At 35.0% G+C, this 288,358-nt stretch overlaps 3 protein-coding genes across 6 annotated transcripts; 2 read left to right on the top strand and 1 right to left on the bottom strand.

The window, feature by feature from the left end:
- Nucleotides 1-1,812: 1,812 nt before the first annotated feature.
- LOC143236507 (glycine receptor subunit alpha-4-like) lies at nt 1,813-64,619 on the bottom strand. The gene is made up of 9 exons (XM_076474805.1): nt 64,413-64,619; nt 55,196-55,290; nt 54,193-54,260; nt 53,071-53,294; nt 43,501-43,583; nt 38,783-38,917; nt 36,468-36,847; nt 31,879-31,982; nt 1,813-2,092 (listed from the first exon to the last, which is right to left on the bottom strand). Exons 1-9 carry the CDS (start codon nt 64,568-64,570, stop codon nt 1,813-1,815), a joined length of 1,527 nt encoding a protein of 508 aa, XP_076330920.1. The 5' UTR covers nt 64,571-64,619.
- Nucleotides 64,620-79,159: 14,540 nt separating this feature from the next.
- Nucleotides 79,160-127,447, top strand: LOC143237122 (mitochondrial glutathione transporter SLC25A40-like). Of its 3 annotated transcripts, none has more exons than XM_076476016.1 (11): nt 79,160-79,295; nt 79,588-79,785; nt 85,547-85,737; nt 87,332-87,399; nt 89,146-89,276; nt 90,458-90,532; nt 102,946-103,044; nt 103,482-103,579; nt 118,850-118,931; nt 125,888-125,971; nt 126,227-127,447. In XM_076476016.1, exons 2-11 carry the CDS (start codon nt 79,653-79,655, stop codon nt 126,346-126,348), a joined length of 1,083 nt encoding a protein of 360 aa, XP_076332131.1. In that variant the 5' UTR covers nt 79,160-79,295; nt 79,588-79,652; the 3' UTR covers nt 126,349-127,447. The 3 variants fall into 3 exon arrangements, with proteins under 3 accessions (XP_076332131.1, XP_076332128.1, XP_076332129.1); XM_076476013.1 differs by having other exon boundaries at nt 79,292-79,360; XM_076476014.1 differs by lacking the exon at nt 79,160-79,295 and adding an exon at nt 79,304-79,386.
- A 16,976-nt stretch (nt 127,448-144,423) lies between these two features.
- Nucleotides 144,424-237,719, top strand: LOC143239239 (uncharacterized). 2 transcript variants are annotated; one of them, XM_076480149.1, is made up of 7 exons: nt 144,424-144,766; nt 170,796-170,936; nt 227,930-228,070; nt 230,731-230,869; nt 233,633-233,802; nt 235,065-235,183; nt 236,642-237,696. In XM_076480149.1, the coding sequence occupies exons 1-7, from the start codon at nt 144,655-144,657 to the stop codon at nt 236,804-236,806; spliced, it is 987 nt and encodes a 328-aa protein (XP_076336264.1). In that variant the 5' UTR covers nt 144,424-144,654; the 3' UTR covers nt 236,807-237,696. The 2 variants fall into 2 exon arrangements, with proteins under 2 accessions (XP_076336264.1, XP_076336265.1); XM_076480150.1 differs by lacking the exon at nt 170,796-170,936 and having other exon boundaries at nt 236,642-237,719.
- Nucleotides 237,720-288,358: the final 50,639 nt, after the last annotated feature.

Here is a 288,358-nt window from a genome sequence, read left to right on the forward strand (position 1 = left end):
TATTAAACTTAAATAGTTCCTGAATTTAATCAATGGAAACTCTAAATTAAGAAATCAACAAATATCATTCCAGATTTGTGGTGTATACAGTTCATTTTCTACTTACGAACAATAGCATTAAGTTATACTTTTGTGCTTAAACAACATAACATAAAAGCCATTGTTGTAACGCATTGATAGCCAAAATACATTAACTTTTCTGTATATTAGAATATATTACATAAGGAAACAATTATTTTCAATGTGGTTTCTCACTAGCTTGCTTCACTAAAAACGCTCATGCCCGTAGATAACACTGTGCAACAAATTTCAGGTTAAAAAAAAAGTACAAGTTAAGTAAGACTTGTTTCTGGGTCAAAAAATTGTCCTGATTCTGAATCTGACCTTTATTCCTCCAGATTAGGCACCGTTTTCCTGTACCATGAACCATATGTTTTGTAATATACTGCAAAATATCGCGCATTTGAATACAACATTGCAAATACTGAAAGTTACAAAAACAAAACAAAAATTTAGTTGGTATAACAAAACATTTATTGGTTATGAATTAAAACACACACCTGTCAGTTTAAACAACTTTTGTTCTTCTAAGCCTCTTGTGTGTAGTGTGATCTTCTTTTTTATACCCCAGCAGTAGTCTGCCAACATGCCAGGGTTCCATTTTCCTTTAAATCGTCGCTCCATCACTGAAATATCCTGATGGAATCTCTCGCCATGTTCATCACTCACATCACCAAGATTTTCCGCAAAAAAATCCAAATGAGAGTGGATCACATGAACTTTTAGAGACATGTTACATCCAATATCATGATAATGACTCAGCAGATCATTCACAACTTGCACATAGTCTTCTGAACGATGGTTCCCAGGAAGTTATCACAAACTTTCTTGAATGACTCAAAGGCAAGCTTCTCTTTTCTCTTGAGATGTGTGATGAAGGTTTCATCAAGTACAATTTTCGAATTTGGGGACCCTATGAAGATACCTTCTTTAATTTTAGCTTGACTCAGGGAAGGGAACTTCTTTGCAAGATATGCAAATGTGGAGGATTCCTTGTCCAAGGCTTTCACAAATTGCTTAAACAAACCAAGTTTAATATGCAAAGGTGGTAAAAGAATTCTATCACTTTTCACAAGTGGTTTGTGCATGATGTTGTGTGTTCCTTGCTCAATTTCATCTCGGATCGGCCAATCCTTGCGTACATAATGTTTAGTTCTTGCTCTGAAGTACCATAAGCACAGGAAGCAGCAAAATTTAGTATAGCCAAGCTGAAGGCCAGTAAGCATGGCCACAACCTTGAAATCTGCACAAATATGCCAGTTATGGTCATCATACTGTATGCTTGTTAGAATTGCTTTCAGATTTTCATATGATTATTTCATGGTTGTGCTATAAGCTATGGGAACAGAAGGCAGAGTGTTACCATTGTGTAGCAGAACAGCTTTGATGCATCTCCTTGGATGCATCTATGCAAAATCGCCAGTTGGTGTTATCATGTGGTATTTCCAGTTGCTCAAAAAGTTCAGTGATGTCATTACAAAAGCATAAGTCATCCTTCATGGTGAATAATGCAAGCAGATTCTCTGTACGTTTCCTGTACAGTGTTATCTTCATTCCTTTCTCAAGAAGATTACGTTCTTGAAGCCTTGATGCCAGAAACTCACTTTTGTCTTTGGTTAAATAGAGATCCCTGCACAAGTCATTTAGAGCCTCTTGAGAAAATGATATTGGTTTATTCTCTCTTTCTGGATGATTGGACTCTACATATTCACCACTGGAATGTTCATCTGCACTGCTGGAACTCTGCATTTCTTAATCTGGAGGTTTGGGCACAGGTAGATTTTTTGAGTGCTCTACTGGGCGCATTGCTGATTGCAAATTTGGGTAAACAATGTGTTTCTTTTTCTTTGCTGTAGTACAGCCTGTAAAGTCTTGCTGACAGAAATAGCAAGCATTAGAGTGATCTTTCTGCTCACGCCAAATCATTGGCACACCAAACTTCATGTGAACATTTGTTCCTGCATACCAGGCACTCATTGTCTTCACACATGTAAGGCAACACACATGAGGAGCCATGACTTGTCCTGGTCTCCTAAGTCACAAACGAAGTACGCCTTGTACATTTTCTTGATATGGCGTGTAATACTGCGCTTTTCTTTAGCAAAGTTAATTCCCCACATATGTAACAGAATCTGTTTGGATTATTTTGCACTGTCTTGCATTCATTGTTGAAAACAAATAAGATCTGAAAAAAAAAAAAAACATTAAACACAAGCTTTGAAGTATAAAGTATTAAGTGATAAACTCAATTAAATATAAGCACACAATAATAAACCAGAAAATATGATTTTAAACTGTACTGTGCTATTTATCATATCACATTGTAGGTGTTACTAAGATTGGTCTCTAGCCCTGGGTTGAAAACCATTTTACAATGCGGTAGAGAATTTTATTTAATAATAATGACAAAAAGGGTATACAGTGACAATTCTGCAAAAACCATGCCTAATTCAACAAAAAGAAGGCCAGAAATGGATTTCCCATGTCATTTTGCATATAAAAATGGCCACAGATCTCTTGTACTTTTTTTAGTGTTGCACAGTGTAATTAATAATATCTACAGTGTATACACACTATCAGTTAGGGGTTCACTATCATATGGTTAGCACAGTGTAGATACTCATTTCTGCAGCTTTGCACTTAAATATAAACAGTCTATCTTTCAATTTTCAACTTGCGAATAATTAAATTAAAAGCACTAAAACAAGATTGTCTGCAACATCGTTTACAGCATAACATTAGCAGATGTAGTTGTCAGTTCTATTCTCAGAATTAAAATTATATGAATATTCATCTGACGTCTGCCATTTCGCAGAATAGACCATATTAAAATAATACTTAGTCATAATTATCTCGTTATTCATACTAAAAGAGAGAGCAATATACTTTTATAAATGATGTCACCAATATAAATCTATAGGAAGTGCTATAAATTAATTTAATTGTACGTATAAGTGTTTCGAATTCTAACAGATGACTGTTTTTTATTATTTTGTACTGTAGAAATAAACGACATATAAACGTTTTATAAGTAAGTAGTAGTTCCAACATGTATTTTTACGCCACATAAATTAGTCCTTCCAAAATTAATTCCAGTATGTAATATTATGCTATAAACGTCGTTCCAATATCATTTAATACGCAAGATAAAGTAATCACAACTTGTTTTACCACTCCAGATAAAATAGTTCCAAAAACTGTAGTGACTGAGTTAATGAGATTTTCCTAAAATTAAACTCAATCTTTCGGCTTCGCCTTCAAGAACTTATATCGATAGAACAATAAACCAAAATTTCGTATATTCACCATGATATAAAACGACGTTATTTCACATTTTAATGTACGCAACTGTGAAAAAAAAACATGAGACCTCAACCCCCCAAAAAAGGTGGTCGAATGCTTGCATACGAAAAATAGACAAGTGAAAACGTAGAATATTATTTGAACTTACTGATCATTAAAGGTGTATTACTTGCGTTACCTATAAAAAATATTAAGTTAAATAAAAAAGTATTTTCATATCTCATTTATCTAAGTCTTGTATATATTAGCATACAAGTTAAAATAGTAAAAACTTTACACAGGAGCTGCAGTTGGAGATTTCAAACATTAGGTTTCAGTTGATATTTTATAGATGGTAATAAGCGTGCTAAGGCGTGCGACTCGTAATCTGAGGGTCGCGGGTTCGAATCCCAGTCGCGCCAAACATACTCGCCCTTTTAGCCGTGGGGGCGTTATAATGTGACGGTCAATCCTACTATTCGTTGGTAAAAGAGTAGCCCAAGAGTTGTCGGTGGGTGGTGATGACTAGTTGCCTTCCCTCTAGTCTTACACTGCTAAATTAGGGATGACTAGCGCAGATAGCCCTCGAGTAGCTTTGCGCGAAAATTTAAAACAAACAAACTTTAATAGATGGTGATAATTAATGTTCGGTGAATTTTTTTAACGAAATCTTTAGATTTTAAGGTGTATTTAATACTATAACCTATAGGAAAAACAAACTGTATACATCCGGACTTCTTTCAATATAAAGAATATAAAAAGTCTTGTTTGTTTTGGAATTTCGCTCAAAGCTACACGAGAGCTATCTGTGCTAGCCGTCCCTAATTTAGCAGTGTAAGACTAGAGGGAAGGCAGCTAGTCATCACCACTCACCGTCAATCCCACTATTCGTTGGTAAAAGAGTAGCCCAAGAGTTGGCGGTGGGTGGTGATGACTAGCTACCTTCCCTCTAGTCGTACACTGCTAAATTAGGGACGGCTGGCACAGCTAGCTCTCGGGTAGCTTTGTGCGCAATTCAAAAAAACAAAACAAACAAACGTAGCGTGTAAATATGCATCTAGGTATGTGACCGGAATAAAACATATTGTGTGGCGCCATCTATTAAGTGGCACTACAAACAAAATTTTATAAAAATTCACGTTTTGAGTATTTAATTATAAAAATTACGACGATATGCGCAACAACCATTTCTTTATCACATAACACTAGTTTAAATAAATGTATTTTCCCCACAAGAGGAACACGACTTTCATAAGGACTATACTCGAGGGTTAGATTGTTCCTTTCTTGATGGAATTTGTGAATACAGAAATAAAAATGGACTTCTTAAAAACTATTTTCTTCGACGAAGGTTTTAGTATTTAAAAACACTTTACACAAGCGTAGTCTAAACACTGTTCCCGTGCAATACTTTCCACATTTTGTTTAGAATATATTCACTTGAGTTCAGTTGATTGTGTTAATTTTCAGACTTACATATATAAAGAAATTATGTCTACTCCGTGCTTTTTCTGTCAATGTACAATGAATAGAAAAAATATTCCAATATCTGTATACTAATCTTACAGGAAGAGTGGATGAAAATTGTTAGTGTTATTGTGTTTTACAGATATTGCACATCAGGAGAGAAGAGGTAATTCAACAATATACTGTTATCTTGTACAATACTGCGCACAGAGTAAACAAAAACAAACACATAGGACAACAATAAAACAGACAAATAAGTGAAATAAAGAACAAGCTGAAAAGACAAAATGTAATTTCTCTCGCCCTTCTCTCACACACGCACACACATATACGTGTGTCAACATTAAATTTCATGATGTTTTTTTTTTATTTTATAGAAGACAACTGTAGCCGTAATGTTTTATATCGAAATGTAAGGTAGTATTTGTTTTTGTTTACTGGAAACAGCATCATAGGAATAGATGATTTTAAAATTGTCAATAAAAAAGTTTCATTATATATTTAGACAAAGCTCACACTTTTTCAGATCTCACACACACACTAAATAGACCCTGAGAGTTTGCATCTGGGTATTATTACTTATTCTCGTGCATGCTCTTTTGATGAAAACATCACTTCCACAAATCAAGTAGGCAAATCTTTAAGGTGAGAAGCAGAAATAATTTTATCTGGTTGCATTTTTTTTTCGATAGCTTCAGCGTTAGAAAGGATATTAATACCTAACTGAATTAAGCCTTGAATTGGTATATGCAATTGATTACTGTGGAAATTAAAAACACATCAGATCCTAAGTATTACGTGCTAATATTTATGATTAACTGGATTACCGAAAACACCAAGTCCTAGTCAGAAATTGATTTTTCTTGCCAAATAGTACTTTTATTTGTTTCTTTTTTCTAGTTAGAAAAGTTCTTTTTTGTTTATTTTTCCAACTTCAACAAAAAAAATCTAGTGAGACGACATAGAAATGCAAATGTTCGAAAGCACTATTTAACATAACTTTTCTTTGCCTCCTTCACCAGACCAGTGAAAGTGTTGATTAGTCTGACCTATCTTTGTTTCTTTCGCCAGATGTGAACGTGTATCTTTGCAAAGAAAAATTAACATCCGAGTGAAAGTTTGCGATTGAGTTCATATACTTACAATACTTTATTGGTATTTGATTCATCAGTAACGAAAAAAAAAAGAATAAATTGTATATGAAAAATTGAAAAATTCGTAAAAGAATTAAATTTCTATAACTTCAATCCTTAAAATGGTGGGTCGAATGTAGCTTAGTGGTTAGTTTGCCAAATAATGGAGTTCAGGTTCGTGGTTTGCAGCCTGTCACCGCTAAAAGAAAAGAAAATTCTTTCAGCATATTGGAAATAATGAATACATTATAAACATAACGATGAAATTTAACTAGTCTACTGCCGTCATTCTAATTGAATCATCTGTAATAATGTTTGTTTGGGCTATCTGCGGTTTAAGATGTGGAATTTTATGTGTTATAAAATCATAACATAAACCAACATAATGCATTTTAAAAGTTAGTTTGCTCTGACTAGAGTCCAAAATATTGGTGTATAATAGCCATAAGTGTAAGAACAATTAAAACTGAACTAAAACTGTATAAACTGAAAGGAAAATAAACGTTTCGTATGTTTAAAATACCAAATATTTAAGAGAGAATCTCGAAATTATATAACACCTTATTAAGATAATAATAACTGTCCAGTTACCATTTTCTGCCAGTAACGAAAATTTACAAAAATTGGAACCTTTTGCAAAACGTTTCAAGATTTGCTAGAATCCCCCCCAAAAAAAATATTATTTACATGTCACATTATAGATAATCCTGCAAAAATAATTCCATTTAATATTGTTCATAATTACTGTTGAAGTGTTTGATTTTAATTACAAAGTTACATAATGGATTATATATGCGTTGCACACCGTAGGTATCGAAACCTCGTTTATAGCGCTATAAACCCTCACATTTACAGCTGAGCCTCAGGGAGGCTGTGGGTCACTAAAAGTATTGGATACAACATATAAATGGGTTTAAAGGAAGAAATGCTTATCTCGTGATAAAGAATAAATGTTGGCATTGCTAACGAAAAATTTAGATACGTATACGCACAAACACACACACAAATATACATACTTAGAATTCAGAATATGTTTAGTTTAAGTAGTATACAACAATTTATGTATTTTAAACGCTATTTCAAACGCTTGTTTCTTGTTAAACACATAGCTATACAATTGGCTATCAATTTTGCCTCCACAAATGAGTATCACAACTTCATTGTTTAGCGCCTTCTGTTTTATCACTGAGCCACTAGAGGGCGTTTAACGAAAGATCGCTGATTCTCAACAAAGCCATCAGGGATTGATCCTCGTGATTGTAAACTGAAGCAGTTTATAAAAAAAAAACAGTGGAGTTAACTTAACACTAGAACACTTCAAGAAGAATCATCGAAATACGTTTTTTTACCGAAAAAGAAAATAATATTTTTTTAGAAATATTTTTATTATATTTTACAAAAGTTTCTTTAATAATTGAAAAGCAACTAAAAATTTGAAGAATAAAAATTATATGAAAGTCTTCCAGAATTTTTTTTTCTGTTATTCCTATTTTACAAACTTTTATTTCAAAATTAAAACACAACCGATAAAAAATTGAAAAATTAAGATTAATTTAAATTCTTCTTAGAATTAAGCGTTTTGTCCTTTTTAAAAACTTCTGCTTTAAAATTAAAAAGTCAGTTTTTAAAAATTCCATCAAATTGATTTACGTTTGTTTTGTTTAAAGATTTATTTAGTAATATTTTTTCCAACCTATCGATAAGGGGAGTAACTCTGCTGTGTAAGTTATCCCTGCTCGTAAGCACACATTAATTAATTTGAAATTTCCTTACAACTGTAGATACATTTCTAAAATCTGGATAGACTGTAAAAACCACTCTTCGAAAGCCTTCAAACCTTTTGTATTGATTTTCGTTCAAACAGTTTTTATCTCTTTTACTACGTCATTCTGTTAATTTATTTTCGGTGGTTATGGTTCTAAGAATTCTTTTAAAATTATTCTTAATTAAAGATTGCATAGGAAACATCGAAGCTACTAACTAATTAACATTTTATTCAAGAAACTGAAGTTTCTGATTTTCTAATCAGTGGATGTCTACGTGCTATGTTTTTATGCTTCAGTCTCGGACAAAATATGAAACGAAGTTACAATTTAACGTTCTTCTGTTGAAACTTGTTTTCATAATAAGATTTCTCTCAAACTTTATATATATATATTTTTTCTAACAAATTTGTTCTGAGAAGCAAATTTATATTACTTAGGAACGAACAGTAATTTATGTGTGTATGTGAATGTTCATATACATGTGTATGTATGTTATTTCTCATCCAATCACATTAATGATTAAATTTACTGACTATAATTAGTTATTCGATTTTTTATTTTTGAATAAATTCGTAAATGGCTGCTATAGTAAATACACCAACGTCTTCACTTAAAAGTTACTCACGTTTACGTATTTCATAAGATTTACGATATCGTTCATAAAATATCGTAATTTTACACACACACACATATACTCATAAATGAATTACCTGGGAGTAAAACAGAATGTGGAAATATAACTTGCCACGAGCGCGTCATAAAAATCTCTTCGATTTTTTTTTTTTTCAAAACAGATTCAAAATTTTAAATTTCATTTATCTTCCGTTGTACAGAGTGGGCAAGTACGTTGGAATGAAACAGATCATCTTCGGATACACAGTCGATTTCATTATCCTAGAACTACTGAATACTAGAGTATTTTGGTTTATAAACTTAAGCTTACATAATCCAAACTAAGCAAACCGTGAGAAAGTGAAACTGATGTTAAACGGTAATCAGGTGTTTGATAATCTCAATCTGAGAAACACCTTATGAGATACATTGGCTAAACGGTAATCAGGTGTTTGATAATCTCAACCTGAGAAACACCTTATGAGATACAAACAAAACATAAAGGATATGAAAAGGAAGTTTTAACATTAAAGTACAACCATTTTATTCAAATGTAAATATACTCTATTATTTCCCACTAATTCGGTCTCCCTCAAACCCGCATTAATTATTATATTATTAACTAATATTTATTAATTATTCTTCGCTTGTCTTCCCCTTAAATACAAGCATTGGCTCAAACACATGTACTTTAAAATTTAGTCCAAAGCATAACTGGATTTTAATCTAGGGTTTTGATTCGTAATTTCTTTTTCATTCTTCACTATCTAGTTCATAGATATAACACATTAAGTTAAGAAGTAAGTAAGTCTGCATAAGCCTAGTTACGAACAGAAACGTCACTTGTCACAAAAATGGCTTAATGATTCTAAGTTTAAAATATATATGTAAAAAGGGATGGTTTGAGTTGAGAAAATTTTTTTTTATGTAATGGAGCGAACAACGTTTCGACCTTCTTCGGTCATCGTCAGGTTCACAAAGAAAGAAAGATGTAACTGACCGATAGCTGATTACATGTTTGAAGGGGGTTGTGTATTTGAGTGTAGGAATGTAGAGGGCGTGCTTAGATGTTTAATTACGTTTATTAATATAGGTATAAAGATGTTTCTTTGTATTGGTTTATTTTAGGTTTAAGTTGTTGTATAAGTAAGGCTTCTTTAACTTTGCGTTTGTTTATGTTTGTTTCTTTATTTAGTATTTGGGTGTTTTCTATAGTTATGCTGTGTTTGTTTGATTTGCAGTGTTCGAAAACGTGTGAAGGTGACTTTTTGTGTTCTTTGAATTTTATTTCAGTTTTTCTACTTGTTTCTTCAATATAGAAGTCGTGGCAGTTATCACATTGTATTTTATAAATAATGTTGGTGTGGTGTTTGTCACTGTAGTTTTTACATAGTATAGACCTCAGTTTTGTGCCTGGTTTTTGAATGAATTTGGTATTAACTGGAGTGTCATATATTGTTATTAGTTTTTGTCAAATGTTGGTTATTTTTCTGTTGATGTCGGGAATATATGGTATGCAGCAGTATATGATTTCGTGATTTTATGAATCGTGAGATATATTTCCTTTTGTTGGTTGATTTTGCTTTATGTCTAGGTGTGTGTGTATAATGTTTTCTACGATTTGTGGAGGAAACTTATTGATGTTGATGAAGTATTGTTTTATTTTGTCTAATTCGTCGTTAATTTTATCTGGTAAGCATAGTTTTATGGCTGTGTTTATTTGGTTTCTTAGTATGTTGAGTTTTGTTTTGTTTCATGTGCTGAGTCCCAAGAAATGTATAGTTCAGTATGGGTGATTTTTCGGTGGATTTCTGTTTTGAATTGTGTGTTCGGTTCTTGTAATTTTGAGGTTAAGAAATGATATTTGATTGCTTTCTTCCTGTTCACATGTGAAGTTAATGTTGAGGATGTATAGAGTTAATGTGATTGAAAAAATTAAGTGTGTGTTTGTAGATTTGAATCCCGCAATCGTGTCATCTACATATCTGTACCAGCACAGTGGTGGATATAATGCTGTGTTAATTGCTTGTGTTTTAACTTGTGTCATAAAAATATTGGCTAGAACTGGTGACACTGGGTTGCCCATGCTTAGGCCATTTGTTTGTATACAGTTGTGGTTGTTGAACATAAAGTTTGTCTTCATCGTGGTGAATTCTATGAGGGTTGTTAATTGATTGCTGGGAATGTTTATAGATGAGTTAGGGTCTCGGATATAGAGTTCTATGGCTATCTTGCAGGCTTCAGCGGTTGGAACTTCTGTAAAGAGGGATATAACATCGAAACTGGCCATTAAGGCTTTATGGTTAAGTTGATTAAGATTAGACTTGAAATTAAAAGAGTCTTTGATGAATGATCTGGCTAATGTTACATAATTGGAGAATCCCCATGTTATGTATTTACCAAGATTATAATTAAACGATTCATATGTGGACATTATTGGTCGTAATGGACAATCTGGTTTATAAAGTTTGTGGATGCCGTATATTTGTGGTGTGCGTGAGTCGGTCTTGCGTAGGTAGGAATAAAGTGTTTGTGAAATTGTGTTGGCTTTTTTTCATTTTTAGTAGTATTTTGTTTAGTTGCGTTTCGTGTGTCTTTGTTGGATTTGTGTTTATTTGTTTAAATTTGTTCGTGTCTGATAGGATGTTCTTCATTTTTTGGATGTATTTATTCGTGTTCATTATGACTATAGCGTTACCTTTATCTGCTTTTAGAATTTTTATGTTTTTGTCTTGTTTTAGATTTTTAATGTAATTAATGTCTGTTTTTGTAAGATTGTTTTTTAGTTCTCTGTTTTGTGAAATTATGTTCATGGTTTTGTGAAAATATTCTTTGAAAAAATCGTTTAAGATGTTGTTTTTGGGTGTTTCTGGAAAATATAAATTTTTGTTTTTTTTTCTGGGAAGTTTGGCTGTTGAATGTCAATAAAATTATCTAAGTTGTCTTCTTTCTGTTGGTTGTTTTCTTGTTTTTCTTTTCTGTGGAAAGTATCACAAGTCTCCTGGCTCGGTCTTCTAAACATGTTTTGATTTCTAAGGTTGGAATTTACCTAGGTGCTATTGCGAAGTTGAGTCCTTTGTTAAGTAGATGTATCTCGTCTGTGTTTAATTGCCGGTCGGATCTGTTAATTATGAGGTTAGTCAAAGGTTTGTCGTGTTGGTGTCTTTTCTGTTGTTTGCATCTAAGTTTTTCTAGTTTTTTGTTGTGGCAGATCTTTTTGTCTCTGTCGTTCTTAGTGTTGATTTGGTTTATGTTTCGTTGTACAAGTCCATAAATCTCTGGTTTAATGCAGCATGCCAGTTGATGGTCTACGTTCAATTTTGTTTTTCTATAAGTCATGTAGTTCTTTGTATTTCATGTTCAACATGGCTTTAAGTAGTTTTTTCCGTACATTCCAGATAATGTTTGTGTATTTATTAAAAATTTTTGATAGTTTTACCTTTACAAAGTTAGGGTTAGTTGTTCCTTTCTACATTGTTGGATGAAATAGATGTAATTTCTTCTGTTGATAATTCTTTGGTTTAAATTTCTTAGTTTCTTAAAGATCGTATGAGTGTGTACTGTTAATAGTGGTGTAATTTCTTCTGTTGATAATTCTTTGGTTTAAATTTCTTAGTTTCTTAACGATCGTATGAGTGTGTACTGTTAAGGTATGTTAGTTTAGACATAATGGTTACATAGATAGGTACAAATACATAAAGAAAACACAAGGACCTACAATTCTCGTACAATCGACGTGATGAAATAATAATCCGGGATTCGCTCCTCTACATAAAAATTTTTCTCAACCCATACCAGCCGTTTTTAAATATATATCTTTCTCTACAAGTGGGTTTTCTCGTCATCACGGATACTAAGTTTAACTGTTTTAGTCGAAGTTAGAAAAACTTAAACAAATCGTTTTGTAAAATATGCAGATGAGATTTATCTGGGAGTGTTACCATACTGTCTTGACAGGGAAAAAGATTAAAAAAATATTAAAGCAAGTGCCCAAACTTCTAAAGTAACTGATTTCTTACGGTCTTCTACTTCTTTATATACCATGTCTCAAGTGGTTTCCATTGAACTGAAAATGTGTGTGTTTGTGGCAGAACACAATCTCCTATTTTAATACTAGATTATCTTCCAGGCTTTCTATCAAATGCATGCCTTGATTCTAAAATTGCTAAGGGAATTAGATATACAAGAACAAAAGGAACAGCTATTTTTGGTAATGGTATTGGTGAGGTGTATTTGGAAATCCTTATAGCACAATTAAAGAACATTAAATTTTTATTAATTATTGATGAAAGTACAGATGTATCTACAAAAAAGCAACGTGTTCTAATAGCTAGATTTTATGATAGCCATATTTAAAAAAAACAGTTGACAAATTATTAACTCTTTTGTACATCAATTGCTGTACCGCCCAAGGCATTTACAATTCTATAGTAATTTTTTTTTTAAAGAACATGGAATCCCATTTAAAAATCTGATAGACTATGCAAGTGATAATGCAAGTGTAACTATTGGGTCAAAAAGTGGTGTTCAAAGTCTAAAGCAGAAAGTGCCATATCTCTATGTACAAGGTTGTGTATGCCATTCAATACCTTTATGTACAACTTATGCATGTTCCAAACTTCTAACTTCCTTAGAGGAGCTGATTAGAATTATTTATTTATATTTATCAAACAGCCTAAAGATATTATATGAATATGCAGAATTTCAGCAATTTATCCAGACTGGTCCTAAAAAGATTTTACATCATAGCTATACTCGATGGTTATCACTTCAGCAAGTGGTAAAAAGTAATTCTTGATGACAAGAAACCCACTTAAAATAAAAATGTATTTCAGAACAGCTGGTATGAGTATTAACATTGTTATTGATAAGGAGAGAACAATATTTCGACCTTCCTAGGTCATCTTCAGAGATACAAGTTCTGAGATACGAGTGGTAGAAATACCACTGAATTAATGGCCAGCACTTGTCTTATTTTTTACTTCGGCAGCATTAGAAGATGGGATGACTTTAGCATCTACAGTACTAGAAGGTTCACAAAATCCAATTGTAAAAATTTATTTTGCATTTCTAATTTTTATTCTGTCACATGTAAATAAAATAAATTAAGGGTTTCAAACTTCAGAATTCATTGGATACGTGCTTCCATCAACAGTAGTATGAAAGGTATCCTTGGTAATTTTATTAAAAGAAAAGTACTAAAAGATGCAGGTATATCAAAGGTTAACATCAATGATCCTTCAATTTACCTTCCCTTAAGTGAAATATATCGTGGAGCAAGAACTGAAAGTATCCTTCTAGAATATTCTTCCAAAATGCAAACCAATGAACTCGAAGAATTTCAGCTTAAGACATTGAATTTTTTATGTCAAACTAAGCAAGGAAATGTAAAAACGGTTTGTATCATCTGGTATGTTCACGTATTTACAGCTATTTGAAGCTTTAGATCCATAAAATGTGTCTCAATAACAGCCGCATTCAATTATCCCATTGGCCATGAAATTTCCTTATATTATTGAGGAAAAAGAGTATGAAAATATCCATAGAGAATGACGAGAGTTAACTTTGTAAGAGAATGAAATTTCAGAACCAGAGAAATACTGGTATTATATTTATCAAGAAAATGTGGAGATATATTTAGTTTCCCAATTATCTCCAAAATATTGATAAACTTACAAACATTGCCTCATTCTTCAGCTGCAGTAGAAGGGTTGTTCTCTTTGGTAAACAATATAATGGTAAAAAATCGTTCCCGGCTAAGTACGGAAATACTAAATGCCTTATTATATGGCAAAAATATTTTAAAAACACAACATGTAAAGAATGGCAACTGTCTGAAAAATTGTGCAAAAATGAAGGAAACTAAATTGTATACCAGTGAAGAAGAAAAAACGCCAAGTTTTTAATAAAATAAGATTAGTTATATGTTTTTTTATTTAACTTGGTAAATTTTTGAAAATCATTTGGTAAAATCCAAGAAAATCATCTGGCAACCAGACCAAGGATAGTTGAAGTTAGATTTTAACAAGCCGGAGCCAAATTTCATTACAGGTATTGAGACTGGTATACAAATTTATCGTTTTCTGAATGTTCAATTTAGTTTTCTTAGTTTTGATAAGGACTTACGATTAGCAAGTGAACTAATTGATAGGCTTAGTGTGGTTGTAATAAGCTAATTGATAGGCTTTGTGTGGTTATAATAAGCTAATTGTTAGGCTTAGTGTGGTTTTACTGAGCTAATTGTTAGGCTTAGTGTGGTTATAATAAGCTATCTACTGGGTGGGATTAATGTGGTTGTAATGAGCTGATTACTGGGCTCAGTGTGGTTGTAACATGTCATTATGCAACTAAATCGTGGTCTCTTTTGTCGTATTTTAGAAAAGTATTGAAAGCAACGGTTCACTTACGCTTTTCACGGTTATCATTAGCCTAGATTTATGAAAAGAATTCTAAAATTACAAATCTTACCCAATTATGAAGTTAAATATCAATGGAAGCATAACTAGGTTTACTTTAAGAGAATAAAATTATGCATCTCAGAGTTGTTAGTTATACGTCACGAGCGAAAGCAAAGAAGATGTCGTAAAATGTGGATACCATTGTATCTGCTATGTCCATTGCCAATGAGGCTTTTTACTTAGTAACTGAGCTCATTATACTGGTATAAATACGACAGACACAGGATTGGCCTAGGACTTAGACATTGTTCATATCATCAGTTCCAACATAAGAGTAAGTGAATCACGTGTAAGATGTATATTATTTGGAACTGTGTGTGTATCACATGTACCATGTGTTTACATTTATTATTCAATTGGGCCTCACGCTTTGTAAAAGCCAAATAGTCCGGTTTATACACACTAGGCCGTGTAGTTGGTTTAAAAGACATTTTACTTATTTATACATGAGACTGGTTGAATATTTTAAGGTGAGGTTACTAACACGTCTTACGTTTAAAAGCTTTTCAAAGTTTCTTCATTTAATGTACGTTTGTCTCGTTGTTCTGTTGTTTATCACTAGAATCTACACGATCTACGCACAAGTTCAGGTAGTATTAAACTTCACTATGATTTACGTTCATGAAACCCGCCTTCCGCTATACGTAAATAAAATGAATAAACGACACCTGTGTAAGTTATAAATAAAATAAAATAATGAAGCCCATTTATTATTATTATTTAAATAATATCTATATATTGTATATGATTCACCTTTATAAAAGACTTAAATGACCCAAGGTGTGCTAATAAGCGTTGAATAGGTAAAAATGCAGCAGCAGAGAGATCGACCAATCGAGAGATATATTAGGCCTCTACTTCACAGATTCTCTTTTTCATTTCGGCGTTTGTGGAAAATAATATAAGTCTTTAACATATTTATATAATTATAAATGTGTTTTCCTGTTGCATTGTTTCTTCGGGTTTAATTTCATCAATTACAGCCAATTAATAATTTCCAGATTTTTTTTATAATCGTATTCTGCTATTATTTCACTCCATTTTTTTTCTCGGCAATTCAAAACCACTCCTTGTACCTTTCTGGAAAGATTGGCCATTTTAATAAATCTTTTGTAAGTTTTGAGATTCTATATTTTTAAGCTAGTTCTCAGACTTTATTTATAATGTAACAACTTTTTGGTCGCTGAGCTAACTTTGAGGAAATCTTCCTAACTTATCTTTATGGTTGACAAACGAATATTTCAGTAGTTTTAGACTTAGTCAATAGGTGCCTTAGGCTCATACCTTATATTTACAACACTTGCTTGTTGGAAACGCCATTAAGCAATATTTTTATGACCGTTAAAAATATAAGACTGGACAGTTTGCTTGGCAGAGATATCAACATAGTATATAGGTCTAAAAAAATAACTTTAGTTTGCACATCTTCTCAACTAAAATAGTTTTGTTATTTTTTCGTTCCTATTTTGTAATCTACGTTGTTTTTACTTACTTTATATAGCATTTCTTACGCCAACACAATGCAGTTATTCATACAATCTAACATTTATTCACCACGAATGACATCTTCTGGTAAAGATATAATCACCAAAACTAGTTTAAAGTTGGGACAATTTTTAATCTAAATATAGAAAGCCAAACAGGTTTTTCTTTGTTGTTGTTCTCAAATAAATATTTAGTTTACTTAGAATTACAATGAGATTTAAAAATTATTCGAAAAAACGACGTGGAAAATGATATTGTAAGACTCAAGTTCTCTTTCAATCCAACAATAGTTACAGATGTATATGAACATTTTTCAGTTATCATATGTTTCTTCAAAGTAATTTTTAATTACCTACAATAACTAACTCTAACGAAGGAAAACTAGAATTTTCAGCTTCAATGGCATCCTTTGTGTTACTATGTAAAAGGATCAAGACAGAGATCCCTAGGATTTAGATATGGCAACCCTTTTCTTGAACTAATGATAAGAGAAACTCTCTCTGAACCGAATAGCGGTATTGACCGTCACTTCTATAACGCGCCCACAGCTGAAAGTACGGAATATGTTTATTACATCTCAATTCTTGGACCCTTCGATACGCAGTCCTGTGAGCGTTATAAGAGTGTCAGTCAAATCTCCCATAATTTGATTACAATAACCCAAGAGTTGACTGACGTTGTTAACTAGCTGTGTTCTCTCTGATCCATCACTTCAGAATTAGGTTCTGCTGTGGTAAACGGCCCTACCGCAAGTTTATGCGGAACTCTACAATTAACAAAAACATTCTTTCTTTCAAAGCTTATTTAAAATGCATATATAAACGTTCCTGCTTAAAAGGATTATTGTAGCCGAAGAAACAAAATGACTGCCTCAAACTAAAAAAGGACTAAGGACTTTAATGAAACATTTTTATGTATCTATTCCCCCATAAATACAAGTTATTTTCTTTTCTTTTCTGCCTGGAAATTGTGCAACAAACAAGAATATCTTGACAAAAACGTCGATCATTCGTTTACGACGTGCCCATTACGAATCCAATATAGTGAAATTCTGCCACGTGGAGTGAAAAGTAACCACTTTTTATATCCCACAGCAATTTCGAACCTGACGACATTTTATTTTATACTCGTCTTGTCATTTCACATACAATCTACAATAATAATGTAACACGCTGTTACATAGAACTAAAAAACTCAACGATTGCTGTTCACAATGTTTCCTATCGTTCAACTATTAATTTTTTTAAAAAAAGGCTACAAATATGTAATGAATCTCATTTTTCTGCAGTGCTCTGAAATTCATGAAATTTCATTTAATCTTTTGAGAAGAAAACAATGTCTTAGCGTTGTATTTAATGACCAAAGTTTAGCAAGTGATGATATCAACCTGGAAAGTATAGTATGTAGTCTGAAGTTTCTGGTTTCTTGGTTGGCTACAGACCAGAAGCAAGATGCAAGGCGACTTTTAATAACAAAACAGAAGCAATAAATATCACGGTTGCAACATCTGCATAATTTAAAGCTGAGAACGTGTTCAGCAACACATTGTGGCTCGAACCTTGTACCTATCAATTTGTAGCGAGACATATTAGTGGCTAGAGCATGTCCTGCTAAGTGATAATGGTCCATTGTTGTTTATTTTATACTCTGGGTCTTTCTAAACTTTACGATTCTTGTTTGTTGTTGTTGTTGTTTTAAGTTAAGCACAAAACTATCTATGCTCTGACCACCACGAGTATCGAAATCCGGTTTCTTGCGTTGTAAGAATGCACACATACTGCTGTGCCACTGGAGTGGGGGGACAAATTTTTGTTGGTGTTTATTATTGAGCACAAAACTACACAAAGGGCTATTCGTGCTCTGCTCACTGGGTATCAAAACCTAGTTTATGGGGTATAAGTTCGTAGAAGACCACTGGGAAGTAATTTTCTTGAGATATAAAATAGTGCTAATTAATTAACTAATTAAACTCACTATAATATAGTAGCTTGCTCTTTTAGAACATTTCCTCGTTTGAAGTGCGGGTTGATTCTTATAGCACAAGATTTAAACAGAACCTGTGTTTTTCTTATAGCAAAGCCACAAAGGGCTATCTGCTCAGCCCACCGAGGGGAATAGAACCCCTGATTTTAGGGTTGTAAATCCGGAGACATACCGCTGTACTAGCGGGGGGCTAAACAGACCCTCTATTTCACCATCTATGCCATTAAAACCACACTATCAAGAAATATCACAGTTTTTATTTTAGAAAACGGGTTCCTTCAACTGGACTGTTTTTCGTTTCTTTAACACCATTGCAACATCCAGTTCTGATCTTCAATCTGTTATTATTTCACAGTTCTTCAGGTAATTCCATAAGTGGTTTATAGAGTTCTGCGTTGTGTTTTGGGTAATTCCTCGTAGTGAAGCCACGTCGGGCTATCTGTTGCGTCTACCGAGAGGAATCGAACCCGTGATTTTAGCGCTGTAAATCCGTAGAGTTACCTGTACTAACGGTACAGAGTTCTAGAAGCCATATTATAGAACTTTTCGATTTTAACTCCAATTCAATTAATTCATGCATGCCGAGACCAAGAAGCTCAAATTTAGGCTGTCTCGAGTTAATTTGTGTCTTTACATAGTATTGCCATATCACAACTAAATCATTACCAACGAAATTTTCCAAACTCTATAAAGTTTAGTTTCGATATTAAACAATGTTTATTTTTGTACGTAAGTATAGCAACAACAGCTAGTGACAAATTCAAAGTACTTAAACAATCATGGGTTTATTTTTTTTAATTTTTGAAAATCAGATACCAGACTAACAAAACTAAAATTATAACCTAAATTCACCAAACAATTACTTTTTACCTAAAATTGCTTAAATTTTGCCGTGGTAGGTGGTGTTACCCGAAAACAAAAGACAACAGTATAATTAATCAGGAAATTCCCAAGGGAAAACTACGCGCAAATTTTATTTATGACACAAACGTGATACAGAAATACATCAGACCGGTTAATTCACTTCAAGAATTTATTTCTTTCGTAACAAGTTTTCGTTTGTAGTACAGCAGTAAAAACTGTACACTGTACAATATTATCTATTATTGATATTTATAGCAAAGTCCTATGTTCACTGAAAGCTTTCGACTAATTGCAGTAGCCATCTAAATTTGAGGAATGAAACCACCTTAAATTGTTCCTCTTGATCCCCAATCCCCGTCATACTCTTGCATAAATATACGTTGTGTTTGTTTGTTTGTTTGTTTTAATTTCGCGCAAAGTTACTCGAGGGCACTAGCTGTCCCTAATTTATCAGTGTAAGACTAGAGGCAAGGTAGCTTAGTCATCACCACCAACTGCCAACTCTTGGGCTACTCTTTTACCAATGAATAGTGGGATTGACCGTCACATTATAACGCCCCAACGGCCATGCCGGACCGTTACACGTTGTGATAACAGCTGTTAATAGAAATCAGAGGTTAATGGTACACAACAAATATTTAAAACTAAAACTGTCTCTGGTTTCAAAATTTAATTTATATTTACTCAATAATTTACCATATAAAATACTGAGATTAAAAACATTTTCATACACTCCACATGTTTCAGTATCCTACTTCGTCATCATCACGTCATCGAGGCCTATAATCACATGATCAACTCCACACATCATTTTAATTTAAGGAATTTTGCGCCATCTGTTAACAACTTGTCTCTTTAATTCTACTTAACTGTTTGAATTTATTTTTATTCCATTTTATTATTTGAATAGTTTCGTGTATACTATACAAATATTAATACTAGAAAGTTGTACTAAAATAGTTTTTTTTCATTTATCTGTTTAATGTGTTCAGCTAAAGGTGGGATCTTTGTTTCATTACTTCTAACGCGTTTTGCATTAATTTGTTTGCTTTGAATTTCGCGCAAATCTACACGAAAGCTATCTGCGCTGGCCGTCCCTAATTTAGCAGTGTAAGACCAGAAGGAAGGCAAATAGTCATCACCACCCACCGCTAACTCTTGGACTACTCTTTTACCAATGTACAGTGAAATTTACCCTTACGTTATAACGCCTCCACAGTTAAAAGAGCGAGGCATGTTTTGGTGTGATGGGGATTCGAGCTTTCGACCCTCAGATTATGAGTCGAGCGCCCTAATCACTTTGCCATGCCGAGTTTTTGGGTTAATTTAATCTGAATATAATTTTTTCTCTATATTGTCTTATGTAAATATTCCCACATTCAATTTATTGTATATATTGTTTTGATTAACAACTCTTTTATGATTTGACAGCATAGTTTAAATGATGACAAAAGCCTATATTCGTTAATTCGCTCAGACAGGCCCGGCATGGCCAGGTGTTTTAAGGCGTGCGACTCGTAATCTGAGTGTCGCGGGGGCGTTATAATGTGACGGTCAATCCCACTATTCGTTGGCAAATTAGTTACCCCGGAGTTGGCGGTGGATGGTGATCACTAGGTGCTTTCCCTCTAGTCTTACACTGCTAAATTAGGGACGGCTAGCGCAGATAGCCCTTGAGTAGCTTTGCGCGAAATTAAAAAACAAACAAACACTTTCGATGGTAAAAGAGAAGCCCAGCAGTTGGCGGTGAGTGATGATGGCAAACTGCCTACCCTCTAGTCTTACACTGCTAAATTATGACAGTTCAACAACACAAACAAATCTTTCTGTTTATGAACTTCACTCTTATTTTAATGATTATTAACGCTTGTAACAACTGCTGAAATAATCCAATTTAATGAAAATAATCTTAAATGTTAAATAAAGCTGAAAGACTAGATGTAAATGTTGTTAATAGATGGCGCAAAATTCTTTAAATTAGATTAATATATAGTTCGATACTAAGCACAAACCTACACAGAGAGCTAGCTATCTGTGGTCTGCCCACTACGGGTATCGAGATCCGATTTCTAGTGTTATAACTCCAATATATAGCACTGTGCCACTAGGGTGCATCATATGTAAAACTGACTTCGTGATTCTTTAATAAACGCTTGCAAACCGTTACACTAGTCATAATAATGACGAAATAACTTGTGAGATTGTGCACAATTGCAATATTTTGTCTTTACGCAGTGAATTACGAATAAATGTTTGGCTATAATTTAAGACCATAAACAGTCTCGGTTTTAAACATTTATCGTGTACGATTAAACATTATTTTTTATGACAACTATGTTACTCAAAATGAATGTCAGTGACCTTTCAAAGTCAATGTATTTTGTGACTTAATTTCCTCCCCTGACCATTGTTCCTAGTCAACAATATCGACATTTACGAATTGTTTAGTCTTGACTTTTATTCAATGTTTTTCGGTTGTCTTACATTAATTTCACAGTCTAAATCTTGTATTAAAATAAAATATTAACGTGGAGAAACCATTAATATAGATTTAAACTTATTTTTTGTGAATTCTTCAGAATCTTGGTAGTGATATGAAATTGTGAAGTAATTCATTTCTTCAGTCCTTTTCTTTTAGGCAGATAATATAGTTTTCGTAAGACACGGCCAGGTGGGTTAATAAGGTGTTAGACTCGTAATCTGAAGGTCGCTGGTTCGAATCCCCGTTACACCAAACTTACTCACCCTCTCAGCTGTGGGGGCGTTATAATGTTATGGTCAATCCCACTATTCGTTGGTAAAAGAGTAGCCCAAGAGTTGGCGGTGGGTGGTGATGACTAGCTGCCTTCCCTCTAGTCTTACACTGCAAAATTAGGGGCGTCCTGTGCAGATAGCCCTCATGTAGCTTTGCGCGAAATTTGAAAAACAAAAACAAACAAACAGTGCTCAAAATGCCCTGTGGAAATGTGGTATTGTCGTTATCTTATGGTAATGACCAATGGAGTCTGTGTTACGAGATTAGCTTTGTTCACGAGCTAATTTCTGTGACTGCTTTGAACGTCGGTGTATATCGGAGAATAATTTACAGAAACCTGCTTGAATTTTGATATTATTTAAGAGAAAGCATCAAAACATAAACAATTTCATTCGTTTCTTCTTCTTTTTTTTCTTATTGTGTGTAATTTCTTGGAAGTTATGTATTTAAATACATCATTATTTCGCTTAAATTCAGAACTCGATATATCCCAACTAGGCCTTTTTGCAAATGATTTTGAACAAGTAAAAAAACCTGAAAACTAAATGGAATTTTAAAAGTATTTTAATTCTATTTGATTGTTAACAGAGGTGAAATAGAAGAACTTTATAAAATAAGCTACTATTCAAATTGAAAGGTTTTCTCTTTGAAGTTTTAATAAGTAATAAAAACGATAAGTTATTCCGAAATTAAGTAACTTTGCATTATGGTCATAAGTACGATATACTAAAATAAAATATGCATTGCTTAAGACAGTTCTGTAATAACAATTAACTAGAATAGGCAATATTTTCTCATGAAATGTAGCAGATAGTTTCAGGAAGGTAAGTAATAGATACCTTTAGCTTAGAATGTGATGCTCTAATTTAGTTTCTCTGAAAATCAAGATTACTAAAGGTAACAACTTAATATAAAAAGTTATCAAATTCTTATTGTTCATGTACTTAGAATAGTTATTATTCTTTTATAAGATTTGAATGTTTCTTACTCTCGAACTTCTGTGATTCCATAAGATTACATTTCTTTATTCTTTAATTTCTCTTGTTACATAATATTACAATTCTTATTATTATCGAACTCCTCTGGTTCCATAAGATTACAAAACTTGTTATCATCGAACTTTTCTGGTTCAATAGGATTATAAAGCTTGTTATCATCGAACACCTCTGGTTCAATACGATTATAAAGCTTGTTATCATCGAACTTTTCTGGTTCAATAGGATTATAAAGCTTGTTATCATCGAACTCCTCTGGTTCAATACGATTATAAAGCTTGTTATCATCGAACTTTTCTGGTTCAATAGGATTATAAAGCTTGTTATCATCGAACTCCTCTGGTTCAATAGGATTATAAAGCTTGTTATCATCGAACTCCTCTGGTTCAATAGGATTATAAAGCTTGTTATCATCGAACTCCTCTGGTTCAATGGGATTATAAAGCTTGTTATCATCGAACTTTTCTGGTTCAATAGGATTATAAAGCTTGTTATCATCGAACTCCTCTGGTTCTATAGAATTAGAGTTCTCCATGATAAGAATTTAAAGGTGTCGAATGCTGGATACATCATATTACTCTTCCAGGGTATTGATAAATGTGGATTATCTTTAACTTGTTTTTCTTTTTCAGGATAAAATTATATATGTAACCGATCTAATAATCATTTAAACTTAATAATATAGTCCTTTAGTCTGTAAACAAAATGTAGAATGTTTTCTTACATTAGGACTACTTAATAAACTTTAGCAGAACTTCTTTTATGTTGAATTATCTTTCCTTTAATGTCACGTTTTTGATGTAGCTAGAATTCTTCAAGTAGGTAAAAGTGTAGCAGGAAGTTAGAAGAAAAGTAGGCTATTATAGTGATCGAATTCTCAGTTGTGTCAGTAGAAGAAGATAGTAAAGGCCAGAAAGTATAAGTTATAAAATAAGTGGATATTTAAAAACCATTTAACAGCTCGGTTCTTTATGAAGCAGTTCAAATCTTCTGGAGCACTGTAGTTGCAGTGCGTTTTCAAACCTTTGAGAGCTTTTTACGGAATAATAATACATTAGATCATCCTTCAGAAAAAGATCGAATTTCTCAGCTCAATTTAATTACTTTTTTGGAATTCAAAATCCCTGTAGAAACAGAAGTATAATAATTTTATTTGCCTAAATGTATTATTTAAAGAGTGAGTGCTTCAGTATTTCTTTTGGGATTTGTATTCATGTGACATACAAGTGTACGATTTATAACGGATTTACTGTTATACATCTATTTTAATATCTGCGTTTGTTTCAGTTGATGTACATGGCGTATACTGTTGGATGTTTATTGCGCAAATCCTGCTTGTTATGTAAATTTACAGAAGATTCTTGAGAATAAGAATCAAAAGTATATGTTTTACGAAAACGCTAGCGTATTTTCGAATATTGTTGAAAGTTCGAGAATCTCACCTGAGTATGAGAGCTAGCACTTGCAAGACACAGAAATAGTAATAGAATATTACCGGTCAATTATAGTCAGCAAACTACAAGCCTCGGAAGCTGTAATTGTGATAAACGCTTATTGATCGGAAAAACTACAGATATTTGCCCAGGAACGTGTAAAAGAGTGGAACGTTACGAGCCATTCTACTTCAGAGAATTAACTTCGGGCGTTATTATTTCTAAGAAAGCCATCAAACAATTTCAGCAATTGCCAAGAGTTGGCGGTGAGTGATAATGATTAGCTGTCTTCCCTCTAGTCTTACACTGCTAAATTAGGGATAACTAGCACAGATAGCCCTTGAGTAGCTTTGCGCGAAATTCAAAAACAAAAGCAAAACAATCAACATAAAGGTAATTTGTGCCTCGTAGACACGTGGACTGTCGATAAAATATTATGTTCCAAATTATATTGAATATTGTTTGTGAGTTTGTAAAAGTGTTGAATTATTTGTAATAACTATTGATAATAACGTTATTATAAAGTGCATTATTTTGTTCGGTGTTTTTGTTTTGAGTATTAAAATATATTTGTGTGAAAAAAAGAAAACTGTGTGTATCCATTTTGTTCGACTCGTACTCCGAGGGTCGCGGGTTCGAATCCCCGTCGCACCAAACATGCCTGCCCTTTCAGTCGTGGGGGCGTTATAATGTGCGGTGAAACCTACTGTTCGTTGATAAAGGAGTAGCCCAAGAGTTGGCGTGGGTGCTAAATTAGGGACGGCTAGCGCAGATAGCCCTCGAGTAGCTTTGCGCAAAATTCAAAACAAACCAAACAATCTGAATGTACACTACTAAATATCATGCAGGAAGACAAAAACGATACTCGTGTTAATCTGAGGATACATTACTAAATATTGTTCCGGAACACTAAACAATACTTCCGCTAATGTGAAAATACACTACGAATTTAAACAGTGGAACTGCACTCTTTTAAACATATACAAGAAACACAAGGTTTCAGATGTTATCAAAACGTATTTTCTAAACGTATGTCAGTGTAATACTGATAATTGTTTGCTTCGTATTAACTTTAATAAGTAAGATATTTTTATTTTTCTAGACTCTCGAGGTTGGGGCCCGACACGGCCAAGCGTGTTAAGGCGTTCGACTCGTAATCAGAGCGTCCGGTTCGAATCCAGTTGCACCAAACATGCCCGCTCTTTCAGCCGTGGGAGCGTTATAATGTTACGGTCAATCCCACTGTTCGTTGGTAAAAGAGTAGCCCAAGAGTTGGCGATGGGTGGTGATGACTAGGTGCCTTCCTTCTAGTCTTACACTGCAAAATTAGGGGCGGCCAGCGCAGATAGCCCTCGAGTAGCTTTGCGCGAAATTCAAAATAAACAAATTCTCGAGGTTTTATATTAGATTGGAATAAATTAACTAACATCTTTTCTCAATATTAAATATCCTCATTGATTTTGTATTGGTAAGGAAGAACGATCGATCACTTTTCCTCTTTGACACATCTTTGAATTGTGTGGAAAAATCGAATTAAAAAGGAAAAAGTGAACACTGTAATTATATCTTTAATATGTATATATGCATGCACGTATTATTTTATTTGTTTACATGTTCATCGGCAATCATTTTTCTAAAATGTGACAAGATGTATTTTATTACACTTATATGTTTACTCAAATTTTATGGAATCCTTTTGAGAAAACAAAACTAAATTAACCCGGGCTAAAAATGATGTTTTCTGAATTTATTCTTCGGCTATCACAATTGTTTAAAATTTTTTTATAATAATCAGTTGTATTCCAATGTTAACCAGCGTATTCTAAGTGATCGCAAAGCCTTGATTTGTTTACGGCTGACGGGATTAAACATTATCTAGTTGCTCTAATTGTGTCTCCAATTCAGTTGTTGTTTGTTGTTTATAATTGAAAGACCAACCAACACAGAAACTCCAGCTGCGTCCAGTAGGCTGATAAAGTGAACCTACTTGTGGTTATTACACTGTATTTTATTGGTGGTGTGTTCAGTCTTGGACGACAAACATTAAAATCATGAATTAAACAGAACATAAAGGTTTTTAATTCAACAATAGGCATCGGAATGATAAAAACTGGAAGGTTTACATACTTTGTTATTTTAATTGGTTTGTTTTGAATTTTGCGTAAAGCTACACTTAGGCTATCTGCGCTAGCCGTCCCTAATTTAGCAGTGTAAGACTAGAGGGAAGGCAGATAGTCACCACCGTCCACCGCCAACTCTTGGACCACTCTTTCATTAACGAATAGTGGGATTGGCTATCACATTATAATACCCCCACGGTTGAAATAGCGAGAATGTTTGGTGTGACGGGGATTCGAACCCGCGATGCTCAGATTGAGGGTCGAGCTCCATAACCACTGTGCCAGGCCTTGTTTTTAACGGGTTCGTGTGTTTGATAGGAAATTATACAAGCAAAAACAATTCTAAAATTATTAATTATTAAATGTTTATTCGTTGTATTTATATTTTGTATTAAGTGGTTTATACGTTTCTAAAGTGCAAAATGTCACCTTTTCACACATTTTACACTTGTGGTGAATAGAGAAGATAATAAATTCACACAATTTACACTCATGGAATTCACAGAAGCTCAATATTTTACATGTTATTACTTGTGATAACCTTAACAAGACACAGTTTCACACATTCTATACACATAATATCCATAGGAAGAAATATACTAATTTTTTTAAACATACTATGAAAGGTTTTGTGTTAAAACAATCTTTGCAAGAATTAACTAAACGGCTATGCGAGAGTATAAATAGATTTATTCTTCATTCAAAAACTGAAAAAAAATGGGACATATTTTGTAGGCTTTTCTAAACCTTTAGTCTTGGATACGAAAGATTAAGTTTAAAAAGCGATGGACACCAGAGTAAATGTACATTTCGTATGTTATAGAAAGTTCCCGTTACGAAGTGCTGACATCAATTTGTTTACACAGTCAGACGATTTTTAAGGAAACAAGAGATCTTCAAATGAGAAATAAAACTACGGAGTGTCGAGATGAGTCTATCGTTCAGTACAAAACAAATCTTTACACACTGTTGGTTATTTGTGGACTAAACCTCCTCTTGCGAAAACATTTTGAAAACACGCTAAATCTGATTTCCTATTGTCGTGATGGGAACACATACAACGCCCTGAAAATAACGTAGGTGCTTCTGCACACACAAGTCTAAATACATATATACTGTTATATAACTACACATATGCTTCTATAGGGTCAGAGAAAAATACACTAACACAAACAATGCTTTATTTCCTTTTTCAAGTTGTTTAACAGCTGAGAAACCAGTAATTAAGTTGCTCTACTTTGTGTTTAGTTTTTTTCATATGTAGGTGTTACTGAGCTGAGACTGAAATATTAAAAATTATTTTAATTGAAAACATGGGAAAATATGTGGAAATTTCATGGAACACCAAGCGGATAATCGAATAGAAGCCTTTTTTTTGTTTTTTTTAATAGAAAGGAACCTCTCTAATTCGTAAGTTTCGCAGATAAAACCGAGCAATTAGGGTTTTGATAAGGTAAAGAAACCAAGGAACTATTTTTGATAAGGTAAGGAAACCGAACATCTAGGTTCTTGATAAGGTAAAGAAACCGAACAGCTAGGTTCTTGATAACGTAAAGAAACCAAGCAACTATTTTTGATAAGGTAAGGAAACCGAACAGCTAGGTTCTTGATAACATAAAGAAACCAAGCAACTATTTTTAACAAGGTAAGGAAACCGAACAGCTGGGTTCTTGATAAAGTAAAGAAATAAATCAACTAAGTTTCTTGATAACGAAAAACAAGAAGTGGAAAAATGCACAATGTTTTATCTTCTTGCAGTAGTATCATTAACTTTTCCTTTAAGTGAAGGAACATAACACACATCATATCTTCATAATTTTATGTTATTAAACAAACTTTTGTAATTTTTGTAGATCAAAAACCAGTAACAGTCTATTACTAGATGTACTTCCACAAGGTCCTATAAAGTTCCTCGTTTCAAAAGTAAATAAAACCAAATGAAGAGTAACAAATATTTGTTGTTAGCCTACAGAGTGCATAATTCCTATCATGATACATAGAATGCGCACATTTTACTGACAAATTGCAGTATTAAGCGTCCCTTGTGTGACGTCATTTTAGTGTCTACTGACTAACTGAGAGACAACGACCAATTATATATCTGCGCGAATGGTTGAAGCAGGCAACCTTCAGTTCCCTTTCGGTGGAAATAGCATTTAATTTCATTACAAATCACATTTTTACTCACAAAAGTCACAATAACAATAAAAATTCATTCTCTTTGTAAAATAATCAACCTTGGCGTCCAACACGCTAAATGTATATTCACCTTTAAAAGTTAACGACATGCAATCAGACGACCAGCAATTGTAATTTCAGGAAATGCCTATTCGCAGAGCTAGTTTCATTAAGTCGTGGCATTAATTTAATGTTTAGGGAAGTTTATTTTATCCAGATACTTCTTTCATCGATACTTTATGAAAAAATCCTAAACAATGTTCAGTAGTGTATCACAACTGCAAGATTTGTTTCCAGTTAGAAGACTTGCATGTTAACTTACACGTGTTTTAACCCACCTGGTGGTAAATTCAGTGTTACTTGAAATGTATCTGGACAGACATTGTGTAATATACATTCAGGTTCAATAATAATTCTAAATCTATGGTGAAAACAGATACTCACAAGAATGTTTACATGACTGTCTGTTTATCAGAAATTGCCGCCCAATGACACAGCGGAATATCTGCGGACTTACAAGGCCAAAATACATGTTTCGATACCTATGGTGGGCAGAACACATATAACTCATTGTATAGCTTCGTACTTCAGTACCAACAAACACAAGACCTGAAATGCATTCTCGTTGATATATTACGCCCTCTGGTGGCACACTGGTAGCTCTGCAGAATTACGTAACTGACGTCCGGCGTTTGATTTCCTGCGTGTATCGTTGGTTCAAAACAAACAAATAAAAGAAACAGTTTTATGTTTTTGTAAACCTATATTCGAAACAATAGATTTTACAGAATGTCCTTCTTTGTGAACTCTTGGAATACCATGGATTACAATTTGGTCGTTTGATTTTAAAATATTATTTGTCAGATACCTCTGTATTTTAGTTTCTCTGATATCTGTAGGATCCGTTTGTAATTTCTTAAATTTATTGCTGTTATTAATAATTGTTCTAAAAGTTTAGATTGAAATCATATCTGTTAAGAATAACCACACTATATCTTCTATTAGGTTTCATTATAACAATGTTTTCATTCTTCCTTGGATTTCATGTAGCTTCAAATTTTCTTTATCTGATATCAGCACATTTAAAGGTAAATATTGTAATACCACTAACTTTATTCCTGATATTATCAGAAGATTCAAGCATGTTTTTGTTTAGAGACTTTCTGTAATAATTGTTCAAATGACAAAATATTTTGTATGGTTTGTTTTTGAATTTCGCGCAAAGCTACTCAAGGGCTATCTGCGCTAGCCGCCCCTAATTTAGCAGTGTAAGACTAGAGAGAAGACAGCTAGTCATCACTACCCTCTGCTAATTCTTGGACTACTCTTTTACCAACGAATAGTGGAACTGACCGTTACATTAAAACGCCCCACGGCTGAAAGGGCGAGCATGTTTGGCGTGACGGAGATTGAAACTCGCGACCCTCAGATTACGAGTCGAATGCCTTAACCCACCTGGTCATGCTGGGCCTGACAAAATAAATGTTTTACATTGACATTCAACTCTATTCCAGTATTCTTACTTCTGGATCCGGGAATGGCCAGGTGTTTGGAGCGCTCGACTCGTCATCTGAGGGTCGCGGGTTCGCATCCTGGTGGCGCCAAACATGCTCGCCCTTTCAGCCGTGGGGGCGTTATAATGTGATGGTCAATCCCACTATTCGTTGGTAAAAGAGTAGCCCAAGAGTTGGCGGTGGGTGGTGATGACTAGCTGCCTTCCCTCTAGTCATACACTGCTAAATTAGGGATGGCTAGCACAGATAGCCCTCGAGTAGCTTTGTGCGAAATTTCAAAACAAACAAACAAATAGATAGTTTTATTTGTGTATAACAGTGTACTTAAATAATTTCAAAAATTCCTTCATCATTGTTACAGGTTTTGCATATTAAATTGGTTTTATGAATAAAAACTTTTCACTGTATTCAAAATTAAAAGGAATTACAATCAGTATGAACAGCGTTACAACTGATACAGAAACGGAAAAGACGCTCCATACTCTGTCCAGTCTTTATAATTGTGAACGTGTTTCAGTGAGTTTTTTCTTATAAAAGGAAATTTCATTTAAAATGAGTAATTTCCAATTAAAATAACGTAGACAAGCTTCTGTTTCAATAGTCCAACAAACCTAAATAAATCGAAAGGCTCCTTTTCTTGAGTTTTCAGGTGTCTTGAATAACGAAACCTAACATTTGCACAATCAACATTATTTTTATTTTAGTTTCCATCACTACATAGCTGTACTGCAGAGAAAACAGTTTTACAGGAACCCCAAACTACCTTGTTTGTTTTTGTTATCTGACAGTTTGTTAGTAGCTGTTTCACTTGGATATCTACAATATAAGCAATTGATTAAAGTTCCTTTTATTTTTAAAATAAAATAAAATATAAATACATTTCAAATACAGTTACTTATTATTATTTTCACTCGATGGTATTTAGAAGTTCTCAAAAGCGATTTTGTTTCGATTGTTTGAAGTAGTTCTCTCTTAATTAAATCATCTACGATTTTAACTGTTAATTCTGAACCAAAATCAAACTGGACCTCGCTGATAAAGACATCACAAACACGCAACTGATTATAAGTAGAGTTTATAAATTAGGCTCAGGAATATTTCTGAACTTTTAGTTAACACTTACACACGCGTGTGCGCGCGTGCTATGTGGTTTATTTTCTGTAATCTATATTCATATTACTTTATCACAGCTAGTACCACCACAGAAGTATTAATGTTAATTAAAAATAAAGTGACTATATTAATTAGAATTAAACGATGGCTTATAAACTGTTGCTTTCGTTTCTATAAAACAAACTGAAAGACGTGTGTAACGTCATAAATCGGTATACAACAAAACTAAAACCTAAAAATGATTAGTATGCACTGAATCAATAACTCGGTGCCTTCGTAATTAACGATGCACCCTAACATACACACACAGTACGAATTATGATAAAAATTTTAAATCGAGAATATGATATGATTAAAAATCAATCACGGGCTTTAATGCAAATTAAAAACACTTAAACACGAAGACTAAAAATTTTAAAATCGTCAAAAAGATAAACGATGTCTCAGGAAAACTGTAAGTAAAACAGTTTTACACAGCGACGACGTATTTTAGTTTCCAAAAGTTACATTTAGCAACACAACTTACCTTGCACAATGTGAAGTAATATAATATTTAACGTGTTAAAAATACAAAGTAAAGAGAAATGAAAACAGTCCAAATTAATACAAATAATACGGCCAGTAGAAAACGTTGAAAATAAGGAAACCAAAAGGAAAAACAATTCGACTGATCTTGTCAATTCGCTTGGCACACCCCCCCTGGCGGGTAACGGCTTCAGTGAAGAAACTTCCCGGATGTTCATCACATCTTGCATGCTCGAAACCTACAATTTAAGACAAATGAAACTTAAAATATATATATATGTATTTGTGTGTTTAGGTGTTTATATACAACTATATTAAACATACAAAGCACTAAATTCGTTCCTCTTATATAAACTGTATTTATTCTCGTTTTGGCCCGGCATGGCCGGGTGGTTAAGGTGCTCGCCCTTTCAGCCGTGAGGACGTTATAATATTACAGTCAATCTCACTATTTGTTGGTAAAAGAGTAGCCCAAGAGTTGGCGGCGGATGGTAATGACTAACTGTCTTCCCTCTAGTTTTACACTACTAAGTTAGGAAGGGCTAGCGCAGATAGCCCTCTTGTAGCTTTGAGCGAAGTTCAAAACAAACTATTGATTCTTCAACTAAAACTGTCAGTCGTCATTTATTTGATCATTAAAATTTATAACTATTTTGGGTCTAAGTATGTCTCTAATAAAATATAACTGAACAAATGTTAGAAACTATCAAAAGTCTAGTTCCAAAAGTCTAGTTGAATGTATTACAATATTATGTTATAAAATAATTTATTTCTATGTTTTTTTTGTTTGGAATTAAGCACAAAGCTATACAATAGACTATCTGTGCTCTGACCATGACGGGAATCAAAACCTGGTTTCTAGCGGTGTGAGTCAGCAAATATACCGCTGTGCCACTAGAGAGCGTTGCTATGCTATAAGTGAGGAATGGAGTACACTTCCATCCTGTCTCTGCTTGTCTTAGTTGAACTCATAACCATCGGTGAGTACTGCATTTTAGTTCCATTATGAGCTTTGTACCAGTTCCATGCTGTAGTTTCATACAGCAGCTTAATTATACACAGGGTTCCGTGTTAATTTCACTTACCTTATTATAATTTCTTTGTTTGGAATTTTAGTGCAAAACTACACGAAGGCTATCTGCGCTAGCCGTCCCTAATGTAATAGTATAAGACTAGAGGGAAGGCAGCTAGTCATCACCACTCACCGCCAACTATTGGGCTACTATTTTACCAACGAATAGTGGGATTGACCGTCACATTATTACGCCCCCACAGCTGAAAGGGCGAGCATGTTTGGTGTGACGAGTATTAAAATCTGCCACCCTAAGATTACGACCCGAGCGCCCTAACTATCTGGCCATGCCGGCTCCCCCTTATTACAATACTATAGTGTTAACTAATCATGTTTCCCTGTTATTGCTAAGTGACTTATCACAACACCATGCTGTTGTTACATACCAGTCCATGATTCCACATTATTGTTGCCTGCTTATTATCCATGCTTTTGTTACATACCAAACCATTGTATCACGTTACTTTATCACGTAACCATCAAACGGTTAGTAATGGTAGAAAAAAATAGCTGATGTTTGTGTTTTAAAAAAATACGTGCCTTAATATTTAGGTACAAAGTAAACATCCAAAACAATGTCTCAAACCAAATTTATTATCGATAGTTTTAAAGGTAAAATATTGAATTTGGTACACGATCCAAAGTCTCTTTTAGTTTCAACAGCCGTATCATACTTGGTAAAAATGATTTTTGTAATCACGTTTCGAAAGTTTATCTTGTTTTATGAACAACTAGCTACTCAGGAAAATCTTTTATAAGAATCGAATTTTAGTGCATAATCATATGAAATGTGTAAATCGATAAATACCGCCGTGAATTATGAAATGTATAGATATATATGTATATATTAATATTCGTTGCTTCTTTGATTTATAAAAAGTTATTTTTTGTCATTATTTCTAGTTATTTGCTCCATTTCTCTCTCGATAAAGTCTATATATTTGCATGCTAATTTATTTTAGCCCAAAACTGCACAATGGGCCACTTTACTCTGTCCGCTGCAACGATCGAATTCTATATTCTAACGTCATAATTTCTGAACCATTGTGAAAATTTTTAAAATCACATCGCCTTGAAACTCTGTTAACACCGTAGTCGGTTTTATTTATTTAACTACAAATCCTTCTATGCTAACCTTCTGTACATGCCTGACAGTAAATAAATTTTTCACGTTCTCCAGATTTACGCTTCAAATGTTTGATTCTTCACCTAATTTTACTTTGTTTTATGCATATATTACTCATGAACGTAAGGTAATTTATCAGAAAATACAATTTATGGATAATTAAGCAAGATTCTTTTATAAAGTTTCGTTTCCTCTGACAGGATCTCAAATTATTTCTATATTATTTGTCAAACTTACTTCTCATTTTTCAATAAGGTTACCTATATGAAATCAATAGAGAACACTGTTTCACAGCTTCAAGCTCTCAGATACTTTTTAACACAAAAAGTCCATTTATCACGCACTTCAGAAAAGGAAGTAAATAACACGAAAATATTCGTTCACCTTGTTTAGGTGCCAAGCTGCACAAATAGCTATCTACGTTGTTTTCGCGGCAGGGATCAAACACTAAACATTACATTATAAATATTCGAGCTTATTGTTGAACGCCGCTGGGGAGAGAAAACTACATATATACTAAATGGCGTGTTTATTTAAAAAAAAGATCAATTTATACTTTAATAGACATTACTTTGTGCTATAGTTTTCAAAACAAGATTGATGTGTTTATTTACCAGTGAAGCAGGAAGAAAAACTTCGAAACGGAACCCCCGCAATCCTTTATGAGAACGCTTTTAAGTCTGCATACAACTTTAACAATATATATTAGATACATAATACAAATGGAACACCAGTGAATACTTTATTACACCAAGCAGATGTATAATCAGGGGTGTAGATTTTTTACACTTGATGGGGGGATGATTTTTGCAACCACTTATGTGGACTGTTCAATTTGCAAATTGGTAATCTCTGATAACGTGAACCTGAAAGCTGTAAACATGCAGTCACAGAGTAATCTTGTTGCCACGATACTTGCATGTATACTTAGGCCTACTGACTGATACTTACGAACTATCGCTTAGATCGAAAAGCTTAGAAGCACACCTATATTAAAAATGTGCATTTCGGCCACTGAAAAAGCATACATCTAGGCCTAATTATCTAATTCGTTTGGTAAGAACATGAGAATCACAAGAACAAACACACAAATTGTAGGCCTGTGATGCAATAAAACAATTCAACAGACCAAACTGTAGGGGGGAGGATGATTGTATGCACGTTCCTCCCACTCAACCCCTCCCAGGATCTACGACCCTGTGTATAATGAATGTACCTAACTTCAATATGAGATCGTTATAGCATTCGAACTTATGTAATGCTTAATCGTATTAAATTAGATAAACTTAATTCCGCTAGATTATCCGTTAGAATAAACTGAATTTCAAGATAGCCGAACGAGGATGTTTACTCCTGTTTTTGATCAATAAAAGACGAACCACTTTGCAAACGGACAACCCAACTTCAGGGATAAAATTCGCCAACTCATAACAGCTCATAACGCACGTGCAAGGCCGGCTAAAACGTTATAACACAAGAGCAGATACAAGCGAGGGGGGGGGGTCGAAAAGATAAAATTCTTCCTTTTCCACGAGTAAAAAATTAATACAAGTATAGCTATTTTGTTACTCCATTTGCAAATCTATAAAATTAGCAATGATTATATAATATTCAACTAATGAAGCTTATTAGGTTTTAAACATATTTTAACGAATTACACCTACCATAGCAATTATGCAATTAGGCCTATACGTGATTAACATGTTGTTCTTGTCCAATAATATATTCATCTTTCCAAAGTATTGCATCCAACCGAACAGAAACGAAATATTCTCAAGAAATGGACGAAACAGGTATATTAGATTGAGAGTTATCCAGAAAATCATAATCTGTGAAGTTTAGAATCGGGAAAACAAAAGAGAACATTTTTGTCTCTTACTACATGCTACTCTATAACATAATCAGGTTTATATCACAAAATACGATATAAATCACAAAACTGACAAATATATATGCTTGAACAGGTTCATTTACATACCATCAAGAAAAGACTGTTTCTTTGTTTTCAATATCGCGCAAAGCTACACATGGGCTATCTGCGCTATCCGTCCCTAATTTAGCAGTGTAATGACTAGAGGGAAGGCAGCTAGTCATCACCACCCACCGCCAACTCATGGGCTACTCTTTTACCAACGAATAGTGGGACTGATCGTCACATTATAACGCTCCCACGGCTGAAAGGGCGAGCAGAGCATGTTTGGTGCGACGGGGATTCGAACCTGCGACCCTCGGATTAATCGAACGCCTTAATCCACCTGGCCATGCCGGGCCTCAACATAAAATAAACAAAAATAAATATAATTAAAACGTGTTATTTTTCCAAATTTAAATGAATATTTAAATTATATTATTTCAAACAGTTCGTATAACCAGTAATCTTCATCTCCCCCTTGAGTACTTTATTGATATTTTGTACTTAAACCAAAATTATTGTAAAAACATTACTACTCTGAAAAATTAAACAAATATAAGACAGTATTTAACCCTCGTGTAAGCGACTAATTGATAATATTAAAAAGAGCTTACGGGCACAATCAAAGTAGCTCTAACTTCGCCATCTTCCGATTTAAATTTCTGGATCTTTCCTCGTTTTCTTGCTAAGTAGCTGACGAAGGTGAATTCTATCAAGGCAGCGAAGACGAAAAAAGTGCACGTGCCCATCCACACATCTAAGGCCTTGACGTACGAAACCGGTGCAAGATTGGACTGTTGATCACTACTCTCGGATGAAATGGTCAGCAAAGTGGTGACACCTAGTGTAATTCGAGCAGGAATGGCGTCAACGTCGAGCCAGAAGGAAACCCATGAGATAAAGACAATGAGGGTCGAAGGAAGATAGTATTGGACAAGATAATGACCGATGGATCGTTTAAGGTCAAGTCTGGCCTGTAAGCAGCTGTATTCACCTGTGAACAAATCTGAATCATCACAACGTCAGAATCTTGTTTTTACACCCACCCAGAATATACTTCACAGATATAGCTTGAACAGAATTTAGAGTATAGAATAATCTTTATACTACAAGTTTTAGTGGACTATAATACATCCTAGGGTCTTTAGTACCTCCTTTTTTTGAATAAAATCGTGTTATGATTATGAAGTTTGTTCTGTAAAGGGTTAATAGTGAGATTGTAGTGAAAGAAGTTCATATTTCGCTTTCCATGATTTCTCGTTTTTGATATCAAATTCTTTAACTTGTGTTCATGGTTCATATTCGTAATCATTAAAACAAATCTATTGGCATAGGTATTAAAGTTACTGTAAATGTTTAAAAACTACTAAAAATTTATAAAACTTTAATTTAGTGTTAATTTGTGCAAAAAAACTATATACACTAAATACGGAAGTATATTTATTTAGTAAATATTCAGCTTAGTAAAGCAGTTAGAAATAAACGAAGGTGAATATGATGGTTAAATGTCTTCGAGTAGATAGATATTTCAGAGAATCACTGTCAAGTTAAGTTAACATAAACGTTAGGCTTAACGACAGTTACGGGCCTTTATATTCTAGGCTTAGCAACATAAAAGTACCTTTTGCTTAATATTGAACTTCAGAGTTCGCGTATTAAAATTAACAATAAAGTTTTTCAAGATCAATTCATCGGTTTCATGGTATCCAGGTGATACCCAACTTTTGATCCTGATACCCATCATTACAATTTTCTAATATGTTATATGAAATATTGCAATTTTTTCCTAAAAAAGTATCACTCTTAAGTATGAGTTCAATGACAGTATGTTAAGGCTTAATGAATGCTAACTTCACACAACTGTTTTATCTCATACACATTCAAGTTCACATCTTAACAGCTGTTGTCAGCTGGTTTGCCATTATGAATAGCATCTAAACCACTGCTGAGTGTGACGTATTCTAGACGGTCTCAATAGCTCTGATATTTGGTTAATACTTTGTCTGTATATGTCATAGTAGACACAGTAAGGTTGAAATATTGTCATACAGTCTTTACTTTAACTCGGCTGTTCATATTAATAATAATATTTGTCAAATGTCAAAACATATACAATATTTGTTTTTAGTTAAATATCTCACTCTCCTGATTTCTAATCTTCTTGTATAAGACTAGCTAATTGAAGGTTAAGATTGATAGACGGTGTGTCCCCACTGCAATGTAGGTCCTACATTCTCAGTCACCTCCAAAACATAGGAACATTTCATAATCCCACGTTGTATCTTGTACTCTTTTTCTTAAATATGTAGCGTATTTTGTTTAATTTTAATGCGTTTTGTTTATGGCTTAAATATTTATAGTTATGGTGTATATATATATACCCTGATCCCTCTTTTATGACGTACTTTGGCATTATTAAAATTTCAATTTCACCTTAAAAATTTATCATAAACACATTTACAAAATCAGTACATTCGTCAAATATGAATCATGTTAATAAAGCTTATATTATATAGAACATCTTAATGAACAAGTTTATAATCTCCGGTTTTATTTAGACGTGATTCGAATGTAACAGGAAATATAATCATTTGCATTTTATTTCTTGACCTGTTACGAAGAAATCTTACAAAAAGTAACTGACATTTTCAATGACCTAACAACGTTAGAAGGTTACCATTTAATTAATAAAAGGGAGAAATCTACATATCAAACTTCCAAAATCATAAAGTTAAAAGGATGGATGACCTTGTCAGTATCTTTAAAACAAAGTAAAAGGACACATTATTATAAATTCTAGAAGTAGAAAACTCTACAACACTAATTCAGTAATATACATCGCATCAGATGCTTGAAGACTTCATACTTAATCTAGCTATATGTTACAGGACACAAGTATTTGTTATAATTACTAGCTAGAGTTACCCACCAATTTGGAAAGTTTCTTTGCACACCGCCAGGCTCACCTGTCGTAGTTCAAACTGTGCAAGTTTAAGACCATTATACATTGATACTGATTTCTCGTTCAGCCACTGTAGCTCTACCTCTCTGACAGTCTTGGAAACTAAAAGAGAAACGTGTGAATTTATACTCCAATCGTGCCATTATACTATGTGAGCGATTTACAATATATATAATAAACTTTTTTTTTACTTCTTTTGAATTTCGCGCAAAATTACTCGAGGGCTACCTGCGAGTTTTGATATGTTAAACTAGGCAGCTATTCAACACCACCCACCGCCAGCGCTTGAGCTAACCTTTATCAACGAAGAGGGAGTTTGATCATCACATTATAATTCCTCTATGGCTGAATAAACGAGCAGGTTCGAGAATGGAATTTGAACTTGCCACTCTCAGATTACAAGTTGAGTGCTCTAACCCTAATAGAATATGTCATTCCTACCGAGTGGCCAGGTGGGTTAAGAGGTTAAAAAGTGGATTTATGTCTAGAGTTAAGCACAACTCTACTCAATGGACTATCGGTGCTTTGCCCACCACGGGTATTGTAACCCGGTTTTTAGCCTGCAGACATACTGAGGGAGGCTGAAATAAAGTAGAAATACATAACTTTCATAATTTATCACAACTATCTGCATACTTGAATCTACTTTTTTTATTTTGGAATATGTAACTGAAATGCGGGAGTATTACTAAGCATTAAGTTTTCCTTGATTTTGCGCATGGCATGGCAAAGTGGGTTAAGGCGTGCGACTCATAAACTGAGGGTCGCGGGTTCGCCCTTTCAGCCGTGGGGGCGTTATAAAGTGATGGTCAATCCCACTATTCGTTGGTAAAAGAGTTGGCAGTGGGTGGTTATGACTAGTGCCTTCCCTTTAGTCTTACACTGCTAAATTAGGAACGGCTAGCGCAGATAACCCTCGAGTAGCTTTGCGCGAAATTAAAAAAAACAAACAAACAATCCTACTGAATACCTATTACATAAGACGAATTTGACTCTGTAGATAAAGTATACTTATACGTGTTCTATATATACATCCATTGTGAACTTACATCACACTAAAGAAAAAACTGGGGCCTTGAATGCGTTATAGTAGTGACAGTCACTTCCCACTATTTAATCACACAAGAGTAACTTAAAGAGCTAGACGTGGATACTTTCATCTAATGTATCAGTTCAAATTTAGAGACAACTGTACGTGTAGATAGGCGTTGCTTAGCTTCGCACGAATGGCCAAGCGCGTTAAGGCGTGCGACTCGTAATCTGAGGGTCGCGGGTTCGCATCCCCTTCGCGCCAAACACGCTCGCCCTTTCAGCCGTGGGGGCGTTATAATGTGACGATCAATCCCACTATTCGTTGGTAAAAGAGTAGCCCAAGAGTTGGCGGTGGGTGGTGATGACTAGCTGCCTTCCCTCTGGTCTTACACTACTAAATTAGGGACAGCTAGCACAGATAGCCCTCGAGTAGCTTTGTGCGAAATTCAAAACAAAGAAACAGCTTCGCACGAAAATTCAAAGCAAACAGACGAAACAAATATATATCAAGCCGTCAGTTACACGATCCTAAAATGTGTTTTGAAAGTGTATGTCTGTCTGCATCTGTACAATATATCTTTTGACTAACTGTTTAATACTTGATAAAAATATTTATTTGAAAATTGTTGTATATATAAGGATAAGAGGAATGGTTATTAGTACATTGCAAAGTAACTTACTTCCATTGTACGGCTATACTGTAACGGCAAGAGCTCTGTTACGCTCTTTCTTACATGTTCGGCTTAGCTTTACTCCTTACGGTAGCTTACAAGAGCTAATAAGATAACAATATAAAATATTATTTTTTAATCCTACCCTAATATTAACATTACGGTTATATGGTCCTTAAGGGTTGGTGTGTATCGATTATCAGTTGTTTAACGAAATGAAAGACAAGAAGTGTAATTAATATCTTGAAAAACTAGTGTACATTTTAAATTGTAAAGTGTGGATATAATTCAGAACATGTTTTAAAGTAACATTTTATAAAAAGGTGTAGATTATCCAGTAGTGGCGTTACGGATTTTGGAATTGAAGAACCGCGTTCGAATCCTTGCAATACCACAATGTATTCCTCGCTCTTTATGCTGTAGTGCATTATAAGAGTGACAGTAAATCCTTTATTGTGAATAGTAGGTAGTGAGAAGCTTTTGACTGATTGCCTTCCCTCTGGTTGAGTCGTTTAAAAGTAGGGACGGTATCAGAAAACCTCATTAGCTTTTTCATAAAGAGGAAACACAAATATTCAATCATGTTATGTTGACTAAATATATATTTATATGAAGTATTTAACCATTTTACTTGAATACATGATTACCAAATGTAAAAGATTGGTAAAACAGATTATTGTCGTTTTGAAGTTAAGCACAAAGCTACACAATGGTCTATCTGTGCTCTGCCCGCTACGGGTACCAAAACCCGAATTCTAGCGTTGTAAGTCTACAGACATTCCGCTGTGCCACTGGGGGTGATAAAACAGATAAAAATTAAAGATTATGAATTTAAAGGGAAAATAAAATCTCATATGTTTAATAGAAATTATTGCAAGAGCCCGTATGTTTAATGTGAATTATAGTGAAAACCTCTGTGTTTTATGAAAATTAAAGTAAAAGCCCATGTGTTTAACACTCCTACGAAAAGACGTTACTAGTCCTGATTTCTCCAAGCCCGTTCCCCTGGCTGTGGTTTCGCTAGATAGTAGATAGGGACAGTGGGAATCTCGTTAATCCATTCATTAATGGATTTAAATGGCAATTTCATTTAAATACAAAATTATTAGCCTAATATTAATAACCTTTCAAGTTGCTCTGGGGCTCATTAGGCCCCACTTTTCGTAGGAGTGTTAATAGGAATTAAAGTAAAATCTATGTGTTTAATAGGAATTAAAGTAAAATCTATGTGTTTAATTGGAGTTTTTATTTCTTCGGTTTGGGAACTCGCGTTTACTCTGACTTGTAAGAAACTTTCTCTTTAAAGTGAATAGATAATAATTAATACGTCTGAGTACCTGGTGTTTCTGTGTCGACTATTAGTTTTTCTAAGGTTAAGACGACACTTATATAAATTTTAAGTAAATTAGACGATAAAAGACAAATAAATTTTAATGGTACAAAATAAACGTTTAAAAATAAGACTGCCTTCATTTCCAAAATACACGGAAAGATTTACTCCATAAATTACTGTATAACAAAACCGTGAAAACATAACGAGTTTATTAGAATAATCTGAACCTCAAGTTTCCTTCATCTTTATACGGTAGCCTATTGAGTAAATGTTTTATTTAATTATTATGTAATATTTCAAACATTTATAAATGTTGTTATGAAATACGAAATTATGAAATGTTATATTTCGTGTTATATTATAGCACCTTAGTCTTATGTGAGATTCAAATTTTATTATTTATTTTTAACAATATTTTTAATATAATAATTATTATTATATTAAACATTTATTATTAAACACTGGCTTTTGTTTTTTTATATTTGATATTTTTGATATTTTTATTTGATTATCATAACTAACAGTTTTAAGCCCTGTTATAATGCAGAAGATAAAAATAGTTATGATCCCTCTGTCATAAAACTCACAATCTCTTAAGTTATTAATCTCTATTACTGTGATAAAATTGTTGTTGTAATTAGAGAACTATTGTTTAGTAATTCTTCTGGTGGTTTTTCTATTCTTTATCGTGAACTTAAGAGGCACATTTTGATAGCTAGCTACGTTATGATGAAACTATTGGAACGATGTAACACCTTACTCTTGTGTGAGATTCGAATGTTAACTTAAAAGTTAGCGACGTGGAAGGTTCTCGTAGGGATAGAATACCGTATCTTTCTATCTTCTCAGGGACTATGTTTAGATTTTATTATAACAAAAGTATTTGTGAGTAGAAGCTGGTTAACATTTATAATTTTTAGGCTTTACTTTTAATTACAGCTCACTTTCATTGTCCTGTAAGATTCATTGCTTCTTGCTTATTAAGTCGGTGGTATATATTAGATAAGGAAGAATATTATGACACGAAAACAATGAGAAACACAGCTTTAAAGAATGAACAAGAGAGCCCGAAATACAGGTATTTCATTTTTATTCAACAAAGGCATTAACCAGATTAGCTGGGAAAGTCACATTCTTCCATATGGGCAATTAAACATAAACACCGAAGGCAACTTGTTTTTACGTAACTGTTTTTAATTGGATTTCTTTTATCTTCGTAATCATTTCTATAAACAAACAAAACGTTTCATCTTATTCATAAGCTGTCGTTTTAAAAGTTAGTTATAACATAATCGATTTTCAGGCGTTGAGTGAGATTTTAAGACTTTTTTTTCTCAGGTAATTGTTGCGGTTGTTAATAAACAACGTGATTTCTCTTCTAAAGAAAGTGTCCCGGCATGGTCAAGCGTGTTAAGGCGTGCGACTCGTAATCTGAGGGTCGTAGGTTCGCCCTTTCAGCCGTGGGGGCGTTATAAAGTGATGGTCAATCCCACTATTCGTTGGTAAAAAAGTTGGCAGTGGGTGGTGATGACTATCTGCCTTCCCTCTAGCCTTACATTGCTAAATTAGGGACGGCTAGCACAGAGAGCCCTCGAGAAGCTTTGTGCAAAATTCAAAAACAAACACACATCTAAAGAAAGTGGACTCACATGATGCCAATTCGATATCACACACTTGGGTGTCTAATGGATAGCGTTCCATCTCCATCATGCAGGAAAAGGTTAGCTTCAATCTAAAAATGCAAGAAAAAACACACGAGTTTTAGAAGAACGTTTCATTGGTTAATTTTCTTAGTACATATTGCTGTATATAAGACGAACTAATACTAGAAATAAACGACTGTTTGAAGCTTTCTGCTTTAAATTTCGGTTTGTATTTTAGCGAACGCTCGTGAAGAAGAGGTAAAGTGAAACGTTGCTTGTTTATTTAAATATAAAGAGCACATTCGTACTATAAGGTCGTTTATTTATAGTATTAAGAACATTTTGTTTGCTAAGTATGACATGAAATTTGCATCATGAAAAACAAGTCATCGTCTTACTAAAAACAAGTGATACAAGTAAATTAAAAACGATAATAAATTAAGAACCTAAAAAACCCACCTAGAATGATCTAACCTACCTTAAGATCTAATCTACCTTAAGACAATTAAAATGCAATCCGAATTAAATTTTAATTAGAAGATGAATCACGTTAAAGGAGACTTCAAAGAAACATTTTTAGTTTGCGAAAAAGTCGACAATAATATATCTAAATGTAATAAAGCTTTGTATAATTTCATGGTGACCTGAAGTTAAAATATATTCTAAAGATGACTGCTTTAATCAAAATAAAGTACAGAACAACGTTTTGACCTTCCTAGGTCATCTTCAGGTTACCAAAGAGAGTTTGTATCAGTGACAATATCCCTTTGTTAGCCTGAATATAATCTAAGAAGGTCGAAACGTCGTTCCATAATTTAATTAAAGTTTTAATACCTATGCCAACCTTGTATAATTTGTTTTAATTGTATTAAATTAACCCTTAACGGCCTGATCGTAGCGACACAACACAGTATGAACATTATGCGCATAGTAATAAAGCCTTATGGATGAAAATAGAATGCAATGACCTGAAGTTAAAATATATTCTAAAGATGACTGCTTTAATCAAAATAAAGTACAGAACAACGTTTTGACCTTCCTAGGTCATCTTCAGGTTACCAAAGAGAGTTTGTATCAGTGACAATATCCCTTTGTTAGCCTGAATATAATCTAAGAAGGTCGAAACGTCGTCCTGGGTTTGGTCTCCGAGTCTCTTTTCACATACAAACATTCCGTATATACGTATAATACACACTTGGTCATGAATAATGCTTGCGAAGCTTTTATCCACCGTTTGAAAAACTAATACATATGTTGTTTGTGTGGAACTATACAGATTTCTGCTTATAATTTTTGTGTTGATAATGAGATGTTGTTTATGAAAACTCCTTTAAATAAATATCATTCTTTGTAAAATTAATGTGGGTACAACTGGGTTTGCTAATAAACCTTAAGTACTCCCTGTTTTGTATAAGTAAAATGTTAAAATAAATGCAGAGACGAGTACGTTATATGCAACTTTGAGAGACAAAAAACAAACAAGATATAAAGTCGCGATGGAACGATCATTTTTGACAAAACTATGTAGCAACACTTTTCTATGCGAAATATTGATAAACTGGGAACATAAAGTATAGTTTGTTTTGAATTTCGCGAAAAGCTACACGAGGCTATCTGTTTAGCAGTGTAAGACTAGATGGTTTGTTTGTTTTAGAATTTCGCACAAAGCAACTCGAGGGCTATCTGTGCTAGCCGTCCCTAATTTAGCAGTGTAAGACTAGAGGGAAGGCAGCTAGTCATCACCACCCACTGCCAACTCTTGGGCTACTCTTTTACCAACGAATAGTGGGATTGATCGTCACATTATAACGCCCCCACGGCTGGGAGGGCGAGCATGTTTGGCGCGACTCGGGCGCGAACTCGCGATCCTCAGATTACGAAGCGACGCCTTAACGCGCTAGGCCATGCCAGGCCATAAGACTAGAGGGAAGGCAACCACTCATCACCACCCACCATCAACTCTTGGGCTACACTTTTACTAACAAATCACGGGAATAACCGTCACATTATAATGCCCCCACGGCTAAAAGGGCGAACATGTTTGGTGTGACGGGGATTCGAACCTGCGACCCTCGGATTACGAATCGAATGCCTTAACCACTTGGCCAAACCAGGGTTAAAGGTGTGTTTCGATCGGGGATCTAAAATTTCCATTTTTCTTAAATGTATTTAAAACAAAGGAACACGGATCTGTTTGGGTCAGTAAGACATTTCATAAAGATACTTGCAACAGAACACGGATCTGTTTGGGTTAGTAAGACATTTCATAAAGATACTTGCAACAGAACACGGATCTGTTTGGGTCAGTAAGACATTTCACAAAGATACTTGCAACAAAATACGGATCTGTTTGGGTCAGTAAGACATTTCATAAAGATACTTGCAACAAATCGTGCCCAAGTCAGTGGCAAATGCCGCCCACGAGACCCAATGAACAGTACTCAATACAGTCTGTAAGGACGTTCAGTCATGTGAAAAAGTTAGGACACCCTATGAAAGCCTGTGTATTTGTGTAACAGTTTTGTATATATAAATATTTAATCTCAATTTTAACAATACTGAGAGATTATAGGAATATAACTAAACAATTAAAACTGAAGAAAAGACTTTTCAAGATCTTCTGCAAATATCATGCTAGAAAAATGCATATTCGGACTGAGGAAAAGTTAGGACACTCCCACATTTATACCCACATAAAATGGCTCAACTCACACACAGGTGTATCACACCAGGTGCACGTGATTAGAAGATCGTTACTCAGCATTGTGAATGAGGCTTGCCCTATTTAAACCTCAGACATTTAGTTTGGTGTGCTCCTGACTGTTGAAGTGAAAGTGAGCATCATGGTAAGAGCAAAAGAGCTGTCTGAGGTCTTCAGAAAGAAAATTGTAGCAGCTTATGAGTCTAGTAAGGGATTTAAAAGATCCCAAAAGATTTTGAAATCAACCATTCCACTGTCCGGAAAATAGTCAACAAGTGGAGGGCTTTCAAAACAACTGCCAACATGCCCAGGTCTGGTCGTCCAATCAAATTCACCCCGAGAGCAGACCGCAAAATGCTAATATTGATCTCCAAACACCCTAACATGTCATCATAGGACCTACAGCAGGCTTTGGCTACTGTAAATGTGAAAGTGCATGCCTCTACAATCAGAAAGAGACTGCGTAAGTGTAACTTGCATGGGAGGTGTGCAAGAAGGAAGCCTTTGCTCTATAAGAAAAACATCAAGGCCAGACTGAGGTTTGCCAGAGTGAATGTTGACAAAGAACAGGACTTCTGGAATAATATTCTTTGGACAGATGAGTTCAAAATTAAATTATTTGGACATCAGAACAGAGGACGTGTTTGGCGTAAACCAAATACAGCATTCCAGGAAAAGAACCTCATACCAACTGTGAAGCATGGAGGTGGAAGTGTCATGGCTTGGGGCTGTTTTGCTGCAGCAGGGCCTGGACAGCTCACAATCATAGAATCTACCATTAATTCTACTGTGTATCAGAGGGTGCTTGAGGATCATGCGAGACTATCTGTAAGAAAATTAAAGCTGAAGCGGAACTGGACCATGCAACACGACAATGACCCAAAACATACCAGTAAATCCTCCAAGGACTGGCTGAAAACAAAGAAATGAAGAGTCCTGGAATGGCCGAGTCAAAGCCCAAATCTTAATCCCATTGAGATGCTGTGGGGTTACTTGAAACGGTCTGTATATGCAAGAAACCCTCAAACATCTCACAGCTGACAGAATTCTGCATTGAGGAGTGGGGCAAACTTCCTTCAGACCGATGTCAGAGACTGGTAGATGGCTACAAGAAGCGTCTCACTGCAGTTATTTCAGCCAAAGGGGGGTAACACTAGCTATTAGGGGGTAGTGTGTCCTAACTTTTTCCTCAGTTAGAATATGCATTTTTGTTGAATTACATTTACAGAAGATCTTAAAAAAGTCTTTTCTTAATTGTTTAGCTATATTCCTATAATCTCTCAGTATTGTTGAAATTGAAATTAAATATCTATATACCCAAAAATGTTACAAAAATACACAGGCTTTCATAGGGTGTCCTGCCTTTTTGACATGACTGTATGTATGTGTGTGTGTTTTCTTATAGCGAAGCCACATTGAGCTATCTTCTGAGTCCACCAAGGGGAATCAAACCCCTTATTTTAGCTTTTTAAATCCGTAGACTTACCTCTGTACCAGCGGGAGACTGTAAGGACGTAAGGCTTAAGTATATATATTCACCAAGACATGACTTCCAGTCATACTTACCATTTAACCGTTGTATACCTCAAGCAGTTGGAGAATAAAACAGGTATTCATGTTATCCCATACGAAGGTATACTGGCCAAATCGCCGGAAGCAATGGTTATCAGTTCATGTGCGATCGAACTGAAGAAACGGGCGCTTAGAGCCACTTTCCTTCTGCCCTAGAAATATTGTGGAAAACCTTCAGAAAGGAAGGTTTGGACACGACAGTCTGACGATAGAGGTTTTTGAACTGGGAACTACGCTCAGGATTATTGTCAAGATGCACGGTCTTCAGATACAGCATGACCGGAAGCACCATGGAATGTAACGACTTGTAAGGGTCTAAAACATTTTAGTAAAATATTTTCAACCTACCTTCTTTATGCTATTCAGAAATAAGATGTATAACAGTAATAAAAAGTTAAATAGATCTCATTGCTGAAATATTAAGATACGAAGAAACTTTTCTTGCTTCAACCAATCTAGACACCTTTTCACTAATGAATATAATTGTTATCGAATTGTCTTTATAAAAAAAATCCCTTTGAGGATGAAAATTTAGTGGACTCACTTGCACTTCTTACATCAGACTGGACATAAATATTTTAAATATAAAAATTATTATTTCACGTGTATTAATAAGACAAAAGTTCTTAAGTATATAATTGTATTTAAAAACGCGAGTATGTTTATTTCTTTTTCGCAACCGTATTTGTCTTTTTTTGTGAAAGAGAGTCATAAACTTTTGAGCAAAACCTAGCGCTGGTGTAGGGTGTAAAACAAGAAACAAGAACTCACATAAAAACATAGAAAGTTCCACTACCAATCCAGAAAGACAATATTGCTTGTGACCTAAATTCTCGAGAGATCAAAGTACGTGATTTATTATACACAGTAGTAGTTCAACCTTAAGCTCTCCGAGTTTTTGAAAACAAACGAAATTATGTTTCTTTGTTATTAAGCGCGAAAAACTACACAAGGGACTGTCTTGCCCTGAATCCATCGCGAGGAAACTGAAACCCGAGTTTTAGCAATAGGTAATGAAAAAAACAAGGCTCTGTTTGTTTATTTTTAATCGCAAAGCTACACAATAAGATTCTTTCGCACGGTATACCGTGGGTAATCAACTCCGAATTTTAACGTTATAAACCCTAAAGTTTAACACTGAGCCACCGAGTAAGGGGTAAAGATTTTCCCGAAAATTCTATTATCTATTGCACAACCTGTTCTCTCAATACTAAAATAATATTATATCTCATTCTACTCTCATATTATTGAAGAATCTTCACATCTAAACTGTTCTAAAAGAAAAATAAAATTTTGATTGGGTTTCTAAATGTCTTTTTACGAATGTTTGCGCTTCGAATTGTTTTATTAAAGTGAGCTTTTTATCGAAAAACAACTACAAAAGGATTACATTTAGTTGCATCTTCTATTTTATTGGGAAAACGCTGAAAACAATTTGCATATCTTGTTAATGAGCACATTCTGTCCAAGTTCGGTCACTGGATCAATACCTTATTTCCTCATTTTAATTACCCTCCGCTAGTATAGCGGTAAGTCTACGGATTTACAACGCTAAAATCAGGGGTGGTTCGATTCCCGTCGGTGGGCTCAGCAGAGAGCCTGATGTGGCTTTGCTATAAAAAAACACATATTTGTTTTAAATTTTGAAAAAAAAATTCAAAAGAAGCATACTTAGTGTTAAAAATAGTTAGATGGAAAATTGAGCCGACTTTTGTTTATATAAGCATGAAAAATAGTTAATGAACATTAAATTATTTTAGTTGGTTGTTATTTTCTTAGTGCAAATGTGGACTATGTCCACATTCGGTCTTGTTCGGAGAATCGAATCTTAGATTTTACCGTTTCGAGTTCGTTATGTTACCGTTGACTCATAGGAGGTCATATTCGTTGATTTTCATATACTTTTAGATTGTTGTTGTTGTTGTTTTGAATTAAGCACAAAGCTACACAATGGGCTATCTGTGCTCTGCCCACCACGGGTATCGAAACCCGGATTTTAGCGTGTAAGTCCGCAGACATACCGCTGAGCCACTGGGGGGCTATACTTTTAGATGCCTCTCGACGCGCAAATGAAATTCACAATGCTTATCCTTAATGTTTGAAACAAAAAACTTATAAACGGACACCGGAGCATACATACGTCAAACATGTAGAGTGTAATTTGTGTCAAATAACAAACAAACGAAGTTTACGATGTTTAACCAATGACTTTTCCGCAGCCAAGCGTTTAATAACGTACATACGACGAAGGAGATGATGAAATAGACCACTTGTTGCGTCATTCCGTTGTCTTGACTACATACATGTTATGTATGCCACAACCATTAAGAAAGGACAACCACCTGTGTACACCATCTTGCATCATTCCAACAGTGCTTTTATCAAAGTAACGTAGGATAATTTTTTCCCCGTCACACTAAACCGTGGGAGAGTTATAATGTGCAGATCAATCCCATTATTCGTTGGTAAAAGAGTAGCCCAAGTGCTGGCGGTGATGACTAGCTGCCTTTCCTCTAATCTTACACTGCTAAATTAGGAACGGCTGGCGCAGATAGCCCTCGTGTGGCTTTGCGCGAAATTCAAAATAAACAAATAAAACAAACTTTTTATTTTAGTATCTTAAAATAAGAGGCCGCTTCCAATTATATCAAGATATAAAGATGTAAAGACTTCGCGACGTCAACAAAATAATTGAAATGAGACAAATTTTTCTGTAACATTGACATAATTCACTTATTTCACAAATTGTTATTATCTATTACAGACTTCACACGTTTTAAGCTTTGTGATTGGCCAGTTAAGAGAAATAAACAAATTTATCAATGGCCATTGACTAAATATTAAAAGATTTTTAAAACAGAAAACGCTTATATGCCCAAAAAATAAAGCGTGATTGTAATTAACTACACTTGTTACAAGGTATTACTGTTAGGCCTGTCATATTTTTAACATGATATTCTTCATTTTGTTCCTTAGGATTGTTCAGAAAGAAAAGTATATAATAATAATTCAACCACGCTAATTGGTTGAAACAGATGATGAGAGAGAAGATTTATGTGGAACCTTTTTTTCCATACGCAGTATAATACTTTTAAATGTCAAATCTAAACACCGAAAGCTGGCGAAACCCAGGCGACGAGTTCTGGTACTAATCAAAGGTTTTGGTTTTTTTCTTTAATTTCGCACAAAGCTACCCGAGGGCTATCTGCGTTAGTCGTCCCTAGTAATTTAGCAGTGTAAGACTAGAAGGAAAGTAGCTAGTCATCACCACTCACCGCCAACTCTTGGACTACTCTTTTATCAATGAATAGTGAGATTGATCGCAAAATTATAACGCCCCCACAATTGAAAGGGCGAGTATGTTTGGTGTGACGGGGATTCGAACCCGTGACCCTTAGATTACGAGTCGACTATTTGTCGACCAAGTGAAAGGTCTGTTTGTTTTTTTGTTAAATGTCTTGTAAAACTAGTCGAGGGCTATTTGCGCTAGCCGTTTCTAATTTAGATATGATAGATTAAAAGGAAGGCAGCTAATGAGCATCGCCAACTGCAGACTCTTGGGCTACTTTTTACTCAGAATACTGGAATTAACCGCAACATTATAACGCCCAATTATGAAAGGACGAGAATATTCGGTGAAAGGTGTGAAATTACGACAAGCAGTTTGCGAGTCGAGTGTCCCTATCACCAGGCTATTAATGATATGACTCTTGGGAGACAAAAAACAGATCTGAAGTGCTATTCCTTTAAGTAATTTTTTTTGTTAGTTTATTTTCTGTTTTATCGTAAGGAAGTGATTTATTTGCTTGATACATTTTGTGTGAATATTTGTAAATACTCTCAAAGAAGCATTTATTAGTTTGCTTCAAACATGTACGTTTAATGTTAACGCAGTTCATTAAAGGTTTCTTTAGACACAAAATTTTATAATACAGAATACGTACTAAATCAAAAACATCACCTAAATAGGAATAAAACCTGTACAGAATAGAAGACAAGGAACATCAAAAAACTAAAACCTCCGTAAGTCATGAGCTTTCGAACTATGTGTGTTTGTGTGTGTTTTTCTTATAGCAAAGCCACATAGGGCTATCTGCTCAGCCCACCGCGGGGAATCGAACCCCTGATTTTAGCGTTGTAAATCCGGAGACATAACGCTGTACTAGCGGGGGGGGGCTCTTTCGAACTAAATAAAGTCCATCATGAGGTGGGGAAAAATCTGTTACTTAATAATTGGGTTTGCCTGTTACAATCTTTTCAACAAATGATGGATTTAGTTTAATTCGAAAACTCTTGACTAATGGAGATAGGAAGTTTTAGTTTCTATATGTTTCATTTTTTTCCTTTTTATACAAAGGTTTCAATTCTTGTTTATGTGGTGTTTTAGGACTTCTTTCTTAATTTTTGATCTATACGTTTTGAAACTTCATTTCATTTCTTCGAATAGTGAATAATAAACAGAAAACTACGAATTCTTAAACAGTCCACTGAAACTCGTAGAATAAAACATTGGTGGTAAATCATGGTATTTAAAGAATGGATAAATCCCACTCGTATTTGTCGTCATTGTTAATGAAACATGATGTTTCTAGAATGCACACGTAATGTGGTCAAATAATTTTAAAAATCAGGAAAGTTTGAGAGGACCGTAGTCATCAGTTACTTTAAACAAACGATCTTCTATATAAATTAAGGCGTTCACATGAATTAATATTTTCAATAAATCCTCATATTTTTAACACAATCTATTGACTTTCTAAGTGTTAAGTAATGAGCTATAATCCTGGTACTAAATCTTGCATTTAACTGATGTTTGCACTATATATGTCCTTTATATTACAAAATGCACTTGATAATTACTTGCACTATTCCTTAAAAGGATGATACAAGATATACACGAAGGCTGAGATGAGATTCTTTCAGTTCCAAGGGCAACCACACTTCGAGACATCATCCTGTTTTCTCAATTTTTAAGATTACTACGACTCTAAGTTTTAAATAAGACGTAACTATGTATATGCTTGGAGTAGAACTCAATTAATTCAGAAAGTTATAAAATAGAAGGATAGATACTTACAATACGCGAGTGGGTTACAACTGGTGATAAAACCGGACTAACTACCACTATACAGAAACATTATTGAAGCATTCTCTCGTTAAAAATTCTAAGTGCTTTAGCTTTTACATTTGTTTTTTGTGTAATTTTTTTTTTAAAGAGAAGTGTGATTCTGTTAAGCTAGAATGAGTAATGGAATCTTAAACTGGATCCATTAAAAGTAAAATTATTGTCCTTTTACACCAACCTAAGCATGTAAAGAATATCTCCGTTAGTATTGATTCTCAGTAAAACATTGGGGACCGTCACATATTGAAATTCCCCGTGTTTAGCATTGGGAAAGTAAACGTCTGGCCGCCACAGCCTCTTGACCAGGACTGGATCGTTCAGGTCCAAATGTCGAGTCAAATTGTTACTGCGCAGGCGTTCATCATGCCAAGTCTGGCGAAGATACAGATCCACCTCATAATCCTGATGAAAACAAAATACAACACTTTTACACGTCCATAATAGCCATACAAAGTCTGAAATGTGTTTAATTCATATGTATATTCAGTTTATATGTATATAGCAAAAAGAATAGCTCTTACGTAGATTGTTTTTATAAACACGTGATCCGTCGATGGACATGTGAGGCGTTAAGTTACAATTCTAAGTTCTGATTTTTTTTTTATTTTTGTAGAACACAGATAGAGAATAAAACGGTTCATTACACGACCAGACAAAATAATTTATAAACGAGTTAGCCCAATTCGAATAGAAAATAGCATGGAGTTACTTAATGAGACACTACATAGACAAGCGACTGTAAATTTTCTAAAGATAATTTTAAGCCTTTGTTTGAATATAAGTTGTCGAAATAAATTTATATATATATATATATATTACTTGTGTAATTAGTAATTAAATACTTTGCAAGTGTCTATGTTAGATACTTTTGTAATGATTCAATAAAACACGTAATACAACATCCAGTAAAAGGAGCACAAATTACGAACGTGATAAATAATAGAATTTTGTACGAGGATGGATATTTAGAGTGAAATTAAAAAACCGTAACTCGGCCAGATAACCACACATTTATATATATATAATATATATATATTATACTCGAGTAAGATGGTGTAATTTTGAAGTTGTTTTATTACAGTGTCTTTGTTAACACTTAATGTTATAATTAGATGAATAAATTTCACGTGTGTTTGTGTGTGTGTGTGTGTGTGTGTGTAAAAAGCATTTATTTATTGGAGTTTATTTTCGCTCACCATAGTTGTAGGATTAATACACTCACCATAGTTTTAGGGTTAATACACTCACCATAGTTGTAGGATTAATACGAGCACCATAGTTTCAGGGTTAATACACTCACCATAGTTGCAGGGTTAATAGCACCTATACTTCGCAAGTAGAGCTCGCATTCAACCGTAGTAGGTAAACCTGAAAAGAGCGCCACCAAACTAACTGGTTAAAATATGTTAATTTCTTTATTAAGACTCAAAAGACAAACTCTAAAATCATAAAGATATTGATAAGCTGTTCAGTTGTTTCTATAATACAAATGAAGATTTAGCCAAAGTCACTCATTCTTTTAAACCCATTAATGAAGCACACGTGTCAATAGAAATAAGTTTTTTGTTGTTTGTTTTACTGTTTGCACTCTAAGGTCATTTTAATTATTTCGAAATATTTAATAAATGTAAATGAATTACAGCTGTTAAGTAATAAGCCTATAATATTTTTGTACTGCGCACACGCAGGCGTATATACGTATGTATACGTATATGCGTACATTATAAGCAGAGATAATTAAAACACGTAGTGAGACCCCAAAACGGAAATTAAAGAATACTTTAAACAATAGATTAACTATATATTTTCTTTCCCAAAACAGAAACAAAACAAACAATACTTTTCCACACATTTTTATGTTAACCTTCACGAACAAAGGATTCTGTCGTAAATTAAATTTATAACAACGTTAACTTAAAAACTGGGTAGCGTGTGATGACTTCCTTCTGTCTTGCGTGTTGCATTTAAAATGTGGACGGTTTTTTTTTTTAATTTCGCGCGTTACTCTTTTACCAACGAATAGTGGTAAAATATTATAACGCCCCCACGGCTGAAAAGGCGAGCATGTTTGGAGTAACGGGGATTCAAACCCGCGACCCTCAGTTTACGAGTCAAGCGCCTTAATCACCTGACCATGGCAGGCCTTTAAAATTTGAAATGCGTTAACGAATAAATTTGGCTACAGAGATAAATACTGAGTATTTCTGTTTACGATATTTTAAAGAACAAACAACACTAATGTCATCCAAGCCTTCAAATTCAGTTAACTCTAGTCATGCACATAAAGAAACTGTGGTTGTTACCCATGTGGTGTGTTGGTGTCACTCTTCGGTCATAGCTCTGTAGAAGTTCGTCAAGAATGTTCAGGTCCTTGTCTTCATACATCAGGTGAGCTGAACTGAGTAAGAGACGAAAGATTAATCACTTAATCGAAATTTGTGAAAGTTCATTCAACCTTTGAATCTTATCCCCTCTCAACTTCAAGACCTACTAAATATTAGCTCATCATGACGTCCCCCGTTAGTACAGCGGTAAGTTTACGGATTTTCAACGTTAAAATCAGGGGTTCGATTCCCCTCGGTGGACTCAAAGATAATCCGAGGTGGCTTTGCTAAATGAAACACAGACGGATTATAAAGTTAATAGCCCGGTTATTTCATGATTTATTTTGCCCCCCGCAAGTACAGCGGTATGTCTCCGGATTACAACGCTAAAATCAGAGGTCCGATTCCCTTCGGTGGACTGAACAGATAGCCCGATGTGGCTTTGCCATAAGAAAGACACACTCATCATGACCTCCTTTATTTATTTATTTTTGCTGGCCTTTGCACCTACGACCCCCTTCCAAGAAACACGCCCAACGTTTAAGCACGCATACCTGTATTGTAATATTTGCATTAAAGGATACTCGAATACGAAAAAGTTACTAAAACGGTAAAAGTGATTTAACTTAGACTTAGGTAAGTTTCTGTTTATTAGAAAAATAAAAGCTACTAATATCTTTGTAAACCCATGGAGACATTCAGTACATAAAATCTTGATATACAAAATTCACTTTGATTTTAAAGAGCCGTGAATTTTAGAATTAGACACATGTATATATATATATATACAATCCAAAGCACCACCTCGTTTGAAATCTGCTTTGTTTTATTTTGGTTTTTGGTTGGTTGACTGCGCTTTTGAAACTTTAAACCAGCCCTTTAGCAAAGTAATTATAAAGAGATACAATATTTAATTAACAAAGTCTAAGTCATATATATACATAATACAAACCTCTCAATAACAACATTCTAAAATTATTCAATAATAAATAATGATGCTTTGTTTTTCTTGAAGGACAAATTTCCAAAAAATCCATAATAGAAATGATTTTTTTTTTAGAAAAGGACTGTCACATGACTGTATTGTCGTGTATGTATTAAATAATTGTGTTGCGTATAAAACTTCAAAATTTCATTTTTTTTTACGAACTACCACAATAAATGAAATACTCAATTCTATGAAGTGGAAGCTACATTTGGAAAACTTACAGGAAGATATATATATAAAACCGAAGTAACCCTAAATTTTTATCTAATTCCAATTATAATTTCATAAAATAAATAAACAATTTGCTTTTTTTTAATCAATTAATAAATATTTTGGTTGAATTCTTCTCTAACTTGCCACACGTTGTCTAACAGTAGAGGAGAAAGTTTGTGGACTTACAACGTTAAAATCTGGAGTTGGATTCCTTTAAGTGTACACAGCAGATACTCATTTGCGGGTTTTGGTTAAAAACAAGCAATAATCTCCCACCTGAATTAAGTATTTGAACAATATATATACGCACACACACATAAAATAAATTTCGAAATTTAAAGTATATTGTTCAAATATATTGTAATACTATGTTCGTACTCTACTTCGAAACACACGAGAAAAAATAAATGAATTGTGAATTTCAATTGTAACTATTGGATGAATAAATACAAAATAAAAGTACTTTTTATCAGATAACAACCTTATCACCCCCTGCTAGCACAGCGGTAAGTATACGGATTTACAATACTAAAACCAGGGGTTTTATTCCATTCGGTAGGCTCAGCAGATAATCCGATGTGGCTTTGCTATAAAAAAACACACACACAAACTTGTTACTTCAAATTATAGGTATTGTTATACACTTTTCAAATTCTTGGAAGTCTCTAAAAATGTGGCGTTTAAAAATGCGATAGGCCTAATGCTAATGTCTTGTGACAGAAATTACTGTACAAGGCGTATTGACCATAATAACTGTTGTTGTATCAAATGGTTTATATAAGTAGTGTTCCGACCATTAACTGTGTTTGTTGTATCCCAGCTGACCTGAAGAACTCTGGATTGAGTGAAACGCGTCGTCAACAATGGATATGACAAATATATCGTGATTGGAATACAATTAATACACAGTCAACTAATCATTGAAGATCTCCAAGAAACTATATTAGGAAAGTAGTTCTATTTTAATTAATAGTTCTAATACTGATGTATTATGACAAGTTTGATTATATGTATTCTTCTAATCACTTGCACTTAAATATTAAACCGCAGGCCCTTATGGTCACGAGGATTAAGGCTGTAGACTTGTAATTTGAAGATCGCGGATTCGAATCCTGGTTGCACCCAACATGCTCGCCCTTTCAGCCGTGGAGGCGTTATAATGTAAAAGAGTAGCCCAAGAGTTGGTGGTGGATGGTGATGACTAGCTGCCTTCCCTCTAGTCTTACATTGCTAAATTAGGGATGGCTAGCGCAGATAGTCCTCGTGTAGCTTTGCGCGAAATTCAAACAATTAAACCTCATTTAAGTTTACTATTTCAACGCCCTCTTTAGGAAAATTATGTAAGCTGATAAAAAATTAACTTTATATTCAGGAAAATATTTTAAATTTGTGATTATAATACACCAGAAAATTTTATATGTTTGTAATTAAGTACAAAGCTATCTGTGTTGTGCCCAACATGAGTATCAAAACCAAATTTCTAGAGTAATAAAGCAGCACATTTACTACTCTTTAACTGGGAAGCGTACCAAAAAAAAAAGCGTTACACTGTGTTTCGATTTAAATAAAATTGGACAAATAATTTTTCAAATCTACAAATTACTCGAGTAATTCTGACATTGAAAAGAAAACTTATTCAAATTTCAGCTTTAACATTATATCATTTTTTCAATCTAACAGTCTTCCACGAAAAAGGTGACAAAAAGAAACAAACTAAAAATCATTGGACTAAAATCATAATTTGAATATCGCAGTTTTATTTCAAGTGTATTGGACTCTGTATCCAAGGCTTGCATCCCTTTACCAACAAAATATCTCACTTCATGCTTTGAGTCGTGGGTTACGTTATAAAACAACAACAACAACAACAAAGGTAAAATCCCACTGTCGGATTAAAATAACTCACAAGATGGTGGGTATGTGGTGTTGAATAACAGCGTTTTCCTCTGGCACGGAGCAGGTGGCGCTCAAATAGTTTTGTACAAAATTAAACAAACAACAACCTAAGTGTATTTTCCTTCCAGATGTAAAGTTTCATACAAACGACGTTGAAAACTCCCACTGAAAATTCTTGTTTAACAAATCTCTAGAAAAGAACTGGATTTCTTCGGCTCACAATTCATGTATAATTCACTAGATCTCAAGCAAACTGTTTCGTGGAACTAGAACTCGATGTTTGCTAAGTAAATTCGTCGAACTATTTTAATCCAAAGTCAAAAAGCTTTTGGCAATTTCAGATTTTTCCGCGGAACGGTTAATGCATTTTTGTGCTCGAAAACTACTGATATTAAAAATGTCTATTGCAAAAAAAAAACCGATTACACTAAGATGCCCCTAAACGATTAAAAAATGAAAAGTTTAACTTAGCTACAACTGTTTTCTCTGCTCAATAAACTTTAGCCTCTCTCTAGTAACTGGAAAGAAAGCATAAATCAAGGGCCTGGCATGGCCCGGCGGTTAAGGCACTCGACTCTTAATTCGAGGATAGCAGGTTCGAATCTTCTTCACACTATACATACTTGCCCTTTCAGTAATGGGGGCGTTATAATGTGCGGTCAATACCACTATTCCTTGGTAAAAGAGTATCCCAAGAGTTGGCGGTGGATGGTGATGACTAGCTGCCTTCCCTCTGGTCTTATACTGCTAAATTAGGGACGGCTAGCGCAGATAGCCCTCGAGTAGCTGTGCGCGAAATTCAAAAACAAACTAACTAACTTGATTACGAAAAGTATTCATATAAATGTTATGTGCCCAGGGTGGCTTGTTTACCAACAAGTGTGAGAACAAAGACATAATGTTTAACCTCGTTTCACGGAGCCGACACTGTAAGCGCTAATTCACAAAACTGTTGCAGCTAAGCATGCTGTCCTCTCAGATATTGTCTTAGCAAGGAACTTTCTGGGGCTAGTTCAGATGATAGGTTTCAATATTATGTTAATTGAATTGGCAAACCCGAAACGTAAGAGGTAGTTTTGTTTTATTTTTCCCCTGCTGATAACTCAGAGTTTCTAACGACCGTAATGGATTAGTATGGTACTTTTAATGAATGAAAAAGGGTATTTTATTTTCTGTCTCTTCACGTGTAGTTCAAGCCCAAGTAATTCGTGGTATTCTGTTTATTTCCTTTCAAGCAGTGTTATTCTTTATTCACGGCCGTGATTGGTCGTTTTGTTTCGCTAATGTACAGTTGATTACATTCACATATATTTCCACGGGTTCTTCTTGCGGCTTTGTCACCTCTTTAGAACTTTCTGAAGATTTATTGCTTAAATAATTGTTGTTAAAGCTCCTTTTACAGGAGCAAGTATTTTGTTTAATCCTTGTTTTCATTAGTTTCCTAAAGGTTCGTCTTGTCTATAATGCTTTTGCACTAGTTTCTTTTATTTGGTTCTTTGATACATCCTACCTTTTCTTTCTTTCCTTCCCTAGTGATAATGCGTCTTATAACTTTTGAGAAATAATTTTGGACAGTTCAGGTTTGTTTGTTTTTTCAAGCTTTCGATGGGGCCGTTAAACTAATAAAAATTAATTATTATGGTCCCTGCGTGGCTAAGTGGTTAAGACACTCTGTAATCTGAGGATCGCGGAATCGAATCCCCGTCACACCAAACATGCGCTCCCTTTCAACCGTGGGGGCGTTATAATGTGATGGTCAATCCCACTCTTCGTTGGTAAAAGAGTAGCCAAGAGTTAGTGGTGTGTAGTAATGACTAGCTGCCTGCCCTCTAGTCTTACACTGCTAAATTAGGGACAGCTAGTGCAGATAGCTCTCGTGTAGCTTTGCGCAAAATTCAAAACAATATTACATACCAAATTTGTGACACTGGAATACAGAGAACATTATCTACGGCTAATGCAACAGCAGGTAACAGGAAATTTAGTTTATCAACCTAATCCAAAGTTTTTTTTCAATAAATATGAACAGAGAATAATCAGAATAATTACTTATTTTCTTTTGCACTTATCTTTTTATCCAGTTATAAAATACAAACACAAATAAAGTGTGGAAGTTGCTTTGCATTAATCTGCATATTTCATAGAAACTACTGAACTTCCGTAACATTTAAAACGTTGGTTGCAGAAGTGTATCTCACAGTATCATTCATCTGTGCAAATACAGAAACAAAGAGATGTTTAAATGACTCCAAAAACATTATGTCAGAAAGATAATGATACAGTTTATATGCAACATATATAAACAATCCTTTCGGAAAACTGTGGTTTTCAGTGTTTGCAAAAGTATTATGCTTTTATAATGTTAATAGAGATTTTACCAAAATAACACAGATCGAAAGCTCGAAACCAAGAACTATTTATGGAAACCGACCAGTTTTTATTTCAAAGCTAATAGATTCTTCCCGTTTAGACAAATGTTGATAAAAGCCAGCTTAACACTAATGTTTATATATATTTCTTTAAATCGACAACCAAAAATTTCACAGTAAAATATTCATATTGTAATAAACCACACTTCCAGTCCAAAATAATACAACAGCAAATTGCTACGGAAAATGTAGACGTGAGCACATAAATTAAAGTATATATCAATATTTATGACATATAATATCTTAGGCTTACAACAATGTAGATTATAAATAGCATATTAAGCGTATGCAAATGTTTATGATATATAACATTTTAGGCTTATATCAATGTTTATGATACATAACATTTAGGCTTGCGAGGTGTAACCTAATAATAACTACCTCGTGTGACATATCATCACAATAAAAGTAAATAATAATTTTCTATAAATACTCTTTCAGAGGCCCTAAAATATAGGTTTCCAATAAGTAAAAACACACTAGCCTTTCAACTTCGCTTCTCATGCACCGTATGTTGAATGCACATCTATGGCGCTACGTACAATAACAAATGGTATTTTATAAATAACTCACACAAATATCCTTTCGACTAAGAATTTATGTGGTATATTCCCAGTTGATTTGATGTGAACTCTAATGCTGGGTGAAAGAACTCTCTAGCAGTAGGCGTACAGCGCATTAGTTATGCGATCGAAATGTTTGTGTGCTTCGTCTTACTGTTTGTTTGTTTTTTTTGGAATTTCGCACAAAGCTACTCGAGGGCTATCTGTGCTAGCCGTCCCTAATTTAGCAGTGTAAGACTAGAGGGAAGGCAGCTAGTCATCACCACCCACCGCCAATTCTTGGGCTACTCTTTTGCCAACGAATAGTGGGATTGACCGTTACATTATAACGCCCCCACGGCTGGGAGGGCGAGCATATTTAGCGCGACGCGGGCGCGAACCCGCGACCCTCGGATTACAAGTCGCACGCCTTACGCGCTTGGCCAATTAGCTTTGTGCGAAATTCAAAAAACAATCTATCCCAGGTTCTAGAAGTGACGGCAGATTCTGTTGATTTATCGCCTTTGCTCTGATTCTAAGTTTAAAATTAGAGATCCTGAACCTAAACCGCAAAGCCTTTAACCTGGATGGATTCATTACCCAGATTATTAACAACAGGCCAACACCGGCCCCTGAAAACAGTAGTTTGTAACTTGAGCGATAACTCCGAGATCAAGTTTTCTTTTATGGTTTAAGTATACATTACAAAAACAACAACAACCAGGATATATATATATATATGGATATCTTTCTTAAACACATATATGATTTACAAGTTTTAATATAAAAATACTTTTCGTATTTGGCGGGAAAATTAATATTCTCTCTGGAACAAAAAAGTGGTAAATATAATTAACTTCGATGTAAAATTTACTGAATAACTGATACTGATATGATTTAATATTTTATTTATAGCCTATATATCTTAAGATATCATTATTCATTTGGTACATGCGTTCTCATCAGAGGGGTTGCTATGGGCTTCAGAAATTCGTGGCTCGTGCCCATAAAAGAAGGAACTTTCGGCATTTCAGTATGATATCGATAATGGTTTTCTATTCCAGTTTTTCAGTCCCATTCAGAGGCACAGCGGTTTGTCTGCGGATTCATCTCGCTAAAAACTGGATTTCGATACCCGTTCTGGGCAGAGCACAGATAGCCTCTTTTGGGGCCCGACATGGCCAGATGGTTAAGGCATTCGACTCGTAATCCGAGGGTCGCGGGTTCGAATCCGCGTCACACCAAATATGCTCGCCTTTTCAACCGTGGGGGCGTTATAATGTGCGGTCAAAGGCCACGCCTCCTTCCACACCACGGAACAGCTCGGTTAAACTTTTTGAGAAGCACCAAAAATGGGACGTAGAAAAGTGGACGAAGATTTTGTTCTCACATGAGAAAAAAATTAACCTGGATGGTCTAGATGGTTTCCAACGTTACTGGCACAATAAGAATATCCCACCGGAGACATTTTCTACACGACACATGGAGGAGGTTCCATCATGATCTGGGGTGCTTTCTCCTTCCATGGAACAATGGAGCTTTAGGTTATACAGGGGCGTCAAACAGCAGATGGCTACATTGGCATGTTGAAGAGAGCATGCTTATTGACTGAAGGCCCTCATTTGTGTGGAAATGACTGGATCTTTCAGCAGAACAACGCTGCAATCCACAATACCTGCAAAACAAAGGACTTTTTCATGGCAAATAACATGATTCCTTTGGACCATCCAGCGTGTTCGTTCGAACTGAACCCCTTTGAAAATTTTTGGGGGTGGATGGCTTTGAGGAAGTCTATATAAATGAACGTCAATTCCAAATACTGCATAATCTTCGCGAAGTCATCTTCACCACTTGGAATAACATTGAAGCCAGCCTTCTGCAAACGCTTATATCGACCATGCCAAAGCGAATGCTTGCAGTTATTCGCAATGACAGCCGTGCAACTCACTACTGGTGACCTCTTGTTGGGCATTTCCTACACTGTTTAGGACTTCTTTTTGGTATGATCTTAAACTTTTGACCAACAAGTATTTATACTAATTTCATAGTGTTCACATTTTCCCTGTTAAATGCAAAAAAAGTTTTTTATTTTTATTTTCCGTTTTCTTATTTTCCTCTTTCGAAGCTCTACTCAAATAAGTGGTTGAGTCTTACAACGCAAAATGCATATGTTTTCGTTATGTTCATTGGCCTTAACATTTCGGCCAGCAGTGTATATATATAATCTTATTTTAAACCTATTCCAGTTTCTTTTGTCGTGTTCCTCCGGAGGAACAGCGCCGAGTTTACAAATTTATAACACTGAAGTCAAGAGTTCGTTTTCCCTCGATAAAATACGGCAGACAGCTATGAAAAGGGGGCACACTCTTTTTCATAGTCGCATTAAATATACGTAATAAACAGAGGGAGAAATTATTTCACAATTTTAAATCGCACATAAAGGGGAAGTCTAATTATTTTCGGTATTTCAATTCTAGAAATCGTCATCCGTTTTGGAGGATTATTTTAATCGTTTATTGTATATGTTTTGAAACAAAATAAAAGAAGTGATAACAAAGCTTACTTCATTTCGTACACATAAGATTTACTAGCGTTATATTAAACTAATATTTATAGTTTGTTTGTTTTTTAATTTCGCGCAAAGCTACACGAGGGCTATCTGCGCTAGCCGTCCCTAATTTAACAGTGTGAGACTAGAGAGAAAGCAACAAGTCATCACCACCCACTGCCAACTCTTGAGCTATTCTTTTACCAACAAATAGTGGGATTAACCGTCACATTATAAAGCCCCCACGACTAAAAAGGCGAGCATGTTTGGTGCGACCGGGATTCGAACCCGCAACCCTCAGATTACGAGTCGAGTGCCTCAACCACCTGGCCACGTTATGAATGAATAAAAACTAATATTATTTTGAGCAAAAATAAGACGAATTCACAAGCTTTTAAATTTAATATACCTTAGTTTATACAACTAACAGAGCAAAGTAAAGACGTTAATGCACTAACACGTCAAAAACCATCCAGTATTCCTTGGTTTTCGTCTGTTGTGTGATAGAGAACAAATAATAATTAACTCTATTTGTTGATAAAGTAAAACAATTAATAATAATAGTACAGAAACATCTTACCTCTGTGTGCGAGAATTCGAAGTTTGTAAAACTGTCGTAATTATTAAAATAGAAGATATCGCAAGATTATAAGAGGCACGTGGAAACATTTTCGCTTTTCGAAGATTTTGTTTAAACTTATTGCCTCGCTTGTCGTTAAAAGCTGAGCGCGCCAACATGTACGCGGTAGTAGGAGAGAGACAGCTTATCTTATGTAATGAAGTTGCTCTCGAAGAAGTGTAATCTCCAACCCAGGTTTTTTCAAGTTAGAGCTTGCGCAAGAAACTCGCATTATTTTATCACAACAAAGAAAATATGCCGTTCAATGTAAATGAACGAGGAAGCAGGATGGTTATAAAATGTATAATAAATTGATGTAAGTTACAGGATGTTGCTGTTCGAAATAAAAATAGTAATAAATATATTTTTCTGCTATAAATTCTCATAAACATCAGCTGCATACTGATATAGAAACAAAATGTGCAAAGATGTCACAAAGAAAAATCAATACATTGTTAGACAAATGTTTATAATTCGAAATTTGTTTCTACGTTCTTGTTTATATTTTTTTAGAATGGCGTATTGTACATCAGAACAATTAACTCAAAGTGCAGAAAACATGTCAATAACAACTGCCTCACATATACACTGGTGGCCAAAATCTTAAAGCCAATAAACAAAAAGAAAAAATATGCATTTTGCGTTGTTAGACACAACCACTTATTTGAGTAGAGCTTCGAAAGATGAAAATAAGAAAAGGGAAAATAAAAAAAAAAACTTTTTTAGCATTTAATAGGGAAAAATGTGAACACTATGAAATTAGCCTAAATACTAGCTGGTCAAAAGTTTAAGACCATGCCAAAAGGAAATCCTAAACAGGGTAGGAAATGCCCATAAAGAGGTCTCAGTAGTGAAGTGCACGGCCGTCATTGCGAATAACTGCAAACATTCGCTTTGGCATGGTCAATATAAGCGTTTGCAGAAGGGTGGCTTGAATGTTATTCCAAGTGGTGAAGATGACTTCACGAAGTTGGCCCGGCATGGTCAAGCGTGTTAAGGCGTGCGAGTCGTAATCTAAGGGTCGCGCGTTCGCATCCCCGTCGCGCCAAACATGCAAAAACAAACAAACAAACAAAGACTTCTCGAAGATCATGCACTGTTTATAATTGACATCCATTTATATAGACTTCCCTTACCATCCACCCTCAAACATTTTCAATGGGGTTAAGTTCGGGTAAACATGCTGGATGGTCCAAAAGAATCACGTTATTCGCCATGAAAATTCTTTTGTTTTTCGAGCATTGTGGATTGCAGCCTTGTCCTGCTGAAAGATCCAGTCATTTCCGCGCAAGCGAGGGCCTTCAGTCAATAAAGATGCTCTCTCCAACATGCCAATGTAGCCAGCTGCTGTTTGCGGCCCTTTATAACCTGAGCTCCATTGTTCCATGGAAGGAGAAAGCACCCCAGATCATGATGGAATCTCCTCCATGTGTCGTGTAGAAAATGTCTCCGGTGGGATATCCTTATCGTGCCAGTAACGTTGGAAGCCATCTGGACCATCCAGGTTAATTTTTTTCTCATGAGAGAATAAAATCTTCGTCCACTTTTCTACGTCCCATGTTTGGTGCTTCTCGGCAAAGTTTAACCGAGCTGTTTCGTGATGTGGAAGGAGGCGTGGCCTTTGAAAACCTTTACGGTTTTTAAAGCCTTTCTCTGGTAGATGCCGTCTTATTGTTCTTGAGCTGCATTCTGCGTCCGTAAGGGCCTTAATCTGGTTCGATGATCGGCTGGTGTCTTGCCGGACAACCCATCGAATCCTCCTGCTCAACGCAGGCAAAATTTTCTTGGGCAAACCACTTGAAATTCTCGTTCCGTATCCCTCAGGGTCTTTTAAGAAATTTGCAACAACAGTTTTACTATGCCCAATCTCACCAGAGATGGCACGTTGAGAGATACCTTGCTTTTGCAACTCGACAATTCTGCCACGTTCAAACTCTGTCAACTTTTTAGCCTTTGCCATGTTTTTACCCAATGTAAGACAGGAGATGTCAATGGGAGATGTTGACGACGCTAATGCTTGAACACAAATGACTACGTTTTTTTACGTGTTTACCGATTAACGCTTCGTTTCAGTATGGTCTTAAACTTTTGATCATCTAGTATTTAGGCTAATTTCATATGTCCACATTGTCCCTATTAAATGCTAAAAGGGTTTTTTTTTATTTTTATTTTCCCTTTTCTTATTTTCATCTTTCGAAGCTCTACTCAAATAAGTGGTTGAGTCTAACAACGCAAAATGCATATTTTTGTTTATGTTCATTGGCAATGTGTATACATATAATATACACTTACAGCATTTTATTCCAATAATAATTACCTTCAATTTCTTGTTTGTTTAGTTTAAGCGTAGAGATCTCACCGTGAAGTTTGGAGTTATACAGAGTGTTCAGTATGTTATGCTAAAACCATTCTAAATGTTCGATTCACCAAGTCTCGTGACAACATCCTGTATAAATCTGTAGCATGGCATATAATGGGACCAAAATGAAAATATATCCTATGTAGTTACTTCTTTTGGAAATCAAACGAATATGGATCAATTTGGGTTACAGAACCATCTACGAAGAGATCTGAAACAAGTCGTATCTCACCAGCTTTAACACAGCTTTTTTAACAAATGAAAATCAAAGAATACAAAAGACATAACGTGACATAATTAAGAAGAATTTCCGTCTAGAAAAGCAACATGAGTTACTTTCACAACATATAATTTCAACTGTCACAAACTTCAAATAACTGCAGCATGAAACGGGTACTCATACTATTTAATATAAAAGATAACGGCCTAGTTGCCTGAGAATTTCACTGTTATCAGACAACTGAAACGGTGGCTGGGAAATTGTCATTCAAGTACACTTGGAGGCTTATAGAGAAACTGCATGGAAAAAAAAAAGTAAATTGGACCAGAATAACTTACGACGGAGCTTTTTACAATAGAGAGTACGTTGCAGATATATTGTCTAATTTATAGCTCATCCATAGTACCAAATCTCAAAGACGTTTTTGGTACAACGGTTCGCGAAGAGGGAATTCGAGGATTCATAGTACAGGTAATCTGAGCAGTAGATCATGCAAGCTCTCTCACTCTTTTGCCCTTGTGGTGCATGCGTTTGATGGAAACAAAAATTGAACGAGCAGTCCTACAAGTTGTAGTTTTGAGGAGTGGTTAGATTTGGTGCAGAAGTATGACAGAGTGCGACTGGACATAGCAACATGGACTTTAACGACGAGGTGAGGCTTCAAAATCGCTTTATTATAATGCATACAGTACCTATAAGTCTTCACACTTACCACTGTACCATCCAGGGAGGACATTTTCAGATATTCTTTATAGTGGCTATCCTTCCTCAGAAAAGATATAGTAGTATTTTATTTTGAATCACCCTTATCAAAATGTTTCGCTTCTGGAAGAAAACAAACTTTCTAACATTGTCTTTACTAAATTATTGTGGTAAATAATACAAATATGTGATGGTTTTATTGTCTTGACATTTTACATGTTTTACAGTAATTCCTGTATGTTGAACTCAGAAATGATGTTTCTTTTTTCTCCACTACGTATAGATGTTTACGAAACGTCAACTGTACTTTTACGGAAGTGAATCATTTTCATTAAACTCGGGTCACATTTTGTTATGCTTAATATATTGACAACCACTAAATATAGATTTCTCTAGACCAATCGCGACGTGAGAGTCTTATCGATCATTTTAGAGTCTAAACATAATAATAAGAAATACTCATTTCGATAAAGGAAATGATAATTTGATCAAAGTAGGAATTTTTTTTCTTCCCAATTTGTAAAAAATATTCCTTACGTTCGTTTCTCGGTTCATATTTAAAATATAGTCAAAAGGATATTTCACTGCATCATAAACCTGACATTACACTGTTAGATTCACATGAAAAATAGTAACGCAGATGCTATTTTCAGCATTTGTGTTCTAAAGAGTTAAGACTTATATAAGACATATGATTTGGAAAAATAAGGTAACATTAAGTTATATCTCCAAAGTCATTAATCAGAGGAAGCTTGACAGTTTTAAGCTTAACGATATATTATGCATATAAGTTAAACAGACAGATGAGGGACAACCCAGGGTTAAGATATAGCCTGCCGTTATTTTAAAGTATTAACTAAAGGAAAATCAACCAGCCAAACAGTATCCATCACCACAAATATAGTTATTGCCATGAGAACTCCTGATTCGCAACCTGGCATATAAACCATAAGGCCCCGCTTCGTCCATTAAGGTAACTACTACGTTGTCTTTGATATTGATGAGAATAGAACTCAAGAGAAGACTTAAATTCCTTGGATCGCATCGCAAGATGACTCATCGTTCACATCTAAGTTGCTTTCGAATGCGCTGTCATTTTTCAAAATGCGGTGTTTGTGACTTTGCTACTGTTTCGAAAAACGTTTTGTCACAGTTTACAAATATCTACGGACAACAGTCAAGTTCTACAGTGAATGTTCTGGGATGATACTTTGTTTGTGATAATGCATATTTGCATTTGTCTTCTTAAAGTGATTGCTAGTACTGTACAGTACGTAACAAAGTGCATATGAATTATTTAGCAACTGCAAATCTTGGAATAGTTATTTTTTCCCAAGGCAGCAATTCTAATTTTTTTTAATAATCTTAAATTCAGCCTCGCTGTGTTTGATTCTGCATTTCAGAAGACGCGTCCCTTATAAAATCGACGTAAAACATTCAAGCATTGTAGACGAGTGCACTAAAAAAACATGGCATCACACCATTAAAACTCGTACACTTAATATGAACAATCTACCTATTTCTTATAGAAGTAGGAGTACCATTAGGAAATAACTGTAGTCTGCCAAGAATGAGTAACCTGGAAAACTAGAGGAAAGGATGTTGTTAGATAACAACAAGGAAAATTTATTATTTGAGAATGTCATGGTGGACGAATAATAGCAAGAAAAAAGTAGTTTTGAAAAACTCAAAACTAAGCTTGCAGGCAACTGCTGATTGGTTAGAATAACGATTTGTGATTTTTGGCGCTCGACTTGTAATCCGAGGGTCGCAGGTTCGAATCCCCGTCACACCAAACATGCTCGCTCTTTCAGCCGTGGGGGCGTTGTAATGTGACGGTCAATCCCACTATTCGTTGGTATAAAAGTAGCCCAAGAGTTGGCGGTGGGTGGTGATGACTAGCTGCCTTTCCTCTAGTCTTACATTGCTAAATTAGGGACGGCTAGCGCAGATAGCCCTCGAGTAGCTTTGTGCGAAATTAAAACAAATCAAATGAAGGTGGCTTTTCCGCAACTCATTTTCTCATTTCATTACAAACTTGCTGTTCGTTTATCACTCTTTCAACTTCGGACTGGTATATAACTAGCAAAGAATCTAATCTAATTAAAAGTTGGTCAACAAGAAAGTTCCGGCATGACTTTATTGTAGTTTGCACTTTATTTGACAGCTTAAAATATTATAATTGCACTATGATTCCGGATATTGGATCCATAGAAAATAGTTATACAAAAGCTAAAAATTATACTTGTGACTCGTTATATAAAAGCACAAAGCATTAAAAATGTATCTTAAATTGTCTACAGATTGATATGAGTATATATATATATCATAATTACTTATTACAGCTGTGTGAAAATCTAAGTACTTCATTAAACTTCAGTTTCCACTATTTTTGTTATATCGATATGATTACATATATATGTAAAAAAAACGGCTCATGTGTGAACCTGACAATGACCGAAGAAGATCGAAACGTTGTTCGCTCCTCCACGTAAAATATTGTCTCAACCGAAACGAGCAGGTTTTACATATATATTTTTATCTACAAGTGGTTTATCTCGACATCACTAATATGATTACATATATAACATTACTATTTATGACAGTTATTTGAAAAGCTATGTACTTCACGAAGAGAAATATACCTAAATTGCTAAACGCACCCAATGGCAGTGCAGTATCTCTGCGGACTCACACCTCTAGAAACTTGGTTTTGATACCCGTGGTGGACAGAGCACAGACAGCCTATTGTGCAGGTTTGTGCTTAATTCTAAACAAACTAAACACCAGCTTCAGTTGTTCTTGAGAAAGATTGTTCCCGTATTCGTAATGTTTGCTGTGGCTTAAGTTGCTAAATTTTTTTTTTATTTTAGTACAATGGTTCTCGAAGTGTGGTTCATAGCTTCGTGGTCTGCGGGCTGGTTCAAAATGCAAGTCACTGACGCCCATTGACACAATGGAGGTCACACGGGAAAGTGAACAACTAGGATAGAACGGATACGTGATCTGCAGGGTCTTTCGCCACTCGGAAGTGGTTAGTGGACGAAAAATGTTTTGAACAATGTAGAACCAAATTATCGTAAATAAGCTCCATTTTTGACAGTTTTGAATAACTGTAAACCAAATCACGATGAGAGATAACAACCAAAGAAGTTTTCTGCGAAAATAAAACCATCACTTTTCATGACGATTGTGTTTGTGTTTTCCTTAGAGCAAAGCTACATTGGGCTATCTGCTGAGTTTACCGAGGAAAATCGAACCCTTGATTTTAGCGTTGTAAATCCGTAGAGTTAACGCTGTACCAGCGGGGAACTCTCATTATGACTTGCTCCTTAATAAGGATTACGACAGTGTATAAGTACAATATGGTTTTAAAATTCCTGGCCTATTTATTTTTTGTTTTACTTTGTTAGTTACATAATACTTCAAAATAATTTGGATAGAAAAAATAGTGCCATAAAAATTAAAGGGAAAGAAAATATATCCACAGTATATATCCTTTAACCATACTTATGTGGTAATTCAATTTCTACAGCTCCCAATGTCACATTGGCAAACTGTGCTCTCTTCCACACAACGGGCGACTGGTTTGTCAATTAATTTCGCTATTTTTGCTTAGTAAGGTTCTTTCTTCACAACACAAACTCCCACGATTTTCCCACGTGACAAACAACATCGTTCCTCGTGCGTTATCTCAGAACGATAATACCGGTTTCCACGATAAAACTAGGCGAGAAGTTTGTTTTTATTTCCTGAACATTGCTGTACGTCCACCATTTAATCTACTTGAGCCTGCCAAACAACGCTGAGAACAATCTCTACGCTTTGTTCATCACTTTGGTGGATGTGTAAACAGAACCATTTTCGTCCAGAAACTGATAAACATCATGATGACGAGTCCTTTCTCGATATATATATATATTTAATATTGAAGAACAAAGTATTATTATGCAAAAAATTCGATAGAAGCTGTAATAGATTATGAAACAATCAAGTGACTCCAATCTGTATTTGTTTCTTCAGTGAAAATAAAATATAAAAATACTGTAACAGTCCCACATTTCCTACTTTGATGTATCTCTTTATTTTGTGCTGTGGAAAACATAGTTGTTATTACTTCGTATTAAAAGGTTTTAGTGGAGTAAAACACATCAATCATCGCAATGTCTGAACATTTACACACATTCGATCATTCACGACCACTAAAGTCACCTGATAATTCACACTAAGGAAGGGGGTAAATCCTTCCTGAAGTCCACTTGCTATCCTAAAAGCTCTTAGATTTGTTTAGACTGAAAATGCAATAATACGTTACCTGTCATTGGATGATACCGTATTTTTCAACAGATGTTGTAAGGGCATAAAACTGGATATTAATCGCCATGTTTCTCTCATTTATTGAGGGGGAAGAAGTTATTTCTTTTTTCTGCCTTTTACAGTTGATACCCTTGATCGTGAATTGAAACATAACACCAATAAAAATAAGAACATTAATTGATGTTAACATCTGTGAGAAAAAAACAGCAACAAAAGATGTAAGTTACTTTAACATAATCCCCCGCTGGTACAGCGGTGAGTCTTTGGATTCAGAATAATAAAATCAGACGTTCGAAAACATACACAAACACACATTTTATTTTGTTTGTTTCTTTTGGAATTTCGCACAAAGCTACTCGAAGGCTATCTGTGCTAGCCGTCCTTAATTTAGCAGTGTAAGACTAAAGGAAAGGCAGCTAGTCATCACCACCCACCGCCAACTCTTGGGCTACTCTTGTACCAACGAATAGTGGGATTGACATTATAATGCCCCCACGACTGGGAGGGCGAGCACGTTTGGCGCGACTCGGGCGCGAACCCGCGACCCTCAGATTACGAAGCGCACGCCTTAACGCGCTAGGCCATGCCACGCCCCACACATTTTAATATAGCAACTTACATTTAAAAAGACATCTGAACAGCTAGTATATATCACTTTATTATTATAGTATATATAAACACACAGATTCGAGATGTCTAGCCAAACATGCTCGTCCTTTCAGTCGTGGGGGCGTTACAAAGTTACGATCAATCCCACTATTTGTTGGTAAAAGAGTAGCCCAAGAGTTGACGGTGGATGGTGATGACTAGCTGCCTTCCCTCTGGTCTTACACTGCTAAATTAGAGACGGTTAGCACTCGCGTGGCTCTGCGCGAAATTCAAACACAAAACAAACTACTGTGTATGAAGATTTATAAAATCTAATTTAAAGTATTTTTTATTTCAATCTAATTTAAAATAATTTGTATTTTAATCTCATTTAAAGTAAATTGTGTTTAACCATCTAAGACAGCTAAAATTTATTTTTATCAATGGTTAGTTTATGAAATGTTTTTTAAAGTGAATAATTATCTGATTGTACTTTTTTAATTAAAAATTGCTTTTAGAAACGTTAATCAACTTAAGAATATTTAGTTATAGAACAAAATAAAAATAATTCGGTTCGCATCATTTCTGTTAACTGGATCCCAATAAATTAGTGGTAGGTTTACAAACTTACAAAATCCAGACTCAAGACTTGGATTCCTTGTAATCGGCTCTCCGCTAGTACAGCGGTAAGTCTACGGATTTATAATGAGGGGTTCGATTCCTCTCAGTAGAGTAAGCAGATAGCCCAATGTGGAGTGCTATAATAAAACACACACACTCTTCATAATGAACACAGCACAAATAGCGAAGTAGTAATAATAAATAATAAAGTAACAATACGGTCTTGAAATAACCTCCTGTGTAGCTTTGCACTAACAAAAATCAGTAACAAATCCTATTAGTATTTTTCTATTGTTAATCTGATGAATCTTTGATTCAGAAATAATATGAATCAGTTGGCGTTAGGACATTATGGTTCTCTTAGTCCGCTTCAATCTGCAACTAAATAGAATGTTACCATCAATTTCCACAAGTGATATTTTCTTGTGTTTTAAAAGTAATTTTATTTATCACATTATGCATTATTCAAACTTTATCTATTTTGTTACATCGGTGATGTTGTATTTGCTTCTCTATTGTTTAAAAATAATTTTTTTTTTTAAATCTTGCTTTTCTGAAGCTTAATCAAAACACGTCCAGTCAAAATATTGCTCCGAATCTATCTTCATACGATCCTAATACTGTATTACTACAAAAACAGAACGATACTATATTTGACACACGGAGTGAATAGCCAGGTTTATAGAGATTTCTAAGGTTCAAGTATAGTTGTTCTTAACTTAAAGCTGCAGAGAAAGACATCATCCACCATATATGAATCTACTCTTATCTCAGAAACATGACTGACTGTCACGGTTATAACGTTTCAACGACTAAACGTATGAAGTTTTCAACTGAATATTGTGGCTCGAATCTTGGACCTCTCTGGTAAGCAACCCAACATGCTAACTATTTGGACACGATCTACCTGTAAGACTATAGACTTCATAAGTTCTTATTTGTTGGTATTTTATTACATTCTGATAGGGCAATACTTATAAAGTAGTTCAGGTGGACATCATATGTTTTGTCTATGAAGTGTTTTAATTCCAAAGAAAAAATAAAACGTTGAGAAATTATAAAATTTGTTGTTAGTTGTGCTTTTCTCTTTTTTCCTTCTTTTTTCGTATTACAAATAATAATTATTTCTCGCTGTAAGCATATCGCCTTTGTAATATTTAATACATTGTTCTTGGTCTACTTAGCCTGAAGAAAGTTGTCTGTTTTTAATCAGCAACAAACTTTTTTCAAGAGACAATGTGAGCGTGGAAACCTATTTAGTATATACATCACAAACTGAAGATGAGCCACGCGATCTCCATATTGTAGGTTATGGAAATTCAATAAAAAATGTCGTAAGTTTGGTTCATCTATTTGTGATAACTTCACCAGCTTATAAAGTATTGACTAGGCTTTAACCAGATCAGAGGATAGGGGATCAAAAGATTGGGAGCTCAGTATCATATACGTGGGGATTTTCGCCATTTCGTTATGCCAATTGGGGATTACGGGCACTGTTAAATAGAAATGTGGCACTCGCTTCCTGTGCCAGCAGTGCTTAGAGATACCTAAAATTTGGAAACATATTTGAGCAATCTTTTTTTTTCCTAATTAAAAATATAATGATAAAAAACACTAGCTGAAGTATCGTTTCATTGAATCGTGGGGGCGTTATAATGTACAGTCAATCCAACTATTCGTTGGTAAAAGAGTAGCCCAAGAGTTGGCGATGGGTGGTGATGACTAGCTGCCTATAGTCTTGCACTGCTAAATTTGGGACGGCTAGTGCAGATAGCCCTCGTGTAGCTTTGCGCGAAATTCAAATCAAATCATATTTTAGTTAAGTAGCGCCATCTATGTTATTTTCGTGCAATTTTATAATATAAATAGAGTTTAGACCACATCTGTATTTATTGTATCTGAGCGTGCCTGACGAATTCTTGTTTTAAGCAAAGGCCTTGTCAGCACTGAATATAACGTATTGTAAATAACATATTATTATACAATTTTGTTCATTTTCATCTTTAAGTTCTAAGAAGTATAAAAATTAAAATATTTTCATTGTACAACTATTGCCATAGGAAGCGATTTTGTAGTGGTCAGATCATTGCCATATCTTGTGGAACATACCCCAAAAATGTTTTGAAACTTTAATGCTATGAGATAAAGTCTGAAGCCGTTTTAACTACAACTGTCAGAGGTGTTGGAACCGGGGGTGCTGTATCATCGTCACTTTTACGTATATGATTTATGTAACAACTGTAAATTATATTGTTACATTAGTTTTCTGGGAAGCATGCCCCCAGACCACATAGGTTGAGATTCCTTTAGCATCAAGGCAAGTGCTTTTAACATCTCCTTATAGTTTTAATCTCTCATTGTGAACCCTGCTCGTCTGGACAAGCACTCGACTGACTTGGCAACCCTTTCTTGCACCAGTGAAAAATGCAGACACAATCTAATGTATTGAATTAAATGAAGCAAGATCACAAACTTGTAGCTGTACAAGTCATGAAAAAGGTCCTAACAGTAGATGGCAAGCACAACAAATAAATGAGTAAATTTGAAAATACTGAAAGTTCTGAAAGACTCAGGCTTGAACTACTAACCAGAAGAAAGGCAGCCAGTCTGTAGTACCTGCTTCAAGAGCTTTGTAATTTCTATAACGCGTCTGCAACTGAAAGTACACAAAGTATTTAATAACATAATATCTCGAAACCCGAACCCTTGGTACGTTGCCCCACACGCTAATAATGTTTGAACTTGAAATTTATGACTTCCAGAGTGTGTTTGTTTTTTTTATAAAACAGAAATAAACAAACTGTTTCTACTCAGTTTGTCTTCACGTATTGAGGACTCCCTTTAAAAGTAAACCAGAACATCAATTCCTTATTTAACCTTTCACTCCACTCTTCTAAATTTGCTACTTCTCCAACTCTTCTCTCTTTCCCTCTCAAAGCCTAAGAACCTTATAACAGCATTTGACAAAACCTGTCAGAAGTGCGTAAATCACAGTTATCCTTTGTTAATAAAGCATGAACTTTCGGCCGATAGGAGGCAGACAAATGTGTGCAGTGCAGATGTGATTTTCTTTAAGTATTGATTAGTTTAAATCGATCCCCAGACCCCCTCCAAGTGAGACAGTGGTGTGTCTACGGATTTACAATGCTAGAAACTGGGTTTGGACACTCGTGGTGGGCAGAGAACAGATAGCCCTTTTTGTGTATCTTTGGGCTTAACTTTGATCAAGCAAACGAAGCTCAGATCGGAGAATTTTACTCATTCACGAATCGGAACCTCCGATAAGTTGAATGGCTACAACTGCTTTCTTGTGTACCAACATTAACAGCGAACGCTTATATAAAATTATATTGATAATCTATACAAGCCAGCGCCATATCAAATACCTTTTGTTTTTTAGTTTCTTTCAACTCAAAATTACTAGCCTCTTTGCGCTCCATCTACAGGGCCTGGCATGACTAGGTGGGTTAAGGCACTCGACTCGTAATCCGAGGGTCGCGGGTTCGAATTTCCGTCACACCAAATATGCTCACCCTTTCATCTGTGGGGGCGTTATAATGTAACGGTCAATCTCGCTATTCGTTGGTAAAAGAGTAGTACAAGAGTTGACGGTAAGTGATGATGATTAGCTGCCTCCCCTCCAGTCTTACACTGCTAAAGTAGGGACGACTAGTACAAATAGCTCTCGTGTGGCTTTGCGCGAAATTTAAAAAATAAACTATACTTGTTATTGAATGTCTCGAACTCAATTATTTTATTTTATTTTAGACTGGTAGTATTTTAGCTTTTAAAGACCTTAGGGGAGACCCCTAAGGCAAACCCGGGGCGCTCAGAAACTTTTGTTTCTCTTCAGCCCCACACGTGTATAAGGTGGGTCGTGTCGTGAAAAAAGGAAAAACGAATTGACTGGTGTATGACAGAATATAGCTATAAAATATGGAAGTTGAGGAACGGGAGAGCTGGACTAGATTGCATTTGACGGAAATAATCATGATCACGAGCAGGGAGACCAAGGCTGCAGCAGGTCACACATTCTTCAGGGGACCGGTGACAAAGAGGGGGACATGGGTAGAGAGAGAGAGAGGGAGAAAAAAAGAGAGTAATACGGGGAGAGAAAAAGGGATAAGTAGATAGAGGTAGGAGTAGAGGCAGAAGGTTCTTTCAGGGCCAGGGTGCCGGAGATCTATAAATCCAATGGCGAGAAATTAGATGTGGAGGAAACCGGAGTACCTGGAGAAAACCACTTTCATTGGATGGGTACCGAAAAAATAAATATCCACCCAGTGTTCAGCCTAGAATGTAAAAAACATTAATGACATACAAATGGGTAACACTCTGTTGTCTGTTCTAACATTAATGGTTAGTATTGGTCACTGTGATTAGTAGTCCAATTTAATGGTGAAGTATACTTTGTCCAGGCACGAGGGGTATCTGCCATTCGGAATAATTGTCGAGTTTGGAAGTTTCTCTCAGAAGCTTTAGTATAATAACGTTTGGTAAGTTTGATGAATCGATCCTTAATTGGTAAGAGTTGAGTTGAAGAGTTGAGGTATGTTGCGAGAGTGTAGTTAGGGAGGCAGTAAGCAATTTTAATGGTGCGGTTTTGCAGGTTTTGTAATATTGAGTGTTGTCTTTCAGTCATGTTACATGTGGCTGCATTACCATATACGAACATGGGTCTAATGAATGCTTTATATATTGCGAAAATGGTTTTGGGAGAACAGCCTTTGTTGGGGCCGCTAATACGTTTTAGAAAGAAGATTCTGTTACTTGCCCGGGTAGCGACTTTCTGGAAGTGTGGTGTTCAGGAAAGATTATGAGTTAAGATAAGGCCTAGAAAGGTTATAGACTTTGTGAAAATGATGTCAGTTTTATTGAGGTTAAGTTTAATGTTTTTGATTTTTTTCCTAAATTTATTAACTTTTCTGTAGAAGGCAATAGCTTGTGACTTTGTGGGATTTAAGACGACACGCCATTTATTACACCATTGAGATACTGCGTAAAGGGTTGCTTGAACTCGTGAGGCTGCAGTATGGGGGTTGCACGAGGTGCTCCAAATAGCAATATCATCCGCATATTGGGAGATGAGGGTCAAGTTCAGTGAGGGAAAAGATATGTCATTAATATATGTATTGTAAAGTATTGGGCTGAGTACAGAACCTTGGGGAACGCCTGTGTTTAAGCTGAATGGGTGTGTGACCGAGTTATTTATCTTAACACTAGCCTTACGGTTAGTGAGGAAGCTGGATATCCAACGGACGAGAATGTCAGGGATGCCGATGGTTAAAATTTTGTGGCGTAGGCCATCATGCCAGACAGAGTGAAATGCTTTTTGGACATCTAAAAAGGTAGCGACGGTTGTTTGTTTCCGGTTAAATCTTTTAAATACTGATTCTGTGAGGCGAGCGAGATGGTCAGTGGTTTGTCTGTTTTTCCTACCAGCGTTTTGGTTTTTGTTGATTAGATTGTTAGTCTCAAGGAAGCAAGTAATTCTATTGGTGATGGATTTTTCCATAAGTTTGCCAAGGGTGTTTAGAAGACTAATCGGTCTGTAATTATTTGGGTTACAATGATTTTTATCCTTTTTGGGTATGAGTTTAATTAACGCGGTTTTCCATAAGTTTGGGTAGTATCCTGAGAATAGAGAAAGATTGAAGATTGAGATCAGGTGATTAAGGTTAGTATCGGTCATGGTTTTAAGAACTTGATTACTAATACTGTCAGGTCCAGGAGTTCCCGAACTCAATCCTGAATATTCCTGTTTTATGTTCTTTAACTTTCCATTGACATACAAGGGTGCGATAGATTTAATTAATGTGAGAGTCTAATGTTGCTATTAATTGATTTTGAAATTTTTGACATAGTCTTCACATTGTTTTATTTCTTATTACTTCATTTAGTCGCAATTGATTTTTATTTATTTCTATTTTAATATTGGAATATTATATAAATTCCCAAATTATAAACGTGTTTGGGGGTTCAGTGATGATACATAAAATTTATTTTAACGCCCTCTTCCAAGTGTCTAAAGCAAGTGGTGTGTATGATGAAATGTTATTTTGTATTGTAACTGAATGTAAATAGATGTTATACAATGACCACGTTAGTTTTAGTTTTTACCCACATATGTAAATATAAATTAAAAATATTAAATACTGCTAGTTTTTAATAGAAGTTTAAAGGGAAAGTAATATGACTAATAAATCATATGTAATAACTATTTAAGTGAATGTTAAAACAAGTTTAAGTAGCATGTGAATTAATGATCTAGCCGTAGTATCAAAAATCAAAAGCAAATTTGATCTTTTTATTATGTTTTTATATTTTAGGTTCTGTGGTTTCAGCTCCCAGAATTGTTTAGAGCCTGTGGTACTTTTTAACTAAAAAAATTAAGATGTCAGTGAACCCGGAAAATCGAGTTGATCGTCGTGATTCTGATGACGCTGATATTAACCTCAACAACGACCTAACTCCACTAGAGCGGATGATATCGTCTTGTTCTGGAGCTGTTATAACGTCTTTATTTGGTAACTTCTACCTTAAATCAGTGTTCGCGTATAGTTTATAATATTCTGTTATAAGTAATTTCAAAATGATCGTAATAATTTACCTACTTAAGAAACGTAAAACTGTTATATCTTCATAAAACTGTATTTCTAAAAATTGGGATATTTAAAACGATGTATAACAGAATTGTGACATTACAATTTGGATAACTAAAAATTGTTTAGAATACGTTCTACTATTTCTGATGTTCATGTTCTGTTCTACACTTTCTTGTAATTATCGTATATTAATGATGTAAAAGTTGCTTATTCAAGTTTTTATGAATTTGAGTAAATGTTCCCAACTGGAGTTTGTTTTCAAAATTTAAGTTAGGTGGTCTTAAAATAAATTCTAAATTAAAAGACAAATGGTAACAAAACTTGTACAAATAGGTAAACTATTCAGTGTAATCTACTGTATTATGTAAATTTACATTTGTAATATTTGAAAAAATCCACGCTTCATATTTCTAATATACGTGATAATAACTATAGATTTGACTTGCTCTTTTTGTTACACATAATTGTAAATGTGTGTCTTAAAATCAGTCATATTTCCATAACTATATTATTATGAACATAATCATATTCATGTTTGTTGCTACTTCAAAGCTCGAGTCTTTCAATGAAAAGATTATAAACAAAGTACTGTGCTAGAATATTGATACATGATCATGCTTAGCAGTGTTGCTGTAATGATTTAAGTCACTATTAAAGCTGACATTTATATATTTGAATCATGATATATATATATGAAGTCATATTCCAGTATCAAATCATACAAGATGAAAGTTTGACAAACAGGTAAATATGTGATGACAAGAAATCCACTTGAACTAAAAATGTATCTCAAGACTGCTGGTACAAGTATTCAAACTTTTATTAAAATATGTAGAGCACAATGTTTTGACCTTTTTAGATTAAAATGTTGTTCTCCACTTTATTTTAATAAAAGTTTTAATACCCACACCAGCTGCCTTGAGAAACAGGTAAATACTGTTGTGGTGAATGTAAAAAAAACTGAGAATGTGAACTATAACAATGTAGATGGTTTAACATTCTGATAACTTACAAATGTAATACTTACTAACACTTGAAAATTCTACCTACAATAGCCTGACCTTTATCATTACTCTTTTATATAATTATATCAGTATTTTGCTACACCACAAATGTATTACAATAAATAGTCAAGGTTATGTTACCTTGCATTTTTTTAACTTTCTTGACTACATGTATTTTTTTGGTCTAGGTAGATGAGTGGAATATAATATCACAAGAGCAAGTTATTAGAATACAGTGCAGTTAGTCAAGTGTATTCTAAACCTCTGAACCAAAAAAACAATCACGACTATTGTAACTTTACACCTCTAATTACCTCTTTCATAGAAAATTATAAAACTGTAAGAACTGGTATTTACCAGTTCATAAGGTTATGTAATTTGCAAACTAAAACTAGCTAGAGGAAAAATTTCACATAAGAACAAGTCAGGTTACTATTAATAATTTTAAAAATATTTTAAAGTAATTATTTTATGTAATTGATATGAACTTTTGTTTATAGCAAGTTGTTTTCTTAGAGTAAAACTAAAAAGCAACTTGGTATTGAATATAGTTAATTAGATATACTTTTTTTAACCATATTTATACAGTGTGTGAGATTATACTGTTTGTAAATAATTTTTTATCTTGTGAATCATGGAGAAATGAAAACTTATGAGGGATGTTGTATTATGTATGAATTATATAAAGCAGTTATTTTTAGTTTTATAATGTACCACTAGGTGGTAAACACTTTCTCTTAATTTTTATTTATTGTCCTATTTCATACCCACTTTATTGTTCACTGTATGATGAAAATTTTTTCATTCCAATTTTATTGAAACATAGAAATGGCATGACCTTCATTTGATTTATCTGTGAAAAACAAATGTTGTCAGAAGCAGTGTGGAGAAAGACATTTTTTAAGTTGACCATATGAACAGTGGCTATGGAAAGCTTGTGCTTCTCAACAGTGTTTTTGTATAGTTTGTGATTGCTCTATCAGTGATAGAAGCAGTGGTGAAAGGTGTTCAGGAACATACTATTTGCTGACATTTATAGCTATTTTTCAAAATTGACTTTGCCCATCTTAGCACACTGGTTTCACATTCTCCAGTCTTTTATACCCTCCCTCCCCCCACCTTAAATGCCCTTGGTAATATCTAATTTGTGAATTCTCCACCCTTGTCAATATGCCCTTTATCCTGGTATTGTGTATAAGTACATTACTTAGATGATGTAATCATTGTTTTCTTGACAAAGCATCGACCATGGTTTTCTCTGACAATGTGTTATACATTGTCCTGTTATGGACTGTGGTCTTTAATCCCATCTTGTGGATTACAGAATAATTTCTGTAATCCACAAGTTTCAAAAACTTACCTCAAATACTGTTGTCAGTAAAGTAGCTAACCCAACATACCCTGCTGTTTGGTCCAGGAATCCTGAATTTTTTCTTTTGTTGATCCTGGAGGAATTATGACTCAATATTTGACACCTTTCTTTATTAGGCCAGCTACTCATAAGTCTGATTTGGATCAAATACCTGCTTCTTGAATTAGTCACTTGGATTTGTACAATATGGGACTTTGTCCACTTGAGGCTACTTGTTGGTAGTAACTATACAGTTTTTACTCCTTCACCTGATAATTTTGGTTCATGTTGAAAGGTTTAGTATTTTATTATGTGACAGGATACATTGACTTTGTACCTTTTTAAAAAACCTAAAAACTGAATATTATTACTTTTAATTCTTTTGTGTTATTTTGAAAAAGTGCAATTGTTTAAACCTCTTTTAAACATTTGAAAATTAATTATTTTTCTGTATACAATTTCAGGATATTGATACATTTCTTCTGGTAATGGGATGTAAACTAAAACCTTATCGGTCTTTACATGATGTCAGTAATTTTATTGGTCCCAAAGTTGTTGTTTTTTTCTTAATAGATCTTGGAACATTTCTTAATCTTTCCACATCTTAACACCGGAATCTACCTTTATTTATTCTAAATCACTATTGAACATCTTACATTAAAAGGAAATATTTTTCCTAATTATTGTACTAAATTATCAATGTTTTAAAATCATATTTCATTTTCAGATAAGATCCTTTTAAAGAAGAAATGCAGTTTCATTTCAATTAGCACTTGTCAGTATGCTCATCTTCAGTTAATATGAAGATATTATTATCCAAGAAGCTAACTAAATTGCTAGTGTGAATAATGAACAACAAAACAGAACCCTGAGGGATATCATTATGATATTTGTCAGTTGAAAAAATGTCTTTTTATCAACACTGTTTTTTTTCTTTTTTTTACCAAATAGTAAGCCAATTTTTGTATTCACTTCTCAGCTTTATCACCAGTTCCATAAACATCCATCTTACCAAAATAACACCTTGTAGAGCACTTAATTGAAAGTTTTCTATAAGTCAAGATTAAAGATGGGCAGTTAGTGGTATTTTTAATTAACTAATCAGTCTCCCAATTAATCAATTAGTACAGTGTTCCTTAAACCATGGTACAAACAAACAACAAAAGTGTTGTTGGTGGTGGGTGTTGCCAGATACGTATCTTTTTTCCAATAAACAGCTCGAAATTGTTTGACTCATAATCTGAGGGTTGTGGGTTCGAGGCCCCATCGCACCAAACGTGCTCGCCCTTTCAGCCATGTAGGCTTTATAATGTGATGGTCAATCCCACTATTCATTGGTAAAAGAGTAGCCCAAGAGTTGGTGGTGGATGGTGATGACTAGTTGCCTTCCCTCTAGTCTTGCACTGCTAAATTAGGGCTGGCTAGAACAGATAGCTCTTGAGTAGCTTTGCACAAAATTCAAAAAAAAAAAAAAAAAACAGCTCAAAATTCAGCAGTTGTGCTATAACAAAGATGTGTGAGCAAGCTTTGTTGAAGCATTTTGATTATTTACATAATGGGAAAAAATCAAAAATAGGCTAATCAGGAGTGCTAATTTCAGTAAGTTGATTATTTCCATGACAAAAAATTTAACTGTAATTTAGTTTAATCACTTGTTTGGAAAATCAAAACAGTAATTATCAGAAATAGTAATTTAGATTTAATCATTTAGTCCACATGATAGGAATTGATATAATCACTATTCATAAGTAACTGATTAAATTACTTAGCTCTAGTTAAGATACAGAACATCAACTGAAGAGCCCTTTTCCAAAACAAGCAGAAGCCCTTCACAGAAACATTTCCTGAAACCAAGCTACAAATCATAAATTAATGGTAGATTTTCAAAAGGCTTTTCTAAATTATTTATAAAAATTCATTTAAAGACCATCATAATCACTTTATAATGTAAGTTTTGTGATGGCTTGACTAGTTGATGAAAAAATATTATGAATGTTTTGATACTTTATGATAAAGTTTTGTCGTTCACCCAGTCAGACCATCTAAAAAGTGGTTACCTCATTTTCAACCCCTGTAATTTATTCCTACTTTCTTTCAGTTAATTTTGGTAATTTTCAAATCATCTGGAATTTCTCTCTAGTCAAAAGTACTGAAAAATAACAGTCAAAGCCTCATTAGCTCTCTGTTAAACATTTTCATTGTTTTAATATACACATCATATGATGTGGTATTTTTACTCTAGATATTTTACATGTTTTCTGAGCTTTCATAATATGTGTTTATTTGCTAGAAATCACAAGAAGAGAAGGTATAATTCTTCTTAATTTTAAAGAGATTAATTAAATTACTCAGGAATCTCTTCTTTAGTGCTAAAGATATTGGTAACAAAGCTGCTTAATGCTTTGACTTTGTCATTTTCAGGGTTGTTTTATTTTGACATCTCTGAAAAAGGTATTTATTATCTTTGACTATTTGAGTATCGTGTAGGAGCTAATGTAAGCACAGAAAACCTTGAAATCAAATTTAATGTTGTCAGTAAAGAGGTTCATAATCCCTCTCACATCTATCTGAAGCAACAGTGTCTTCCTACTTCATTTGTTTTGTAGTTTCTTAAACCCTGGCATCACTCATTTGATTGGTAAATTTTGTTTTGGTTTTTTTGCAAACTTGGTATTTTTCTTATAACTAGTTCTTCTTGCCTGTTTTAGAGAGGACTTTTGGTCGAACACCAGATTTTGAAAGGAAGAAATTCTTTTTCATTTAGCTCAATAAAGCTAGTGATAACATTCCAAGCTGTATCATAGCTTTTACTATTTCATACAAAACAAAAATTGTCAATGTGATAAAGCAGTCATAGATTTGACTGCTTGTTTAGGTTTTACAAGTTGCATTTTTTATGAGCAGATAAATAATGAATGAGAAGCATATCATTATACACAATGAAGTGTACTAATGTTCTATGTTCCAAAAAGCTGTGAAACAGCTATATTAAGAACTGTGATAAGTATCTTTGTTTCTGGATCTAAATTGCTTAATACATTGCTCCAATGGAATTTAACCAAAACAGTTTCTTTATGAAGGGTTGTCTATTGGATCCATTAGATAATAATATACACGTGTTGTACTTTTATATGTACTTATTTTTTGCATATCGGAAATTTCTTATGGCGTGAAAATAACAGAATTTTTTAAATTTATGTTTTCCTTATTTCACGCCTACATAAGTGTTGAAATACCTCATTCATCCTATCTTTGTTCTGTTTTTGTGTGTGAGCTTACAAAACAATGTAAACCTGGGGAACAATATTAATTTTCATTTTTAATTTAGTTACTCCTCTTGACGTTGTGAAAATTCGACTCCAAGCTCAACAAAAGGAATTCATGCGGAATAAATGTTTCCTGTATTGCAATGGTTTGATGGAACACTTGTGTTTTTGTGGAAATGGAAATTCCAATGGAAATGGACCAGTAACTTCACCGTACTGGTATAGAAGACCTGGTCATTTTACTGGAACTTTGGTAACTGATGTTTTTATGTTTTTACAAGTTTGGTTTATTATACATATAAATATTTATTGTTTTCAATTAAAAATTGCATAACTAAATAATAATTAAATAATGTAGCATGCATGAACACATACACATAAATTACATTTTTTGCCTGTTGTACATTCCAGCATGTTTTGGAAGTTCTCTGATGATAAATACAATCTTTTTATGGACCAAACTTTGTTCAAACTTGACTCCATGTTTGAACATGTATTGAATAATATCGCTGCCAATAGCATTGACTCATTTTTGGATGTTGAAACAAAACTTACACTGTTTGAGCATAAAATGAAATGTTGTGTATCTTTGTTAATTGGTTATATATATATTGGTTGTATATATGTTCAATAATTTCCATAGATGGTAATCAATTTACCTTTCTTTTATACTAATGAACACCCAATATATATGTATAACCTAATTTTAAATGAACTTGTATACATTGTAAAGAACAGTATAATCAGTTGCTTAGTTTTACAATTGTAACAGTGGATACAATGCTGATAAATGTTTTTCAAACAGAAACCTTAGTTTTTGAATGCCACTAGTTTTTCAGTTTCGTTTTATTTCCAATTGTATCAACTTATTATTTTAATTTTTTATCTGCTGTTAAAATGATAATGTCACAGCACTTTTGTGTGTGTGGGAGGAGATTTGAGCACTTACACAAACTAATGTGAAATTTTATTTAAATGCCATCTAATGTAAAAAAAAAAAAAAGTAGTTAGAAACAACCTGTAGTTACAATAACAGTATTTCTTACTGTAACTCCATTAAATTTATTCATTCCAAGCTAAGATCAAGAAAACTGACTAAAACAATCTGCTTTGTGTATTCTGTTGTAGACTATTATTAATTAAATAAGTGTCAAATTGTGTGTGTGGTTAATAGTACAACTCATGTGACTGTTATTTGGGTGTGATTTCTTTAAGGTTTTATGGGACTTTGAAATCTTGAAAGTCATGGAAAAATAGCTTTTAATGTTGGTCTTGAAAAAGTCCTGAAATTGCAGTTTCAATTAAAAACAACTTCTTTATGAAATTATCCACTTTTTTTTTTAATAAATAAACTATATCAGCTTTAATTATGCTTTCTGTTAGTCATTGTAAGTCTCATAAGTTGGGAGACACAGTACAGTTTCAGTTTTTGCTGGTGAACTCATTTTATGGACAAAAATGCAAATTCAATCCAAGGCAGAATTTGTAAGTCCTGGAAATCAGAGTTTTCTTTTGCAAAGTCTATATAAACTGTTTCTTATACATACTTGTTTACTTTGGTTTGTTTGAGTTTATGTATTGTTAAAGTGTACAAGGATGTCTTTTAAGGTGCATGTCCTTTTTTTTCCAAGAGGCAATCAGCATTTTTATCTACAGACATCAGTATCTTGATAAAAATTTCTTTTTTTGTCAAACAACTATCTTAAACAATTTGTGTATTCAGCTACTTTTATATGGAGTTCACCTATGATACAAAACTTTTGCTGTTACAATTGAACTTCTGTAATTTTAATATCTTAAGAAACTTTGAATATAATACTTTATATTTTTCTCAATCTTTTGATAAGGATGCATTTGTCAAAATTACCAGAACAGAAGGATTAGGTTCTTTATGGAGTGGGCTTCCACCTACTTTGTAAGATATATTTTCTACTTTTTTAGAATTTAGTTTCTTTAGAGTAAATTTGTTGTATGGTGTTGTGTCAAAAAAAAAAAACTATTAATAGTAAAATCATCCAATAAATGCTTGCAGTGCTGTATTTTTTAAAATTATTTTAAAGCAAATTCATTTTCACAAGTTGATCCTTTTTATATAGGATTTGAATTAAGCCTAAATAACACTGTAATACTGTGTCACAACTGTAAATGTACACCTGAGCTTAATTTGATATTATTAATATGCTAATTTATCATAATAAATTGTATTTTAAAATAAATATATAATTGATAAGCTTTATACTTGAGGATGAAAAAATACTTTTGAAACATCAGAATGATTTTTAAGTGGAGGCTTTTGAGGGGTTTGGTAAATGTATTCTCAAGATGGCTGATATGCATATTAGTATTTTAATTAAAATAAAGTATTGAGAATACATTTTTACTTCAGTGGTCTCAATAAATGTTCTAATTGCCAACCAAGTTAACGTTGCATTTTATTTATTGATTTTATTTTAACTTTCACATAATTGATCAATAATACATAATTGTCAGATATTATCCATGATTTTGACTTTAAAAACAGTTAGTAGGAATACTTATTGATTATTACATGTGTATGAAAAATTTAAGAGAACTGATGTAAGTGTATTTTTGCATGTGTAATATTTATACAAGTATGCTTTTGACATTTTTTACTGTGTACCTCAAAAGAAGTAAACACTAAATTTTAATTTTGTTGAAATTTTTTCCAATGTTTGAGTTTTTAAATATTTGCAGTTTATTCTAGCCTCTTTTTTTTCTTATCACTGTTATGTTAAAGTTTTCTACTAAATTCTTATGTTTGTTCTCGGTTATTTCTTTCAAAACTATATTTGATAAAACTCATTTTAATATATTTTCATACACATTAGTATGCATTATTCTCTTCATATATCCGTAATATATACACTAGTGTGTATTCTGTTTATTTCAAAAAATACTGCAAGTGTGAAATCTTAGTTTGTAAAGTGTGGAAATTTATCTTTTGGAAATGAGTAAGTCCTTGTACTAAACAAACAGCTGAGACATGAATTTACAATAAATTTGGTTTTTAGTACATAGTTAAGAAAATACTTTGTAATTTCATGTTCATTATCTTGCATTTTTCAGTTTATTCACACAAATGTTTAGTAATTTCTAAGCTTACTGAACTTTTGCTATGTTGTAAAGCTTTACATTATTTTTAAACATTATATATGCAGCCTTCAAAGCTGCATAAATAAATATTAGAACATTTTTTCTCTTTCAACGAATTTTTATTATGAAACATTTTATAATAAGAGTGAATTCTCTTAGGTGAAAAATTGGTTTTTGGTTATAACTGTTATTTGACAATTTTTCAAAAACATAAATATATCATTTTTATTATTTTTACAAATGTGTTCAGCTCATGTGCCATTGCCGTGTAACTGGTATTTGTTTGGAAAATTAGATGATACCCTATTTTAATGTGGTGGCTATTAAGTCCAGATTCAGATAAGATACTTGTTAGTTGCAAACAGTTGTAATTATGGTATTATTTAAGATTAATATAGCTGTTTTTATATTTTTGTAAGTTAAAATACAGTAATATAAATATCTTTTTTTATACAGCATACATATTTTCAATATTTATTTCATGGAATTCATGAAACATCTGGTGTTTTAGTGTTAACAATACATGTGTTCCTTTTTTCCTTAAAAGAGTTATGGCTGTTCCAGCCACTGTGATTTACTTCACCTTATATGACCAATTTCGTGATTATCTAGTACGAAACTTCACAGCTCCAAATCAACCAGTATGGGTTCCTATGCTATCTGGAGCAACTGCAAGAGGTACAAATAATTTCTGTATTTGTAAAGGTAACATGTAATTTCACATTAGAAATGTGTCATTTAGTTTCTCCATTGTTGTGGGTGTTGTTAAGAAGGGTGTAGTGCTTTTATACATAACTTACATATTTCATGAACAACCGTGGTTCAGTTAACTGAAATTTAATGCATTAGAAATACCAGTTTTATACTAAGAGTAGACTTGTTTTACTTTTGTGAGTTTTTTTAGGTTGTATAAATATATTTGAGATATAAGAATATGTGTTACATGAAATTAGGTTACCATAAACACAAAAACCAATATTGTTAAATATGTACATAGACTATGAATAATGTATATAAATTCAAGTTAGGTTCATTTAAACATGAAAAACAGTATTAGTAAATGCATACATATGTGTACATATAAGTAGACTAAATAAATGTCTATAAAACCTTAAAATTAGGTTTACCTTAATGTGCAAATCAAATGCCTACAGTACATACTAATGTACTGAATATTAACTTTCCATCCGAGCAGGATATGTGATTAAAACAAAAGTAAAAAACACCTTACAAGCAGTATGATTAACAAAATGTTTTTTACATATAAAGATTATAATATTTATCTGTTTGGTAACCCCACTGTTACTGTTATTATCAGCTATAATCTCACTGATATATTGTAAAGTTCAACAAGTTTACTATATTTAATTTAGTTCTAAATGCTTGTATAAAGCTAAGAATGTGAAACTATTTATAATAAAAGTATACTAATAGTAAATTAATTTAGAATAAAAATGGCTTTTGTTATATTAAATGGTATAAACAGTACTGTTGATGTAAGTAACAATAAATAGTATAGTAGTTCTCTTTAGGTCTTGTAGGATTATTTTGTATGTGACTGTTGTTCTGTTTCAAAATATGTAACATTTTAATTTGTAGTGATGACTTAGTTTTTGAGTTCCATCTTTAATTATGTGGATGAATTTCATTTTATTTTGTAAAAGTTCTTAATTATTTTAAATACTTTTGTCAATTAATTTGAGGTATGCAATAAAAATAAATTTTTATCTAAACTGTTTTCAAATCTGTTTTTATGTATCTTGCATTTTCTGGTTTTTTCTAATTTCTTGAAAGAGTGTTAAAAATATGAATAATCACACACACACACACATCAATGACATACTTTTTACTTTTTACAGTTATTGGTGTCACTGTGATAAGTCCACTGGAACTAATTAGAACAAAAATGCAGTCTAAGAAACTAAGTTATTTTGGTAAGTATTACTTATATTTCTCATAATTGGTTCTTATGTTGGTGATTTGGTTGCTTAACTTTTAATCTGAGGGTCCCTGTTTGAATCTCTTTCACATGAAGCATGCTCACCCTTTCAGTCATGCAGGCATTGTAATGAGATGGTCAATCCTCCCACTATTTGTTGGTAAAAGAGAAGTCCAAGATTGGACAGTAGGAAAAGGTGGTGATGATGTGTAGCTGCCTTACCTGTAGTCTTAGTTAGGAATTGTTAGAGCAGATAGCCCTTGTGTAGTTTGTGCAAAATTTAAAATAAACAAACAGTTCTTATATTTTGGCATAAAACAGTTCACATAAATTTATTACTGAAATAGCAAGATAATTCCTCTTTGTGGCCAATTAATTATAAAGTTTTTGTAAAAGGAGATGTGAAACAAGAAAGATAATTTGGTTATTGTTAAACTAGTTCAAAATTGTGAATTTAAGTTTGTTAGTTTACCTTGTATATGGATGATTTGAAATTTGTTTTTAAAAATTTGGAGATATGCATAAATGTTAGAAGTAGAATAAAAAGAACTAGCTAAAAATGAGACATAAAAGAATTACTTATGCAGTTGATACACATTGTGAATTTATATACCTTCAAAGAAACTGTGACATCAGATTACCAAGTTTAACTTTTGACAACTCTCAACCTTAAATAAAGCTCAGATGTATACTTCAGAGTGAATTGTTTGAATCTATTGTAATGTTTCAATAACTCGTGGTCATCATCAGGAAACTGTTGTCTGTTGTGTAAAGTATTGTTCAAGCATTTTGTTCCATTTGAAAAACATAAAGGGTAATACTTGTGCTTTGATTTAAATGTTTGGTTTTTGTATAAAAATAAGTTTACTCCTTCTATTGTATTTTTTTAAGATATGTTTCCAAATATTTATGGTATATTTGGCCACATAGCAATGATATGGTAAAACACCTATTAGTACATTTGAGTTTGTGCATTTTGTTTCCTTCATGGAGTTTATGTTGTTTATTCTTCCTTTTTTCTGTTATTGAGTTTGTTTTTATATCTGGCTTAGGTTCTACAGGTAATGTGTACAGGGAAGTGACATTTGTTAACATATGTATCAAATGTTTATTGTGGTTCTATGTTGCAGATTATTGTCATAAGATATATACAGTGGAACCTCTTTAAAGCAGCCACATTTGGGATTGAGACAAACTGGACTGATCAGAGGTGTTCCACTGTACATAATTAGGGATTATGTAAACAAAAAAGGGACTGTGATTGAATGACCACTTTCAAGGGATGGCGGAATCTAAGTGGTGGCCGCTTAGAGGGGTTCCACTTATGCACACACACACACACACACACACAGCTGGCCACAATCTTAAGGCCAATGAACATAAAGAAAAAAAGTATGCATTTTCCATTGTTAGACTCAACCGCTTATTTGAGTAGAGCTTCGAAAGATGAAAATAAGAAAAGGTAAAATAAAAAAAAAACTAATAGGGAAAATGTGAACACTATGATATTAGCCTAAATACTTGTTGGTCAAAAGTTTAAGATCATACCAAAAAGAAGTTCTAAACAGTGTAGGAAATGCCCAACAAGACGTCTCAGTAGTTAGTTGCATGGCCGTCATTGCAAATAACTTCAAACATTCGCTTTGGCATGGTCGATATAAGCATTTGCAGAAGACTGGCTGGAATGTTATTCCAAGTGGTGAAGATGGCTTCACGAAGATCATGCACTGTTTGGAATTGACGTTCATTTCTATAGACTTCTCTTGCCATCCACCCCTAAACATTTTCAAAGGGGTTCAGTTTGGCCAAACACGCTGGATGGTCCAAAGGAATCATGTTATTCGCTATGAAAAAAGTCCTTTGTTTTGCGGGTATTGTGGATTGCAGCCTTGTCCTGCTGAACGATCCAGTCGTTTCCACGCAAGCGAGGGCCTTCAGCAATAAGGATGCTATCCAACATGCCATTGTAGCCAGCTACTGTTTGATGCCCCTGTATAACCTGATGCTCCATTGTTCCATGGAAGGAGAAAGCACCCCAGATCATGATAGAACCTCCTCCAATGTGTCGTGTAGAGAATGTCTCCAGTGGTATATTCTTATTGTGACAGTAACGTTGGAAGCCATCTGGACCATCCAGGTTAAATTTTTTCTCATCAGAGAACAAAACCTTCATCCACTTTTCTACGTCCCATGTTTGGTTCTTCTCAGCAAAGTATAACCAAACTGTTTCATGGTATGAAAGGAGGCGTGGTCTTTGGAGACGTTTATGGTTTTTAAATCTTTTCTCTTGTAGATGCCATCTTATTGTTCTTTAGCTGCATTCTGCATTTGTAATGGCCTTAATTTGGTTCAACGATTGGTTGGTATCTTGCCAGACAACCTGTCAAATCCTCCTGCTCAATGCAGGCAAAATTTTCTTAGGCTGACTACTTGAAATTCTTGTTCTGTATCTTTCAGGCTCTTTTAAGAAATTTACAACAGCAGTTTTACTATGCCCAATCTCACCAGAGATGGCACGTTGAGAGAGACCTTACTTTTGCAGCTCAACAATTCTGCCACATTCAAACTCTGTCAACATTTTAGCCTTTGCCCTGTTTTTACCCAATGTAACACGGGAGATGTCAGTGGGAGATGTTGACAATGCTAATGCTTGAACACAAATGATTAAATTTTGTTACGTGTTTACTGATTAACGCTTCATTTCAGTATGGTCTTAAAATTTTGACCAGCTCGTATTTAGGCTACTTTCATAGTGTTCATATTTTCCCTATTAAATGTTAAAAAAGGTTTTTTATTTTTATTTTCCCTTTTCCTACTTTCATCTCTCGAAGCTCTACTCAAATAAGTAGTTGAGTCTAACAATGCAAATTGAATATTTTTTCTTTATGTTTATTGGCCAGCAGTATATAAATATAATTGCTGAGTTGTAAATGTACCATAGCATTCCAATTGTTTGAATCTCACTTTATGTAGTTATCATAACCAGACTTGTGAAAGATTTTCAGATTAAAACTCTTGCAGTTTCTTTCTATTTTTAGGTTTATGTAAATTCCAATACAATATCTTATTTCTCAAAAAAATACCTTTTCTTAACTAGCATTGCCCTCTGTTGGTGCAAATTTTCAATGCATCCCACTACTTTATCTCTTGCTTTCCCTCTGTGTGGATTTCTCTACATGGTGAGGGGGACCTCCCACAGAAGGTTCTGTTCTTTCAGTTTTTCTTCTCTAGGATCTGAACATCCACCTGTGTGTTTGCTGAACATGGTGACCCATGAAAGGGAGGAGAGGATCCTGATGGTTGAGGGGTCCATCCCTACAACACCACTTTGGCCTTAAATTCCTCTAGACAGGCAGCCTTGGGGTGGTTCCTCTTGGGTCAGTTGGTTGTTCCACTTAGGCTAGGGTCGGCCAAATACCACTGTTGGATGTTCTCAAAAGGTGTTGTGGACATTGTATCTGATGCTGGTGTTTGGGTATGGTGCTTACGAAACCCTGTTATTGCTGCAGTGTCCTTGTTTGGTATCGTAGTCCATCTCCTTGTAGGGCTCCATGGTGGGTGGGGTCAGTAGGCACTGAAATATTCCTTTTTTTGTTATAAATCCTCCAACTAAAAACTTAAATAAAATAATGAAAAAACAGTCTAGGTAAACGACCATGTCTTGAAGATTCTGAGCAGCAATCTTCACATTTGTAACACCTATTGTACCTCAGTTTTTTATACTACATTCTCTTTCACACAAACCTTTAGGGCAAATGTCTGCCTTTTTCATTTAGAAGGGACTAGAGGGACTTGCTGGCTCTCCAAAGTCAGTAAAGAAGCTTCAATTTGGTGATATATTGGTGGAAATATCACATCTCAACACAGTGAACTCCTCTTGCATTAAAAGGCAATTGGGGATATACCTCTTGAGGTTATACTTCATGCTACTCTGAATTCATCATGAGGAGTTATTGTTGAGAGGTATTTGAAGAGCATCTATGAGTCGAAGATTCTTGTTGGTTTCTCCACCCGAGGAGTTTCTGCAGTGAGGCATATCTCCACTCATAAAGATGGAATTATGATGTCGACCAGTGTCCTCATTCTGACATTTACATCATTACATCCACCTGCCACCATCAAGGCAGGTTATCTTAATTGCAGGATATGACCATACATCCCAAACCCTCTCAGATATTTCCAGTGTCAGTGGTTTGGCCACTCGAAAATGTCTTGTTGTGGTTCCTTGACGTGTTTTTGTGGTGGCAAGGACCATGATGCATATGAGTGTGAAACAGACCCTCATTGCATCAATTGCAATGTCTCTCACCCATCCTACTTTTGTTCTTGTCTGAAATGGTTGGAAGAAAAAGAGGTGCAACATTTGAAAACAATTCATAACATTACTTATCCTGAGGCTCGAAAGTTGCTGTCCGCCACTTCATCTTGGACTATGCTGCTGCACTTCATTCAACTACTACAGTGGGAGTGTAGACGGATCTCTCTGTGACTTGAAAAGGATTGTTCTCAGACCAAATGGAAAGTGTTTTGACCTCCATGGTTAAAAAAGTTAATGAATCAACTTCAACATCCATCTCTATCCATTACATACATTCCAACAAACCCCAAGATCCACATCCTTTGCTTCTGGGTACAGGCATTACCTCGGATAGAATTTCTTCTCCCACCCCAAGATGCAAAAAGATCATTTGTTCACATCTTCAGTTGCTGGAATCCTCTTCCAACAGCAAAGACCTGCCCAACTGATCCAGGGCAGGATCCATGGAGGTTGATAGACTTCCCTCGAATAAAGACAGTAATGAAAAAAGATGTGGTCATAAACAGAAGGGTTCTTCACCCAATTTGCCTACACATAAATAAAAGTGGCCACCTTGATACAATGGAACTGTCGAGGTTTATGCTCTAATCTGGATGATATCAAAACACTGATTGCTTCCTATCATCCTGTTTGTCTTTCCCTACAAGAAACATTTCTCAAACCTGCTGATACAGTCACCTTTTGGCAGTTTTCTTTGTACAGAAATGACAGGCTGTGTGATGGATGAGTGCATGGAGGAGTAACACTGTTGGTTGATCAGCATGTGCCCACTTTGTCTTTGTCATTCAACACATCCTCAGAGGCCATAGCCATTCGTGTTTATTTGGATTGTAACGTCACTGTTTGTTCCCTCTACCTGTCTCCTGAAGAGACATGACCAATCAGACCTTGATGCTCCATTTGAACAGTTGCCATCTCTCTTTTTAATCTTGGGGGACTTTGAGGGACATCATCCCCTCTGGGGATGTGCTGATATTGATAAGAGGGATTGCTCTGTAGTGTATGCTCTCTGATCACAACCTATCTCTTTTCAATACTGGTTCTTCTACTTATTTTCATGCACCTACTTAGTCCTTTACTGCTATTGATCTCTCAATTCACTCTCCTTCACTATTACCCCATTTTTCATGGAGGGTTGACAATAATCCACAAGACTGATCATTTTCCAATAATTTTGAGAGAAACTGGTTGTGGTCGATGCCACCCAACCTGTGTGTCCTGGTGGAAGCTGGATCAAGTAAATTGTCCCTCTTTCACTGCTCTTGCAGAACTTGAACCTGCCATCATCTGTAAGCCATCAGTAGATGAATGTGTGGCAGCAGTAACTGACTGTATTATACAAGCAGCTGCTCAATGTATTCCTAAAACCTCGACACGTTTTCCATGATATCTTCATCTGTGGTGGAATCCTGCCTGCCTCATGGCACAGAAGGCACAAAAATGGGTTTAGGATACATTTCTTTAGGTATCCCACATTTTTGCACGGCATCTCTTTCCAGCAGGCCTGAGCACATGCTCGGTGGGTAAGACGTCAAAGCCAGAAGGACTCTTGGATTAAGTTCAAAACCAGGATATCTTCTACTACCAGTTCCAAAGTCATATGGGGCATGATTCAAAAGGTCAGTTGGCAACATCATTCTGTCTCCCTCGATCTTGCTCTCTGATGGCCAGGAAGTCCCTGATACCTGAAGCACTGCCAGTGGTCTAGATGAAAGCTTTTCCCAGGTATCTAGCATTTCTGGTTCTTCCTCCACCTTCTTAACCATCAAGACTTGGACAGAATAATCACCTCTTTCCTTTTGAGCTGATTGTCTCTATGGCTATAATCATCACTTTATACTGGTGGAACTCAAACTGGCCCTTCATTGGTCTGGCAGTATGCCAGTTGTATATGATGTACACAATGAAATGCTGCACCATCTATCTCCTGCTTTTCTTGCTATTCTTCTGATTGTTTTTATCCAGATCTTGCAGGAGAATGTTTTTCCTGATGCCTGGTGCCAGGCTGTTGTCCTGCCTTTCTCTAAGGCTGGGAAGGTTCCCAAGATTTCTTAAAACTACCATCCAGTTGCTTTGACAATGTTTCTCTGTAAAACCTAAGAGAGGATGATTAATGCTCATCTTGTTTGGTTTCAAGAATCAACCTCCTCTCCCCACCCAGTGTGGGTTCCAAAGACAGGGCTCTACCATGGACCACCTGATTCAACTTGAAATGTTAATCAGAGAAGTGTTTCTCAAATGAAAACATCTTGTATCAATATTCTTTGACGTTGAGAAGGCTTATGATACAACATTGAGGTGTGGCATTTTGCAAGACCTCCATATATATGGGTTACGTGGCCATTTGTCCATTTTATTAAAAAAATTTTAATGGACAAGAGATTCCAAGTTTGTGTGGGTTCAACACTTTCCCGTTCTTTTCTACAGGAAGTTGGAGTTCTTCAGGGCTGTGTTTTGAGTGTCACACTTTTCAGTATAAATACTAATGCCATCACTGAACAACTCTCTCACTGTTGCAAACATTCTATGTTGATGACTTTCACATCTCATGTCAGCCGTCGAACATGAGGTATATTGCGCAGCAGCTACAGACTGCCCTCAATCTTTTACTGAAGTGTTCCATACATGGACAGCTGGTAGTAGACTTGGAGTGAGTAACACGAAAACAAGCTTTTCCAAATAAAACCCTATGTTGGACTTTGGCTGTCTTACTTTGTAAGGATCAGAAAGAGGAAGTTGTTTTAACTAGACTACTCATTGGTCACAGTTTTTAACTGATCGTTTTCTTTTATCTGGAACTAGTACACCAATGTGTAGCCTGTGTAACACTCAGGTCACAATAATCCAGATTTTACTTTCCTGCTGTTGTTACAACTCTCAAAGACAGCACCATTTTAAACATGTTCTGTCCCAAGGTTTGTCCATAATGTTAAACATTATTATCTGTGATGGTAACACTGCCCACTGTGGAAATGCTTTTAGTTTTTTAAAGGCCATTAGTCTTTTTAATGCCATTTTAAGTTTTTTAATTGGTACATTAGACCATTTTTAATGTAATTTCCTTTTAAGAATCACAGTTCATCTCATTCGATTTGAAATTAGAAAGTGGCTGTAACATCAAATAACTCGAAAACAGGACTGTAAAGGCCAACTTCAGGTGACTAACACTGCTGTTTGAACTACCCATTAGTCATCCTGGTGAATTATTATTAAAATTTTGCTACAAGTCTTTTAACTCTCTTATTACTTTACTTTTTGAAAATGGCCATAACATCAAATAACTCAGAACCAGGACTGGAAAGGCCATCTTCAGGTGACTGGTAGTGGTTTTTGTACTTACCTGTTAGTCTTCCTGGTGAGTTGTGATAATTGCAATTATGCTACAGAAAGTCGTTTACAGCATGTATTACTGTAGTTTTCTCTTACTGCTGTAGACTAGATGTAAACATTGGTTTAATACTATTTATGTTTTTTTTTCAAACTTTGTTTTGCTTCACCATAATTTCCTTTTATGAATTTTACTTAATTTAATTTTACCTTTTTACCAGATGTTTGGCACTGATAGTGTAGCTACTTTGTGCCATAAAACACCAATTCAACCAACCAACCAATTTCCTGCTTCTGCATATCCACCTGCCAATAATCATTCAGCAGATCTCCACCAATGGGTGTGTGAGACCACATCTATCATAACCAGTACCCTTTTCACATCTGCACTTACAAATCACTTATTGATTGGTAATAGAACTGTACAAATTGGATAGTTTTTGTATGCAGATTTGTTGACATTTTCCATTATACAACTGACTTAGTATTTCTTTCTTGTTTATTTGAATGTTTGCAATTTGGAATGGTTAAAGATTGCTTTTTTTTCTTTCAAAATTTCATGACATTTTTGGGGAACTCCTGATATTTAATTGTGATGCACTCTGTGGCAAGTGGTGCCTGACCATTTTTTTTTTTTTTTAATTTTCATTATCCATCATTCGACTGTATTTGATGTCAGTTATGATGTAACTTTTCCTACCATAGACCTAATGTACAATTCAAGATGCTGCCAAGTGTTTGTTGTATGTCTCCATTTTATTGTTATCTATGAATAAACAATTATGTCACAAGTTTGAGTTATGCACGTCATAGAGATGGGATGTTCTGGTGCACTGCTAATAGGTCTCTCAAGTGGTTTTGTGATTCATAAATGTTTGTCCAAAACCATACACTTGTGGACTAACGTGGATTCAGCAAACAGAGAAAGCTGCCCATCTCTGTTGCTCCATGATGTTGAATCTCTTCCTACTGGGAACCTGATGTGCAATTTCAGGTGCCCCCTATTTTTGGTTGTAGCACTACACAATATGCTTGTCTATGTATCTGACTGTTTGTTTTTTCTTACTGTGGCTTTCCTACCATTCTTCAGATGTATATTCCCAAAGGGTCTGTTCTTGATTGGAAACGGCCCTGTTGTATAGGTGGTGTGATACTATTACTACCGTGGACCTGACGAAGAGTGCCAGATGCCTTCGGGTTTTGGTTGAAGTATTCCACCATGTTGCAAAGATATATATATCTGTAATTAGTTTTTCCCTCAGGCTGGGATGTTCCTCCAAATATATATTCCCAGTGGGGTCCATTGTTGATTGGAGATGTATAGTTTGGGTTCCAACAACAGTGCTCCACTGTGAACCACCTGATTTGACTTGAAATGTCAATCACAGAAGCCTTTCTCAAGTTACATCTTATGCCAGTATTCTTTAACCTTGAGAAGGCATATGATACTACATGGAGGTATGGCATTTTTGAGACCTCTACTCATATAGATTGCATTGCCATTTGCCCATTTTTATAAAACATTTTTAATGGACCAGTGATTCCAAGATTGTGTGGGTTCAACACTTTCCCATTCTTTCTTGCAGAAACTTGGAGTCCCTTAGGGCTATGTCTTGAGGTGTCACACTTTTTAGTATAAAGATTAATGACATCACTGGCAGTTCCTTCCTACTGTTGCAAAATGGGCTCTATCTCAATGACTTCCATATTTTGTGTCAGTTATCGAACATGAGGTTTATGGAACACCAGCTACAGAGTGCCCTCAGTCATTTACTAAAATGGACCACAGCAAATGGGTTTTACCTTTTCTGTCTCTAAAACTGTTTATGTACACTTTTGCTGCCAATGGGGTAATCACCTTGATCCTGAACTCTGTGCTGGTGAAGTTGTGCTTCCAGTGGTCCCTGAGGCAAAGTTCTTGAGGTTTATCTTTGACTGTAAGTTGCCCTTTATACCACACATCAAGCAGCTGCATGTCAAATATACAAGGGCACTGAAAAATCCTCTGTGTCTTCTCTTCCATCTCTTAGGGAGAGGATTGATATTCTTTGCTAAAGATCTATTGTACCCTCATTTGATCAAAACTGGACTATGGGTCTCTGGTCTATGGCTGTGCCAGGACCTCAGCCTTGGTGCTGGACCTCATTTATCATCAGGTTCTTTGGCTCTGCATGGGGGCTTTCCTCACCTCCCAAGTTCATAGCTTATACATAGTCTCATGAACCTTCTTTTCACCTCTGGCATTTGTAACGGTCTTTACTCTATGCTTCAAAACTCCAATCCTTAACAGCATCCCATCTGGGGTTGTGTTTTCCTTCCTCAGTGGGCCATGCTTTTACAGAACAGAAGATCTGCCATTGTTCCTTTTGGCCTTTGTATCTTGACACACTTGGATGAATTGGGTCTCTCCTTAGATGTCAGCCTATCCCATCATGGCTTATTACAATCCCCAAGTGTGACCTTTCTTCGAGTCATCTGAGAAAGGCAGATACCCCAGATTGGAAGTACCGACTTCTATTTGTCAAACTTTTCTCAAACCATTCTTTCATTCCCATCTATACAAATGGTTCTAAATCAAGTGGCTCTGTGGGCTTTGCTATGGTTTGTTGTGGTTTTGTAGGTTGCATTCAAAATCCCCTGTACAGTTTCTATGTTTACTACCAATTTATATTCCATTTCTCTGGCCCTACATTACACAGAAGCTAAGCAGTACATGAATTGTTCTACTTATGCTGAGTTTCTTAGCTCTCTATTGGTCTTGTAATTGCTTCATGTTAGTTCTCACCCTGTTCTTGCTGATATTTAAAACTGAACAGCCCACTTTTGTTTAACATCTACTCTTGTACAGTTCTGGATGCCAGCCTGTGTTGGTGTTTGTGGGAATGAACTCGCTGACGCCACAACTAAGTCTGTCTGCTCTGGTGCTATCACTGTTGTGCCTGTTCCAAACATGGACTACGGTCCTGCATTCAAGGCTCAACTATGTATCAGTTGGCAGTTGAATTGGAGTGAGCAATGTGATAACAAGCTTTTCTAGATAAAACCCTCGATTTGACTTTGGTTGTTTTGTTTCTGTAAGGATTAGTGGGAGGAAGTTGTCCTTACCAGACCAGACATTGGTCAGTTTTTTTAAGTCATCAACTCATGAATTTTTTTTTATCTGGGACTGATGCACCAGTTTGTGGTTTGTGTGACACTCAAGTCATATTTTACTGTTGTGCCATTGTTATGACTCTGAATGATGGCACCATTTTAAACATGTTTTGTCCACAGATTTACCTCTAACACTGGATAGTGTCACAAGTGATGGTGACACTGTTCACCTTACAAATGTTTTTTTTTTTTAATTCTTTTAAGGGCTGTTGGTCTTTTTAATGTATTTAAGTTTTTAATTCAAAAATTGGACTTTGTTTTGTTTTAATATGATTTTTTTTTTACAAATTTTACTTTTACTGGCTGTTTGGCACAGATAGTCTAGTTGTTTTGTGCCATAAAATGCCCATGAACCAGTCATATTCATTTTGTATAAGTTGTTTCAGTATCTCAGGCTAAAAGTGCTTAAAGACCATGGGTATAAATTAGGCCGTAATTTTAGTATTTCACACTTGCTATGTTGAACAATTTATATATGCACACACACACACACACAATTACTTGGTTTTATTCTGTGTTTTTTGACATTACCTAATATATATATTATGTTTCTTTAAAACAATTATCAAATGTACTAAATAATGAGTAAAATAATTTTTCTTATGAATGCAGGAAACATCATACAATGTTGTTTCATTGATAAACACCTCATCCTGCTTCTGACATTCCTGTTTGGACAGATTTTTATAAGTTTCTATTAGGCATCATTTGTTCTCAATCATTTTAGCTGGTTACATATGGGAACATTCAAAAGTAAATTCAAGTGACCACTGAAGTTATTTTTAGATGATCAGTTGCTTTTATTTTAAGATTAACCTTTTGTACACTGTTTTCAGGCACACAAAAACCTTGAGTTTTTAACAAACGTCTAGAGGGTAAAACTAACATTGAAAAGAAATAAGCAATATGTATCTATTTGTAAAAGAACAAATAACTGCTGGATATAAATTATAAAAATAAAAGTTCTAACAAATGACCCTGTTAAATCATAACTTGTTTTACATGTGTTTTTAAAATATTAAGTGCATAGACTTGGAGATTAAAATATTGGTTAATGCTCTAATTTACATAATTGAAAATCATAACTAATACAACTTTAAAATTTGGTTTTAGTTTTGATATACTGTTCTCAGAAATGACATTTCAAATAAACCAAAGACAAATAACTGGCTTGCTTGTATAGTTTGACAGTTAACATTCTTTACTGGACTATCTGAAAACAAACATAATTTACCAAGTGTGTGTGCTTGATTAAACACACGTAGATTTAGCATGGTCATGGCATCTGTTATAAAGATGCTAATAACCACAGATGCTATCATATTTAAGACAACTTGATTTGTTTTCAAATGAAAAGTTGGAGATGTGTTTGTGTAAAGTAATAATTTTTCGTTTTATATACTGTACATGTGTTATTGCTAAATGTGATTTATGATAGAATAAAAGTTATTTAAGTGTGGTATTATTTGTGTGTTCAGAATTTGCAGTTTTGTTTTATTAAATTGTTAATCATGAACTGTGTTTAATTACAATACGATTCTGTCAGTTGATTTTTACTGTAGCATTAATGAATTATTCAAATTTATAATTAATTTTTTCCTATACGTTAGAAATTGGAAAAGTTGTCCGTAATTTAGTGCAAGTTCAAGGCTATTTGTCCCTTTGGAGAGGCCTTGAATCGACTATTCTTCGTGATGTACCATTTTCATGTAAGTGCTTTCAAACATAACATTTTCTTTCAGAGTTTGTTACTTCTACCCTAAATCAAGGTTCCTAAAATTCTGCTTTGATTTTTCATTATGTGTAACTAGTTGACAACAATGCCATAGCAGCACAGCTTAAGCAACAAATCCCAATACCAAGTCTACAGTTTTCGTTTTGTCCCTGTTTTTTTATTTCTTATTTATCTTATTCTTTTGCTTTCCCTCTTTCGTTTTGTCCCTCTTTGAGTAATTATTTTTCCTTTTTCCACTTTACAATGACCCAAAATTCTTCCTCAATTTGAGAAACCTCAATTATTCTTATATTTTCTGAAAGAATATTTACTCTTGACTATTTTTTACGTGAAAAAGTAATGAAACATTTACAGAGTCATTATTTGAATAAATCACTTTGTAAGGTACATAACTAAATTTTTTTTTTGCAGCTATTTACTGGGCTAGTTATGAACAAATAAAGATAAGATTTCAAAGGGAACAACCTGGATTTTGGTTCAGTTTCAGTGCTGGAGCAACTGCTGGAACTGTAAGCTGGAACTTTTATACATTTATTTCTATGGTTTTATATTATATTATATTATTAGGTGAATGATAACTTTGAAAATAACAGTTTAACAATAAGAAACTAAGCATCAGATTATGAGTTTATTTTCATAAAGTTCAATATATCTTGTTCCCTGTAGGAAAATTAATGCTTGAAACATAAGGAATTTTTACAAGGACTTTTTAACAAGTAAGAAACAGTAACAATATAGCGACAAAAGTTTTTCTTCTTTGTTGCTTAGTTTCTCGTCGTTTTCAAAATTATTACTTTAAATAAACATTATATTATTGTTTGGTATACAGTTGCTTGTCTTGTAATCTAATTTTAACCTAGGGAAAAAAGATCTAATAATTTATATTACTGTTTCTTACACTTTAGTAAATTAATTATTCAAACCAGTTTGTTGTGCAATAGGGCACATATAGTAGTATGTATTTTAAAATAAATTTCTTTGGTAGAAGTGCATCAATTAATATTTTCTTGTCTACAGATGCTACTATCATTATACTATGTAACAAAATTTTTACTTTTTTTTGTTCTTGGACAGAAAGTGTTATTTCCCAATTGTTTATGTGTAAAATAAATGTAAAAGACCTATTTTTCTCTTCAAACTTTGCTTTTGTGACCTCGGAGCATATAACAAAAACATGATGGGAGACTATATTTGGGGGCTGATACGTGAAAGTGATTTACATTACAGTTGCAAATCTTGAAAAGCCACTCACTTCTAAACATTTTTGTATAACTTCAGTATAAATACATGTAAATCTTGATTCATATGTTTCATTATTCAGACCTTATGTAAATGTGAAAATTTGCTTGTTTTTACATAGTAAATATGTTAATTTCTAAATTTCATTATCCAGATCACAAAAGCAAAGTTTTTAGCTGGATTTACCAAAATGTATAAATAGTATTTATTTGGTGCATTTTATTCCAAAAGTGAATTTAAAAAATAGCATTCATATAAAATTAAACAAAAGTATGCTGCATTAGTGCTTCTAGTTTCACTCACCAAAATGAAGATGTATTTTAACTTTGAAATTGTGATTTTTGTTAATTTAGGGTAGAAACTTTATATGAGTGAATGTAAATATAAAGATAAGTTCACCACCAAAATGTTAATATATAACCATTGAATATATTTTATTAAATTCAAACTAATAACTTTTTAACTTCATAGCTTGAAAACATGATACAACTACATTTGAATGCACTGCAGATCAAATACCAAGGTGAAAAATACCCAAAACAGAAATTGGTGTAATTGTAGGATTAGTGATAAAAGTTAATAACAAGTAATCCACTTTTTCATCCAGAGCTATAAAATCAGTTAAACAGTTGGTTATTTCTTTTGTCCTAGAATCTTCATGAACTAATTTATGTAAAAATTTGAATGTTTTTGGATGATCTATATTTTTTTTTTATCTTTAGTCCTGTCTCATTCTGTCCCATAGATACCTTTAGAAATTCATTGTATTTAGTAGGATGATGTATCTTAGAGTGGGTGTATTGAATGTTGTATGGTGAAGTCTTCACCAGTTTTGCCTCCCTGTGAAATATTTGCAGCACATAACTTGCAAGCAGCTTCTTGTTTTCAGACATTTTTAAAAATTCAAAACCTTGGTGTTTTCGAGACATGTTTACAGCAGATAGCATATTGTATACTACAGTAAATATATTCTTCATTCAACTGTTTATGCATCAAAACATTGTGTGCTACATACTAACTTTGAAACAAGGAGATTTTGCAAAAGAAATGCCACTTCATTTTAAAAGCAGGACATGCTGAAATATCGATTAGTGTATGTACAAGTGAAGTTGTTAGTTATAAGCAGGACATGCTGAAATATCGATTAGTGTATGTACAAGTGAAGTTGTTAGTTATAAGCAGGACATGCTGAAATATCGACTAGTGTATGTACAAGTGAAGTTGTTAGTTATAAGCAGGACATGCTGAAATATCGATTAGTGTATGTACAAGTGAAGTTGTTAGTTATAAGCAGGACATGCTGAAATATCGATTAGTGTATGTACAAGTGAAGTTGTTAGTTATAAGCAGGACATGCTGAAATATCGATTAGTGTATGTACAAGTGAAGTTGTTAGTTATAAGCAGGACATGCTGAAATATCGTTATAAGCAGGACATGCTGAAATATCGATTAGTGTATGTACAAGTGAAGTTGTATGTACAAGCTGAAATATCGTTGTTAGTACAAGTGATTGTTAGTTATAAGCAGGACATGCTGAAATATCGATTAGTGTATGTACAAGTGAAGTTGTTAGTTATAAGCAGGACATGCTGAAATATCGATTAGTGTATGTGTATAGTATAAGCAAGTGAAGTTGTTAGTTATAAGCAGGACATGCTGAAATATCGACTAGTGTATGTACAAGTGAAGTTGTTAGTTATAAGCAGGACATGCTGAAATATCGACTAGTGTATGTACAAGTGAAGTTGTTAGTTATAAGCAGGACATGCTGAAATATCGACTAGTGTATGTACAAGTGAAGTTGTTAGTTATAAGCAGGACATGCTGAAATATCGACTAGTGTATGTACAAGTGAAGTTGTTAGTTATAAGCAGGACATGCTGAAATATCGACTAGTGTATGTACAAGTGAAGTTGTTAGTTATCTTGATGTATTTCTCGACTTATAGTTACTTTCATAAACTTAATTTTATTAAAAGCTACTTCATCTAACTTCTCACTTGTAGTTGTTTATTGGTTATCATTCTAAACACCATATTTGTATATTAACCATAGAGTTGGCAGTGTGGTTTATATGGATCATCAAGTGGCTTTTTTAAATAAGGATTTCTGAACAGTTAACCCCAAAATTGCATATAGGTCTATAACCTTGCTTGCTTATACAGTACTGTAAAATGTTTTTATTGAAATGTAGAACTTGCCAATACTATATTTGTTTTATTTATGTGTATCATTTTTTTTCCTTAATGTGAAACAGAAGCAAATATGAAAAATGGGAGATTAAAAAATGAACATGATCAGATAGAGGATAATTTATAAAAAAAATTAAATAATTTTTGTATACTTCAGAAAAAGAAATAACATTTAAATATAAAAGGATTCTTAAAACTAAGAAGTAAGTGAAACACTAGAAATTTATTACTAAATATAATAAGTATAAAGCAAGTGAACAGAAAAGCAACAAGATGCTTAACTGACAGAGAAGACATTAATGGTGAAAGATCATTGATGATATAACTAAGGCTAATATCAGAATACAAGTGGTAATTTTTTCTTCTGTCCTCCTTTCATCATGAAGCCACTTTTGATCTCTGCCATGACATTAATGTTTTTACTTCTATTTGGTAGAGAAAATCTTTATAGTTTCCATGAGCTGCTAGTCTGATATTGAACTTTATTACAAGATCACCAGGCCTTCTGTGGAAATGTCTGTTGTATTGTGAACTGGAATAGTTTTCATATTTTTTCATTTTGTATTTGAGAGAAATAACAAGAAGTTTCCAGAACATATTTTACACAGGCATTAAACTGAAGTAAATGAAAATGTTTCATTGGTAAGAGTTCTTGAGTTTCAATAAAATGTAACTAAAAGAGGAATTCTGTTAGATACTTTGGTTTTTATATTGTAAGCATAGCTTTTTGTTAAATGTTGCAAGCTATTCAAATCTATTTATGAACATCAGAGCTCTTATAAACTTGTGGTATTGTGGCTTGTTGTATTACATTTGTACGTATTTGTAATTTTCTTTGTCAGCTTAAACTTTCACAGGGCGTAGAGTTTGATGAATAAAATTGGGAAGGCAACATTTTCTAATCAAGATATGATGGCTTATCTGTTGATTTTTTACTGTGCAAGTGTGTAGAATACCATCATTTATAGATACAATTACATCAAAAAAATGTGTGTGTGTGTGTGGAGGTAAGAAAGGAATAGTAATGAAAATAATCATGACAGTTTTTTGTAAGGAGATAATATGCAAAACAAAGTTTTGAGAGATAGAGTATTGATGGTTCAAATAAAGAAGACATAACCAGTAAAACATTTTCAGTGGTCTTCTCTGAGATTTGTTTTAAACATTGTTCATGAATGTGCTACCCAAATTGAAAGTTACCTTTACTCTGAATGTAATGCTTGTTGTTGAATTCAGAGTTATTCAAGTTTGAGACATGATTGGCTATCTCAAGGATGTTTCTAATATTTTAATGACTAAGATAAACTAAGTGCAGTATCTAAAGCAAAGAATTTTACATGTAATATTAGTGGAAAAAAGCCTAGAGTGCAAAAAGGACTTGGGAGACACTGCTTCTTTATTGTTACCCTATGAAATAAATACAGTTTAGAAGAGATTCAAATGTTAGGGATCTTTTACTGTTAGAATCCTAAAAATATGTATATGTAGTTCAAAGAGGACTTCAGCACTTAAAACAGTAACATGCATTAATGTTTTAATTATAAGCATGTAACCTTTCTAAAGTTTTCACCATTAGTTTTATTGCTCTTATTTTGTATTTTAATATATTTTCATGCATTTAACATTCATGTTAGTTTGATCTTGTTAATGGAAAACAGTTGTTTAGATCTTAGAGTTTATGATCCTGTTTCATAATTGTGTAACACCCAATCTGAGAGTCAGGTAGACATGTTAATTTTCAAACAGACTCTCAGTCTCTTTTTTAAAATTCTGAATAGATATATTTGAACTTCTTGCAATATCTAGAATCTGAATTGTCCATTAGTATGGGCAAATTCATATTAAGTTACAGGGTATGTGGAGTAAAACTCGTAATCCCAGGTAGTGGCTGCATATTGTCAGTATAAGACTGAGTAGTGAAGGTATTATTTATTCATTTATTTTGTAAGTGAATATTTCATTATTTTTTTTTTTTTTTTTTTTTTTTTTTTTTTCCATAACAAAGGAGTTGGCCTGGCATGGCCAGGTGTTCAAGGCACTCAACTCATAATTTGAGGGTCACAGCTTCAAAACCCCATCATACCAAACATGCTTGCCCTTTCAGCTGTTGGGATGTTATAATGTTACAGTCAATCCCACTATTCATTTGTAAAAGAATGGCTTAAGAGTAGGCAGTAGGTGGTAATGACTAGCTGCCTTCCATCTAATCTTGCACTGCAAAATTAAAAAAAAAATGAACAGCAGAGTTAAAGGCAGTAGTTATGACAAGTTTGTTTATGTTACTCATTGTGAACTGTACATTGTTATAGTTCATTGATGTAGAGGCTATTGAGTGTCATGTGCAATCTGTTGATGTCAAAAATTTAGAGAGTTTAAGAAGGTCTAAGTGGCAGATATATAAATAGTGGCAAACAGACAAAGAAAAGAGCAGAAGAGAGCAAAGTTATGGGAAGGAAAAGTTTGGTTAGAGATAAATTAAATGCAAATCCATGAGAGTAAAAAGCCTAACAGTTGATGTGCTAGAGTGAGATTAGCAATTTTGTAGGAGATAAGGAGAATGAGTCGTGTTATCAAAGGGTGCTCTAAAATAATTGAACCAGATTCAGTGGACTTCGATAAAAGGCTGAAAATTCTTGAAAATATGAAAAAAGGAACAAATTATTTTTGAAGTGCAGGATGCAACCATGATAACTAATGACAATATGAGATATACTATACACAATTGCTATGGCAACAGAAATATAGATAAAAATAGATAACCCCTCGATGTGGATTCCTGTTCGTGGTGAGGGGACCTCCCAGGGAAGGTTCTGTTCTGTCTGGTTACCTTCTCTGGGATCTAAACATCCACCCACGTGTTTGCCGTGCGTGGCGACCCGTGAAGGGGAGGAGAGGATCCTGGTAGTTGAGGGGTCTAACCCTAACACACCACTTTGGCCTTGAATTCCTGTAGACGGGCAGCCTTTGGGTGACCCCCCTTGGGTCAATCAGCTGGTCCACTTGGGCTAGAGTCAACCAAGTACCAGTGTTGGAAGTTCTCAACGGGCGTTGTGGACATTGTGTCTGATGCTGGTGTTTGGGTATAGTGCTCACGAAACCCTGACGTTGCTGCATTGTCCGTGCATGACTTTGTAGTGCATCCCCTTGTAGGGCTCCATGGTGGGTGGGGTCAGTGAGTACCGAATTTTTCCTTTTTCCTATGAATCCTTCAAAAAATTTAAATAAAATTGTGAAAAAACAGTCAATGGGTAAGCAACCACGTCTTGAAGACTCTGAACAGCAATCTTCAACTTCTGTAACACACGTACCTCATTTTCTTATATTACATTCTCTTTCAGAAAAACCTTTAGGGCAATTGTCCCCCTTTTTTATTCAGAATGGACTAGAGGGACTTGCTGGCTCTCCAAAATCAGTAAAGAAGCTTCGATCTGGAGACATATTGGTTGAAACATCCATATCCCAACACAGTGAACTCCTCTTGAATTCAAAGGCAATTGGGGATATACCTATTGAGGTTACACCTCATGCTACTTTGAATTCATCACAAGGAGTTATTGTTGAGAGGGATTTGAAGAACGTCCCCGAGTCAGAGATTCTCGCTGGTCTCTCCACTCAAAGAGTTTCTGCAGTGAGGCACATCTCCACTCGCAAAGATGGAGTTACACTGCCAACAAATATCCTCATTTTGACATTTACTTCATCACATGCACCTGCCACCATCAAGGCAGGTTATCTTATTTGTAGGGTTCGGCCATACATTCCAAACCCTCTCCGATGTTTCCAATGTCAGAGATTCGGCCACTCAAAGACATCATGTCGTGGTTCCCTGACATGTGCTCATTCTGAGGGCAAGGACCACGATGCCTATGACTGTGACATGAACCCACATTGCATCAACTGCAATGGTTCTCACCCCTCTTACTTTCGTTCTTGCCCAAAATGGTTGGAGGAAAAAGAGGTGCAGTGTTTGAAAACGATACATAACATTAGTTATCCTGAGGCTCGGAAATTGCTGCCCACCACTCCATCTTGGACATATGCTGCTGCACTTCATTCCACAACTACAGTGGGAGTGCAGACAGATCTCTCTGTGCCTCCAAGAGAATCGTTTTCAACACAAATGAAAAGCCTTTTGACCTCCGTGGTTAAAAAGGTTGATGAATCGACTTCCACTCCCATCTCTGTTCCTCCCATACATTCCAATAAACCTCAAGATCCATGTCCTTCAATTTCAGATACAGGCATTTCTTCTGATACATCTTTTTCTCCCACCCCATGAGGCAAAACAATCATTCGTTCACGTCCTCAGTCACTGGAATCCCCTTCCAATAACAAAGACCTGCCCACTCGACCCAGGGCAGGATCCATGCAGGTTGATAGACCTCCTCCGACTAAGGACAGTAAGGAAAAAAGACGTGGTTGTAAACAGAAGGGTTCTCCAGTCACTTCACCTATCCGTTCTTAAAAATGGCCACCTTGATACAATGGAACTGTCGAGGTTTACGTTCTAATCTGGATGATATCAAAACACTGATTGCTTCCTATCATCCTGTTTGTCTTTCCCTACAAGAAACATTTCTCAAACCTGCTGATACAGTCTCCATTCGGCATTTTTCTCTGTACAGAAATGACAGGTTGTGTGATGGACGAGTACATGGAGGGGTGGCACTATTGGTTGATCAGCATGTGCCCACCCTGTCTTTGTCACTCAACACACCCTTGGAGGCCAAAGCCATCCGTGTTTCCTTGGGTCATACCATCACTGTTTGTTCTCTCTACCTGTCCCCTGGAGAGACATATGAGCAATCAGACCTTGATGCTCTCATTGAACAGTTGCCGTCTCCATTTCTAATCCTGGGGGATTTTAATGGACATCATCCCCTCTGGTGAAATGCTGTTATTGATGGGAGGGGTCGATCTGTAGAGCGTATGCTCTCTGATCACAATCTTTCTCTTTTCAATGCTGGTTCTTCCACTTATTTTCATGCACCTATTCTTCCATTTTTCATGGAGGGTTGACAGTAATCCACTAGGCAGTGATCATTTTCCTATCCTTTTGAGAGAGACTGGCCGTGGTCGATGCCACCCTACCCACGTGCCCCGGTGGAAGCTGGATCAGGCAGACTGGTCCACTTTCACTGCTCTAGCAGAACTTGATCCTGCCATCGTAAATCAGCCATCAATAGACGACTGTGTGGCAGCGGTAACTGGCTGTATTATACAAGCAGCTGCTCAGTGTATTCCTAAAACCTCAACACATTTTCCATGATATCCTCGTCCGTGGTGGAATCCTGCTTGCCACTTAGCATGGAAGGCTCAAAAAACGGGCCTGGGATACTTTTCGTAGATATCCCACACTTTCAAACCGTGTCGCTTTCCAACGGGCCCATGCACATGCTAGGTGGGTAAGACGTCAAAGCCAGAAGTAATCTTTGATTAAGTTCACAACTAGCATATCTTCTACCACCAGTTACAAGATCATATGGGACAGGATTCGAAAGGTTAATGGGCACTACAATTCTGTCCCCCTCTCGATCTTACTCTCTGATGGTCAGGAGGTGGCTGATGTCCGGAGCATTGCTGATACTCTAGGTGAAAGCTTTTGCCGGGTATCTAGCACTTCTGCTTGTTCCTCCGCCTTCTTGGCCATCAAGACTCGGTCAGAGCGTTCACCTCTTTCCTTTCAAACTGACTGTTTCTTTGACTATAATTGTCCCTTTACGCTGGTGGAACTGAAAATGGCCCTTCATCGGTCTGCCAGTACATCTGTTGGACCAAATGATGTTCATTATGACATGCTGCACCATCTATCTCCTGCTTCTCTTGATGTCCTTCAGATTGTCTTTAACCAGATCTGGCAGGAGAATGTTTTTCCTGATGCCTGGCACCAGGCTATTATTTTACCTTTCTCTAAGCCAGGGAAAGATCCCAAGATTCCTTCAAACTACCGTCCAATTGCTTTGACAAGCTGTCTCTGTAAGACCTTAGAAAGGATGGTTAATGCTCGTCTTGTTTGGTTCCTCGAATCAAACAACCTCCTCTCGCCCACCCAGTGTGGGTTCCGACGACAGCACTCCACCACAGACCACCTAATTCATCTTGAAACATCTATCAGAGAAGCCTTTCTCAAACGTCAACATCTTGTATCAATATTCTTTGACATTGAGAAGGCTTACGACACAATGTGGAGGTATGGCGTTTTGCGAGACCTCCATACATATGGGTTACATGGCCATTTACCCATGTTTATTAAAAAAATTTTAATGGACAGGAGATTCCAAGTTCGTGTGGGTTCGACACTTTCCCCGTTGTTTTGACAGGAACTTGGAGTCCCTCAAGGCTGTGTTTTGAGTGTCACACTTTTCAGTATAAAGATAAATGCCATCACTGAACAACTCCCTCTCACTATTGTGAATTAGCTATATGTCGACGACTTTCACATCTCATGTCAGTCGTCGAACATGAGATATATTGAGCAGCAACTACAAACTGCCCTCAATCTTGTACTGAAGTGAACTATGGTGAACGGCTTTAATTTTTCTCTCTCTAAAACCGTATGCATGCACTTTTTCTGTCAACAGGGTATCCACCCTGATCCTGAACTTCATATCGGTGAAGTTTTGCTGGCAGTGGTCCCGGAGACCAAGTTCTTGGGGCTTATCTTTGATTGTAAGCTGACCTTTATACCACACTTAAAGCAGCTTTGGGTCAAATGCACAAGAGCACTGAACATCCTCCGTGTCCTCTCTGCTACTAGTTGGGGAGCAGATCGATGTTCGATGTTAAAGGTATATCATGCTCTTATTTGATCAAAACTCGACTATGGATCAATGGTCTATGGCTCTGCCAGACCCTCGGCCTTAAAGATGCTGGACCCCATTCAGCACCAAGGACTTCGACTCTGCACTGGGGCTTTCCGTACCTCTCCAGTTCAAAGCTTATACATTGAATCTCATTAACCTTCGCCGTTTGCAACTATCTTTACAATATACTTCGAAACTTCGTTCCTTAACAAAGCATCCCACTTGGGGATGTGTTTTCCTTCCTCGGTGGGCAGTACTTTTCAGAACAGACGATCTATCATTGCTCCGTTTGGCCTTCGCATCCAGGCGCAATTGGATGAATTGGGTCTGTCCTTAGATAACATTGCAGATTCCACAGGTCAGCCCATCCCACCATGGCTTATTACAGCCCCCAAATGTGATCTTTCTTTCAGTCATCTAAAAAAGGCAGATACTCCAGATTGGAAGTACCGTCTTTTATTTAATGAACATCTTTCGAACACTCATTCAGTTCCCATTTATACAGATGGTTCCAAATCAGGTAATTCAGTGGGCTCTGCTATGGTTTGCTGTGGTTCAGTAGTTGCACGCAGAAACCCCTCTACAGCTTCTGTGTTCACTGCTGAACTGTATGCCATATCTCTTGCCCTGAATCATATTGCAGCTGAGCAGTACTCCAACTGCACTATTTATACTGATTCGCTTAGTTCTCTACTGGCTCTGGAATCGCTACACGTTGGCTCACACCCTGTTCTCGCTGATATTCAAAACCGACTGGCCCATTTCTCATTAACATCTACTTTTATCTAGTTTTTCTGGATACCAGGCCATGTTGGTATTCGCAGGAACGAGCTTGCAGACACGGCAGCTAAATCTATCTGCTCGGCACTATCACCCTTGTGCCTATTCCGTTACATGGACTATGGTGTTGTCTTCAAGGCTTGACTCGTGCCAGCTGGCAGTCCACTTGGAGTGAGCAACGCGACAACAAACTTTTTCAAATCAAACCCTATATTGGACTTTGGCCATCTAGCTTCTGTAAAGTTCAGAAGGAGGAAGTTTTTCTAACTAGACTACACATGGGTCACAGTTTTTTAACTCATCATTTTCTTTTATCTGGAACTAATGCACCAATGTGTAGTTTGTGTGACACTCAACTCACTATCAGCCACGTTTTACTTTCTTGCCATCATTACAATTCTCAACGATGGCAATATTTTAAACATATTTTTTCCCAGGATCTATCTGTAATATTGGACAGTGTTATTGGTGATAGTGACACTGTCCACCTTGATACCGTTTTTAATTTTTTTAATGGCCATTAATTTTTTTAATCTCATTTAAGTGTTGCATCTTTATTCATTACACCTTTTTAATTGTTGTTCCTTTTTTACAGTTTTATTCTCCCTCGTTCAATTTGACATTGGAAAATGGCCAGAACATTAAATAACTCGACACCAGGACTGGAAAGGCCAACTTCAGGTGACTAATGCTGCTGTTTGAACTATCCGTTTGAACTACTCATTAGTCATCCTGGCGAGTTGTTATTACACTTTTGCTGCATGTCATTTCACACTTTTACTACTTTACCTTTTAGTACTGGCCATAATGACACATAACCCGGAACCAGGACTGGAAAGACCAACTTCAGGTGACTGACGGTGGTTCTTGTACTTACCTGTTAGTCTTTCTGGTGGGTTATGATCATTACCATTTTGCTAGAGTAAGTACTTTACAACTTCTCTTACTCTGCTTTCTCTATTAACGTTGTAGACTAGGTGTCAACGTTGGTTTTATAATTTTTTGTTTTACCTTCATTTCCTTTTATGTATTTTACTACATTTACTTTATTTTAGACATTTTTTACCTGAGGTTTGTAGACTAGGTGTCAGATAGCCTAGCTGCTTTGTGCCATAAAACACTAAATCAACCAACCAACAAAAAATAGATAAATTTCTCAACTGACTTCTAAAGCAGTTAATTTGCCAAAGTGGACTTTTGGCAAAATGAAGAGAACTGTATAGTATTTAAGATACAATTATGGATTCCATAGTGTAAAATTTTATATACACTTTCAATTGGATACTCAGAGGAAAAGGCATACAAGTATGTGCAGCCATGACATTAGAAGATATCATGGTCTTTCACAAGTTAAAAGTGGCATTAATGAAATTATGTGAACTTACTAAAGAAGGTTTTCACCAGAAGTTTAGAGAAATCAGACCTGACACTGAAGAAACTGTATTTCAGTTTGTGGCACATCTACAGTAATACTGCACCATATAGACTGAGATGGCCAGGTGTGAAAATAGTTTTGAGCAACTGGCATATCTACTAATATAAGAACAGGTCATGATTGTGTGTTCAGATGACATGCTACTGTTTCTAAAGGAGAGAGCACCAAAAGATGTAGATGAACTGATCATTCTGGCAGAACACTATATGGAAGCTCATAGAGGAAGTATCACTGGAAAGTCTCAACACATCCAGTTAGACTTAAAAGCAGTGATTGCTGACTAGAAGCAAGAATCTACCAATGGTGACGGAAGGGAGAAGAGATGCTACGTTTGTTTTAAAATTGGACACATTTCAAAGGAATGGAAGTCCATTACCAGCAAGCAACAGAAGAAATCTCAACATAAAGCATCTGTAGTTATGTATAAAGAAGGTGTTAGTAAGAAATAAGAAAAGAGTGACTGACACTATTGATGCTGCTATCATAAGAAAGAAAATCAAGACAGCTTTTTAGATTCAATATGTGAAGAAAGTATGAATCACCAATGCATCATTAATGGTTGGTTCAAGTTAAGAAATGGACCAACAGTACCAATAGTGGTTGGAGTATGTTATAAATATCAATAGGTGCCAACATATTATAATTATATGAAAGATGTGTTGGAGACAAAAAAGTAAAGATGTATTAATTGGTGAGAACATTTCTCATAAAAGTGGATACTCCATATTATGTAGGAAACCTTGATGTCATTAGTATCAAGGAATCAATGTACAACTTGGTGATAAGAAACATACCAGATAGTAGAAAGTTGAAGGGTGTGTAGGTTAATGGGAAATCAGAAATATAAAGTACTGATCATCTCAATTAGAATATTTTTGCTGTATGTTTACTTGTAACATGTTATTTAGGAATACATGAAAGTTCATTGTCACATGCACTATGTTGTGTGATTCAGTATAGTGCTGTATGATTACTTGTAACTTGATATTTTAGAATCAAATCAGTAAATGAGAGTTCATAGTCATATATGTTTCTTTTATTTGTTTCTAAATTAATTCCATGAAATTTACGTTGCAGTAACAAGGAAAAGTTTACTTGGGGTTGGGTTTAAGTCACTGTTACTTAGTTGATCATCCCCCCCACCACCACCACCAAAAAATTCTGTATCCACCACTGTTCACCACAGAAACTTTGGAACAGTACCTGAGAGAAAGTCAAGCACAATACAAAATGGAAAGAGATTTACAAAACAGTGGACCAGAAAGGAATACTGAACTGGACCTCTAAAAGCTGTTCTACTGGGAAAACCAGACCCAAAGACAGTCAGAAACACTTCTGTGACAAGAAGATCAAGGATTGACATTTCAAGGTTGGACAGAAGGTTTTAGTTCTGCTACCTACCAACAACAACAGACTCACCCAGTAGTGTACATTTTATGGAACAGGATGTGGTAAGCAGAATGTAGTAAAAGGTGAAATTTGATGGACATCTATGGTCTGTCATATCAATCAGTTGAAGAGATACTTCAAGAAAACCTGATAGATACAACTACTGAGGTACAAATGCATAAGACAGATGTGGCTATCACTGAAGTAGAATCTGAAGACAGTGACTTTGTTACAGTAGATAAGCACTGAGTTTAGAGGAGACATCAACACAAGTGAAGAACTGACTGGTATGAAAAAGAAAGAGGGACAAATTTACTGAATCAGTATATTAGGAAAGATGGATCTCAAGGAACAGAAGATCAAGATGATGACAAGGGTTCCTATCAAGCAGAAGCTCCATTAGAGACTCTATATTAGGAGAAACAGACAAAGAAACCATAATTGTTGATGTAGACTGTGTGAGAAGATTTAGTATGTGAGCTGAAAACATTTTTTGTGTATAGTGAAAAAAATATTAAATATTTCTCTTGAAGAGGGGCTAAAGTTAGATATAAAAGTCTGTTTAGTTTTTTTCATAACAAATAAATTAAAAGTAATCATTTTAAAGGTGGTAGTTATGACAAGTTTGGATATGTCACTTGGTAAGAATTGTATTTATCTTTATAATTAATTGATGTTGAGGCTATCGAAGATTGCTTGCAATCCACTGATGTTAAGGATATAGAGATTTCTGAAAGGCCTCTGACAGACAAATGTTGGAAAGCAAATAAAAAATAAAAAAAAGCAGAAGAGAGTAGTGTCATGGGAAGGATAAGTTTGGTCAGAGAAAAGTTAAATGCAAAGTAAATCTTTGTGGGAATGAAAAGCCTAATGCTAGATTATTAAAATTAACAATTTCATAAGATGAAGGGAGAATAAATTGTTTCACCAAAGGGTGCTCTAAAGTAATTGAACCAGTGTGAGTGGACCTTGACAAAAGGCAGACAATTCTTGAAAGTGCATAAAACGAACAGCCAATTTTTGAAGTATATGATACAACAGTGCTTACTCAATAGCAACATAAGTGAACTATAAGAAAATGCTACTGCAATAGAAATAGAGAGAAAAACAGAATAATTTGTCAACTAAATTCTGTAGTAGTTGAATTAGCTGAAAAGGACTTTTGACACAAAGAGAATTATACAGTGTTTGAGATACAACTGATTACTGTAGTGTAAAGAATTTTGTATATACATTTAACTTGTATTTATATTATTTTGAAAACAAGTGTTTTTTTTTAACTTATTACAAAAAATGATGGGCACCCACTGTAAAACCAGTTTCTCCATGTTTTTCTCAAATTCTGGGACTAAATATGGTCAAGGAAGGTTCAATAAACTTGCATGCTGCTACACAGTGAGGCCTGGCATGGCCAAGTGGGTTAAGGCATTCGACTTGTAATCTGAAAGTCGTGGGTTTGAATCCCCATTGCACCAAACATGCTCGTCCTTTCAACTGTGATGGCGTTATAATGTGACAGTCAATCCCACTATTCGTTGGTAAAAGAGTAGCCCAAGATTTAGCTGTGGGTGGTAATGATTAGCTGCCTTCCCTCTAGTCTTGCACTGCTAAATTAGCTGTCTGTGCTAGCCCTCGTGTAGCTTTGCATGAAATTCAAAAACAAACAAGCTACAAATTGCAGTACCAGCCAGAACATAAAGTTCTACAGTTTTATACGAAAGGAATATACTTCACATATTGGTGGCCAAATATTGTTGATAGCTATGTTCTTTTGACAGTTACCAGGCTGTGTTTATCTTTTTTTTTTCTTATTTTACTTTACTGAAATCTGTGACCATACTTTGTAGTTCACCAAATACAGTTTCATTGCCTTATAAACTGGATGGTAAAATATTAGTCTTTGAGGATCATCCTTATTTTGATTGTCTTTACATTTATAGGTAGCAGCTGTATTGACTCTTCCCTTTGATGTGGTGAAAACTCATCGACAGATAGAACTTGGAGAAATGGAAATTCTTGCTAGTAAGTATAATTTACAAGTTTGGACTGTCTAAAATGACTTTCTTTTGTACTTGTACATTGATTGGGGTTCTACTTTTTAATATTGTTTTCATTTTCACATTTAGTAAGTAACTTTAAATAAAATAACCCAAACATTTAAACTTTCTTATGATGCATGCTTAAATTATTCACAACCTAAAATTATGTTTCTACCAAAAATTGGCAAATATGCTTTTCATATTGGTATGTGCATGTATGTGTGTACCTGTATTTGCTTCTACAAGATGTGTTTTTATTAGAATTTACTAATAAGGTACTGCCTCTCTTTTCACAAGATTGGCTTTTCCTTTTTTGTGCTGCCTACTGTATATTAATGTTCTCAGAAATGCCTTCCAAAGTTACAGTTACCATTTTGGGTACTGGGGCATGGGATATAATGTCACTAATTCATCGGGATATTGAGCTTCATATGATTCTACCCCGCTTCCTCATAAGCTTTTGTTGTGCCATCCCATTCACTATCTGATGATTCAGCTCATCCATCTTTGTTCTTTTCAGGTATGTGATGTTTTGTCTCTTATACCTGTTTCCTATGCCCCTCGGTGTGGATTCCTGTATGTGGTGAGGGGACCTCCCAGGGAAGGTTCTGTTCTATCTGGTTACCTTCTCTGGGATCTAAACATCCACCCACGTGTTTGCCGTGCGTGGCGACCCGTGAAGGGTCGGAGAGGATCCTGGTGGTTGAAGGGTCCAACCCTAACACACCACTTTGGCCTCGAATGGCCTCGAATTCCTGTAGACGGCGGCCTTTGCGTGGCCCCCCTTGGGTCAATCGGCTGGTCCACTTGGACTAGAGTCAACCAAGTACCAGTGTTGGAAGTTCTCAACGGGTGTTGTGGACATTGTGTCTGATGCTGGTGTTTGGATATAGTGCTCACAAAACCCTGGCGTTGCTGTATTGTCCTTGCGTGACTTTGTAGTGCATCCCCTTGTAGGGCTCCATGGTGGGTGGGGTCAGTGGGTACCGAAATTTTTTTCTTTCTCCTATGGATCCTCTAAAAAATTTAAATAAAATTGTAAAAAAACAGTCAATGGGTAAGCGACCACATTTTGAATACTCAGAACAGCAATCTTCAACATCAGTAACACACGTACCTCATTTTCTTATATTACATTCTCTTTCGGAAAAACCTTTAGGGCAAATGTCCCCTTTTTTTATTCAAAAGGGACTAGAGGGACTTGCTGGCTCTCCAAAGTCAGTAAAGAAACTTTGATCTGGTGACATATTGGTTGAAACATCCACATCCCAACACAGTGAACTCCTCTTGAATTCAAAGGCAATTCGGGATATACCTATTGAGGTTACACCCCATGCTACCTTGAATTCTTCACGAGGAGTTATTGTTGAAAGGGATTTGAAGAACGTTCCTGAGTCAGAGATTCTCGCTGGTCTCTCCACTCACAAAGATGGAGTTACACTGCCAACAAATACCCTCGTTTTAACATTTACTTCACCACGTGCACCTACCACCATCAAGGCAGGTTATCTCATTTGCAGGGTTCGGCCATACATACCAAACCCTCTTTGATGTTTCCAATGTCAGAGATTCGGCCACTCAAAGACATCTTGTCATGGTTCCCTGACATGTGCTCGTTGTGGAGGCAAGGACCACGATGCCTATGACTGTGACATGAACCCACATTGCGTAAACTGCAATGGTTCTCACTCCTCTTACTTTCGTTCTTGCCCAAAATGGTTGGAGGAAAAAGAGGTGCAGCGTTTGAAAACGACACATAACCTTAGTTATCCTGAGGCTTGGAAATTGCTGTCCACAACTCCATCTCGGACATATGCTGCTGCACTTCATTCCACAACTACAGTGGGAGTGCAGACAGATCTCTCTGTGCCTCCAAGAGAATCGTTTTCAAAACAAATGAAAAGCCTTTTGACCTCTGTGGTTAAAAAGGTTGATGAATCGACTTCCACACCCATCTCTGTTCCTCCCATACCTTCCAACAAACCTCAAGATCCACGTCCTTCAGTTTCAAATACAGGCATTTCTTCTGATACATCTTTTTCTCCCACCACAAGAGACAAAACAATTATTCGTTCGCATCCTCAGTCACTGGATTCCCCTTCCATTAACAAAAATCTGCCCACCCGACCCAGAGCAGGATCCATGGAGGGTGATAGACCTCCTCCGATGCATAATCTGCTAATAGCAGTACTTGTGTTTCTGTAGTCAGTTCAAACCCAGTGGGGACTCGTATTTTGAATCTTGTTTGTTGGTGAGGACCTTTTCTCACCAGCGCCTGAGTTTACATAATGCTCTCTGTGAGATACTTTTTCCCCTTTCTCTCCCATACTCCATTATCCAGTTTCCCATTACCTTCCCTTCTCCTAGGAATCTTTTAACATGCTAGCATTTGTCAGAAGCAGTTTTAGACCTCGTCACACAGCAGGCTACCTAATAAGGCTTTAAGGGGGTTTTACTCCCACCTGTTTGTGGTTCTCAAGAAGACTGAGGACTGGCATTCTCTAATTAATTCTGTCACACTCAGTATGTTCCCACTCCTTGCTTTACCATTATGACGTACCTTTCTCATGGGCATTTTTCCAGGTCTTTAGATGACCAAGGTGTACAAATCCAACACTTAACTATACAGTCCTGTGGCAGAGCATTCACTTCCATATCTTTGGTTTATACATCAAGGAGTTATGTACCTATTCCTCACCTTACCTTTTGGCTTAGCCTCAGCACCATGTATGTTATGTCATATGGTTTGCTACTTTGCTGGGCATATTTATGCCATGAGGTTAAGCTTCCATGTTTATATGGATGACTGATTTCTTACTCCCATCAGATTGAAGTCATCCTTTCACTTTCATCAGCTGCTGGTCAGAGTTGTGCAAGTGAGCTGGTTGGTCAGTTTGGTCCTCCATGACTACTCATACACATGGGCAGGGCTCATATGTAGTTTCTATAGTGGGTTATTCTTGATTAATTACCCAGGATTCCTTGTATACTTTTTATATTTCTTCCATTGTCCCTTGTAGACAACCTAGATTGGTAGTTAAACAGGTCCCACATGTCAAGGGGGGCTTCCATCCTTCTCTGTGGGCAGATTTTTATCTGTTCACAGATGCATCTTTCCAAGGCTTGGGTGCCAAGGTGGATCACCAGGAGATTTGGAGTTGTTAGTCTGAGGAGAGTTTTTCTTTATGTCAACATTCTCAAACTCTGGGCTGCTCATTGGGCTTTAGATCATTTTCTTTCTCTTGCTAGCCTTTGGCTGGTTATGGTCCATTCCAGCAGTTCTATTGTGGTGACCTCAGTTTTACTCCTTAGTTCTCCATTTTCAAGCATTGGTTTTCAGTGCCTTCAGCCAAGATGGGCCTCATATGTTCCTTTATGTTTATCCTCCCATACTTTTACTTCATTGGGTAGTCTCTCTCATCCTTCTGATTGCTCCTTACTGCCCCACTCAACCTAAGTTCCCTCAATTGTTCCAAGTGCAGGTGGTCATTCTCTTTCCTGTTCCCTTCTGTCTTGACCTGCTGCATCAACTCCAATCACCAGTGCTCTATTTCATACTATTCATCCTCTGTCTGCATGTCTGGGTTTTGTCAGGTCTTTGGTGAGTAGTTTCTTTTTTAGAATAGTATGACATTTAGCCCATTCCATTCACCATTTTTCTTTAGCCATCTATCAAATTTAGCATTTATTATTCCTGGGCTTTCCAGGCTTCTCATCCAGTGGATGCTTCTATCTCTAAGTTCCTGACAAAGCTCTTTCAGAGAGGTTCTTTAGTCTTTTCAGTCTCAGGATTTTGGATGGCATTATCACAATTCTTCTGTTTTTCCCATTTCTGCATGGTGTTTGCTTTCCCCTCTCTTCTCCACGTTGATCCATTTTTTTCAGGCTACATCAGCCACCAAGGTGACAGAGCTCTTGAACTGTGGCATTAACTTGGTAGTTTATGTTCTCACTTTACCTCTGTGTTCCATATTTTACCTCTCTTTAAAGACATTTTTGCCCCTTCTCCTGTCCTGTGGACATCATGGTCAGATGATTTCATCCTCAATATTTCCAAGACATTGTACCATTCCTCCTACCTTTTATATGGATCATGCTTACCTTCCTTAAGACATCTGCAGCTCATGAAGGTCAGTCTTCCTTTTTCCAGTCTGCCTGCACTCTAATTCTCATCTCTACTCTTGTCTTGATTTGGGTAGATTTCTCTGTCCTGTCCATGCCCTTTGTTGTTATATTGCTTGCGTAGTTTCCTTTCAGGGTCCTCATTTCCAGCTTTTTCTTCCTTGGTAACCTTCCTCTTCCTGTGATATTTCCCTAAACAATTGGGCTTGACATTTGACCCAGTTGGCCTATTTGTCTTTGTCTCCTTCCCAGCATAATCTCTTTTACATTTTCTCACATCAAATCTACCACCTAATGTCTTGTTTTTGTCAGCCATTAGAGGAGGTTCTAAGATTGACATATGGATAGCTTTGCACACATTCATCTCCCACTATCTACACCACATCACTTTGATTTTGCTTTCATGTGGTATCTCCAGACTTTTTACTGCACTTTTTCCCCCTTTCTTCTATTGGAGTACAGGAGTCCTTACCACTTACAAGTTTCAAGTCATTTAAATGGTTGATCATGAAGGCAACCTGCTGGATGGGTTCCACAACAATATGTATAACTATTCAGCTCAGAACAGGGTAATGATGTTTTATCAGTATAGAAGGAGTTATAAGGTTCTCTAGATGAGTAACTAATTCTTGGAGTTGAAGTACCTAAATGCAGTTCACCTATTTATTTGGGTGATCTTCTTCTACCTTTGCATGAATGTTGGTACCCGACAAGTAAGGTTTTGGAGCTCTAGTTGACAAATTATACAAGTCTTCACACACATTTTGGATTGTTTATCTTTTCCTCTTTTGTAAGTTGCAGAAGATCTACATGAGCCTATTTCCAGTTCTGTCCTGGATTTTCCCTGAAATTCTGGAGTTGAATGTTAATTCACTGTTGACTCTGGGGCTTGAGGTGTGAAGATAGTATGATACTCATCCTACCCAAAGATGCCAGTACCCAGTGAGTGAGGTTTTGGATGTAGTTGACTTACCAAGTACAGTCCATTGTGCACTGGCCATTCTACATCATGGGACACATCCTCACTTGCCAACTTTCTATCATGGGATTGAGTGATCCTGCTTTCTGTTCAATATCTTGTTGCTAAGTTATCTTCTCAAACCTGGATATGCTCCTTTCAAGTTCTGCAATGTCTGATTTTCCAAATCATGTCAGTATTCCTGGCAAAGAAATACCTGGCTCAGATGTGATGCAGTGCCCCTCCTCATATCATGTGATCTACTTCTTCCATTTTTAGGGTGTTCTTTGCATACTTCCAGAGGATATGCCTGTGCTTCTGTTGCATTGGTTCCTCCTTCTCCTCGATATGAGGTTCAAGCTAACATTGTGAGAAGAGAGAGAGTATTTTGGGAAGCTATTTTCCAAAATGAAAATGTATTTCATTTAAGTACTTCCCACCTCTCCCTCCTGCAGTCTTCTAGTGTTTGCATCTCCTATTAAACTTCAAAGTGATGGTTCATTAATGGCACATAAAGGGAGTCATGTGATAGTAGTGCTCTCATTTTGGAAGAGAGATGTTGATGTGTATGAGACATGTTGGAATTTGAATTTCAACAAAGGGATGATAAAGGCTTGTGGCATGAATTTCTGAAAAAAGTTTGCATACTGAAAGCAGCATAAAATGAGTAAAGCTAATCTTGAGAGAAGGAGAAAAATATATATCAGAAATACATTTTTGTTTAGGAAAATTATAACAATCTAGTGCATAATTAATTTGCTTTTGAACTAAGTGTGACATTCTCACTTTGTAACAATATTACAGTTTACTTATGTGTTTAAAGTATGGAGAATTTGTGTTTTCGTCAAACATTACAATTTTCATATTACTGCACATCATTTTCTTGTTTTTCTGCAACAATAATATTTATTGTATAAAAGATCTATAGGCAGTTTTATAATGGATGATACTGTATATCCTTTTTGGATAGTTTGAGGGCTCTTCTGAAACACTAGATTAATTAAGGAATTCTGTAAAGAAACATAAAGTATTAGTGTACAGTTACTTAGACAGAGAAACATGGTGGATTATGTTGTAGTCTTTGTGAAAAATGCAAAATAAGCAATAACTGTTCACTTATAGTTTAGTCCAGTGACTTAAGTTGCTGTGAAGGATACAAAAGAAATAACAGCTGTTCAATGTAATTTAGGCTTAGTGAATTAAGATACTGTTTTTAATGCAAATTCAAGTTTAGGAGTACAAATAAGGAATGTTTCATATAAGATTATTACACAGTTTGCACAGACTTAGAATTGTGATTTAATTTTTAATAAAATTGTTGTTCCAATGTGAAGAAGTTAAATTTGATAAGGTATCAAACTGTGGGAGTAATTAAATTGTTATCATTTGGTGGTTTTTTAATAAATGAACAACTTTTTTCTTTTTAATTAGTCTGCGAGTCATCCATCAATGAATAAAATACTCAATTCATCTGAAAGCCTGGTATACAACAACTGTCATAAATTTCCTTTGTGTACTGTGTTTTTTTATCAATTAGAATACATTGTCACATTTTCAAAACTGTTAGATTTGATTCACAGTTTATATTACACACCTGTTAGATGCCAGAAATTACTACTGTGTTACTCTAACATAAACAGATTTATGTAGGTGTAGAAAATCTATTCTTTCATTTAGTACACAATAAGAAATGTATTTGGATTTTTTTAAAACAGATTTTGAAGTACTGATTTGAAAACTTCTTTTTATATTGCTTAAAAGATCAAAATTGTTTTTGTAGAAACTACTCATCCACCAGATTTTATGTATTAGCTAGATTATGTTACAGGTATTAATGAATAAAATATTTTACATTTCAGAGAACAGTAACAAGCAACTTACCAGCACATACAGTATACTGAGGAACCTTTATTGTCAAAGGGGTTTCAAAGCATTATTTGCTGGTGAGTTTATTAATTCTGTTTCCTTTATTATAACTCCAAGTAACTTCAAGTCCAGCTGTTTTGTTAGCAGCGGTATTTAAAAACTTGATCACAGAATTTGACAAACTGGAATGACTTGTAAATTCACGGTACTATGTACAAAAAAAATATATATTGTAGCATCTTAACTGGATATATTAAAAAAATGGAATAGAATACTTAAAGGTTTGACTTTTTTATTTGTACTGGTTTGCAATGATTTTTTTTTTGCATCAGGTATTGTTCCAAGAGTTGTGAAGATTGCTCCAGCCTGTGCCATCATGATTAGCATCTATGAATTTGGTAAGTCTTTCTTCCGACAGCATAATAATGTCCACCATGGAGTTCAAGCTCATTGATGTACAAATGTAGATAGATGCTTTTCTTTCTGAATTTGAACTATTGATGGAAGAGCAGCAAGAAAAGTTTATTCTGTCCATTGTATACTTTCTATATGAAATGTTCCAGGACAAGAGGGAAAGCTATATGGTGTGTCTAGTATTGTTAACTAGCCAATCATGCTGTCAGAAAAGAATATTGTTTTGAATTTAGCAGATCTGATTAGTTGGTTCATGACAAAGAAAATGGCTGATATATTTCATTTTCCAGAATGATGTTTAAATACAAGAATCAAATTTTTCAATGTCTTGTGCTTCCTATTGGTGCCTTATGATATCTTATTTCATTAAATTCATAAGATACTATGCTTTTCATCATTAAAATGTGAATGTTTGAGGTTAATAACTTCTTTTTCCTCTTTGATTAGTTTTTTTTATGTACCCTTTTTATTTTCTATGTAAACATTTAGTATGTAAATATATTTTTCCTCTTAACTTATTTGTCAATTTAGTCTTCTTTGATACTCCGAATTGGGTGTGTGGTTAGCCAAGAGGAGGTTTGAAGGGCCTTGCATAAGTCAAATAATATGGCTACACAGACTTTAGGGCAATGTAGATATGGATTAAGTAGACATTATTATTTTTTGTATGCTTGTTGATGCACGTACGTACGTTTTGTTAGTTGAAGTTAATGCAGGCTCTAAAACTTATAGAGATGGTCAAATAAACATTCCGACTTCTCTAAAGAAGACTTAGAGCAACAGTACAGTTAGCTGAAATAGGGAACTTGGTTACTTTTGATCCACCTTCAAGATGTTCAAGTTATCAAGTTTTATTTTGTTCATTTATGATACAAGCTTTTGTTATTTAATTATGGCCTGAGATACTTTATTATAATACTTACATACACACCATTCACTACTGCATAACTTCTTCACCTAACCAAAGACAATTGTTTTGTTTTTTTCAGTTCTTCAACAGTGATCCAGTTATTATCATGATCTTACTGTTTGGCATTCTTTTCATTACTTCTAACATTACTGGTTTTATTTTTGTAAGCCAAATGAAGCAACTAAATAGGGCATTGCATGATGTTTGTTCCTAGGTATTTCATGTGATAGTTTTGAGAGTTTAATAATACTAAACAAACTTTCAATTTCATGTGATAGTTTTGAGAGTTTAATAATACTAAACAAACTTTCAAAGCATGCGATTTATATTGATTTAAAGAATATTTATCGAGACCAAGCATTAAATAATTAAACACAATTTTTATCAAGGTTTATTTGTGAAGTTGATTTTTTTCTGACATATACTGGTACCATATTACTAGTTCCTTGGTAGCTTTTTTATATATAGTTAAGGCACAGCATGGGGTACCATAACAATTATTTCAGACCATAACCGTGATCAGTATGTGACAAACCCTTAATACAAGTAGATGGGCATTCTAAAGATTAATACATATTAATGGCTTGGCTCATTCGGTTGTCAACAGGGATCAGTGATGCAATATCATAGTTTGAAATTTACATTCTGTAATGGCATGGAAGAATTAGCCTCATAGAATGGAAAGAATGACAAAATATTCCCTTGTCCTTTTGCACAGTACTGTTTTTAGAACAGTTTGTAATGTATTGTGCAAGTGCCTTTTACTGGTTTCTGGAATAGTACCAGCAGTGTCACTGTAGTAACTGTTTTGGTTATTGCATCATTGTAGAACTGTTCCAGATGTGTGTCATATTGGCAACTTTATGTTGAAGAGTGGTTGATGGGTTATAACAATATCAAAAAAAAATCCCTAACCAAGAACCAGTGATGGATGGTGAGGCCAAGGATAGATGGATCCTAGTTGTGGTGACTGGCTAAGAACCTGGTCCTCACCAAACATCTATATGAGTGATGTCTTTACTGAGGTGTGGATTATAGGGCAGAGTGCCAACTTGCATGAAGAGACATTCTAATGCATGAAAGTGATTTCTAAACATGATATTGTGGAAATGCAGTTACATATAAGTCTTTTTCTTCAATTGTTTAAAATTGAATAAAATTTTCAAAATAGATTGAGCATTCTTTATTAATTAGATATATTAAGAACCCCTTAGTTTTTGTAAATTAGGATTAATATAACAAGAGATGCATAATCAGTACTAAATTACTTGTTTTTCAAACTCTACCACTCTTGATATTCTAAATTATTTTGGTTTAAGGCAAGGGCTGGTCACATTATAGAACTCTGGATTTCATAGCCAGCAAGCAGGGTTCAAAACTATATGATATTGCAAAATGTCCCTTGCATAGTAAGTTATGGGTGCATTATCATAGTGACAGTCAATCTCTTAGTGTGGGTGGTAGGGTGTTGCTGGGTGACTGCTTTCCTTCTGGTCAGAAGCTTGAAACTAATAGAGTCTTAGTATCTTTTCCTTAATTATAAATACTTTAAACATCTGTTATTGAAATGTGATAAAAATGTTCAGGTACATAAGGAAACATAGAGAGAAATAGTTTGAATTTCAGTAATGATTTCTTATCAGACTTCTATCTGAAAATGTTATTCCTTTTTTCATCTGACGTTTCATGTGCTACTGGGGTAGAATTTTACTTTTTGGCAACAGATCAAAATGTCTGCATTTATTAAATGTATTGTTAACCCTTTCATGACAAGCCATGTTATTGAGTTTGTTGACTTGCATTCAGTATATTGTATTGAGCTACCATTTCACAATTATGTCAGTAAGTTTGCAATCAGATTGTAGATTATAGTTCAAACTTTAATGTTATATATGTGAGTTTGTTTCTAAATTTAAAAGTCAATATTAAAATAACACAAATATAGATTTTATTGAGTTGCATGGTAGGTTGAATGCAGCAGTTTAGAATTAAATGTTTGCAATATCAAATTACTGTTATTGACAAACTAGAATATAATGTAAGAACCTTGTATCTTTTTATTTTGCTCAGATATTGCTTATGTACTGAATCAAACACAGTGGCCCCAATCAACTCTTTCCATTTTTTGAAATGATCCTTTATATACTCTTACTACAGTGTATTACGTATGAATAATCAATCAACAGTTTAGAATGTCCCTTTTATGATTTTCTCAACTATTTTAATCTGTGAAAAGACTACCATGTTTTCTTGAGCCAATATTTCATGAAAGTAGGTTATGTCTTTAGTCTGCTATATTATTTATGATGTTTTTATTATTCAACGGAATATGTAAAACCTTAAAAAAAATCGTTTGGTATCCCCCATGTGGGAAATTTTAAAAGGCTTAGCAATGTATGTTCAGCAGCAACCTAGTTCAAAGGTCACAGCAAGAAGACATAACTGTTTGCTTTATTCTAGATTTATTGTTCTATATTTTAAGAAAAATAAATTTAATAATATTCTAAATAGTAATAATCTGTGTACATATGTAGTGTGTAATTATTAAAATATATTACAAAAGTCCACCAAAACACAGCCAAGACAGGGAAGACTGTATGTCAGTTTTAAATTATTGCACAAGTAACACGAGTGCACCATGTCAATGCAAGCTATGTAATGTTAGCTAGGAATGACTGGAAGGTCAGTATAATAAAGAATAATAAACATATACATAATTATATATATGTAAAACGACTGGTTTGGATTGAGAAAATATTTTATGCAGAGGAGCGAACAATGTTTCAACCTTCTTCGATCATTGTCAGGTTCACAAGAAGGTCGAAACGTTGTTCACTCCTCTGCATAAAAAAATTTTCTCAACCCAAACCAGCCGTTTTACATACATATTTTTCTCTACAAGTGGGTTTTCTCATCATCACTGATAATTATTTAGCTTTATGTTAAAATATGTAGTCGTTCTAGTATGAAAAAAGCATAATTGTAATTTTTTTTATGATTGTTACAAGGTTGGTCAAGTGACAGACCCGACACAGTTATGGTAGGGAAAATAAAGTCTCACTGGAAACAAACAACTGAAATGTAGTTAGGAGGTTTTAAAGACTACACAGATAACATTTGAAATTTTAGGAATGAAGAATAGTTTTCTTAATCATAACAAGAAATCACTTTGCACTCGGAACAGTAACAAAACAGACTATTTTCACAAACAAGTCTTTAGTGAAAATATTTTATTACAAAACCTCATTTTTATATACAAAAAGCTTGTACTGTTTACTAAAATTCTACCAAATTTTGTGTAGGTACACATGCTGTACCAAAAGTTATTGTGCAAGTACATAATGTGTATATGGACTTGTGAATATTATACAAAGCCCATAGCAAAAGGGTTACTAAAACAACTTTGAACTTCAAATATCTTTCAGGTATCATGTGTTACACTCAGTGTAACATTTCTCTAGAAACGTGCTGCTATAATGAATTGATATTTCCCTATGGATATTTATTTCAGTATCAAATACTAGTATCCAACTTTTGCAACTATCCATGAAAACTTATTCCCAGCTTTGTGAATTAAGAAAAATCCATCAAGTTTCTGAATACAAAATCCCATGATAACTACCAAAACTAATGCATGTACAATATAATAAAACTGATGCATGTGCAAGAGGTAACAACTTGTTTCAACACGTGAAGTTAATTGTTATTGTGTATACTTTTACTGACTTAGCTGTAAATTATTTATCTAATATTTAATCAACTAAGACCAGAAACAAGTATTCACATGGGTCATAATATTGTGTAAATCCATGATATTGTGCTTAACCAGAGCATCCTTTTTTATTTGGGCCAGATTCTTTATGGTTGGCACACTCTTACCATGAATCTTGTGGTTTGTGGGCTGTTACCAGATACATTAGATCTACACTTTAAGGTCATGAGTTTGTTATATAAAGTGAAAGTAAACTCACAATAATTGGTTAAATAAGAGCAGCCCAGGAGAGTTGGTAATGACTTTTCTTAACCAGGTGTCTTTCTCTAGTTTGTTATATCAAAATTAGGAAGGGTTATGTATGAATAATCTTTTGTGCAGCTCTGCATGAAAATTCTGAAACAAATCTTTTGATGGCATGTATTAAATGCAATTTAAATTTCTAAGTGAAAAAAATAATTTTTTATTGCTTTGATTGGAATGAAAATTACCAAAATTCCATTTGGTACAAGACAACTGATAGTACAAAACCTTTATATACATGGAAATATAAACTTTTAAGAAAAAATACAGATATGGTGTTTTTTTAACATAAATTATTGTAATTAATATAAACAGTTGCACATGGTTACAATTTTATTGTTGACTAGAAATTGAACAACATTAATTTTTATTTGCTGGTGTTTAAAGTATATTAAAGATTACTCAAGTTTTCTACTATGATTTTCATGAATAATTAAAGTCAATACGTATGATGAAGTTTAGATAGGTTACAAAAGTATAGGCCATCCCTATTTTTGTGAGTTTCCTCATACTGAGGATTGTGCTAACATGTTTTAATATATGTTGAATGTGTCTTGAGAGAGATCCTGATGTTACATTTGATAACCTATATTATGGTGATAATACATGTAATAGATTGTAAACAAGTTCCAACTTTGTGTACAAAATAGATGGAGCCTAGGATGTTATCGTAGATTTTTTTGTTTTAGCTAGTTTTCTGGAACATTGTACTCGTGATTATAGATAGATATTTCTATATGAAAGTTCTTAATGTAGATACTTTTTTAAATATAAGTGTAAAGTAGTTTATAATTTTAAGTTTTTTGTGACATAAAAGACATTTTAGTCTTAGATGTATCACATATATATTCAACAATATTTAAATGAACTGGTTATTATAAAGTAGAACCATTCAATAAAATTTTGTCATGATGAAACAATGTCTTGTGTATAGATGCGTGGATTATCCAACACACAACGTTTTAAAATTCAGAAAACACATAGATGATGCAATTTTAATCGTGGAAAAGCGTTGTTTTATTTGGGTTTTTTTTCCTCCCATTTTTAGCTGTTTTCTGAACATTTTAATCTTTTGCAATTTATATTTTGAAAATGTTGGCATTAACTGTTCACTGATTAAACTTTAATAAATCATATTTCAGTCAAGCATATGAAAATTCATACTGCTTAGAATACGTTCTGTGCTTTCAAAAATAGAAACTTATTTAACCCATTGCATAAGATCGTTTGTTCAAAAGATAAATTGCACAAGTTTATCGTGTCATCTTTTAATCCTATCTTTGATAAACTTCTCCCTCCCAAAATGGCAAAGTATGAAGGCTTATAATGCTAAAAATCAGGCTTAGATACCCACGGTGGGAAGAGCTCAGACAGCAGAATATATGGTTTTATTTTAACAACGTTTTAATTTTCAGTCCACTAAAATACAAACTACCTAATATACTGTAACTAAAGAATATTCAAGTTTTTCATGTTTTAGTAACAAAAAATAAAATATAGTTTAAAACACGTAAGACTTACAGACCATAACGTATGGTATACTCCCAGTGTCTCCGTACAAAAAATCGGGTTTCAATACCTGCATTGGACAGGGCAAAGATATTGTATAATTTTATGTCAACAGCAAAAAAAAAGTACCCGATTATGCTCCACAAGTCTGTTTATTTTGAAAGAAAATATTTGAGAAATTAATTTCCGTTCCTATACAAAAAGAGATGTTTTTTTGTTCAAATTTTTGTTGTAACTTTAAAAAGTAACTTACAAAACGTTTCAGGTAATCAAGAAATAAAGCCTTTAGCTCTTTTCTAAATAGATGAAACACCTTACGTTACAACTTGCTATTCATAATCATGTTATTAATTAATTCTTCATGGTTTCCAAATTAAAGATGTGTAAAGACAGCATTCCAATTTTATGTTTGTTTTAACACAATTAAAAATACAGTATCTCTTCGATTTGTACTAGAATCCCATTTTGTACTTTTAGATGGTGAAGTTTTGATTAGATCAAAGTTTTTCGATGTATGATTGCTAATAAACATCGAGATAGAATTATGGTTTGTAACGTATTAGACTAAATGTTCTATAATTGATAATCATTTCTGTAGGACAAGGGTGGGCAACTTATTTTTCATAGTGGCCACAACAGCGACTAATGAAAACAACGTTGGCCACACTATTAAAAAAAAAAAAGAAAGATGTTAGTTTAATCAAAATAATTGCATTTCAACTAACCTTCAATGTGAAAATTGATGGGGATTTTCATCAATAAGCATCTCGGCTCTGCCTCTAAATTTGTCAGTAAGCCGAGATATGTATCTAGACTTGAGAAAATCTAGTATAGAAAATGTTGACTCACACACCCATGTGGATCCAAGTATGGAAAATGATTTTGAAATTGCTATATTTACATTTATCAGAATAGTGAGCCACATCTTTCTGATATAATATTTTTGTTTACCTTTTATGGGTTCTTCACCTTGTAGGATAAGCAACTCGTCTTTAAATCCACACTTATCCAAAGACAAAAAAGATGTAATTTTTTTACTGACATTTCCTAAGTCAACTTGAAATGAATCATGCAAAAATTCAAATATCAATTTCAAATTTTTGAGATAAATTATTGATCCAGTTTACGTAGAGATCATCTTTAGCATAAGAGAAATCAGTCCTTTATTATTTTCTATAAAACTGTTCAACTTTGCAAAATGTGTCAAATCATTTTTTTTGTATTTGTTCCGCAAGGAGGTTTAGCTTTAATTGAAATTCATGAACAGACTGTAATTGCTCGCTTGTTATTTTACCTCTTCCCGGAAGCTTCGTATTCAAATTATTCAAGTGAGCTACCATGTCGCATAGAAAGTGCAAATCACACTGCCATGACAAAGCTTCAATTTTAGGGAACTTTTCAAATATTACTTTTTAACAACATACTCGTAATCCACAAAGGCCAAGCATTTCTTCCTTCACTTGAAGACTTGAAGTTACATATCGAACCCAAAATATCAACTGTGCAGTGTCACTAACATGTATTGACTCATCTAGCGCTAAAAAAAACAATCTTAATTGTTCAAACAACTGATTTTCTATGTCTCTCACTAACTCTAGCATTCTCCGAATTGTTCTTCGAATTAATTGCAAATTATTTACCTTTTGAAAAATATCATCTTTTATTTTTGAATCATAATTCTCCAACAGAGCTTCAATGACCACATTCAATATTTCTTTTACTTGTTCAGCATCAGAAAATGATTTGTTTTTGAGCTAGAATCTAAGCTACTTTATAACTAGCTAATGTAACTAGTTCTATCGATGATCTTTTTAGGCCTTCCTTTTGTTCGTGAAGTTGTGCTTTCAGACGGCTAATTTCATTCATACTATTTGTACTATCAACTGGAAAATTTACATGTAATTCGTTGTGAAAATTGTTAAAGTGTTGCTTAAGGTTGTATACTTTATTATTCCTAAAAACGTTGTTACGCAAAAGTTTCATTGTTGTGAAACTATTATAAAACAATATTTTGTTAATTAGTAATTCTCAGTGTGTTTTGTTTTGTTGTTGTTTGTTTTATTAAAAAGCTATCAAGGGTAACTGTTATTGTCCACATAACTGGTGCGTGAATCTTGTATATGCATAGACTATTGTGAAACATATTTATCAAATTTTTGAAATGGGGAGAATAATGCTCTGTAAGGAACATTTTATTTGGGATGGTTGTTTATTCGTTCACGAACAAGTATTCAAAAGAGAATTGTCAGAGATGAACTGTCTTCACCAGTTCGGGAGACTAAGCCTCCTATATACACCGCCCTAATCGTCAGAAAGGAAACAAGAAAACTCAGCCGGATTGAAGAACTTTACGCCATTTGTGGAGATTCCTTTTTTACCGACAGATAGGGGGCGTATTAACACCTAATAAGGTAGGGAGCTGGTAGCTAGGGCGCTTGAAGGATACTCTGACCAACGTTGGCGTTACTCTCCAGCAGTGACCCAAACCAAGAAAGAAAACTTCATGCCAGACTCAATCCATGCACGTTGTGACTACAGACGTCAACATCAACAACAAGAAGACACAAACCTGATTCGTAACAAGACACAAATTGTTCCAGACAGAAATTGAACGACTCATCGATACATATGAAATTGACTTAACTCATGTGTTTTACCGTTGTGCATGTTTTTGTTGGGTTTCTTTAAAGCTTTGCTAACCATGATTTTCTTTTCAGCAACTTTCGGGCACGGTCAGGGTAGATTTTTTGGCATCCTGATCGTGTAGATCTGTAGATCCAAGGACCACAGATCTCTGTCCTCTTGTGTTTTTATAAAGTCAATATTTAACCTGTCGCGGACCACCAACGGACCTTTGCCACCAGATGGCAGCATAATCTCGTTAACTTTAAATCTTGTCGGATTAGTCATTAATCACTATCCCAGTTAAATTTAACTTCATGAGTAGGGCGAAGAGAAGGTCTCTTCTGAGCGCCCTCGATTGCCTTGCGTCTCTTCTTGAGATGTTATGTGTTAAATCAGAATAGCTGCCACGATTTTTAGTTTAGTTTAGGGCGCTTGATTCACAACCTGCTAATCACGGAATTGAAAATTGTCATTGAACATGTTCACCCTTTCATTTGTGCGAAATTCCAAAACAAACAAACAAACTAAAAATGAATTATATTATAGTACGTGTGAAGAATGTTTATCCTTTTTCTAGTACTTCACAAAAACAATATATTTTTAATATTTATTCACTTTAAGTGGCCCTTTTTTAGCATTTTGACTTGTGTATACTTCTATACTATGCGTTTCTCAAAGAAATGTTAGTACATACTGAAATGTCTGAAGCTGCTATTTATTAATTGTTACAGAAAAAAAACCTTATTTGGAAAAGCAAATACACGAAAATAAAAAAAAATCATTTAACATTGCTTATGGATTTTTTTGTTTAAAATTTTAAAAACCTCTTACTGATAGTAAAAAAGGTAAATAATAATGTATTGTAGTGACACCTATTGGATTGAAAAGATATTTAATTTGTTTTTGACATATACAGTCATTTGTTTTTATTATGTAATATGATATTATTTCTTATTTAATCTATAATTTAAATTATATTTTCCCGAATATTCAAAGAGTATGTTGTAAATATAATTATAAATCTATAAAAAAATAAACAAATACAAACAACATAAAACCCCAACGGAACTGGGATTCGATACTTCCATATGGTAGTCAAGCACTATCAGGTTATTATGTTTTTTTCTAATATAATAATATCGTGTTCTAAATATGCTGAATTAATAAATAATTTTTTAATTCCCACCTGATTAGCATTTGAACTCAAGAATTTCGCTTGAGACAAGCTAATAAGCCAATTTGATTATTATTAAGAAAAAGTTTAACGTTAACGACAAAGGGGTCATTACGAACATAAAGTGCTTTTAATATGTAAATATAGATAGATTAGCTACTGCAAACGATACTGAGCTCAATTACAAACAAGACTTCTTGACAAACTTTCTATAAATGTTTGTCGTCTTCTCAGATAATGTCTATGCAGATCAAAACATAAAACCTTGTTAGACTTCCCTAAAGAAACTTGTTGTAATTTAATTTTTAAAATAATTTCTGATAAAAAAGAACCATTGGTTTGAGAATCTGTAAAACTGTAAACGTGACACTTTTCCAATTTTTAACCTCTGTTTGTTATCCTATTAAGTGTTCCGACAGATGTGTTTCATTTAATTACGGTGTTTTCTGAGTTGAAGGATTCTGTTTCGTAACGATACCCTCTACTTGACGGATGAGAGTGTTACTTCAGCTTGGGTTAAAGTGTGGATTTGGAACTCACTCCTATCTTAAGTTCTCTGCTGTGTTAGTTTTTCTGTCTCCATAAAGAAAGCTGATAGCTTCTTTCCTTAATGTGTCGTGTCTTTTGGCTCTACAACGTTTTGTTAAACGTTAACAATCTCAGTGCATGAATAGTTTCGTCGGAAAGACTTTTTTATATTATTCACACATAATTATGTCGTAACTGCATTACACTCTCAAATGGTCATAAATTCGTCGTGAACCCTTATATATATATATAGATACTGAGCATGTCGATCATAGACCACTCCTGCGGCATCATATCATATATTAGCTTATCTAAATCTATCAGATGAGGTACAGTTAACCCTTAGCGTCAAAGTAGTTGCGTAATATTCTAAGGTAAATTTAAAAACTCCAATAGTAAGGCACACATCAAAATTGTGAACAGTATGCAAATATAGTATCCTGTACTGATAACTGCAAAACGCTGAAAGATTCCGAACAACAGAAAACTTTTTGGGAAAATCAAATTTGACCATTAGATGGCGTTTCGGAGAATCTCACGAGGGAATTAACTTTGCTCAAACCAATGTTATTTCGAACTGATTGGATTTATATACTCAAACGATTGAGTGCCACTTTTCTTAGGCTAAAAAAAAAAAAAATTGAATGAGGGCTGAAAAAATATCGTTAATATTAGATATGATGGGAAATACTTTTGTATGCATACTTGCGTTTCCCACGTAGGGTCGCTGTCTATTACTTGGGTAAGCGACAGATGTTGGACAACTGGATGCACTAATGAAGATTTTGTATGTTGTACTCTATAAGACTGAAGATGTGCCTTCGATTGTTAACTTATCGTAAGTTGTGAAAATTGTTAGAACAATGATGAAACAATACACGATAAGATGAGAAACATTCGCTAGATATATGTATTAAAATACTCCAGGAATATCTTAGTGACATGCATGAAGGCTTGTACACATAAGGCAGGCAGCCGATTTAAATATACACAAACTTATACGTTGTAATCCAAGGATATTCGAGTTGTTTAAGCTCTAGTAGCATAAAAATTAAAACATAACGGTTTAGAACAAGGAAATAAGTTTTACAAGATGTAGCGTATGATAGCCCACTGGTTGTTCGGCGGTAAGTTTGAGGGCTTATGACGCTAGAAACTGGGTTTCGATATCCGCGGTAAGCAGAACACGTATAGCTAGTTGTATAATTTTGTTTTAAGAGCTAGCAAATAAGCATACAGTAAACTTTACATGTCCGTTTACTTTTGAAAAAAAAAATGGTTGAGAAACGTTATTTTCAGTTCTCACACAAAATATGTTTTTCATATTTACAAGAAGTTTACAAAAACGTGGCTCTCCTTGAAAATGTTAATTTATTATATCTTTTATTAGATAACAGAAACATATCTAAAACTATATGTTTTTAGAACGCACTCGACGAGATCTGTTCGAATATGATTTCAAATCGTAATTTAAATTTTTTACATCTTCTTATTCCAATTAACCTACAAAATGATCAAACAAGTTTCTCTGCAATTGTTAAAACATATATGAGAAATAAGAGTTATTGATTGGCCAGGTGAATCACCCAATATCGTTCGATTGAAAATTTATTGGCTGAGTTAAACCGATTAAGGAAAGATCACAAGCCAAACACGGAAGATGAACTTTTTTGTAGTAATCAAAGAAGAATGGTAGTCAATAGTGCAGGAATATCTCTACAAACTTATTGAAAGCAGACCACGTTGATGTGAAGCAGTACTGAAATACATTTATTGAAAGCAGACTACGTTGATGTGAAGCAGTACTGAAATACATTTACTGAAAGCAGACCACGTTGATGTGAAGCAGTACTGAAATACATTTACTGAAAGCAGACCACGTTGATGTGAAGCAGTACTGAAATACATTTATTGAAAGCAGACCACGTCGATGTGAAGCAGTACTGAAATACATTTACTGAAAGCAAACCACGTTGATGTGAAGCAGTACTGAAATACATTTATTGAAAGCAGACCACGTTGATGTGAAGCAGTACTGAAATACATTTATTGAAAGCAGACCACGTTGATGTGAAGCAGTACTGAAATACATTTATTGAAAGCAGACCACGTTGATGTGAAGCAGTACTGAAATACATTTACTGAAAGCAGACCACGTTGATGTGAAGCAGTACTGAAATACATTTACTGAAAGCAGACCACGTTGATGTGAAGCAGTACTGAAATACATTTACTGAAAGCAGACCACGTCGGTATGAAGCAGTACTGAAATACATTTACTGAAATACATTTATTGAAAGCAGACCACGTTGATGTGAAGCAGTACTGAAATACATTTACTGAAAACAGACCGCGTTGATGTGAAGCAGTACTGAAATACATTTACTGAAAGCAGACCACGTCGATGTGAAGCAGTACTGAAATACATTTACTGAAAACAGACCACGTTAATGTGAAGCAGTACTGAAATACATTTATTGAAAGCAGACCACGTTGATGTGAAGCAGTACTGAAATACGAGGGTATGTTGACTAAATATTAACTTGTGAAACTGGTTTGTGTTATTTTGAGTTTCATTGGTACGTTTCATTATTCCAGAGAATCTTCTTGTTGAAATAAGAAAATCTAATAAACTACAGCTGGTGTTCAACACGTTTTATAAGTAAATGTAACTAAAATAATAAAGAGTTCAGGTACTTACAAAAGCCAGTGTTAAAATTACGATTTGAGAATGTTTGTTTGTTTGTTTTGAATTTCGCGCAAAGCTACTCGAGGGCTATCTGCGCTTGCCGTCCCTAATTTCGCAGTGTAAGACCAGAGAGGGAAGGCAGCTAGTGATCATCGCCCATCGCCAACTCTTGGGCTATTCTTTTACCAACGAATAGTGGATTGACCGTAACATTATAACGCCTCCACGGCTGGGAGGGCGAGCATGTTAGGTACGACCAGGATTCAAACCCGCGACCCTCGGATTACGAGTCGAACGCCTTAACACGCTCGGCCATGCCGGGCCCGTACGATTTGAGATCATATTTGAACAGATGTCGACGTGACCGTTCTGAAAACAAATAGTTTTGTTTATTTGTCTGTCATCTTATATAAGATATAACAACTTAACATTTTCAAGAGGAGGTACTTTTTTCTGTCTACCCTGTATTTTGGATATTTAAAAAGTAAAACATAAGACATTTCAGTTAATCAAGAAAAGAAGGCCCTTAGATCTCTTCTGATTAGAAGAAACATCTGGAGTTATAATTTGATTTTCATAATCACGTCGTTATTAATTAATTATTAATGTGTAAATATAACATTCCGATTTTATTTTGTATCAGCTGCAATTAACAATACAGCAATGCTTTGTACCAGACACCAATATTTAGACTGATTGTATGTTAAAATATGACAAAAACTGCATTCGTATACAGTACTAATAATCTAATTTGAGTGTAAAATACACAAATTGACGAAGAGAAAATCGAGGGGGGTTTACTAAACATAAAGAAACATCGTGTTTGGCTATATATTTGTTTATCAAGGTCCTTTTAGTTTATCCATTACATATCGTATATATCCATACAAGTATAAAACCAGCATATTGGTTTTCTTTTTTAATGCGTGCTACGAGGAATTTAAAATAGATGAATTCATTAAAATTTGATGTTTTCTGGATTATAAATAAATCTAAAGCTTTCTCGCTTCCCCAGTTTATACGATTTTTATGTTAGGATTCATGGGTTGTTATTGCCGTATAAAAAAAACACATTGTATATAAAAGTTCGCTGGTGAAAGACCAACTGACATGTTTTGTCATCGAAAGAATGTTCTTATGGTATTTCAAAGACACAGCCTATTTCAGGTCTGTTGTTATTTCTGTCTTGCCTTTAATGAACTATTATAATCGTATCTGTTTTGATAAATAGGGCCCGGCATGGCCAAGCGTGTTAAGGCGTTCGACTCGTAATCTGAGGGTCGCGAGTTCGCATCCCCATCGTGCCAAACATGCTCGCCCTTTCAGCCGTGGGGGCGTTATAATGTGACGGTCAATCCCACTATTCGTTGGTAAAAGAACAGCCCAAGAGTTGGCGTTGGGTGGTGATGACTAGCTGCCTTCCCTCTAGTCTTACACTGCTATATTAGGGACGGCTAGCACAGATAGCCCTCGAGTAGCTTTGTGCGAAATTAAAAAACTGTTTTGATAAATAACTTATAACTTTCTAGGCTCGGATAATAATAAATTGGCTTAAAAGTAATTTGAATTAGGAAAAAAAAACGTAACTAAATAGAATATTTTGACTAAATTAAGTTTAATATTAATAATCTGGAATGCAAGTTTAATATAATACAACTACTTAGAGTTGTGTTGAACAAGTGGTTTGCTCCCCTCTAGAGACTTGAAAGAGAGTTTAATATTTCCACAACTGGTTTCGATTATTTCACATATTATCAGTTGTAGCTTCTCTTAAAGCACGAGATCGCTGGATTCCAATTTTTAAGTCCGTTTATAAAAACAATCGACCATGATAACTCACTAGAAAGGAACTGTGCCAGGTGTATATAATAGTGGTCCATATTGCCAGGTGTATATAATAGTGGTCCATATTGCCAGGTGTATATAATAGTGGTCCATATGCGGAAATAGTAAGTAAGCAATTTTCGTCAAATAGTCTGAGATGCCAGAAATCAATTTCGTTTAGAATTGCTCTGTTTAACGCAAACGGTGGTAGTGATAATATTTTGTTTCCCCTCAGTTACCTGGAGATCGTAATAGAAGTGTTTTGAAAATGATTTAAATTTTACTATTACAAAATTTCATCAGATCCAAAATACTCCAAGAATTTTAAATAGTTTAAATCTAATTTAATATCTGTTTTTTTTTTACTAGAGTTACTTGTGAAGTTGAGTTGGCAAACGAGAACTAAAATGTAAACTCGCTTCCTCAGCACAATTTCTAACTTAGAATTAACCAATTTTATTGAATAAAAGTTACTTAACCTACCCGCCAAAAGAACACAACACAGTTTTAAAGTTTACCTTTGATTAAAAGAAATATGTGAAGTTATTTTTTCTTTTAATTATATTGAATTTTGTCGTACTCATCTATTAAAATGATTATTTTGTGTAGTACGTGGCCTAGTTGTCAATGTGCCAGGCTGGAAATAAGTTTGTTTGTTTATTTAGAATTTTGCGCAAAGCTACACGAGGGCTATCTGCGCTAGCCGTCCCTAATTTAGCAGTGTAAGACTAGAGGGAGGGCAGCTAGTCATCACTACCCACCGTCAACCCTTGGGCTGCTCTTTTACCAACGAATAGTGGGATTGACTGTCACATTATAATGGCCCCACGGCTGAAAGGGCGAGCATGTTTGGTATGAAGGGGATTCGAACTTGCGCCCCTCGGATTACAAGCCAAGTGCCTTAACCAGCTGGCCAATAATTTTATTATATATATATCATATCTGAAGCATGAAGGAGATTTTTATTCTAAACATTTTGTTCTTTGATCAGCTTTATCCTACTCTTGAACTGTGTGTATTTGTATATTCCTTCAAATTATGAGGCAAGGTCGGGTGGTTATGACGATCAACTTTCAATCTCAGGGTCGAAGGCTCGAATCTCCGCCTCCGAACACGCTCGCCATTTCAAACGTGAAAGCGTTATGATGTTACGGTCAATTCCGCTATTAGATAGTAAAACAGTAGCTCAAGAGTTGGCAGCGGGTGGTCTTGATTAGATAAATTATGAACGGCTAGCGCAGTTAGTTCTCCTTACACGAATTTCGAGACCAAGAAATCTTCAAATTATAAAACCAAATAATCAAAACGTCTTATGAAAATATAGATTGAGTGATTATTCTTGAAGACCAATTAACCTTTAAAATTTTCAACGATAATTTCCTTCAGACAGTGATTTGGCTTAGATCATCTCATTTCTATAACTTTCATACGGTTATTAACTAACATATACGTACACCTCTGTTGTTTGTCTTACATATCGGTTTAATAAGCTAAGTATTAACTTACGAAGCTAAATTTCGAGGTTCAATCCCCGCAGTGGAAAAGGCGGAGACTTTTCGTTTTATAGTATTGCGCTCAAAGACAAATAGAGTAAATGATTTCTATGGTTACTGCTCAAGTTAATCACGAAAATACAAAGTGGGCTGTCTTTGCTCTGCCTACCACGGGTTTTGAAAGCTGGTTTTCTATCGCTGTACGTCCTCAGACATACCGTTGTGCCATTGGGGAGGCGTTGTTATGGTCCGGAGAATATTAATAAACTTAGCAGATTAAAAACCTTCCTGACGATTTTTCTCATGGCTGGAAGTAGAACGAATATGTTTTGAACAATGTGCCATCGTCGTTGTGACGATGAATCAGATTTTTTTTTTAGCTTAGCCACATTTGGCTATCTACTGTGTCCACCAGAGGGAATCGAAACTCGAATTTTACTGTTGTAAGCCCGCAAACTTCTGGCTGTCGGCAAAGAAGGTTGTTCGGAAGTGATGGAAATAAGAAGCTATGACGAAGACAAAGTATTGTTGTTGCTATGGCAATAAGGAAACATTATTTACTCTTCCCTGGTCTTTACCAGGCGAAATACATACTTTAAAAGGCTTTTATAATTACCAAGTAATAACTAAAAGTACATACTTTTAAGTAATAACCGTTTTAATATGTTTAATAGTAGTATAACACATCTTTTAAAGTTTCGTACGATTCTCTATTTCACCACACTGTATTCTATGCCTTATATTAACTCTATCAAATATTTTTTTTCTATCTGATATTCTATTTGTTAATATTGAAATTTGTTGCTTTGTTAACACATTACTTAGAATTAGATATAAGTAACATAATTCTTGATTGTACACACTTACAGCTGAAAGTATTCTATTAATACAAAGGTACCGAACGTCTTATAATGCGCAATAGTTAAAGCAGCCGTTCAACGCACGGGTAAGACAGAGAGACCCCGAGGGTAACATAAATGGGACGGATCAGAAGAATTATTTCCTTTACTTTCTCTCCGAGGAGCTTTAACTGTACATACCAGGTTTGGTGACAACCGGTCTAGAAGTTCGTCATTTATGGAAATCAGAAAACAATCGTCTGTGAAAAAAAAAAAATGCAAAAAAAAGGAAAATAAATAAGCCTAAACTTAAACAGTTAACATATAATAACAAACGCACGGAACAACGCACTGAGCTTATGCATTCATTTAGAGATATTTAATATTTATAGTGCGGAGAAGTTATTCCAGTCATGCTGTCTGTGATTTGGTAGTTCTCATTGCTACCGACAGAGAGCGAAACAAGTAACGGAGATTTAAAACGTTTAGTAGAGGATCGAGCGTTAGTCACCTTTCTAACTGAGCTGCGGCTGAAGGTAGAACTTTTAACCTGCTTAGTTCTACCTGTACGGTAGTTAGGCCTTCTGAGTAGGGGAAACGTAGACGAAAATCGTGTAATCAAAGAGTAAACAAGTTTTATTGTCTGTTGTTGTTCGTTTGTTTTTCAGACTAATGTGAGCTGAAAGTTTATTGTTTTTCCTAATTCGGAATCTGTGATTTAGTTTTAGTAAATATAAGTCATGCCACCGAATTTTCTGACAACGCTTCTAGTGGGATGGCTGCTCTTGTCACCTGAGCATCGGACTGACGCTGGACCAATGCCGATGTCTTCTTCCGAGTCTTCGGCTCAAGGTAGTATTCTTTACCATGGAATGTTCTAGAACTGCTATTAGGAAGTATTAATTAGGAAGCTCTCTTGCCATACTTGGTCCAGTAAGAAACAGAAGCGAGGTTTATATTAAAATAAGTTGCATGATGCTTGTCACACTTTAAGAAAAAACAAGGTAGTGCGTAATAAGAAATTATTGATATGAGAGGAACTTAGAGTTTTCACGCAAGGCTACACACAGGGTAATTTGCACATTATATTGAACTGATAGTCTAAAAGGAAAGTATACAATCAACAGTGTCAACCACAAACTCATGGGCGACTCTTGTTTGACCGAACTTTGGCACTTGATCATCATTCGCATAGCCCACTAACAGTCCCAGAATGTTGATCGTATTTTTGCATCAGCGGGACATGAACCTTAAATCATCTGATTCATAGTCCAAGCATGCCCGCGACTAGGCCTCGCCCGGCCCTATCGATATGAGCAAGTGCTTAAAGAACTTCTGCCAATAGAATACTGAACGCTGTCTTTAAAAGTTAAAAAAAACAACTAAAATAGGCAAGAATACTAAATCGAAATTCATTAAATATAAAGAAAATTAAAAAACAAAACTAATATTTGCAAGTGAGGAGGAACTTGCAATAAATCAATTGTTTGTATAAAGGTCGAACTGTGTTAGAACTTAAGTAAAGATGAGACAGGCCATTGTATGGTCGTTTTTCTTCACCGAAGTCTTAAAGCGAATATGCTTTGACAAGAAATTTTAGTAATAAAATACGAACTTTTCTTGTTACGTGCTCTGATATCTCCGTTTGAAATGAAATATGTAATAAATTACAAAAATACAGTGTATTGCTTATAGATTATTTCACTTTTGAGTCTTGTTGGTCTATGATGTCTTAAACAAACAATGCCCACAAAAGTTGTATGTTGTGCACGTGTAGAACAAAACCTCCATCTAAATAAAAGCAACTTCAGCTACAAATAATGTGCTCGTTACAGAGAAAGAAAAATGATGAAGAATTGCCTTAGAGATGGCAAGTGTTACAGACTAATTTCCCTTCTTCTAATCGTCAAATCTATGTTAAAGATAACTATGCCCGAACTTTAGTATTTTCAATACCAATCATTCAAACTGTCTTAACAATCATAAAAATTTTGAACGTGTTTGTTGAGAAAGAACGTCTTCTCATCAAATAAGGCCTGACATTGCCAGAGGGCGCTCGACTCGTAATCTCAGTATCATGGTTCAAATCCTCGTTATATCGAAAATGCTCGCTCTTTCAGACGAAGGTACGTTATAATGTGACGGTGAATCTCACTGTTCGTTGGTAAAAAATAGCCCAATAGTTGGCGGTGGGCGATGGTCACTAGCTGCCTTCCCTCTAGTCTAACACTGCGAAATTAGGGACGGCTAGAGCAGATAGCCCTCGTGTAGGTTTGCGCGAAATTCAAAACAAACAAACAATCTCATCAAACACAGTGTGAGATTTTTTATTCATTATTACTGCAAGACATTTGTACAAAATGCTGTGAGAATGAATCTTCCAAACAGACCGGCCTACTTACATAAATGTTATTTAACTATTAACCCTGCTTAACAACGACAAAGTTTTTATAGTATATTCAAAGCATCGATATAGATAAGTGTGTGATATGCTCTATCTATTTTCTCTATACTGTTCTACGTTTACTTTAGTTATTTGTCATGGTACTGTTATATATATATATCAGTGCTCTGTTACACATTTGACATATTGTTCTTCATGGCAACTATAGAGATAAATATACATTTACATATCAGTGTCTTATTATTTCTCTGGCATGTTATTATACTTTATGGTGTCTATATAAATATATATACTACATGGCCAAAAGTACGTGGATACATGACCATTACACTAATATGTGCTTCTTGAACATCTCATTCCAAAACCATGGGCATTAATATGGAGTTGGTCACCCCTTTACTGCTCTAACAATCTCCACTCTTCTGAGAAGGCATTTCACTAGATTTTGGAACATGGCTGTGGGGATTCTTTCCTATTCAGCCATAAGAGCATTAGTGAGGTCGTGCACGGATGTCAGACGAGAAGGCCTGGTTCGCAGTTGGCGTTCAACTTCATCCCAAAGGTGTTCGATGGGTTTGAGGTCAGGACTCTGTGCAGGCCAGTCAAATTTTTCCACACCAACCTCGGCAAACCATGTCTTTAAAGACTTCGCTTTGTGCACGGAGGCATTGTCATGCCGAAACAAAAAAAGGGCCTTCCCCAAACTGTTGCCACAAAGTTGGAAGCACACAATTCTTTATAATGTCATTTTATGCTGTAGTATTAAGATTTCCCTTTGGTGGAGCTAAAGTGCCTAAATCATGAAAACATCCCCAAACCATTACTTCTCCTGCACAAAACTTTTCTATGCATTCAGGCAGATAGCGTTCTCCTGGAATCCGACAAACCCAGGTTCATCAGTCAAACTGCCAGATAGTGAAGAGTGACTCATCACTCCAGAGAACTCTAGTGTCCAATGGCGGTGTGCTTCATACCACTCCATACAACGTTTGGTATTGCACATGGTGATCTTAGGCTTGTGTGTGGATGCTCGGCCATGAAAACCCATTTCATAAATCTCACGACGAACAGTTCTTTTGCTGACGTTGCCTTCAGAGGCAGTTTGGAACCCGATCGTGAGTGTTGTAACTGCGGACAGACAATTTTTATGCACTTTTGCACTCGGTGGCCCCGTTCTGTGAGCTTGTGTAGCCTACTGCTTCGTGGCTGAGCTGTTGTTGCTCCTAGACGTTTCCACTTCACAATAACAGATGACAAGGGCAGCTCTAGAAGAACAGAAATTTGACGAACTGACTTGTTGCAAAGGCAACATCCTATGACCGCGCCATGTTGAAAGTCTTAAGTACGACCCATTCGACTGCCAATGTTTTTCTATGGAGATTGCATGGCTGTATGCTTGACTTTATGCATCTGTTAGCAATGAGTGTGGCTGTAATAGCCGAACCCACAAATTAGAAGTGACCATGTAGTGTACATATGTGCAAGTTTAACTTCCTTTACATTACGGGCAGTAATATACAATTTTTATTATCAAAATTATATCTAAATAAATATTTTACAAACATGTTTTCTAAAACTTAATTATAATTCAGTAACAGTATATGTGTAGAAAATGACTGTAATATTTATAGTATTTCACTAAAACAACGTTTTGTATGTAAATTAGGTCAACTGCTTCAACTATAGCTTGACTGGCACATTAACTTCTGTATAAATGTATCTCAGAACGGCTGGTATGGGTATTAATTAATACAGTATTGATAAAGACAGAACAATGGGACCTGGCATGATCAGGTGTTTAAGGCGTTCGACTCGTAATCCGAAAGTCGCGGGTTCGAATCCCGGTCACACCAATTATGATCGCCCTTTCAGCCGTGGGGGCGTTATAATGTGACGGTAAATTCCACTAATCGTTGGTAAAAGAGTAGCCCAAGAGTTGGCGGTGGGTGGTGATGACTAGCTGCCTTCCCTCTAGTCTTACACTGCTAAATTAGGGACGGCTAGCACAGATAGCCCTCGAGTAGCTTTGCGCGAAATTCAAAATAAATAAAAAAACAAAGCTTCGATCTTACTAGGTCATCTTCAGGTTAAGAAAGATTGACTTTTGTATACTTTTAAGTTATGTTCAAATTTTCTTCTTGATGAATCCTTTTCGATTAGAACATGATAAACCTGATTCTCAAAGATGTATTTCTACTCGGTCAACTGTATGTCCCTGCTAATTATTAACTGTGATGGTACAGGCGCTGAATTTGAATACGAATTTTGGGGTCTTTTTTTTTGTTTTGGACTGTCATCCTGGTCTTGGGCCATGTTAGCCTGCTGAGCTGAAGAAGCGCGCTTTAGTTTGCACATTTTTAAAAGCGAAATGTGCTGCGGGTAAAACATGGGGTTATTATAGAGTTGTGGCCAAAGGTTCCGATTGAACAAAATTTGGTGATATTGCACATCAATGTGTCACCTTGATAACCAAGCAAATATAATAGCGATTTTCAGCCAATGAATATGATATTTGTGGGCCAGATATCAAAAGTTGGGCGGCTTCTATAACTCATTCTATCTTATTATTCGTGATGGCCACTACCAAACTAACCTCAAATCTAATTATTTGCCCAAAGTAGCTCATTTTCCGTTTAAATATATATAAACGACTGGAAGATTTTAAAAAGACAAACTGTGTTTCGTGCAATTTGCGTGTTGATGTGTACCGTAACAGACGAGATAAACGTTTTATACAGTATATATATATATATTATTTATTTATCAGTGCTGTATTAGTAATTTAACATGTTACTGTACCTCTTACTTCCTATATATATCAGTGCTCTATTATTTGTTTGACATAGTACTGGAGTTTTTGCAGTATTCTATTATCATTTTACTGTCAGTTTTACCACAAGATCTTGATACGTCAAAGGCTCACAACTTTAAAAGGTGATAACTTATCTCATTATATTGCTTTACGTTGACTGTATTGCTTAGCAACACCAAACATGCTCGTCTTTTCAGCCGTGGGGACGGTATAATGTGACGGTGAATTCCATTATTCGTTGGTAAAGAGTATTCCAGGAGTTAGAGGTGGTGGTGACGACATGACCTCAGCTTGTGTTTAATTATAACAATCCATGTCATCGGTAGAAGCTTGCTAGCATAGGTAAAGAAAAAAAAACAAAAGATAAGCTATTTAGGACAGAAAGAAGGCATATAGCTATCACGACCCACCGCCAACTCTTGGGCAACTCTTTTTACCAAAGAATGGCGGGATTGACCAAACTTTATAATGCCTCCAGGACCAAAAGGGCGAGCATGTTTGGTGTGACGGGTATTCGAACTCGCGATCCTCAAGGTGTGAGTCGAGCGCCTTAACCAACTGACCATGCCGGGCTCCAAATGGTTGACACACGAGTACAAATGACTACATTTATTTCGGAACTACTGAGAATTTCAATTAATAACGTTCACATTTCTTACCGCTACTATAACTGCTAACTTCCAAAGCTTTTTCTTGTTTGTTTTCAGAAAAATCTAAGCTTCCTAAGTTCAAAACAAAAGCTAGATAAAAGTCTCCAAGAAAAGTTTATTGCAATTGTAATCAAATTTTCATAACATGCTTTCTTCACGTTTTAATATATTTATTGATGTTTCAATATAACTTGTTAGTATTAAATATGTTTTTCCGTTATGCGCAAAGCTTGTCCACAGCACAAGAATCGAACCTCGAAATCTAGTTTCATGAGCCATCAAGCTTAATGCTGAGCCACCCACTGGTTTACTTAATTGAAAACAGATAAAAAAATGTATTGAGTTTTTACTTTGTTTTTAAAATTCAGTAAACACCGGTACTTGTTTATTGTTTGTAACACGACCTCAGCTTCCGTTTAATTATAACGATCTATGTTATTGGTAGAAGCTTGCTAGGTTAGGCGAATTAGAAACAACAAATGATAAACTATTTAGGATACAAATGTAAAAATTAATTCAGTTTACTGTCGGTTCAGTTGTTAGTCTTACAGTTGACAACGCAAAAAGTTCAGATTTCGATATTCGTGGTAAGCAAAGCACAGATAACCCATTGCGTAGATTTGTGCTTCATAACATAGAAACAAACGAACAGTCTCTGATTTATAGAATAAAAAACTGATACTTGCTCTTGGTCAACACTAGCGACACTAAAAAGTAATGTTAACATCCTGAGTCACAGTCATTTCTTACTTTTTCTCTGCCTGAAAAGCAATGTTTACAGTCTCAGTGTAGGAAGAATTGCTTCTTATACGTGAAGATTTCACAATTAGCCTCCCAGTATAGTGGTTTACATAATGTGATCTGGACCAGTAATAAGTAGAAAAGTGCTTGAAGACTGAAATCCGAATGGCCTTCCATTGGAGCTGATGGGCAGAACATAGGCAGAAATAAAGTACAATTATGTGTGTACGCAGAAGCTTATAATGGAATGGAGTCGTCAATATAGACAAGAATTTCGTTTTTTCGACTTTACGAGGAACATACAGACCATATTTAGGAGCACTAAACCTATCTGTGTCATAAAGTATTTTCTTTCTTTTACGGAGCGTGCGTGTTCTACAAGTTAGCTGTTATTTTGTCAGCAACAGCTGAATGGACGTTGAGCTACTTTTAAATTATTTTTTTATTGATAATAAGTGTTCGTATTTGTTATAGTTCATGAACTAGTGACAAGTGGACTTCAAATGTCCTTATCTATACGTCGTAGGCCTCTACCGATGGAGGGACGGATACCCAACCATGATTGTAGTCTAATAAAATATTTTCGTGATTGTCGAACCTGAATCTGCATCGGATTTTGTGTTTCTTATTCCCCCTTCACAAAGCTCAAAATTTCGTGGTCGCCATGTTTGAAGCTGTGTTCATATCCACACTCATAAGTTAGCGGAACCAAACTTAGCAAATATGCACATATATCATGCTTTCTTTTAGAGAGGAGCCATCACCATCCCCTTGGGATGGCTTTAGAAACAATTTGGGTTAATGGAAAATCTTATTGGCTACATTGGGGACTCTATGAATCATGAGAGGCCTTAGAGCCCCACAGCGAAGAGCGGGAATTTTATAGTTGTCTCGTGAAATTATCCAGTTACAACCTTTAATAAAACAAAAAATATTGTATGGCACCAATAGGTATAAATACGGTTTCTCACTCCCATCAGTTAATTATATTATCAAAATACTACTGCGAAAAGTCCAATAATTCTTACTGATAGTTAAACCTATCTTTACAAAATATAAATCTCTCACGCAGAAGTTAGTTCACTGAATTATAATGCACTTTGATCATGATAGATATCAACCAGTTTTAAAACTTTCACGAACTACGTTATTATCACAATATTTTTGTAAAAATGTATTGAACCTGGACATTACTAACATTGATAGTTTTTATAGATTTGAATGAAACCTACGTAATACTTTGAAACATTCATTTACAAGTAGCAATAGACAACAAAAACAAAATACTCATTGTCCTTTTGGGCATGGTATTTGTATTTCTAAACAAGGAAATACTTCATATCCGCATTCTACATAATGTGTTGCATAAATATAGAATTCAGAGCTTTAAAGGTTTGTTTTGAATTTCGCACAAAGCTACACGAGGTCTATCTGAAATAGCCGTCTCTAATTCAGCAGTGTAAAACTAAAAGGAAGGCAGCTAGTCATTGCCACCCACCGCCAATTCTTGGGCTACTCTTTTACTGTCACATTATTACGCCGCCATGACTAAAAGAGCGACCATGTATGATTTGACATAGATTACGAGTCAGGCGCCCTAACCTTCTGGACATGTCGTGCCCTATTCTTAAGTTCCTTATTCTCTTAAGATGATATTAAGATTAAATATAAAATGTTGTTTACTGAGCTGTGTTACTGAAAGCATTTTAACCTTTGAAAAGTTCATTTTTGCTCGTAATTATTTGTGGAGTTATCTACCTCTAGTCAGTTTTTATAATGAATTCACTATATTAACTTCTACAAATTTTTAATTATTACTTATATTATTTTTGAGGTAATCTAACAGCTTCATTTTATCATATTAACATAACACAGTTATTGAAACGAAAAAGAGAAAGTATTATATTCGATTTTTTCCCCCAACACTTGTAAAAAACTACTTTATCGTATACAATCTGACTACAAATCACATTGCTAGTGCTTTATTTGTGCTCATAAATTGATCCAATTTTATCCTTTAGGCATTCCATAGATCACAGAAATCGCTATAAAATGAATTCCGACAGGTTTTGGCCTTACACTTTCGTACAGAGAAAGTGGATTTTCAATCAGAGCACGACAGAGGCGGACGTGGTGAAAGGAAAAGCTTGTGTTGTAGGAATTGGACGATGTACGAAGTTGTATTCAAAACCAATAGAAAGTAGTGAATTAAAAATATTGAAAAGTCTCATACAGAACCGACGAATTCTTTGAAAAATTGGTAATTCAATAATAGCATTTCAAAGACTACTCTTTATTATTAAAAAAAATAATAACAGCTTGATTATTGTTCGTCCTGCTTGAAACAGTTGCTTATAGAATGATTTTCCTAACTTCAACTAATCCACTTTTGTTTGTTTGTTTTGAATTTCGCGCAAAGCTACTCAAGGGCTATCTGCGCTAGCCGTCTCACAATTCAGCTAGAGGGAAAGCAGTCATCATCACCCACCGCTAACTCTCGGGCTGCTATTTTACCAACGAATAGTGGGATTGACCGTCAATTATAATGCCCCCACGGCTAAAAGGGCGAGCATGTTTGGTGCGACGGGGAATCGAACCCACGACCCTTGGATTACAAGTCGAACGACTTAACCTACCTGGCCATGCCGGGCTAACTAATCCGCACCAAAAGCTTCAGACTTCACGTTTGATGTAGATCGTAGACGTTAAAATATCCTTGTTGTTTTTTCGTCATGTTATAAGAGTTTTCTCCCTCTTTTCATTCTATACTCTAAGCGTCAAAGACACATTTTTACGTATCCTGATTAGATTATCTTCTTTATTTTGACGGTTTGTTTGTTGGAATTTACATAAAAGCTACGCACAGGTTATCTACGCTAACCATTCCTAACTTTGAAGTGATACGCTAGAGGGAAGGCAGATAGTCAACACCACACACTGATAATCTTGGGATTACCCTTATGAAACCGAAAATGGGATTTGACAGACACTCTTATAACGTACTATCCATCAACAGGTGATGAAGTATTGGTAAAAAAAAAGTCTCTAAAAGCCGAAGGATTTAAAACTAAAAATTTGTGCAAACGTACATCCGCATGGACACAATGAACGTCCATTTATAGGGACGAAGTGGTGGTAAAAAAAAAAATCATAAAAACCGCAAACACTAAAATACTGTATGTATCCTCACACAGACTAATTCTGGTGGAGATTCATCCATGCCTTGCGAAGTTGTTACATGAACAGACAACAGACAGTATTATGTTTATTTAGATTTCTCTAATGTTAATTTACTTTGGTGTACAATAAATGCAATATTCTAGACATAACTATGATGACTTGAACATTCTTTAAAATAATATCAAAGATTTGCACATTAAATAAAACCACAAAATTACATTTAATTATTTATACTTTCGTTTTTCATGCTCAATATCACAAAATTCGTTGGATTTAATAGCAGTAACAATGATGATGAAACAAAAATAATTTCACGAATGTTAATACCAACATTGTTTTGTGACATGTAAGAAGATAATTATAAAAATAATAAATTACATATACCATATTTTGGTAAAGTGATGATTCTCTTTTTTTTTTTTACCTTAAGGACTTATGAACACTTTAACTGGTGCTAATATCCTTTCCTCAACGAATATTGCATAATTATTTACCTTTTCGAGATTTTGGAGTAATATATTCTAATTTCACCAGATATTCTCAGAATTGAAGGAAACGGATTCGAATCCTCGTCACACGAAACATGCTCGCCCTTCCAGCCGTCGGGACGTTCTAATGTGATGGTAAATCCTACTAGTCTTTGGTAAAAGAGTAGCCAAAGAGTTGGCGGTGGGTGGTGATTACTAGGTGCCTTCTCTCTTGTCTTACACTGATAAGTTAGGGACGGTTAGCGCAGATAGCCCTCGTGTAGCTTTGCGCGAAATTCAAAGCAAATAAAACAAATCAGAAGTGAGATCGCTTAATCTAAGGATCATTTGCGACCATTTATACCATTCTTTTAAGTTTCATCCACGTTGGTGGATAATATGGACCGCTTAATCTAAGGTTAATTTGTGACAATTTAGAACCGTTCTTTTAAGTTACATCCACGTTGGTGGTGACCGCTTAATCTAAGACTGATTTGTGACCATGTATAACCTTGCATCTCTAAAAATAATATTCCAGTTACATTTTAGACCTTCTATTCTTGTACATAGTCTTCACCCTAATCGTTATTCAGATATTGGAATGAGGATATCGGTGATTAGGTTGTCTCAGATTCGTAGTTGTTGTTCATGATCAGACTAACTGTAGCTATCACGAAGTTGTAAATTATGGTAGCATTTTATCACCATTCGAGTCTCTGAAGTATTTTATTTCGATAACTTTGTTCAATTTTTTAAAATTTATTTGTCTGTCACTGAAAATTTCATATAATGTAATTGAACTTTTAGTTTCTAAAACTGTTCCAGAACTAGCCAATACTTCGCATCGGTTTCTGCATGTATTCAATCAGGGACATTAACTGCTTCATTTGTACTCATATTTAAATTTGATATGTTGTGACATTGAACAGAAACTAAAGCTAACTTGTTAATTAATTATCAAAACAGCTTAATTACCATAATTAATCTTATTACTTTTGACAAAATAACTCAATTACCATAATTAACCTATTATGTTTAGCAACATGGTTTATTTTTAACTTTCCAAAAAATACAACATCAAGTAAACGTAGTGTCTGAAAACACAACGCCCTCGAATTCAATGCCACTATATTTTTTTTTTAAATTTCGTTATTGGAATAATAAACAAGGGAGCCAATGTAATCTTTCTACAATGGTAAACTGGACTTAGAAGATATCTGAAAACAGAAGAGTTTATTAAACAGACGGGGGCAGTTGAAAAAAAAATGTAATTGCACTTTTTTTCACTCCCAACAAAGTACCCAGTCTTGTAATGTATTCTGTCAGTTAGCTTTCGAAATTAAAATTAAAATTGTGTTTTAAAGAATAATCACAAACAGTTTCTGTATAACTATTGCCGTATCCAAAGTTTCGGTAAGTGTGATTTATTCGTCCACTTGCTAGTGAACGTTTAACATTACTTATAAATAATTAGCATTTTTTATTCGTGTTCTTTTTAAGAACATAAAGTAATGATCTGAATTTGTGGCAGAGAGTTATCATATAAACATATTTATATAGACGTATGAATTACGTACACTGCGCCGTAATTAGAGAACTTTTAATTCTATAATTCGTAATGTTCAGAAAATATGGTTTAATTGTATTTAGGAACTCGATATTCTAGGATGCAGTGTAATATAGCTTTATTTTATAGTGTTTATTAACACTGAAGCTATATGTGACAAAAGAAAAAGCATTATAATTTCACTTATTACCTGTGTTCCAGTTTTTGTATGATGGCGCGTGCATTTCCACAACATGTAGTTTGCCATATACCCTGCAATTCAACAGTTTATTGTTAGGATCATTATAATGAATGGGTTAGTTACATCTACAAGTGTTTTGTCTATATCTAGATAGGGGAACGGTGCCGTTGAATCCCTTTATGATTTATGCTAATAGTACGTTCGTTCCGTTTGTTCATACGATTGATAGCAGTTTATTTAATTCATATTACAGATTTTAAGTACATCACAACGACTGTTGGGTAAGCAGCTGGTTCTGAAACTTAGTTTTAATAAGCTAACAAGATTGGAAAATAAGTCTTAATCTTAATGCGCCATCTTTCAAATGTTCCACGAAATTACAGTTGTACCGAATCACAGGAACAGCATATTTAATCGAGACGAAACTCAAAGCGTTGTAGAAAGTTTAACTCCTGTTGTTACTTGACAGGCGTGTATCTCAAGTTCAATAACTTATTTGTGGTTCATTAGCTTGTCCGTCACATCATAATGGTGAAGACTGAAATGATACAATAATTAATACTACAAAGATGTGGCCCGGTATGACCAAGCGTGTTAAGGCGTGCGACTCGTAATCTAAGGGTCGCGAGTTCGCATCCCATTCGCGACAAACATGCTCGCTCTTTCAGCCGTGGGGGCGTTATATTGTGACGGTCAATCTCACTATTTGTTGGTAAAAGAGTAGCCCAAGAGTTGGCGGTGGGTGGTGATGACTAGCTGCCTTCCCTCTGGTCTTACACTACTAAATTAGGGACGGCTAGCACAGATAGTCCTCGAGTAGCTTTGTGCGAAATTAAAAAAAAAAAAAAACAAGCTACAAAGATTCAAACATGGCTGGTTCTCTTACCATCATGTTTTCTTTTCAAGAAATGCATCGCTTAAGATGGTCTTGTTTCATAGAACGTCTCCTGGAAAAATAACATTGAACGATATTTCAGATTAAGCGTTAATTCCTTCGCGCGTAAGAACCAGGAGATATGTCTTTAAACTTATATCATTGTCTAGTGTCGCACACGAAAATACACAACGCTGAATGCTTAAAATCAGGAAGGGTTTGGTTTTTGGAATTTCGCACAAAGCTACTCGAGGGCTATCTGTGCTAACCGTCCCTAATTTAGCAGTGTAAGACTAGAGGGAAGGCAGCTAGTCATCACCACTTACGGGCAACTCTTGGGCTACTCTTTTATCAAGGAATAGTGGGATTGACTGTAACATAATAACGCCCCCATAGCTGAAAGGGATAGCATATTTGGCGTGATGGTAATCCGAGGATCACGAGTCGAGTGCCTTAACCACTTTGCCCTAAATGAAGAAAAAAGAAAGTTCTATTGATAGATTATTGGGGCACCTTTACCAAACAATCTTTTAAACTTACGTGAAAACACAAAGAGTTCTATTGTAAGGTTGTCATTTCTTGTGAATCCGAAGCTCTATTGATAAATTATTGGGGCACCTTTACCAAACAACCATTTAAATTTGCATGACAACACAAAGAGTTCCATGTAAGTTTGTGCAACAGTCTGATGTCACGACATTTATAATACAATACTGACGGCCTCGTGTTTTTATTTTGGTTGTTTTTTTCGCTAATATGAGCAACTTTAACGGATTTATGAGAGAAAAATCGAATATCATAATGATTGCTACTTTTGCTCTTCTTGTAGGTATATTGTATTTCATCTTTTATAATTTGTATGGGAAGAAATTCAATTTATACTAAAGAAAACCATTTCTGAAATATATTTCGGTGAAAAATTGAAAAAAAAAAACGATTTTTTTTCTGGTTCTGATTCAAACTGACCTGATTTATTATTATCTCAGTGTATTACCTATTTCGATAACTACTAATATTGCATAAAGAATGGTTTTCAAATAGATATGATGTTATATCTGCAAGCTTGCAATACATCTTGTCCTACCAGTATTCTGTACAAATTCTTGTATTTCTTTCACTTCCAATACAATGAAGCACCATTTTTCAGAAGTTATAATTTTCTAATCACTTGATTTATGATTTTACGATGTAGCTTTCAGATGCACTTGCGCGAAATGTTTGTCGTCAGACGTTTTCCACTAATTATTATTCATAATATGTTTTCCTTTGTCGATTACAGATATAACGAAACGAACCCAAGAGTTGCTATGGAACCAAACGCTCGTGCCCATTAACAATCGATAATTTGCTTCCTTCTAAAGAGATGGCATAAATGAACAATTCAGAAAGCAAGTGCAAGGCTTCCTGTTGGTTAAGATGGTATTGTCACGTATATGTGGCATAATGACTAATTAATGTTTTAAGAGTGTGGTTATGTAAATTTCTTAGTCATGCGTTATTCCAAGCGCCACAGATAAGAGACTATTAGATTTCTTGATGGATGATTCCAATACTGAAGCAACAAAAAAGTTGTAATTATTTCTACATGTCCTCAGCATTTCTTACAAGATATTTTATTTCATTGAAATAAAACAGATTTTTTTATTATACAGCACATCCACGCTAAAAAATAAAGTTTAGATACTTATGGTGGGTCATAACGCAGATAACCCCTTATGTAGCTTTGCCCTTGGCAACAAAACAAAATAAAATCAATTTAAAAGCTGACCTTAGCAAGAAAAAAATATAACCTGCACAAAATCCTTACAGCTGTTGTAGTTTATATCTGACAACTGTAATCACAGAATTATTTGAAAAGAAATTATCCATTTTTAATGTATTTTGTTATATCACAAAAGAAGTCACTTCTACGCATCTTTTTATTTACAATTCCTGCTTTATAATAGACTTCATAACTTCCCAATGTTGCCAAAATGTCTACCAGGGTAGGAATGATAATTCAAAGTGAGAAGAAATTTTATAGTTTCTTCCTAAGAAGAACAATAGAAAAATTGATGATATACTTGTTATTATTTTTAGATCTAATAATCCCCCACCCCACAAGCCCGGCATGAGCAGGTGGTTAAGGGTCACGGATTCGAATCCCCGTCGCACCATACATGCTCGCCCTTACAGCCGTTGGGACGATATAATGTGACGGTCAATCCCACTATTCGTTGTTAGAAGAGTAGCCCAAGGTTTGGCGGTGGGTGGTGATGACTGGCTGCCTTCCCTCTAGTATAACGCTGCTAAATTAGAGACGGCTAGCGCAGATACCCCTCGTGTAGCTTTGCTCGAAATTCAAAAACAAACAAAGAAAGCAAATATTATTACTCTATTGCCACGCTAATATTGTGTCCAAGAATCTAAACGTTTGGTTCAGTTATCAACTTAGATCATTCCGCAATAATAAATTTGTTCACCTAATGGCATTATAATAAACGACATGAGGCTCGAATTCTTCAAGTTTTGGTTTAGATTATATTATACGAAATACTGTGTGAATGTTTTAATATTTTTCGAGATGGTAATAAATCATATTTTCTTCATTACCTCTTCTCATTTTTTTAGTGTGCAACTATACCAACGTATTTGTAGTATGTGAAGCATGCTGTATTAATGATTCCGTCAGTTACTAAAGTTTTGATGTGTGTGTATGTGTTTTCTTATAGCGCAGCCACATCGGGCCATCTGCTAAGCCTACCGAGGGGAATCGAACCCTGATTTTAGCGTTATAAATCCGTAGACTTACCGCTGCACTAGCAGGGGGCTAGTTTTGATGTATTGTTACCAAAATGTGGAAACAAAAACACTGTTTCTTTGTTTACTTTCTGTACGTCACTTGAATTGTATTAAGCTTAGCTAACTTGTTTTAGAATATCGGAGTAGTTGCTTTTGCTCACATTATATGATGACATACAAAACAGTGATGTTGACATATACAATCCATTGCCCATGTTTGAATCCTAAAGCTAAAAATAAACCAGTTTAGTATTTTTGTTTGTTTGTTTTGTTTTTTGAATTTCGCGCAAAGCTGCTCGAGAGCTATCTGCGCCAGCCGTCCCTAATTTAGCATTTTAAGACTAGAGGGAAGCCAGCTAGTCATCACCACCCACCGCCAACTCTTGGGCTACTCTTTTATCACCGAATAGTGGGATTGACCGTCACATTATAACGCCCCCACGGCTGAAAGGGCGAGCATGTTTGACGCGACGGGGATGCGAACCCGCGACCCTCAGGTTACGAATCGCATGCTTGGCCATGCCGGGCCTGTCAGTATTTTTCTCATTCAAATAGAATATCTATTGAATAATTAAGAATGTTTTTTTAAATAATAAACAAGAGATAAAATAATAAGTTGTTGGCTTTTTTCTTTTTGATAAAGCAAACACATCATGAAAATAATTGGTCATTCGATAAAATTCCAGTTCTTATGCCTTTTAATTTACTTATTTGATCTTATTTTTGAACAGTGCAATATAAAAAAATAATAACTAGTATTTAACTTTTTTCTCCTGGTGACACAGCAGAAAGTCTAAGAACTTCTAACGCTAAAATTCGAAGTTTGATTCCCCGTGAAGAATAAAGCAGAAAGTACAACGTGACTTTACTCTCAAACAACCTATTTAATTTTGACAGAAATATTTCATTGTTGGATCTCAAAAGAATTTCAATATTTTCGATAATTAAACTAGTGTCTTGTTTAAACAATGCCACGTGTAATCAGTGATGTCGAGAACTGACGATGACCGAAGAAGGTCGAAACGTTGTTCGCTCTTCTACGTAAAATATTTTCTCAACCCAAACGAGCCGTTTTTGCATATATAATGCCACGTGTAATTTTGAAGTAGCGTGATAAGATTTTCACTTAGTCCTGCCACGGTTATTAAACACAATTCCTTATCTTGTACGTTAACTTTAAGTAAACCAGAACTTCTTGGTACTTGTATTTCTACACCAGACCGATAGGTAGAAGATATTTTAAGTAAAAGATAAATCCTTGCTTGAGAAGAGGCACAAAAAGATGCATCGTTATGTATAAACTGTTAGAAATTTGTTAAGCACAATAGAAACACTTACTATCCGTTTTGTACAGGCACTCAAAACCATCACTTTACACTGCGAACATCAACAAAGAAATGTGAGAACGTGTCATTAACAATATCTTTAGCGTGTTAATCAACATTTTTCTTCTAACGATGGTATTTTCATTCCTCTCCGTGAGAACCCTAATCTCAATTTTATTTCTTGCTCTCGTTTATCGTTGCTACAGACAACGTTTACGTTTTCAGGCATCATTCATTGTGCTATCGATAAGATATTTCTGCATTGTTGGTGACATCTAGTACAAAGCTGTAAGATTTCAAAGTCCATTAGAGAAAAGCCCGGCCACGAAAACGGGCAGTTCCTCAGTTTTCACTCGGATACTTCCCCTTATCCTACAGTTACTGATATTATAATAAAGAAAATAGCATACTTGGATTTAGACATAACTTTCTACTACCTGATATAACTCACAGCTAAACTTGTACACGGCCACAAGATTCGCTCGTTGACTAGACCCAGCATGGGCAGACGGTTAGAGCGCTCGCCTTCTAGCCTAAGAGTCGAGAGTTCGAATCCTCGTCACACCAAACATGCTCACCCTTTCAGCCGTGGGGGCGTTATAATATTACGGTCAATCGCACTATTCGTTAGTAAAAGAGCAGCCCAAGAGTTGGTGGTGATGACTAGTTGCCTTCCTTCTAATCTTACACTACTAATTTAAAGACGGCTAGCACAGATAGCCCTCGAGTAGCTTTGTGCAAAATTCAAAAACTCACAAACAAACATTTCAGTTGCTGTTACTGAGACGTATTAAGCACCTTTTCTGGTTATTAAAAACTTACTGGAACCTTCCAAGTTGAATCGTTCTATGAATATGTATAAGGACATAAACAAGAGGGTGTACTCCTCGAAAATATTTCTATCCTGATTAAGAATTTCGTTTCTTTCATTTAGTTTCATTATGTGTAAATAATTTGAAATTTTATGTTCCATTGTTACCATGTTAATATTTTTCTTATTTTACCTTTATGTTACTACAATTGGTACCTACAATTTATATGTTTGTATTTTTCGTACTTTGGCTTCCCCATGGAAATTGTCAAAAAACAAACAGAATGGGGAATTACACAAAATATTGCATATATACCTAAAGAAGTGCTCGGAGTGGCAACGTTTTTCTTTTGATTGATAAACAAAGTCTTTTTGAGTACATTAGTTTCATGACTCCTATTTTTCTCCAAACATGGCTGTTCTTAAGGACATCATTTTTGGGTTCTATCAAAACAAATTTTATAATAAAGCACCTGGGCATTATTAAATTACATCAGGTAAAAGACCTTTAATTCGCGTACAATATAAAAGGTGGTAAGAAAGGTAGAGAAAGGTACATATATTGTATTTTGCAGGTAGAGATTGTGTCTCAGCCTGATGCGTTATGCAGAAGCTTTCAAGGAAAATTCATTAATCCTCAAAATGAAATGAAATATAAAAGTTACCCAAAATTTATAGATGAGATAGTAAACTGATTTCTCTTATACTTTATTGCTAAAACCAGCTCTATCTTCCGTTGCTAGGAACCATGATTCTCGACCGATTTATTTATGCACAGAAACATAAGCTATAAGCTTTCTTTAACTTATTTATATTTTAATTATTAGTCTCGTTAATAGAACTGTTCAACGGTGAACAACAGGTTCGTGTAAAATAAAAACCTAATTTAGGGCTGTGTTGAATCAAAACAAACGTGTGAATGGTTTCAAAATTATAGAGATCTCAAGAACGTTTATTTAACCCAAAACAAATTTTAGTGTGTGTTCTCTCTTTGTTAGGCCTTTTGTTTCTGGCACTTGGTTTGACTTTTCATTTTATTTTTGTAATAAACTGGTAGATAAACATCCAATAAGAATTTGTAAAACTAAATATGTCTACTTTAAAGTGGTCAAACCCACCATTTTTTTAAGAAAATATATTGTAGTTAACAATTATTTTCATACTTTCATGCGTAATTAAGTGATATACTTGAGGAAGCAGAAAATAATCTGACAACGGGAAGGCTCTTACTATTAATCAGTGACTTTTAAATTTTCCTACATTTTCTTCTCGATTTGCATATGTTGTGGATGAACTTGATAGGCTTAACTTCAATGTCTTTGTTAAGTAGTCTTAGGACTACTTAGAAAAAAGATGGACTCTGGCTCTAAGTTTCTCTCGTCTGCTGTTCACTCCGTGGGAGATTAATATATTCAGAAACATAGATATTTGGAAGAACGTGAACTGCACGGTTCCTCGTTCTGATTGTTCCTTCATTGCTCTTTAAAAGATAATCAAAATATAATATGACGCCTTTTTCTTGAACAATTATTACTACAGGTAATGTACTGACTGGTGGGCACAAAGCAGACAGTCAACTGCATGGTTTCGTACTTAATAATAAACAAACAAACTGATTGTTGGCAACCAGGCCCAATAGGCCCGATTGTCAGGTGGTTAAGGCACTCGACTCGTAATCTGAGGGTCGAGGGTTCGAATCACGGTCGCACCAAACATGCTCGCCTTTTCAGCCGTGGGGGCGATATAATGTGATGGTTAATCCTACTATTCATTGGCAAAGAGTAGCCCCAAAGTTGACGGTGAATAGGGATGATTAGCTGCCTTCCCTCTAGTCTTACCCTCCTAAATTAGGGACAGCTGGCGCAGATAGCTCTGGTATAGATTTACACGAAATTAAAAGAACAACAACAACAAATAAACCAGGGTCGCTTGCTTCGCAAAAATACAATGACTCACCAATAGAATAAATGAAACCATGTAAGGACTGTAATAAAACAACGCAATATTATGTTAGTGAAAAATCAGAGTAAATGAAACAAATTATCAGGAGTCCTGTTACTATAAAAAGTAACTGCTTTCTAACATCAAGGCTACTGATAGTCTTTTCCACCTGCTATGGTTTTTCTTATTTTGCGATAGGTTGCATGACTAACACCTGAAAAACACTGGCCATGCCTGTAACTTAAACAAAAAATACACCAAAACTGAAGATTCAAATTTCAAAACCTATATCTTCAATGGATTTTAAACAGTCTTATATACTGGACATAACGTTCGTTGCAACGTATCTGTGAACTAGAAGATAGTTTTGAAAGAGACAAAACTCCAAACTCGTTATGCTGAGTTTCTGGTTAGGTATCTTTGGTAGCGCCTTTCTGTAAGTCATGTAATTTACTTCATGATGTTGAAAGAAGGATATAGTTCCAGCAGGGAAGCAACATGTAATGTGTGCTTATGTGTTGAAAGGATTACAGAAGAGAGAAGAAAGACATGTGATAGCCATACATGAGTTTTTAGCCACTTCCAAGAGCAAGATTTCCAATATTAATAAGTTATTAAGGTATTTATAGTAAGGAACCACAGGAATGTTGAACTGAAGAATCAGATCAGACTTGTTCATTTTGTCTTACATTTTGTTTGTTTTGTTTTTTTTTTAATTTCGCACAAAGCTACTCGAGGGCTATCTGTGCTAGCCGTCCCTAATTTAGCAGTGTAAGACTAGAGGGAAGGCAGCTAATCATCACCACCCGCCGCCAACTCTTGGGCTACTCTTTTACCAACGATTAGTGGAATTGACCGTAACATTATAACGCCCCCACGACTGAAAGAGCGAGCATGTTTGGCAAGGCGGGGATGCGAACCCGCGACCCTCAGATTACGAGTCGCACGCCTTAACGCGCTTGGCCATGCCAGGCCTTTTGTCTTATATCAAAGTGAGCAAGAACTTATCTTTACCTAAGACGGTATCCCCAAATTGCGGAGAACAAATAAGAATAAGCATAATGTTGCTGCTGCAAAACAAGTTGCAAAAGCAACAATGTGTCTGTTTTAAAACAAAAGTGCAGTGCAGTGGCTAACTTTGTGCAAACAGGTAACACGGCGTAATTTGGAATAGGGTTTCGGTTTTACTTTTTTTTGCTTATGTTTTAGTTTCATATCTCATACAGATTTCTATTTATGTGCTATCATACGCTGCTACTTTATTAAACTGGATTTCTGCTGCATGAGATCCTTTTCATATGGACTTAACCTTTTGTCTCGAATTGGAAAACAAATATTAAAACAATTTTTATGTAAGCTTTCTTATAGCAAGCTTATTCTGCATATTTAAGAATGTCAGTTAACCTTTAATTCTGCCTTTTTTGCCATTCTAAATGTTTGAGTTTCTCTGTGTTATTACCGTTTGCAGTTGTTAATAAGGCAGTCTGACTGACATTTGACTGTTTTATATTTAGACAATGAAATGAGGAGTGAGCTAGTTTCAGAAGACTACCTTTAAAATACATGAATGTAACATATTCACACGGAATTATTTATTCAGCAAGAATCTCCATAAAAGCTTGCTAGAGGTCTTTATACAGTCTGGAAAAACTATTTTTTTATCCATCTCATGAAATAATTTTTTTTATGTAATTGATATAAATGTAACAGATTTCGCCAGGTGGAAAAGACGGCTGTCCGTTTCAGAAGATTGATAGAAATATTGACTTTTTTAATGAAATCAAACCCCATTCCATAAAGTGGGTCCACTTTTAGAAGTGAAACATTTTGTGAAATTAATGCGACATATATATATATATATACATTTGCGTGTTTGTGTTTCTTTGTTTATTTTAGGGCAAAGCCACATAATAGACTATCTACGGTCTGTCCATCGTGATTCTCGTCACACAAAACATTTTCGCTCTTTCAGCCGTGGGGGGGGGGCTATAATGTGACGGTCAATCGCACTATTCGTTGGTAAAAGAGTAGCCCAAGAGTTGGCGATGGGTGGTGATGACAAACTGTCTTCTATCCTGTCTTACATTGCTAAATTAGAGACGGCTAGCGCAGATAGCTCTCGAGTAACTTTGCGTGAAATTCAAAAAACACACTGTACATTGTGAGGAACTTAACCCTGTATTTCGGCACTGAAAGTTGGTACGTTTTCTACTAGCCCGCGTGGTAACTATCTATTTGTGCTTGTATGTAGACTGCCCACGTGAAACAACTCATACAAGGCAATTTATGTACTCAAATAGGTTCGACTCGCTAAAACAAACATAAAATATTTTGTTTATTCTGAATTTTGCGCAAAGCTACACGAGGTCTATCTGCGCTAACCGTTACTAAATTAGCAAAGAAAGACTAGAGGGAAAGCAGGTAGTCATTATCATCCACCGCCAAATATTGGGCCACTTTTTTGCCAACGAATAGTGGGACTGATCGTAACATTATAACGCCTCCACAGCTCACGAGTCGAGCGCCTTAACCACCTGGCCATGCCGGGCCCCTTCTTTTACAAAAATCATAAATGCCCTCACGACTGAAAGGACGAACGTATTTAACGGGACAACGATTCGAACCCTCGCCCCTCAGATTACGAATCAAGCGTCTTAATCATCTGCCCATGCCAGGTAAATCATCTTGTCTCTCGGCTAGTCATCGGTTACTTCACGGATTTACAATGTTGAAATCCGAGGTTCGATTCTTCTAGGTGGATAGACTTCAGATTCCAAACTGTGTGGTTTGGCGTTAAATCAAACCTAAAACATTTAGTATTAGTATTTTCCTAACAACAGATGCTAACAATATTGTTTCGGGAATTTTGCTAAAGTATTCAGAGATCATTTCTCTTTATTGTAGCTTCTTCAGTTATGTACTTAAGAGCTCTTTCAAAAATCCATCTAGTTCCTTCTCATGCTTTGATATACGTCCTCATGTCTTCCTTGTTTATGGATGGAAGAGATTCCATGGTAATTATTCAACCAGATGTTGATCTTCAATGTAACTACTAAGTTTCACCCCCACAGGTTTGAGTTGGTGGCAATGAGTCGATTTATTATAAGGTCTTTCTCGTGTAACGGTTCCAACACAAGATGTAATGCACTAAAGCATATCAAACTGTACGACAGTGACTTATGTTTTTCGAGGCATTACGTTTATGAGCATGATTCTATCATGAAACGAAAATATTTTCACATACATTCGAAGAAGGTCGAAACGTTGTTCACTCCTCTACGTAAAAACTTTTCTCAACCCAAACGAGCCGTTTCTACAAATATATTTCTCTACAAGTGGGGGCCTGGCATGACCAAGCGTGTTAAAGCGTGCGACTCGTAATCCGAGGGTCGCGGGTTCGCATCCACGTCGCGCCAAACATGCTCGACCTTTCAGCCGTGGGGGCGTTATAATGTGACAGTCAATCCCACTATTCGTTGGTAAAAGAGTAGCCCAAAAGTTGGCGGTGGGTGGTGATTACTAGCTGCCTTCCCTCTAGTCTTACACTGCTAAATTAGAGACGGCTAGCACAGATAGCCCTCGTGTAGCTTTGTGCGAAATTCAAAAAAAACAAACAAACAAAACAAACTCTACAAGTGGGTTTTCTCGACATCACTGATTATTTGCACATACGTTTTTTACCCCCACTTTGCAGTGACGTAATCAATAGAGTTAAAAGATAATGTAATACAAAAATATTGAAAAGAAAGGGTAATAAAAATAACAAATAGAAATTCAGGTATTAAAAACTTTCTGAATATTAATATACTTCAGAAAAACATTTCTCAATTAATTTTAGTTCAGGGCTGTTTATTTAGCAGCTAATTGCCGTCAATCAACAGTTTTGTTTTCATATTATGCAAAACAAATTCATAAAATGTGTAGAACCTGCTTATGTGTGAGACGTTGCTATTAGTGTTGGCCCGGCATGGCCAGGTGGGTTAAGGCGTGCGACTCGTAATCCGAGCATCGCGGATTCGCATCCCCGTCGCGCCAAGCATGCTCGCCTCTTTTAGCCGTGTGGGCGTTATAATGTTACGGTCAATCCCACTATTCGTTAGTAAAAAGTAGCCCAAGCCTTGGCGGTGGGTAGTGTTGACTAGCTACCTTCCCTCTCGTATTACACTGCTAAATTAGGGACGGCTAGCGCAGATAGCCCTCGAGTAGCTTTGTGTGAAATTCAAAACAAACAAACAGACGTTGCTATTAGTATAAAGACAACCACAAGTTTATTGGTATTTCCTCATCACTCACAAGGATGAAAACTACTTAGGTAAATGAGTAACTTTAAAAATAAACAAATAAACTATAAGCGAATTTAAAGTATTTAAGTAATTAAAACCAGAAATTTGATTGATGGGATTTCACTTTGTTAATTGAATGTCTTCGTCGTGCAAACATATGCCTTAATATAAATCTAATAATAATTTGGACATTATGTTTTGCTGAGAATTTATTTTCATTCGCACAGAACGTAAACGCTATTTTTGTTTACTCAGCTACTAAATATAATTGGTATAAAACACTGTGTTCTTTTTTTTTACCAAATAATTAGGTTTTTTTGCAATAATCCCGTTAATTTTGCAATATTCTGTGTAGTTTTAACACCCTCCAGTGGTATAATTATTACTCATTTTGATTATATTTTTACTTTTATGTGAAGAGAAATAATCCATACAGAACACGGTGTTGTTGTTTTTTACCAAATAATTAGGTCTTTTACAATGATCCCGTTAATTTTGCAATATTCTGTGTAGTTTCAACACCCCCCCCAGTGATGTAATTATTACTCATTTTGATTATACTTTTACTTTTATGTGAAGAGAGATAATCGATACAGAACACAGTGCTGTTGTTTTTTACCAAATAATTAGATCTTTCACAATGATCCTGTTAGATTTGTAATATTCTGTGTAGTTTCAACACTTCCCAGTGGAAAGAAATGATCGTTTACGAAAAATTGTTCTGTAAGAATGAAAATTCAGACCCAATTAAAATTATATTTAATATTTGCTACTTTTCTAGTTTTAATCTTTTAACTCTCTTACATAGATTTATTTAGTAATCTTTCTGAAGTCACTGATAGAATGATCATACTGATTAAACCGTTACTAAATGCTACGTAACAATGGTCGTTTGTATTCTACAGGGTTAATTAGGAAAAATATATGAACCAGCTTTTTATTTTTTTAAACGCGTATGTGAAGTTGTTTCTGAGAAACTGGTTACAATTTAACACTGAATTTCCGGTGTATTATTTTATACAGGTTGTAAGGATTTGTTTGGTAAAATACGTGTAGCATCTGGAAAAAAAAGTTATTTCTAAATAACCATGTACTTTTGTAGCTGAGAAATTCTAATTCTTAATGTAAAGGATATTTAATTAATTTGTCTGTGTTGTTAAATACAACCGAAGGCGATATTTGTTAGTGAACTTCCTTTTTATTTAAATTACCGAACTTTTGATGCTTTGAGACGTTAACAATTGAAAACACTTCTCAACTTAAGGGATTTTGGTTTCACCTGGTGGTTATATAAGATACTAACAAAACAGAAAATCGATACTTTATGGAGAAAAAAATTATAAATGCTTTGTTTTAAGTTAAAAGAATAAAATTGATAAAGAAAAATATGTTTTGCTGAAAGTTAATAGTCTTAAAATATAATGTATTTCATGTGTTTCTTTTATTGATAACTGAAATGAGAATCGTGTTATGGAACTTTTAAAACAATGATAAAATGCTCGGAAAAAACAAAATCTCTAATATTTTCGTACGCGAGCTTTGAAAGTTTAACCTATACGTTCAAAATTAGGTGAGCACAGATGGCCCTTTCTTAGCATTACGCGAGGATTTGAAATAAACGAAATCAGCAAATGTATAATCAACTAATCTTTGATAAACAAAAAAGTTTCAAATTATTGGTTTTTGTTTCTCACGACTAAAGCATGATCTGATATTTAGGACGCTAGACTTGCAATCTTAGGGTCGCGAGTTCGAATTTCTGTCGCACCGAATATATTCGCCCTTTCAACCGCAGAAGCGTTATAATGTGACGGTGAATATTCTACTATTCTTTGAAAAAGAGTAGTTCAAGAGTTGCCGCAAGATGGTGTTGACTAGCTGCCTTCCCTCTAGCCCATCATTATTAAATCGAGGACAACAAGCGCAGTTTGCTGTCGTTTAGCTTCGCGCGAAATTCAAAACTAACCAAATTCACGACAAAAAATAGGCTTATTGATAGACAGTTTATTCGCTGTTGTAGCATCAGTTAATACATTGTAAATCAAAATTCTTTGGTAAACTTTTCCTAAAATGAATTTTAAAACAACTTATACAGGGTGTTTCAAAATGTATATACCAAAAATAAAGTTGAATGACATTTTATTATTAAAGATAACAAAAAAATTCAAAACAAAATCCTCGTCGCGCCAAACATGCTCGCTCTTTTAGCGGTGGGGACGTTATAATGTTATGGTCAATCCCACTATTCGTTGGTAAAAAAGTAGCCCAAGAGTTGGCGGTGGGTGGTGATGACTAGCTGCCTTCTCTCTTTGTCTTACACTGCTAAATTAGGGACGGCTAGCACAGATAGCCCTCGAGTAGCTTTGTGCGAAATTCAAAAAACAAACAAACTGTTACAATTAATCTAATTCTGTGTTCACATTCTTAGAACACATTTTCTAACACAGTTGTAGGAATAAATACAACAGCATCGTGAATACGAAATTTCATTTTTTCAAGATCCATTGGTTTATTGTGGTAATCTTTTGTTTCCAAAGGGGTTAAGTCGGGAGAACACTTCAAGTGCTATCATTTTACTGAAAAACGGAGTCAGTTCTGAAAGCTGTAATAAAATGCATTCATAAATAATGTAAGTAATAATAATAATATTAATTAACTTAAAACTTGCAAGTCTTCAGAAGATGTTTTGAATTAAACTTGCTTTCTAGAGACACCCTGTATAAAACAATGACTGCATTGCCTTTGTTATTACGAATATAGGTGAACTGGTATTTTAAGATATACAACAATTTTCATTGTTACTCTTATTAAACTGTGTGTTGTGAATTAAAGATTCAATGTCTCTATTTGTTTTCGTTGTACAGCTATACTCAATGCCAACATACCATGTGACACAGTCAGTGATTGCGGTAACATTACAACCGTGTTCTGTGATAACAAGACACTTAAGTGTGGTTGCCAGGATTTTAACACCATCCTTTCACGCGAAGGGCAGTGCCTGAAAGGTAAATACTTTTGATTATATTATACTGTGCTTACAAGGCTGTTGATTTTTACCACATTTGTACGTAGTGCAAAGTACTTAATTATTTGCACAGTCCTCACGGATTGAAAAGTTCTGTAAAACTTCAAACATATTCAAAATGAATCACGGTCTGACTGTCCCAGCTGTGCTTAACTTTAATAAAAAATTTGTTGTGTGTGTAAATAATTCCGCTAATGTAAGAGTTACAAAACCTAATATTTTCGAAAGCAAAATGTGATCAGTTATACAGCGGAACCGTTTTATAACAGTAGGGAATTCTCAATAGCAGCGGCGCTTGAATTTTTTTATGCAAGATTAAGGTAAATTAATCTATGAAACGTTTTTTTCCCCTTTGTTATTAGCTATATTTTATGATTACCTTTGCTGTGCTTATGAGTTTAAGAAGTGGAAAGATTAAATAGTTTTTACCTTGTTCTATGTCTAGTGATGACATCCAAATTATCAACTTACGACCGTGATATTACTAACATCTGACCACAAAACAATTACAGATTTTAAACGAATCCCAGACATTGAACAATGTTTAGCCTGTTACGTACAGACCTTTATATTTCATGAATGAAAATTTCAACTGATGCTATAGCGCTGATTTTTATAAATACTTCTGTTATTATTCATCCGAACATTAATTTCTGCTCACAACTTGTCTATTTGATTTATTTGCTTGATTTGTATTTACTGGTGCATATTTTAAACATACGCTGTTGAAGATCGTTGATGATAAAAACTTGCAAATTAAATATGTTTTTACGCTCTCTTCTGGTATTCCTCTTCTTAATTAAGTACGTAACGAATCAAACACAGAAACAAGATGAAATGTTACAGGAATATACAATGAGGCATTTCATATTAAGTTCTTCTGAATATAATTAAATTTATTATAATTTGTAATTTATCAACAAGCAATAAATAGCGTACAAGAAGTGGCGTAAGAACCTGGTGTGAAAGAAAATCCTGTTTCCGAGGATGTAAAATAATAAAATATCCATAATATGTAAGTACTTGGTCTCAGCTGCTTATTTCTAAGATTAGAAAAACAAAGATTCAATTGTTGTCGACCTACAGTTAGGTAAAATGCAACATATTTTTATCAAAAAATTTCTGTGAGAATAGCATCAAACCCAATTACTTTTTTCACCACAGTTAAAGACTGCCACTTCTATTTCAATCTGGCCCCTCCCCCCCAAAAAAAATGAGTTGGTACTTGTAATTTCTTATTTGACTTATAAGCAGAAACTTAAGTTCTCTCGAAATCAGTACACGTTTAACGCTACACTTCTCACTGTGTAATGAACTTGGTAGTCAGGACGTTGGCATGACAACGAGCATCAAAACTGCGTCATCTGACACGTGATCTGGATTTCCCGTCTTATATTTTGAATGTTTTCTCTCTAACGTCTCGCATAAAAGAAACACTATGTACAATAACCCAGTTTGAAACACTTGAGACTTGCGCTGTAAGACATTCAACCACATATTAGTCATGACGTACCTTTTAATCAAAGTAAAAATCTCAATTTAAAGAGATAAAACTTTAATGAAAAATAATGTAAGTTATTGTTTAAATAGAACAGTCTATTAGCTCAACAAAGATTGTGGAATGGCCTGACAACGTAGGATGATTTACAATCATAGTCATAAAGCACCACTTAGAATCCATTTAAGAAACATATTTAATGACTAGAAAACGTAGCAACATAACCGAAATGTTTCACTCATTAAGCATCAGAAGAAGAGAGTTTTAAGACACAAATATTAAACGAATATATCTTATCGAAAAACACACTGAGATTAATTATTTAGAAAATAAAAGAGCAGAATTTCAGCGAATCAGTGTTTAATCAAACTAAAGTATTTGATGGATCGTCGTTGAAATCAGAGCATTATATTTACCCTTTAACTACTAACAAATAGTTCTTTTCGAGAGTATGGAAAAACTTCAACATTATGAAAACAAAAAAAATTAAATGTCGTAAGACAAAAAGGAAATAGAAAACGGAGAAAACCAGAGTTCAATAATAAAAAAAAACTTTCTCCATTCGTTTTAATGTTCCAAGAGAAGACCATTTAAAAACTTACTCTCTCTACAAAAATAAGTTATTTCGTGGTAACAATTGCACAAAAACACCAAGAAGAAGAAACGAAGTAAACAGAAATTTGTTGAACTGAAAACAAAACCAGCAGAAATTCAATTGAAAGTAAAACGAATAAAAAACAGAAGAGTAGAAAAGATTATTTCTAATGTACTTAAAATGTATTCAGTTGGAGTGAGCGAAATATTTACTGCAATCTTGTGTGGTTTGTCAATTGGATTGGTGTGGATTGTGTGGATTGGTGGGTTGTCAACTGCAGACAAAGGAACACCGGATGTTAGCCCGTAACTTAACCGCTTTTCCACTGAGGGTCAATGTTTTGCAGAATTTACTGGTGCTAGAGCAAAAACACCTTGAGTTATATGTTGTATACACCGAAGGGAATCGAATCCTCGATTTTAGTATTGTAAGTACGTAAACTTACCGCTAACCTACTTGTGAAGAAGTATTCCTAAACAGAACTACAATTTTGGTCTCTGTTATCTTACATAGCAAGGTTATAGAGATAAAAGAATTATTAGGGACAAGTTTCATCCGTGAAAAGTGACGAAACTATTGGTTTACTTCTTATCAAATATCATACAGTTATTGGTGTTAAATTAATCTAACTTCCAATCAGTTTGTTTATTTGGAAGTTCGTATAGAACTACAGGAAGTCTGTCTGCGCCAACCGTCTCTAGTTTAGCAGTGAAAGACAAGAGGGAAGGCAGATAGGTATTACCACCCACTGCCAACTCATAGACTACTCTTTCATTAACAAATAAATAGATTGACTGTTAATTTATATGCCCTCACAGCGAACGTGTTCGGACCTGCGACTCTCAGTTTGCGAGTGGAACACACTAACCACTTGAACATGTTTTCCAATCAGAGATATCTATTTAAAGCAAACCGGTACTGAGTGTGCTCAATAGCTACACCTTTGTGTTGTTGGTACTTATAAACATTAGAAAGAATTGTCTTATTAGTTGGTATATTTGCTGTTAACGATCATTTTGCCTGTAAACTCATTAATATATCAAAATATTCAAAATAATAGTAACATTTTAAAATATCTCTTTGCAGTTAACTAAAAAAACTGAACAATTGGTTATCTATGCTCTGCTCACCGTGGATATCGAAACCCAGTTTTAGAGTTGAAAGTCCTCAGACACTTCATTAAGTCCCCGGGAGGGGATTAAAATATCTTAAATTGTTTGTCTTTGAATTTCGCGCAAAGCTACACGAGGGCTATCCACAATAGTTGTCATTAATTTAGCAGTGTAAAACTAGAGGGCAGGCAGCTAGTCATCATCACCCACCACCAACTCTTGGGTTACTCTTTTACCAGTGAATAGCGGGATTCACCGTAACATTTTAATGTCCTCACGGCTGAAAGGCGAGTATGTGTGGTGTGACGGGGATTCGAACCTACGACCCTGGGATTACAAGTCGAGCGCCTTAACCACGTGGCCATGCCAGACCACTTCCTTTTTTTACCAAACGTTTTGGATGCCTACATTAATGTTTCCAATTCTTTGAGATTATTTGAAAATTACAAGTCTAATTAAGCTCAGCTTATATTTTTTTCTTAAGCTTTCCAGCGACTTCTGCCCATACATTGTTGTTTGTTTTCTAAGTCTTTACGAGTAACTTCATTCACTGACATTGCACTGAATGATTTAGAATATAGATATTAGCACTGGACCACAGTGGTGCCATAACGAAATGAAGTTCATTTTGTTTAGAATCTTTGTCTCGAGAAAATAAAATCTCTTTCAGTAGACATGGTTTGAGCAAGTTCCTTCATTAGCTGTATGAACTATTTTCTTCATTTCCATTCTGTCGTTAATTTCGCATTGAAATTACAACCTTTTCACAAAAGCGTTAATTTTTATGTAATAATCAGCTTCAGATTTTACGTGAGGTTTATTACAGTCAGTTTCGTTGATTCATAGTTCATTTAAACTGTAGTAGTAATTTTCATCCATTATCTATAATTTCATAAAGCTTCCTTCAAGAGAATCATTCGTGACTGTTTGTTTGAAATTGAGCACAAAGCTACATAATAGGTTATCTATGTTCTGTCGACAATGGGTATCGTACCCCGGTTTCTAGCGGTGTGGGTCCTCAGACATACCGCTTTGCCACTGTTGAGAGCCAGTTGTGATGAAGAGTTTCGACTGAAGAAAGATAAGTTATTTCCCTGAACAGGAGCCGAAAGTTTAACCACACAATCACCCATATAAGTAGAGTGTCGTCTGTCTGGCAGTCAGTAGACACTAAAATAACATCATATAATGGACTCTTTAACATTGTAGTTTGCACTGTCATGACGTCAGTAAAACGTGCACATGCCGTGAATCACCAAAATAATTTTGCACAATGTAGGCTACTACATAGTATGACATATGAACTTCAGGAACAAGAAATAAAAATAGTAGTCACTCTTCATTTTGGTTTTATTTCCTCTAAAAACAGAACACTTTCGAGGGCCATGCGGAAGTACATCTAGTATAGGAAAAGTTGTAATACTTTTGGACGAATACGTCTTTTTCGTATAAAGATGAACACGGAAAGCAAGAGAAATACGAAATGTTCACTTCAAATAATATTCTGCATCACTTTCCTGATTTAAAAAATATTTGCAATTTTTTTCACGAATAAACTTTTATGCGGTTCAAAAATATCTGTAGAATACGCTTACGTCTGATGGAACGCGAAATAATCTATGTACTGAACACACACAACCGTTGCATCTAATAGCCTAGGCAACCATTCCAAAATGATAGAACACAATTATTTCTTGTGCAACTCGTTAAAAACATGTTACGAAAATGAATAGAAATAAACTTCACGAAGCGTTAAAGTTTAAGCCAATTATTTCAAGTTATAAATTACAGTTCCAAAACAGATCTTTAAGTCATACGTTGACGTGAATTTGATTTAGGTTGTTATTTCATACGGAGTATTCTCGTTATTTTGAGATCTGTACTCTCGTCAGGTATTGATATAATGTCATGGTTGGACGTGGTCCGTGCTATGCTTATGTAAACTAGTTAGCGACTATGATTTATTGTACTGTACTGATGAATGATACATTAATTAGGGTTAGAATTTCTTTTACTGAACTAACTAATTACATATTCTTTAGCCCACCCTCTAGTACAGCGGTAAGTTTATGGATTTACAACGCTAAAATCAGGGGCTCGATTCTCCTCGGTGGGCTCAACAGATGGCCTGATGTGGCTTTGCTATAAGAAGACACACACAGAATACTGTTATTATATATTCATTAAGGCTGAAAGTTCTTCGACAGAACTGATCAATTTTATACTGCTTATGGCTACATTTTCTTCTATTGAACCGATGAATAATATGTTAATTATGGCTACGGTTTTTTATACTGAACTTATGAATCGTACAATAATTATTGTTATATTTATTATACTAGACTGGTGAATTGTGCATTAATTACGCCTACGATCGTGTTTGTTGAATTGATGAATGATAGCTTAATTACAGTTATGATTTTTTTCCTTTTTGAACTGTCGAATGATATAGTTTACTGTAAGACGTTTCTCAACTTAAACTGGCCCGGCATGTCCAGGTGGTTAAGGCACTCGACTCGTAATCAGAGGGTATCGCGTGGGTTCGAATCCCCATCACACCAAACATGCTTGCCCTTTCAGCCGTGGGAACGTTATAATGTGACGGTCAGTTTTACTATTCGTTGGTAAAAAAGTAGCCCAAGAGTTGGGGGTGGTTGGTGATAACTAGCTGCCTTCCCTCTAGTCTTACACTGCTAAATTAGAGACAGCTAACGCAGATAGCCCTTGTGTAGCTGTGCGCGAAATTCAAAACAAGCAAAGAAAAACCGATGTATCTAAACAAGAGTTCATCTACTAATCCTCTGAAGAGTATGTGTGTGTTTTTTTCTTATAACAAAGCCACATCTGGCTATCTGCTGAGCCCACCGAGGGGGATCGAATCACTGATTTTAGCGTTGTAAATCCGCAAACTTACCGCTTTACTGGCGGGGTTCAACCCTGAGTACTAAAACACAGTCTAGCACTCTGAGCTATCATTATAACATTGTTGTCTAATCAATTCTGATTGAAGGCAGGTGTTTTGTTCATCTGTTAGCCACAAGTCAGCGCTGTCTTCAATATGGTGTCCATCATAGTGAAAACCTATCTGTTCTACCAATGCTTTCTGTTCCAGTATACAGCATAAATTTGAACGCTGCTAGTGGTTTTTATTATACTAATTGATTAAAATTCGTACCCCTAATTACGAATACATTAGTGAGATATTACCGGACTTGGTATTAATATTTCAAATAATTATATTATTAAATATTAATTTGAATCTTTATTAATGAGAAAATTGCACAAAATTCTATATAATTTAATAAATCGTTACGCAAAAGGACGAATGCGTGTTCTGAGTACTTTCAAGCTTCACTTTGTATGTGACTATACGTATTTGTGGAATGCTTTGATTATTGATTATCGACACAAAACTTAGAATCTCAGTGAATATCAAAACTGTTACGTTACTTTTCAATAAATAAAGAAACGTAGCAGTTCAGGTTAAGTCACACGTAAAGGTTTGTGTTGAATTTCACACAAAACTACTCTACATATACTTGCGTTAGCCGTTCCTAAATTAGCAGTGATAGACTATGCAGAAGAAAGCAAGTCAACACCACCAACCGTCAAACTCTTGGGCTACTTTGTTACTAACGATTAGCGGGACTGATCATGAGATTATTCGTAACAATTTATGGTTTGTTGGTTTTTCTTTTTTGGCTCCGCATATCCAGGTGGTTACGGCGTTCGGCTCGTAATATGAGAGTTTCGGGTTCGAATCCCCGTTACACCAAACATGCTCGTCCTTTCAACCGTGGGGGCGTTATAAAGTTACAATCAATCTCATTATTCGTTGGTAAAAGAGTAACCGAAGAGTTAGCAGTGGATGGTGATGACTAGCTGCCTTCTCTCTAGTCTTATGCTGCTAAATTAAGGACGGTTAGAGCCTCGTTTAGCTCTGTGCGAAATTCAAAATAAACCAAACATACGAGTCAGGGTTTTTAAAAGTTTAGAAATCTAAACAAAAACGGCTTAAATCGTCAAATACTTAACATCTGTTTACAGATTATTCAAGTCTGTATTTTTGTTACAAAGCTTTTAAGCGTATTTATATATAGCAAGCAAAGTCACAGGAAAGAGGGTTTTAAATTAGAGGTTCTAAATTATTATGAAACTAAAACATCTCCACGAATCAGTGGTAGATATACTGTTAATAAAAAAAGACACGTATCTTAGCGCGTAAAACTTTTGAGATTTATAAACAATTCAAGAAGGTAATGTGGGAGGCGTACGCATATTCTTATTAACTATGTAAACACAATCTTCTATCTAATGTTTTCTTTTTTGGTTTGCAATAAAACATTTTAACGGTTTCTTCAAACGCATGCGCGATTTGTGTATGAAACAGATATTAAATGCAACTCGACTATTCGTTATCTTTAATATTAACTGGTATTGTTCCTTGTTCCAGAGGTTATCATTCGTTTTTAGCCCTTAGCGACATCCATAACACTTACAGTTCTTTCTCATTTAAAATTTATTTAAAGAAAAATCTCTTATGATCATTTCAGAATTTCGCGCAAAACTACGCGAGGGCTATCTGCACTAGCCGTCTCTAATTCAACAGCGTAAGACTAGAGGGAAAGCAGCCAGTCATCAAAAAGACCATTTTTACCATCCATCGCCAACTCTTGGGCTACTCTTTTTACCAATGAATAGTGGAATTGATAGTCACATTATAACGCCTCCACGAATGAAAGGGCGAGCATATTTGCTGTGACGGGGATTTGATATCCTCAGCCCTAAAATTACGAGTCGAGCGCCCTAACCACCTGGCCATAAGGACCATTTTGAACTGAAATGGTTGATATCATCCATTTTAAAATCTGAAGCCATTCTTTTCTGATCGAATAACTGAAAATAACTTTCGCCTTTTATAAAATATCCTTGACCTCAAAGTTCGTATTTGTGGCAATGTGTCAAGAACCATGAACCTTCGTAATCTGTTGAGTGACTGCGTAAAGATTGGTTCAGTGGTTAGCGTGACGCATAGTAGAGCTACAGATTTATCGTTCCTATTCAGTTTCCCCAACAAAATATATTAAAACAAATGCTTCCTTCATTTTCTCTTCAGTCCTTTAGCTCCAAATCAGGAACGGTAACCGCAGGTAGTTTGAATAACTTTATGTGCATATCCAAAGACAAACAAACTTAAGTAACTAGTTTCCAAGACGTTGAAGTCAACTTTTATGATACACTAAGCAGAAACACTAATGCTAATAGCAATAATAATAATTGGCCACAACTCGCAAAACATTTGTTGTAGTTTTCATCCTTTTCGCTTGAATTTTATCTTAATATTTCATTTTTCGCTCTGGAATTATCTATTAGATGAATCCTGGTTTATTTGAAAAAAAAAAAGAACTAAATAGTCAGACTTACAAATTCACATAAATATAATTTTGTTTAGTAAAATTAAATAGTCAGACTTACAAATTCACATAAATATAATTTTGTTTAGTAAAACCATTTAGAACGTTGATTAGATACACGTAATATTTAACAAACAAGCTCTCCATTTCCTCTGCCCAAAGAATAACTTGTAATCTTTATTTTATCGTGTCTTAAAACATTTTTGACTAATGTGAAAATATAGGGTAAAGGTACGTAAAAAAAGGCTTAAATGGACTATTCACACCTAAAACATGATGTTGCAAATAACATTTAGAACAAGAAAAATATATTTCAAACTGTCTTTCGTTTGTTTTTAATTGAATATAAAGAGTTGAGGTATTTTTGATATGTATTTGAAACAACATACATTTTGTAATGGGAGTATTTAAGATTTGTTTGTTTTTTTTGAATTTCGCGCAATGTTACACGAGAGCTATCTGCGCTAGTCGTCCCTAATTTAGCAGTGTAAGGGAAGGAATTAGTCATCCGCCAACTATTGGGCTACTCTTCTACCAAAGAATAGCGGAACTGAGCGTCACAACAGAACGGCCCCACGGTTGAAAGGACAAGCGTGTTTGGTGCAACGTGGATTCGAACCCGTGGCCCTGAGATTGCGAGTCGAGCGCCCTAACAACTTGGTCATGCCAGGCATTGAACAATGACATTTCTTCCGTCAGTGACTATAAGTATAATCAATGTTCAGTTTTAAACCGGAAATATCTACAATATTCTACAAAGCTAAAGTTGAGGAAACCTACGTAACTTTAAGCTGAAGGCAATGGCGGCGCTATAGTAGGCAATGGCGATGCTACAGGTAGAAAGGGGGGAGGCATTTAGCCATTCGAATTTTTCCTTGCTCCAAGACTGTCTCCCCCCAATAAAAATATATTCCTGCATTCGTAGAAAAAAATGTAATGTATATATCAAGAAAACGCTTTCGCACGCGCATAAGTGTTTTACGAGATTTTTTTCTTGTATGCAAAACTTTGATCATATATATTCTATAAAAATAAATATTCAACTTACTTTTCTTTTACGCTAATGTACTACCGCACTAAATGATTATTTATTTAATAATACAATCCTCGAAATACATTGTTTCTTTAGTGGTCAATACATCTTTAAAGGGACTTGCTGTTCTCGCTCCTCCAAGTAATTTCTAGATATACTGTAATGGTCAAAACCTTCTAATTCTTTTTAAGGTCTGTGATTACTTTTGGGATTCGAAAACTCAATACAAAGTACATTTCGAAACCCAATGTTGCCCCAGTGTAATTTAACATGCTCAAAGTTTGGAGGAATAATGTCTTGTTTGTGCCCCCCGAACATTTTGACTCATCTGCCACTTGCCCACTCTATTCTCAATTTTTGGTGCTAATTACGTCACTGGCTATAGGAAATTACAATTTCTACGACATTAAACTAAAGATACCTACAAATTTTTCCAACTTTAAACTGAGGAGATATATAACGTATAAATCTTTAACCTAAAGAGACCTATATACAACTTCTATAGTTTTAAGTTGAAGTGATCTGCAGCTTTAAGTTGAGAAAACATGGAATTTCTATAAGTTTAAGCTGATGAGACCTATATATTTGTAAAAGCGGCTCGTTTGGGTTGAAAATTTTTTTTTACTTAGAGGAGTGAATTTTCTCAACCCAAACGAGCCGTTTTTACAAATATATTTCTATACAAGTGGGTTTTCTCGACATCACTGACGAGACCTATAGCTTTTACAACTTTTAGTTGATGTAACCTAGAACTTCTACAACTTTAAACTGAGAAGATTTATAACCCCTATAACTTTAAGTTGAGAACTATGATTATGAGTTGACGAAATCTATTTAACTTTAAGACATTGTGAAGTTACTTTAAATTTAGATCTTAACCGAAGGACAATCTAAGTTCTTATGACGAAGGTATTGAACTATGTATGCTAATGATCTAATATGACAGAAAAACTATTTGTCCATTTTGACTAAGGTAGCCTATTAACATCTGTTAAGTATTATACATATATATATAAGATATTTTGTATATTAGACATTCTATATACATTTTACATATTATATATTCCATATACATATTTTAGATATTTTGTAGATTAGTTATTCTATATATATTTTTTATATATTTTGTATATATTTCTATATAACGAAATGTTGGGTTATATATTTTTCTTCCAACTCATCGCGTTCAATGAATATCAAATGACAAAGACACTCCAATGATACCATGTACAATAGTAGATATTGTCTATGTTAATTGTTTCGTGGATGCTTCATGACTTGGTCAGAGTAGTAAACATACTCACGTCGGTAATATAAAGATTACTACCAATAACCATGTTTACACGTATAATATAAACATATATCTGTTCGATCACAGCGCCACCAGTAAATCTTGCGATGGTGAATAAAATAGAAATATAAGCACAAATAATCATTTATTTTCTCTCACACTTTTATATCATCTGAAACTGACCAAGAAGACTGACCAAGTGTTTCATCTCACAGTGTTGAAAGGAAACAGATAGTGTTTTAAAAACACAGTCTCGCACTGTATGCTTTTACTACACTTGTGGTCAACCGCGCGGTATCTTTTCAAACGGATGTGGGTACGTATACGTGTGTATTTGTACTGAAACAGTTTAATGTGTCGCAGTCTGTTACTTTGTCCTAACATTTATTGTGCATATTCGAAACTATTCTTACACTGCACACGAAATAGCGTTAATTGAATTAACACCATTTCATATGAGATATCACTTATGGTAACACTAATTAAAAGTGAGGACTCGAACCCGGTATTTAGAAATAACCAAAGAACATTCTAATGACAACAAATATATACACATATATATGTATTGCATGAGATACAATTTTATAAACTTAATAATTAAGAAAACAGTTTTGCCACTGCATTCACAGCAGTATGGTGAAAACAATTGGTACGTTTTGTTCGAAACTATCCCTTTACAGGTATAGTTTCTTAATAACCACTGTCTGATCGAAATACCTCATGTACTTCAAATATATGTATATATGATAAAAGTTTTTTTTAAACATCTACTCCTCTATATACAATAGTCACATTTGATGTACTGTTACAATAATGCACTCCTGCCAGTTGGTTGCATGACGAGTTTTCAGTGCAACGACCTTTTGAACGAGTTAGTCAATAAGATTTTAAAAGCGTTTTCTGGTCTGTTTTGAGATTAATTTTCTTCTGATGGAACTACCTGAAATATTTTATTTGTGTTCCCTCTTTGATAGATAAATGTTTGAATTCAGCAGCATCTAATGCACTCTTGCACCTGAGGTACCGTCAGTATTATAATTAATCTTCAGACAGAGAACACCGTTACACTCTCCTAGCATATAGCTTCTTGTTGGTTGAGTAACGTGATATGCCGTCATGCAACTCGTTTCTATAAAGTAATACAAATGTACTCTAACTGTAGATCTGCTGATAGACACTGTTTGTTATGTGCTTATTGTTCATACAGTTAAGTCGCTTCTCTCTTTCAAAAATCTTGGATAATGCTAAAAACTATATAGAACTAAAACTGCCAACAATTAGGATATTCCGTTGAGAATTGTTACTACAGTCACATAGTTAAATCTTGAATCCTGTAGGTAATAAAATGTGCCGAAATTCGTTACAAAATCAAATATAGTGTTTCAACAAGTTTAAAAAGTCTTATTTTGCTCTGAGACGTGTCTTTCATGTCCAAAAAAAGAAAAATTATTTTGATCTCCTTTTAGAAATAGGTGTTGTATCAACGACATGTGGAAGGGGAAGTTGGATGGTATGGTATGGTATGATGGTATGGTTTGGTTTTTGAAATTTGCGCAAAATTACATGAAGACTATCTGCGCTAGCCGTCCCTAATTTAGCAGTGTAAGACTAGAGGGAAGGCAGCTAGTCATCACCATCCACCGCCAACTCTTGGGCTACTCTTTTACCAACGAACAGTGGGATTGATCAAAACATTACAACGCCCCCCAAGGTCGAAAAGACGAGCATGTTTGGTGTGACGGGGATTCCAACTCGTGACCCTCAAATTATGAGAAGAATGTTTTAACCACCTAGCCATGACGAGCCATTGGATGGTATGAGATTATATTTAACAATCTCCTGCTGGTGACTAAACCTATGAAGACAAGCTCAGTGTTTATTAGTTAATAATTTATAGATCTTCTTTCATGACATGTAAACATTATTATAAATTGATTGCTAGCTGTATTTTCTTCATAAGTGTAGTGTTGGACTAAGTCGGAGATCAGCACTGTTCTAAAGCTTCCTCTGATAAACCTTGAGATATAGAAAAAAAATCACCTTTGAACTTCGAAGTATCTTATCCAAATCACGTGTAAATACAGGACATAAATAAAAAGACACATCACGTAGTGCAGTTCTAAAATATGAGTAACAAAATCGCCTATGAACTCCGAAGCATCTTATCCAAATCATGTGTAAATAAAGGACATAAATAAGGACACACATTATCTAGTACAGTTCAGTTAGAAGCGTTGAAGACTAGGAGGTTGTTTGATGACGAAGTTGCAATATCGACTCTTATTGGAAGTTGAAACGTCATAAACACCATTTCAGAACTAAATTAATATTTCTCGAGATTTTACACACATAACCGTTAGAAAGTTAATGCAACAAAAAAACGTAAATTATTCTAATGTTTCATGCTTCTGGATTTTTTAATTATTTATAACACTCTAGTTAACTCTTGTGTTGCATTTAAGCCTTTTTAAATAAGTATTATTCTTGAGCTGAAACCTGTTGTCAGAGGCGAATAATCAACACATCTGCGACTGTACAGAGTTGTATAGCAAACACTTAAAGTAAGGTTTTTAGCATGGTTATAGCCCGTACGGTAAACTAAGTCTAATCACCAGTTAATAAAAAGATGATGAACACAGCTAAAACATTAAACTAAATAGGGATTTTTAAGCCTCCTACGCACTAACTGTATAAAATGTTTAACCAGTTTCATCATGTGGGATACGTGCTTATCAAGGCTGTTTGTCTTTTAAAAAATGTTATAATTTATAATTCTTAATACTCTTGAAATATCATATTTTACCGGTTAAACAGTCGTGTTTTTTTATTAATTAATTATTATTTTTATTTATTCTTAATTACTTGCTGTTTTAAGTTATTTATTGGCAGTTAATGACCGAAATAAAAACATATTATTAATGGAGTTTTATTACTCATATGCTATAGGCTTTAAACCATAGCAGAGAGAAACTTATAGAGTTTTAGACACCAATTAACTCGTAGTATGTTTATGAACTGAAAAAGGTTTTGTTAATGTTCAGAAACATATCTATTTTGGTAACACATATCTCAACTTCAGTGTCAAGTTATGGTACCTAATAAAAGACATCTTGTTAATGAAACGATATTCATAGGTTAACTTGAGCTAATCCGTATTCAATTTAGCCCGAAAACAAAATGTTCGGGTGTTGTTGTTTTTTATAATTTCGCGCAAAGCTACACGAGGACTATCTCAGCTAACCGTCCGTAACTTAGAAGTGTAAGACTAGAGGGAAGGCAGCTAGTCATCTCCACCCACCACTAACTCTTGGGCTAATCTTTTACCAGCAAATAGTGGGACTGACCATAATTATAATTCCCCCACGGCTGAAAGGGCTAGCATGTTTAGTGTGATAGGGATTAAAACCCGCGACGCTCGGATTACGAGTCGATTCCTTAACCACCTCGCCATGCCGAGCCTCAAGAGGTTCGGTTTTGGTTCGTTTTGAATTTCGCGCAAAGCTACACCAGGATTATCTTCGCTAGCCGTCCCTAATTTTGAAGTTTAAGACTAGAGGAAAGGCAGCTAGTCATCACCACCCACCGCCAACGTTTGAGCTACTCTTTAACAAACGTCACATTATAACGCCCTCACGGCTGAAAGGAAGAGCATGTTTGGTGTGATAGGAATTCGAACTCGTGACCCTTAGATTACAAATCGAGTGCCCTAACCACCTGGTCATGCCGAGCACTCAACAGGTGCAGAAGAAAATGTATTGTTGATAATACATTGAACACGAACAGCGACGGGAATGTTCGAACACAAGTGCACAGACAAAAATACATTGTTTAATCAGAACAATTGCTCGTATTAACCCAATCGCTATTAACGACCTTCTTTCTTTTCTTGTCTAAATAAAGGCATATATTCCTTTCACTTAATTGTATACTTATATGATCGGCATCAATTTCATTTTGAAATATGTAGCTGTTGGAACTGAAAGAGACAATATGTTTTAACCCCTCAAAATAAACAGAAGCGGAAGTAAATACCATAATGTTAACGTAAACTACACCTCTATTTGAGAACTTCGTTATTCTAGATTTTCCACGTCAGTAATTATTTCAATTTTTACACAGAATAAAGGCTTGGCTAACTCTCTGCTCAAACAATGTCCAATTGGACTTAGCTCTCACTTCAGAAGACATGCGATACAGAAAATGAACTTGGCAAATACCGAAACTGTTATTACTGTATATATAGCCATAGCCTTTGGCAATGATAAGAGCAAGTTCGTGACAACTTACATTCTGTCCACAAAAAACGTTAACTCAGCATAAACTGCCAGTACGAAAAATAGAATCAGTACAAAGATGTGCTCTCGTATATTTATACCAGTTTTCATTGATACGAGTTCGCACCATTAAAAACCAGAGTTCATTCCTCAAACATATTTGCTTTTGTTGCGAAATAACTGTTAACATCCTTTTTGTTTGCGTTATTAATTTTTCAGGAAATGATTTTTTTTTCAGGTGAAATTTAATTTGAACGTCTAACCTGAATATTCTAACTGCATCAATTATAAAATTATTATGCACTTTCTACTGTTCGTCTCTAAGCTTCTTTAAAAAAAAAGTTGGAGCCCCTCACTCTAACTTTTTTGTTATTTTGCTTTATATCGTCAACTGGCAACCCTTATTTTAGTCTTAAATCAGTTGTTGTTCTCTTCAATATGTAATTATTTCTAATGAATTAATATACTTTTGTTTTATAAATAATATTAAAGTAGCAGTCAAAATATTGTTGATTCACGGTAGATCACAATGTTTCTGTATTGTTTCATAAGACTCATGTCGTAGCTAAATTAATTTGTTTGTTTAGAATTAAGCAGAAAGCTGCATAATGGGCTATCTGTTTTTAGTGTGGAAGTCCACAGACATACCATAGTGCCACTGAGAGGCAGCTACATTAATAAGTAGAATTACAGACCGATGTTTCTCTATGCTAAAGTATTTTTCTCTTAGGCCTAGCATGGCCAGGTGGTTAAGACGCTTGACTAGTAATCCGAGGGTCGCAGATTCGAATCCCCGTCGCACCAAACATGCTCGCCCTTTTAGCCGTGGAGGAGTTATAATGTGACGGTCAATCCCACTATTCGTTGGTAAAAGAGTAGCCCAAGAGTTGGCGGTGGGTGATGATGACTAGCTTCCTTCACTCTAGTCTTATACTGCTAAATTAGAGACAGCTAGCGCAGATAGCCCTCTAGTAGCTTTGCGCGAATTTCAGAAACGTTTATCTTTGTTTCGCGATATTTTAATGTAAAGAAAAGTCTGTGGCTAATTGGACATAATGTTTTTTATGTTATTTATTTTACAACATAAATCATAAAGTTGAGATGTTGAATAAAGCCGTATTGTTACCTTTTTCTAATAAACATGTTTACAAGGGGAAAACATGATCATAATAAATGTCAAAGCGTTGTGTGGAATAAAACTTATGGATGTTTATTATTAGATAATGTTATCCATAATTCGATGTACTTTGTTGATGAACTTTGTGAAGAATAATAAATAAAAGTTATTAGTTTTTGCTCTACGAACTTTATCTATTTGACTGTTGCGTATCTAAGTTGGTCAGAAGGCACTAGTTGCACAGAGAAATGAAAGATTTCCGCGACTAAGTTAATCGTTTCTCGTATTTTCCTGCTTCTTTGTTTATTTGTTAAGCGCAAAGCTATGCAGTGGGCTAGCTGCGTTGTGTCCACCATGGTATTAAAACCTAGTTTTAATCGTTGTAAGCCTTCAGACAACTTGTTGAGCTACTGAAACATTTTCTAATTTTACGTTGCTTCGGTGTACACAAGATACAATGTATTATCAAAACATCATTTTGTCATTTGTTATGACATTAAACGATTCGTACATATCGGTTTGTTTCTTTTAAGAAGCAGGATTTAATGAAGTATCCGCCTACAGAAGAAATTTAACGACTTAAGAAACACAGTGAAGAATTTAAAGCTGTGAAATTTGAGGTATACTAATAAGATAGTGGTTTTGAATGCATTAAATTACATTAAATTAAACTCAATAAATTACATGACCACCCTCAGCGACACAGCAAAATTTCTGCGAACTTATAATGCTAGAAACCGGGTTTCGATACTCGTGGTGGGCAGAGCACAGATAGTCCATTGTTAAGTTTTGTGCTTAGTTCCAAACAATACTCTGATTTAATGTTTTCTAATGTTTATTTCTTGCAATGAAATTATATGAAAATAATACTGAGTTTTATTGGGTATGCTATTGATGAATTCGTAAAACAAACGTGTAATTATAACCTAGACATAAGATTATAATGTTGACGCTCTACATAAGTTTGTTTAATTGTCTGCGTATGAAGATAAAAATATAAAGAAAACGAAATCCAAATAAAACTCGTGCACTTATGAAAATATGATATCTAAAAATAAGATATTTGAGAATACAAGTCAGTAGCTAAATCTACAAACTACAGAATGGTCAGAAAGTCCTTCGTAAACTTTGTAATGTCATAGCTGGAAACGATATAAGTTTTAAAGGTGAACATTGGAAAACTTGATTATCAGTGCATGGAAACACACAGTAAAAGTAGAGTAAGACTTGTGAACATTGGAAAACTTGATTATCAGTGCATGGAAACACACAGTAAAAGTTGAGTAAGACTTGTGAACATTGGAAAACTTGATTATCAGTGCATGGAAACACACAGTAAAAGTTGAGTAAGACTTGTGAACATTGGAAAACTTGATTATCAGTGCATGGAAACACACAGTAAAAGTTGAGTAAGACTTGTGAACATTGGAAAACTTGATTATCAGTGCATTGAAACACACAGTAAAAGTTGAGTAAGACTTGTGAACATTGGAAAACTTGATTATCAGTGCATTGAAATACACAGTAAAAGTTGAGTAAGACTTGTGAACATTGGAAAACTTGATTATCAGTGCATGGAAACACACAGTAAAAGTTGAGTAAGACTTGTGAACATTGGAAAACTTGATTATCAGTGCATGGAAACACACAGTAAAAGTTGAGTAAGACTTGTGAACCTTGGAAAACTTGATTATCAGTGCATTGAAACACACAGTAAAAGTAGAGTAAGACTTGTGAACATTGGAAAACTTGATTATCAGTGCATGGAAACACACAGTAAAAGTTGAGTAAGACTTGTGAACATTGGAAAACTTGATTATCAGTGCATGGAAACACACAGTAAAAGTTGAGTAAGACTTGTGAACATTGGAAAACTTGATTATCAGTGCATGGAAACACACAGTAAAAGTTGAGTAAGACTTGTGAACATTGGAAAACTTGATTATCAGTGCATTGAAACACACAGTAAAAGTTGAGTAAGACTTGTGAACATTGGAAAACTTGATTATCAGTGCATTGAAATACACAGTAAAAGTTGAGTAAGACTTGTGAACATTGGAAAACTTGATTATCAGTGCATGGAAACACACAGTAAAAGTTGAGTAAGACTTGTGAACATTGGAAAACTTGATTATCAGTGCATGGAAACACACAGTAAAAGTTGAGTAAGACTTGTGAACCTTGGAAAACTTGATTATCAGTGCATTGAAACACACAGTAGAAGTTGAGTAAGACTTGTGAACATTGGAAAACTTGATTATCAGTGCATGGAAACACACAGTAAATTGGGAATTTTAAAATGTCGTATGGATTTCTCTTAAACTTAGTTATGTTGATGATGAAATGGAATACAAAAAATAGGTCGAAACTCGAAACGGAAATGTTATGCATCCCTACTTACTACTTTGAAAGAGTCGATGGCTAAAAATTTAGGCTTAGAGATTTAAATGTATACATCCTTATTAGCTATAAAAACACAGCTGACAGGTGTGAATGAAGGCTTGGTGATTCAAAATTGACGAATGTTAATATTGACTTGGTGAGTTATACGTATACCTCCTCACTAGTTATAAAAACAGAGTTGACGAATGTTAATGTAGACTTGGTGAGTTATACGTTTACCTCCTTACTAGTTATAAAAACACAGTTGACGATTGTGAATGAATGAATGATGATCTGGGTGTTCTCATCGTTTTTGAATATATAAACACAGTTGATAACTATGAATGCATCTTTGGCGATGCTAATGTATAGGATGCCAAAAGTGATCAAAATGCAAATTTCGTGAATACAATTATTCATTATTTTACTGGAATTCTTCTGCAACAAATAAAATCATTTTGTGATTAGTGGGTTGAATTCTTCATGGACCCAGTTTGTAACAAAATGGATAATTGTTTATTTTTGAATTTTGCAAAAACCCACACGAGGGCGATCTGCGCTAGCCGTCCCTAATTTATCAGTATAAGACTAGAGGGTAGGCAGCTAGTCATCACCAGCCACCGTAAACTCTTGGGCTACTCTTTTACCAACTAATAATGGGACTGACCGTAACATTATAACGCCCCCACGGCTGAAAGGGCGAGCATGTTTGGTATGACGGGAATTCGAACCCTTTACCTTCAGATTATGAGTCGAGTGCCTTAACCGCATGGGCATATCGGGCTCGAAATAGATAAACAAGGTTTTGTTTTATCCCTCTAGAGGACCCCTCTTTCGTACCAGATAAAATCCTCTTAAGGTCATCAGACTATAATTTCGTAAAGACGTAAAAGTGTTAAAGTGAGTAATTAAAAACATCTCAGTTTATCTCTTCTTCACTCTTTTTATGCGTGCTGTGAATCAAGTGAAGATTAACACAGACGATAGTATGTTGTCATGACACATGCAGGACACACTGTATTATTAACAGGAGTGAACATTTAGTTGTTGTTGTTTTCTCGTGCAGCCTGTACTCTAATAATTTGAACTATCTCATGTTTTTCGTTAATGTGTGCTGCTGGATCCGTACTTCACATAACAAATTTTAAGGTAATCCATGAAGAACAAACAAAATAAAAAAAGGTGTTCGATGGGGTTGAGGTCAGGACTCTGTGCAGGCCAGTCAAGTTTTTTCACACCAACCTCGGCAAACCATGTCTTTATAGACTTTGCTTTGTGCACGAGGTAATTTTCATGCTGAAACAAAAATGGCCTTCCCCAAACTGTTGCCACATAGTTGGAAGCACACAATTCTCTAGAATGTCATTCTATGCTGTAGCATTAAGATTTCCCTTTACTGGAACTAAAGAGCCCAGCCCAAACCATGAAAAACAGCCACAGACCATTATTCCTCTTCCACAAAACTTTACAGTTGGCAGTATGCATTCAGGCAGGTAGTGTTCTCCTGACACCTGCCAAACCCAGATTTGTCCATCAGACTGCCAGATAGTGAAGCGTGATTCATCACTCTATAGAACATGTGTATACTGCTCCAGAGTCCAAAGACGGTGTGTTTTACACCGCTCCATCCGACGCTTGGCATTGCACATGATGATCTTAGGCTTGTTTGCGGCTGCTCTGCCATGGACATGGAAACCCATTTTACGAAGCTCCCGACGAACAGTTCTTGTGCTAATGTTGTTTCTAGAGGCAGTTTGGAACTCGGTAGTGAGTTTCGCTACTGTGGACAGAAGATTTTTACACGCTATGCGCTTCGGCTCTTGGCGGTCCCGTTCTGTGAGCTCGTGTGGCCTACCGCTTCGTGGCTGAGCTGTTGTTGCTTCTAAACTTTCCACTTCACAATAACAACACTTACAGTTGACCGGGGCAGCTCTAGCAGGACATAACTTTGACGAACTGACTTGTTGCAAAGGTAGCATCCTATGACCGCGCCATGTTGAAAGTCACTGAGCTTTTCAGTGCAACCCATTCTACTGCTAATGTTTGTCTATGGAGATTGTATGGCTGTATGCTTGACTTTATGCATCTGTTAGCAGTGGGTGTAGCTGAAATAGCCGAACCCACTAATTAGAAGAGGTGTCCACATACTTTTGATCATGCAGCGTATCTCTATAACCAACAATTAAGTGTTAAATTTGGTCTAAATATAAGCCGCATGTGCAAAATTATTTAACAAAATAAAGGTCGAACATTTTTAGTTTTTATCATTCGGACTAAAGACTGCTAATTTAGAGCAGCAAAACTATAGGGTGAAAGCACGTGCAGATAGATAAGTATTGGTTAGGCCAAACAAAGTCAATTAGTAGTTTCTCGATCACGTTTTCAAATTAATCATTAATTAATTAATCATATGGATGGACGGTTATTATTCAAATTCATTGCCAACGTTTAAGCACAAAGTTGCCAAATTTTATGAAATTGTTATCACCACATGTAGTCGGTACAGCATTATCAAGAATCATTATTTACGATAATTGCTTAAGTTAATACGACATGACGTTAAACTCTCTTTTGTTATGATAATTTCATAAAAATTTGGCAACTTTAACAAAGGAAGCTATTAACACTGTTTCAGAGAGGAAAAACTACCAACACTTATTCTAAAGAATCTGATTGGTTCTGTAAAGTATAGGTCTGTTCCGAATAACAGGGCTGCGATCCTAAAGAGAATGTTGGTTACTATCGAGTGTCACTTTCTTATTTGTTGTGGTTTACTGGTATATAATGACAAAAAGTCATAATATTTAATCACACACACCTCTAGTGTGAAAAAAAGGCGTGACTAAAAAGGATTGGACGTGCGACTTAAAGGAATAAAATCAAAATTGGCGACCAAACATGGAGCTGAACTTATGGCATTGATACATGGAGCTGAACTTATGGCATTGATACATGGAGCTGAAATTATAGCATTGATACATGGAGCTGAACTTATGGCATTGATACATGGAGCTGAACTTGTGGCATTGATACATGGAGCTGAACTTATGGCATTGATACATGGAGCTGAACTTATGGCATTGGTACATGGAGCTGAACTTATGGCATTGATACATGGAGCTGAACTTATGGCATTGATACATGGAGCTGAACTTATAGCATTGGTGCATGGAGCTGAAATTATGGCATTAATATGAAATTTACAGGAAATATTTGTTCACTAGTTGATTTGTTTTACTCACTATTCAACTAAGTTTCATCAATAGCTTAGTTTACTCTTATCTCAATGGAATTATTACTCATCATGGTAATTCCATTAAGGAATGATATCTTAGTTTCCTATTGTTTTTATGGATTATTACTCATCATGGAAATTCCATAGTGGAATGATATCTTAGTTCCTTGTTAGTTCTATGGGCTTATTACCCATCATAACAATAAGATGGTGGAATGACATCTTAATTCACTATCATCTCCATGAGATTCTTATTTACCAGAACAATTCCATGGTAGAATAACATCTCAGCTCATCTTTATATATTTGGGGTTATTTCCCATCGTAGCGACCCCACTGTGGAATTATATCTTAGTTTCCTGTTCTCTCTGTGGGATTGTCTCCCATCACATCGGTTCCATGATAGAATATCATTTTAGTTCACTGCGCTTATATTAATGGCATACACAGTTACGTATTTTAACGTGACTCGTGGTCAACTGTGTTACATCATATTACACGTAGATGATCCGACACAGTTGACGAGTTATGTCTTAATGCGTTACATTCAAATTTTACTTCTCTCAACTTTGTCTTTCCTTTTTCTGATTCGCTTCGAAAATAGATGAAAGTGTCCTAGAACTTACTTACAATAATGAACCTCAGGCTAGTTTGCTGATAAAATCTTCATAAAGATGAGCACGATGTGACGTTTCAAGATAACAAACGTTAAAGTAAGAGCGTTGCACTGGGAAACATGATTAACAATGTACTGGTTAAAAGGAAAGAAGAAACAAACCATACTTAAAAGAAATGAAATTCAAAGTGTAAGAACCAGAAAACTTAATTAAACTAGCTTGTTTGTTTGTTTATTGAATTTCGCGCAAAGCTACTCGAGGGCTATCTGCGCTAGCCGTCCCTAATTTAATAGCGTAAGACTAGAAAGAAGGCAGCTAGTCATCACCACCCACCGCCAACTCTTGGGCTACTTTTTTTTTTACCAACGAATAATGGGATTGACCGTTACATTATAACGCCTCCAGGGCTGAAAAGGCGAGCATGTTTGGTGCGACCGGGATTCGAACCCGCGACCCTCGAATTACGAGTCGAACGCCTTAACCCACCTGGCCATGCCGGACCTTAATTAAACTAAAAATTAAGAGGCTGTTATTAAAAATTTATATATTTTTTTTAATTCTATAACACTGCTTCTTAAATTCACGTGTTTAGAACGGGAATTGCAGTACCGTACACAATAAGCTTCAAGAGTGAAAGAATATTCCCTCAGGAAAGAAAATAAAATAACAAAATAAACGTTTTAAAAATAATGATGAATCAAAATATTTTTTATCTTAAACACATTTCAAGGCCGTATCATTAATCAACGAACTGGTTGTTTAATTAATTCGTATTTTTAATTCCGTTATCATATCATTTGTCCTTTCTTACGTTATATTCTTAACTGTTTAACTAAATATTACATTTAGAATTGTATAGAGAATAACCTAAGAATTCTAATCTCTAAGTGATCTAGCTCATTCTAACAAAGGGATATTACCAATAGGTCCTCCATTAAAGTTTTGTTACACATTTAAATAATGTTTTCGGTGTATAACGAGCACAGACACACATAGTTTTTTATATATGCTAATGCCGAGGCAACTCGTCTTCTGAAGTGGATAAGTATACATCAATGTCATAATCCGAATTAAATGTCTGAGGAAAACATCACAGCGAATGAAATATTGTAACTCAGGAAGAGTTTCTTTTTCTTTTAAATATATAAGTAGCAGTTAAATCATTTGCTTTTAGAAATTTCAGTAAAAAAATTCGAAGAACAGGAAGTAATGCGAAACAAATAGCATTGTAGATTTCAACCTTATATCGTCTTTAAAGCAGGCCCGGTATGGCCAGTAACTGCGAAACAAGCCGTAGCATTGTAAAGAGTTCAAGAGTTGGCGGTGGGTGGTGAACCTGCCTAGTCTTACACTGCTAAATTAGGGACGGCTAGCACAGATAGCCCTCGAGTAGCTTTGTGCGAAATTCCAAAAACAAACAAAACAAACTTTAAAGCAAATATTACTGTAGTTTCATCCTTCCTTCTACGTTAAAAGAATTGCTGTTGTAGGTTTCACTCTTCTTTCATGCTAAAACAATTACTGTTGTAGGTTTTACCCTTATTTCCTCGTTAAAACAAACACTATTGTAGTTTCAACTTTATTTCCTCTTTATAACAAATATTATTGTAGTTTCACACTTCCCTCTACTTTATAACAAATACTATTGTAGATTTCGACCTTATTTCCTCGTTAAAACTCGTTATTATCTTTAGATTATGCCAAGAACAATCAGTGTTAAAACACTGAGGATTAGATTCATATTAAATCAAGAACATTTAGCATGGCCTCATTCAATAACAATATCTAAATAACTAAAAAGGAACTCAGTATATATATATTAACAATGTAACAATAAAGCAGTCTTTAAGACAGAAGACAAAATTATCGTGAGAACTAAAAACAGTTTATTCGAAATCAGTCAAAACCACGTTCTACTTAGAGTATTGTTTGTTTGTTTTGTATTTCGCGCAAAGCTACTCAAGGGCTATCAGCGATAGCCGTCTCTAATTTAGCAGTATAAAACTAGAGAGAAGGCAGCTAGTTATCACCACCCACCGCCAACTCTTGGGCTACTCTTTTACCAACGAATAGTGGGATTGGACGTAACATTATAACGCCCCCACGGCTAAAAGGTCGAGCATGTTTGGTGAGAGGGGAATTCGAATTCGCGACCCTCAGATTACGAGTCGAACGCCTTAACCCATCTGGCCATGCGGGCCTACTAGTGACCGAAGCAAACTATAGCGCGCTCACAGTTACACTGACAGAAAAGTAGATATGTCATAATTCTATTGTATTTGAACACTAAATTCTATATCTAGTCCCTTAAGGATTTTTAACAATTAGAAGAACGTAATATAATAGGATTCAAACAACACTATGTTCATTATACAGTTACGACAGAAAGTGTTCGTACCCCTGCGTGGTGAGTAGTTTTTTCCTCATAACTTAAAAAAGTATCACGATTAGGATAATGAAAGTACAGTATATTATAAATATTATACTAATACATCTACATAAATTTTTATGTAAATTGAACGACAAAAAAACTGTTTATAAAGAAATAACTTAACATAGGGGGCAGAAAATGTTCGTGTGTCCACTTTAATGGTCAGTTGTGTAACCTTTCAGGTGAACTACTTGGCGCAATCACTTCCTCATAGCTCTCCATGATAGTTTGACAGTACTCGACTGGTATTTTCTTCCATTCTTCTTTACCGAAAGCATCCAACTCTTGCAAGTTTTTCGGATGACGCTGATAAACCCTGGTCTTCAACTAATGCCAAACGTTTTCAATTGGGTTGAGATCGGTTGATTGCGGTGACCACTCCAGAACGCTTATATGGTTCCTCTGCAACCAGGATTGCACATATATCGATGTGTGCTTAGGGTCATTGTCGTGCTGGAAGATCCAACGACACCCAAGCCGCAAATTCCGAGCATCATTCTTGATATAAGGATGTAATATATCAACGTACTCTTCTTTTTTATGATCCCGTTGACGGGGTGAAGACTGCTTACACCAGAAGAGCTGAAGAAATCCCATAGCATGATCGAGCCACCTCCGTGTTTGACTGTAGAGACGATGTTCTTTGGAAGATTTCGTTCCCCTTTCTTACGGAAAATATAGCGAACAGCATTGTGACCGAAAAGCTCGATTTTAGTTTTGTCTGACCAAAGAATACTCTTCCAATAGGTAAAGGGTTTATCTACATGCTGTCTTGCATACCTCAATCTTGTCTCTAAATGAACAGGCTTTAAATATGGAGTTCTACTAGGACGGCATGCTTTGAACCCGGAAGAGCGTAACATGTTCGTAACTGTAGAGGTGCTTACTTCAAACCCAGTTTCCCTTACCAGTTTCTGTACGTCATTACGTGTTAAACGAGGGTTCCTACTAAATTCTCTGAGAACTTTCCTCTTGGTTCTCTCTGGAATTTTGGTGGGGCGTCAGGAACGAGGAAGGTAAGCAGTTGATCCTGTAAGCTTAAACTTGACAATTATGCTCTGAACAGTAGATTTTGGCACATTAAGTTGTGTAGCAATACCGGAAAGAGACACATGAGACTTGTATGTTACAATAATTTGGTTTTTTAAATCACTGGACAGTTGTTTCCTGTTCGCCATGATGACCAAGCAGATAATGACGGAGACGGCGCTAAATTGCCGGAAGTACATTTTTTGCTGGCTAAATTCCAATAATTATGAACCCAGTGTCGGGTTCTGGAATGGTATAATGTAGTTTATTCACCAAACTAAACAAAATTTTAAGGGAATATTAGTTTTTTTACACGTTCTGAACTGTACGAACACTTTCTGCTCCTCCTATTTTTGGTTATTTGTTTGTAAACAGTTTATTTGTCGTTTACTTTACATAAAAATTTGTGTAGATGTCTGTTGGTATAATATTTATAATATATTAGTTTACCTCGCTGAAACTGTTCAAATGTTGTTCAAAGTACTCCTTAAAGTTGGGCTGTATATGTTTAAAAAAATACTAAATGTAGAAAAAGATCTGTACTGAAACCTACTTGCGTAAGTACTCAATTTCTGGACCAAACTTAGGAAACTAAGTTCCTCGTTCTCCAAGCAACAAACGAATTCTAAAAGTAAGCAAGAATGATATTGACAACAAGGACTAAGAGATATCTGGTGCTATACTGAAAAACCATTACTCGTGTCTGAGGTTCAAAAGTACTGTACGTGTACAAGTGTTTCCAAGAAAACATCCGTCACTATAAGTTTTGAGCAGTGCTGACATTTGTGACGTATAAGCAACTAAATAAAAAAAAAACGTAACTGATTTCAACTTGGTAATTGTATTTTATGTAATTATATACAAAAATCCAAGAAGACGTTTTTTTAAATATATGTATATATAAAGGTCTAATTCTAACAATTTTTGACACTCGCTTTGTTATTGTTGTGTTAGTGATTTTGTCCTTTGTTTTGAGCCAGTAATGAAAATCTGAAGGTTTGTTTATTTGTTTTTGAATTTCGCACAAAGCTGCTCGAGGGCTATCTGTGCTAGCCGTCCCTAATTTAGCAGTGTAAGACTAGAGGGAAGGCAGCTAGTCATCACCACCCACCGCCAACTCTTGGGATACTCTTTTACCAACGAATAGTGGGATTGACCGTTACATTATAACACCCCCACGGCTGAAAGGGCGAGCATGTTTGGCGCGACGGGGATGCGAACCCGTGACCCTCGGATTACGAGTCGCACGCCTTACCGCGCTTAGCCATGCCGGGCCTAAATCTGAAGGACAATTCACTCTCTAAATAAGTTAGAAGACAAAACAACTGTATTTCTAGCGTGCTTCAAAGTAACATTAAACGACATCACTGTATTTTACTCTAGTGTTGGAACATTTGCTTTGGTTAGCGTAATGCTGTGTATTACATATAACAGCTTTCAATAATACTCTTCGAGAAATAATTTTAAATCAGACAAGAAACTACGGTGGTAAATGTGAAATAAGATATTAATTCGGACATTAAAAATGATGACAATTATTTCCATTTATTGTTATTATGCAATCTTGGGAGATTTGTGTCATCTTTGTTTTATATTTCTTGTAGTATCACAGAGTTAAAAACCAGGCTTCGATACCTTTGGTGGCCATAGCACGGATAGCCCATTGTGTAGTTTTGTGTTTAATTCCAAACAAGCAAGCAGGGAGCAAATTATTTAAAGTATATTTTTGAGTATGTTCAGTAGAATAAAAAAAAAACAACACTTGTTTATTTGGTGAAAAGAATTGACTGTTTTAGCAAGAAGAAAGAGTGAGCCATTAGCCTTTACTTATGTCACTTTCTTTAACCAGATCACAAAAACTTCCTGAATACGGTATTATAAACACGTGTTCGTCTCACTTAGGCATGTACTGAGTGGTAGGAATATTGTCAAAAGGATAATTATAACGATAGGGTTTCATATCAAAAAGAGACCAGACGTAATCAGTATTCTCAGAAACATGCTAAACGATAAATGTCCTGGTTTTGTCAAATGTAAAGCAAAGCAAAAATCTCTTGATGTAGATGGGAGTTGACTCAAAGACGGGCGTTTTTTTTTTTTTTTTGCTTTTCTTACTCTGAGCCCTAACAACAGACTACGGTAAATCTCTTCTCATGACAAAAGAGAACAAACGTTTCTACTACATTATCTCTCGTCTCGTATGGTTGTAAGTACTTTAATGTCCTGTGTTAGGTAAGAAAGTGGCGCCAACCCATTTACGCTTTCAAGCAAACAAATCGTCAAAACAAAAAGCTCGTTACTGCCGTTCAACAACTTCTATATAAGAGTTGGTCAAAATTATAAATATTTGTACACTTATAAAATTTTATTAATCTATAATATGTGCTAATTTTTGTAGAATTCTTTATTTTTATGTAACATTTCTTAAACGTTTTCAGTGTCAAAAACGCTTTACGCCAGTTGGATCTGGATATTTTTTTCTTTATAATTAAATTATTTCGTGTTAAATTCAAAGATAAAATATTTTTGGTAACTGAAATATAACAATCATTAAGTACAGCTTCATCTGAAAACACTTATATACGATAAATTGTCCTTTTAAAGTCTTATGTCATAAATTATACTCATGCATTAGCCATAATTCGAAAACTCGTCCTCATAAAATTTAAAGGCAGGTTTTTCTTATAGCAAAGCCACATTAGACTATCTGTTGTCTCCACCTAAGGGAATCGAACCCCTGATTTTAGTGTTGTAAATCTGAAGACTTACCGCTATCCAACGGAAAAAGGGGAGACCAAAAGATAAAAAATGAATATTTTAAGTTCGAGAACAATTCAATATACGCTCTTCCTTTGGGTGGGCGTGGCTCACTCGATAGCTTGACGAACTTACGACTTGCAACCCGTTGCACCCTGTACCTTAGGTTGCGATAAGAGCGAATAGCTCAAGATCTGGGTGCTATTCGTGAATTTCTTCATTTTTGTCTGTTTACATCAGCCCTGTGCAACGTCGCGCGATATTATGAAACAAAACTTTATTATTCTGTACTTATAATTCAGATTAAACTGAGAGATTAATTGTACTTGTAAAAGTTAAAAACAGCGAGGTCGTCGTGGGCTCTCGTTCACCTCACATCGATTGGTTTCTACCGTCGTACCAACTCTGACAAAATAGTCTGAACACTTCCACTGATGTAAGCTTAAGAACTTTAATGAATTGCAAATGCTTGTTGAATTGAAAGAGAACAACATTTCGGCTTTTATATTAAGGTGTTTTTTATTGTTTTTTTCAGGTTTCGGTAAAGAAACCGAAACGTGATCCCCTTTTCATTGAACAAGCAGTTAATACCCATTAATGTCCTGAAACCTGCTATACCCATACGAAACCAACTAATACAGATGTGTTTGTTTTAAAACATAAACTGCTGAGCTATTTTAATTTGTTTTTATTTTTTATTTTTTTCTTTAATTTTAATTAAATCGACTATTTTTCATATAAAATATTCAGTTTTGTCACCGTTCTGCCTTTAATATGAAGATTCTTTAGGTTTTGGTCACATAACTGATACAAAATGATACAGAACAATTTGTTCCTCTACTGACACTTATGGTGATATAATGAACTTTATTACAAAAATATCAACTCTCTCAACTCCTTGTATTTACTAAACTTGTAGTAGTAAGTATGGGTACACTTCATCGTTTTATTTTCTGCCTTCTAGTCGTAAATGGATGAATGATTTTTTGGTATAAATGTATACCATAATCTGCAAATATCTGAAAGAAATAAGCTTATGTAACAACTGATATTTTTAATACTGAATATGTGTACACACACTCACCCACATATACATAAATATATATATATAATTTTACTAGGTACATGGTACATATATATATAATATTACTGGGTATGTGGTATGTATATATATATATATATATATATATATATCACTAAAATATATATATATACACACATAAGTTTTACAGCTATGCATTTTACTGTGTACATGGTACATAAATATAATTTTACTGGATACATGGTATATATATAATTTTACTGGGTACGTGGTATGTATATACCGCTTTGTATTTACTAGGTGCATATATTGCTAGGTGAAAGAAGCACATTTTTGCACAATTGCTTAGTGTTATACTTCTTCTGTGTATTTCAAAAACAAAAACTCTCCAGTGTCAGATGAAGTGTAGCTGAAGATGCACATGTATTTGTCCTTGGTAATTCAGGTTGGGTCCCTCGCTGGTCAGCGGTAAGTCTACAGATTTACAACGCTAAAACAGGGGCTCAATTCCCCTCGGTGGACTCAACAAATAGCCCGATGAGGCTTTGCTATAAAAAAATACATACACGTATACAATTCAGGTTGATGTGTGAATATAGAACGTTATCCACCCTAAAATTCAATTACGATCAGAAGTATGCTACTAAATTCCAAAGACTTAAGTTTTGCTCACATAGCTAACACAGACTAATAGAGAGAAACTTTTCCGTATTGCCCCTCCTGCACATGTGGTATTATAAGAGTAACAATCAATACTTCAGCGTAGAAACGACAGAAGTTTAACGTTATAAATATGTTAATTTAGCAGTTATACGTTCCTCGTATTTTGGAGCTATAGCAATTTGCTTTTCCAAATTAGGACGCTCTCAAAATGTTCCAAGGTCTATCGTAAAACAGTTAACTACTAAAAAATGTCTAATACAGCAGAGTAAAAATATTCAGTTATTTTACGAAATAATTTAAAAGTTGCTTTGAAGATATTTGCAGCACGTTTAATCTTTGTTCACAAGTTCTCGAATGTCTCGACGAGATAAATAGCATGCACAATTAAGGTTAAGTGATGTGTTTAAAAAAGTATAATGTTTAGCTCATTCGTTCACTTAACGTGATGAAAACGGATCCCATAAGTCTTACTGAAATATCAAAGTAAGTATATTATTACAAATAACTAATCTAGAAAACGCAATTTATTTTGTTGTTTTTTTTTTTTTTGCTTTACGTAAGCCAACGTGAGGTTGTGTTTTTATATCTGTAGGAGTATTAAGAATAAATCGAGAAAAGTATTCGTTATAGTTGCCTAAAATAGATATTTCTTCAATGGTTCCTAACCACGAATATTACTTTCTTATTTATTTTATATATACATACACATGAATTAAAGTTTATTTTTTTATTGGCCAAATCAAGAACAGTTTATGATGTAATGGAGAGGAAACTGATGAACGTTTTATTCCAAAAACGTGATTCGATAAAACCTTCTGGATTTTACGTGTAGTCTATAATATCCTAGAGCTACAACGAAATTCTCTTACGCTTCAGTGTTTTCAAAATGGGATGGTCACGTTTTGCTTTGACTTGCTATTTCTCTATGTTCATGCTACGTGCCCACCAGGACTACAACAATGTCAGGAACTTGTTCTTTTGTAGGCTTACTTTGCATGAAAAGCAACATAGACAGTTTCTATTTCTCACGGATTCTAGTTGAAATTCAACTCTTACTACCCTTATATTCGACTTTTTTTTTACCTCCTTTCGTGTAGTACGGTTACGAAAAATTACAAAACGTATTTTTTTTCTATGCGTAAACTAGAGAAAAGTAGAGTTTAAGTGTTTTATATTTTGCTGTTTTCTGTAATTTTTTGCTTTTAAGAATTTTTCGAATATTGAGGTCAAAAATTAGCTTTTGTAACCTTTGAAATAAAAGACTTATCTCATTTCGATAATTCTTAGTAATAAAAAACGGAGAGAGGTCGTTTGATATATACCTCACTGCAAGTTAGACAGAAATGTTAATAGTAGTATACATTTGTAAGTTCTTATATCTGAAACCGTTTTTTTTCTAATTATTGTATATATCTAAACATTTTCGTTTGTGGTGTCAGTACTATAGAGAGAGGAGTTCCTACATCTTCACGTTCAGGGTAGTTCACATCTAGAGTCTGCACCCTTTTCTTTCAATCTGATAAATTTAAGGTTTAGACATACATGCATCGGAACACCTTATTTTAAGAAGAAGAGATATTATCAACTTTTGTAAATTCAGACTTGGCATGAAGCTCACAGTTGTAAGCCTCTCACGAATCCTCAATTACGTCTCGTCTAATTACCACAGCTCTACTAATTATCACTGGTATTATAAGTGTTCCTCTTCTCCTCATCTTCAATTCAACTAATTATCACTAGTATTATAAGTGTTCCTCTTCTCCTCATCTTCAATTCAACTAATTATCACTGGTATTATAACTGTTCCTCTTTACTGATCTTCAATAACAACTAATTATCACTAGTATTATAAGTGTTCCTCTTCTCCTCATCTTCAAATCAACTAATTATTGTTTAATCCTCTTTATTTGTATTTAAGCGTTAAATAATTGGTCGGTACAAGTAAGTAACTATATTTATAGTGTTTATAAAAACAAGGAAACTGCAATTGATTTTTAGTATTTCATCATCTTGTGCGATATAAATCATACATTTTCACTATATAGGTTATTTTATAATATATTCCAGTAGGTCTGGTTAACAAATACTTCGTAATAATGCACGAGATATCCAGTAGGCTTAGTTAACAAGTACCTGGGAATAAAGCAAAAGATTTCCAGTAGTCCTAGTTAACAAGCACCTGCTAATAATGCACGAGATCTTTAGCAGGCCAAGTTAACAATGTTAACACCTGTTGATAAAGCACGAGATTTCCATTAGGCCTAATTAACAAGCTCTTGTAAATAAAGCACGAGATCTCTAGCAAGCATGTTTAACAAGCACCTAGTAATAATACACGAGATCTATAGCAGGCCTGTTTAACAAGCACCTGGTTATAATACACGAGACAAGTTGAGTACCGGTTAATAGCTGTGACGTCAATCTTTGTTCATTTAGAACTTCTTCGCCGTACATAGAATCGAGTTAAAGGTCACAGAATTGGTTTAAATACAAAAATCTAATAACACTTACTTTATAATTTACTGCGTTGCTTGCTGAGTAAAAGGTGATCACGTACCCTACACGAGATGGCACACTCGGCTCTTGGTAGTGATCGAGTTCTATCTTTGTTACGAACCTGTCTAAGGAAAGTACCGTTACAGCTTAATATGTTTAAATGCTTTCCTTTTATGTGATTTGTCTGTTCAGATGTAATCTTTGGTAAACGGTCATTTAGGAATGGAAGCCCATCTCATGATTTCATCTGTTCTTACCCATTTTGTCATTATCTCACTCTTCTAAGAAACTGCGGTTACCATAGTTACAATAAACTTTTAATAGTATAACAGAATCACAGTCTAATTCGCAGTTTTTAATTTTACTGCACACTTTGCATTCGTTACTTTTAAATATCTCTCACAGTTAAATAATCTGGTTTTGTTTAATGTCTGACTTGAACTGCAAGCGAATGTTTATAAAGATCTTCGTACTTCGATAACAGAGAGCTGTTTTTAAGCACTAAGATACACAGAAGTTTATCTACACTATACCCACCACGGGTACCAAAACCCAATTTTTTAAGTCATATGCCTTCAGACTTACCGCTGAGCCATGAGGATAGGTCGATTGATTAAGAATAGAATCGAGTTTATAGTATCTGTTATTGTCTGCAGCTCTGTTTGTGAGTTTTTGGATCATAAAATTGATTTTTGGTGTTTTTTTATATGTCTACGCAGAAAAAGAAACATTTATGGGCTAGACTGGATGTAAAGTTATTTTAAAAACAGAAAGTTTCACTGCAGTAAACAAAAACAGTTTAAAAGTTTCGGGATTCACGCAAGTGTTATCTTCACATATTATTCTTCATTCCACCTTAATCCTATTTAATTTTGTGGTTGGCCGCTTGGGAAGATCATATGTTCGTCAGGGTAACTAGCCCTCACAGCAACCATAAATGGTGAGCATGTTGTGTGACGAGGATTCGAAATAGCGACCCACAGATTGCGAGTTGAGCGTATAAACCATCGAAATGACAAACTAGAGGGAAGACAGCTAGCTAAAAGCTTCTATCATCAACTCTTGGGCTATTCATATCCGTACGAACAGTGAAATTTGACTGTTACTCTTGTTTCGCATCAACGGCCCACGAGTGCAGAGTGGTTTTTTGTTGTTGTTTTTCTACAGAAACAAGTTGCGAGTCATGAATTCTCGGATTTATAGTTTACGCACATTAAATCGTAGTCTAATCCGGCAAAAAAAATTGACTGTGTGAAGTTAAGTTCTCCGTAGTTTCATATGATTTTACCCAAAGATTGTTAGAAGCTGGTGGTATATTATGTTATTTATAAGAAGTAATAATTGCACTGAGAAGACATTCCAACTAAGTATTCAGCATGTCGTTGTACAAAACAATAGGTTTCCAAAGGACATTTGATAGCCAACATAGAAGTACTATGTAGAACGACTTTACAATTCAGTAATTTTTATCAGTTAATTCTCAGTCATTCAAAACATTAAAACTCTATCCTTCATTTGGTAATCAAATCTGAAAGATAGAGTAGCTTTTAGGATTTTATGTATACACATATAAACGTGAATACACTGCAGTAACATATAATATGCGCACGTAGCACACTTTTTAAGTACAATCCCATTTTAAAGTTGGCCAGTTTCCGAGAGGTGCACAATTTTATTTTATCGTAGCCAAGTTTGTTTGTAGACGTAAACAGGGTTTACTTCATCAGTACGTCTCATTCTATTCCCGTATGTTTATATGTGCAATTATTTCAACAAGTGATGAAGTGTTATATCTACGGACTTACAACGCTAGAAACCAGGTTTCGATACCCGTAGTGGGCAGAGTACAGATAGTCCATTGTGTAGCCTTAGGGTTAATTCCAAACAAATAAACTAAGTTTCACTAAAATGTCGACACACTGACGTTTTAACTTTGATTGCTGAATAAAAAGAAATATATAACATCACATTTAACTTTGCATGGGATAACTTCCTGTATCACTTAAGTAATTCCGGATGTAGAAATGGAAGATACACGTTAACGATCTGGGAAAGTACACAACCGAGATATTGTTTAAAGTGTTCATTATGTGATGAGCTGGTTGAAGATGGAGTTTCTGTGAACTATGAACTATAAACACATGTGTTAGTTTGATGCTGTGTGAGCGTTAGTGTTAAGTTGGCAGTACATCATTGCTTATAACACTTGCGTATAGGAATTTTCAGTTGCAAACACGTATGTATATTTTAGTATTCAAGAATAATTTTGTCTCTGAGGTTATTGAACAATCCGTTGGGAAACTGTTGTCCTTTTACGTTTGATAGAATATGGAAATAAGTCAGGAGTAGTGGCATGCTTTAACCATGACAGCCTCAAAATGGAAACTACACTGTAGGGCTATTATCACGATCCGTGATCGTTAAGTAGTACATGAACTGATGTGTCGACACGAACTGTGATGAAGTAAAAAAATTATAATATAACGAATTACAATCTCTGAAGAGTTTCAAAATACGTATGTGATAGTCGTATGCGTATTCTGAGAACAGTGATTTGCGAGAGAGAGGCATTTCTAACATTTAATTTATTTAACTCGTACGCTTTGGAACGTTTAGCTCTCTTCTCCTCATTGCAACATAGCCACGACTAGTGCTTATACTACCATCATGGGAAACTTTGATGTCTGAGGATTATTAGTTTATTTTGAATTTCGCGCGAAGCTACACGGGATTTATTTGTGCTAGCCATCACTAATTTAGTAGTGCAAGACTTAAGGGCAGGAAACTGGTCATCACAACTCACCACCAAATCTTGGGCAACTCTTTTTACCATCGAATAATGGGATTGACTGTCACATTTACAACGATCCTACGGCTGTGATGGGGATTCGAACCCGCGACCCTCAAACTGCGACTCAAGCGCTTTTACAACCTGGCCATGCTGGCCCGATGTCGAAGGAAAACATCGTCAGAATTGAGGGTAAATGACATTTTCCACAAAATATGACATTGAGGTTACCAAGTAAATATTGTTATTGAAAAACTGGTGCAGCTTGAAAATTGTATAACCGAAAGTATTGTTGAAAAATGCGACAGAATGCATATCTTAGATTATAACAAACGTAGAATGTATAGCCATAATAACTACCTTCCAGTAATTTAATTATGTAGTGCGGTAACAGTCGTCGCACGATACTATGTGTTCAGACATTTTTACAAATAATATATTTTTTAAGGAAGATTAAGACGCTTTTAATTAGAAATGTTTATAACACACCTGAAAAGTGTCTAAATGTCGTAACCGTTACCCTATAATAATACAATATTTGAAGCTTAGATATGACATTTTTACAGGCTTGTACAATAGATGGCAGCACTACAACATTGAATAAAACATTTTTGTTTTGTTTGAATTTCGTGCAATGATAAACAATCTGCGCTAGTCATCCCTAATTTAACAGAGTAAGACTAGAAAGAAGGCAGCTAGTCATCACCGCCAACTCTTGGGCTACTCTTTTACCAATGAATAGTAGGATTGTACATTACATTATAACAGCTAAAAGGGCGAGCATATTTGGTGTGACTGGGATTCGAGCGCCTTAATCACCTGGCCATGGCAGACCTAAATAAAAGTGTCACTTTCTAATAATTCAATAATGAAATAAGTTTGTTTGAAGTTAAGAGCAAAACTACACAAAGGGGGCTCTCTGTGCTTTTCCCATCACGGATATCGAACCTTGGTTTCCAACGTTGTAAGTCTGCAGACACTGGGAGATGTGAAGTAAGAATACAAAACAAATAATTTACTTTTTAATGAAACAATACGACAAAACAGACCAACTGTGCGTTAAGGACAAACATAATGTATACATTTAATATTAAGTCAAATGAGAAACTACTTTAGTAAAAAAAAAACATTGTGATGACATAAACTGAAAAATAGGAAACTTAATATGCAGTATGTAAAAGAAGACATTGAAATGTGAAAAGTATCGAAGCCTGTTTTGGAAAAAAAAAATATTGATCTCTGATGACAAAAACGGTTTACATTGCAATCGAACAGCAGGTGGGTGGCAGTTGGTTTAAAGAACTGTTTATATTCTGTAAGAGATGGTAAAAATGCATTAAAGACCTATCGATATATGCGATTTGTATTAGAAGATGAAGTTATATTCCGTTTTGCGTATAAAATATTCTGAGAAATTTAGTTTAATGTGTTCTTCTGCAAAAAGGCTGCTTTCTACTTTGTATACATAGAACCACCTAGCTGTGATCAACAGTATAAGTTGTAAGGACGATTTTATCAGCGTAGGGACCATTATAGAAAGGGCTAGAAAGGCTACAATGTTCGAGTTATCGGAATATATGTATGTTAGCCTTATTTTTATAATTAGTATTTGCTATCACTTGATAAGTAAAATCGGTATGATTTAATCGATATATATATATTGTTTGTATTAATTGTTAAGCGCAAAGCTGCACAAAGGACTCTCTATGCTGTGCCCACCACGGGTATTGAAACTCAGTTTTTAGAGTTATAATAAGCCTTCAGACTCTCCGCTGTACCTTTGAGAAGAAACGTTTTGAAACTTTGAATGTTAATGACGTTAAACATGTTTCTTGTATATATATATATATATATATATAATTCCCTCATATTTTTTTCAGAAATCTAATAGTTTAAACATATTTGATAATTCATCAGGTTCTTCAGCCCCTAAGACTGTAGTTTTGTTATCTAGCTGTAACTTTGGATTTATAAATAATTCGAAAAATAAAACATTATTCTGTATAAAGCCGTCAAGAAGACATTATTTACGACTGAGAGGCAAAATGATTCGCCAGATGGCTCTAATAACGTGGAGTCAACATTTTGTTTACAGTTTAAAAATTATTCCGTAACTACTGAAAAAAAAAAATCAATTCAATTAAAGTTTGATTTATTCTTATTGTAGTTAAGTTTGCTAACCCTAAAATGGTATCCTTTGGTATACATCAAAAATAGAGAACTAATGACTGGTCGTTAATATTCTGTTTTAAGAACTCACAACAATTGTACAAGCAATTTAATTCTTCAGTACAGACAGTTCACAACTCTACTGTTATATGCTTGCTTACATATGTCCAGTTATCGTACCTTAGTGCTTAGGCCTAGGTGCGCCATAATAATATAAGGAAAGTGTCGACTGTGTACATTTTAAAGGTAACTCAAAATATCGTTTGGTTTTTTTTTTTATATACCAAAGCCACATCTGGCTACCTGCTGAGTCCACCGAGGGGAATCGAACGGTTGATTTTGGCGGTGTAAATCCGTGGACTTACCGCTGTACCAGAAGGAAACAAAAGATCACTGAATAATACTATTTATATCACGGATGTCTGATGTTACACTCGAGGAACTTAAGCAAGTTACGAGAACAGCTGGTTTCTATCCTTCTGAAAAACAAGAAAGATTATAAATATATTTTAAACATTGACGTTAATAGGAATATTATAGTATTTGATAGAAGTACTTTTTAGTGTTCAAAAAGAAAGTAAACATTAGTTTGAAAGAAATTAACGAAAGCAATATCTGGTATAGTACGCACACAATAAATAAAAAAACACAATACGTTAAATATATCTTTCTGTACTGATTCTCATAAATAGCGTTAAACACGAGCGTTGAAGCAGTAAGTTAACTGTTTTTCCCGTTTCAATATCTTAAATCGTATTGTACAAGTTTTCATATCAACATAATGGTACTTATCAATAAACAATGATTAGGTGATCAAAACTTTATCTTGAAACTTGTTAATCTGCACTGTTAATCGTTTTAGGTGTACGCAAGACGTTATTAATAGAAACTCTCACCTTCATATTATTTAAACAATCGGAACTGCAGCAGTATTTTCAACATGTATGCATTTTGTCCCACACATGGACTAAGCGATTAGGTTAAGGATCCTTTCGTTCTGACTTAACAATCTTAATTTAGAACTATTGACCAGAAGGGAAGAAAAAGGTCAGCAGTAGCGCCCTCCCATGTGCATGGTTGTTTTTAACTGGTTAGCAGGACTGACTATCAACGTTATAAAGTTCTCCACAACTGATCCTGCAAAGTGTGTACAGTGGCAACCCGAGCCTTGGATGTTGTGATCCATGGTTTGGTACACTAGTCACTAGGCCTAACTAAGACAGAGATCATTGCAATAAATTTGTCCACTCTTTTCTGAACTTTTTGTAGGATATAAAAACTTCGACCAATCATTTATGCCCTTATGTTCAATTTATGTTCACTTTAAGAACTACGTTTTTACTGATACTTCAACGAAAACCTTTAATCAAATTTTATGTTAACGTTTCTAACTCTCATGGGCTTATTTTAACTGAAACGTTTATTTCTTTATTTCCCAGTTATGAGAGACAGCGAACACGCTTGAACACTGATTTCGTGTTTAAATACTATACTATATGTTTAAAAACATTAAGTGCAAGTTTATTTATTTCTCCATTCAACAACAACAAACATTAAGTATAACTGAAAGAAACAACATCATACAACGATAGCTGAGCCAGAACATAAACGTGAACATTAAAAACGTTTTTTTGTATATATAGCCAGATTAACATTAGCACGATGTTTACCTTGCACAGCAATTCCCAGCAGGCCTCGCGTTTGCTTTGGTCTTCTTTACTTCTATAATACATACAACCTCAAGTATCAGTAATTTAAAAATCAGTAGCGCTTTGCGTCTCTTGCAGACTGGAAATTCAAACGATTTCGATTTGAATTCGTTTCGTTGGAATAAATCGCCTACTGACAGAATCAGATAATTTTCTGGTTAAATTCGAAATAAATAAACAATCGAAAACAATTCAGAACGTAATTCAGCAGTAGAAATAAGCTCGTAAGATAACGTAACAGCAAAATAACCCAGAACATTCTTTGAGAATTGTAGCACATTAAAACTTTCAGTACGATCTTGAAACCTGTCATATCAGAACCAGCCTAACAAATACAGATTGTTTAAAGCGAAACAGACTTAAGTATAATTCGTATAATTGTACAATAGCTCCTTTAAATCTGTTGGTGATGACACCGCGCTGCTACAACACATATCAAAAGGAAGATTGGTATATTACGTCTAAGCTTATTTTCAGAGATGCCAACTATTTCAAATGACTGAGCGTAATGATTGTAGACAGAGCCCTTACAGTTTTGAGTCATCCATGTCTGTGGATCCATCTGTGGCTAAACTGTAAACACTATTAGTAAGCATGCTTTAAATCATTTTGTCATCTTCACAACCCAACGTTTGTACAATGGCTGTAGTTTTGGTTCTAGCACAGCCATATTTTTTCACTATATCAGAGTCTGGGTACACTTTTCTGAATAGATGTCCTGCGTGATCGGCTACAGCTAGGGGTAAATTATGAGCAATGACGAATTGCGTGAACATCACTTCTGCATTTAAGGCTTCATATTCTGAATTCTTACTCATAAATGTCGTTATCTGCATCGTTTTTTTTTATTAGCCTCAGCCTTTTGTTGGTGAGATGCCGATTTTGTATGTCTGGAACATGCGCCACAGAAAAATCGATGTGACAAACTGTACAAACGCATGACTGTCATTGTCTTTTGAAGCAATGAGCGGATATTTTGCACTATACTCTTTCCTAAATTTTTGATTCACAGTTTTAGTCATTTTAGATTTGCCAGAAAAAAAACAACAACCTGGTGAACAAGGCCTCTTTTTTTCCATCTTGTGAACTATCGCATTGGTGTTTCTATTCCGCTTAGAAAACGAGAAATACCCATCTACGCGAGCGCTGATTGGCTGACAAACACTGATGACGTAATTATGGATTCCTCCACGTACCCAGTATGGAGAAGCACCGCACTCAAACTATTGGTAGACGTCGGAGATACAAATATTTTTTATTATTTCAAGCACAAACATGATCATGGCATGTGGCCATTTGGACTGTCTTTTATTTATTATCAAAATTTATTTGTATCTCACTAGAATTTTTTTCACCCCTTTCAAGCCCTGGGGGAACAATTTATCACTTTATTTTATAGGCCTATATAATAAATAATAATTTGGAAGTTGAAAAAAGTCGTAATATTTGTCTGTATGAGCGTATAGTCGTAAAGTATACACCAAAATCGTAATGATTACGCTCAATTCGTAATGGTTAGCATCTCTGTATTTTTTATTACATTAGAGCTGCCTCTCCTCTTTTATATGAGGCTTAAGCGGAACGGGGTGTTGTTTTCGAAAACCACAATAAAATTTATTTGGTATGATTTTTGTTTTCTATTTTTCTTATCTATTGTTTTTTGAATAAATGAAATATATTTTCTGTGATTTCTTTCCCGTAACTCGCAGTACTTAATTTAACCATAGTGTGTGTTATAATGCAATACTAGCTTTACACGTTATTCTGCTGCGTTCAACTAACAACCGACTACTTCGTTTTATGTTATTTACTCTGGAAATTAAATTATAAGGAACAAAATAAACAGATAAAGAGTTTGAATATTTAGTAAGACTAGTTAAGTAATATATGATGACTGTTACACTTGTTTTACTGAATGTACGGAACTTGGAGTAAAGTTCATCAAACAAGTTGTGACCTAATTGCTCACTAACATGTTACTGAAACCTAAGAAAGTTGACGAGAGGACACTTAAAAGAAAAGAAGCCGTCACTAGCAAGCTCTTACTGAAACCTAAGAGAGTTTACAACAGAACAACTGAGAGAAAAGAAGCCGTCACGAGCATGTTCTTACTGAAACCTAAGAGAGTTTACAACAGAACAACTGAGAGAAAAGAAGCCGTCACTAGCAAGCTCTTACTGAAACCTAAGAGAGTTTACAACAGAACAACTGAGAGAAAAGAAGCCGTCACTAGCAAGCTCTTACTGAAAACTAAGAGAGTTTACAACAGAACAACTGAGAGAAAAGAAGCCGTCACTAGCGTGTTCTTACTGAAAACTAAGAGAGTTTACAACAGAACAACTGAGAGAAAAGAAGCCGTCACTAGCATGTTCTTACTGAAAACTAAGAGAGTTTACAACAGAACAACTGAGAGAAAAGAAGCCGTCACTAGCATGTTCTTACTGAAACCTAAGAGAGTTTACAACAGAACAACTGAGAGAAAAGAAGCCGTCACTAGCATGTTCTTACTGAAACCTAAGAGAGTTTACAACAGAACAACTGAGAGAAAAGAAGCCGTCACTAGCGTGTTCTTACTGAAACCTAAGAGAGTTTACAACAGAACAACTGAGAGAAAAGAAGCCGTCACTAGCAAGCTCTTACTGAAACCTAAGAGAGTTTACAACAGAACAACTGAGAGAAAAGAAGCCGTCACTAGCATGTTCTTACTGAAACCTAAGAGAGTTTACAACAGAACAACTGAGAGAAAAGAAGCCGTCACTAGCGTGTTCTTACTGAAACCTAAGAGAGTTTACAACAGAACAACTGAGAGAAAAGAAGCCGTCACTAGCATGTTCTTACTGAAACCTAAGAGAGTTTACAACAGAACAACTGAGAGAAAAGAAGCCGTCACTAGCATGTTCTTACTGAAACCTAAGAGAGTTTACAACAGAACAACTGAGAGAAAAGAAGCCGTCACTAGCAAGCTCTTACTGAAACCTAAGAGAGTTTACAACAGAACAACTGAGAGAAAAGAAGCCGTCACTAGCAAGCTCTTACTGAAACCTAAGAGAGTTTACAACAGAACAACTGAGAGAAAAGAAGCCGTCACTAGCGTGTTCTTACTGAAACCTAAGAGAGTTTACAACAGAACAACTGAGAGAAAAGAAGCCGTCACTAGCGTGTTCTTACTGAAACCTAAGAGAGTTTACAACAGAACAACTGAGAGAAAAGAAGCCGTCACTAGCGTGTTCTTACTGAAACCTAAGAGAGTTTACAACAGAACAACTGAGAGAAAAGAAGCCGTCACTAGCATGTTCTTACTGAAACCTAAGAGAGTTTACAACAGAACAACTGAGAGAAAAGAAGCCGTCACTAGCGTGTTCTTACTGAAACCTAAGAGAGTTTACAACAGAACAACTGAGAGAAAAGAAGCCGTCACGAGCGTGTACTGACTGGAAATTCAGGAGCAGAGAAAACTGAAAGAACAGCCAATAGAAACGTTCGCCAGCATGTTTTTATTGATACATCAGGAGAAGTGAATGTTTATGAGATGTAAGCCAAGAGAAACGCTTGCTAATATGAAGTGTTCTTTAGTAAAGATCTAAGTCAGTAAGTTGAACAATTGCACAATTAATGTGTTTAGGTGTTAACAGACAGAAAATTCAAATAGTATTCATATGTTAAATACAATAAGGAAACAGTGTAACAAAACTTTGAGCCGAGCACAGCCTAGCGATTAACGTAATGGGCTGTATATCTTTTCAGCAATCTTGAATTAGGAATATCTATGTTCGTAACGCAAGCTGATTGATCTAACGTGCTGCTCAGGTTGTAATGCTTTAATAAATGCTTATCAATGCATTTTCCCGCTTAATCAAGAACGCGCGACAGTATGTTTTCATTGAGGCGCGTCAAAACTAAAAGCGTTCAATCATAAAACACTTGATGGATACGAACACACCTTCGAAGGCAAGATTTTCATAAGTTTCTGCGGTGCCATAAAAGCCGGCTTGCGTATGTTTATTACAAAATGGCACTAAATATTACGCTGCTATTAGTAAGAGAGCTTTAAAACATTTCTAGTTTGTTAGAATTATTCTTGTTGCTGGTGGTACAGGGCTTCTGAATCTACGTTTTAACTACGTTAACAGTGAACGTAGTATATTGTTGTGTTGTGCCATTTTGTACAAAACGTTGAATGTCTAGCTTGATGTTTGTAGCTTGATGTTTGTTCGTCGTTAAAAGAAAAGTTACACAATGGGCTATCTGTACGAAGAGGTCAGGTCCCAGGCCAACCTGGTCCGAAATATGATAAATCACTACTGAAATGAAGAGATATCAGTTTGTCAGAATAAATCTCGAATCAATATCTTTTCTCCCTGATCAACTCACGTTTCTTTGTTCTTTCAAAATACACAACAATTATTTGTGACGTAGATTTGTCTTTATTCCATCATGTTCTCACGATTTTTTTTCGTCTTTTAAGTCATTCCTACTTAACATTTCCTTACTAATCGCTATTCATATCATATCTTTATTTTATATTATCAACAAAGAAGCACAAACTATTACAGCTAAGTTTCTTCACACAAAACATTTTCTTCTAATATTTTCGTTTCTTGTTGTAATTTTAATGGACATTAATCACGTAGAACACCTTTTTCCTAGAGAAACTGAAAGAAAACATTTGCAGTGATGTCATTCGAATTCTTCACCTCTTATCACACTTTACTTATTTCCAGTTTATCTCCAGGTGGAGAAAGAGTTAAAACTAATTCAAATGCCGATTTCTTATTTGAAATAAATCTCTGGAATCAATGACTTTTCTCTCTTAATTAGTTTCTTTGTCTGACAAATATACACAAATAATTATTTGTGACGTAGATTTGTCTTATTATTCTTAATGTCTCTCACGATTTTTTTTTCGTCTTTTAAGTCATTCCTACTTAACATTTCCTTACTAATCGCTATTCATATCATATCTTTATTTTATATTATCCAAGCCTATTACAGCTAAGTTTCTTCACACAAAACTTTTTAAATCTAATATTTTCGTTTCTTGTTGTACTACACAATGGACATTAATCACACCAACAAGTTTTCCTTGAGAAACTAATTAAAACATTTCCAAGTTGTCATGGTAATTACTTCACCTCTTATCACACTTTACTTATTTCCAGTTTTCTCCTGGTGGAGAAAGAGTTCGAATAATAGGATTTCTTATTTCTGCTTAACATAACAGTGTAAACTAAGAAACAAAACGTTTCTTATATAACAATAATAATACATAAAATACGATGTATTAATAAAGTAGAGGGCACAATAAAATTATAATAAATCATCACCCTGGTTTTAAGTCTGACACACTAAATACAAGGCCACGCCTGGCCACACACGCGCTATAAGAGTATATGAATACTTTTATGTGTGTAAAATGATAACATGACAACAGAGGTATATGCCAAACATTTAAGTTACAAATTGTTTTGTTTGTTTTTGGAATTTTGCGCAAAACTACACGATTGCTATCTGCGCTAGCCGTCCCTAATTTGACAGTATAAGACTAGAGGGAATGCAGCTAATCATCACAACCCACCGCCAACTCGTGGGCTACTCTTTAATCAACGAATAGTGGGATTGACCCGTCACATTATAATGCCCCCACGGCTGAAAGGATGGACATGTGTGGTGTGACGGGGATTCGAACCCGCAAACCTCAGATTACGAATCCAAAGCCTTAACTCACCAGGCCATGCCGGTCCGAGTTGCAAATAACGGAGGCGACTAAAACGATACGAAAATTGGACAAAAGGGTTTACTCTTCAACGTTGACTCGATGACGCTGTTTTAACATGGTTAGAAATGTCTACATGTAAAGGTGTCATTTTGAAATATTCTTCCTCATCTACTAGGGAATACCATGTCAGTTTGACTCTGTAGTAGGATGAGATATGACAATGTATGTAAATACATGAGAAATCTCAGTTTCAGAAAGAGAACTAAACTTGTGGGTATGAACTATTGTACGTTACTAAACTTAGATACATTAATTCCATTTATTCTTTTGGTGATAAAGAAAGTAGTACACGTTTTCATGATAAGTGCTGTGTTTTACACGTCTGGTAATTTTCAGACATTTTAAATCTTGCAAAAACTTATATTATTGGTTGTTGCAGACCTTTACGTTTGCCAAACATTTGTTTATTAATGTCAAATGTTTATCGTGTTTAATAGCACACTTACAAACTCTAATTTTTCACATAACAGTATTTCCGTTTGAATAAAACGACAAGAAAACTAAAAGAAAAAAGACAGCGACTTGGTATGAACATTGGACCACTGTTTAATTCAACATACACGAAAAAACAAACAATAATTACATATAATTTATCAACTTTAAAGTAACAACTAAATGTTGTAATACATAACAAAAAAGCGGTCACAAGATTCAAGATAATTCAGAGTTAAAATGAGAGGTGGATAACGCTTTTGTGATCCATAAAGAGTCTGATTGTTCAGAGTTTAAATGGATATTCTACTTTGCAACACGATTATTGAAAACTGACAAGTCTCGTAGGACGTAAGATACAATATTTTGTTAATACTTTATGCTGCTGTTTTAGAAAACGTTGCTATTGATTTTACGTGCGTGCAGAGAAGAAGGTACCAATCATATCAGACTCGGCATGGTCAGGTGGGTTAAGGCGTGCGACTCGTAATCTGAGGGTAGCGGGTTCGCATCCCCGTCGCACCAAACATGCTCGCCTTTTCAGCCGTGGGGGCGTTATAATGTGACAGTCAGTCCCACTATTCGTTGGTAAAAGGGTAGCCCAAGAGTTGGCGGTAAGTGGTGATGACTAGCTGCCTTCCCTCTAGTCTTACACTGCAAAATTATTGACAGCTAGTGCAGATAGCCCTCGTGTAGCCTTGCGCGAAATTCAAAACAAATCAAGCCAATCATATCATATCAAATCTAAAACACTGTACTTGCTGCTTCTACACGAAATAATAGTTTCTACTCTTCAGTGAAGACTAGTATTTAAATATTGTTCTTTGTGGACAGGAATGTCCATCTCATGTTTATAAAACACTCCCTCAGTCACATCTGTTCTAACTACAATTAAAATACATTTTTACGAGAGTATTACGACAATAGTGTTCATATATTTACAGACCTTATGGTTAAAGACAACTTCCTTATTTTTTATTCTCCCTGTATCGAATATTGATGTTTCTTTGATTGTTTTTTTTTTTACTCCAAACTCTCGAAGATAAAAAATATTTGCATCATTGAGAATTGTATTTCATTATGGAATGTTGGAAAATGACTTCGTACCTACTTGAACTTGTTTGGAATCGACGTTTCGAATTGTTTGCCTAGGTCTTTGTATTTCGTACCACTTTAGCATATCATAAAGCTGTCTTTAATCAACATTAAAGTTTTCCCCTATTAAATGGATTTTATGTCGCTAACGCTTTAAATGGGAAATGAATCACTTGGTTGTGCACGCTGTATGTCTTTACTTGAGATATTAGTTTACATTTTCAGAAATCTTCCTGTCTCAGTAAACACGGGACTTTAATCTATGCGAATGTTATCCGGCAAACCGTGATTACAGTTCAGAACATTTGAATTGTTCATGTACTCTTCCATGCTGGTTTCAATGCGGTGTTCGGGTCATTTGATCAAACGTATATGTATTCGGACGTATAATTTATGAAAGAGAAATTATTACAAGGCGTGCCCCGCGCTAGTACAGCGGTAAGTTTACAGATTTACGACGCTAAAAGCAAGGGTTCGATTCTCCCAGGTGAGCTCTGCAGGTAACCCGATGTGGCTTTTCTATAAGAAAACACATACATACACACTGTAACAAAGTAATTGGTCTTAAAAATGGCTTTTCTTCTTCATGTGTTGTTGAGAAAGTATATTTAAATGAGTTTAAGTTTGTTGTTTTTTTAAGTTAATTTTGTTTAGAGTGTGGAACACCTGAGATGGACCAACAGGTCCCATGTTGTCCCAAGACGTTAAGTTATGGTGAAGCCCGGCATGGCCAGGTGGGTTTAGGCGTTCGACTCGTAATCTGAGGGTTGCGGGTACGAACCCCCGTCGCACCAAACATGTGCACCCTTTCAGCCTTGGGGGTGTTATAATGTTACGGTCACCCCACTATTCGTTGGTAAAAGAGTAGCTCAAGAGTTGGCGGCGGGTGGTGACGACTAGCTGCCTTCCCTCTAGTCTTACACTGATAAATTAGGGACGGCTAGCATAGATGGCCCTCGATTAGCTCCGTGCGAAATTCAAAAACAAACAAACAAGTTATGGTGAAGCACTGATCGTGGTCAGAATAACTGCTATTGTTCAAAAATCATACACTCATCTAAGTTCTGACAAATGTTTAATCTCCCTTTTCTTCAACATGATTTGGAAAAATCGATCAGGGGATACAGACTGAAAATGTTTAAATAAACCCTTCCGTATGACCACCATGAACTCTAGGAGTGCCGAACCAGGATCTTAATATTGTTGGTTTTTGGTTGATCTTATTCTTAATTAGGTAATATCAGTGTTTCGGAAGCAATAATTGGAACGTTTGCATTTAAGATATTTTCACATCCGTGGGCATTTAGCTATACAGACATTTCTCATTAGCAGCCCCACCAGCTTATGGTTCATAATTCTGTCTACGCCACAATCCTTCAGAATGTGCACAGGCACAACGCGATAAAGGTTCAATATTGCAACATGTATGCTCATAACTGGATGAAATGGCTTCTTCTGTGACACCAACTTCAGGACACGGCTTCAGGTTTTCACTCATGATAGTCTTTAAACATGGCAAACGACACTCATTCCAAGACTCTAAGTTTCAATACGAGCTATACGCAATACTATGAAGATAATAACAAAACCTTATAATATTAAGTACCTCAGGGTATATACCTTGCGAGATACACTGTCGAGTACAAATCCTGCCAGCAAACTTGCTGTAAATAAATTTATAAATGTTACTTCGAGAACAGTAAGATATACATTAGCATGAAGTAGTGTTAATGGACATACGGGCTTTCGACAACCTCTGGTAAAATGAAGTAAAAAAGCCAAAGGCTGGTTATGGATCGAGAAACTGAAATGAGCAAAGACGTAACATCTGGTCATCACATGTGAATCCAAGTTTGATATTTTCTAGAACATTCAGTGAAAAGTTTGCTCGGTAGTAAAAGAAAGAACAGTTGTCATTGTCAACGTACATCTAAAGTGAAGCACCGCAGGGTATCAATAAAAACTTGGGACTGCATCTTAGTGTCGGTGACGTACACAAAAGTGATGGCAACCTGACAGCAAACTGGTCCAGGCAAATAACAATCCTTCAGGAGCGCGATTATTCGGGTGATAATTAATACTCTAGCAAAACAATGGTCCCAAACATAAGGCGTACGTGGTGAAATTGTATATTAAAGATGGAGAACTCCAAACCATGGCTTGATCTGCAAATAAAAGTCCAGATACAAATATTTTTGAAGATGTACGAGTTATGCTACAACTGAGAAGGTTAAAGAGTACAAAAGTTGATTGAATTGTAAATGAAAAAGGAATATACGGAATGGTATTTCATTATCATACATTGATAACTGCATTACAACATATAAACAAGGCGTATACTCCTTGTAAAAGAAAGGGTTTTAGTACAAATTACCACTTAGTGACAGTAATTATTAGCTTTTCTTTGAAATACAAAATAATTTGATCAATCTTGTTTTTAAATAATTTCACAACTAATCTTTCCCTTTAAAGCTTTAGTCCTCACTGGCTTAGCAGTAAGCCTCAGGGACTGCGACACTATAATTGGGTTTCATTGCCCGTGTGAGAAGAATGTACAAAGCCCATGGCTCGACATGACCAGGTAGGTTAAGGCGTTCGACTCGTAATCTGAGGGTCGCGGGTTCGAATCCCGGTTGCACCATACATGCTTGCACTTTCAGCCGTGAGGGCGTCGTAATGTTTACGGTCAATCCCGCTATTCGTTGGTAAAAGAGTAGCCCAAGAGTTGGCGATGGGTGGTGATGACTAGTTGCCTTCCCTCTAGTCTTACACTGCTAAATTAGGGACGGCTAGCACAGATAGCTCTCGAGTAGCTTTGTGCGAAATTAAAAAAAAAAAAAAAAAAAAAAAAAAGCCCATATCGTAGTTTTTCTTAACCGCAACAACAAACAGTTTTTTCTGTCAACAGTTGTTGCTGGTGAAACAAAATTTAGGGACTTATTATCTCTAGCCATGGTTGTTATGTGATGTTGATTTTACTCGGTGTTTGAAACATATACATGAGGTTCAACTCTTAAAGTACTTCGCAATTACAGTATTCAATGAACCCAAATGATGAAATTATTTTTAAAACGCAAATTCACATCAAAGAAACAGATGAGTGGCAACAAGCGAAACTATACACAAAACATATAGACTTTTTTGTTTCAAATATTTTGTGTTAGATTGGTAAGTAACCTATGCATTTTCTATTCAGGTTATTGTATACGTTTACGAAACTTGATGTTAAGTTTTGGAAGATGTCCGGCAACCTTTTTAATTTGTATACTTTGAGAGTCTGTTTTTAATGCCGCAATATTTTTAAATAATTTAATAAGTTTTTCTCATTATTTGAAATATCAAAAAAATCTCTCTGTCTGGATATCTTATTCACACAAACCTGTTTCTTCTTCAGGCACAAAAATGTCCAATGTATATACATTGAGATAGACTCTTGACATATGTTGATCTCTGTCTTTCATGGTTAGTCTTTCTCTGCCTTTCATGATCTCTTCTTCCTTCGATCCTCCCAGTTACGATAAGACTTCAATTTCTTCTTTCCTAATAACAGGACCAAGAAACTCCAACTGTCTTCTTTTGGTGTTGACCAGCAGCCTCCTTGTGCAGTTTACTCTTGACATAATGTTTTCATTTAAAGTTTGTCTTATCCAAAATGCCTTCAGGAATTCCCTTAAGAACCACAACTCAATGGCTTCGGATCCCTTTTTCATACTCAGCAATACTGTCCAACGTTCAGATGCATATGTAGAATTGGTGTAACAAAACAACTCAAAACTCTTCACTTCTTCTCGACAGAAATTTTTCTATTTTTCAGTGTCTTTTTTTTTTTCATTTTCACAAATATTGTTTCTTATCTCTATTCTACATTTCATTTCATGATCACGTTTACCATCTCACACCATTTACATTGTACCTGACTTATCTGTCCTTTATCAGCTTCGATATTCTGTTTCCTATAGTTCACACTTAAGCCTTTCTTCTCACTTTCGCTAACAGCTTTAGCTAAGCTTTTTTATAGCCATCAGCAACTTGCACTTCGACAAAAAATGATAACTTGGTATTAAGTAAGTAAATCCACGTTTCAGCTTTAAACAACAGCTTCTGAATTTTTTTTTTTTTTGTTTCGACACAAGCTTTGTTTCAAAACCAACATAGTTCTGAAAATTATTCAAGTGTTTACTGGTATTTACTTTGCTTCTTAGTGTTATTTTGATCATTTTTAACATCTCTGTGTCAAAATTAGGATCTTTATGTAATTGTCGAATAATTAAAGCAATCTTTTATCGACACTCCATATGTGCAATTGCTAGACTATTCATTGAATACATTAATTTGATGTTCTTGTATTCTAATGGAAGAAAATTAAGTCTGTGATGTTTGTGAAATTCATCATTCACAATTGCTGAATATGTCTTTCAAAAATCATGAACTTGCAATCTGTGGATCGCTGGTTAGAATCTCCGTTCCGCTAAATATGCTCACTCTTTCAGCCCTGGAAGCGTTATACTGTAACAGTCAATCCCACTATTTATTAGTATAAAAGTAACCCAAGAGCTGATGGTAGTTGGTGATGACTAGCTGCCTTCCCTTTTGATAGCCCTTGTGTAGCTTTTCGCAAAATTTATAACAAACGACATTTTCCTTTTTTTTTTTTTGCATGGTCTCTAAACCTTTTGTTGTTGTTGTTGTTTCTTTTAGAATTTTAATTTAGAATTTACTTCATAGAGGGTGTTACAAATGTTTAATTGGAGTGAAATGCGTAGGCAATATGACACTCTAAATATGCCATCTTTTAATTTTAATGTTAACCAGCAGGCCGATAGGTAAAGTGAAAAGTCCATTCCAAACTAACGAGTCCGTTATTACCATAACCAGCTCTGTATTAACATCATTATTATAAGATTAAACATTTATTCATGACCTCATTTATATCTTTACGTCATTATTAAACTTCCTTTAGATAAACATCTCTGTTTATGGTGTTTAGTCTATGTCTTCCTTGACTCACCTTAAGTAAGCCATATCTATAAAGGCACTTCCAGAATATTCTGCATTAACGGTGGTAATTTATTTTTCTGAATTATTTAGTGGTCAAACTTTATTGACTTTTGATTTTATTCACTTCTAGTTTCTGTTTACCTTGTCCCAAAAATAGTTTTAACAATAGAGAGCTAAACTAAATTGTTTTGGGCATCCTTGTATACCATGCAAAAAATTCAGACGCCTTTAATAAGCCGCTTTTTGCATGACACCTATGCTTGTTTGCATCAGTGCTACGTAACTCTGTGTAAGGCTTCAGACACTGAAATTCTTATTTGAACGGATTCCTATAGAAAGGCAACCATCACATTTCACATATTATCGTTTGAGTAGCCTCGTTCCAATTTCTGTTAATAAAACATAGATAATAATTTAAAGATCAGCAGAATACAGCTGCAGGAAGTCCACCATGTTCCGATGTACGGAGTTCAGTTGTGTCGTGTTCTAAACAGATCTGTATCTGTATCTTTATCGATGAACGAAGAAGTATGTTGTTGTGTACCTGCATAGGCATTGGTAAAAGTTTCAAAAATGCCTCATTACGAAAAAAAATAGTGCACATTAAAACATGGAAAAATAAAATGAACTTTTGCCTTCCCAGATCCAAAAATAATAATAATTAATTATTTAAATACACAATCTTTATGAATATTCTGGCATACAATCATATATTATCAGACTATTAAATATTGTTTGGTAATCAATTTGGGGAAAATTACTTCATTAAAAATATAGATGCAAAAATACTGCATTCATTTATGGTTATTTGTTTGTATATTATTGAGATATTGCAACGGTCCCCATTTGTTTTACCACGGTGGATGATGGCGTATGACGACCTTAAAATCCAGGGCTGGGCCTGAATTTGTTGGAGAAATTACATCAATATCCAAATACGATATGTCTTACTTTTAACAATACCTGACAGTGGCGCTGGTTACAAATCAGGTTTTTGGATGGCCTGATGTGTATCCTCCTCCAGGGCTCCTTAATGGGAACGATGAACTGTCGACATAAAGAGAACTTATTGACTGTAGAAAGAAGATCACTTTATTTCAAAGACATACTAAATACAACTTTGAAAACAAGATCAAAGAAGATTTGTTTCTGTTTGTTTTTTTAATTTCGTGCAAAGTTACATGAGGGCTATCTGTACTAGCCGTCACTAATTTAGCAGTGTAACACTAGAGGGAAGGCAGCTAGTCATCACCACCCACCGCCAACTCTTGGGCTACTCTTTTACCAACGAATAGTGGAATTAACTGTCACATTACAACGCCCCCACGGTTGAAAGGGCGAACATGTTTGGTGCGACCGGAATTCAAACCTGCGACCCTCAGATTACGAGTCGAACGCCTTAACCCACCTTGCCATGCCATGCGCAAAATCAAGAAAACCTAATACTTAGTAATATTCCCGCCGTTCAGTTACATATTCCAAAATAAAAAAGGTAGATTCAAAGATGCAGAGAGTTGTGATAAATTATGAAAGTTATGTATTTCTACTTTATTTCAGCCTCCCTCAGTATGTCGCAGGCTAAAAACCGAGTTACAATACCCGTGGTGGGCAAAGCACCGATAGTCCATTGAGTAGAGTTGTGCTTAACTCTAGACAAAAATCCACTTTCTTAATTAACTTTTTTTAAATCTCATTAATTAACAAAAGCATTTTAAGATTAACACGATAATTGTACTTGATTGCTACCAGTAACTTGCTTACAATTGGGTTCGGTTGCTGATAATTAATTATACAATATGGAAGAACCCATAACCGTCGCTTTTTAAATTTTGATTCTTTGTTTTAAAATTATGAGACGAGTTTACGTAAAATTATAAATAATTGTTTTACATTACGTTTTACTATCTTTTTACATTTCTTTAAAATAAAAAAAAAATCGCAAAAACAAATTTGTTTAACTTTATATTTCATATTTGTAACGCTGAAATAAATTATTAATTTTTTCGTGTGTCCCGTGGCTCAGCGGCATGTCTGCCGATTTATATATCTAGAAACTGGGCTTCAATACCCGTGATGTGCAGATCACAGATAGCCCTTTGACTAAACTACAAACAGATTTAGCGGCATGTCTGAGGGCTTATGGTTTTAAATATCGGATTTTGATTCCCATGGTGAACAGACCGCAGCGTAAGCTCTGTGATGAATAACAAACCATCTTATGTGTAACATTGTAAAACACCGTTCAACTAGTTTCATGTATAACATTGTAAAACACTGTTCAACTAGTTTTATGTATAACATTGTAAAACACTGTTCAACTAGTTTTATGTATAACATTGTAAAACACCGTTCAACTAGTTTTATGTATAACACACTGTTCAACTAGTTTCATGTAAAACACCGTTCAACTATTTTATGTAAAACACTGTTCAACTAGTTCATAACATAAAACACCGTTTCATGTATAACATTGTAAAACACTGTTCAACTAGTTTCATGTATAACACTGTAAAACACCGTTCAACTAGTTTCATGTATAACACTGTAAAACACCGTTCAACTAGTTTCATGTGTAACACTGTAAAACACCGTTCAACTAGTTTCATGTATAACACTGTAAAACACCGTTCAACTGGTTTCATGTGTAACACTGTAAAACACCGTTCAACTAGTGTCATATGTAACATTGTAAAACACTTATCATTCAACTAGTTTCATGTGTAACATTATAAACACTTACTGTTCAACTAGTTTCATGTGTAACATTGTAAAACACTAACTGTTCACTAGTTTCATGAGTAACTTTGCAAAACACTAACTGTTCACTAGTTTCATGAGTAACTTTGCAAAACACTTTCCATTCAATTAGTTTAATAATACTGATAATCGCTGTTTATATTAAGTATTTCACTGTTATCTTTACAACTTCAAGTCTGGCAAGCTCTGTTGGTCATTGTTGCGAGTTGAGCGACCTGCTCGCCCTTTCAGGCGTAGGAGCGTTATAAAATTACGGCCAATTTCACTAGTCATTGGTAAACAAGAAGCCAAAAAAGGCGGTCGTAAGTGTTGATTACCTCTGCCTATAATTGCTGAATAAAGTACGGCTAGCACGGTTAGCCCTAAGAGTAGCTTTGCGCGAAATTCAAAACAAATAAAAAAACAAACTTTACAACCTCTGAGGTAAAATAAATCACATTATATATAACCTCAGTTTGAAAATAATAATTTCCGTGTCAAAAATCATTCACTAAGCCTTAACCATATGCTCATAGGAAATGTTATCCGACAAATGAACTGAAATGTGTCTTTATGATTCATATTTACCACGAACTGAGTTATTTTTTTCACAATATAAGAAAGATAACATCATGTGACAAATATTGCTCTTTGATGTTTCTACCTTATTTTTATAAAAGAAACGTAATTCGTGTAAAGCAGGAAAAAGAGAAAGGAAGAACAGAATGTTAATTTCAGATTAATTCATGTTAATTTCGCATGATGAAACTTTACATACACGTAAGATTGAACGTTTTTCTTTTGTCCCTGATTGAAGTTTTCTTGTTTTTGGATTTTTTTCGGGAGACAAAATGGAAATATGGATTTTTTTTTGGTAGATAAAACATTTTTTTATTAAGGAAAACCTGGAATGAAGGGCATTTCCACTTTCTGTTACTTGAAGTGGAAAGTTGCGTGATAAAAGATTCAAGAGTAAGATAGGGGGGTCTTTCGTTTCTGGTGATATTTGGTATTAGGAACTAACTAAACTGCCGGTTCATGGTCATCTAACGTGTGTGCTTAGATATATACAGCAATTCTGAGAAACTTCCGTGTAAAAATTCCATCTTATATAGTATCAAAGTTTTCTGTATTATTCCAATTACAATTCCACGTTTTACATTAACGCCAAGTTATTCACAGTATATTCGACATAGTTCCAACATAAATAATATTAGTATTGTAACTATGTCCACTAGTTGCTGCTAAGACCTTTAAGGTATTTTGCTTAAAAATTAGTGACTTTACACATCTATATTTAGAGCCCTAGTGGTACAGCAGTTAGTCTACCGGCTGTATAACGCTAAAGTACCGGTTTTTTTATACCCTTGGTTAGCACAGCACAGATAGCCCACTACGTAACTATGAGCACACATACCACGAAACAAACAAAAAGGTCTTTTTCAATCAGTTTTTTTTTTACACTGAGTGGTGTAACATGAAATAGAAAACAACCCAATCTCATACAATATTTGGACTCACCAATAAAGAATAGTATGAAATTAACCCAGTAATTCGAAGGTTAATATCAGTTGTGTACTTAGATCTACTTCTTTACGGTTTTCCCTTTAATATATTTCTCACACTTCATCAAGCGACGGTAAGTTCCACCGGGACTGTTCTTAGATATGTCTCTGTGATCACTGTATCGATATACTCACAAAATAACACGTTTATATCTCAAAGCAGCTATTGATGCATTTCGAGGAATTGTATTTTTAATGACTTAAAATAAAGCTTTAAATTATAGAGTCATCAATTAATGATTTTTATAGTCCTTAGATTTCTAGCTATCAGTATCAAGATGACAGGTCTTTGATGGCGAGATTTTTATGGCTAAATAAGTTTTATGGTAAAACTTTACTTTCCTATTAATCCAACGTATTTAGGTGTAAAAATTGTGTGTTGAAAAGTGCTTATTCTACAACTCACATAGTTAGATATTAATCTAGGTTCATGCAGATGTAAATCCTTTATTCGCTTGACTGCCCGAAATGCACACACAAATCTGACAACTGATATATAATAATAACGAAACTATTTCCTTACTATGTGTTTTATTGTTAGTTTTTTTGTCTTCAGGCTTGCGTTATTGTCACCCTAACTGTCCATTACCTTGTACTCAAGCAGCTAAATAGCATTAAATAGCAACTACTGGCTCGTAATCGTGAATCTTCTGGGTGGATATTTTATCCAGTCACGTGTTTTTTTGTGTGTGTTAGACATATTGTTTATTATTTTACAGGTAAACAGCTGGGCCAGGAATGCACCATTACCCAACAGTGTGAACTCGACAACAGACATTCGCATTGTTTGAATGACATATGTACCTGCAAAGAAGGTTTCTTTCACGTTCAAGACATCAACGGCACCGTATGTCTTAAGGGTGAGTTCTACTAGCGAAAGAACTGTTTGTTCAGTTTAAGCACATAAAAAAAAAAACTGTACAAGATACGTCGCGATACAAAGGCGTATTTCGAGAAAATAAAACATTAGCCACTAGAGACAAAACTCATGAGAAATAATGGATCTCATTAAATGTCTCTGGTTTTGAAATGGTAGACAAGAGGGAAAGTCGCGAGTGAACACCATACACCGATAGTACGTGCGTTCTTTTAATCGTACAATAGGATTTGACAATCACTCTATATAGCACCAGCAGACCCAAAATGTGCAACGTATTTTTTGTGTGTTGTTTTTATATGTAAATAGAGTTGGTATGTATCACAAAATAAATAAATGTTAGTGATAGATGAATCCAGACTCTCTCTAGTAATTAATTTAAAGATTAAGGTGAGGTGACTTCGCATCCGCATTGTACTTTGTATTCACATTGTTGAGAAAGTTGTAAGCTTAAGTACAAACAAAATAAATAGTTTTATATTGTAGGATGTTAATTTCTAGAATATATACATGTACAAATTCAGAAAAATTAGTGTAACTAAGATGTGATTCCAATAAGTAAACCTCTTGTTGTTGGTAAGGCGAAATTTTACATCCTTGTAGATGAAAACTTAAATAACGTAATAATTCACACTCCATTTTTGTGAGTAAAAATGAAAATTTAAGTAATGTAATAGTTCACAATACTTCTATGTGAGTAAAATCGTGAGTTAGTAAACAGAATAGAAAGTCGTGGAATTGATGTATGAAATAAAATAAAAAGGATAGCTTTTCTAAAGATAATTATTTCGTAGCCATGACCCGTCATGACCAGGTGGTTAGGGTGTTCAATTCGCAATTTGAGGGTCGCGGGTTCGAATCCCCGTCTCACCAAACATGCTCGCTCTTTCAACAATGAGAGTGCTATATTTGACGCGTAATTTCACTATTCGTTAGTACGAGAGTAACCCAAGAATTGACGGTTGGTGGTGGTGACTAGCTGTCTTCCCTCTAGTCTTACACTGCTTAATTAGGGACGGCTAGTGCAGATAGTCCTCGTGTATCTTTGCGCGAAATTAGAAAGCAAACTTATAATTACTTTTTTCCGAAGATAATAAGTAATTATAACAATACATTTATATCAAGTTTAGTTTTGTTGAGATAATTTCTTAAAATATATTAGTAGATATTTTTTTAATATTTCTTTATCTATGGATGTAAGGTAATTTAATCTAACGACGGATGTAAATTCACGTATGTGTTATTGTTGTTTTATGTGTTGTTATTATTTTATTTGTGTGTTTTTTTTTTTCGAGGGGGTAAGGTATAGCTTAGGTGTTTGTTCTTCACATCCAGAAAAATATCAAATCACAGTACCTTTTATTTTAGCGGGTATATGAGTGGTACCTTTAGTGCCATGTGGGTTAAACGGCCTAATCAGGGACTCGGAACTCTGGCAGAGCCACCTATAATTTAAGGCAGTTGCTGTTGATCAGAGGAAGAACAATGAATTTCAATATTATATGTATTTATACAGTAAAAGTTCCAGGAGACAGTTTCTTTAGTTGCAGTAACCATAAGCGTATTCTATCAAAAGAAAGTGTCGGGACCATATCCTTCTGCGTTTGTCGGGACATTTACGCCTACGAGTTGAACAAAATCAGATTGTTAAGTGTTGTATATTACGAAAATTACTTTTAATAAGATTTAATAATAGAAGATAACCACGAGACGCTGCTGGAATCTATATCCTTAAGGATACTTTAGCTCTGAAAACTAAGTTTATGCCACTACTAATTGATTTGATTTTCTACGTTATTCAAAATTACTACTTTAGCGTCAACATTATTTCATATAAAAGCATTATGGTCTACTTGCTGCGGGAATAAAACCGACCGGACATTGTGACGTCACACATAAATAGTTCAATAAATGTTTTATATGCCATCCATCTGTCTGTCAAAACGAAGAGATGTGTTTTTAGTACCCGTAGATGTTACAAGTATGAAGCAACCTTGTAACATCATTAATCTTGTATCAACTAAACTTTTGGATACTTAGGAGTGGACAAGTGTGTATTAATATCAGTAATGAATGGATTCGAGATTTTCTTGGAAATGATAAAGGTATCTATTGTAGCTCAAGACAAAGCGCGCAAGATTCCTTTTTCGAACTTTCGCACAAATGCTATTCATAATTACTAGCGAAAGGTAGGCCGTACATTGGAACCCAACTCGTAAATGTGCAGAATATGGAACCGCTTTAAAATCTCTTTCTTTTAAAAAATACACCAGTTTTTATTGTTTTCAGAGTAAGACCATGGGAAAAGTATATTTCTAAGACTTGAACACACAACCAGTGTGACTGCTCAGGTTATAACAATTTTTAACGGTTTAAAAACTGCCGCTTCCCCTAAAAAAAGTAGATATCGGACAATATATAAGAAGAATTATTAACAATTCACCAAAAGTTTGGTGTAACTCAATCTGGTATATCTCGCTCGCTAATATTTCAATTATTATTATTGTTTCAATAAATTCTTGCCGATTTCCTGTTTAGGAGCTGTGAATATTCATTAGTATTTTAAAAGGTTTTTATTGAATTATTTCCCGTGTGAGATTGGTAGCTAGAGTGACTTTTCACGATGTATGTTCTCATTTTAAGGAAGTTTCGTGGATGTAGAAACTGCGACCGAAACCTTGGGGGAACCAACTACAGATGTACAGATGAAGATGATTCCAATCATTGTGGCCTTGGGAGTGATGTTCGTCGGTATATGTGTAGCTATGCATTTATTCAGCAAGTACGTGTTTTTATTTTGTCCAAACATAAGCCCTCGGCATACGTATTGGAAAAGAGATCGTAAGCTGTAGTGAAAGCCAAAGTATTTGTTTACGAGGGCGGTCCTAGATGCGTCTCACGTGTACTTCGACACACAAAAGTAGGGCTACAGAAACACAAACTCTTACCGTGAGCGAACACGAGTCATTTCTAAGTATACTGCTTAAGTTTATTTGTTTTTTAACTTGAACTTTTCAATTATATGTTACTAAACACCTGCCTTTAGAAAACCAAATATTCACGGAGAATGTTAATTAATTAAATAATTTAACTTTGTTCAAAAATATTATACTAACATCAACATTCTAATAATCAAAGAAAGAAATTGTGGTTCCACCTACTGGACGTAGTGAGGGAATAGGAACAACCGGACGCTCTGACGTCACACGAATAAGTCAATAAAATTCTACATGTCATCCATCTATCTATACAAAAATTCGCTACTTCTACCTATCCTAGCCCAGGGGACGTAATCTTAGGCTAGTAGATTCGAATCCCCGTCATACAAAACACGCTCGCTCTTTCAGCCGTCATAATGTAACGGTCAATCCCACTATTCGTTGGTAAAAGAGTGGCCCAAGAGTTGGCGGTGGGTGATGATGACTTGCTGCCTTCCCTCTAGTCTTACACTGCTAAATTAGTGACGGCTAGAGCAGATAGTCCTCGTGTAGCTTTGCGCGAAATTAAAAAACAAACAAACAATCTACCTGATCAATGAAAAAAGGTTTAACTAAATTAATAATGTCAAACCATTATTTTCTCTTTATTTAAATATTCCATTCTATCAATCTTCAATGAGAATTTACGCCTCTAAATTTTGTAATCGTAACTGTTCAAACTAATTTACATTTTATCTTAAAATATCCAATCTATTTGTCGAAGTCCATATTACCATCTTTTATCGAATGGAACATTCAGGGATGGATACACAGGGGGGAATGAGGGATGCATCCCCCCACTGGTCATACAAAAATTGTGTATGATTACTTGTAATTTGATATTTTAGAATAAAATCAATAAATGAGAGTTCATAGTTATATATGTTTCTTTTCTTTGTTTCTAAATTAATTCCATGAAATTTACTTTGCAGTAACAAGGAAAAGTTTACTTGGGGTCAGGTTTAAGTCACTGTTACTTTTATACCCCCACCACCAAAAAATCCTGTATTCACCCCTGGGAACATTGCTTTTTGACCCAGCATGACTAGGTGGTTAAGGCACTCGAATCGTAATCTGAAGGTCGGTCGGGTTCGAATCCCCGTCGCACAAAACATGCTCGCCCTTTCAGCCGTGGATGCGTTATAATTTATCGGTCATCCCACTATTCGTTGGTAAAAAAGTAGCCCAAGATTTGGCGGTGAGTGAGATGACTTGCTGCCTTCCCTCTAGTCTTACAGTGCTAAATAAGGGACGGCTAGCACAGATAGTCCTCGATTAGCTTTGCGCGAAATTCAAAAACAAACAAACATTGCTTTTTATTTCCAACAAGTCAGTCGAGTTTCGTTGAAATTTCAAAAATCTTAACGTGTGTACTATTTTACAATTGTCCTATTTCTAAATGAGTGAACTTTCTTGAGTGAAACTAAATAAACTTACAAGCTTTTTCTTAACGTGCTATGTTTTAACGTGGTATTTTCACTCTGGTGTTAAAAATAATTAATTATCTTTTCCCCCTTTTTCTCCTACCTCATACATTTTTATTTTCCAATTAAAGAACTAATGAAATTTGCAGATTAACACTACAGTGATAAAACGTAAGAGGCAAATAAACTGAAACTCGTTAAGGTTTATTGATTCTGTAACAATGTCCCTGGAACAAATATTTATTTATAACAACTTTTAAGGAAGCAATCTCTACCTTAGAACAGCAACTGCTCCAAGTGAATATATCACCAATGTTAAATATATATTCTTAAATATGCTTAAAATTAATAGTGCGTAAATTTAAGTGAAATTACACATTCTGAATCAACACTACTCATCTTGTTGAACGTCGAGCCCTCTAGTGGCACAGAGGTACGTATCAGAGTGATGTTTACCCTACAGATAATGTTTCAGGTTATTATTATTCATTGTACACACAGTTATTCGTCTAAAAATCAGTGTTTCAAAAAATTAATCATGCTAACTTTCACAAAGAAATGGCTTGAAAAACCTGTTAAGTCAAGTGACTTTGTATCAAAGAAGTAGTCAAAACGTGTAGCCTTCGGAGCTTAGAAAACTGAAGTTCTAAATAGACTCGTCTAGTGTAGTGTACCATAGAGACCAAATGCTTGTCAATAAAATCAAGTGTTAATTGTTATACTTAGAGAAACGATGTTTGGTATTTACGAAAGATGCATTATAAGGTACAATATTATCCACAAGTCCTAATGCAACATCAATACTGTGGTTGATGAATTGTTCCTCAAAAGATGAATGGTAAAGTATAATATTATTCAAAAATCCCAATGCAACATCAGTACTGTGGTTGATGAATTGTTCCTCAGAAGATTAATAACTATATTTTAAGATCTAGGTAAGATTATAAATAGATTCTAAGTTACTTCCATGTATATAATACGCAATTTAAAGGGATTGTTTTTATAAATAATTTTTTTTTACGTATACTTAAAGATTACGAACCATTTAACTTAATAATAGGAACTTTGTAGATTCCGTGTTGCTTATGTTTTGATCACGTATCTTGTGTTACTTTTGCTCTTTAATAATCTATGTTCCGTCAGAGCCCGATTCCGGGATCACCGGACAATATTCAACTCACCTCATCCTCGTCTGATGCATATTAAAGTTAGCCGGAGTCAGAAAAGTGGGAAGCGTCGTACAAGCTTTCAAGTTCCTGACTGTCGTCAAACCAGCTTGAGTGCTCAAGTTTCGCCCCACACTTCACGCTTTGGTAAGTAACTCGCAGCTACTCTTCAAACACGTTGTTTTTTTTTTTTACATACTGAACACATTCTACAGTACTGTTTGCCCTTCCCACCTAACTTTTGATATATTTCTCCCTTTCTCAAAATTAAGCTTGTTGACTTATAATGCTCAAATTCTGGACTTGATCCCTCTTGTAGGTTTTGGTTTGTTTTGAATTACGCGCAAAGTCACACGAGGGCTATCTGCGCTAGCCGTCCCTAACTTAGTAGTGTGAGACTAGAAGGAAGACAGCTAGTCATCGCCACCCACCGCCAACTCTTGGGCTACTCTTTTACCAATGAATAGTGGGATTGACCGTCACATTATAACGCCACCACGGCTGAAAGGGTTAGCATGTTTGGTGTGACAGGGATTTGAATCAGCAAACCTCAGATCACGATTCGAGCGCCTTAACCACCTGGCCATGCTAGGCCTCCTCTTTTAGGTAAATCACAGATAGCCCATTGTGCAAATTTTCCCTAAAACAAAACAAAACGTACAATCAAACTTCTCTCTCCCGGTTTAGAACTGTCCTTCAGAGAAAACATTCTGGCGATTCCAATAATCATACAATTCGCTAACATTGAATCAAAATTATATTTTTAGTACATGTTGGCATATTTCTTTCTATTTTTGACTTAATAAATTTTGTATTATATTCTGCATATATTGTTATATGCTTAACTTGTTCTCAAAATTTAGTAGAACTATTTGGGACAGGTATTATTAATAGTACAAGCTAAACGTCTTACAAAACTGTAGGAAACTAACAATAGTAATAAACATTAAGAATGCTGACCAACACTAAATTAGGAAGATGTCACTAAAGAGTTTGTTTTCATCACTATCCTACCTAAGATATTTTCTTGCTTAATTATTCGGCTTGATAATAAATGTGACTTTTTTTTTCTAACCGCTCATGCTTCGCTGTTCTTAACAATTAAACTTTTATATTGAAAACCATAGATATGAACAACCAATAAAGTTCAAAAATTATTCTATTAAGCTTGCCTCGACATCTCTCAATGTTATTTTCTCTTATGGCGCCCATAGTAGATGAGCGATAAGCCTGAGAGCTTAAAATGTCCAAATTATAGGTTCGAACCCTTCGGTAGGCATAATGGAGTTAGTTTATTTATAGCTTTGTGATGATACAGTTTTCATTTTTACCATAAACAATAAAAAAATTTAATCATAGAAAATAATTACTTATATTAAGGTAACCTTTTGTGTTTGTGTGTGTTGTAGAATCTCAACAAGGAAGCCAAGAACCTCTTAATCCCCCAAGCAAAAGTACTGGCAGTAGTCTCGTGGAAAGCCCCACGTCCCAGCCCGGATCATCTTTCAGTAGCAATACTGTGAAAAAGGTGAAGGGTCAGATGTCAGACTATTGACCTGTCCGTTGATGTATTTTCTTATGTGTTATTCTTTGTCGTTTTATCAACTTTTTCTTTTCTTTGCCAATAAGTGATTTAAATTAGCTCAAAACAGACAATATTTTGATATCTAGGCAATTTTTATCTTTGTTTTCTTTGATCCGTTAGAGCAATTGTTAGTAAAGTATATCATGATATTAAAGATCTTAAATGAATGATATTTTATCACTATAGATTATGTTAGATCATTATAAACCATATTACATCACTAAAGATCATATTAAATCATTATATATCATATTAAAACACTATAGATCATATTAGATCATTATGGATCATATTAGATCACTATAGATTATGTTAGATCATTATAAACCATATTACATCATTATAGATCATATTAAAACACTATAGATCATATTAGATCATTATAGATCATATTAAATCGCTGTAGATCATATTCGTTGAATGATAGATGGTAATAATAGTTCATAATTCTGTGACTTTTAAACCGAAGAATAAATGGATAATACGGTTTCATATTTCACTGAAGATTCGACAGCATAAGTTTTGTAATAGGAGAAAAAATAAACTAAAAAGCAGAGCAGCGAAAAACTTTATAAATAGTAATTATAAATTGTAATTTTATATAAATATCTCACATATAAACGTGATGCAAATTAATTCTGTAACATATTTTAAATAATTCGTAACTGTATTTTAATGTTATACAATATCAAAGACGGGTCCCCCTCTGGTATAACGGTAAGTCTATTGATTTACAACGCTAAAATTAGTGGTTCGATTCCCCTCGGTAGACTGTGGCTTTACTATAAGAAAACACACCCACACATCAAAGGCAGATCCAAACTTTAAGAAATACAAAGAGAATTGTTTGTTTTTTTGTTTTTAAATTTCGCGCAAAGCTACTCGAAAGCTATCTGTGCTATCCGTCCCTAATTTAGTAGTGTAAGACTAGAGGGAAAGCAGCTAGTCATCACCGCCAACTCTTGGCCTACTCTTTTACCAATGACTAGTGTGATTGACCGTCACATTATAACACCCCAAGGCTGAAAGGGAGAGCATGTTTGGTACGACGAGGATTCGAACCCCTGACCCTCAGATTACGAGTCGAACGCCTTAATCCATCTGGTCATGCTGCTCCTTACAAAGAGGAAACTAATAGTTTAAGAAACTAACCATTTGAAGGATTCAAATAATTTTATAGAAGTTGAAACGGAAATTCATAAAAATCTGAAAAAAGAGAAAGAAAACGAAACTATAGTTTCAGCTGTTTTAGATCATATTAGAAACCATATCGAATTTAGTTCGTGTCTCAAAACAGAGAACATAATTTGAAGTAGAACTTTGAAAAGGTTATACTTGGAGATGATGGATTTGTTAGAAGATCACATTGCTAAGTGTTATACGACTGTTATTTCTTTTCAGGTTTCTGCTGATGTGGAAATTAAAAAGGCCAAGGTGGACCTAGAACCACTCAGACTAAGCTACACCGCTGTGCCAACCGGACCTAGTTCACCAACCGTTATTATTTCTAACAGAAGAGGTTCCACCGTTTTGGACAATGACTCGTCCGACCTGAATCATGTCTGAACAACCAGTTTTTAGTACTGCATTTATCTTGTGAAGACTTTACCACCACCCAGTAATGATTCATTCGGAAGATTGTCAGATTTAACCTCTCGTACTTTATTGATTTCTGTAAATTATCACCGAGAGAGCCAGTCTGAGAAATGTCATCTTAACTCCTGTGCGTAATGTTTACCAGATCCTTCCTGGCACTGTAAAAATCTAAGCTGAACATAATATTATCCAAAGCTATTATTTTCTAACTGGTAAAAAAAAATCATACTAAAAATTTATGCTCTCGGAAATTCTTTTAATATTCGTACTAATGTTTACGTAGATATAGAAATCATAATTTGAACACAGAAATTTGAGACATGTACATAGATAAGTCTTTGAAGTTCAAACTACTTAATTGGGTCACAGCTTACAAAATTTCATTTCTATTTGCTCACTTTGCACATGTTCTTTCCTATACTATTTCTAACACTCAATTTCTCTTTCTTTAAATATAGTTTTCAACAAGTCCAAATTATTCATACCCGTTTTTTTCATCTCATTGTAATAAAGATATCGATATTGTGAAATAACTTGATATTGGTTTTAAAATATATATATATTCAAAAGAAATGAAGTGATTATTTTGAACTTTAAATATGAAGAAATAACGTCTCCCTCTAACGGTTAATAAGTGTATGTTCTTTTTTTCCTCTAAGATCTCAGTCTATTGGAGAACTCTTCTTAAAAACCTATTTATCTTGTTAACCAATGAATTTCTTCCTTGTCATTTCGGATGCATTTTATAATTCAATGATATTTTGTAATGATACGTTGATTTCTATGCTATTGTAATACAAAGTGCACATATAAATAGGCAGACACACTTTTGCACATGAGCATTGTAGTATGAATATATATATATATATTTATTTATCTGATAATAGATGTTCGTATCGATATTTATTTTCTGATATTATTATTGTATAATAACTAAGCGAAATCTTTCCATTGGGGCGACGTTTCGAATACACACTTCAAGGTCCCACAAATGTAATACTATTCTAGCTATTCATCCTGGCATTTTCACAAACCATCCCGTTCTGTTTCTATATTTTAATACCTTGTATGTCTATTCAAAGTTCCTCTGTTTCAAACTATATCTGCAACATGCTCATTTACAAATAACTGTTTGTTTGCAATTTTCTGTGCTCTTGGCCAACGCCTCAGATTTTCGTAGCCACGCGTCTTGGGGGCGTATGTACATTCTGTTTAAAATTAAATTTAAATTTAAAATTGATGGAAACTGTCTCCCGTATTTACAATGTTTGGCGTTACTAGGAACTGGCACACAGGGCCCGTGCCTTGACTCTATTTAATTGTGCCCCGGAATCCCCAGTTGGTGTCTTGGAAAATCAAAATAGAAAATTATGATCGATATCATACAGAAACGTCGAAAATTACTTCGCTTACGGGCTCGAGCCCCAAATCTTTGAAACACATAGCTACACCTCTGATATTTACGCTTAAAATACCCAAAATTGCAATATTTGATCATTAAAAACGATAAAGTTCTCTCTCTCAAGTTCTGACGTCACGCAATTTCCTTTTATACGTTTGTGACTGTGTACATATTTTTGATCAAGAATTCTTGGAATATGATTACCACGAAACGGCTCTAAACGTATGATCATTACATGTACTTGTTCGCATCACAGTGAGGCTGATAAGAATTCCACTGAAATTATTTTCTGGCCCAGATCAAGTACGGTGCGTGTGTTTTTTTATAGCTATCTGCTGTGTCCACCGAGGTGACTCAAACCTCTGATTTTAGCCTTATAAATCCTTAGACATACCGCTGTCCCAACGGGAGACAGGTCAAGTAGAAACAATATATATAATAATGCTTCAATAACACCATGTTTGTTCAACGCCGCTGCCGACAAGGCCTTTCGCCTAATACTACAACTATTCAGATCGTCTGAGTCACGATACGCAAAGCTTTCGTTTGACATTCATTATTTTATTTATTATGGCTCAATGACGGAACTTAAGCAAATATACAAAATCCGCTTTAAAAAATATGGAGAATGAATTCGAAGACGTCCCTAGGATTTTTTTTTTTTTCAGATGGGAGGTCGTTTTTAAAATCATTAACACAAGTAGGCCTAAGTAAGCCGCGAGTCAGTAGTGGTCCAGTATATTTGTATCTCAAAACGGCTGGTATGGGTATTAACAATTTTACTAATAAAGCAGAAAACAATGTTTCGACCTTCCTAGCTCATCTTCAGGTTAACCATACCAGTCGTTCTGAGATACGTTTTTATTTCAAGTTGGTTTCTCGTCATCGAGAAGTCCATTATATAGTCCATACCGAGGCTACTGTCACATTGGAGAAACACGTCAGCAGATTTTTTTTATTTTGTATTTTTACAAAATTTAATTTTCTTTAACCGTGAAAATGCAGTTGCAAAGAATTTCAACTGTTCATGTAATTATAATTCAACTTTACCTTGACTTGTTTAACGAATATCTTTTTTCTTTAAGTTGGAACTATCTTCTATACTAAGTCCCGAATCATCTGCAGTATCACCACATTTTCACTCAAGATATCTACAGACATTTTAAAAATTGCTAAATTTCAAATGCTTTTACACGTTCTTCAAAGCACAACACCGAGACAAAAAGAAGGCTATTAATCGATTGTAAGGAGATATACTTTTAATAAACAAACTTTAACAAGTTGCATAAATGCCACAAGCATCTTTAACTCGTAATATGAAAATCGTTTTGATTGTGAAACACAAGCTGTGTATTACCAGCACTAAACATTTGTGATACTAGATGGCACTGCTGATTTAAAAAAAATTCACGAAAATCTGAATTACAGAATCTTTGACGAAAACACATAATAAGAATAAGATTAGCATCACTCCCCTTTGCTATCCAGATACACCCGCTGATTGGCTGCCTCAGAGTAGAAGAAGTGATGTCATTAAAGATAATGACGCAATTTGTGGGGAGTAGGAGAGTTGTCATCCCCCTCTCCTGAGGCAGCCAATCAGCGCATGTATCCAGAGTGCGGGACATATCATTCACAGGTAAACAGAGCAAACAAACAAAACAAGTGTAATAATTAGCTGTATATACATATAAACAGTGATGTCAAGAAAACACACTTGTAGAAAAAATATATATGTAAAAACAGTATTACAAACCGTTGTAATGACGTGTATTAAACAGCCCTCAGGGTTGCATTGGCTTGCCTCCCGATAGCACAGCGTGACGTCTGTGAACTCCCACCGCTAGAAACTGGGTTTAGATACCCGTAGTGGGCAGAACAGGTATCCGATTGTGTAGCTTTGTGCTTAATTTCAAATAATCAAATCAAATACACCGGCTTTTAACGTAATATAGTTTTTTGTCTTTTAAAAAAAAAAGAAGCTCTAAGTTTCACTTGTCATTATTTGCTGTCTCCTGTTAGTGGTTTTCAACCACAAGATCAAACCCCAAATAGGGTTATATATGTGTATGTGTTTATCGAAAACTTATTTATCTCACTGTGGGATAACACAGTGTTATATCTCAGAATTTTCACAAACCCGAGTAGTTTTGTTAAACACTCAAAATATTACCCACTTTTCATATCATACAATTTCAACAATATTTTTGTGTGTTTTATAAATAAGTCTCTGAAAGCTGACTTCTCTTGTAGTCAGCACTCTTAAGAACTAGCAACCTATTTTTCGTCTTATAAAGATATTTGCACATGATAATTTGCCTTTAGATTAACAAATGTAACCAGTTTGTACATTTATACATAACATTCTTTTATACAGCAGTTCACTCAGAATGTTATCTCGCACTGCACACCCTTGTGCCTATTATATTGACCGTACAACTGCGATTACTTCTTAAATAGCTGAAATCCTCGAGACGGGATTATTTCTTAGATTTATCGTTAGAAATTATTACTGAAATGTGTGTCCTCTTATTATAAAGATAATTACGTGTTCACAGCTTTATACATTTTACTTGTATATACAAGTTATACATTTAGGTATGAACTGTAGATATCAAGACGGTCGGTAATGGTAGAATCATCAATATGATATTCCTTATAACAACCCGAAATGTTCACTGAATGTAACCCACTTTCGAAACATTGCGAAAAGATCGTTTGGAAAGCTAACGATGCAGATTTAAGCTATTCAATGTTCTTACGTAGAATTATTCGTGGCTATCGCTTTCTTTGTTAGTCACAACTGTGTTTTCGAACTGTTGCCAGTTTGTTAAAACATCTTTTGCTGGAGGCTTAAAAGAGGTTAGGCAGAAGTGAAATAACAGCATTTACTGAGTTAAAAGAGATGAGGTTATTCTACAATTGCATTGAAATTTCGAAAAGTTTAGACCTAAATGGACAAAAAGATGAAAATTATTGAAGTCTTAAAGGCTTGCAAGTTTACATTTCTCTAATGCTTAAGTTCGCCTCCAAAACTGTGTCTAAAGCATAAGTTTATAAGAAACTGGTAGATAGAAACAAAGTATATTGTATCGAACTTCGAAAAAAATTATAAAACTCTATTAGGAATTTATTGCGTTGTATTTCTTCCGCACTTAATAGCATAAATACACCATTCAATTATTAAAACATAGTTTTAATGAATACTTTGAAGAGTTCCTATGGATATCTAAAATACAAGTTGAGTGCAGAATGTATCCATGATGGTCATACATGTCTATTTGATATATCGGAAAGAGGAATGTTGACAACTGAATAAACTATACATAATTCTTTGTGCATGTGTGTGTTTCATTTTTCTTCCTAATTTATAAGTTAACATAACGATTTAAAATTTACTGATTTAATTTTATCACTTTCAAACGGTGGTAGATTCTTTTCACCACTGAATACATATAAATTTAATCTTAAAACTAAGTGTCTTCTCTGATTCTAGTTCCCCAGTGGCACAGCGCTGTGTCTTTAGACTTATACCGCTAGAAACTGGGTTTCAATATCCCTGGTGGGCAAAGCAAAGATAGCCCTTTGTGCTTAATAATAACGGCAACTTGTTCTTAGATTATTGACTGTTGAAAATATCCTTAGATTATAGGGACACTATAAGTAGATATCAAAGCTTAAATTCCAATATTTCCAACTTAGAAATAGCTTTTCAAAGCATTTGCCGAAAACAATTACAACAACGAAGTTCAAATTATTTTCATTCAGCTTTTCTAAACATGTTTAAAAACAACTTACTAGTTTGGACTATTTATATTTTGAAAAGTACTTCCTAGCACTCAAACTGCTCTGTTTATTTGTAGTTAAGCACAGGGCTACACAATGAGCTATCTGTACTGTGCCCATCACGAGTATCGAAACCTGATTTTTAGCGTTGTAAGTCCACAGACATGTTGCTGAACCGGTGATGGAGAGTATCTCTATCTAACGTAGAGTTTCTGATGTTTTTCTTCCTATTTTCGTTAACTTGCGTTTCCAAGATTATTAACTTACTTTCAACAACAAAAATGGAAATACGAAATCCAAGTGAATGTATAAAGTAAATAAGAAAGGTAAAATCAAGCTACATAAGTAAACTACACGGGTTAAAAATAAGTAAAATAGGTTTAGTAAATATTATCTTGTATTCGCGTGTATTATCGCTACCGCAGTAAGATCACGTGAAGGACCAAACTTTTAATATCAGATACCTCATCTTTATTTGTGTAATCCAGTGTTAGTTTTGGAATTAATTAATAAAATAATAACACCACTTTCTTTATAAATGACCTGACATGATCTCGTGGTTAGTGCGTCACCGAAGTAGTTTACCGTTTGAGCCTTAAGAGTGTTACGATGTGATAATCAATCACACCTTTAGTTGGTATAGAGTATCTTAAAACTTGGCTGTGAGTGATGTTGTCTAACTGCCTTCCATCTAGTCCGTCACTTCAGTATTAGGAACAAATAACACGGATAGTGAGTGATGTTGTCTAGCTGCCTTCCATCTAGTCTATCACTTCAGTATTAGTAACAAATAACACAGATAGTGAGTGATGTTGTCTAGCTGCCTTCCATCTAGTACATCGCTTCAGAATTAGGAACAGCTAACAGAGATAGTGAGTGATGTTGTCTCGCTGCCTTCCATCTGGTCCATCACTTCAGTATTAGTAACAGCTAACACAGATAGTGAGTGATGTTGTCAGCTGCTTTCCATCTAGTCTATCACTTCAGAATTAGGAACAGCTAAAACAGATAATGAGTGATGTTGTCTCGCTGCCTTCCATCTAGTTCATCACTTCAGAATTAGTAACAGCTAACACAGATAGTGAGTGATGTTGTCTAGCTGCCTTCCATCTAGTCCATCGCTTCAGTATTAGGAACAGCTAAAACAGATAATGAGTGATGTTGTCTCGCTGCCTTCCATCTAGTTCATCACTTCAGAATTAGTAACAGCTAACACAGATAGTGAGTGATGTTGTCTAGCTGCCTTCCATCTAGTCCATCGCTTCAGTATTAGGAACAGCTAACACAGATAGTGAGTGATGTTGTCTAGCTGCCTTCCATCTAGTCCATCACTTCAGTATTAGGAACAGCAAACACAGACAGTGAGTGATGTTGTCTAGCTGCCTTCCATCTAGTTCATCACTTCAGAATTAGTAACAGCTAAATGTTGTCTAGCTGCCTTCCATCTACAGAGGAACAGCTAATGAGTGATGTTGTCTCGCTGCCTTCCATCTAGTCCATCACTTCAGAATTAGTAACAGCTAACACAGATAGTGAGTGATGTTGTCAGCTGCTTTCCATCTAGTCTATCACTTCAGAATTAGTAACAGCTAACACAGATAGTGAGTGATGTTGTCTAGCTGCCTTCCATCTAGTCCATCACTTCAGTATTAGTAACAGCTAACACAGATAGTGAGTGATGTTGTCTAGCTGCCTTCCATCTAGTCCATCACTTCAGTATTAGTAACAGCTAACACAGATAGTGAGTGATGTTGTCAGCTGCTTTCCATCTAGTCTATCACTTCAGAATTAGGAACAGCTAACAGAGATAGTGAGTGATGTTGTCTAGCTGCTTTCCATCTGGTCCATCACTTCAGTATTAGTAACAGCTAACACAGATAGTGAGTGATGTTGTCTAGCTGCCTTCCATCTAGTCTATCACTTCAGTATTAGTAACAGCTAACACAGATAGTGAGTGATGTTGTCTAGCTGCCTTCCATCTAGTTCATCACTTCAGAATTAGTAACAGCTAACACAGATAGTGAGTGATGTTGTCTAGCTGCCTTCCATCTAGTTCATCACTTCAGAATTAGTAACAGCTAACACAGATAGTGAGTGATTGTCTAGCTGCCTTCCATCTAGTCCATCACTTCAGTATTAGTAACAGCTAACACAGATAGTGAGTGATGATGTTGTCTCGCTGCCTTCCATCTAGTCCATCACTTCAGAATTAGTAACAGCTAACACAGATAGTGAGTGATGTTGTCTAGCTGCTGTCCATCGCTTCAGTATTAGGAACAGCTAACACAGATAGTGAGTGATGTTGTCTAGCTGCCTTCCATCTAGTCCATCACTTCAGTATTAGTAACAGCTAACACAGATAGTGAGTGATGTTGTCTAGCTGCCTTCCATCTAGTCCATCACTTCAGTATTAGGAACAGCTAACACAGATAGTGAGTGATGTTGTCTAGCTGCCTTCCATCTAGTCCATCACTTCAGTATTAGGAACAGCTAACACAGATAGTGAGTGATGTTGTCTAGCTGCCTTCCATCTAGTCCATCACTTCAGTATTAGGAACAGCAAACACAGACAGTGAGTGATGTTGTCTAGCTGCCTTCCATCTAGTCCATCACTTCAGTATTAGGAACAGCTAACACAGATAGCTCTTATGTGTCTTTCCTCGAAATCTAACAAAACATTTTCTTCTACAATTCCTGACCAAAATTACAGCAGTCTAATGGAAAGAGAGAGAAGATTTTTCTTGGTGTAAACATAAACAAATACTGAGAACAAATATTATATTTGGAGACAAGTCTGTAAATACCTTTTTTTTCTTAAACAAATGGTATGTAAACTAATGATTTGTGTACATGCGTGTAGCAACTTAAACCTAATTTTTGTTCACAGTAACTTTAATTGTTGGATATTTCAATCACACGTCGACAAATGATTTTAATAAATCTTTAAAAAGTCATCGACAGCGTCGAAATTCCAAATAGTTTGTCTTCTGCTAACTGTTATTATTGGTGTTGTCTATATTAATGTATTTCAGGGTTGTAGTATTGTTGTTTTCGTTTAAATGTTGCTATTTCGCTTAAATGTTGCTATTTGAAGTGTTTTGCCATATCCCTGTTTAAAGAGAGTTAACCCTTATCCAAAAGAAACCTCCTTGTCACACCAAACATTCTCCCTCTTTCAGCTGTGGGGGCTTTATAATGTGACGGTCAATCCCACTATTCGTTAGTAAAAAGAGCAGCCCAAGAGTTGGCGGTGTGTGGTGATGACTAGCTGCCTTCCTTCTAGTCTTACATTGCTAAATTAGGGACGGCTAACGCATATAGCTCTAGAATAGCTTTGCGCTAAAATTCAAAACAAACAAATAATCTTTCAGGTAATCGGTAGCTGTCAGGGTTCACATGATTTATGAAACTGTCCAGCTTCAATCATATCATTTCAAACTTTCCAACATGTACAGATAATTCGCGAACTGCACGTTATTATAATAATTGTGGAAACTTTCAAAAAAATCAAACAGAATTCTTAATCTTGATATAGTTTGATTTCCAAAGTTTATTCCTAACAGTTCAACCTCCATAGCCTTCATGAATATTTATACCATTATGTATATTCATTAGCAACATGCTCTCTACTGTCAAAGATCGTGCAACAAGGATTAAATGAGAGACAGTCGATAATATCGTGATAAAAATAACAAAATATTTAGAGCTAATTTGGTAAACTGACCAACTTGTGTGCACCATGAACAAAAATAACCTGTGTCTGTCGAACTTCTAGTCACTATCTTAGTTTGTACTGCTGTATTGTTGCTCCAATGCAACAACATTATACACGCAATTGACTTCCTTACATCAGATAAAACTATTATTTCCCTACGTGTACAGCGTAGACAGTATATTGTACAGCTCAACACTTTCAACAAAGTGAAAATAAAAGTCTGTTCCCTAAAAATATGCATCTGGTAGAAAACAGTAGAAACCTTATAACCAGAACGTTCTCGAAAGGTGGACCCTTCTTTTTCAGGGACAAAGTTTTTTTTTTTACTCTTAAAGAAGTGGGTTTCGCCTTGGAAAAACGCTCAGATTATAAGGTTTTCATTGTCTTATATTAAGATTTCTTCAACCTAAGAGTTTTTTTTTCCAAGATCTTGAATATACATGTGTGTTTATTTTTCTTCCTAATTTGCATTTAATAGTCATAAATAATTTTACTATTGTATTTAAAATAAATTGAATAACCTTGTCGATCAATTTCTAAGTGAATCACGTTTAGGGATTCATTCATAATTCTCAGATTTCTCAAATTGGAAAAAAAAAAAAATTGTTTTTGTTTTTGAATTAAAGGATAATATTTGATTAAAACGTATTATGAACAACATAATACTATTCGGCATTTGTTTGTTTTATAAAATATAGGCGTAACATTAATATTCTTTTCTTATGCTCCCCAGGACCACAGCAAAATGTCTGCGGACTTACGAAGCGAGAAACTGGGTTTCGATACCCGTGGTGGGCAGAGCACGGAGAGCCTTCGTGTAGCTTTGCGCAAAATCCATAACAGACCAAGTCAAGCTTTGTAGTTTTGTATCTTACGCAGAAGGACAAGCAGAGATAATGAATAACACTTAATAACTGTTCGTTTTTTGTATTTTATTGTGATGTGAGGTTTGATTTATTTCTTTGAGTTTTTTTATAAACTGCCATAAATTAACAAATCAAGTTAATAAATGTGCAGATACATAAATGGAAGCTGAGCCTGACATAAACAAAATGGTAAAGAAAATTATATTCTGAAGTTTGTTGACCAAGTTCCGTCAGCAAGAAAATCCTTTCGGTAGAGCGATTCTACATATTTTGTATATATTTTGAATTTACAACTAAACTTAAGAAGAAAAGGACAATTTATCACCTCAGATGTTATAGAATGCTTAAAACTTGAAATTGTTTCACAGAAAATTAAAATAAACACACTAATCATAATGGTTATTTCGGTTTAAGGTTTGCTCAAAATTTCAAATCTGAAACAAATTTAGAATCCAAAACTCTGAAAACAACCGAAGACCCTCAGAAAGAACAATTTATCTTCATCCAGTCCATGGTTCTATATAATGAAATTTGACACTAAAACGTACATATATATATTGAAGTTTTACTGCCTCAAGCCAGTCTCAAGAAAGCAGCTTCCACGTGAGCCGGATAAGTCCATATTTCAGTCCTCCAATACGTTTAGTATTCCCGTTCGTTTTGGCCTTCTAGTCTTCTACTACCAAGTACTAAACAATGTACTCAAAACGTAGGAGCTTTAACGCTACGACTCCCCAAGTTTTACATCTTCAAAGTATTTATTAAAAGTTTCATTGCTAATAAGATAACAACGCTCAATTTTGTGATACAAAATTTATTTTTTAAAGGTCATATGCTTCCCATAAATAAAGGTTAACTTCTTTTTTGTGGCACAAACATCAACAAACTTTGGCTTACAGAATAAAAGTCTGAGTTTTTCTTGCCTGTTTTTTAATGCAAAGATACAAAATGAACTAACTGTCTGTGCTCTGTCCACCACGGAGAATTGAGCCTTGGATTTAACCATTGTAAGTTCGTAACATTACCACTGGCTCATTGGGGAGGGTAACAGAAGGATGGGAGATCAGATAAAAGAGACCGTCAAAGCAAGTTTCTCTCAGGTTAATACCCCAGTGGTCGACAGAATATCAAATTACACAACATTAAGGCAGAGAGTTCAGATATTGTAAGAATTTTTTTGGTTTGTTTTAAATTTCGTGCGAAGCTAAACGAGGGTTATCTGCGCTAGCCGTCCCTAATTTAACAATATAAGACTAGATGGAAGGTAGCTGGCCATCACCACTCTCCGTCAACTCTTGGGATATTATTTTTACAAAACAACAAATAGTGGGACTAACCGTCACATTATAACGCCCCCACGGCTGAAAGGGCGAGCATGTTTGTTGCAACGGGGATTTCAAACACGCGACCCTTAGATTACGAGTCAAGTGCCTTAACCAACCTGACCATGCCGGGCCCGAGCGAAATTCGAACCAATAAGAGAACAAAAATCTTTAACTTCTTAGACTTTGATAGAATTTCATCGATAATAAACCCTATTGATTGTTTATTATTGAGATAATACTTTAGATAAGGTGAATTTAAAATGAATAACAATTTTAGGAAAGGGCTTGGATATTAAATATAAATGACGCTGAATAATTTTACTATATTTTTTTTTTATAAAAAAGGAGTTATTTAAACTAGTATAACGCCATCTGTTGATCCTTCAAATTAGTAATTATTTCAGCACTCTTTGTGTTTTATTGTTGCGAATCGTCAAAATGCAGCAACAAGAAACTAGTATTAAAGAAAAACATTATAATCTATGTGATATGTAAAATATTTGCGTGAACTATCGAATCTCGATACCTGCGATGGGCATAGCGCAAACAGTCCTTCCTATACAGTGAGTTTAAAACGTGACTTTCATGTTTTGAAAACTACCACGCATTAAAAAAATATATATGCGTTGTTGTTTAAGTGTGATTTAATAAGATAACCATTGTTCTTTAATTTTAATTGTAACCACGTAAATTATAATCATATTTTTTTAGCTTCAAAGATATTTTGTAGAATAAAACAGCATTACCTTATTACTTACATGTGAATTCACATTAAAAGTAACAATTTCTCCAGTTAACCAACAGTTACTTAGTATTTGCAACTATTTTTACTGCTGGTATAATGCTTGTGATTTTTCATATTTACTCAAAAATTTAGGATATGTTATGTAACATAATACTTAGTGACAGCAAAGAATCTATTGATTTGTTTTTTGAAATTTGCGCAAAGCTACACGGAAGCTATCTATGCTAGCCGTCCCCAGTTTAGCAGTGTATGACTAAAAGGAAAGCAGTGAGTCATTACTACCCACCGCCAACATTTAAGCTACTCTTTTACCAACGCACAGTGGGACTGACCGTCACATTATAACGTTCCCCATGGCTGAAAGGGCGAACATGTTTGGTGTGAGGGGGATTAGAACCCGAGACCCTTAGATTATGAATCGAGAACCTTAATCACCTGTCCATGCTGGTCCAGTATTTAGTGGACCATCTCGGTCGTCTAATCCACTAAATTAAATCTATTAGCTAAATAAACTTTTGAAAAAAAAATTAAAGTTAGACCTTACTATTCATATAGTTATCAAACTTTCTTCTTTTAAGTACATTTAAATTTACTACAAATGTACTGCCTCCACAGAATAACCACATTTATAAATGTGATCAAAAGTTGAGGATTAAAAAAATACAAGTTTATTCACGATCTGTGTGTTGTCCAGCTGTGATCTATTCACAATAAATGTAATCAACAAATAAACGAAATGTCTATGTGTGTCATCTTATCCGATCGTCTAAAGATACGACTTCAGTCATGTTGGAACAGTTACTAGAAGTACGGATGTATACCTGCGGACTTCAAGCGCTATAAATCGGGTTTTGGTACCCGTGGTGGAAGAAGCACAGATAGCCCTTTGTGTAGCATTGTGCTTAATTTCGAATAAACATTTTTTCTACGTTTAAGTTATTTTCCAATATAAATGAAATAAAGAACAAAGGTTAATCTGAAGATGACCTAGGAAGGTGGAAACGTTGTTGTCAGATTATCAATAAAAGTGTTAATATCAGCCGTTCTGAGATACACTAAAATAAAGGATTAGTTACCTTACAATAACCATTCTTGTCACGCGATGGCAGCACAAGACGTTTGCCTTATAAGTGGCCCGGCATGGCCAAGCGTGTTAAGGCGTGCGACTCGTAATCTGAGGGTCGCGGATTCGCATCCCGGTCGCGTCAAACATGCTCGCCCTTTCAGTCGTGGGGGCGTTATAATGTGACAGTCAATCCCATTATTCGTTGGTAAAAGAGTATCCCAAGAGTTGGCGGTGGGTGGTGATGACTAGCTGCCTTCCCTCTAGTGTTACACTGCTAAATTAGGGACGGCTAGCGCAGATAGCCCTCGTGTAGCTTCGCGCAAAATTAACAAACAAACAAATACATATCTATAAGCATGCCTTATTTAGGCTAATGTGCCATTTTGTTTTAATTTGTTTATGACATGCGGAACAAGGGAACTAAAATCATTATTTTTATAGTTGAGTTCCCCACTCAGTTATTTAATATGTAAATATTTAAGTACATTGAACTTACCTATCTCTGAATTCTAGCAAAAATGATCGAAACGTAGCTGGGTTTTTTATACGTTCTGGGGAAAACTGAGAAACCAGACTGTCAAAAACTGACGATATTTCTACTTTTAATATACAACCTTAAACTGATACGGAAAGTTAATGACTCTCAAGAATGACAACGAAGATAAAATTTGCTCTTTAGTTCAACGATCAGAGCTATATTTGTAAGAAAACGTTTAGTCATGTGCCATACTTCGGTGATTAGCACATAGGGTTAATGTCAGTTAGACATGTTCTGAAGCTATTAAATATATCGTGGTGAAGATTTTGCACGCGTAATGTCACGTTACGGAATCTGATGCGTATTGCAACTATGAAGACGTATTCATATTAAGTTTAATACTGATGGAAAAATGTACCTTCAGTAATACATTGATTGAGTAAAATATGATGCTTGAAGTTATGGAAACATTTTTCATGTTTTTTTAACGTGATTAAATGCGAAAATGAAATGTTAAAATGATCCACACAAATATCTTAGAGATATAAAACATTAAAAATAGTTTTATACAAAATCTTAATGAAAGTGAAAGGAAAACTAATTGTCATACCTATTGCCTTTGTATCCGAAGATTTGATTCTGTCACTGTGGTGGTGATTGTAAGGGGTTTTAGCACAAAAAGTTTGTTTCTCAATTTTGCCTAAACCTACACGAGGGCTGTCTTCGCTAACCATCCCTAATTCAGCAGTGTAAGACTAAGAGAAAGCAGTCACATCACCACTAACCGTCAACTTTTGGGCTACTCTTTTTGACTAACGAATAGTGGGATTGAATGTGACATTATAACGCCCCCCCCCCCAGGCTGAAAAAGTTAGCATGTTTAGCCATGCCGGGCACGCGAAAGTTACTCGTGATAATTCTGAAAAATACGTAAAAGTACAAATTCATTCAAAGGCACTTTATAATGAACTATATTTGTATATTGTACTTATGGCAAGCCTTATGATTGGCTGTCCTTACTTTTGAAATGTTGACAAAACACCTTTATACCAGACATTATCTACACTGAGTAACTTTGCTGGCGCTCTTAATTAAAAGTGCAAGAAGTATTTTGTTGTATTGCACATCTCTCTTTGTTATCAAGCACAAAACTAGAAAGGGTCCGGCATGGCCAGGTGGGTTAAGGCGTTTGACTCGTAATCTGAGGGTCCCCATCGCACCAAACATGCTCGCCCTTTAAGCAGTGAGGGAGTTATAATGTCACGATCAATCCGACTATTCTTTGGTAAAAGGGTAGCCCAAGAGTTGGCGGTGGGTGGTGATGGCTAGCTGCCTTCTCTCTAGTCTTACACTGCTAAATTAGGGACTGCTAGCGCAGATAGCCCTCGTGTAGCTTTGAGCGAAATTCAGAAACAAACAAAGCTACATCAGGGGCTATCTCCGCTCTGCCAACCATACGTTTCGAAATCCGGTTTCTAGCAGTATAAGTCCGCAGACATACCACTGTGAAGGGGGGTTGGCAGTATTACAACTATAGTGAATCAAGACAAACTTTAGTTATTGTGTAGGCTTACATTACGAAATAAAATTATAGATTTTCACATTGCTTTGTCGGATTCAACGTGTACAAATGTGAAATTTCGTAAACAGTACTTCAATGCCAAATTTCATGATATTTTATGATAGCAGTAAAAGTTTCTTTTGTATTTGTTTTGTTTTTAATTTCGCGCAAAGCTACTCGAGGGTCATCTGTGTGTTTCTTTTGTAATTACTAGAAATCGCATAAAAGTCTTAACATGTTTAACTTCTGTAACACACTAACGTGCATATTCTTTTAAGCGCAATAATGAATGAACATTAAAAATGACTTCAATGATGGAAAGAAATTGAATCACCAGATGGCACTATGGTGCTTAACTTTTAATGTTTTGAAACTAGAAATTTATTAGATTGTTTTTTCTTTCTTAAGTTTTAGTACAACAGATTAAACGTTGTGTGTCCCCACCATTGATGGTCAAAATATACGTTAATAAATAAAAGTGTCGAAAAATATACCCTTAAAAGTGGGCGTATTTTTTGGGTTTACAGTATTTTACTAACAATAAAATACTTAATGGGACCACCGAGTGAGAGTGGACCCAGTTTATTTTTTGGACCAATTTTTTTTAAATAATCTAATAAGTATTTACATGACTGCTATCGACCTTCTTATCAAAACATTGCTGGTATCTAAATAGACTGGTGTTTGACCCCTATTCTACCGTGCTAGAACCTAAAGTGTCTTGTTTGTTTTTCATATTTTGGACAAACATATTGTGATCAACTATAGAAGATGTTTTATGCTGACAACACTCATTTTTGATGGTATTATAGTATTCATGTAAGATATCAATAGTTTATTTAAAAGGTATTCTTGGACCCCATTTCATTCTAACCCGCTTTAAACCCTACTCCCAATATTAAATCTCTCCTTGTGTCCCTGGCACTCTTCTGATTACAAAACCCGTTTCATAAAGTTATTTGGAGCTGCTGTTTCTGTTGGGAATAATCATATAAGAGATAACATTAGGTTAAAGGTCAAGTAGTACAACACACTTTAATCTAAGTAAGCCCAGCCGCCTCTAACTTCAACTGATAGATTTAAGTTTAACATAACATTCCATAGACTCGTCGGATACATCGATCAAATAGTAGAATTTGACTGTGAATTTTATAGCTCACCCCCTGGTTACAAATTGCTTAACGCATGTTTGTGACGGCAACTGATCGTAAACCACGAATCTCGAATTCACAGCTTGAGCACGCTAACCACCAGACAACGCCTGGTGCTAAATCTTACTACCTACCTATGCACAAAGTAACGTACGTGAAATACAAGTGGAAAAAACAGCACACGGAAAACTGTGGTTATATAATATTAATTTCCAGGTATACATCTCGAATTTTAAAATATAAAGACTGAGAAAATAAGCAAGAAGAAAACGTAAGTAATTAATTATATTAATGTAAGTAAATGTATCAATGTAGACTTCAGAAAACCACCTAAAGCTATAAGCCAGAAGAATAGAATCCAGCTACAGTTTTTGTTTCATTCATTGTTGAAAAGTAATAACGTATGTGTATTTATACGTAACTACCAACTATCCCCTGCTCACTCAGTGTAATATTACGTATAAATACACATGCTTTATTACTTCCCTCGTTGACAGTTACGTGTAAATATATATACTTTATTACTCGGCCCGACATGGTCAGGTTGGTTAAGGCGTTCGACTCATAATCTGAGGGTCGCAAGTTCGAATTCCGATCGCACTAAACATGCTCGCCCTTTCAGCCGTGAGGGCGTCATAATGTTACGGTCAATCCCGCTATTCGTTGGTAAAAGTGTAGCCCAAGAGCTTGCAGTGGGTGGTGATGACTAGCTGCCTTCCCTCTAGTCTTACACTATTAAATTATGGACGGCTAGCGCTAGCCATTGAGTAGCTTTGCGCAAAATTAAAAACAACAACAAATTTGTTATGTTCCTCTTTGAAAAGTAATAAAGTATATGTATTTATACATAACTGCCAACAGTACCCTAGTTACTCAGTGTAATCTTAACAGCTTTTAAATCTAAGACTCAATTCCCGCAGTAGGCATAGCACAAAGACATTTGACATAGAAAAAATATATGATTATAATTTAATCGTACAATAAATAATTTAGCTGAATATCATGAGTTTGAGATACAAAACACAAATATTTTTGGTTTAATAAATGTGTTCCAGAGAAAAAATTAAAAGTATAATAATTATTAATTATTTTTGTATCTATTTACATAATCTTATCCTAGACAACTTAGAAAATTCTCAAGTAATAAAATTAATATTTAATATTTGGAATTATTCACACCCACAAAAATATTTTCTTATAACTCTTTGTTAATTAATAAATGTTTCGTCTCGTCCGCCATTTTGTATTGTTGGTTGGACGTATGTTGCGATATTTAACCGTACGTTTCGAAACACGTTGTAGTGCAGTTTCAGCGAACATACTAGTGTTAAAATTTGAAAAACAATAGTCGAAACGTAGTTTAGAAGAAATTAAAAGATGTCACTTTTACTGGCAGTGACTAACTGTTCAAATGCATCATGTACAACTGTCATAGTATTTTGTTGTTGTTACTTGAAGATGTGTATTGTTTGTCTTCATTCGTTAGAAGCCGGCAAACACCTCGCGCAAAAGTCTCTTGCTGCCAGTTCCCACGTTACAAAAGCTTCTTCTGGAAAAGTCACTGATGTGGAAGTATCAGCTGCTGGGCATTAGGCGACTATAACTGAATACCTCCAGTTACGAACATGCAATCCGTCATCGTGTGACAATAACTAGTTGTTTACGGCTCTGGACCAAAGCCATTGTGTTCAACGTTGCTTGTGGTCTTTTGTCATGCAGGTGAACAGTTTATACCAAGGACTTTATTGTTAACGAGATACTTTAAACCCAAATAATAGGCTGTTTTTAGGGGCACGTTTTCCGACATATCTATGCATTTTCACATATCATATTTCAGTCACCACTGTTGATACTGCACAACATTTCAAACCCATTGGTCCACTGGTGGGGAAGCGATAAGTCTACGTATTTGCAACACAGTAATCTGAGGTTCGATATTCAACGGAGGAAAAAATGATCAAAGTCCATTATATAGGTTTATGTTAAAACAACAGCAACATCAAACCTATTGCTTAACGGTAAAAAGAAAAGTTAGCATTATTGACACTAGATGTGGCTCAAGTTTCGCAAATCCAAGAAATTTCAAGGTTTGAAAGCTTTAATAGTTAAGTCTCATAAATATTTTCATTCTGAAAGGACACTTGGTGACTCATTCTCTATTTCTCAAAGAAGTACATTTATATTTTTATAAATTTTTGCATTCAGACAGTTATATGCAGATTAATGTAAGAAAGCCAATCCTCTTAAGCCTTTTTTTTATATACAGTTTTTGTTAAATATGTAAAAAAAAACTTTTACTGTGATATCAAATTTTGAAAATTTTTGAATTGGAATACTGTTTATTGTAAGAAATTACACGTTGATAAAAATTGCTATTTAATAATTATATCATTAAAATCAATCTTCTATGTGATGGAAATGCACCTTTATGTGTTGGACTTTTGTAAAATAAAATGTAGATGGTATAATGTAGCGAACGTAAATTAAAAGTACATTTTATTACTTCCCACAAACGCCATACTTTCCTGAGAATACACCTTGCCCTCAAGTAAACTGTAGGTTGAGTTTGTTTATTTGTTTAACTCCGAAGTACAGTTTGTTTTTCCGTTTATACGTAATTTAAATATTTATATTATTGTTAACATTACTGATCGAAGTTATAATACTTGAACTAAAAAGTCATATTCCAATGAACAGAAGGTTTATAAGAAGAATAGAACAAGACGTAATCTACTGAAAATAAGATTGTATCAGGATGGCTGGTTGGTTATTTCAGAGCAAAGCCACGTTGGGCTATCTGCCATGTCAACCGAGTGTTTGATTTGTTTTGAATTTCGCACAATGCTACATGAGGGCTATCTGCGTTAGCCGTCCCTAATTTTGCAGTGTAAAACTAGAGGGAAAACAGCTAGTCATCACCACCCACCGCCAACTCTTGAGCTACTCTTTTACGAACGAATAATGTGATTGACCGTGACATTATCACACCCCGACGTCTGAAGGGACGAGCATGTTTGGTGTGACGGGGATTGGAACTCGCAACCCTCGTATTACGAGTCGATCTCCTTAGCCACCTGGCCATGCCAATAGTACTGAATTAAAGTGTGTTTAGTTATGACCTCTATAGTTCATTTACTTTTGAGCGGAGGGCATAAAAATGTCTATTCTAACCATCTCTGGCATCGACAGTGTAGTTGGGAAAAAATATAAATAAATTAGTGTAACTTAATTTGTCCGTCTTCAAAGCGAAGAGTAGATTTACAAATTAATCTGTGAAAAGCCACACATACTCCATCAAACACTTTATATAAATTATTTCGAATAAACTAATGTGACATCAAAACTTATTTTGTGTATTTTATTAGCAGAATCAAAATGATTCAAGGACTGTAAGTTGTTATTTGTGCCATGGTTATCACTTTGTAGAAGAAAATAAATAAACTGATACTTCTGGTGTTGTTGTTAGATATCTACATGACGTTTTCTACAGCCAAAGGGCATCTGGAAATCCAAGACTTTTTTCATCCTAAAATTGTTTCAATATACTTAAGGCTAACTGCAAATCCGCAGGCTTACGACGCTAAAAACTCTAGTTTCGATACTCGTAGTGGCCAAAACAAAGATAGCTCATTGTGTAGATTTGTGCTTAACAACAAAGCCAAATCAAATTATACCTAAGGCATATTTACCACAAAGTTTCGAACTTGTTCTATACACCTAATTCATATAAGCTATGTCATAATAGGTAAAAACTGTTTAAGGTACTAGGCCTTAATAATATTGTGCAACGTCATGTTATAAGATGTGGCGTCAAATTCCAACAAGTGACGTCATCTGAAATAAAATGACGTCACGTGGCATGAGGTGACGTCACATAGCATAATATGTTAATAGAAGAAAACATAAGACATGACGTAACATGTTATTAAAATGACATATATGACAGTGATTTCAATTGATTCCATAATTGATTTTTTCTCACATTTTCATTTTTTTCATTATTTACTTTAATATTTTTTTCCTTTTTCGTGTTTTATCTTCATATATATTTCCTGATATGATAAAATAATCAAACATAGAATCAATAAAATAATAATTATTAAAACATCATAACACTGAAATACGGAATAAAATATTTAAAGAAAGATGTGTGTGTTTTCTTAAAGAAAAGCCACATTGGGTTATTTGTTGTGCCCACCAAGAGGAATTAAACCTCTGATTTTGGCATTGTAAATACAAAATATTAATGTTTTGTATCCATTATTTTAATGACTTTAATTTTTTTATTTCAATTAAAGTTTTACTTTTAATTAAGCTGGTTTGTCTTACATAACAAATAATATATTAGCATTACTCTTGCTAGAATTTATAATGTTCCGAGATGGAAAAAAGAAATGCAAAATTTCCAATCTGAGCTAAAATTTGTTCTCTTTTTGTATTTAATACAAAGCTACACGAGGGCTATCTGCGCTAACCCTAATTTAGCAGTGAAAGACTTGAGGAAAGACAGCTAGTCATTACCACCTACTGCCAACTCTTGGGCTACTCTTTTACCAACGAATCGTTGGATTGACTGTTACAATGTAACGCCTCCACCGTTGAAAAAGAGAGCATTTTTGGAAGAACGGGGATTCGAACACGCGATTCTTACATTGCAAGAACGAAATTAAAACATCTGAATCGTCAGTCATTTACCTACGAAAATTTAGTAAATGTGAATAAAACGACTATTGTTTGTACTTTAATTTGTTTCAGTGCGAAATTGACATTAGTACAGCTCGTCTTGACGAAGATAATTATGGTTTCATGTCTCGTCACTAAAACAGAATAATAATAATAACGAAAATTTTAGAACAAATTTATTTTAAAATTAAAGAATGGTAGATCTGTTTTATTAAGGTTCTTATACAACTCACTCGTATTTTATTTATATATATTTAATTTTCAGTGTTAAAACTACCTTGTTGTTTTGAAAACGTTTTCAGTTACCATTCTATTGTCTATTCATTATTTTTACATATTTTTGTAGTTGCTTTGAAGAAAGATTCCATCATTTTGATAAAATCCCCCAAAACACGAAATGATTCCTTTCCTGATATTCTGAGAAATATGTATAATAATAAATAAAAATTAACTGATATGATAAAATAATTATACATAGAATCAATAAAATAAGAATTATTAAAACATCATAACAATGAAATACGGAGTAAAATATTTAAAGAATGATGCGTGTGTTTTCAAAAATTAGACGTCATAGAAATTATGGAAATAATAAAATTTTGTGGTACAATTAAAGTAAAGATAATGATAATTAAAGTAAGGATAATGATAATTAAAATATTACGATGAGAATAAAAATAAATAAAATTAAAAACAATTTACGTAACAAATCAATTAAACTAAAAAGTAGAAAACCAAAATTTAAATAAATAGTAATCCAACTTAGAGAAAATAAAATGTAACAAATTAACTAAAAAAATTAAAAGTAAATATTTAATTGAAATAAAAATACCATAACTTTTTGAGAATGTGAATTAACCTTCCGACAGGAAAACATATGTAATTTCTCTTTCGGAAAATATCTCTAGATATTTAGGAACTTCCTGAAAATTACAGCATTTCAGTCGTAGCTTCATTATCGACAAAAATTGTGTTAATAAATACATTATTTACAAAAAATCTGAAAAAAAAAACATAGCTACTGTTTTCACTCCTAATGTATTTCAGTGCAAAACTGACATGAAAGATCTCGTCTTGAAAATGATTATTATGTCATGTCACGTGGCTAAAATGAAATAACAAAGATTTAAGAAGACTACAAAGAATTCAAAGTTAATAAAAATTATGAAATTATAAACAATTCGTTTAAAAAATGAAACATAATGATACCAAAATTTTCAAGAATGATAGAAATAATATAAAATAATGCTAACAATAAATAAAAAGTAAAGCATAAAGAATTACTAGAAACAAAAATAATTTAATAAAGAATAGAAAATGTAAAGTTGTTAAAAATACAAAGGTAAAGATAAAGCACAATTAAGATTACAAAATATAAGAAGAAAATTTTGTTTTTTCGATATATACAAAGCTGTTTTCTGTATTTTAGTATTTTAAGTTTGTAGACTTACCATAAATCCAGTGGTGGACAAGAAGAATGAACAAATGAAAATAAAGTAAGGTTACTTGAATAGTAAATAATGAAAGAAAATGAAAATAGACGTAATTACTAAATAAGAATAAAAGGTGAATGATATAAAATAATAAGAATGAAATTTTAAGAACAAAAGTTTTAGTTAACAATTAAAGAACGGCAGATCTATGTTTTCATTAAGATTCTTACACATCCAATTATATTAATAAAAACATTTACTGATAGTTTCAGATTCATAATTTTTGGTGTAAAAACCTTCTTGTTTTTAACATTTTCAGTTACCAGTTCGTTGTTTATTCACGATTTCTCTAAAATTAGAAAATGAACATTCTTTTATTGATCATTTTGCTAAACTTTCAGAGAAGAACGTTTCTATCCTTTCTTGATATGTATAACAAAAAATAAAAACATAAAAATTATGGAAATAAAAAAATTATGTAATATAATTAAAGTACAGATAATAATAAAGGAATTTCAACAAGACAAAAATAATATTAAAAACGATTCTCGTACAAAATTAATTAATTATTTACTTAGGCTTAACTCTTGGAAGTAGGAAATGCCCATGGATATAGTATGAATGAATGACTGTAGGGGGCTTTGTGCAAGACATTTTGTCAAGTTAAGGATTTTCCAATTTTGGTTAATAACTTAGGTGAGTAAATGCATAGAGTTTGTTTATTAATCGTAGCCATAAAAATATATTCATCAGCGTTTACCATCTAACTCGGAATAAAAAGGATTTTTTTGAAAAATAGAATGTAGTAAAAATAAAATATCACGCGTCAGGAAAAAGACTGAAAGAATGGTAGTTGTATGGCTCGAGATCGTGACAGATGGTTATTTAGACAGAAAGAACAAGAAATGCATTTCTTGTAAGATTTTAAAGCTGAGCTTCATATATAGATAGCATGGTTTGAACCGTTGGTGAACAACAATGTTGTGTGCTATTCAATATATTGTATTTAGGTCGAGTTGAATAGGAAATAGGTGCGCCAGTTCAAGAATGGAAGATTGTGTGGACCAGAGTTGGATCTGGATAGCTCGAGGGTACGTGCATGTTGAGGTAGAAAGGTGGGGCGAAACAACAGCATATGCGCAGCTGCAATAATAGTAACAAGAAAGGAAAGAAGAAAGAAGTTTGTCGTCCTTTCTTTGGTAGCTTTGTGCCCTGTATGAACTCTCCAGTATCAAGGTCAACCATAACAGAAGAGCAGCTGCTGCCAGCTATTATATTAGCTGGAAGACCGTTCTTCTTGCTTTCAAAATGTCAGCTCACGAAGAAAAACTGGACCATCAACATTGGGGAAACTTTTCGCTCGATCAAACATCTTTGAAATATACGCCTCTTTCACTCAATGCTGGTCGGTGGTCAGATAGGCCTTGTCCGTCGACTTTCAAAGCATATTTCGATTCAGGTATAGCGAATAAACGCATGCGTCGTTGCGATTGCCTCGGCGTGTAACATCTTTGTAGCTTTCTATCACGCTGCAAAAATACCAAACAAAAATACCTTTTAACTGAATGTCCTTATTATACGTTTAACTTAGTTAATCAAATCGTTATATTGTTATATAAATAACAAATCAGTTCTTTATAACTGTAATATTGAAAGCTTTGTTTTCTAGCCGCGTTTGCAGCGAATTGGGTACTTTTTTTTTCTGTGGTTAAACACAAAGCAATACGATGGGCTCTCTGTGCTCTGCCAACACCGGACGGATATCGAAATCTGGTTTCCAGAGTTGTTGTAAGTTCGCGGACATACCGCTATGCCACAGGAAAGTGGGAGTGAAATTTGGATTTAATGTAAAAAAAATTAATAACTCTGGTATTTAAAGTAATTAAGTAGGAACGGACCGTATTCTCGATTAGTGTTGTTTTAAATTAAGCACAAAGCTACACAATGGGCTATTTGTGCTCTGCCCGCCACAGGTATCGAAACCCGGTTTTTAGTGTTGTAAGTCCGTAGACATACCGCTGAGCCACTGGGAGGCCTCGATTAGTGAAACACAAGACATCTCAATAACACTGCTATATTGTGTATCTCAGAACGGCTGGTATTTATATTAACACATTTTATTGATAAGGAGAGGGGAACGTTTCGACCTTCCTAGGTCATCTTCAGGTTAACCTGTTAATACCCACATCAGCCGTTCTGAGATACATTTTTATTTCAAGAGGGTTTCTCGTCATCGAGAACTGCAATATAAGGTTTATGTCTGGTATATCTTCCCATTTCTAGAAAACACTTTGTTATTAATATCGATGTTCTTGCACGTTTCTTCAACATAAGAGTTTAGACGAATTCATGATGAAACTACCGTACAGGCATTTTTATAATCAATTGTGCAAAACACAATATACCAAGTCAATATATATAATAGAGTTTAACCCTATTATAATCAACATTACTAAGTTAGTATGACCGTGTTACCAAATAGATTTCACCCTATTAATAGTCAACATATTTTAATAAACAATATTCCACCCTATCAACAGTCAATCAATATATGCTTGTTACCAAATAGATTTCACCCTATTAATAGTCAATATGATTTTGTTATCAGCTAGATTTCATGCTATTTATAGTTAATACAATCTTGTTTTCATCTATACTCCACCCTATTACTCAGTATGATCTTGCTGTTGCTATCAGGGCCTGGCATGGCCTAGCGTGTTAAGGCTTGCGCTTCGTAATCTGAGGGTCGCGGGTTCGCACCCGAGTCGCGCCAAACATGCTCACCCTCCCAGCCGTGGGGGCGTTATAATGTGACGGTCAATCCCACTATTCGTTGGTAAAAGAGTAGCCCAAGAGTTGGCGGTGGGTGGTGATGACTAGCTGCCTTCCCTCTAGTCTTACACTGCTAAATTAGGGACGGCTAGCACAGATAGCCCTCGAGTAGCTTTGTGCGAAATTCCAAAAAAACAAAACAATCTTGCTATCAACCTGATTCCACCATATTAGTGATCAATACGATCGTGTCAACCAGATTCCACCCTATTAGTGATCAATACGATTCGTAAGTAATTATATTTTACTCTGTATGATCTTATCCTCTAGATTTCCCCTATCTCCTATTAATATATGCTATACCTATTTTAGCTATGTATGAAAAACAGCAATACCAGCTAATACCTATTTGATATGCAAAATCCATAGTATTACTTTTAAATTCGAAACTGGTATTCACGTATTTGTAGAAACTTGAAAGTACAGCTGCAGAAATACTAGTTAGTTAAAAGTCGTATTCTTAAAGTAATCAGGGTTGAATTTTTTACACCTTTCACATTAATGATTCAGTTATATATTTTATGATGAAACACTTAAATATACAAACCATAAACTTTGGCCATGTACAAAAAAACAAAACAATCCGTATACGTAAAGAAAATAACATGTTTTTATAAATCAGCTGTATCACTATTATATCAATATTTTACCTTCACTAGTGTGTTTACCTAAGTATCCTATGAGTTATATTAACAAACGATTGTCCTCACGAGTTGCTTTCCCTGCTAAATCAAACAAAGAAAGCCCGAATGTGGCGCTTCTAAAACAATGAAGTCACTTAATATTCTCAAAACAGCTGGTATGAGTGTTAGCACTTAAATCAAAATAAATTACAGAACGATGTTTGCAAACTCTCTCTTTGTTAACCTGAAAATGACATAAGAAGTTCGAAACGTTGTTCAGTACTTTTTAATTAAAGTGCTAACACCCATACCAGCCGTCTAGAGAATACATTTTTACTTTAAGTGGGTTTCTCGTTATCACGAAGGTCACTTAGCCTCTACTTAAAATACATTACTGTTATTTTAATTCACAGCATTATCTGCGCCATCTACCGCAAGGTATCGATCCCCTCATCTTGGAACTATCAGTTATTAATACATTACCGAAATATTGTGTTTTTATACAATTCGTTATCAGCAGTTACTAGCAGGATAGAGCCAAGCAGATCGGACAGCGGGATTACCATAATTATTGGGGTATTCTGAAGAATAAAGATGGAAACAAAATTACTGTTTGCTTCTACCTACTCTTATGAGGTAACATAGATAAACCATCCGACTTACATTAAACAACTCGGCATGGCCAGGTGGTTAAGGCGCTCGACTTGCAATCTGAGGGTTGCGGGTTCGAATCCCCCCTCACACCAAACATGCTCACCTTTGAGCCGTGGAAGCGTTATAATATTAAGGTCAATCCCAGTATTCGTTAGTAAAAGAGTAGCCCAAGAGTTGGCGGTTGGTGGTGATGATTAACTGTCTACTTTCTAATCTTAACACTACTAAATTAGGGACGGCTAGCGCAGATAGTTCTCGTGTAGCTTTGCGCAAAGTTCAAAAACAAATACACCACATATATGGGAAATTCAAAAACAAACAAATACACTAAACATTTCTGGTTGAAGTCGTACAATTCAACATTGATGTACATAATTTACCATGCTGGAAAATTCATCCCAAACACTTTCATTCAAACTTGTCTTCACCAGTCTTATTACAAGCAAAGCAATCCTTCTTGGAAATATTTTTCCTATTGTAGGAAACTATGCATATTACATCAATTATCGTATTATTATTTGTTTAAATGCTATTTAAATATTTTTAAAGAAATTCGAAGGGATTAAAAAAAACAGTAAATCAATTTACTACATCTGGAAAAACGATCAATCGTCGAATTGGAGAAGTCCTGATATGTTGGTCTGGCAAATCTCAAGAAATCGGAAATAATTTATCTGGCGCAACCGTTGAATCTGTAGATCCCAAGATAGGCCGGGACGAGTGCAATATTAGTTTCATAGCCCAACATTGTCACTCATTCGGGCCTGCCTAAGGTTCATCACGTTTCTTCTCAAATAGTGATCATCAAATCATAAGTACAGGATGACAACGTAGATTCCAGTTAGATATACATGAATAACGAAATAACAATAAAACAAAAGCGGTTAACTTATTGTTCTCTGCTAAATACGTTTCGCATAAAACAAATAATTTCATTTGTTATAACAGTTAAACTGTCACAACTTTCACCTAAGCTTCATTTTGCTTTTTAAAATACACTTCAATTATGTCTATGTTTTAAATATTAATATCTTGTAATGATAATTAAACCTCAGTAAATAACCAACATCCAATAATCTACCTTACGTGTCACAACAAGAACAAGGCTTAAAAAAAATATTTACTGTCTTTAAGTTAAATTAAGAGTTTTAAATATAGTTAAAAACCGAATAAGTACAAACCATTTTAGGCTTTGGTAAAGCCAGACCTTCAAATTATCGTAGATTAAGTTTCCTGTAAAGAAAGAACTATCTATACTGACGCTGTTCTTAATTTCAAGGTAGAGTTTCACCTACGTCAGGTACAGGGAGTGTGTGAAAAACAGAACACATCGTGTGGGTTTACTTGTACACAGCTCCTGTTCAGCGCGTGCCGACACGAAGAATGACCCTGTCCAGTCCAGTCCAGTCCATCTAATAGTACCCTGCTGTATTAATCTGCTTCCTTCTTCATGCTTGGCGGCTCTCACTTCCTGCACACCAGCTGTCACGCGGGCGGCGCAAAATACTCCACCTGGCGGCTCCATCGGCTCACAAAGAATCTTGAAAACCAACCTTTTTGACGTCACAATTTACATAACTGATATAAAGTATGCCACAAAGCATTTCAAAATAGTTATAGTGTCCAAAGTTGTTGTAAATGTACTTTAGTGGAAGGCAAATTTAAATTAATTGAGTAGTTAATACATTTAACACCAGGTTTTTAAGTTATATATTATTTCGTTTGTGGTTGTTCACATTGATCTTAGCAAGTAATTCAAATATTCAATTCAATACCTACGAGTTTTGAAATTACAAACTAATCAGTTCAAAAATAGACAACATACACAACATCATACCAACAGAAAAAGTTTTAAACTAAATTCTAAATGAAAAATACCTGAAAATCCATGCTCCCAGATTTGACATTATTTATAATACTTCGCAGAATTAGCAAACAAACAGGAATTTCGTTACAGTAAGCAGATGAAAAGTGAAAATTGGCACCTTTTGATATTGGCAAATCACTGTGGATGGGCCTGTCAGATATTGTCTCTAGATTAGTTGTACTTTACTATAGAAAACAAAAACAAATGAAATGTTAGCTCTTAACCTTACATGAAAGTTTGAAATAAGTGTTCAATTTTAGCTTGTTTCCTTCATTCTTCCATACAGTGAAGCTCATTAGACTTAAAATATTTTCACATAGAAAATAGTAATAAATCATTGTTCTAGACAGCCCTTAGCTAAAATGTTAACAATAGTGAAAAGTAGTGAACTGCAAAGGAATGTGTGTTTTTCTTATAGCAAAGCCACATCGGGCTATCTGCTCAGCCCACCGAGAGGGAATCGAACCCCTGATTTTAGCGTTGTAAATCCGGAGACATACCGCTGTACTAGCGGGAGGTAAACTGCAAAGGAAGACTCGATTATATTTCGAGACCATTACAAAACTATTACATGATCAAATTACTTACGTTTGATTTGATTTGTCGGTAATTAGAGCAATCATGATCTTCCTTCACTTACACATACTCAGATATTGAGGTCATAACCACCCTTGAGCCGTCAGGTACATCCGCGTTGTCCTTGTATTAGTTAACATGACTATCTGTGCTCGAAAGTAGGTCATATGTACAATCGAAACCACCTACTCTCGTGGTCCTTACTGTACTTTTAAACAAGTAATCACATTTATTTTCTTCGCTTAAGTTATGTACTGCATTAGGTCAGTAGAGAGCACAGGTACATCTTATCTGATGAGTTCAAATGAACACAAAGTCGTGTTTGATTCGAAAAACTAAAAGATATTGCAAGAGTCGTTTGCGTCTCGGTCTCGACTACTTCGTTTTAAGAGCATCTCTTTTTTTTTTTGTAAACAAGTTACATATTTTAAGGTAAGTTTTTAGTAGGTCTAACGTTTCTATAGCTGGTGTAACCATTTTCAAGTCCACGAGTTTTAACGGTAAATACTACAGCCGTTCTCAATTCGCCCTTGACCGACTAGAAGTATCCACTGTTAGTTCTCTTATCTGACCCAAATGTTAAACCTAATATCATCACTCTTATACAGCGCATTTTTACAATAACGGTCGTGAACCATGGATCCGCAGATCCCCAGTCTGGGAACTCTAACCATAAGACCACGTATGACTCTTCAGTTTCCCCCCGCTAGTACAGCGGTATGTCTCCTGATTTACAACGCTAAAATCAGGGGTTCGATTCCCCTCGGTGGGCTGAGCAGATAGTCCTTTGTGGCTTTGCTATACGAAAAACAAACAAACAGACTCTTCAGTTACAATGAAAATAATTTAAATTTTTAACGAGATAGCGAGGCATTAGTCCTTACGTTTCCATTATGAATAATAATTTACATTTTACGTAGTTAATTTTCCCAGGACGCCATTTTTCTAAAGTAAAGAAGTTACACGTTAAAATAAGTCAGGCAGGTCAATTTTTGTTGTTGTTTTGAATTAAGCACAAAGCTACTCAATGGGCTATCTGTGCTCTGCCCACCAAAAGTATCGAAACCCGGTTTTTAGCGTTGTAAGTCTACAGACATACCGCTGAGCCACTGGGGGGCAGGCAGGTCGACATCGAATCTTGTCAGAAGTAGTAAGAGTCCTACTCGACTGTTTTTCATATAAATAGTTGAACTAAAAGCACAAAAATATTTCTCTGTGCTTCGACTAGAACTCAGTCCGACTTAAACAAATATTTTTTTTTTTTTTCCACTTGGATCGGAATTAGACTGAGTTTAAGTCCAGAGACGACATGGTATTATATAAATCCATACTGGTCTACATTATGAACAAAACACTTGGATACGTTCCTTTGTGTAAGTGAAATTATCTAGGTACTTGAACAAGAATCAAGTAAGTGTAGTCACACAAAACATGCTCGCCCTTTCAGCCGTGGTTGTGTTATAAGTGACGGTCAATCCCACCATTCGTTAGTAAAAGAGTAGCCCAAGAGTTAAATATATATGTAAAAACGGCTGGTATGGATAGAGAAAACTATGTAGAGAAGTGAACAACATTTCGATCTTCTTTGGTCATCGTCAGGTTCAAAACGTTGTTCGCTCCTCTACATAAGTTTTGTCTACCCATACCAGCCGTTAATATATATATATATATATTTTTTTTCTCTAAATGTGGGTTTTCTCGTCATCACGGATTAACCCTAGAGTTGTCGGTGGGTGGTAATGACTAGCTGCCTTCCCTCTGCTAAATTAGGGATGGATAGCGCAGATAGCCCTTATGTAGCTTTACACGAAATTCAAAACAAAACAAACCAATCAAGTAAGTGCCCAAGTAAATGCTTTAAACATTAAAAGAAAATTTTATATTAAAAATAAAAAACTAAAGAGGAACAAAAGTTAAAAATATCGACTTAAAAATTTACAAGAATTGTATCTATCACTTTTTTCTTTTCGTTACCATGGTTTTTTGGAACCCAGATTAGGGTAAATATCAACACTGGTTTTTGCTGTGTGTTGAAAAACTTGTTTTGTTGAGAAAACCAAACCCTTCTTGAAACGTTTTGTTGTTGTTGTTTTGTTTCCAAATTGTTTAAGTATAAACTTCTTTTAATATTAGTACATCAGCTGTTAATGAAAGTGGAATAACTTTGTAAAATAAAGCAAATATAGGATCTCACCACAACCCTTACTGGCACATTTCACTACATCTTTATCTTCATCGGGAGTGGGTCAATGTTTTGGACCAGAGAGGGTCAGGTTTAACGTTGACCTCTTCCATTCTCTCAGGAATTTTTATTTTATTTGCACTCTTACTAAATCCTAGGTAATAACAATTGTTACTTAGTTGTTGTTACATTACTCAAAGCATGTTACATTCTGTCCATTGTCCGGAATTTTGATTAACATACCCTTTTCGTGCCAAATTAGCGGAGTAATATTAACTGTGGTGCAGCGGTTTGTCTGTAGACTCACAACACGAGAATCCAGATTTTGATACATGTGGTTGGCAGAGCACCGATAGCTCAATTAGCTGCTTTGCGCTTAACTTCAAACAAACAAGTAACTCGTATATTTTCACTGTTTCACTTACGTATGCTCGCACTATTAGTCCACGTTCGCAGTACACTTCTACTTAGCTGTTATATATATATACACATAAAATCCAATTTTTACCTACAAATCCCTTTTAAAACAAATCTATGTTTGTGTCTAGGATTCAGTTATTTTAGAACTGTTTGGCCTGTAAGATTCTTATTTGTGATGCTTAAAGGGGAAAGACAGTTAGGGCTTAGTCCGCGTGTATCATGCAACCCTCTAGTCTGCTCATCAGTTCATTTTTATTAATATTTTTCTGATAATATTGAATAAAGTTATCCAGAACTTTGATAGAGTTGGCATGTTTGAATAGTGATGTAGAAATACTGAGTTTATTGATTGTGGGACTATAGGCTTCAGTTAAAATATAGTTTTGTATTTACTCTAGTTTGTTGACGTATATGTTTCATGTATTTATTCAATGTTATGCAGGCGTATTCTACGACTAGTCTTGTGTACGTTTTGTAAAGTTTGAACATATTATCTTGCTTGTGGGTATTAAAACTCTAATTACAATAAAGTACAGAACAAGGTTTGGACCTTCTTAGGTCATCTTCAAGTTAACAGAAGGTTTTTCTAATTAAAGTTTTAATACCCATACCAGCCGTCTTGAGAATACATTTTTATAATTTTATTTGTTACTTAATAAATTTTAGAAATTTTCAATAAAGTGCCTAACTCGTACTTTACTGCAATGACAAAATTAGTAAAAACAGTTTTTCTTTTTTTTTTTCTGAAATAGTGGGATGACCTAAAGGCATGAGGCCCCAAGTATCGCTTGTTTGGGTTTAGTTTTTGAATTTTTAGCAAAGCTACACGAATGCTATCTGCATTGTCCGTCCCTAATTTAACAGCGTGAGACTAGAGGAAAGGCAACTAGTCATCACCACCCACCACAAACTCTTGGACTACTCTTTTACGAACGAATAGTTGACCGTAACCTAATAACGCTCCCACGGCTGAAAAAGTGATCTTGTTTGGTGTGACAGGGATTCGAACCCGCGACTCTCAGATTTCGGGTGGAGCGCCCCTAGCCATTTGGCCATGCAGGATCGCTTGTGTTGTTTGTGGTTAAGACTAGAACTGTACCTGAAGTATATTTTTCCGTCGGTTTCTCGTCATCATGAAAGTATATTTATTACACACTACTGCCGCGCAATCTATTAATGGACTGAACTGACTTGCTAAGACTGGCATTCGTCAACCAGAGATTTTCAGGTTATATATGAGCAACAGTAGAAAGGTTACGAACAAGAGACATGTTGAAGAAAAATCAAACTAATTTGACTGTTTTTATATTTATAAGAACCAAATACGTTTCCGGCGTATCTCGTTTTCCTCGGCCCGGCATGGCCAGGTTGGTTAAGGCGTGCGACTCGTAATCTGAGGGTCGCGGGTTCCCATCCCCGTCGCACCAAACATGCTTGCCTTTTCAGCCGTGAGGGCGTTATAACGGTACGGTCAACCCCCCTATTCGTTCGTAAAAGAGTAGTCCCAGAGTTTGTGGTGGGTGGTGATGACTAGCTGCCTTCCCTCTAGTCTTACACTGCTACATTAGGGACGGCTAGCGCAGATAGCCCTCGAGTAGCTTTGCGCGAAATTCTAAAAAACAAACTCGTTTTCCTCGATATGTGTAATACAATGTTTCTAAACTAAGGCTAGTTCTACAACACTCATGTATGAAGTTAAACGTCAAATGAAACCTATGATGTGGTGCAGTAACGTTCCAGTCAACTGATTTTAGTAATAATCTCTCTATAACAGAGACTCTTCCTTACAGCATTACCCCACCCATAGACACAACGGTATGTATGTCTGCAGATATAAAACGCTATAAATCGGGTTTCAATACCTGCAGCGGACAGTGCATATAGCCCATTATGTAGCTTTGTGTTTGATTGGTCATGTGGTTACAGCGCTCGACCCGCAATCAATCCCCGTCCTACTAAATATGCTCATCCTTTCAGCCATGGAGGCGTTATTATGTAACAATGAATTCTATTCTTCGTTAGTAAAATATTAGCCCAAAAGTTTGCGGTGGATGGTGATGACCAGTTGTCTTCCCTCTATCCCTACGCTGCTAGATTAGGGACAGTTAGCGCAGGCAGCCTTCGTGAAGCTTTGTGCGAAATTCAGAAACAAACAAATCATAACACGACATATGGTGATCATGTTTTAACTGAGATGTTACACCAGTCGACTTCTTGACATAGGTTAAGTACTGAAACACAGTGCGTATAAAATGATTTAAGAAAGCATATTCATTATCATATGGGACAATATAAAACACCATTATCAATATGTTAATATGTAGTTGAAGTACTCATATCCTGCGAAGAAAGCATGTAAATTTATGATTAATTAAAGGTTCTTAGGGCGTGAAAAGATGCTTCCCTTACACGTTACTGTAAAAAATTGCATAAACGCCCATCAAAGCTGCAACACACAAAATTTGAAACCACAGGTTTACATTTAACTTATTATGGACCCAAGAAACTTTCATGCCAAATTTTTGTGAAGATCCATCAAACTGGGGCGTAGGGATAATAAAAATACCCAAAGTGCTCAATTGAAAATGTCTGTGTAATCCTGCATAGGCCTAATGAACCCCCTTACCAATTTTGGTGAAGATTCATCCAAGCTCTGCCAAAGTAATTGCATAGACATACAACAGACAGTACTGTTATATTTATTTTAATTTTATAACGATATACAACATTTAATCCGTAGTATTAACATTTTACACAAAGCGATAGTTTCAGGCCAGTCTGTACTCGAAGGAATGGATTTCGAGAAACAAAGAAAATTAAATATTTTGGGTGTATTTTTAGTAGATGGCAGGACTGTACTGTTAGAATTATTATTTCTGCAAAGCTACACGATGGGGTTATTTACACTCTGTCCACCTCAGGGAATCGATCTTCAATTTTGTTTTTGTTGATGTATGTTCGTAAATTTGCCGCTGACCTACAGGGGGACATCTTGGTATCAAATACGCAAGATAAAGTGAGTGGTTCAATCAGTTAAAATGCCAAAACCGTACTCGTGTTATTTAGACAATATGAGTAGCATTATGTTGATGTTAGCTGGGTTTTGAATAGAACGTATTACTACAGAACAAACAAGATGTTGCCGCGTTAATAATTTTCGCGCAAGTTTACAATGCGTCCAAGGAGACACGTGCGAATAGTCGTCCCGGATCTTGAACAAATGGACCAGAGGTAAGGTTTTGTTTGTTGGTTGTTGTTTTTTTCAATTTCGCGCAAAGATACTAGAAGGCTACCTGCGCTAGCCGGCCCTAATTTAGCAGTATAAGACTAGAGGGAAGGCAACTAGTCATCATCACCCACCATCAACTCTTGAGCTACTCTTTTTACCAAAGAATAGTAGGATTGACTGTCATATTATATTGCCCCCACAGCTGGAAAGGTGAGCATGTTTGGTGTGACAGGGATTCGAACCCCCGACCCTCATTATGCGGGTCGAGCACCCAAACCCCCTCTATGCCGGGCCCTAGAGGTAAGGAAGCGTATTAAAGAGGGATATGTCAAAATGATTCCTGGCTCTCTCCCACTCCCAGGGCGTGCACAACGTGACTGACAAAAGGTAGTCGAAGCTAGTCAGGTACGTAATGAATATATGTTGTTCTTATTAGTTTGTTTTGTGCCAAACGGGACACGAACCAGGAATCTTGAGATTCACAGTTCGGGTACACACATCACAGGTCACGCACTAGGTCCGACGAAATAAGTAGAACAGTGTCACAGTAGCCAAACTACTTAATAATCCAACACCCTCTGGTTCCCAAGAAAATAATTGCTTGAAAAGTAACAAACCTAAAATCTCTTACCTCCAGAATTCTTTTTTCTTTTCTCCAACTTACTGGGTTACCATGAAATTGACAAAAATATAACGCTTAGATCCGGATTTGATTCCTTGCGGTGCACAGAGTACATATACTCCATTGTACATTTTTGCGCGGATGTAATCGAAAACGCCGTGCAGTGGAACGTTTCGACCTCTGCAAACATAATAGCAGAGACGATCAAACCTTGTACACGTTCTCTGGTGTGCTTTGTTAGATGCAGAACACGTATGCACGAAAACAATGATACGCCCAAAAGAATTCACGAAAAACAAATGTCATCCTTTTAACAGAGAGCGAAATACACATTTTCGAAACGTTTCTTTCTTTGCTTGTTTATTGTTATGCACAAAACTCCATAATGACTTATCTATGCTGTGCTAACTACGAGGATCAAACCGGAACTTTTGCGTTATAAGTCCCCAAGTCTACCCTTGGACCACCCGAGGTCTTCACCACAAAAAAAAATTATTATTAATGTCACTCCTCACTGCTCCATACGATAAATGATCGCTTCAAAAACAGTGAGAAATAGCTTACTTGTAACTATACTAATAACAAAAATAAAGTGATGTGAGATAATATGTTAGAGACAGATTTTCGTCTATTGGAAATATCAGGTTTTGTTTTGCGTGCAAAGCTACGCCAGGATTATCTGTGCTACCCGTCTTTAAGTTCGCTCTCTCTAGGTATTTGGGTATATATATTTCTATACCCAGGAGGGTCAGGTACACTAAATCTCTTCCTCCTTCCATTACTTTGTTTGAATGGACTCATTAATACATTTATAGTAAATACAAAGGGCTGGAGTAATAATAGCATAACTTTAAATCTGGTCCTTTTCAGGACAATGTCCATTTATATTCTTTCATTTTTCGTCTCTAAATTTGGAGTATGTTTTGTTTTTTTTTTTAAATTTCGCGTAAAGCTGCACTGGAACTACCTGTGCTAGCGGTGCCTAACTTAACAGTGTAAGACTAGAGGGAAGACAGCTAGCTAGTCATCACCACCCACCACTAACTCTTGGGCTACTCTTTTACCAACGAATAGTGGGATTGACAGTCACATTATTACGCCCCCACGGCTGAAAGGGCGAGCATGCTTGGTGCGACCGGGATTCGAACCCGCGACCCTCGGATTACGAGTCGAGTGAGCTAACCACCTGTCCATGTCGGGCCTTTTTTTTTTGCCAGATTACATTATAGTTGTACGTTCAGTTACCCGTATGTCTTGAAGGTTTGAAGAGGCTCTTCGTACAAACAGGTAAAATAATTCAAATCGATTTTTAAATAATAACAAAATACCCGATTGGAGTTTTACACACCCACGTGACAGGAGATAAAGGCGTTAACCAGTTTGTTAAGTGTGTCACGCTGCATAGAAAACATACATCAAGCAAGAAAAATAACTAGAAAACAATAGTTTCTACTTGATTTACAAATAAACATACTTAATTAGGTGTCTTTAATTCATACAATGACGCATAATATATTTCATATTTAACCTCTTAACACATTTCAGGAAACATGAAATTACAAAAAACAAAGTCAAATAAAAGCTTAATGGTTCTTTTATCAAAATACTTTGTGTGTGTGCATATACACACACATATATCAGCTCCTGATTTTCGCAGCTAGTCCTTTGTAATGTACGTGGCCTCGAAAATGTCCAGATTAGAAAAAAATCCCCCTTGAAATACCCCTTTATTTAATTTATGCAGTAGAGATAATTAGAAATAAATGTTTACTACTGTTATTAGATAAGGTGTAGTATCGTCCGTCATGTGACGAAAACTAAAGCAGAAGCAATTAATAGAGCAATGCAATTCTAAAACAGAAACATTCAAGAGAAAATTGTTACTGAAAGCCTCACTGGCACTGGCTGGATCTATATGTTTGTTCAGTTTGCTTCGATTTACGTGTAGAACTACTTACTAGCCGTCCCTAACTCATTAATGATGAATTAAAGGGAATGCAATTAGTTAACGTCACCCACCGCCAACTCTTGGGCAACTGTTTTACCAGCGAAGATTGGAATAGACTATTGCTTTATAATGCTCCTACGGCTGAAAGGGAGAATATGTTCGATGACACAATTTAGACCTGGTGACCTTCAAATTGCGAGTAGTTCCCTAAACAGCAGGCTATGACTGGATATGCCTCATTCTAGAATTAGGTGAGTACAGTTACCTTTTTTTTTTTTATGGATGTTCTCAGGTTTGGCTTACAAAATATGGGTTGTTTTGTTTTGAATTTCGTTCAAAGCTACACGAGGGTTATCTGCGCTAGCTGTCCCTAATTTATTAGTGTAAGACTAGAGGAAAGACAGCTAGTCATCACCGCCCACCGCCAATTCTTGGGCTACTCTTTTACCAACGAATAGAGGGACTGACCGTGACATTATAACACCCCTACGGCTGAAAGAGCGAGCATGTTTGGTGTGATGGGAATTCGAGCCCACGACCCTCGGGTTAAGAGTCGAGTGCCTTAACAATCTGGCCATGCCGGGCTTAAAGTATGGTATTTATACAAGCATGCTTATTTCTCCATTTATTAACTGGATGAATCTGAAGTACAACCAGTCTTTCTCGCCAGCTAAAACTAGTATTTTAAAAAAATTCTTAAGTATTTGAAACCCTAATCTAAATTGTTTTCTATTGCTAACGGACTTTAAAAAAAAAAGTAATGTTCATGCTTTTGGAGAAATTGCAATACTCAAAAGCAAATCACAGCAGAAAATCAAAACATGTAGATACACACAAAATTATGATTCGTGCTTAAAACATTTGCTATCAAGATTTTATTAGCATGTAACATAAGCATTTCTTTAACGATAATTCACGTGATAAATCAGTTGGGTACAGACAATGTACACAAGCATAATCTGCTGTTCCATCATACGTCATTACTATTTAACTACACGAATAACAAATAAAATTAGTGATACATACTAGTAATTTTGCCTTACCAATCATATATCTTTTTAAGACGTTGATGCCTTTCATTTCCTGGAGAAGTTTGTCTGGTTGAATTAATGACCTGCAAGAACCCAAAATCGCTCATTTTCAAGTGAAAAGCGCTAGTATCCTTTTTGTTCTATTGTAAAGTAGCTTTTACAAATATAGTTTCAATAATCGTCGAGGGTACATATGAAAAGTATGTGCGTTTGAAGCTTATTAAAAACCAATAAAACGCCTTCATTCATTTGTTGTTGTTTATCAAACCCGTTGGATTAAATTAGATTTTAAAATAAGTTTAGTTCAGTATATCATTCGTAACTATAAGTTCAAGATGAACCCAGTTGTCAAACTCTACAGATTTCATAGCAATATTATCTTATGTACTAATACTATAAATAGCTTCGAACATTTAATTGCACACTTAGTTGCAATTTAAATTAGCTAGAATAATTTTGTTGTTCGAAAGTTACAGTTACACAAAACTTTCGTTACTCTGACGTTGCTTCTAGACTGTTAGATGATAGATGCGATTGGTTTCAAACAACTAGACTACAATGTTCGAGATTATATAGCCTATATACCAGAGTGCTCTTGCTTCTTTTCCCGCCCTTTCTTGTACTCGGCACCTTTGTTACAGCTGCTGTAGACTAGTCTACAGAACAATAAGGAAATGCTTCCAGCAAGCCCTTTTCTTTGATTCAGGTAATGGTATGCAGAGAGGAAAGCAACTGGATTCTGGGGAGGGGACAAAAGGTAGGAACGGTTGGTTTTTGAGGCATCCAGTAGGGCAACCTGTCGCCCTCATGCGGGAAGCGAGAATTGAGACAGTTATGGAGAGAATCAAGCTCATCAGAAGGCACCACTAAAAATGCCCTAACCAAAATTCCCTACTGAGAGTTTTGCTTCCTTCCGGCTGCGCAGCGCCTATACCACACTGATTCGACTGAGTAATTACCCGGATTACAATGGAATACATGGTTATGTCAATTACTTGTCCACACCTGGGAGACTGAAACTCCTTTAAATCACTATGTAATTAACGTTAATTGAAAGGCCTTGTCCTTGGGGTAACAATGTCCTTGCCGAAAGATATTGTTTGTCATGTCAATCAACGGACATGTCATTAAGATAAAAGCCGGAAGGTAGAAAGGTCATTATGGTATTTGTGATACGGCGTTCCAATATCTTTATTCCAAATGAAATACTAAGCCTCGAGATTTTTGAAATATACTTATAAGCTTCACGCACAGGCACATTAACAATAATTTTGATTAATAACGAACGATCCCAATAAGCGCTATTGGTCTCCAAAATTAAATGAAGCATGCTGTTTTCAATATAAGTATACACATGTCCCGCAATCGGGTTTTAGACATTTCAGCAGAGAACACAAACCGAAACTTGAGTTTGCTTAACTTTCTGATTCAAATGTTTTCAGTGACATATTTCAGTCCTAAATGAATGTAAAGTCACCCACGAGGCAAGAAAAACAGTTTGTAAAATGAAAGCAGATTTCGTGTTAAATTGTATGTTTCTAATATTTTCATGAGGAGTACGTTCAACTCGTAAAGATGTACTGTTACTTCCATGGGTGGCCTGGCATGGCCGAGCGCGTAAGGCGTGCGACTCGTAATCCGAGGGTCGCGGGTTCGCGCCCGCGTCGCGCTAAAATGCTCGCCCTCCCAGCCGTGGGGGTGTATAATGTGACGGTCAATCCCACTATTCGTTGGTAAAAGAGTAGCCCAAGAGTTGACGGTGGGTGGTGATGACTAGCTGCCTTCCCTCTAGTCTTACACTGCTAAATTAGGAACGGCTAGCACAGATAGCCCTCGAGTAGCTTTGTGCGAAATTCCAAAACAAACAAACAATACTTCCATGGAGTTGAGCGTAATATAGTGGTTAGAGTGTCAATCATTGGAAGGTTCATGGTTCGCAACCTGTTGCTGCAAAAACGGGTTCCGCACTTGAATTCCTGAATATGTTATAAGAGTGACACACAAAACAAAAGAAACCCGAGTATTGCTTGTGAGTGCTTTTTGATTAACTTTCTTCCCTCCAATATATCAGTTCAAAATTAGGGACGATTGTATGCAGGTAATCTTTGCGTAGCTTTGTGCGAAAATGTTAAAGAACACATAGCAATTTCCTTTCTGAAAGGCTATTGGATCCCTCGCCTTGTTTAACTCTCGAGAGGCTATGTAGTTATTTAATTATTATGATCGTTAAGCTAATAATATTATGATTAACACTGATATTATGTTTTAACTTAGAAAATTCTCACAGCAAAGAAAAAGAGACTAATTTCTCTATTTCTAATCCTCGTGTCATGGAAATTGTTTCACATCTACTGGCTATAACCGCTAACACAATAATATTAAAAGTTATATATCAAAACTAGAAATTCAGAAACTGAGAAAAAATACCAACTTTTTGGCAAATTTATTTAACATGATTATAGTTTCTTAAATTTTAACTAGTACGTGGCCTGATAGTTAACTTACCAGGCTATGGGTCAGAAGGTTCGAGACTCGGTGACACTGAACACGCTCTACCACTTTTTTTCTTAGTGGGCGCATTATAACACTTTCTAAAGATCCTATCATTATTTTAAAAACAAAAAAACAGTGGCCGGTATTTAGTTTAAGGAGAGGATTTTCACTCCCCAAAACTGGAATGGTCAGGGATATGATTGTCCCCCTTCGCTCAGCACGCGAATGTGTTAAAGAAATTTCGAGAAGTGAAGTGATTAAAATGTGCTGATTGAATGATCAGGTGAGTGTCTACCACGAAAACTGGTGATGGTCCGGTGGATGCAGAGGCTGGGTAAAGTTCAGGGCTATTGGCGACAATGTTAATAATGACAACTTTCATGACGCGTGGCTGGAGAGAAGGAAAAAAAAGAGACAAGTCGGTAGTGTTCAGACCCTTCAGTGGGGCCGCATGGTGGTAGGGATCTATAAATCCAAAGTTGTGGCTAGGATCAACCCAACGAGCCGTTGAATTAGACGTGTTATTATTTTTGAACCACTCAAAGCTATTTCAATGATGTGTGCTGGCAGCCTTCTCTCTATAGCCAGTGGTCCAAAATTATGGATGACTATGTTTGAACCTTAGAGGTCATTGACTTGACCGTTTAGTCCACCTGCTTGTAACTTACCGTTTAGGTTGAATGTACCTCGTTTCATCCATTTAATTATTCTTTCTAGACATGAGCGTCAGCAGAAATTATTCTAGAGAGGGGGTGGGATAATTCCAGAGGTATGAGTGGGTAAATTAATGAGAAATTGTAAACTGAATAAAAATTTCATCTACATATGCTTAATGAATAAAGAAATACTCATGTTTCTCTTTTTCGGGGAGGCAAGTACCTCCACAGATGTCTCTGCTTGTAAAGTATACTTAAATTGTTATAAAACAAATTATATTGTAGCTAAAGTTTTGTAAGGATAATGTAACAATGTATAGATAATACACATATTTATCGCCTTGAGCTTTTATTAAATAACACACATAATTTTGCTAAATCGTTCGAGTCAGATTTAGAAATACATGCTAAGATAAAAAAACATACAAATGTCTCATCTTTTTATTTGTAGATCCCTACGAAATGAATAATGGGTTTTATTACCTGTTTAGCCGTATTAGCATTAACATTAGCATTAACAGAGAAGTAATTAAATGTCATTGAATATCTTGAATTAAAAGTAAAACCAATTATTCAATTAAGGTCGTTATCCAGTTGACTTCAATACTAAAATACATAATCCTAAACGTGATAACTAATGATAATTATGCAAAAACCCCAAGTACAACACTAAATACTCAAACAAACCGAATCACGTGATCATAAAAGGTTGATCAAATGATGTATAGTTTGTAAGTTAAGTGACTTTAAACTAGAAAAACAGGTTTACTGTATCGCTTCAACATTAGAGACAGCTAGAGCAAATGATACGTCGTCCATTCTACATTTGATATATCCAGTGCCGACTAGGCCTTTCGGATATTACCGTGAATCATTTGGCCAACTATAAGATTCATCACAATCTACCAGAATGGATATTACGGGAAAAGTATTGCTTCATGTATCACGTGCAAGAAAAAGTCACTAGTAGTTAAATCATTACTTATATAACTTAAGGTCCCAGCCAGCCTGACAAACGACATTAAAGTGAAACGTTTATTCCTACAAATATGATTTAAGCTTCCAGTCAGCCTGACAAAACACTTTGAAGCGAAACGTTTATTTAGCAAACATCTTCTAGATGGGATCATTTGAATATCTTCCCATTTAACAGAAAGTAAATACCTCGAAAGCAAGATTCATATAACACTAGAAATCTTTTAACGGTCTAAATTTAAGATCGAAATTACAATGGAATTTTTAAAAGAGTCTTATGATATTATATTTTTTTTCAAGTTATCTACCAGGTGGATAACAAAACAATATTAGATTAATGCATTCTTCAGATATATCAAGCGGTGTACAACATATACGTGTTTACGCTGTCAGGATATACCATATAGAATATTAGGCGCAGTAAGTCATGTAACGAACAAATATACTGTTTTCACTCTTGAAGTTGTATTACTGAGCGAAGCTGTGAATCTGTGGTTTATAGTTTGTGTCCCGTTACAATCAAATAAACAAAGGGTCTTCAAACTTTAGGGCCATAGGTGATTTGTAAGAGAAATAGGTCAGGTCCCATTATTTGGTCTGAAAAGACTCTTGAAGTAATTAAAATATCGAACCATCGCTCTGTCTGAGAAGTAGAGTTATGCGAGAAATTTTGTTAAAATACAACCGATAAAAAACAACACTCAAACACGTTTTTAAGGGTGGTTTTTGTTCATCACGAGCAAGAGGGACCACCTTTCGATAAGGCTCGTGCCTTCTGGGTAGACCGTGCTTTGAATCATTAGAACTGTCACATTCCCTTCTTTCTTTTCGGCCTGACATGGTCAGGTGATGACCGCGCTCGACTCGTAATCCGAGGGTCGCGGGTTCGAATCCTCCTCGCACTAAATATACTTGCCCTTTCAGCTGTGGAGGCGTTATACTGTAACAGTCAATCACATGATTCGTTGGTAAAAGAGTAGCCCAAGAGTTGGCGAAGAGAGATGATGACTAGCTGCCTTCCCCCTCGTCTTACACTACTAAATTTGGGACGGCTAGCGCAGATAGCCATTGAGTAGCTTTGCGCAAAATTCAAACCATAACCAAACCCATTTTTTTTCCAAGTAGAGGAAGAATAAGATGGAACGGTAACAACTATTAACGTTTTTTTTCCTTTTTTTTATACAAGTATCTCAAACATGTTCCAGCAAGTCTCACTAATCATAGTTTCGACGACTGACGAAACGTAGACAGAAAATAAAACCTACATTTTTGAGATATATATGACAAAAGTGAAAGTGGTTCGTACGTCCTGATTGGGAGTTAATTGTGAAGCTGTAAGGTACTTTATACGTACGCGGACTTAAGGTCAGGATAGATTTTTCTTGGATTCAACTATAGTTAACGTAATTTTGACGATGAATCACTTTCAGAAACTTTAAAAAAGTGCTTACATCTCTGTTCTGTTTAGGTCAAAGTGACAAGTTAGGGTCGAATTAATGTGTCTGTGTGGATATATATTTTAAACTCTGAAATTAAATCTGGCTCTAGATCCACATTCCCACTTGCTAATTTTCATCGATTATCATGTTCCTAAAAGTTTTATTAACAAAACTAATATTCCAACTGTTTTCTGACGAATCAGTGATAAATTTAAGGACCTCTGACACTAAAATTTGAATTCGATTCCTCTACCATACACAGCACTGAAATTATTATGTAGTTTTGCGCTAAAAGAAAGAAACGATATTCCAACTTTTATTCATTCATTCAACGTTCTTGAAATAAATGTATAGTTTCAAATATATTTAAATAAATATTTAAAAACTATCGAGTTATAAAAATAATACAATGAAACAATATATTGATAACAGACTCTGAAGGGGTCGAATATTAGCCGACGTATGAACCATATTTTTCTCTTGGTTTTTTTTTTTTTCTTATTCGGATTTAAACTCCATTCGTGCAGCTTTGTTTTTCTGTTGAGAAACTGCTCTTATGAGGTACTTAAGAAACAAAGCAAATGACCAGTCAGTAAAGTGGATTTTGTCCACTGAAAAAATGTAATGTGATTAAATTGTTTGAATCAGAAGTTCACGCAAAGCTACACGAGGGCTATCTGGGCTAGCCGTCCCAATTTAGCAGTGTAAGATTAGAGGGAAGGCAGCTAGTCATTGCCACTCACCGTCAACTCTTGGGCTACTCTTTTACCAACGAAAAGTGGGATTGATCGATACTTTACAATGCCCCCATGGCTACAAGGGCGAGTATATTTGACGTGGCAGGGATTTGAACCTGCGACCCTCAGATTAACAACCTGACAATGTGATCAGTAGCAAAATGAACAACGTATTCTTTTCTTAAATAGCATCGTTCATGTATTTTGTTCTTAAGCATAAAGCTGAACTGTGGGCTATGTATGCTCTACCCGCCACGGGTATCGAACCCCAAATCTTAGCGTTACAAACCTTTAGTATTACCGCTGTGCAACTGGGAAAGAAGAAAGGATTACGGTATTTTAGGACGTATTGAAGATTAACCTTTCCATACACGCCCGAGTAAACTTCGTAATGAAAATTACGTGTTGAGATTTTTTAATAATATGAATACGTAACGTTACACAAGAAGTCTCGCATATTCCTGTACTGCGTTTGGACTTTACGTTGTGTGAAGAACATTTCAACCTGGATATAAAATATCCAGTAAAACGTCTTGTTATGTTGATTAATTAAAGATGAGTTCTTCCTTACTATAAATAAAAGCTTTTGACCCGTTTCTTTATATCCTATGGAACAGCTTTGTTGGTTTCATTTCTCATTTTGGAGTCTTGAACTGCATAACTATGATGAGAGCTCTTCAACGTTCTTTATTTCCACCTATGAAGAAGATTCAGGTACACCCGTGTAAGTGTTTTCAAACCACGTTACTTATGTAGTTTTTGTGAGTTTTGCTATACAGTTATCTATTTGTTTCAAAAATGCATCTCAGAACGGCTGTTATGGGTATTAACACTGTTATTGATAAGAAGAGAACAGCGTTTCGACCTTCTTAGGTCATCTTCAGGTTAACCTGAAGATGACCTAGGAAGATCGAAACGCTGATCTCTCCTTATCAATAAGTGTTAATACCCATAACAGCCGTTCTGAAATACATTTTTTATTTCAAGTGGGTTTCTCGTCATCAAGAATCTATTTGTTTTGTTTTAGTATATTTCATTTCAAAGATTTCGCTTTGAACAGAAGTAAAAAAAACAACTGATAATTTGCAAATTTTATTTCACTCACAGATACAAAATATATGAGTGTATTCGATTTTCAGCAGAATTACCCCCCCCCTCTCAATAAATGAATACCTTTAAATCTGTAAACTTCGCTTACTATGGTCATAGCAACTACAGTACATGCTTTGTTGTGTACAGACTATTATGCTACCAATTTACTGTACAAATTTTGTTTCTTTGTTACTAAGCGTAAATCTGCACCATGGGCTAGCTGTGTTATGCCCACCATGAGTATCGAAACCTTTGATTTTAACTTCTATTAGTCTTTAGACTTAAGGCAGGTCCACTGGAGGCTGTACAGTGTGGACTGTTTTATAAGTGGTTTATGAATCGCACGCAGTTGGAGACTGTGAAACATCATGTGATTAGTAAAGAGTGATCATCACTTAGCCCTTAAAACAACTTCTGTTGGACAGCAGTGAATTCGGACTTACAACGTTAAATCCGGGATTCGATTTCCCATAGTGGATACAGTAGATAATCCAATGTGAAGTTGCTCTAAAACAAATAACTCTTGGCAAGAAGCTGTTGAGGATCCAACCCTCGTTACCAACCCTCGTTAGTACAGCCTGGACTAGAATATTTGCATATCGAGCTATGAGAGCTCAAATAAAAAGACATGGACAGACAATATGCTCCCCTTTCAGCCGTGGGGGCGTTATAATGTGACGGTCAATTACACTATTCCTTAGTAAAAGAGTAGACCAAGAGTTGACGGTGGTTGGTGATGACTAGCTGCCTTCTCTCTAGTTTTACACTGCTAAATTAGGGATGGCAAGCGCAGATAACCCTCTAGTAACTTTGCACGAAATTCAAAACAAACCAAACCTATTTTCAGTTTCTTCAATGTCTTTCTTGTTGTATGTGTTTTCAAATAGCGGATTATTGAAAATATTCCTTATATCTAAGTTTCCTACAAACAAACTGCACAAAAAGTGTGAAGCTTGCGCGTGTGTGTATGACTTTTGGATCACTAAGAATTAAATATTGTTCGAAATTTCAGAAACACATATTTGGAGAAGAACTCTATATCTATTAGCGCACGCTAACAAGACTAGTATTATTTAATTTGCCACATATTTTCAATCAAATTGTCGCAGACTTTAGTTGTTGTTTTTTATATAAATGTATTTCTAAAGTGAGGATATGTTTCGACACATGAAACTTTATTAGAGATTTTTTTCAAATTACGTTTTTTAAACTTCGTAAATAAATCCAAGTTCTAAAGCTCGAGGAAGTATTAAAAGAGTTAAAGATGTTCAACATCTGCATCATCTGTCTTGAAATTTATCTTCGTGGCAAATATAGTGGGAAATTAAAATGATAATAGACAGCATTGTTCTACAATCCAGTACTGAGCGTGTTAAGTGATGGTGAAAATAAAGTTTGCATTTTGTTGTTTCTGTAACATATAATACTTAATAGGTTTGGAAAAAGGTCGTTTTTCACCGCCCAACTTAAAAATCTTCGAAGAGATTTGTTTAGAATTTCTGTGGAAAGCTACGCAAGAATTATATGCATTTAACGTCCCTAATTTTTTACTAATAGATTAGAGAGAAGACAGCTAGTCAGCAGCACTCACCAACAACTATTGGGTCATTCTCGTCTGACGGTAACATCCCATTATTCAGTCATTCTTACAGCCCGCCCGCGACCACAAAGTGCAGAGAGTGTGTGTTTACAGAAACGGAATGAGAGCCATGAATCCTCAGATGCAAAGTTTGGACATGGTTTTTATCAAACCACGTCTAACCCTCACAGGTTTGGAAAGATCCACAACAAAGCCTGTACGTGGAACATGTTTATTTTTGGCTCTGTTCATCTTTCGCGTTTCCTTTACGATGGTGTTAAAGCGCTTTATTGAATGTTTCTGGACAAACTGTGTATGCGTGGAAGTGGTGCTATCAAAACCGCAGAATGAAGTTTATACAAAAACCACTCAAAGTCCTGCTCGCTACAACTGGTTTAAGTTTCTCAACACTCTTATAGCTAATGTTTCTAAAACGACTGAAGTTACTAGAAGTTCCTTAAACCTACTTCACTCTACGTATGCATATTGTTTTAGATATTCTGTTACCCCTGGTGGTTACTGCATAAAATAATCGCGAATCATATATTTCCCACAGGAATATTAAATTAAATGTTTTCTCTTATAGTTTATTTGTTAGATTTTGAATTTCGCACAATACTACACGCTAGCCGTCCCTAATTTTGCAGTGTAAGGCTAGAGAGAAGGCAGCTAGTTATCATCACCTACCACCAACTCTTGGGCTACTCTTTTACCAACGAATAGTTGGATTGGCTGTCACATCATAACGCCACCAAAGTTGAAAGGTGTTTGGTGCGACGGGGATTTGAACCTCGGATTACGAATCGAGTGTCTTAACCACCTGGCCATGCCGGGCCTTTCCCTTATAGAAATCTCGCATTAATTCAACGATAACTGTGTTACAGGCAATGAAGTTCGTGAATATGATTGGTTGTAGTGACGCCTCTATTTTGAATTTTCCTGTTTAAGGTATCGAAATAGATTCTCTTTTCTTTCCAGTTGCAGAAAATAATCTTTATCGTAGAATACAAATCTCAGCTTACCAGAAAGCTGTCTAGAGATTGGAGCAAAACGAAAGCTATACAAAACTAATTTATCATTTGTTTTATTTCTTTAATTTCGAGACGTACAACAGCCCAACTCGTCATAGGAACTAAATATTAAATATGATAGCTGCATATCATCCTATATGACTATGTATATTGTAAAAATGTAAAAGCGACCAGGGTTAAAAAAACTGAGAATAAGTAACGTACGAAAACAAAATATCATCCAAATATATTGAGATAACAGTATGCAACAAAATGTTTACTTTTTCTTGTTCCTGGGCAGAAAGTGTTATTTCCCAATTGCTTATGCCTAAAGTAAATGGAAAAGACCTATTTTTCTCTTCAAACTTGCTTTTGTAACCTGGTTAATGAAATTTTCAAATTTACCCATTTTCCAGAACATTCCAGTTAGATTCAGTGCTGAATAGCTGATAGAGAATTTTCTCGAACTTACAAGAATTTTCTAGAATGTTGTAGAACTTATCAGAATTTTCTAGAATGTTGTAGAACTTTCGAGAATTTTCAAGAACCTTTTAGAACTTTCCATAGTAATATATATATACAGGGTCTCACCACTCACCACTTCAGTTTAGTTCTAGCTGCCTAAGTGAACACATAGACCTATCTGATTTTATCTGAGATGTCATCAAGAAGCTGCAAGCATTCCGCTATGTATGTGGCCAATTTATCAAGACAAGAGCGAAAACGTATTCTTTGACAGCATCTGCTAAAATGTGTGAAGCCTACAAGGTATATTTCAGCATACCTGTCGGAGATCAGGACAAACCCTAGGAACCTCGTTTTACCTGCGAGCACTGCAAAAAAATTCTAGAAGATAAGACGGACATTTTTTGCTTGGTTGAATAGTAAGATTTTATATTATAAAAATTTCAGACCTTTTAAAATTTAAATATCTTTTAATTTATTTTTTAAATTTCGAATAATATTAAAAAATTCAAAAACAAAACTTGATGCAGTTAAATATAAAATTGATTTAATAGAAAAATTTTGTATATATATAATATGATTTGAATTTAATATAGCTTATCTAGGACAAACTAAAAGAAATATAAAATTCAGAATCAATAAACACAAAAAAAATGTTTAAAATAATAATATTAATATTTCACCTTTAGCAGAACACATCAATAAAACTAAACATACAATTATATGGGACAAAAAACTATTATTTTTCCACAACCTCGAAGTTTAATTAATGTTAACATATTGAGATAATTAAATATAAAAAAGTAAATTTAAATTATCAAATAAGGATAATGAACCTGACTGAAATGTAGTCAGTAAATGGTGCGAAATTATTTAATATGGGAATTGGTCGTTAAGTCATCGTGTAAATGAGGATTATTTTTGCAAAACTTTAAATCTTTGATGATTACGTATTAATATACGTCGAAACATTTAAAGTGTATAAGACATTTTTTAGTCTTATCGGTTTTTTTACTGATTTTAATCTTGTGTAGTAAGTTAATTGTATTTTATTGAAATCTGGAGACTAGAAACTGTCTTATTTTTTAGAATTGTGTATAAAATAATAGTTGTTTTTAAACTAATTGTGAGTTTTAAACACTGAACATTACATAAGTGCCAAGGAATTTTAAAATGTGTTACCAGTTTTAACGTCATAACTGTGAAGTTTAACATTACGTTTGTCTTATCTATCCCTTATAGTTTTAGAAGCACAGACTAATATTTTTTAATAAACTCCCGTACATATATAATCCACTAACAATATCTAAGTGTCCAACATTAAAGATACATGCTCCAATGGATATGAAACAAACATCTGTTACTTTGTCAGGATATCCCAGCAATGACATCTAACGAGTGTGTGTTTTCTTTATAGTAAAGCCACATCGAGCTATCTGCTGTGTCTACCGAGCAGAAACGTCTGACGAAATGATACTATTATGTCATAACAAACGACCACATTTGAAAAACGTTTAAAATTGTAACAGAATTTTATGGTGAGCCTCGTAACATCTACTCCAAATAGCAGATCTTCAGCTATTGGAATAATTTTTAATTAAAAATTAACTAACCGCGCTATTGAAACTTTTTATAACTTTGCTGAAAGTAATTTGACATCTTATGCAACACGTGGCCCAAATGGTCAGGGTATAGACCCTAAGGCTTAGGAATATCTGTCCCTAATTTAAAACTGCTGATCCGTAACCTACACTCATAATTTTAATGGTATAGACGAATTGACTGTTGCTTTTATAACGGCTAAAATTGCAGAGAATGTTCAGCAGCATATCGCAGACTCTAACCTTAGATCCTGGGCTCCGCATATCAACACACTCACCATCAGGCCACAAAACAGCCCTTATCAAAGAATTTTTATATCTGACCCTCATAACACCAAATTTATTATTTTTATTCAAAATTTAAAAAGTAACAAATTTAGTATTATAAGGTTATTTATTATTAGTATTAAAATTTCTTTTTATAGAACAATATGCACTACAGACTTTTAATAATTTATATATCCGGTTCCAGTATTAAAGACCAGTTTTAAGCAAAAGTGAATTTTTCAGCTATCTTATGATTTCTTTGTAGTCTGAAGGCTTATAACATTAAGCATCAGGTTTCGATAAACGTGATGAAAACGACACGGATAGTTAGTTCTACTGGGTAACTTTACGCTTGACAAGAAATAAAGAAACCTCTGTTTGTAGAAGGAAAAACAACTCCATTTACAAAAATAATGGAAAAAGTACGAATTTAACACAGTTGTAGTATGAACGTTATTAAGAATTATTAGAACAATCATAACACTTAAGTTTCAACCGAATTTTAGATAAAAGAAATAATAACGTTCCAGAAACAATTGGTTTATTGTAGAACACTACCGATAGAGGGCTTTCTTTGCTCAATACCAGATTTTATCACATCGACTACATTACAATAGCCTGTGTGTTATTGGTAGATTTTTCATAATAACGACTTATTAGACTAAAAGGATTTTCGCTTGATCAGTTTCAACATCAGATGTTTAGTTTGAACACTTAAACGCTAATGTTACCCTCTAGTTTGCAGGAAGTACTCATATAGTGTTTATTCATATATTCAAGTAGTGTTTCGCGAATTATTTCTATAGCCTTATCTAACAATTATCTCACGTAGCTTCGTGGAAGGATCATCCGTACATTGTTTCTAATGTTAAATGTGACGTGGCAAAAATATAAACCAACCATTTTACATTGTATATAATTTAATTCCATTAATGGAAGTGTAAACAAAATACCGTATTTATATCCAATGAAGCTCAATCGAATAATAATAAAGATATTGTGTTCGTATCATA

The sequence above is a fragment of the Tachypleus tridentatus genome, chromosome 13 (genome assembly GCF_004210375.1).
Source record: "Tachypleus tridentatus isolate NWPU-2018 chromosome 13, ASM421037v1, whole genome shotgun sequence".
Classification (NCBI taxonomy): Eukaryota; Metazoa; Arthropoda; class Merostomata; order Xiphosura; family Limulidae; genus Tachypleus; species Tachypleus tridentatus.

Bases quoted from the DNA above. Each gene is read 5' to 3' on its own strand.
- LOC143239239 (XM_076480149.1), top strand. From the start codon at position 144,655: ATGCCACCGAATTTTCTGACAACGCTTCTAGTGGGATGGCTGCTCTTG. The intron at 233,803-235,064 runs GTAAGTAACTCG...TGTGTGTTGTAG, and splicing joins GCCCCACACTTCACGCTTTG to AATCTCAACAAGGAAGCCAA. The intron at 235,184-236,641 runs GTGAAGGGTCAG...ATTTCTTTTCAG, and splicing joins GTAGCAATACTGTGAAAAAG to GTTTCTGCTGATGTGGAAAT.
- LOC143237122 (XM_076476016.1), top strand. From the start codon at position 79,653: ATGTCAGTGAACCCGGAAAATCGAGTTGATCGTCGTGATTCTGATGAC. The intron at 79,786-85,546 runs GTAACTTCTACC...TTTTTAATTTAG, and splicing joins TGTTATAACGTCTTTATTTG to TTACTCCTCTTGACGTTGTG. The intron at 89,277-90,457 runs GTACAAATAATT...TACTTTTTACAG, and splicing joins ATCTGGAGCAACTGCAAGAG to TTATTGGTGTCACTGTGATA.
- LOC143236507 (XM_076474805.1), bottom strand. From the start codon at position 64,570: ATGTTGGCGCGCTCAGCTTTTAACGACAAGCGAGGCAATAAGTTTAAA. The intron at 54,261-55,195 runs GTAACAACCACA...CGCTCTTTTCAG, and splicing joins GACACCAACACACCACATGG to GTTTACCTACTACGGTTGAA. The intron at 43,584-53,070 runs GTTGGTGTAAAA...TTGCATTTTTAG, and splicing joins GATATTCTTTACATGCTTAG to ATTGAAGCTAACCTTTTCCT.